The sequence below is a fragment of the Ambystoma mexicanum genome, chromosome 3q, assembly GCF_040938575.1.
Source record: "Ambystoma mexicanum isolate Mex_15411 chromosome 3q, UKY_AmexF1_1, whole genome shotgun sequence".
In the NCBI taxonomy this organism is placed as follows: Eukaryota; Metazoa; Chordata; class Amphibia; order Caudata; family Ambystomatidae; genus Ambystoma; species Ambystoma mexicanum.
This window is the reverse complement of record NC_090926.1, coordinates 209,196,377-209,484,734: the sequence shown is the minus strand read 5'-3', so window position 1 is coordinate 209,484,734 and position 288,358 is coordinate 209,196,377. Positions and strand designations below refer to the sequence as shown.

At 46.6% G+C, this 288,358-nt stretch overlaps 1 protein-coding gene across 1 annotated transcript; it reads right to left on the bottom strand.

The window, feature by feature from the left end:
* Nucleotides 1-61,729: 61,729 nt before the first annotated feature.
* Nucleotides 61,730-264,669, bottom strand: SHMT2 (serine hydroxymethyltransferase 2). Its single transcript, XM_069653569.1, has 12 exons — nucleotides 264,516-264,669; nucleotides 216,745-216,930; nucleotides 215,883-215,962; nucleotides 152,964-153,164; nucleotides 151,439-151,520; nucleotides 138,699-138,821; nucleotides 111,018-111,157; nucleotides 110,711-110,876; nucleotides 109,446-109,545; nucleotides 104,407-104,562; nucleotides 81,958-82,065; nucleotides 61,730-63,048 (listed from the first exon to the last, which is right to left on the bottom strand). The coding sequence occupies exons 1-12, from the start codon at nucleotides 264,552-264,554 to the stop codon at nucleotides 62,921-62,923; spliced, it is 1,509 nt and encodes a 502-aa protein (XP_069509670.1). The 5' UTR covers nucleotides 264,555-264,669; the 3' UTR covers nucleotides 61,730-62,920.
* Nucleotides 264,670-288,358: the final 23,689 nt, after the last annotated feature.

The following is a 288,358-nucleotide window of genomic DNA, read 5'->3' as shown; positions in this document are numbered from 1 at the left end:
GGTTTGCCATACATTGCACTATGAATAATTATGTCATCTTGTTGTCATCTGGTTGTGGGAGCAAGGATAAAACGTTCTGGGTCCAGACAAACGTTTATTTAAACGTATTGGCAATGTTTTAATTACATAGTTTCTGATCAGTGACTTGATGCATATGCCATTTTCCTAACATGTTTTGTAAAACCATGTTCATCGCTTTACTTACATTGTGGTTAAATGATGGGATATTGCCTATGATGTGAATGAAATACGGTGTATACACTAGTGTATATAGGAACCCACATGGGTAACAAAAATAGATATATATGGTTCATCGATGGCCTAGATCATCATTTTCTGCGACCGTGTTTCCTGTATGTAATTCTTACACTGCTTTTTTGTTCTATTTTTAGGGGCCATCTGTTCCATTTCTATTTTTAGTTGCCACCTCCTCTACAAGTGTATGTGTTGATGTTAAACAGTATCGAATACCTGATGACATTGATTTCTTCAACACCATTTGTTTGAGTTGGCCCTACCTTTGGGTCTTGGTCTATACATATTCCATGCATATTTCGCAGATCAATGTTGTTGGTCAGTGACGGCCTTTGAGCACCCTGTTACAGCATGGCGCTGGTTTTTGCCGTGCCAGCAGTCAGTTACGTGCCGATCCCCGCATTGAGTTTCCAGCGTAGTCTGTTTTCGATGTTGGTGACGTTGTGCCTTAACGTGATCCGTGTTATGCTTCCGGTCGAATGCTGTCCCCGGTACTGGGCTAAGGTTATCCGCTACCCACGACAGTGCTGTCGTCGGCAGGTTTCTTTCCCCTTGGCAAATAAGTGAGATTGTTGTCACAGCGTTTTGCGGCCATTTAAGCACGGAGCGCCATGCCGACACGAGGTGGCTGTTGTAAAATTCTGCAAACTCTAGGAGTCGAGGCCTCACGGGTGATACCTTCTATCCTTCTCTTATCCCCTCCTTTTTCCCTCCTCACATTTGTGGTGGAGGTGGGGAGACCATTGACTAGCTGCATGTGTGAGACTGGTCACACATCACGGGTGCCTGGTTTTCCACTGGATTTCCACTCACGTTTAGCCCTTATTTAGCAGTTTGTGCCATTTACCATTCAGCACTTTTTGCTTTGATTACAGATGCACGTGTGGACCAGAGAGTGATTTGAATCCTTTTGGTCATGTATCGTCCACGATTGAAGACTTCCATTTGCCACCCCATATCCCAGTGGAGGTAATCGTGTCTATGGACACTGGTAACTGATTCATCTTTGCAGTGTTGTGATGTCTGATACTGATACAGAGCATGTAGTCTCTGTTTGCTGTTTGTTACTATAGGACCTCCATTATACCTAGGCGTACGTAGATGCCCCTGAAAATTATATGTGTCCCATTGACGGGAGATAAGGCATTTTTCTACCAGAAGACGTCTGTTAGAGTGTTACCACTATAAGGTAATTTCTATAGTTTCCCATTTAGGAACTTGTAGAGGTTGGCCGAACCATGGGCTTTCCTCTTATGATGCTGATATTTATTCTCAGTTCTGTCTTACACGATATGTTGGACCTCCCCCAGTGTTTTTTGAGCTTCCGTTTTCCTTTTTGATTTGCAGGCACTGGGTTTCACCCATTGGTGGTGCATGAAACCACCCTCTCAACACGCTGTTGAAGAAATGTATGTATTTTACAGATGGTCCCCTGAAGAATGTTCCCCCTATATTGGGCTTGAGGAACCGAAACATGTTGGGATTGATATTTCATTGTCACATTGAGAATGTTTTACGTTGTGAGTATTACTTATTGGGTGAGAGCAATCAAATGAGAGGTTCCTCAGAAAATGATGCTAGCACAAAAATATCCTGAGTATTTTGACGAAGATATGGCGAAAGTGCCAGTTTCATTATGGACCACAGGCCCTTATGACGTAGGCCTGTTAAAGGGGGTTGGAGAGGTGAAGATTAAATTGAATTCAGGAGAAATTTTACCTCAAGCATGACAGTATCCCATGTCTCGAGAGGCAGATCAAGGTATTTTTAAGACTATTTCCGCCATGATGGATCAGGGTATCTTAGTGACGTCAGAGTCACCGTGTAATACTGCAGTGTACCCCATCAAAAAATCTAAGGGGGGGGGTCTTGGAAACCAATTCAAGATTTAAGGCCGATAAACCAGAATGTATAGGCCGAGTTCCCTCTAGTTGCTAATCCTGCTACCATCGTATGTAATAAACCTGTTGAAGCACAACATTTCACTGCATTTGATTTAAAAAAAGCATTTTTCTGAATCCCATTGCACAAAGACTTGCAGGACCTGACGTCATTCACGTTCAGATAGACTAAGTTAAAAAGCATGAGATTACTTCAAGGGTATTGTGAGTCTCCATCGATTTTCAATAGAGTCCTGCAGATGGATTTAAGCAATATTGATTTAGGAAGTGTTATGTTGCAATACGTAGATGACATTTTAGTATGCAGCACTTCAGAGGAAGAATGCAGATGCGATTCTGTTCAGCTGATGATTACACTTGCTGACAAAGGATATAAGGTTGACAAAGAGAAGGTACAGTATTGTCAACAAGAGGTGTTGTATATTGGCCAAATGATTTCACATGAAGGAAAGAAGGTTACTCCTGAGAGAGGTGAGGTTATTTTGAAGACCACAAAGCCACACACGATAAAACATATGAGAGATTTCTGGGATTATGTAACTATGTCAGAGCATGGGTCTTTGATTACAGCTCATATATAATGCCTTTATTACAGGCTTTAAAGAAAGCACAGGCAAGCCCAGGAAAAAATTGTGTGACTGAGGAAATGGAAGAAGGGTTTGAAGAGTTGAAAAAAAGCAATTTGCACAACTCCAGTTTTAGGGATTCCTAATTATGCTGAGGAATTCTTTTCATTCTAGCATACAGATGGTACTGTTTTGACAGCAGTCCTTACACAGAGAACCACATTGGGCTATAAGCCCCTTGCATTTTAGTGGGATTTTGGACCCAGTAATGAGGCACCTGCTGCGTTCACAATAGAAAAAGCTGCAAGCATAGTGATGGAATACTCTATGACATTATTTGTTGAGCACGCACTATTTGCCATTCTCGAGAAACCAAAAGGTACGTTGACTTCTCAAAGGGCTTCTGCCTATGAGGTAGTCATATCAAATCTGCCGATCAAAATAGTTCAATGCAGAATAGTGAATCCTGCCATGTTTGTAGCTGAACCACTGGCAGAGGATGGGCATGCACATGACTGTGCAAATTATGAAGGAGAAATTGTTTTTATTGATGGTTCTTCAAGAATCGATCAAAATTATGGACAGAGATACACAGGTGCCGCTGTGGTAAAAACACAGCCAATCAGGAGTTTCAGACATTTGTAAGTGCATGACTCCTGTCTCATTATTCAGCACAGGCTGCAAAGCTAGTGGTGCCGATTGTCGCACTCGAGAATCATGCAGACCAGGAAGTAACAGTGTACAGCGATTCCATCTATGTGACGTCAATGGTGCATGCGGGGTTACCACATTGGAAAAGGAGGGGATACCTTTGAGCGGATGGCACGTCAGTGCAGCACGCCGCCTTTTTGGACAGGCTTATTAAGGCACTGCAAGCCATTGCAATCGTTAAATGTGCAACACATACTAAAAGGGCAGACTTTATCTCACGTGGAAACCAAGCAGCAAACATGCATGTTCAGAAAATGTAATGTCCTTTGATACACCCGATGTAAATGAGAAAATGGTTGTAATGATGAATGTCTCTGAAAGATATATTGATTTGTCAAACATGCAGTTGATGGAAGTTCAGGGTGAACACCTCAAGATGAGAAGGATTTGTGGACGCGGAAAGGGTGTCCTTTAAACCCCTCTGAAGCATTGTGGCAACAAGACAGCACTGGTAAACCGATGATGCCTGTAGCCTTATTAATGGTGGTGCTGGAACAGCTACACTACCCTACGTACACAACTAGACAGAACCTTGCTGCAATTATTGCAGAGTATTGGTTTGTACCAAATTTGTTACAACATGTTGCGTTCTATGCAGTGATCTGCACTGTATGTCAAAAATATACAGCTGGGCACACACTGCGCACAGTTAGGGGAGTTATTCCGAGACCTACTGGCCCCTTTCAATATTTGCATATTGACTATGTCGACATGCTGCAAGTATGTAATGGATATAGATACATGATTATTGTAGTTTGTCCTTTTTCAAGATGGATTGAGGCTGGTCCGTGTACACACCCAGACACTACCTGTGCAGCCAAATTCTTAGTGCAGGAAGTGTTTCCCAGATAGGGAGTTTTTGAAGTAATGAGGTCAGACAATGGCCCACATTTTGTGAATCAAACATTTGAGCAGATCAGCGTGTTGCTTGGTAAAAAGCACAAGTTGTCTTCGGCCTATCACTCACAAGGAAATGGGATCTATGAACGGCTCAACGGCTTTCTTAAAGAAATAATAGCCATGTTAAAGTTTACCTTGAAGAAAGGGTGGTTGCATTGCCTATCACTGGCATTATATGCATTAAAGAACCAACCAGTTTCGGACCACCATCTCAGCCCCCATGAGATAGTGACAGGGAGACGGATGAGGACACACCTCACGCCTCCATCCAGAGTTAGAAGTGATGCTTAGCCAACAGCAGAACTGTTAGGAACTGAGCTACGCGATTACCTTGTGTGTATGACTTCAAGTATCTCTGTCATTTCAGGTCAGCTATGGCAAAAAGGGTGTGGGGCAGTACAGAAAATAGAAGGAGATGCTTCAACAAGTCGTGTTCAAGAATTATGTCGTCCCAATTATTCCCTGGAGATGCAGTCCTAATCTGTAAATTCACGAGGAATTGGCACAAGCCAAGATTGAATGGCCCTTTTATTGTGGAAGATGTCACGCCGTCTGCAGCCAGAGTGCAAGGCAGACATGCTTGGACTTTCTTAGGCAATGTCAAAGTTTATACTGGTGAAACCCCTCTGCCGCCACCCCTTACAGAAGGAAGCATTGGGGAAGAACCTCAGCAAATGCAGACAAGGTCTACGACGAGGAAGAAGGATGCAGATGCTGTTGAGTAAAAAGAAAAGATTTCATTGGACTGTGGCTTGGTTCGGGACACTCTTTTAACCATCTCTGAAAGGGTTAAGGGAAGCTGATGCGAACACTGTGCTGTCATTTCAGGGTGAAAGAAAAATCCTTGGTTCTTAAAGCCACATGAGCATTATTAACTTTGAACTGAGGCATGCTTTAAGCCTTGACAAGAAGAGAAATATGCCAAATTCCGAGTTCATTTTCGACAAGAGGGTGCAGTACCCTGATTCATTCCTCACCAACTTCCTGTTTGGATTTGCCCATGGTGATTCCTAATGACAACGTCTCAAGGATCACATTTGAAGTTTTTCTCTTCATTCTGCGCACGTATCCGGCTATTGTGGGGAGAACTAGTAGTGTTTATGTTTTTCTGCAAGATCCTAAGAACTGTCCAATCGTAAGAAGGTTGCTCACAGCAATTATTGAGCAGATTCGGCAGTTGCCAGAGTTTAGTGGGGAAAGGACAAATGCCCCTATCCGCTGATGATGCTCACAGACTAGTCGGTGTGGTTTTCCATCGTCTCATTGAAGAATACCCACATCTTGTTGGAAGACACACTCATGTGCATATGTTCCTAAGGGATCCGAGAAACATTGCAGCACTAAATGAGATTTTGAGAGGCGTCATACTGCAAGTGAACACCTATTCTGCAAGAAATCTGAGATCAGAGTGAAACTTTCCTTTGAGAGACAGATCAGATTGAGAGGTTGCTGGTTAGACCGAACATTGATTTCATGCTGAAAGAAATTCACCATGTCGTCTGATCCAAGGCAGATTCAAGGAGTAGACTGGGAACTAGTGTATGTCGTTGAACTTGTCTAGACATACTGAGAGCGGTTTTCTTATTGCTGGAGAGGCATCCACATTTCATCTGGTTAAAGACTGGTTCCAGGGAGACATTGAGAGTTTGTTCTTGGTATCCAGGAAAGCATACAGCTGATCAAGGACAAAATTACTGAGTCAAGACAGCAGCTTCCAGAAGCAGTACATAATGCTGATGTATTAAAACTACTTTTTCCTTCCTTAGGAAATTAAGATGGGAAGCATAAGCAGTAATATTGTTATGCCAGATGCAGAGAGACGTTCATGTTGCCATGAAATCGATGCTGCAAATTGACATATCTCTGTTATTTATGCTTGCATTTTGTTCATAATCATACTGATTACACTCACAGTACACACATCGTACTATATTGATGTACATGGAGCTAAGACTCCTGTGAATCTTCCTGAGCAGAAGAAAGGTGCAATCGTGTCAACTACTAGGCACCCGAGACCCTATGTAGTTATTCCTGTTCCAAAGATAGATGATAAATTACCTGAGTCTGAGATAAGTGTCACTAACAATCGTTCACATGCAATAAGTGTCTTAGCAACCCTTTTAGGACACAAGCAACAGGCTTCGCAAGACAGGCAGGACAAGAGGTTTTTAGATGGTGAGCCTATACAGGTAATGCATGCACACACACCTGGTCTTATGGCAAATGACCCAAAGATGATCCCTAAAAGACAGTCACACATGGAGATTTTGCAAGACATTTTCATGCCAAATGGTATGTTGAGAGGATGAAACTTTCTGAACTTTCTCCTACTCAGACAACACATGTAGGTGTACCCCATCCACTGTTAGATGTGCCTATGATTTATGAGTGAGAAGGAGTTATGCTGGCACACTTCATGAAATGATTATGGAAGGTCACATGAGGAGAATGAGAACTAAAAGAAGCACCCAAGAAGATGATTTCGAACTGAATTATTAACTGGACAGTACAGCTCACTTAGGAAATAACATCTGGTATCAGCATATGAAAGAAGTGGGAAGAAGAAACTCAAACGAGGAATGCTTTGTGTGTGCACTCCTGCTTTACAGTATGGGGAAGTCCAAAATCTTTATTGCTATTGACATAGATGTCCAGACAGCAAATTGTCTTTCACACGTAGCACTTTGCAAAACCAGTGGCCAGTTCATGGGTCGAGATGCCTACCTGAAATGGGCAACTGAATGGACAGATCCAGATGAGGATGACTATATCCAGGATACAAAGATAAGAAACAGAGCCCATACTAAGAATCATGTGATCAGATATGAGAATCCTGGAGTGAAAGGAGCTGGAGTCAGATGGGAGGTAAATAAAAAAATTGGAGAGTCCAGGAAAATCTGCAGAGGACATTCGAAGATGGAAGAACAGAGGACAGATGCAGATCTGGGGATAAGTGTTATCACCAGAAGGATGGGAAGAACGAGTGGGGATCTGTAGAGCCTGGGTGGCCATTGGTTGTTACAAACCTGCCATTGACATAGTGCAGAATGGCTGCAAGCCATTATGGCCAAGACTTGCTACGCTACTGACTTGGGTCGAAGATAGAGGAGGTCCCCTGTAGATGGTACCATTGGAAAGTTCAAAGCTGTGCTTCAGAAATAATGGGACAAGAAAAGTTGGAGAGAATCAGAACTGTGGTTGAATCTTTGACGTACCAGGAATGATACATGCAACAGCAGTTACCATGGATCATTATTGGGCTTGTGGATCCAGGGCATACATGAAGCTACCCAAGGATTGGGGAGGAAGATGCTCGTTAGTGAATGTCCATGTTCCAGCATTGGTGATTCCAAAAAGATCTAGATCTTGACAGTTTCCCAAAAGCAGATGCCCACTTGAGGAAGAAGAGATCTTTGGAGCTGATAAAGAGGATGAAGAGGAACAACTATTTCACAGCTAAATCAATAGAAGCATTGGACTCCATTCCATATGAGCACAGGCTGTTCAGCCAGACCTCATCAGTGTTCACCTTAATTTTCATGCCGAGAATCCAGGTTGGAGCAAATACAAAATGGCTTCAAATCACCAGATGGGGATTGCTACAGACGATCAACACTACCATAAAGGGGTTCAATGCTATCAGAGAAGAGATGAGAGCTATACGACTGATGACTCTTCAGAACAGATGTGTCTTGGATATGATTACAGCAATGGATGGAGGTGTTTGTGCAAAACCCGGAGAATCATGTTGCACATTTATACCTTCTCATGATGACGAGAATGGCACCTTGACAGAGGCCATAGACATGCAGACGAAGCTCCATGGTCAGATGATAGACGAAGTAGAAGACATTGCTGATCACAGCTGGTTTGGATCACTCTTCTCATGGATTCCACAATGGATGACACATGTTCAGGTTTCTTGGAGCCCTGATCGTGTTGATGTTGCTTGGATTTTGTGTGATCAAGATAATAATCTCACAACGTAAGAAGACAGCAAAGAAAGCCATAGTGATGAAGATCATGATCGATGTCGAATCAGGATGGAAAGCTAGAGACGTAGGAAGATGGATCTATTGCAGTCCAAGTGGACAATGTAGTCTTATGACATGGAACAAGGATGAACATGTTAAATCAGCTGGATGTCTGAAGGGAGTCATAAAGATATGGATACCAAAGAAGCTTTTCTTCAGACCTAAATGCCTGGATGTGAAGGATGATGAGAGAGTGGCCGATGAATCGCCCAGAGGGGGGGAGTGTAGAAGAGGAGGCAAGTACCCCCACCTGAAGCGTTCAGCTCCTTTTACCTGTATTTTGGAAACCAGAGTATGTGACATATACAGAACAGTTGAACCAACAAAGAGCAGAGTATGGACTCTGTGTGGTAGCAATGAATATACTGACATCAAAGAGACTCCTGGAGGCAAGGTTCCCATTGAGAAAGCCATACCTGCATACAAGAAAATATAATGGCCATTTGAATGAGACCCCAGAAGAAGCAGAGCAAATACACGGCAAGGAAGAATGGTAACGTCACTAACCATTGCCATTATACGTCACACAGACCTGAGATGACGTACCTAGAAGAGATGCAGAGACCAGAGAATGCAGATATTCTATAAAGCATCAAGAAAGTATCAAGGATAAGTGACATGTTGGGATCAAAGCATTGAGTCATTTTACATGAGTACAGATGAAAAAGAAACGCAAGCAGGCAAAGTAATCTTGAAAGCTAGCCTCAAGCTTATAGTGAATGGATTGCGGCAAGCGCCGACATATACATTTATACCTATGGACAAGTAAAGATTGGATGTTTCCACTACGCATCATAGCAGTGCTGGACAGTAGCAAGAAGGCCTTATTTATCGTGTGTCACATCTAAAAAGCAACTTGAATTACAAAGTGAATCTCGGCAGGCAAGGCTGGATGAGCCAAGAAGCCAAGGGCTTATCAAACTAGAGTGAACTGACATTGGATACAAATCATGTGAAAGAACAAAGCTCTTGTTCAGAAGGCATGAACATAACAAGGAAGACGTCAGAGGTCTTTTAAAAAAATATTATTAAATGCACCAAAAGGCTCGATTCCATGGTCTCTACTCACATGGAAGGATGAAGTTGGATGAACGAGATGGTCACACCTGTGCACGAGGGCAGACCGTGCTTTTCACTCCCTTAATTTCTCAGAGCTAAGAACACTTTTGTGGCTGAGCTTCAAAGCCTAATTGACAGCAGACCACTGAGGTGATGATGGATTGATATGCTCATTGGTGGGAAGCAATGGTTAAGGCGAGCTCACCAACACCTGTATGGCCAGCCTGCACGCTGCTAGACATAGATGAAAAGTAATGACGGATGTTAGAGTGCCAACCAATTGTAGAGGACTGCGTATTTAGGGGTCCTATAGTTGTGTAAACCAATGAGACGTTGTGTATTTAGTGATGTTCATAGTGGTCATTTTTAGGGCAGGGCTTAGTTGCCCCACCTGATGTTAAGTAACCAATCACATATTCACACATTTTTAGATTAGTGTGGAGTGTTTACTTAGATGTTCACTCAGAGCCAGTCGCCCATACTTCTAGGTTTTTGTAGTTTGCCACATAGGCTGATGTTGGTTCATACGCAGGTTAACGTAATTGGTGACGAGTTTTGCTTATAAAATCTCAGTTTTTACTAAGAATGTTTGAGTAAGAGAATTGAGCGACTTTGTTGATTTTCATTATGCTCCCTGTTTTAGATAATTGATATTAAAACAGACTTCCTTTTGCCAACTACCTGAGTCGTTTCGATTATTGATGTATGAATATAAATCTGCATCCCCATCCATCTCCCGGGTAATTGCTACTCATCTTAAAGGGCTGGGCTATCCAGTGCACTCACGTAACACTTCCATGTCCAGGTCAACCCACTATACATCAAGGAAGTTATTCGCCCCTGCAAACCCATAGAACAGACTTCTTCCCTTGTCGTCTCCAATACTTCCTCAATAGCCAAAGTCTGCCCGGGACCCTTTGCTCATGTTTCCTGTAATTTCTTTAATACCTCCTCCCCGGAAGGCTCTTTTGCTGCTGGTTTCGAATACACTTTGAACAAGATATTCCTTTCTCAAAAAGAAATTGAAAAAAATAAAAGAGCCTTCCCGGTATCCTTTGGCACCAGCCAGCTACAGACTACCAGCATGCTCCAAGCAGCCAAAACACTTGAAACCTTTCATGCTCAACAACTGCAAGACTTCATCTCTGCCACTAACTTACTGCCAAATAACAATCAGGCTTCTGTTCTGGGCATGGCACTGAAGTCACCTTGCTTTTGCTGTGTGACTATGCCTTACAAGAAGAGGTGGGGCAAAGTTATGTTGACCTGCCTTCATGACCTGCCTGCAGTGACATATTTAGACTTTCTGCTGCCTTAGGCCCAAATAAGTGCATGTGCCCCCCCCTCCAAATTTACTCCACCTCTGCCAGTCTCTGCACCTTCACCAGATTCCACCCCTTCAACAAACTTTGTCTGTGTTACCCAAACTACACTCCTTTACCCCCATTTTCGTTCCATGACATTTTAATGATGTTTTTAAGGTAGCGGGGATTAGAAAGTTAGTGCTTCCTTCTATTAATTCAAGCATGTGATCTTCTATTTTAGTTGAAAGAGTGTTTTCAGATCTCTGCTGCCCAGGATTTGGAGACGGCAGTGTGTTCTACAGTTCAGTGCACTATGTGGAATTCTTAGGGCTAATTGTCTACTTTTTGTTGAGTCCGAAAACAATCTTTTAGAGGAATTGATAAGCACGTAAGCTGCCTGCCAACTGGACACAAGTGAGAGAAGGTTGGAATGAGGAATTCTGGTTTCAATGCTAAGTAGCTGTTCCCAGTGTAACATACTCCGTTCTAGCATATCTTAAAGGTCAATATCGGTCTGTAATTCATAGGGTCACTTCTGTTCCCCTTCTTAAATATCAGAATTACCACCCATCGCTTACAGGAAGTGGGTGTAGGTCTCGGAGACTTATTAATGGTCATTGAAATGGCTAAAGGTTTTGGCTGGAATGAGAGGTTTGTGCTGTACAAGAACAGTATCCAAGTTCCATCAATCACACGGGCCTCTATTATATGTCTTTTTAGATGCGTAATTGTCAACCCTGTTCCATTGCAGAGTTCCCGTGATGGCACAAGATTGCGTAGCAGCATAATTACAGCACCTACTTTTAATGTTAGCTCGGGAGGAGGCATTTGTCCTTCCGAGTTTCGCTCTTTAGAGACTGAAACATTGAACCAGTAATTAACTGTTCATCGACACTGGAAATGCTGTGCCCTGTGTGAAGAGAAGTGGGGGAGGAAAGAAGTAACTTGAAATTATTCCAAATGTTTGCAATGGTGAAGGCGGTGACCGCGTAAAACCATGCTCATTCGCTTTGTTGAAATGATAGCTGTTGTTGAAGTGGGTGCGCTATGCCATTTGGACAGCAGAGAGCACCCGAACATTGATAAATTGCACTTAGACTGACCTGTAATATTATTGCAAAATAACTTATTTTCTGCACCTGGCCTTGTCAAATTGTAAAATTTACATATGAAATGAAATGTATGCAAGGGGTACATCCACATCTTATACAAATGTTGAATAAAAATAACAACTCCCTTCTTCTCATGCGTACAGCTCTGGTGTTAGTAGGGGGCAACATGGAAATAAGGCAGGTTACCTGTAGCAGCTGATGTATTTCCAATCCATTGGGCTGGAATGCCATTCAACTATGGCAAAATCACAAGTGAAATTTGTAACCTCTGCCTGTGCATAAACACCTCAGTAGTGTCAAGACAGTTGGAGACGGTTCTTGGAATGTTTGCCTGTGCATTCTCATGATGGAGTAATGGATAAGATCGACCCTGAACATTCATGTGTGGGAAGCAACAGAATTCCTCTTACCTGCATAATGCAGGCACCTTTTATAACAAATAAAGTGGTACATACTGTTTACATCATTGCTGTTTGTGCAATTGTTCAAAATACCCAACACTCCAAGAGTAAAATTGAACAATGGATCGGGCGTTCCAGCACAATATTACCATTGTGGTTGGGGTTTAGGCTGTGGGTCTTGCCAGCATGCATTTAAGGTCATTTAAAATGTTTGTTAACTCTGCAGTTGGTTGGACTGCACAATGCATAGGAAAATTTTGAGATATATGGGTGCAGATATAGATGTCCTGCTGTCGTCTGAAGAACTGTTTCACAGTAAAAGTCCTACCTTGTATTTAAAATATAATTAATGTAAAGATTACTTATAAGCATCACAGTTATGCATTTTGTGACATACTTTGGAGTTGGTTCTCCTGGTAGTAATGAGCATACAGCAGAATGTCATCAAATACACATGATAAACCCAGCAGGGATGTCATTTGTCTGCTTAGCACCAAGCAGACTCTGTAAATATGGCTGAATGGAGATCTTTACGGGACACCTTTACAGCTGTGAAACAGTGTGTACCTTTGGCACCCAGTTTTTGTTCTCACCATTCTAAGGCTTTGGGTATCCTTTCCCAGGTTTCTTGACGCACTTGCGCATTCAGATTTACTCTTTATTTCATGCTTGCACCCGTTTGGTGGCCACCGACCTGTGAAATGTGGGGCCGGGGAGGGATAGGAGTGCTTGTTTCTGAAATCATTTTAGTGCCAGCTGTGGGAACTCTGTGCTTGACTTAAGCATAGGCATGTTTTTAATATTGTAAAATGATGCATCATTTTTAACCTTTACTTTTCTGAAGGGAAAACCCTCATTTTTGCAACTGTTAAAAATGCATGTCATGTATTTGAATATAAAAGTGATTACGTAACACAGTATATGTGTGTATTGATTAGAAAGAGCTCCAAAGATAATGTGACGTGGCACCAATAAAACAAATGAGGTTTTGGCTGTTTTGCGTGTTAAAGAGCATTTTGGGAAGATAAGAATGACCAAAGAGCTTTATATCGGTCGTACCTAAAGCACGCTGGGTTTGGTACGCATTTCCTTTTATTTATTTATAAACAAAAGTCACCTTAACAATAACGCTTTTGCAAATATCAAGCATGCATACAAGTTTGGGCATCAAAGACTTTAGCTGTCGGAGTGCAATGACTGCTAACAGCTCAACATTACTTGCAGTGTTGTGGATCAGCTAGACTCTGAGAAACAAAATTGGCTTTTCATTTAAAAAATGAGAACCAGTAAATTGAAAACAAAATGAAATTAAAATGCTGCTCCTCTGGCAATTTGACTCCCCAGGCCTGGCGTTGTTGTAAATACCCCCCATGCCTGTCTGCACCATTGCATGACAAGGGCCTGACAATTCCTTTGGAGCACTCACCTTTGGTGGTCCACCTTTCAACTAACACTCAAATGGAGTGTTTCTATCAGAGTGACCACCAGGAGGTCTAGGCACTTGATCTGATAAGTCATTTATAACGTGCCTATACACACGTTTTTCTAGGCGGGACAAGACAAGGAAGGGGAGACAAAGGGCCGACAGAACAACCAATCATACTAGGCCTTCTTTCACTCAGATCATGCAAGTGCCGGGGGGAGTGCAGTAGGGCAGAGCTCAAGTAAGTGCCGCCGGGCTTGCCTGCTCTGGGTAAGTGCAAGGAGGCAGGGGACTGTAGGGTTGCAGATACAGTCCCTAAGTGTGCAGTAAGCCCAGGAGGCAGTGCATGGGGTTACCGGTCATGGGGGAGCCTGATGCTCATTAAGGTTCAGAAGGTGGCCAGGTGACTAGTTGGCGCAGCAAGCAAGTACATCAGCAAGGGAGAAAGAAAGCAGGCGCGAAAAGGAAGGTCTTGAATTGCTTCCGGGACATTAGGTGGTCCTGCTCAAGTTTGAGGGAGGCATGGAGGTTGTTCCAGAAGGAGGCACCAGCTAAGATGAGAAATCTACCCTCCACTCTCTGCATGGAGATGCGTCTAACCCTGAGAGAGTTGGAGGTGGATTAGTGAAGGGCTTGAGAAGGAAAGTGCTTAGGAAGAGAAACAGATAGGGTGGTCACCGGCCCCAGAATGCCTTGTGGACAATGCAAATGCAGAGGGTCTTTAACTTGATCCTTGCAGCCACCGGGAGTCAGTGGAGAGATTTCAGTGCTGGAGAGATATGATCCCTTGGCTTGAGGCCAAGGACAAGTCTCCCTTCCTGTTCTGGATTAGTTGCAGAGGGCGAAGAGTAGAGGCAAGGAGATTTAGAAAAAGGCTGTTGCAGTAGTCCAGCTTAGAGAGAACCAGGGCTCCAGAGTCCTTGAGCTTCTGAAGGAAAGTGAGAAAAGGAAGGATATCGCTGAGGAGGTTCAGCTGGTAGTGAGACTTCTTAAAGAGGTCTGTGATGTGAGGAAAGAAGGATAGAGTGGAGTCTAAGATGACACCAAGGTTTTTTGCCTCACAGGAAGGTGCAAGGAGAGGACTCAGGGAGGGTGGCCAGAGTGAAAGAGGGAACCTGGGAGAAGAGGTCCCAATGAGAAGGATCTCAGTCTTACTGGCATTAAGGCAGAGATCGTAATAGGTGCACCATTTCTGAATTGCAGATAGAGTCGGGAATGAGCGAGACGGGAGAGGAGTCTGAGTCGAGCCTGGAGGAGTGTTGGGTGTCATCCGGATAACACTGAAAGTAATAAGAGAAGGTAGAGATGAGGTGGGCTACAGGTGCTAAGCAAAGGTTGAAGAGCCAAGGTGAGAGGTTAGAGCCCTGGGGAACACCACATGAGGTGGTGGAGAGAAAGGACCCAAGTTGGACCTGGGAGGGCCGATCTAGGTGGAAGGAGGTCAACCAGGCCAGGGCCTGATGCTTGATGCCCAGGTTGTCAAGGAGACGATTGATCAGGATGGCATGGTTGACTGTGTCAAAAGCAGTGAAAAGATCAAGGAGGATGAGGACAGAAGGAAGGCTAGAGTCGAGATTAGAGAGCAGGTCTTCACAGGTGTTTAGAAGAACAATTTCCATGTTTCTGGCTGCTCTGAAGCCAGACTGATGGTCATGGAGACAACCAACAGATTCAGTGTAGAGAGCATGCTGGGAGATGGCCAGCTTTTCCAAGAGTTTGCTCAGCAAAGGAGTGATAGAGCTAGGGCAGTAGTTTGCCAGAGAGGAAGGATCGTCAGACAGCTTTTTAAGTAGGGGGTGCACAAGGGAGTGTTTTAGAGGGGAGAGGAAAGTTCCAGTGGCAAAAGAGTGATTGTAGGAATTAGCTAAGACTGGAGCAAGGGTGTCAATGTGGCCCTTAATGGTTCTGGAGAAGCAGGGGAGAACCTGCTTGGACAACACTTAGATCATAGATCAGACTTGTCTAGATACATCGTCAGGAGTGAACACAGGGAAAGAGGAGAAAGGAGGAGGAGAGGGATAGGCAGCCAGAGAGGGGCAGAGAGAGGTAGAGTCAGAGGAAGAGGAGAGAGAGGACAGAAGGTTCTGAGTTTTAGTGGTGAAGTGAGAAGCCAGTGCGGTGCAGAAGGCCTGAGAGGGAACAGGAGAGGTGGAGACTGCAGCAGGATGGGCCAGCTCCTTGCAGATTTTGAAGAGTTTGGCCGTGTTATTAGAGGCCGCAGAGATGTGGTCTTGGGTGCAAGATCTCTTCTTGAACTGGACAGAGAGTCTGTATTGCCTTTGGAGCAGGCGGCAGGACAGTTTGTCAGAGGCTGCGCCTGATGCCCTCCTCTTCCTCTCAGCACTCTACATTTGTGTTTAAGGGGGGCAAAGTCGGAATCATACCAAGAGTTGCACTTGGAGGTAGGCTTCAAATGGATCCTCATGACAGGGGCAAGAACATAAAAAGTGTTAGAGATAGAGAGATGCAGGTAAGAGAGGGCTCTGTCAGAGTGTGTATCAGTCAAAGGCGTGGGCGGAGGAGAGAAAGTCGCAGTGAAAGCCTCCACTGAAACACGCTTCTGAGAAGGTGGGGGGCAGTGCTGAGGTCAGCTTCACCTGGGGGACAGAGAGTGTCAGGGGGGAGGAGAGCAGAAAGTAGTCAGTCCAAGAGGACTATTCTTCCATCCATGTGGTCCTTCAGTGTACCCTCTTTACTGCAACACCATCTATGCAGCTGTAAAAGTGTTCTAGATGCACTACCATTCTTGGGCAGATGACAATCCCCTTCATGATCATCCACTCCTGGTCCCCTTTATTAGGCAATGGTCTTGATTGCCTTCAGAAGCTGGATGATATAAAACGATCTGCAAACCAATTTGCCGAAGACTGAAGGCAGCAATGTGGTCCTTCGAGGTTGCGTCGTAATGTGTTCTTTTCTATCTCTAACTTCCTTCCTCCGTTCTACCTCACACGCTTCAACGCGATTTGAGAACGTCAGCTTTTGGGTGGACTCACGTCTGTCTTTGCTCCCAACTTTCTCAAAATGAAAAAAGACATGGTTTTAGCCTCACCCTCATTTCTCTCAAAATGGGAATGACTGTAGTAGCAGTTCTTATAACTCTAGGACTGATTAAAGGATGCAGGGATTACAGCCGTTTATATCAGCAATCCATCACTTATCCAAAATCCTTCTGCCCAGCTTGTCTTCAACCTCTCTGGATTTGTTCATTCTACTATCTAGTTTCTCTTTCATACCGCCTTCTCCCCAAACCTCTGCTTCTTTTCCACAGACTAAGGTCTAGCAACACCCTGGCAGTGTCACAATATGCCACCTTTCGGACAAGGCCAGATGCCATAATACCATTATAGTGGTAATGGGCACAGTATAAATATTGAAGAACAACCCTCCATAGGACATCACATAGCCAGGTTTACAGTGCCTTTGCACTGGCTTCTGGTCGAGTACAGGTTTCTCTTAAAATCATATGCCTGTTGCATAAATCTTTCCACATGGAACACGTGCCTACCTATGTCACAAGATTCAACCACATGCCGCGACCAGCAGGCTCTTATTTCCTCTCAATCCCCAGATTCAAGTGCTCCTTCCAAGGAGGCAGATGCTGCTGTCTGAAGAGCTGTTCAGTGAAAGAAGCTCATTAGCCATTACCTGATAAAAGGGTTACATCCGGTTCAGAGCACTTCTGAAAAAGACATATTCAACAATTAGGCAGCACCTCTTTGGTCCACTGGTCTGAAGAACATCACCAAGGGGGAATTAATTAATATCAGGTACTTTACAAACAATCACCCTCACTCACATCCCACAGTGCTGGAGCAGTGTGTGCTACAAAGGATGAGGCAACAAGTTACTATGGCCCAGCCTCAAAGCCTGCTCCTGATTGAACCACACTCCCGCTCTCTCCCCCATTCCACAAACGATTACTCTCACACTCGGAAGGACGCAGACGGTTACTCTGCGGTTGAAAGAGCCCATAGACTGTTGCAGTACCCGGCCAGTGCTATTGATGTGCATGTTATGATGAGTCATTTATAACACACCTGTACACATGGCACTTGTGCTTCCTTTGAATGCAATGTACTAGACCTACACAACATCAACATCCACCCACACCCCCCCCCATGTTCAGTGACTTGTCAATACATTGTAGTGCCACATACTCATGACAAGTATAGCAGATTATTAATACAGCCTTATAGACCGAGGAACGGGTCAATATTGTGGGATAATGACCCACCTCCAAGTTATGGCCTAAGGCAAAGCAGGGGCATAAATTAGGAATGGGTCATTATTCCAAGCGCTTCTTGTATTGCAGTTTTGGTGACTAAGTAAAACGTTACTTTAATAGTTAGTAAAGCAAATTGAGTTGGTTAATTAAATGTGATTTGAGTTTGTAGTATTTAAAAAAGGGTGTCTTCATAAATTAAGCATTTTAATTGCGACTTTGGTTGCATTGAAGTGGTTTTAACATGAACATGCATTAGGTGTCATGTAAAAATATACCGTTTATCTCTAAGAACGTGAAAGAATCTTCCCATGTTTTAGCTTTCTCTTTGGTGAGATAAATTGGATGTTGCAGAAAAGAAAATCCTCTAAGAGAGGAAGTGTTTGATGAAAGAAATCTTATCTGGAAATTGTATTCCCCTCCGCCCCAACTGCTTTTGGAATCAGAATGTTCAGAATACAGTAAACACCATTAGTTATTGACTTCACTCTGACAAGTTTGATTGGCTGAAAGGAGGTCAATAACGATCGACATGTGCTAATAAACCAGAAGAACTTGGTGCATTGGTTAACCAAACTCTTTACAACCATATGAACTGAATACATCTGATAAAAGCGAGTTTTTCTATACTAAAGTGTCCACCTTGGCTTGGCTATGAAAGAATGAATAAACCAGGAAGTTAAGCATAATCAGAAGCAGAAATCATCAAAACATTCCAAGCTGCGCCAGAGTTTGGGCACCTTGTGTGATTGAAAGTGACATGCAAAGGAAGAAACGGTTAGAATTATGCCTGCTCCACCCCTCCCCCTTCCTGACCCCACAATTACTTGTAGTGTGCACGGCCGGACTGGGACAAGAAATAGGCCCAGTCACCCAAAACGTGGCACACCCCTCGCCTCTAAAAAGTGGGCCACCCCTCGCCTCACGACTCTTGACTTCTGATGACATCACCGGAAGTGATGTCATTTGACCCCACCCCAAAGTGACATCCCATGAAGCGCTGAAACACAACCTTTCACCCCTTGACAAAACAGGAAGTGGCATCAAATATCATTGTTCCAAAGTACACTAAATTACTGTGAATCCAAGCAGACGTCCAAGGCCAAATGATAATATGTTATGGAATAGCACTTACTTTTTGATTGAAAAAAAATAAAATTGAAAATGTTTTTCAATTTTTTTTTTTCTTCCAAACTGCCCAGGCATTGCCAGAAACCGGCCCACGCCCCCACGGACGACTTCGGGCCAAAAGGCAGAGGGGCCAATCCGACCCTGGTAGTGTGACTCAAAGGAAAGTTGAATCCCTGCACTTTACATGATTAGTTCAAAAACAAATTGATCTGGAGTACACTAGTTTGCATTTTATTTGGAGAACAAGGTGTTCTGAACAGAAACACAACAATGCCAGTAACAGCAAATGGGGCAATGCTGCAATAGGTGCCTTACGGTTGGATGATGTGTGATGGACCAGTTGATTGGACCAGTTGATTTTGGGGAAACCCGTCACACACAAGGGACAGGACAAGACGCAGGACAGGAAGTAGTCAGATGATACATGATTTATGGACAAGGAATTAAAAGCATTGGGGGCAACAAACAGAGTTATTATGGAGTGGGAGTGATGGGGAAGCAAGGTAAGTGCGACAGCTCAAGGCTGAGGAGAGGGTGCTACAATATAGATATAAAGGAGTATCGGGAATGGAAGAAAGAGCAAGCACAGGCTCCCCTCCTTTCCTGTCACTCTCTGGCCGGCTTCTCTTGGCCCTCTTCCTGTTCCCACCTGTGAGGCTAAAAACCTCGGGGTCATCTTCGACTCCACACTCTCCTTCTCTCCTCACATCTCTGATGTCTCTAAGAAGTCACACTACCAGCTGCACCTCCTCAGAGGTATTCTTCCTTTCTTCTCCTTCCCCCAGAAGCTCACTGTCTCCAGAGCTCTGATTCTCTCTAGGCTGGACTATTGCAACAGCCTCTTTCTAAAAATCTGCCTGCCTCCACTCTCTGCCCTCTGCAACTCATCCAGAACAGGACTGCGAGACTTGTCCTTGGGCTCAAGCCCAGGGATTGCATCTCTCCAGGACTGAAATCTCTGCACTGGCTCCCAGTGGCAGCAAGGATTAAGTTCAAATCCCTCTGCATTGTCCACAAGGCCTTCTGGGGCCTGGGGCCTCAATACCTCCAACTCCCTCTTCCTAAAGATCTTCCTTCTCGAGCTCTTTGCTCATTCGCCTCCAACTCCCTCAGGGTCAGTCGCTTCTCCAAGCAACGAGTTGGTGGTAGATCTCTTTCTTTGGCTGGGGCCTCCCTCTGGAACAGCCTCCCTGCCTCCCTGAAACTTGAGGAGAATCCTCTCCGGTTCCGGAAGCACCTCAAAACCTTTCTCTTTGGTTCTGCTTTTTCTCCTCCTCTCCCCTGCTGACCTCCTGGCTGAAACTGAAACTGCACTGGTTACCTGGCCACCCTCTGATCTCGGGCCCAGGTCCCTCCCCCGCCAGTCACATACCCCTGCACTGCCTTCCTGGCAACCCCCGCACTTGGGGACTGTTTCTGTATCCCTACAGTCCCACTACCAGCACTTGACATATGATGTCTGCACTTACCCTTGCACTTGCCACCTGCTGGCCGTTCTTTTTATTTATTCCATTATCCCATGTACTGCACTGTTCCTTTCCCTCCCCCTGTATTTCCCCCTCACCCCCGCACTTCCCCCTTCCTCCTTCCCATGCACTTGCATGATCTGAATGACACCTGGCCTAGTAGGATCGTTGTCGGTCTCCCCTCTGTTCCCCCTCCCTTGCCTCGTCGCGCCTTGAAACACTTCTTTACAGGCGCGTTACAAATGCCATATCATAGCATGCAGGGACTGGCAATATAAAGGGGGAAGTTCTATTGGAGGTTGCCGAGAATAGTAGCAAGAGCTTGTGTCAGCCATGTAAGCAGGGAGGGGCATGACCCATGGATGGACTTGAAAATAAGCAATAGAAATCTGAAGAAATCAATATTCTACAGAGCCAGCCAGCATGGGGTGGTGATGAGAAGTATGGGAAGAGCAGGGTGGATTACAAAGGGTGAGAAAAGGTATTTGTCAAGCGGGGAGGTGGGTGAACCCAACAAGGCTAGCCCAGTTGTCAAAGCGACTAACAATTAGGAGGGTTTTTGCAGTGAGAGTTAAGGAGAGGGTGGATGTTCCTCATGTTAGGTAGGCTAATCCTAGCAGCATTAGACGTAGCAGTTAACATAGCACAGATTAAGATCATTGTCGAAAAGGAGCCCGAGGTTACATCAAATTGTCTTCCAGTGGCAAATTGCTGCAAGGCAGTCATAGATCTGTACAAGAGGGAAAGATGATGATGATGATGATGATGATGATGATTTAGGTGTTATCTGCAAAGGGTGCTATGAGAACCCAAAGGAGGAGCTTAGATGACGGAACAAGTAAATATAGAAGAAGAGGATGAATAGCTGAGAACCAAGGATGAGCTTTAGGGGCACATTGGGAGGAAAAACGGGTTAGATGTGGCCATATTCCAGGAAGTGGAAAGGTGCAATAGAAGAGGTAAGATGTAACTAGGTTGAGAGAAATATCAAGGATTCCAAGGGTTGCATGGGTCTGAAATGAAACAGGGTCCCGAATGAGAAGGATTAGGGTACAGAGCTTACAAGGGTGAGCAGTGGTCACCAAGTTGGAAACATGGGTCAGGGAGGTTTCAGTAGAGAGGCTGCCCCAAAAGCCAGATGAGAGTTTGAGAGGCCATTGGTGTCACGCTAGGAGGAGATCCTGCTAAATACAAGATGCTGGCTAATAGTTGCAGGGATGGTTGGGATCTGCCGAAGGCTTATTTAGGATTGGTAGGACACTATCTACTTTGAAGCAGGAATGAAAGCTCCCAAGAAAAATTGAGAAGTTAAAGAAGGAGAAAGGATGAGAGAAGGTGAGGGTGCAAGTTCCTGGACCATCTAAGAAGCAAATGGGTCAAGAGGTGTTGGCTGTTCGCAGCATGGGCGCCAGTTTGCTAGGAAAGGGGACACAGGTAGGAAGTTGTGGGGATAGGAGGGAGGCAGGAACAAAGTTAGGGTAAGAGAGGAAAGCTGTAAGAGTGTGCTTGATTTTAGAGACCTTGGACGAGGATTATAGGGCAATGTGGCAAAACCAATTGCAGAGTATAGAGGAGGTAGCACGGGTTGAATGGGCTAGCATAGTTTGGAGTGCAGGTGAGTGTGTCTGGTGAGGACAACATACAATGGTTAAGAGATAAACTGGAAGATAGGGCCATGTCCAGGGCAGTGGTGAAGGAAAGAAGGGCATTCATATAGGCAAGGAGAAGAGAGGCTAAGTTCTTACTTTGTGTACATGGCTTAGCAGGTTTGTCTTGAGGAGGTGAATCTGAGATGCAATATAGGGTGGGGGGTGATGGAATGAGGGGGTAAAGGTTCAGGAGGAATAGTGGTGCTGAAAGGGGGAGTGGAAAGATAGAATTAAGTCAAAAAGGTTGATTTGTTGGAGATGGTCAGGTGAGGAGCAAGAGAAAGAATGGATGACCCGACTTGGGTAGGTAGGGGGCCATGAATTTCGGTTTGATTTATGTTCATAGATAGGAAATATGAGGGGGGCGATGGAGAGAGAAAGAGCAATAGTTTGGTTAGATGAGGAAACGGTTTCAGGAGGGCAGAGTCCCCTTTGTAGTTACTGGGTAAGTTGCAGAGGGAGGTGAGGGAGGGTCATAGAAGAGGGAGTCAAGTTATTGGTGGTTGGGGTAGATTTTGGGGTGATTTAAGTCCTCCCTGAGCACAATAGAAATCAAGTGAAGCAGCAGTTAAGTGGGCTCACAAGGCCAAACCCTCTGCCTCTTTTGGATGAGTTGGGGGGGGGGGTGCAGACAAGGTCAGTGTCAGTTTGGAGATCAGCAGGGGCAGAATCCTGTAGGGTGGTCCATGTTTCAATAATTCACAGGGCCACAAGTGGGGGATTGAACATCACAGTGGTCAATGTGAAAGTAGTTTTTCAAAATTTATTTATTTTCCAGACAGATTGGATATTCGGAACGTATGTGCACGGAGCGTACGTGCAGGGTGAGGGGCGTAGTAGTTGGTAGGGAGGTAGATGAGGTTAGAGTGGTATAGTGAACAGGCTGAGAGAGGGGGCAAAAAAGAGGGGGATGATGAGAAACGAGGAAGAGAAGGGCAGAAGCATGGAACAAGTTACGTACCTGTAACTCCTGTTCTCCAGCATTGGTACCTTACGTGGATTCACATGCTTACGAATGTTCCCCGTCGACAGGCTGGGAATCCTCAGTAGTATTAAAGCAGTTTTGCTTAAATGCCTCAAATAACTGAGTGTCACTTATATAGCCCATTGCTGTCACCTTCGGTGATAATGTACCATCCAATGACGTTTGTCCTCCTTAACTCCACCCTTGGTGGCCATTCAGATTTAAACACGCACATAACCGTTGGAGTAGGCACCAGTGAAGAGCCATATAGGGGTAGGAGGGAGGTTCGCACAGGAATCCATGTAAGATAACAATACTGGGGAACAAGAGTTACAGATAAGTAACTCGTTCCTTCTCCAGCCCTGGATCTTGCATGGATTCGCACACTTATGAATACGATTATACAGCAGTACAAACAACACAGCCATGGGAGGTGGACCCGCTCAACAGAAGCAATGCAAACTCACCTCTGGAACACTCTCCTCAAGAAATAAAGTTGTGCATCACGGCCTGGCTGACACGAGACTCCTCCGTGGAATCGCTGTCGAGGCAGTAGAATCTTGTGAAGGTGGGACAGGCCTCCACGTAGATGCCCTGCAGATGTCAAGCAGGGGAACACCAGACAGGAACACCGTCATTGCAGCCACGCCTATGGCGGAATGTACCCTTGGCCTGCCTAGCAGAGGCTTGTTCGCAAGACCGTGACATTGCAAAATGCAGCCCGATAGCCACCTGGAGATGGAAGCCTATGTTGGAGCCTTCCCTTTATCAACAGGTCCAAAAGCTACAAACAACGGGGAAGTCTTGCAAAAGTCTTTCTCGCGTGCATCAGAAAACCTCAATGCACGGGCAATGTCCAGTGAATGCAAAACCCTCTCTGCAGGAGAGTTAGGAGAGACAAAGAAAACTGGTAGGTTTATGGGAAATTCTGATAGGACCTTTGGCATGAAAGAAGGTTGGGTGCACAGCGCCACCATGAAGTGTTGAAAAGTCAAATATGGTGGTTTTCAATAGAGCCTGAAATTCCCCACCACGCCTGTCAGGTGTAATAGTGACCAAGAACGCAGTCTTCCACATGAGAAATTTTAAAGGAGCCCAATGAAGAGGCACAAAAGGAGGACCCATTAACTTGGAGAGAACCACATTGAGTTCCCACGAAGGTGCAGGCACCCCTACTTGTGGAAAAGTTCTGAAAAGGCCCTTGAGGAACTCCTTAACAAGCCTATGTGACTAAAGAGAAGGCTTCCAGTTGTCGGAGTGTAACGGGAGATAGCAGCCAAGCGAATCGTTATCGAACCATGTGCTAGGCCTGCTTTTGCCAACAATAGAAGATACAGAAGAATCTAGTAAGCCTTGATATGACGAGAGTCGAGTCGTTGAGATTGATACCATATGTAATACATGTAATACCTTTTCCACTTATGTTTGTTGCAGGAAAGTGTCGACGGAACTATAGCCTTGGCCAGAATCTCACAGCATGCCACGGGTTATGGGAAGTGTACGAATTCTAAGGCTGCATGAGCCAGAACCCTAATTTCAGCAATGCTCGGTCGTTATGCAATTGAGCTTCCTTGGAAAGGATGGGAGAGCCCCCCCCCCCTTGCTTCCTGATGTAGAACATGGTGTTCATGTTGTCTGTAAAGATGCAGACCACCTTCCCCTGTGGCTGGGGTTGAAAAGACTTGAGAGCCCAGAATACTGACCGGAGCTCTATCTGGCGAGACTGCAACCAGTTAAACTAGTAGTCCAGATAAGGGTAGATTTGTATACCTGTGCGATGCAGGTGGGAGACCACTGGAGCGAGGCACCTGGTGAACAACCTTGGAACAGTTTAGTCTGAAGGGTAGAGCCTTGAATCGACTTCCCCTGCACTATGAAGCAAAGGAAACTTCTGTGCTTCCGATGGATGGGTACATGTAAGTATGCATCTTTCAGACTTAGAGATGTGAGAAAGTCCCCTTGCACTAGGCGCTCGGGAACCTGCTGCAACGTGACCACATGGATTTGTATGATCGAAGGAACTTGTTGAGCTTATTGAGATCTCGAGTATGCCAGACTTCTTTCTGACCAGTAAGTACCTTGAGTATACTCCTGAGCCCCAAAGGTGCAGTGGAACAGATTCTTTAGCCCCTTTTTTTAAGCAGGGACCGAACCACCTGTAGGAGATGGGGCAGATTTAGTTCTCTTTTGTGCATGGGTGGAATGGAAGGGCATTTGCTCAGAAATTTGAGTGTGCGCCCTCTTTGCATGATGCTGAGCACCCACTTGTCAGTGGTGATGTTTCTCCACTGGTTGACAAATAGAGACAACTTGTCCTCCACTGGAGCGCTGAAGAGGGGGCTCGGCCCTGATCAGCCTGCTTTGCACATCGAGCGGGTGGTGGATCTGCACCACCTCTGAGTGGACTTCTATGCTTGTGACCTTCCTTGGTAGGCCTCCTGCAAGGTCGAACCAGAGGGTTGACGATAGGATGATTGTTGATATACCCCGGAGGCCCTAGAGAGTCTCCCTTTCCCAAAACGAAAGGGCCGACTCTGCTGCTGGAGAGTGCCTAGTTAATGTGCCGTGTCCGTGACCATCTTTCTTGCTTTTAGTGTCATGTCGGGATTTTTCCCATAGCGGTCAACACCGTCGAAGGGCACGTTGGGTGGAAATTGCTGGCTTTCAACCACCCCTGACGCTGTAGGATAGCCCCATTTTCCATCGGACAGAAACCCATTTTCCACATCCATTGCTACGGTGATTGCATGATCAGATGCCATATCATCCTCATGCAGCAAAGCCAAAGCATCCTCCCTCTTGTCGTCAGACAAGAAGTGCAAGAGAGGTCCCATCTTAAACCACAATTCCCTATCATAACAAGAAAGAATGGCTAAGGAATGTGTGGCTTTGATAGTGCTAGCCGCCGTTGTAATTATCCTCTTTACGAAAGCATCTAGCTGCTTTCCATCCTTGTTTGGGGGAACAAAGGATTGAGATGAAGGCTAAGCCGATCTCTTTCTTGCTGTAGTTGAAACCAGAGTCAAGGGATGGCTGGAACTATGATACTTGGGAGCACTCGCAGGAACTCCATATTTCTTTTCAATGTGGTCTTTTTTCAGTGGTGCTAAAAACTGATTGTGCATCAGCTTCAGAGCATCTTCACAGATGTCATCAAGAAGAGGAAGCCTTACTTCTTCTCTTCAGCGATGAGGTTTAAGAGCTTCACAGGATGCATCAACAGCACATGAAAGGAACCAATTTCATCTGGAGGTGAACTTGTGGAGGGTAGATCTGCATCTGGATTCTCTCCATCTGCCAGAACCAAGTCATCATACTCATGAGTTGTATGGGTACCTTTTGATGTGTCTGTGTCCGGACCAGTATCCATGTCTACAAAAACAGCCATTGGGTGCAACAATGCTGGTGGTGCTGGTCTAGGAGGTCCAGGGTGAGGTAACCCTTCCTTCAGAAACCCTGAGGGACTCCCTCTAGGGGCGCCTTGAGGGGCCGGTGGGGGGAGTCACTGTTGTAGCTCTATTACAAGAAACTGCAAAGTGGATACAATGTCCTGTGGAAAATCCCTGGGTGCAGGCAGCAGTGGGGCCGGAGTAGATGGTCCGGGGACTGCAGGCTGTACTGGCTGGCGAGGCGCTGGCAGAATGAGGTCACCTTCCTCTTCTATTTCCTCTTGCTATGAAAATAGATCTTCCATAGACTCATCCTCTGACATGCTACTATCATGTAGCATTTGGACAGGTACTGTTGCTGTGGCTATAGACATCGAGGTGAACAATGGGTTATTCTACATGGGCAATGGGAAATAAGCCACCAATGGAGTTGGAAACTCTGTCAACAATGATATTGATACTGATCTTGGTGGCATAGTAACCCTAGAGCGAACTGTAATGACCGTGGATGAGATCATCAACGATTGGATCGTGGACTGTGTTGCCATTGACAACGAGATACGAGCTTACGGTTTGCCGACGTAGTCTTCGATGGAGTCCATGACGGGATTGCCATCACCGAAGATGGCATTGACAAAAAACTGATTGTGACTCATGGATGAGAAACTCATTGATGGTCTGGCGGCAGACAGGTTCTTCTTTGCAGTAGCCGACTTCATAGAGACGGTCGTGGTTGTCAGTGTAGACCGTGCTGTTGTGGAGGACAGAACTACCAATGAGCCCTTCATCGTTGACTGAGTAGCCGACGAGACTGGTAATCTATATGGAGCCTTGGAAGCTGTATTCAGGGGATGGGGGTAGTCTAACTGTGTGACATATGCCCATGACTCCTCTTAGGCTTCTTCCCCCAGGAAGTATCCTCTTGAGATCTCGACCTCTTTGCAGAGGGAGCTTTCTGCTCAGGCCTGCTGACTCAGAGGCCTCATCACCTTCCTCCAGCCATGTAACCAACCGTCGGTGGCAGTCCTTCCGAGTTTGTGGGGAGAAAGCTTGGCAGATGGAACAGCGGTCCATTTAGTGGACTGGATGAAAGCAAAAATGCACCTTGTAAACCGATCGTCCACAAAAACGTTCTTTAGGCCGCACTTGGTTCAGGGCCTAAATAAACTCTTCTTGGTGGCATCCGACATCGTCACAAGGAGGTGGCCTCACAAAAAAGTTACCCACGGTTAGAAGGTCCTCGATGGTCCGGATATTCACCAGAAACGGATTCCTGCTACCAGTAGTCACTAAGGTGACGAAAGAAGAAGAAAACTATACATTTTATCAAAAATAGTACAAAATGTCAAAATCGAGGAGCGAATAACGAGGACTTCCAACACCTAATTGTGCAGTAAAAATGAAGATGGCCACCTGGAATGGAGAGAAGAAGGACAAACGTCTTTGGTTGGGTCAGCATGACCAAAAGTGACAACAATGGGCTGTATAAGTGACAATCAGTTTTTTAGGCTTTAAAGCAAAACTGCTTTATTTTTTACAGAGGTTTCACAGCCTGACAAAAGGGAATATACATAAGAATGTGAATCCATGTAAGATCGAATGCTGGAGAAAGACGTTAAGGGGAAGAAGGTATAACGGGCCTGAAGGAGGGTTAGAAGAGTTAATATAAGTTGTTGTTGGAGTGAGGGATGCATTGTTTTGAGATGAGGTGAAGATGGAGCAAGATGGAGAGATGCAATAGGAGCGTGAGGAAGGGCATGAAGTTAAGAACGTGCAGTGCCATTAGTGACCAAGTTGCAGAATTAGACAGTGCAGGGTGTAAGGAAGGCATGGTATCAACAATAAGACAGACACAAGTGAGCACAGTTCAAGGCTGTTTATTGAAAAACACCCATCTAATCCTGAATCTATAGATGGGAGCAAGCTACGACCATCAAAGAATAACGCCGTCCTAGTGGTGTCTTGTCAAAATAAAAGGGCCAATACTAATCAACCTATTGCCAAGCCTCTAAATAAAAATAGTGTGGAAAATAGTGTTACGAAAAAGAAAGAAATATTCACAAAATGATGTGTCAGGATGTTGGTCTCCCTTCCCCACATTTTCAGCACGGGCAAGGCAGTGCACTCGAGCTTAGCACAGTCTCTGGCTTCTCAAGCACGAGGATGCATGATTAGCATCAGGGACTTCCATGTACAAGTCTCTGTCTTCCAAATTCTCCTTTCAGAGGGTACGATGCAACAAACAAACAATAAGTTATTTTCCTCTTAGGCTTTTACAAGTACTCATATTCTCAGGCGATTCACCTCGGATCACCCTCAGTCGGGCTCAGATCCTCTTAATCCAATGTACAATTAGTCTCCCTCCGTCGGGCTTGGACCAATTTACTTTTTAGCACCATTTGCTTTAACCAAAATCTCTCCGTTGATCTCGGTCCGCCAGGCTCGGACCAACTTCATTTACTTTGTCATCAGCTTTCCTTACGCTACAGGGTTTTGCTTGACACGTTGGAGGACAACTTTAGTTTCACAATTCCTTTTCACTGTTTCTCTTTTGCCATCTTTCAGTTGGATACCTCAGACTTTCGAATGAGCACACACGTGGTGCCGAAGCACTCTAAAGGTATCGTATCGGCTTCAAACTTCACTCATCTGTTCAATTTCACTTGCGGCGGTTTATCAAATACGCTTCATATACTGTTCGCTTCAGCTTTCGCTATACAATGTTGCTGCTTGCAACCTTAGCTTCAACACAGACCGGTTTGGTATCAGTCTCCCCGACTCACCAGCTGTGCTGACTTCACTGGCGCTGCTTTGTTACAGGAGCCAAGGATAGTAGCACAGCGGCAAGCGATTCTCCTTGCCTTGATTATCGCTGCAGGAGAACCCCAGGTACCACCGACACACAATGCAGGATTCTCAGCCTTGATTCCTGGACTTACGTTTCCTATTCTCAAAGGTTCATGAAAGTGACAATCTTTCATTGAAAAGGTCAAGGGCACTTCCCTCCTTTGATCCTCTTCGGTCTTGCTGTCTTTCGCCTTGTATTAAACTGCCATCTTGGAAGTGAGTGTGCTCTTGTGCTCCACCTTTTATCCATGCAAGTGTGGTGGAAGTCAGGTGTGTGTGTGTGTGTGTGTGTGTGTAATGGGCAGTAATTGCCAGACCATTGTATTGGGACAGGTCAGGTATACAGCTCAGGTGTTAGTCTGTTTTCTCTTACAGTGTGCTGCCTTTGAGAAAGTGTTTTTGTTGGAAAAGGCGGCGGGGGTTTCGGGTTCCTAAGTATCCTACCTGGTAGGATGGGGTAAAGGTGTTACAGGGAAGGGGATACCGCGTCTCACCAACCGGTGTCCCACTCCCACTTCCCGAAGACCTCTCACCCAGGTGATACTCCTGCACTGGTCCACCCCCAGGAAATGGATCGCAAAGCGATGGCTGTGTCCTGGCCACCTGGATGACAGATCCCCAGGGAGTAGCGGGTGAGACACCTTGAGGTGTCTCACAGGAGGTACAAGTAACTAAAATGCAAAGTTATACAACTCACAGGCCGATCAGCAACCAATTTCCATCTCCACATGATTTGCTGTTGCACACTGAAGTTATTGCAAGTTAGCACAGAGAATGGAATAACATAGCAGTTGTATTTATAGAACATACCTTCACCACAGCGTGGGGCATCCTGCCACTGATAACGGAGGTTTACTACACAATTCAATGGTACTCCTTTTATTGATCTTGGAAGGAGGAAAGGTTGTGTGGACCTGCAGGCTTTCGAACTTGTGAATCTGAACTGAAACACATATCACTTTAGGGAATATCAGTCCATTAGTATCACAGGTTCTTTGTGCCCCAGTTCCTCCAGTTAAGAGGGTGTGTCTAGCTGCTCTGTGAAAGTGGTTTCCCCTATGCAGGCTACTATTTGCACTGAAGAACCACGCTCATTAGGCAGCCCTTCCTAGTGGCAGTGTCAAGCCAGAAGAGCCGCTGCTCCTAACCTTGATTACTGGCTACTGTAAGAGGGCTTGGCCCTTAGAGAAAATCAGAACACCCCGCTTTCAGACATTGTGTATAGCTATATAAATAAACTATCATGTCATATCATTAAAAGTTGCAGTAGGCAAACTCCAGTTTGCAGCCACCTTCCCTCTTGCGATTTTTTAAATGCATGCTTTTTTGGTAGTCAATGTTATTTCAGGTCAGCATTATTTGCTTCTTATCTGCGAATCTCAACAGTGTGCTAATGTACCACAAGATTACAAGACTCAATTTCTAGAGGTGTGCGTTTAATCGTCATGCTTGTTGTACCGAACTGGCCAATAGCAGAGCTACGACCCTCTGGTTCGGCTCTACATCAGGAAAAAATTGCTGCGTTGTCAAGAATTCCAACCGCACTGACCTTTCCGCGTCAATAGGGGTTTATTCTGTTTTTACGCATCAATGTTGGTCCCTGATGTATAGCTCCCATGGGGCAATAGGCCAATGCCGAACCCAAAATGCTGGTGTGGGACCGTTTTTTTGGTCGATGTGGGGCAGTTTGAGTTATTTCAACAAGTGGCTAGTAGTTTTGACCAGTGTTACTCAATACATACTCTTTAAAATGCACAATTTGCATCACATTTTATCAAAAAAACTCCCCCCTAGGTACTGCTCAGTCAGTCAGTCACAAAAGGAACGAATTGCCATCTGCAACGGTGAACCACGTTTTCTTTAGTGCCCACAATTTTATGCACCAGTCCGACCCTGACAGAACACCCAAGACTACCCCCAACCCTACACACAGCGAAAGTATTACTAACCCGTTCGCCCATTTAACTCTCCACATGTTTTGGGTAGCACATTTCAGTTTGGACCCGACGTGCCTTTCTGCTTCTTTGTATTGCCGGTTACTTAGTCACTAAAAGCTTACAGCAGTCTAGTAGAGCTAACCTCTTGAGATGAGCCTGCCCTGCCTGAAGGCGGGAAGCACCAGGCCTGCGATTGGTTGCGAGCAGATGACTAGACTGGCATAGTGGCAAATCAAAGCGTTAAGCCGGTAGCCAGTCTCACTTTGCTGCTCTCACCTTTCAGAAACAGGGTGTAAAAGGCAAGGAACAGAAAGTGCAAAAGGGAAGGTGCTGCAGCCAAGGCTTCTGCTCCTTGAGGAGGCAACCAGCAGGGCGAGCCGCATGGTTACTTGTAATAGGTGGAGCACGTCGGGATGCTGGAGGTCTGGCGCCTCACAGATACGGCAGCGCGTAGGTTAGAGTGCAACTTCATTCATTTGAGAGATGTTACCTGCTCATTGGGTTTGATCTGCTTGCCATTAACTGGCACAAACCACTCTGCCCCCCCCCCATGCCATGGGTGGACTGGGCTATAGGGAACTCTGGAGATTTACCGGTAGGCCCCTGCAACCTGGGCCTCTCGTGTGATAACCTATTGTATTTCCAAATGTTCTCATAGGAAAAGGGTTGGGCTTGCTGAAAATGTGTAATATGGGGCCACTTTGAACATTATTTCCAGGGCTGCTTTTGGGTCCCAGTCCACCCCTTGCCCCAGCTGGCACCCATTGGGAACATCACTCACTGCTTTACTTCCTTTCCAGGACCCTCTCAGTTTGGATGGAGTTGTGACCTGATCTATGGTCATTTGTTTTTAAGACTTTTGTCCTAACCTTCTGGCGGTTTCAGTCTCTGCAGTGCAACAGTGTAATTAATTAATCTTTTATTAAGTGCTTAATACCAGAGACCAGTCTCCAAGTGCTAGACTGGGATTCGAACCCATGAGACTTTCTTGCTCCTACCTGTGAGGCTAAGAAACTTGGGGTCATCTTTGACTCCACCCTCTCCTTCTCTCCTCTCATCTCTAATGTCTCTAAGAAGTCAAACTTATCAGCTGCACCTCCTCAGAGGTATTCTTCCGTTTCTGATTTTCACTCAGAAACTCAATGTCTCCAGATCTCTGGTCCTCTCTAGGCTGGACTACTGCAACAGCCTCTTTCTAAATCTTCCCGCCTCTACTCTCTGACCTCTACAACTTATCTACAACAGGACTGCAAGACTTGCCCTTGGCCTGAAGCCCAGGTACCGTATCTCTCTAGCTCTGAAATCTGTTTATTGGCTATCAGTGGAGGCAAGGAGCAAGTTCAAGACCCTCTGAATCGTCCACAAGGCATTCTGGGGCCGGTGACCACACTATATCCAACTCTCTCTTCCTAAACATCTCTCTTCTCAAGCTCTCTGCTCATCCACGTCCAACACTCTGAGGGGCAGTCGCTTTTCCAAGCAGAGAGTTGGGGGAAGCTATCTATCTTCAGCTGGGGCCTCCCTCTGGAACGGCCTCTCTCAAACTTGAGCAGAACCACCTCCAGTTCTGAAAGCAACTAAAGACCTTCCTCTTCGCTTCCACTTGCTCTCTTCCTCCCCTCTACTGAAGTCCCGACTGCTCCATGCACTGGTCTCCTGGCTACCCTCTGAACTTGGGCCCAGCCTCCTGCATGTCCAGTTGCACTTTACACTGCCTCAAGGGGCTCCCTTAGCACTTGTGGTCTGAATCTGCAACCCTACAGTCCCCTTTCTCTGCACTTCTGAGCCACTGGTAAACTGCACTTTTTGAGTTACCTGCACGGAGCCAAACGCTGGCTGGACTTTAAGTTACCTGCACCCCCCCCCCTTGGTACTTCTCCCCTTCCACTTCCCTGCACTTGCGTGATCTGAATGACACAGGGCTCCTACCTAGGTTTTCCCCTCCTTGACATATCACGCCTAGAAACACTTGTGTACAGGCGCGTTATAAATGCAAAATATCACCTTTCTCCTGTCCCATCTTTTACCTGTTCAGGGCTTATCGAGTATCTTCCTGAAGGCTTGCAACATCCACCAGCCCGGGAAATTGGTGTTGCCTTCTCTTTTAGAAGTGCTGTCCTCTGGAACTGCCCACCTACTTACGTGTTGGTGTGTTTTCAGGTCATATTATCCCCACCAATAATATCGCCAGATATACGGTCGTCGAGAACGGCCATAGGTGATATGATTAGTGGGGATATTTTTTGGGGAAAATGGGAACAAGGGTTGCGGGGGTGTCCTCAGTTCCCTTTGAAATAATATGGGGGTTGCAGGGTTGTCCCCCACAGGTTTAATGGTTTAATATTGCTGCACAAATATGGCTCTAGTCTTTTATGGCGATATTTTTGCCGGTATATTAACACATGGAACCATTGGAGTACAGAGGTTCCTCTAAATCTGGGGTGGGAGGAGGGGGTGGTGTTACTCCACAGGATCCAATCCAAAAAGCAACACATTTTCTCTACAGCCCCCCTAACTTGCTGATATCGCTTCACTTTTCTAGGTCCTCCTTCCAGTCGCTGCACGCTCTACGTTCCCGTCAGCGGTTCTGGCCCTGGAGTAGGCTCTGCTTGAGGGTGTAGGTGATTTTAGCATCAACCCGCGTGAAACGTCTGGCGAGTATCATAGGCCAAGAAACATTGCACGAAATGGTGACTTCTTATGCGTTTATCCGGATTCCGCCCGAAGATCAGCCACGCGCTGCCAGCATAGTAATAAACATTTGCATCAGAGGTTTTGGTGAACGTGGTACGATGGATATTACACAACACCACAGAGTCGGTGACGCCATGCTCTTCTAGATGACCTCAGAGTGGAAACCGGTGGCAGGGGTGGCGGTTCTCAGGTCCTTTTGGATCTGTGAGTAGCATTCGACACCAAGCCATGTGGTATTAATCACACAGCTTGCTGAAATTGTTGTTAAAAGGCTTTGACTGGGTAACATCCACAGAAAGTTGACCCACGTACCAATGGGTCGTGGGCACACCCACTTACTATTGTCGTTGCAGCTTATTTAATATCTATCTTACCCCATAGATAGAAACATCGGAGGCAACTTTCTCTAGCATTGGATCTTCCTTCATAGAATTAGATACTTGAAATATTTCCCATCGTCAGACTGGGAACCCCACGTACATAACATATGCTATAGCAATCGGGCAGGCCTTTGCCCTAGACCACCCCTGGGATGAAACAAAATGGGGCCCCTTGCAACAATAACAAGCTAACAAGCAATCTCGGTTCTATGTAATTTTTCTGCTTTTTGAAGGCCGAAAAAGGACATGGCTGAGCGCTTTTATAAATTCGGGGGATCTTCGTCATCTCCACCCCCTCTCACCCCCGCTTCCATCCTTGCTAACCAGCTCCCCCACCACATACACACACAAACGTACACTTTCATTTCCTACCAGCCTTCCTCTTCTCAAACATTCGTTTTCGCTCTTTCACACACACACAGGACACTCCTGCGGCCCCTCCTCCGGGTCTCGCCGTGCCTGGGAGCCCCTGCTGCACTCGTGTGCATCGCCGGTGCTGACAGTTCGATTTAGAAAGACCGCTCTATGTAAAGCGATCTTTTCTTTTTTATTTCGGTATACTTATAACCAAAATCTCAACTCCTACCTAAATGCAACGAACTATGACACAACATGGTGTGTCTGCGTTTGCCTCACTATGCTGCATAAAGCAAACAACTTGCAAGACAAGTTAATTTGGAGAGTTCAAGCAAGAAACATTTATTAAAAAGAGAACAAAACTGCAAAGATGTTCGCAAAGAGACCTTCAGTAAAATATAATGGCTGCAGTGACTGCCGAACTCTGTTACTGCCACTTGGTCCCGCCGATTTTAGAAGCCAGGGGCGTTGCTAGGTCTGGAAAGGGTCTGGGGCTACTGCTGTCGGGACTGGGGGCTAGCCAGCCTTTTGGTTGTAGCCTCTGAGCTTCTATCCGGGGCTACAACCAAAAGACCCGGGGCTAATTAACCCCCTCAGCCACTCCCTAGCAACGCCTCTGTTAGAAGCAATAGTAATTCACTGCATTTTTTGGAGTGCATTGGACTCCATGGAGAATTTGGTGGATTTACCGCAAATGGTAATCCAGACGTGGTAAATCCACTGATTTCTGGCCTTAAAGAGGAGGATCTGCCTCCAGCACCATGTTGGCGGTAAATCCTCCACTCCAAGGCAAAAAGTGTGATTCGCTGGTGTGATAGGCTGCAGAAATGTGGTTACTCCCTTGACTTTTTACTGCAGCGCCAGCCTTGTGTCGAAGCTCAATGTCTTCTATAAAATGCATTTTGAAGGGGCGTGGAAAGGGCACTTACGGCAAAATCGGTGCACCGTGTTCAATGAACAAAGTGTGAATGTTATTTATTGCACGCACGCAATTCTTTTGTGACGTCATAAAAATGGTTCCTATTTATTTTCTACCATTTGTGCAAGTTACTAGATTGTCAAATAAAGTACATGTGACCATTTGCATCCAGTAGAAGCCAATTGAGGCACCCCACCCAGGCTGTGATATTCCACTGCTGTCTCGTGCTTTGCCCCCGAAGACGCGGTGCCCTGGTATACATTTCAGATGATTATGTCCCAATGGTTTCTACTGGGCCACGTTGCTCACAGAGGAGTGTCTTCGCATACATGTGCTGATTTTCGATCATGAAAGGTCCAGGTGTTTTCAGGCTTCATCATGTGAATGCCATTATTAAAACCGACATGTTACATGTGGATCCAGCAGAAACCATATCTTAGATGGGAACCGGAAGTTTCACTGGCATAAATTCTCACAGCTGGCACAGTAATGCTTGGGATATGCTCTGCCATAACCAGTATTTGCGGCCTCAGGTTTTATAATCCAAGTTAGGGCGCCCTCCTGGATATTTCACTTGACTCTTTGTGGTGTCTACTGGACCCAGTCGCTGACATGTGGGGTTTTGTACATCTTAACTGCTATTCAGAAACCTTTAGTGGTCAATCCGTGTGCACTGCGCCACGCTCCATCTCCCTGTCCCTGCATATGCAGACATTACAACACAAGCTCCCCTCGTTCACTCACTAATCAGACTCACTACATTGCATTCCCTTGCCACATTTTCCCTCAATCTTCAAACACACTACGCCCTCATTTACCCACTCGCCAAAAGCAATGTCTGCAATGCTTATGCCAAAGCCAAAGCAAAGATTATTGGCATTGCCAAGGAATGTTTCGTTGTTATGTAGCACTTCACACGTGGTCACTGGGTTATACGCACTCAGGCTCACAGTGGATTGAAGAATAAAGAAAAGGCGATATGCCCAAAGTCACACAATGTTGGTAAAGGGGACAATCCAGCGGCCCATTACCACAATTCTAGGCCTGAAACTAAAATTTGAAACACACATGAACTGTGTAAAAAGTAATACCAAAGAAATTACCAAGCCTCCTCCCAAATATTCATTATGCATTGGGCACAGTGGATTAGCACACATTTGGGTGTTTAACCTGGCGAATGCAGCAGATCTATCATTTGTTTTGTTATATTTCAAAAGCCCATCCCCCGGGAAATCTCCCCACCCATCAAACAGTGTAGTCTTATCACTTGTTTGCCTTCTGAATCAAAGAACTATGGCACATAAGCACACCTGACAAAAGACAGGAAGCTAGAAACAGGTTAGGCAAAACAAACATGGCTGACTTCTAGAGGAGCAACGAGGGCAAGAGAGGATGCAGATCTGCAAAAGGTAGTGCTGTAAAATAGTTGGATTAAAACATTGCAAATTAAATAATACATACTTTCAGATTCCAATAGAGCTGTTGAACTGCGAAATTTTACAATGAAAGGGGCCTGCTCTTGCAAAATCTTTTTCACTGCTTCTGTGGCAGCACACACTTAATTTCCTTTTAATTGCACTCTCATCAAGAGGTGATAACGCCTGGAAGGTGAGCAGAATGTACAGGAGTATACAAATTAAGAAAGGAAGGGAGGGAGGGAGGGAGGGGCATGGGGGCAAATGGATACGCAGCTACTGACACCTCCCTTGGAAATCGCGCCTAGCACAAGGTAATCAGCGGCAAAAATAAAGCCAAAACAATCAACACCTGAATTGAAGGGAAACAAAAACATTCACATGTCTCGTGTCCTGTGCAGTGGCCCAGGCCGCCCATGCCCAAGGCCAGCCTTGATAGCAATACATTGCATACATACACAGCACAGGAAGGCTTCTACCGTACAGCCTATCCATCTCATGTTGGCCCTTTTTTGCCTCGGTCAACAAGGTGGACAGGATTTAGATCTACACCAGACGGCCATCTTCAGATTAGAACCTTAGTTGTGTGACCAGGCATTCCGGTGGTTGCAGCCTGGCAGGGGAGGTGGGTGGGAGGCATGTGAATTTCTGGAAGATTATAATGCTGGAGAACCACTGTTACAGGTAAACAACCAATTCCTCTTTTTCACATTGAATCTTTCATAGATTCACATGCTTGAATACATTACCAACCATTAATAGCACGCATAAGGCCATAGCGTTATTCCAATGAATCTTTCAGAGTAGCATGAACATACATATATCAAGGCATATTGACGCAAGAAAAGCTTCAGGGAAAGGTAGGCTGCACGTACCTTGAAGAAAAGGGATGTTGCAGCACCAACTGGCCTATTGCAGAGTCAGTCTTGGAATGCTCATCAAGACAGTAGTGCCTGACAAATGTGTGGGGAGACTTCCAAGTTGCATCTCAGAAGATGTCCTACAAGGAAACAGCTCTATGTGATTTTTTCCCCAGAATCATTTTCAGAGACGAATTTTATAACAAAACATTTATAACGAAAAAACAGAAAATATTTTAATTTTATTTTAGTTCTCCCCAACACCCCCATTTCCCTATGCATTTAACCCCACTCAAACCCCCTGTCTATTTTAACCTCTTACCCCACCCCCGTACATAAAAAACTAAAAATAAATAAGTAAATAAAAAAGATTGATGCATTTTCATTATAATGGTCTCTTTAAAAAATCATTCTCTATAATGTGTTCATTAAAATCACTGGATATCCACAGAAACTACAGCATGGAACGTCACTGTTGCCACACGTCTTTTGGTCAAGTGTGATTTTGTCAGACTGGTGTTGATATGGTCCATCATGGTATCACAATGGGTAATGCAGGCAACAAACCAGCATGCCAGTCCTCATTTCGATTAGGTTTGGCTCTTCCGAGTACCACCAAAGGCAAGAACGTAGTGATTTGGTTTCCTGAGAGGATGTGTGCTTTGCATGTAAAACTTCAACATGCGTATCGAGTCCAACGAAGGGAAGTACACTACACTGGTATTGAGTGGTTGTTGAAGAAGACGGGCAGATAGATGGGTTCGCTGAGCATAAATTCCGAAATGACCTTGGACTGGGATTTCAGGTGAAGCTTGAGGATTATTCTATGGATAGTTGATTGACTTGGCGCCTGGAGATCACCATTTCTTCCGACAGACATGATTGATTAGCGTATTAGACCTCTCAAGCGGTCTTCATTTTAAGATCGGCAAAGAATGAAGGTGCCTGTGGACCTTCTGTGTAAAAAGTAATCACTGAAAGGTGGATCTTCTGGGATGCCTGTGACAGACCAACTTTCTCCAGCTCCAGGAAATAAGTTAACAACTGCGATACTAATCTCCCATGGGTCCGGACTCTTTCTGCCACACCATGGTGCATAGGCTTGGCGTACGTTATTGGACTTTGCAACTGGAAGAACCAATATGCACTTCTCTGGGAGATTCAGATGAACATACTTGCCGCGTTCAGTAGCTTCGATGTGCATGATAGTGGCTGTGGATTGGGTTTCTGGGCCGGCTGTCTTGTTAGCGGTGCTGGGTGAGGTTTGGGTGAAGTGGGTTCTCAGTTGACCTTTTGTTTAAAATTATGTATCATATCAGTCTTATCAAAGCCGGGGTATACATCATATTGAAGGGGTAGTCCCTGACCTGCCGGAGCCCTCTAGGCGCCCGTGAATCAGAGGAAGTCGCACATGAATTTCCGTTTCCATGGAACTGCAAGTGCTTCCCCCAAAGATCCCAGCTCCCAGAATCTGCTTATGAGGTGCCAGCACTTGGTATTCTCCCTGGTAGTGAAGAGTTCCGCGGTCAGGCTGCACCATGCGCGGAAATCTTCCTGCATTTGCTGGTCGTCCGGTTCTCACTCATGGGACAATGCGTCATCTCTGTGGAGGCGATCCACGAGCACATTTTCATTACCTGGAAGGTGCTCCGCCTTAGCGCAATGTTGGGCCTTATGGCTAATTCCTGCATACAGTGTAGGTACTTGGATAACAGCGTTGATCTCAAGCCACCCGACTGGTTTGTATGGAGCATAGATGTTGTGTTGTCCATTTGCAGGGGCATGGTGCACCCCTTGGGCACTGGTAAAAAGTATCTCAGGGCCAAGCAGTTTGCTTTCAGATCCAGAATGCTGATGTGACAAAGTGAATGCTGTTCTACAGACGGGTATGCAGTGATAAAACCGCGGCAAAAATGTCGCCTGTACAAATGAAATCTGGGCAAAAATGCTGTGGTTTGACCTGTTAAAGGTGTACCCATTACATCATTTAAGGGGAGTGGGAGTTCCCCCAGCTTCCCTAAATGGTATAATGGTTGCAGGGGTGTCCCCCACATCCTTTACATGGATTGCGGCGGCAAAACCACAGACTTTTTGCCGCGATATTTTGTGTCCACGGCCATTTTTGCAGCGATTTTAACACATGAAACCCTGTAGAAGTACAGGGATAAGTAGTGGCTAAAACATTTACTCAGCCCCATGCCACCAACACTAAATCAACACTGATCCCCAATCACAAAACTAAACAAGGCAATAGTATACCTCTTTTGGTAACATTGGCCGAGTACAGGCTATATTCTTAGAAGGGGTTGTGCGCTAGTAACAGAAGCAATCCAAACAGAATTAGTTCAAGAGCTACACAATCAAAATGATGAAAGTGCTTTAAAAAAAATAGGACCTACAATTAAACTATGAATGACCACAACTGATAAAAGCACCAACATGCCACTCCTGTTGAAGAGAAACCAGAGAATGACGACTTTTGTTGGGAAAGGGCACTCGCTCCGAGTCTTGAAAAAAGGGGTATACAGGCAATCAGATCAGCAGGAATGTCTGAATGAAGAGTAAGTCTTTGGAACAAGGTTGAATGTGGTCACCAGTCACCAGGTCCCACAAAGGCAGACCAGGGGCACAGGACCACTGCAAATACCTTTAGTCCCGTTCTTACAGCCCCACAGCATCAAGCCAGGCTTCAAGGCACTTTCTTATCCAATGACTCGGGATTACTCCTGGTTTGCTGGGAGGCTGTCTCCAGGGGCAACAGTAGCTTTTGTTCTGCAATTACAGAGCAGGAAGGTTAGCACCTGGGAGAAATGCTACTTCTAGTGACCAGGATACTGGTTTCTGTGTTCAGACAGCAGGTAAGGCCTTGGTCCACACATTAGCTTCACCCCCAAATAGGTCCCTGGGAAGTCTCTGGTCTTTACCTCTGTAGCCGAGGACTTTGGAGCAGACTGTACTCCAACCATGTTCCAGGTGAATCCTTCTTCAGTAGTCCAAAGATTAATCATCTCTGGGGTGGGGGTCTGCACCCCTTTGTTGCCATCCAGCCTTCTGCGAGAGCTGTGCGACCACTGAGAGAAATGCAATTTTCCTTTTGATGTCATACCCAGAGAGCTCGGTCTGCAGGAAGAGAGGAAGGAAGTATCATGGAGTGGGGTTATCCCCAGCAAGATCCAAGACAGTGAAACTCCACCATGGATGGTACTTCTCTCTAGGCTACTCTAACTCTGCCCGCTCCCTCTTTGTTCTACTTCAGAGGGTCTCTGGTAATCAGCACCCTCTGGAGGACCTCCAATTGTATCCAGGAAGGTATGCCTTTGAAAGCATGGCCCTCACCCAATCCCGAAGGGGCTTACCTGGAGAGGACGCGATAGCCAATCTCAGAGCATCAAAAGGCAAGCCGCCTGCTCGCAACTCACATGGTGCCTGAGCAGGTACCAGGGGAGAAACAATGCACACAGCCATGCCCTGAACTTGCCACTGTTCATCACATTGACAATTATGACACCAAATTGCTTTTGGCAAGAAAATCGAGCAGTTTGAGCAGCCACTATGTCATGTGAAAAGCAAATACGGCTTATATTTGAAGTTTACTGTGCGACCAGGCCCTTAGACACTGTTATAACTTGGAGCAAGGGGGTGCCTTTAAATCACTCACCTGCTTGGAACGTTTGGCTCCAGCAGACGGCCCTCAAGAATTCATGTGACCTTTGAGCCCATTCTGCTACCACGGCAGGGGCTGCCATAAGCAGAGTCGCACGTATAGGCAATGCGTCTTGGCAAGGAGCATTTATGAAGGTGAGTCCAATTACCAGAACTCGCCTTCACAGTCAGAATTACCTGTCCCGTTTTATGAGGTACGAATAAAAAATTTAAAAAGCTTTAGCTAACCCATCTCACAGATGGCCATTCAGTCAGAAGACGTGAAGGTTGGCCTCCACTGCAGACCATACACACGTTTGGTGTAAGCGATAGAGTTGTACCACACCCTGCCAGGGATGCAACTGTCCTGATGGTAAACATGGATATGGGAAGGTAGTAATAATTATTAGTACCCGGCGAGAGTCAAGCAGAATGCAACACGCATTCCGATTGGCTGTCGCAGGGTCCTACCTCGGCTGAGAATCCTTTGATACTCGGCCAGGATTCCAGCCGCCTTGTCCTCAGACGGGGAACGTGGCAGCCCCTCAGCCAATGAGGAGGCTGGAAGCGGAGCCATCGCCGCTCCGAGCCCGAGCCTCCCCGTGGCTGAGAGGCTGCCTTGGCCCCCCCCCCCCCCCGTCGGGGACTCGGGTAAGGCTTTTTTTTTTTTATTCCCCTTTCCTCCCTCCTCCCCACTATCCCCACTTAACTTCTTGTTCCTGGGGCTATCCCCGCTCCGCACCTCCACACTGCTGAGGCTTCCCTCGTCCCTCGCCGGGGACGCAGGTATGCTTTTTTTTAGTCATTTTTTTTTTAAGTTTATTTTTTATTCCCTTCCCACTCTCGTCCTCCCAACCCCACTTACCTTCTTTTTGATCCTTTTTTGGGAGCGGACACGCTGGGAACACTTGTGTTCCCAGCACATCCTCTCCCGATGGCCGCCATGGAAAGGGAAAACAGACTCCATTTTCCCTTTCCATGGTGGCCATTTTCTTGGTCGTTTCTTTTTTTTCTGTTCCCAAACGCTGCACCGTTTTGGGACAAAAAAATGTTTTTAGTGCCCCGGTCACATACATAATGCGGGCCGGGGTACTAATAGCAATATGACCCTCGCAGCGGAGCATTACCGACTCCGGTAATGCCCCAGGGCTTTCGTTGAGTCGGTAATGCCCCCGCCACTCAGGTCATATTGTTTAAATAGTGCATGGCTTATAGTGCAGAACACTGCTAACGGGTCCAAAAGGAACACCATTGCCATCAGTATCCAGTTTAAGGCCACCCAGAAGAGGACTACGGCAGACTTCATGCAGCTTCGGCAGGGTCAGAGAGGTTCCTCTGTTAAATACATTCCAGCTATTGTTGAGAAGCTGCAGGGTCCGTCTGTGGTTTCTTGAACAAGGGCATTATATAGGCCATCTCAAAAGGTCATTGGCACTTTAACTATTGATAGCAACCAGTTCAAGATTTTCCTTAATGGAAGAACTAATGAAGGTAGGTTACAGCCTTAAACGTAGGGGGTGGCACACGTCAGCAGAAAAACCTGGCAGTTTATTAAAATTTGCCACAAATGACAAGCTTAGTGTAGCGGTGTGAAATTAAAGTCTGATACTGCAGGTAAGGGAGGTGAACTTTACTAAGTTCCAGTGACAGGCTATATATATTGGGTAAGTAAGTAGGAAGGTACACAGGAGACATCCACCTACATTCCACTGGGCATCCTCTCCAGCAGGCATTCTTGCAGGACCAAGGCAGGGACACAAGACACAACGCAAGGGCATGAAATGGTGAAGGTTCACATCTGATTATTAACATAACACACTGATGGTAAAGTTTAACTGCAAACATGAGTTAATCATTTTTATTAAACTGGTCCAAATTTGGTTTGGGGGTTCAACAGGAGGGAGGTTCCAGATACAAGGTCACAGGACAGAGCACTTTCTTGCTGCTGCCGATTAGGGGTGTACCTGGGTATCACTAATATACAAGAGTCAAAATAGCTCAGATGCCTTGGAGCAATAAACCGAGAAATCTAGACTGGACGAAGTCATCTAGAAGTGACATTTAGTGAGTTTGTGAGCAAATGTGTTCTTCCGTAAAAGAAGTGGACAGTACAGTGGAAAAAAGATAAACCATTTTTACATCAGACAACTAAGCAATTGTACTTGCAGTCCTTGGTTTGATGCAGCTATACAGGTGTCCTGAGAGGGAAAATTAGCAATGTAATAATAGATGATCCATGTAAGACCCCACTTCTTTATTGTCTGCTCTTGAATTTTCTTCCACCAAAGGTGTAAGTGAAGGTTTTTAGCTAAACTCAATGTCTTTAACTTGACTGCTTAAATAGCCGCAGGGCTATCTCTGGGGGTAATGCGCTCCAACATAGGCTTGATCCTTAGAAGGGCTTAGAAGCTCAAGGATTCCAGCATGGAGTGTTATATAAATCACTGATTATAATAATACCCAGACAATAGTGAGGTTTTAGTTGGCCGGAGAAGGTCTAGTAGTTGGGGCGGGGGGCATACATGATAACAAAATAAAATGTCTGTTCGGGATCTGATGAATACTAGAGAAGCAAATGTTCACAGTTAGGGAATGCTATGCAGTTGAAATGTCTTTTCTCGAGGAGAGGCCAGAAAGTAAGGTGGGGTGGGAAATGAGGGAAGGGGCACCAACCACATATATGCCAGGTCAGGTGGACAGGGAAGATGTTGAGTGTGTGTTAAATCTAAGGTAGGGGGCAGTGTTTCTCATGCTCCTCGATTACTGCTTCAAAAGCACTTTGAAATTGCCCATGCAAAATGAGCTATGTAACTATATGATATTTATTAATTTTATGGTCAAATGAAAAATCAAGCAAAACCAAACAATTGGGCAGCAACCACTGATGTGGTGGTAATACAAATGCCAAAACTACCACAATACAGTTAATGGAAACTCCTAACACTAGAGAGAAACATTTAATAGCAAGCAAAAGAGAAATCGTGTTTAAAGCAACAGATGGTATTCGGGTTAAGCACTCCCCCTGCAAAATGCACCTCCAAACGTCTGCTAACTAAATTCTTTGTGGATGGAAAGTAGTGGCAAGGAGTCAGTCTGATGAGGAAAAAAACACAGATTTTGAATTCAGCCCACAACCCCAAGATGGGAGGCCAGAAACTAAAACAAAACCGTTATTTAGGAGCAAAACAGCATAATCGGATTTGCTTTTTACTCGCACTGCAGTTTGTAAACGCAGTGGGCTAGCTAGGACAGCTAATACACGCAAGAAAATCAATTTGGGAATGAAAACAAATGCCAAAGACTCACACAGCAGAACGAAAATTCTTTTCTACACAGATCTTGAGATGACAGGTAGCTACAGAAATGGCTGAACTGTCAAAACTGGATTTCAGGACAAGGAACAGAGGCATATAATGGATGTGATTCTGATAGAAGGGAATGGTTCTCAATGGGACTGCAGTTTTGGTTTTTCTATGGGACAAATGCAATCCGAGTTCAAGGTTAAAGCACACAGAACACAAGCAAATTCAGTTTTTGTTACACAGAGACTAATTCTATTTAGGCTATCTTTTAAAGACTAGATTAAGTAAAAACACGAATAAATTGTTGGTTTGAAATGGCAACAATAATTAACATGAACTTCAACAGGGAGATTCATTTATTTACTTCAAAATAATACTAAGGACTTATACCGACTAGGGAAAGATTTCTCAAAGGGACAGACTAACATACGCAGGCTAAATACGGATTCAACTAAGTAAAGGTGAATGAAGGATGTAGGCAATTTGGGACTTTCAATGGATCTTTCAATAGTATGCGAGATTCAAAAGAGAGGGGTATGCAATTTGGGGACTGGGTTGTGTGCTACTTACAATGTAAGCTTGAGTTTGGAATTCCGGAAAGCCAGTGAGGTCTCTGGGCCACCAGAACAAGGGATCTAGTCACTGGGACAGCTGGGCCAAGGGATCTGGCCACTGGACTCTCCTGGATGGAATTCTGGGCAGCTAGGCAAAGGATCTGGTCACTAGGCTCCCCTAAATAGGGTCAGCTGCCTCCTCTTCTTTCTCTCGGGAGTCTTGTTTTTGCCTGGATCTGGATGGATGTATCTGGTTTCCGGGATCTCAAATGGATTTTTATTCTTGAGTCAGTCCCTTGCGTTTCTCTCTACCCCCCCCCCCTTATTTAGCCAACATGACATGATCAGATTTACAACCTGGGGGGGGCAGTACCCGGGAATTAGTCCTCCTGGGGATAGGACAGTCTCTCATCCCTCTTTCCTCCCGCTGGGCCAATTGTTTCCGGGGAAATTACCTCATTTGTTTGCATTTATGACTTTTCTTTGTCAAACAAAGCTACTTTTTACAAAAATGAGTTATGGAGCAAAACTTCAAATGCATACTAGCCACCGTCAAAAGAATCAGATGTGCAGAGTCCATAGGTCACAGAGAATTAGACAATCCAATCAACGACTCTGTGCGGTGTTACATCGCCCTTTTTATGGATAGCATAATATTTAAAATTCTGACAATAACTACACCTACTCCTAAAAACATCTTTTCACTGAGTTTCATAGCTGTTCCATTGTTTAATTTACCCCGAAAAGCGTCTTTCATGGCCGTTTCAGTTCACCAAGTGCTACAAGCATGTACGTGGTCTCTTTTCCATCTCCTAAAAATCACATGATGAACTGGCATATTACAAATTTACTACATATTCAGGGTTCTGGGAAAAATGTCTTGAAATATAGCAGTCCTTTAATGTCAATGTGGAGGATTGGTCACATGGGAGGGCGGTGCTGCAAACCCCCACAGCCAAATTGTCCCCTACAGGCTCAGCTTGCAACAAAAGACATCCTGGGAATGGGTGCTGGAGGAAATCACACCTCTCAGTCAAACACAGGTGACACTTGCTTCCTTTGTCTTTTCTTCCAGAAATGCCTGCTAGTCTGGTAGAACTGGTAATTATCACACCCTCAGCCCCTCATGTGTCCTTGCAGACTTAGTTTACTTCTAGGTGCGAAAGTGGGAGGCAAGACTTCCAGCCAAACTGGTTTGAATAGTAGTCCCAGACCTCTTCCAAGTTGATTGAAGTCCTGTGGGGGGGAGAGCATAATATACATGGCTTTGCCAGCCCCTAACCCACAACATATTCACTAACATTCTTATGCAAGCAAAAGCTGTCATTTGAAGTTGGGCTTTAAACGTATTTTTTCCTCATTTTACAAAGAACAAATTCACACGTGTGCAAGCTTTTCATTTACGGCTTCCAATGCAGTTCTGTAAATGATATTCTTTCACTTGATCCTTTTGCGTGGGTTTGCATGTAATGTTGATCCATAGACACGGAGAGGATGCTGCACAGAGTTTCTTTGATCTTGACACAGAATGAAAAATAGAAGCCATTTTCTTTCAGCGTTTCGTGCACAGCGATTCACAGCAAAGGAAAACCAAGCCATGTCAGTTGCAATGTGCGATCCCTGCCCCTCATGTGAAGGGACAGTCAGACAAGGCTGTTTTTGAGATATATTGCCTAGCGGTTTGGCAATTCAGATGGAATAAAGTAAACGCGGGCCGTCTTGACTTGCAATATACATTTTGTGGTATTTCAGATGAAAGGAAAAAGAAATGCAGGGTGCAATTTTGGTTTTCGGATGACAGAACATCAAATGTAAAGCCGTTCTGACTGCAGGTCATTTTCACATGATTCAAATGAGAGGAAAGCAATTTCATAGCTATTCTTTGGGTGGCAGTGTTAAATGCATGCCACATATGCCAGGGAAGCAAAGCACAGGCGATTTTTGTGGCAATGTTGAAATGTGGTTTTTGGTTTCAAGGGGATTTCTGTTAGGGCTTTAAATGCACCCCACAGGCTACAGCCCGAATTGTTTTCCCCCATTCAAACCTCTCCAGATTTCGAAAAAAAACTTTACCACATAGCCGATCCCTGGTGGACATGCCACTTCAACCCCATTGCCAGTCCCTCGTGGTAATGGCCAGCTGCCAGATTGTCCGAGTCATGGCTTTTGTCCATGACTCGAACAATCTGGAACCTCAGTCACCAAAGGTATATTACTATTTTGACATTGTTTGCTGCAAATCCGTCCATGTTTATTTTTTGAAAAGAGTCAAAACGTAAGTACATAAAATAGTCTTAACAGCACCCACTTGACAAAGCCCATGCAGAAACATTCAATGTTGGGTATATAATCTTTCTAAACATGTATGTGCACATTCGTCAAATGGGAACAAAGTTATAAGCCATCTAAACATTTTGTAACCCTCCTGTAATTTTGCACCCTCTTGACAAAATCCCACCGAACCTTTCAAAAACATCAAAAAATGGGTCTTAAATCTTTTTGCAAACTTGTGTGCACATTCGTAAAACTGCACTACATTGTTAAGCCTTTCAAATATTTTGTGACCCCGCCTCTGATTTTGTTTCCTTTGGCAAAAAAAAGCACCCAACTTTGTAGAACCATTCAAAGTCAAGTCTAGAATGATAAAATGTTAGGCAGTTTCAGTTAGTGGCGCCAAAGTTATAAGCCATCCAAAAACAGCTTTGCACGAACCCTGTAATACAAATACATGCATCGATGTCCCCGAACATTTAACATGTTTGTGGACTCCGTAGAAGAAAAAAACACTTGTTTTTTGGCTTTTTATGGCCATATCCTATCCCATCCTCATCACCCCTCAACACCCCAGATATTGTTTCATTAGTTTGACAAGTGCAATTTTGTGTATTAAAATATGCTTTTCTCCCCATCATGGAACAATGGCAGAACTTTGCGGCTCCAACATGGTGACTGTTTAAATATATCTGTCGCAGCTCACGTTTTTCACCACCCAATTCGCTGGCAAGTACAATGTCTACCGAGGTCACGCCACCCCCCTGATGGTCCGGGGGTGTCTGTGGACTGAACCCAGATATCACAAATTATTATTACATACTTTCTGGCCATTTTTAATAGAATCTACTGGATGGATTTACACCAAAGTACAAAAGAATGCTTTCGGGACCAAGCTGCCACTCCTGCCACATATTTAGTAACAATCCGTCCAGCGGTTTAGGCTGTAGGCGTGAGCAACATTATTTTTCCATTGCGTCTATGAGGAAACCACATATTTTTGGGACCCACCTATAACTTTGCCCCCCCTTGACGAAATCTCACCATACTTCACAGAATCACTCCGAGGGGGGGGGTCATATGCATGCTTTGCAAAGTTTGGTGAGGATTCGTCCAGGCAGGCAAGTCCCAAGAAGTGCTCTTACTAAAGGTTGAGCAACTCAACCATAACTACAGGAGTGCTAACGCAAGCCCTGTAATTCAAGGAAAACACTTTAGTCGCAAGGACGTTAAAGTGCAAACGTAATGCAACAAAACCCCTGAAATTCAGCTAAAGCCACCTTACCTTTGCACCCCCTGGTGCGCAGTTTATGACCACATCACTGCTGACATCACTAATAACATTTTATATGACATCAATTAATATTTCATTAACGCATCGGACATAACCGCTTTAAAAAACACAAGTGGTGACATGGAAGACCTCTCCAACTACAGACCGTTTCAAACATTCCCTACCCTGCAAAACTCCTAGAAACTTACGTATACAAATTAACGCAAGAACATGTAGAAAAACACCACCTGCTAGACCAAGCACAAGTCGGTTTCAGACCCGGAACAGAAACAGCACTACTATCCATCTGGCATGACCTAAAAACGAACGCAGGCTCCAACACAACCTCAGCTCTGATTCTGCTCGACCTCTCCGCAGCCTTCGACACAGTTAGCCATGACACCCTAACCAAACGACTGGAAGATATAGGCGTAACGGACATGGCACTGTCTGGAGTAACACAGGGGTCCTCACTATACTTCAACATACACCAGACTCTAGTAATTAGAATCTTAAAAAAATACAAAATTACATGCTACAACTAAGCAGACGACAGTCAAATCATCTACAATATCGAAGACATTCAAGCCGATCACTCAACTCTAAACTAGTGTCTAAAAGAAGTCTTTAATTGGATGAAAACCAACAACTTGAAAATCAGCCAATGAAAGAGAAATGATTATTTCCAAAAACCATGAGAACACCACCTATATTCTGTGGCCAACGGAAATGGGAACTGCACTAACACGATCTAAGGTAGTAAAAGGTCTGGGAGTCCTGATGGACAACACCCTAACCTTAGAACCACAAATAAATGCAATAAGCAAGAAGAACAAGTTACTCTCTTACCTGGTAACGTTCTTTCGATGGGATGGTCCGACGACGTATTCCATATCTACGACATGTAATCACCACAGCTGTGCTGCTTCGGAAAATCTTCGGCGTCTGCGTCCTGCGCCGATGATGTCTATACACTGCCCTCGAGGACCTCCTCCGACGGTCGACGTCACTGGATGTTATAAGTAGGACGCACGACACCCGTAGCCTCAGTTGTAGTTTTTTCACCAGAACGTGTGGCACCAGTCTGACACACAAAGCCTTGCGGAAACGAAAGCTGCAATCGCATAAGAAATTCTGTAGCGGGGAGGGCAAGGAGGGAGCGATATGGAATACGTCGTCGGACCATCCCATCAAAAGAACTTTACCAGGTAAGAGAGTAACTTGTTCTTCGAGGGGATTGGGTCCTCCGACGTATTCCATATCTATGGCAGACTCCCAAAGCAGTACCAATGCAAGGAGGTGGGAAAAGAATTTAGAAAACAGAAATTTAGAATGCCCAATCAAATTGCAGAGGAAAGGACCGCTTTGCCAAAGGCCAGATCCTGCCCCCGGATGGAATCGAGGGAGTAGTGACGTACAAAAGTATGTACCGAAGCCCAGGCGGCTGCATCACAGATGTTACGAATAGGAACACCCCTCTGTAGGGCAGTAGAGGCAGCCATACCCCTGGTAGAATGGGCCCGTAAACCGACCGGTGGGTCCTTACCCGCCAAGCGGTAACACTCAGATAGCCAAAATAATCCAGCGAGACAAAGTCTGTTTCGTCACAGCTTGTCCCAAACACTTTCCTGCTTAACCAATGAAGAGTTGATCGTCCACTCTTACCCGGGACATGCGTGAAATATAAAAGCTTAACTCTCTCCTAGGATCAAGCCTATGGAGCCTCTCCTCTTCCTTACCAAGATGTGGAGGAGGCTAAAACGCCGGAAGAACAACATTCTGGCCTAAATGAAATTCCAACACCACCTTCGGAAGAAAGGAAGGACGAACTCTAAGGACAACCCTGTCCTTATAAAACACAGTGAAGGGTGGCTTAACTGAAAGTGCCTGTAACTCACTCACTCCGCGAGCGGAAGTGACCGCAACCAAAAATACAGTTTTAAGAGTTAACAGTCTCAAAGGGCATGAATGCAAAGGCTCAAACGGAGCACCCATCAGAAACTTCAGAACAAGGTTCAAATCCCAACCAGGCACCTGGAAAGGTGACGGAAGGAACACATTAGTGAGCCCTTTCAGAAACGGAGAAATTAAAGGAATTTTAAAATAGGAACACTCTTCAGACGAGCGCTTAAATGTGGACAGCGCCGCCAGGTAACCCTTAACGGTACCCACTTGCAAGCCCCTGTGGGCCAAAGAAAGCAAAAAAGACAGAACCATGGGAATGTCACATGCAAAAGGATCCACATTCTTAACCCTGCACCAGTCCCAGAACTTACGCCAACGGTACAGGGACTTTGTTGCTGGCCGTCTGGCCGAGAACAACACCTCCATCACGTCTTCAGGGAGGTCCCAATACTTATACCTCAACCTTTCAGAAACCAAGCGTGAAGTTTGAGGGATCTGACCTCTGGATGGAGAACCTGACCCCCTCCACCCCAACCCCCCCTGTGAGAGCAGATCGTCTCGGTAGGGAAGACGACATGGAGGGCAGATGGACAAGTCGAGAAGGTCCGGGTACCACGTCCTCTGGGCCCACGCTGGAGCAATGAGGATCATCCGGGAACCGAAGTCCGTAACCTCCGCAGTACTTGCGGGATGACGGGGACTGGAGGAAACGCGTACAGCAGTGGGAATGACCACTCCACCACAAACGCATCTCCTAAGGCTCCTTTTGGAGGAAATTCCCGCGAGCAGAACCTCTCGCACTTCCGGTTGACACTGGAGGCGAAGAGATCCACTTGAGGGGTCCCACAAAGGGCGAAGATCTCCAGGAGAATCTCCTGAGCCAACTCCCACTCGTGAGAGATCACGCTCTGCCTGCTCAGAGCATCCGCCGTCTCGCTTTCGTCTCTGGCCAAATGAACTGACGAGATCGAAACTTCCTGCTGGATTGCCCAGAACCAGAGCTGCATCGCCTCCCTGCACAGAGGAAGTGACCCTGCCCCCCACCCCCTTTTTGTTGAGGTAGTGCATGGCCACCGTGTTGTCCGTCAGGATCAGGACTTCTTCCCTCATACAGTCTGCAGAAAAGCCTTCAGGGCTAGCCTGACGGCCCTCAGCGCCAACAGATTGATATGGAGTCTGGACTCCGACGGAGACCAACGACCGCTGACTGAACTCGTTGGCATGAGCTCCCCATCCCATGAGGGATGCGTCCATCACGATCGTCACCTCCGGCCAGGGTAGCTAAAATGGAGCCCCCTTCATCAGATTGTCTTCGACGGCCCACCACAGAAGGTCCTGGGTGACCGAGGACGGCACCTGAACAGGGTCCAACATCCTGCCGGAGGACTGAGACCACTGGAGCTTGAGTGCCCATTGCAAAGATCTCATCGGCAACCTGGCCTCTGGCACCAGAAGAATGCAGGATGCCATGAGGCTGAGCAATCTCAAGAACTCGAATGCTGAGAGACTCTGGGCAAGCTGAAACTTGTGCACCATCTGCTGAATGTGGTGAGCCCTCACCTGGGGAGGAAAACACTGCCTCAGGGACGTGTCGAGTACTGCTCCAATGTACTGGACCCTCTGAGTTAGTGTCAAATGGGACTGTTGAGGGAGAAGCCCAGCTTGTGGAGAGTGGCAGGTGACTGACAGATGATCCAGGACTTGCTCGGGAGAGCGCGCCCTGATCAACCAATCGTCCAGGTAGAGGTAGACGTGAATCCCCCCTTTCCTGAGGTGCGCTGCCACCACTACCATGAGCTTGGTGAAGATCCTCAGGGCGGAGGTCAATCTGAACGGCAGGACCCGAAACTGAAAGTGCGAGTCGCCAACCGCGAACCTCAGGTACTTCTTGTGCTAGGGATGCATCGGCACATGAAAATAAGCGTCCTTGAGGTCGAGAGACACCAACCAGTCCTGAAGTTGAAGGGCCTGGAGGACTTGAGAGTGAGTAACCATCTTGAACTTTGTTCAAACCGCGCAAGTCCATGATGGGTCTCAATCCCCAGTCTTTCTTGGAAATCAAAAAATAAGGGGTATACCATCCCTTGGTCCTCTCCGCTACTGGCACCAGTTCTATGGCGCCTTTCTCTAGCAGGGATTGAATTTCCTGCGCAAGGAGCGGATCTGGACTCTTCAAAGAGAGATTCCCCGGTGGATTGTCTTGAGGCCTCTGCCGGAAAGGAAGACAGTAGGTTATGATCTCCAGAACCCACACATCTGAAGTCATGTCGCGCCACTCTGCAAGATGCTGCGCCAGCCATCCCCCAACTGGCGAACCATGGGACATGGCCTCATGACTGAGCTGAAGCGGCTGCGGCGTTGCCCGAGGGCAAATAGGCAACTCCCCGAGCGGCCTTGGCACCTCGAGTACCTTGTTTTCCACCTCTGGCACTCCTACGGTGGCCCCTTTGACTGGCAGCTCCTTTCGCTTTACCAAAGGATGAGTAATAACGAAAGGATCCTCCCCTCCATTTCTGTCCCCTAGGACGAAGGGGCGGAGGTTGTCGAACTGCAGCGCCCAACGACTTTGCTGCAGCTTTTGAGGTCTGCAACCTCTCAAGGCTCTTGTCAGCCTTGCTGCCAAAAAGTTGTTCCCCGTAAAAGGGTATGTTGAGGAGCCAGGCCTGCACATCAGGGGCAAACCCCGACTTCCGCAACCAGGCAAACCTGCGTATCACGGTGCTCGCCACCATGGACCGGCTGACGCAACCTGCCATGTCCAAACCCGACTGAACGGCCTCACACATGGCATCCTTGCCATCCTGAACCATGGCAAGGAAAACATCCTGTTCGTCCCCTTTGGGAATATACTCAGCCGCTAAGGAAACACAGTTCCACAGAGTGTGCGTGTGAAACATGACAAGGCACATACGGAGTTGGCCGCCTGAAGCGCCATACCCCCTGAAGAAAACACTTTCTTCAGCCAGCCGTCAAAACTCTTTTCGTCCCTATCAGGAGGGATGGTAGGATACGACGCCTGCTTTGGAGGGGCCGTAGCCGCCTGCACCACCAAACTCTCCGGAGTGGGGTGCTTGGACAAGTAGCAGGGGTCGCTACTGGCTGGGCGGTATTTTTGCGGCAAAGACTTGCCCACTGCCGGGAGACTCTCCGGAGCAGTCCAAGCCGCCGCCACCCTCCTCTGTAGAGCCATAGGTAACGGCAGTACCGGGTCAGTTGGTGGACCAAGGTCGAGGATATCCGTAAGGTCATCCTGAAGAAACGCCCCCGGGGAAGCAGACCATCCCAAGTACTCGGTGACCCCAGACATAAGGCGCCAGTACGAAGAGTCGGCATGAGTGCAAGGCTCAGGCCTACAAAACTCCACCTCCGGAGAGGTGTCCAGCCCATTAGCATCATGCAGGGACTGCCTCAGGTCCTCAAATTGGCTATGACCCAAGAGAATCTCGTCTGGCACCACATTAGGAACAATGCCATCATCAGAGCCCTCATCCACCTCTGAAATAAACTCAAGATGACGGTAAGAAGGCACAGAATGTGAACCAAAGCAATGCTTAACCTTGGCTAGAGCCTTTTTAGGGGGTTCCGCCGAGCCCCGGCGTACCCCCGTCGACACAGCCTCGAAAGGCGTTGAGGGCATCAAGTGAATCGGCGTTGACGCCGAACGCGGCTCCGACAGCATTGATGGCGTCAACACAGGCCTCGATGCCGGAGCCCCGCGCGTGTCCTTCAACAGCCTGGGCGCCGACGACTTCTTCGGAGGCGGGGCCTCGAAAGAGTGTCGACGACCTTGGCGTCAACGTCTTCCTTGAAGACACCACAGGTTCACACGGTCTCGAGCGCATAGAGGACCGGGACCTGGACCGGGCATGACGAGAATGATTCCCCTTGTTCGAGTGGGACCTCTCCCATGAATCGTGCCGACCACCCGAGCCCGAAGGCGTGCGAGCGGTGTCTCGACCGATCACGACCGACCCCACTCGGAGGCGCGGACGGACCGGTGCCCTGCGATTCGAGAATTACTAACATTTTCTTCCCAAAGGAAGCCCATTCCTCTGGCGTCGCATGCTTGGTGGGATAAGCGACCTGCCGACGGGCAGAGTCCTCGGATGAGGATGGGGAAGGCGACCGATGACGGCGCTTCCGGGAGTGCCTCGAAGAGGCAAAGGAGTGGCGGGACCGACTCCGGGACCGAGACCCACTGGACTTCCGACGACGATGCGGAGAGTCGCCCCTCGAATCGTCCGTCGAAAGCCCCACAGACCTCGACTTCCATGGCTTGGACACCTTACCTACCAACAACTTCTTCTTCTTCTTCTTCTTGCGCTCCCGCAAGGCTTTGGACGTGAGCGACTGGAGGCCGACACAGTCATCCGTGTCATGGGCCTCCCCGAGGCACCAGAGGCAGGCGTTGGGCGAGTCCGTCACCGACATCTTGGACCCTCAGTCCCCGCACTTCTTAAAGCCTGGACGCGGGGTGGAAGACGAGGTAGACATCTTCACGACGAATATACTTCACAATACGAACAGGTTCGAAGAACCGAGAAAGAACAGAAACTCCAAAGAGTCGAGGCGCCCCGAGATCTCCGAAGCGAACACGTTCGTGGAAAAAAGGGAACTGAGGCTATGGACGTCGTGCGTCCTACTTATAACATCCAGTGACGTCGGCCGTCGGAGGATGTCCTCGAGGGCGGCGTATAGACGCAGGACGCCAAAGATTTTCCAAAGCAGCACAGCTGTGGGGATTACATGTCATAGATATGTAATACGTCGGAGGACCCAATCCCCTCGAAATGCTTCTTCCTCCTTCACACAAGAAGAATCTTAACCTTTCCACTCCTTCTCCCACAAAACACTGACAATCGTCGCCCTCACCATGTCAAGAATCCACTTGACAAACACTCTCTATCTTGGGAAGCCAGAATACCTTCTGAAGAAACTACAACACATCCAAAATACAGCAGCCAGACTCCTCCTCAAACTATCCAGAAGAGACCACATCACTCCAGAACTAAACACTGCATTTGATCCCAGTACAACATTGCATCACCTTCAAAACAATGTGCATAACACACAAGGCAATCAGCGGACAGGGAGCTGAATTCCTACAAAAGAAAATAATCTACATGCCAACAAGACGCATCAGATCAAGCAACAAAATCCGCCTAGAACAAAAACCATACCTTCAGAAAAGGTTAGGGGGGATCCTCCTTCTCCCACCTAGCCGCAAAAACCTGGAACAACATCCCGAAAGAAATAAGAAAAAGCAAATACCACCTACAATTCAGAAAACTACTAAAAACCTGGCTCTTCAACATCACAGATTCAAATTGAAAAAACTAAACAATCAAACAGCAAACAGAAAGAACAGGATGACAGAATTTAGGATGACTGACAACATCAAGAACCGTCTAAGGGAAAATCCTACTATAACAAGAGACAATGCTAGGTCGAATAGGACACAAGCGACACCCCATGAGGACAGAAATTAGTAACCCTAGCCAACAACCTCACCCGCTCCATAATCACTACCAGGTATCATATTTGAATAGAGTTGTGTGAATGTTAGCAGTTTCCACACTTGAACTAAATTGTGGACATTGGCATGGGCCGAGCCAGGGCGCAGTTGTGAATGATGGCAAGTACCGCACCTGGATGTAATTGCAAGTGTTGGTATGTACCACGCTTCGAAGGGGCTGTGAGCGGTAGCCTGCATGAGCAGCTGGATAAGATGATGAATGCCGACCACTGCCACATATGGATTGAGTAGCGTTGGCTGACCGATGCCGCGACTGCATGCATTGGGAATGCTATCTGGGCCAGATTTCGGTGGACTCACACCTGCTTGCCCCGCATACAGACAGGTTTCACGGAGGTGGCCAGGGATGAAATTGGACAAGGTTATGAATGTGAGTGGGCATCATGTGCGGAAGGGACTAAGTGTCGGCCAGTCCCAGATCTGGATGGAGGCACAGAGATGCTTACAGGGCCCACCTGGAGAGAATATGGAAGTTTAGTGCCTCGTTTCCAGACAGCAATGCCAATTAACCAATCCACTAACAATTTCAACCCTCTGCATACACCTCTCAAACTCTAACCAAACAACTCCAAGCCTATAACACACCAATCTGCACAAACTTCACTACACTGCAACAACAAAACAAACCACACAACACAGACTCGCACAACAGCACACAACAACTACTGACCGGAAAACGCCTCAAGCCCAGCCAACAGAGTTAACCAGGTGGAGGCTGCCAACATCACATCACTGCTCTCTTGCACTTTTCCAGCTTAATCCCACTAACTCACCCACGCCCTTCCCTTTTTCAGAGCCGCCAGAGCGCCAGGGGACCATTCCGGTGGTGATAGTGCACAGTACAAATATCCTTTAACATTAACATAAGATCACTCTAGGCATCTGCCCATATTCAGACCACCCTTACGTTTGTACATATGTGATATTATCATTTTAGAATAGTTCATAACAACGAGTACCTTGTTTAAAACGGTAAACAGCTACACATACATCATATCACTACTTGGGAAGCATTCCTTTGTAGCACCTTGGTAAAATTGGATATCTGAATTTTAAATAGTACACTGCTTAGAATGTGCTTGTGTGTGCCAAATCTATCTAAGACATGTTCATTATAATATAATATGTATATACACATTTACAAAAAGAAATTGTGGAAATAAATAGAAAGACAGGTTGCACCTTAATTATGTTCTATTTTTAAAAATAAACATATCTAAATACTCAACTATTTTATTGTAAGATACATTTGTACACGTATCATTATCTAAATGACATGAGAAGTGCTTTAAAACAAGAAACAACTATGTATTTGGATATAGTTTAATATTTCCTTACATGGATATTGAAAAAAAAGTTATTAAACGTGTATATATATGTATATAAGACACATTAAGTTTTAAAATTCAACATTTGCTTGAAAACATGTACACAGATGTCTATTTGTCTTTTGTAAGTGATTAACATCTTAAAATAAAACATACTGTACAAAGTAAAAGTAATCTTTAAATAGGCCTAAATGGCTCCATGATTTAGCACCCCCTTACCTGGTGCAAAGAATAGCTAAGTCTACTTCTTCCCGGCCCACCAGAAAGGCCTACACTAACTTGATCTCCACTCCCAAGACCCGGAGAGTGTGTGCAGGCGGCACCAGTTTCCCCACCAAGGCCGCTTCACATTGGTACGCTCTTCCCACACACCTTAGGATGATTGACTCCCATCTAGCCTTCCGCAAAGCCATTAAAACGAGGTCATTTGTGCAACTGTATGACTCTTTACCTGCTCCCACTCTCACATCTCGCTGTATTGTGGCCTGATGTCAGCACCATGGAGCATGGACTTCTCCCAAGAATGTAATATATGCTAATTATGAAACTTGCTTCTTACTGTTTTTTTCATTGCTATAACCATCTTTGTGATGAACACTGTATCTGTAGCCAAAAAACCTACTCTTTACCGCTTCCAATGTAACCCTGAATGAAGCATACATACAATTTCTTGTAAAAACGCCTCTATGCCTTTGGGCTGTAGCGCGCTCTACAAATACGAAAAATAAAATAAGTAGCATCCAATTTAACACATTGACCTTTGCGTATGTCATACATGATGTAATTAGTGATGTCAGCAGTGATGTCACCAATGTGGTCATAGGCTGGCAACAGGAGGCTTTAGCTTAATTTCAGGGTTTTTGTTGCATTAAGTTCTCACCTTGACGTTTGTGCAACTAAAGTTTTGTCCTTGAATTCCAAGGATTGTAATTCCATAGGTTTTTCCCACATATGTCCAGTGGCCACGGCCTACGGCCATGCCCACTGTATATTTTAGAACACTACCAGACTGGGCGCAGCCTACAGTCGTGCCCACTGTCCATTTTGAAACAATACCAGACAACTAGCCATGGCTGGTGGGCACGCCCACTATTTTAAAATACTTGCTACCCATCACTGAAAGAGGTTCTCAATCACAAACTGATTTTAACCTGTTTCGCCAGTGGTATTGTTCGGTATAAGAGATTGCAGGCTTTGTGAACTCACAATGTTTTAGGCAATGCACAGTGAGATTAAATTATTTGCTGAGGATCATACACTGGTTAAGCAGCATTATACAAGCCCCTTTCTTTATGGCTGGTCTCTTGGTGACTGTTGTGATACATCGCACAACCGCAACTAACCGAATTTAAGCACCACAGATAAGGTTAAAAAAACAAAATCACTGGCTGCAAGAGTAACATATGCCCAGGTACTTTTGCCCCCATAGCAAAAATCAAAAGATGGTACTCATGAATATACGCGCAGTAAGTGAACATATATCTTAAAGTGAAATATACAAATGTAGTTCAATTGACATTCCCCTTAGAATAAAGTGGGCAAGACAAAATAGAACCGGACTTTAACACCTGAACAATAACAGGAAATGTTCAAATAATGATGCTGGCAAAGTATAAAAGGTGCTCTCTTTTTAAACCCTGCAATCTGTAATGAAATATTCCCTGTTAAACAAAATACCAATACAAAACAAGTGCTTGTGGTTTGTGGATAAGCGTCTGCAGAGGAAACATGGAAGCCTGTGTAAAATACTCTTAGCCAAATACCTGAGCGTGCTCGCCTACCTCATGAAATAAATATTACTGTGTCCACCCACGTGTCCTTTACTTGTGCCCTGAAAAGTAGCCACAATCGGCAGAAAATAACTGCACCAGTGTCCAGGATTGAAAACTCTTGCCATAACATGGGCAAACCTCATGACTTACTTGCCCTATCATTTCCCCTTCTCACACCCATGTCTGGCTTTAAAAAATAATCTGCTTTATAAAGATGTCAAAATGCACACATACCATAGGGTCACTAAAATATATAAACCCTTATAAAAGTATGGTGGGCAAAAAGTGTACAATTATGGCAGTATCCCCCTCCCCTCGATCTTGACTGGGAGACTACAATACCAGAATGCAATTCAGCAAAAACAAAATAAATGTTGTGTGTACAAAGCTTTCAAGGACTGACAGTAGCATGGTCTAAAAAAAATAATGCAAATGTTGTGCGTTTCCTAGTGTTATGAGATATTAAAAACTAAGAAAACACGACATCCAGGACTGTGGATTGTCACCCATCAATGCAGTAATCGGGACCATAACTGATTAGCTTCAAAGCAAGGAAAGGGCCGGCCCCCTCAGGCCATGTTGCTCCAAGTGGTTTTGTAACTCGGACTCTTATTAGGCAGCATGGTCTGGCCCCTTCCTCACTTTGAAGCTAAGTAGGGGCAGTCCCAGTTACTGCATGGAGGGGTGACATGGGATTTTTCACCCTCGACGTCACTGTAGCTGTAAAAAAAAAAAAAAAAAATCCATTTAAAAAAAATAATAATTCTATAGCCGCGGGTACAGAACTACTGATACCGTCTGATAGCTGTAGTCATGTTATGTATGGACTACAGATAGATGCGCTTATCTGTAGTTTTTGTAGCTACAGATATTGGAAAAAAGGCTTAAATAAATGCTTTCTTGCCCCCCCCCTCCTGAGATGGCCTCCTCACCTCCCCTGCCCTCTCCCTTCACAACACACACTGTTTCAGTGACACAGTTTGGTTTCTGATGTCGGCTATTCGAGGATATAGCCGAGATTACAGAAAAGCTTTGTTGCAAACTCATTCCGTAGCCCCCCCTCCAACTCCAAAATTTCTCTTGGTGCCCTCTAACCATCCCTTCACCACACACACACTTTTTTTCCCAGCATTTCATTAACCAATATCCTCGGCTCTCTCTCACATCGAGAGAAAATCAAGAAGTCGGCCGTTTCATTTCTTTAAACACCCAGTTTTGGCAATTTACCCGAGATATAGCTATCTATTTTGGAGAAGGGGGCACCCACTGCGTCATCACATATTTAAAAAAACTACTGCATTGAATAACTACAAACCACAAAAAGGTCTCCATTGAACGCGGTGTGCCCAAGTTGTTTTGGACCTGGTCCAAATCCATCCAGCGGTTTGGACTGTGTGGTCCGGGTAAAAAAAAAAAATTAAAAAAAAAAACGGACCTAGTTTGTCTATCGGAAAATTCATGGAAAGTGGGGCGCAGATTCCTCTGGGAGTACCACTTACCTTAACTATAGGGCACCGACTGAGGCCCTATAATTATAGATATTTATTTTTCCACTTTGCATTCTAAGATAAAGTCCTGTATCACAGTATGGAACTTGGCAGAAGTGGCATCCACTGCTGCAAAGGTTTTGGAGTTGGCCAATACACGTAGGAATAATAACAGCTTTTCGGTAAGCAAGTGGGGGTGACCTTATACTTATATAGCTAGGTCAGGAACTCTCCACAACATATGGCTTTAACAACTTTTAGGGTTTTGTGGGGGGTAGATAACAGATTTATAGTAGTTTTGTAACACGCCAACAATGAAACAGTCAATTTGTGGCGCATAAAAGAAATAGTTTTGGGTGCAATTACACTTGGATTTGAAGAATATATCTGGGTTCCCTGTCACGAACCAGAAGACTTTCTTGTGGCACAACTTTGCTAAAACTGCTGCATCGCATGTAAAGGGTGAATGTTTCAGGGCAAACAGCTCAGGGAAAGCTTAATGGCAGGCTAGGTTTCCCAATATTTGCCTGCTGAACCCAACCAGACCCTGACTGCACAATATAGATCACGTTACACAAGTAAGATCACGTCCTAACCTACTACTTGTTAGGGTGGCCTGAATGCACAGTTGCAGGAACATCTCGGAATTCAGGCGAGGGGTATTTAATCCGCCTATTTCATCCGTAATCGTAAACAGAAAAGCACGCAGTTCTGCAAATGTCAGTTCAAAATACAGAAAAGGACACAAGCCAAGCACGTATTGTTTGATAGCAGAAATCCATGATTTTGTTTAATAAAGCAACACATTAAAAATCCTACAAGACAGACTCAAAACTTAAATCAGGTTTCATTGTGCAAAATGGCGACTGTCTTGAAATAAGTTAGGAGAGGTGCTGTGAGGAGTTTGGACAGTGCACTGCCCGGGATGTGTTCCTCTGATGGAGTCCCTTTGCCGATGACGAGCTCAGAAAACAGATGGAATGCTGGCACCTAAATCATTTTTATAGTTAAATGGCCATAATCCTTTTGCGTCAAGTTCGAGAATCTTCTGTCTAGAACGTCCAAGCCAAGTTCTGCTAGGTCTTGCCCACTTCCTTCCCTGCCCTGGCCTGGCACACCCCCCTTCTGCTGTGGTTCCAACACAATCCCCTGCCCACTTCAATGCATGCCAATGAGTTATTCAATATTTCAATCCCCAACACCCTTAAGCACGAAGCCAATGCGTCCTTGGCTTGTGGCGCAGGTCGCTTTGTATGGCAGCAATGAATCCCATATTGCTAGACCTATAGACTGGGAACGGACGGCAGGTGGGCAGATCGCTTTACTCTACGAGGGGTAATCCGTTTAGAGTAGTTCTGGTCGGCAGTCTCACCTGTGGGTGGATTCAGTCCTCCCATTGAGGAGGGCATGCGTACCCACTTCAGCGCACGCTGCCCCGACGTTTACAATATCTACCCAGTGATCATTTTGAGTTTGCAATGCAATGTTAGGGTTAGCAGCAGTCGCAAACATTTCCCCCAGATACTATAGGAGGCCAGCACACAGTCAACAAAATGAAGACCAGCGCAGCTGTAGAGGACAGAATATTTGCACTGGTCAATAAGCCCACTGTCCGCTGTATTAACTGTCCAGATTACAATGAGAAATTGTTAAAAATGAACAAAAATTGTCTTAGAACCACCCTGTCAAATGTTCATTGTCCAGAGCAGAACAAGTCCTATCCCGTCCCCATGTCGTTCTCTGTCAAAACCCTCCATTTTGCGTCGAGCTTTCTGCACTTGCTGTCCCATACACAACCTGCCCGTGTCAGCGTTAAATGAGGTCCCCATTGCTCTATTTTTCTTTGCTTCTTTAAGTCTCTACCATGATTTTTTTTTTGTCATGAGTTTAGCCGTTAACTGGGCAGTTTCCGATCGTTCCCGCCCATCGTCACCCTTCAATCCAGCCTGCTTTAACGCTCCTCAAAACCTGGCATGGGGAAAGCACGGGCAAACGTCTCCACGCGCTCTCGCAGGTCCGCAATCTTTCGCGTAGTGCTCGCGTCTTCCAGCAGGAAGCTTTTGAAGTCTTGGAGTTTAGCTGCGGAATAGAGAAAAAGCAAGTCATTAGGAACAAAGAAAGCAGCAACACACAAAAGCCCTCCCATCACCTTCATCAATGTACAAAGAGCAAGCCACATTTAAAGAATAGCCCCCCACGTTGTGAGAGCGTCCAGTACAATTCGGAGGGGACACGAGCGCACACACACATCGTGTCTGACGGGTGGTGAGCCTGCAGGTGGACGTTTCAGCGGCGCGTTGACACTGGGCATACACAGTGCCACCCATGATAACAGACCTCGGACATTCAAGGCGGGTAAAGTAAGCGGTTTGGCATGTGATCGGAAGTCGAAAAAAATGAAACCTTGTTTTGAAGACCTCTCGATTTTTGGGGGGCGTGACAATGAATCCATGGAAAGCAAGAGCAGAATAAAACCGTAGTCGGATTTCCCTTCGTGAGTAACGTTCCCTGTGGCATTAGATGGAAGGCTGGCAAGTCAGACGCGGGAATACATGTTGTCACCTGACGTGCCAATAACCCCATTTCCGGGGAACCCCATTTAAAGCAGGCGCTGGCAATAATGGTATGCAATTCTACCTCGCCACAGGTCCCTTCTGGTGGGCGCTGAACGGCAAAGCAAAGTGCTGGAAAGAGCTGGTCACACCTTTTCAGCTTCTCGAAGGGAAGACAATGGGCGCAGAACTGAACGCAGCCAGGCAGAGGCTGGGGGTACCGATGCCAAAGGAAAGTCACTGTGCCAACACTGAAATGAGGATTGCAACCTGAACGCAATCTTTACAGCGAGCTCATTAATATTGGCTATAGTTCTTATGAGCTGGGGTGTCTGTGGCTGCAAGGTAATAATGCCATTGAGGTTGCCCAATGGATGCAAAGAACTGAAGGAGAAGAATATATATTACCTTATAGCGCCTTTAGACTAGGATTGGTCAAAAAAGTATATATGACAAACAGAAGCATGTGGGTTCGTCAGTTGCAGTATTTATTGGTAGCCCAATCAAAGGAGAAATTAAAATCATATTAGGAAATAAAAGCTTGATCATAAGCCCTAATGTTCAATTCACAGAAGGGAGAGATGAGGTGAGGTGAGGTGAGGATCAAATGAAGTTTGAAGGTTTGGTTGCCCTTAGTGTTATTTGCACGGTGAGGGCATTGTTTAGGTCCTTGAAGTCTTTCTTATTGTCTTGTGGTAAGTTTTTAGCACTTATTTATCCAATAATATTTTACTTAGTATTAGTTTCCCTTAGTGTTATTTGCACAGTAAGGGCTTTTTCTTTGTTGTTTTGATCCCTGAGTTCCTGGATGTGAAGTTCCGTGGTTTCCACAAATGGAGTCCTTGGTTAATGTATGTTGCCTTGGGAGCCGTGGTTAATGTTTCACGATGGGCTGCTTGGTGTACATAGTTCCCTCGTGTACATATTCCCTCACGGCGCCAACAAAGCAAGAGGACGCCAGTCGCTTGGCAGATTTCTGAACTGTCTGAATGAAAACAATGTTAAGCGCCGTGAATGGGATCATGTCGGAGGCTCTCTTATTCACCCAACCCCCGCCCCTCATGAGGGAGGTAATTGCCCCTCCCCCCACACGCCAGATCAGTTTATCCAGACACTGCATCCCCCTTCTCCCCCACTGCACCTGCCCCCGCTCCTGTTTAGGGGGGATTCGGCACTGTTGGGATATATGGTTGAGAAAGGAAGCGGTTAAAGAAAAACAAAACCACGTTTTCTAGTCTTAAAGCAGTTTATAAGTTACTTGCAGGATGCACACGTCTGCGGGCCTCTTGAAGACTTGGAGGATTTGTGTTGCCCTAGTGTACCATGCCTGAGACAATAAGACAGAGCTGGAAAGAATTTTTGTTGGGCACTTGTCTAAAGCTTTACACAACTGAGGGCCTCAAAGTGCTGAGGAAGGAGAGGAAAGAGGACAAATAAAGGGCGAAAGTCGGGAAGGGTGTAGCAGAATGCTGTGTCGGTAGCTTGTGTAGCTATGCGCCTACCTTTCCTTTCTCCCTTGATCATTTAGCCCACCCCCCCCCCCCCCATATCAATGTGACGGACACAAGTAAGCCTATCTGTTGGGGCGCACCTTGCTGGGCACTCGTGCAGTGAGCTTGGCGTGAAAGAATAGCAAAACTGAGGCTTTTAAAAACAACTGGGAGCATGAAAAAAGCAAAATGGCCACACATGAAGAGCTGTTCTTTCTTCAGTTTTATGCCCTGAATGCAGAAGGGACACAGTCCAACAAAAGCAGTGGGGCGGCTGCGTTATGAAACACGTTAAAAAGGGGCTCGTCATAGACAGAAAGGCCTGCGGAAACTGTGGGAAAATACACAGCGGGGAGGGACGAGGGGGTGCACGGGAATGGTATCTTGGACTGAATAACGGCATCTATCGCCAGTATCCAAGATGGACCTGGCTCTCCCTCTGCACCGCCAGCAGCATATGCTCTTCAAAAACTAAAATGGAAAACGGACATTCCTCCAATAACCCCCGAAAACCAGTGTCCTCACAGAGAAGCCAAGGAGGGAATGGACCTGGATAGAATACAAATGAGACTAGTACGAAGAGGAGGCCATGACAACGCGTACGGCACTGTAAACAATTTGGCCGAGAGGAGTCTTTCAGCATCTTGATTTTGGACCTTTCCCTCTTATTTAGTTTTGGCCAACTACTGTCACAGCCAACAACTGCCGACTGCTGTCGTTCGTGTACATGGTAGAGGCAGAAGAGAAAGAACAGCCTGAGCATCCCATGGTTTGTTCCCCCCATACCCTCCTCCAGCTTGCAATGTAATTAGTATTATTATTACAACAATTGTAAAGCGCAAAACTAAGGCCCGAGGGCGTCTAGGTAATGGGCGAATGTCTGGCAAATTACAGCACTACGTCTATACAAAATCAACACTATTGACTTTGTCCAGGCTAAAATTGCACAGTCTAGCAAGACAGGCCCCTGCACCATGAAACATGCAGGTAACTGTTGAAGAAGCAGAAATACGCCATCTAGTCATTGCATTGAATTAAAAAGCATCGAAAGCCTTGCCATAAAAAAAAATGCATCGAAAAAAAGCATCGAATGCATTTTTTTTAAAGGTACTTTATTTAAATTATAACGGGTTTTAAAAGGTTAAAAAACATGGGTCTGGGGAGAACCCCCCACCCCCATTAAGAAAAATGCATTTGATGCTTTTTAATTCGAAGCAATTACTATAAACCATAAATACATTGCCGGAGAGTTCCAGTGAAAGATGACAATAGGTCAAGTGATTCATCACAGCCAAAGGCCTCTACAAATGAGGTGAACTTTACAAGAGTAAGGCCCAACGCATGCATAATAGCAGCAGAGGCCAGGGAGGCGTCCCTGCAGTCCTGGATGGATTACCTGGGCAAGAGCCGCATTCTAAGCATGCCCACCAACCTCCAAAACACAAATACCTACCTATGAGCACACTAATAAATCATGGGCTTTCTCAAGTAGTACCCACATATTTATAGCAGACGGGGACAAATAAATCACAAACACCATTGACAATGTGGCCACAGACGGCTCCGATTTCTCCCTGCACCTAGACAGGACATCTTTCAAAAGCAATCACGGTGTAGTGTGCTTGAGGGACACGTGTAGCAGGTGCATTACAATGCAGGGGTTAATGCCAACAAAAATGAAAAACCAGACTCGCGGTCAAATAAACCGTTTAGAAGTGCTCTTTGCAAACCAAATTCTCTTGGTGCTTAAATACCAGAAAATGACCTTCATGGTGATTCTGGTTCTCAAAGTCCCTTTTTCCCTCCATCCAGGGATGAAGGCGTGGACAGCATCTGCAAAAGCTCAGTGTCTCCCAAGTTTAAGTAATGGAGGCGATGCATGCTTCCGCTCCTCGTGCTCAGTCTTTGCCCCTACACATAGGGGGTCACCTGTCACCTACCACCACACCCGGTTCCTTAACTTTTTCTCAAAGGCTAGATAAGTTGGAGCAGGATATACGCTTGTGGGGATGGAACATGGGGATGTTGTGAAGGAGGGCCAACAAGACCACCAGAATGGCTATGCTGACTTTGCTCTTTTAGCTTGTGCAGGAAGCATTTGGAGAACTGAAACCCGTTGCAGTTAGTAGCACGGAGGAAGTTGCTCATCTGTAACTCCAGTTCTCTAGCATTGGCATATGTCAGATTCACATGCTTTGAATATTACCAGTCAGTCTGGGAATGGTCAGTTACACATTTCCTACTTTCACAGTAAAGAAATAAAAACGGGTGCGTTTTGCAGTCTACCCACCTCGTTATGGGCGTTTTAGGTCTCCTCCAATGGGCCATCATGTACTGAGCTGCACCCTCAGAGGACATCTTCAGATTCTAACCAGGCGTCTAGTGCAACTTGTTGTTTTAGCCTGGTAAAGCCTTTACTGGGAAGGAGGTTGGAACATGTGAATCGATGAAAGATACCAATGCTGGAGAACTAGCGTTAAAGGTTGGCAACGTACTCCTTTTCCGAGCCCTCAAATACAATGACGAGATAAAAGCGGGGGTAAAATTGACTGCTACACATCTGCACAGATTCCTTGCTTTTTAAATTCTCAGAATACCAAGATGGAGGGAGAACCAAAAAAAGGAAGACAACCAAAAATCAGTGAAGATCTCGCACATGGAACAAAGGGCTGAGGGATTGAAATGCTTCTTCCCCAACATCAAAAGAGGTGGAGAAAATGTTGTTTGCTAAACCAAACAACCAATTTTAGGGCAAGACTTTGCGGTTACCACACAGGACACTCATAAAAGGCACTGCAGGAACAGTTTCATTATTTTGGTACGCAGCATTCAAATTATTCACCAAAGAAAACGGGGATGGAAATTGAGGATAGCTGGGAGCCATTTAGTTTCTGGCTGCAGCCTAAAAGGGCCTGGTTATCTTGACACCAGCAGCTAATAAACAAGCTACTTTTGGCTCCTCAGGGAAATGGATGCTGAACACACACACACCTATGTAAAGTTAACTGCACGTTTGGGGCAATCTATAAACATTAGGACACATCGATATGACATTTTAGAAGACTATGGGAATGGAAGATATTACCATTTACTGATGAAAAGAAAGGGCCAAGACTGGTTGTGGGAATGGGTCACTAAATTCTGGTAACTGATTGTTCAAGTTCTTGTCCATAATTACATCTAGAAAGGAGTAAGTCTTCTTCTGTAACTAACTGCACAGCCAGCAGAGGTGCAGAGAGCTGGGTAAGGAATAAGAAGATTGGCCCCAGATGGGCAAGGAGTTTATGTACATTGACTAGCGGGCTGTGCTATAGCGGAGAAAGGCACCCGAGTCCAGGGGCTGCTGTGGGTAGGTGAGCCACCAGCTCCTTGAAAGTGCGTCACTCCTGGAGACTGCAGAATACTCTCAAATGCATTCAACAAGGATTTAACACCCACGTTCTGAGGGAGCAAAGGAGACTGCGCCTGAAGTATAGGTTTGCAGGTGTGAAAGGCGGAGGATGTAGAAATCATACTGGGTTCTCGATCACCAGTTAATGTCGAGTGAAGACCAGGAGTCCAGCTCTTAGGGAAGCCTAGAAAATAGGAGAAAACCCCGCTACATTATGAGTGGAAGTGGGTCCTTCTGCTCCCAGACCAGAGCACTCCTGAATAAAAGGGGCTAAGGTGACGGCTGCAGGCTCTACCATCCACTCACCACCCCCATAAGAGGGGAGTCATTTAAGTGTGCTCAACTCCCATCTGTAGAGTGTCTCCCAAAAACCTGAACAAATGTAGAGAGCCCTTGTGCCTGCCTGTAGGAAGACTGGCATGTGCAGTGGATAAAGGTAGTTCTCCGGCAGTACCATACGGCATCCTGGATGGCCGTATTTCTATGTGAGGCGAGTGGGTCCAAAACCAGGACCAGAAAGGTCTACTGTTGCCCTTGCTTAGTTAGATTACCAAGATACATGCGATGGCCCATTTCGCATGGGAACTAGTGTCATAATACATTACATACAAGCGGTTCACAAAGGGAACATCAAAAAAACACTCCTTTCAATCAGGGATGTCGTGTGTTGCAGAAACTGATTACCGAGTAATTTTTGATATTGCAACACTTTACAATTTAATTCAACAAGCAGAAGCAATACAACGTTGTAGAAGCACCCCCAGACATGGACATGCAGAAAAGGGCAACTTAGACTCTATAGCTTACATTTTACCTGCAGATAAGGTTTAGCCGTGTGTGTGGCGTTTGGCAAAGCTGTGCAATGTGGTCATGGCCAATAGGGGTAATCATTTATCAAAACAACCCATTTTCCGACTGCATAGGAGTCTGTAAGAAGTGCATTGACAAAAACTTTTATGGCAAGGACATGGATGCAGGTTAGAATATTTTTTGGACTAGCTGGATACCACACATTCAACAGCACTTCAAGTAATGTTGAACTACATCGCCACTGGAGAATTCATTCCGGCTCCAAAGAATTGTAGCGAACTGTCAGAATATGAACATGAACGTCAGGTGTTAACTGCAAGGTTTCGGCAGTGAGGCTATAATGGAGGAGGAAATGACGTGTGCAAAAACGAGAGGCTTGGGATCCCAGAGGCAGGAGTCACATAAACCAAGGACACGTTTCAAGATTCGATGGTTGTCAGAAAGATCACGCAAACTCCACTGAGAGTCATACGTTCATCAAATTATTTTGGTAACGCTGGCATTTATTGGCTTTTGATCCAGAGCTTAAAGAGTAAGGAAGCACCTACGTTTGTTTACACAAAATATCTAACATTGAGAACTGCACTCAGTCCCTCTTCCCTCAACCCATTGAGGGCACAGAAAAGTTGGTTACATCAGAATATGTGGCACGTGTAGCATGTGCCAGTATGCCAAGGAAAGTAAAAAAGTGAATATGGAGGACGAATTTGTAATTAAAGACTTCATTAACTGCAGATCTGAATTTGTGGTCAACAGTATTGTGTGTTAGTATGCATTGGTGGCACGATTCGAGAGCTTCGAGTGCTGGCCAGAGAACATTTGAGTGCACTAAGGAATGACGATCCGAGACTACCGTTGTCAGATTGGCAAGAACGTCACCAACCTGACAGAAAAAAAAGCAGCAATTCAATTTATTGGACTCAACTGATGCAGAGTGATCCCGGAGGAGGGAACAGGGAGAAAATGCTACGAGAAACTGAAACCAAAAGGATTAGCTAATACAGAACTGTCCAGAGGGGTCTGAACACAGATCACAAGATGGGAGTCTTTTTCGTGGTTGGTCATGGTGTGATTTGGTTTCATGGGGCATAGAGTACACATCCGTTAAAACTGGATTATAGGCATAGTTAAAATTAACATCCATAAATAGGACTTGGTTTCAATGTTTTATGTTTGTTCTTTTTCTTTGTTTTGCTTTAGGGAATGTACTTATTCCATCCTGGGGTATGTAAAGTATGAATGCCCTGGTATCTTAGGTATGCTACAGAGTGACAGGAACATGCATCATGTTCATGGATCAACCCCCAATGGAATTGGTTCTCATGAGATGTGACAAGCATAAGGGTTAGAGGGTGAATTTCATGATATCGGATGTTTAAAAGTTGTGTGTGTTTTTGCTTTTAATATTATGACCACCGCCAAAGAAAAGGGGAGATTTTCATTTTAGTTCTTGTTGTTAAGTGATGTAGGCACTATGCTTGAAACTCGGTACAGTAAGGAGTTGAAAGTCAGACACCTTTTTACGAGCAAATGTTTATTTTGTAAGGAGTGTTGATAGAAGTCGCAAACGTGTGCAATTATAGGAATATCCGATGTAACTTAGAGGTGCTTAACTGAGACACCACATCGATGAGGAATTGAATCGACCAACTGCTTTAAAATGGAGTGTCTACGTAAGGTGATCTGTGTGTGTGTGTATGGTGTGCGACATTACATTATCAGTGGTGTAGTGCGAATTCATGGTCGCATTGTGGGACTGAAAGGTGTGTGAGCCGTTATCCTTTATGGCCCATGTGATTAGGTCTATGCATTGTATGGCTAGTTTGTGTTAGCTACAGTACAATTAGGAGACATGAATTATATCTATAGCTGAAAGTTGGATCAATGTATGTTTATGTTCAGGGTATTTGAACCAACAGTTGGACAATGTTCTATTAGGCAATCACCCGCTTTTAATGAAGGTTATAAGGTGGAACAATAATGTGTACATCTAACGTCGGTAAACGTGCTACTAGTTACTTCCGCCGTTTATGTTAAATACTGCGTGACGTCAGCCGCCCTACGTCACACAGTGTATTTAAATGGCAGCATTAAAAAACGCGACTGCAATTGCCACGTGGAACCAACCGAACTGGGTGCGGGACCTAATAAGCCTGGGATAATCTGAGTCACGATTATGGACACATTTTATTTTGCTTTAAGGATATGGGCTAGAGTGTTTGTGTGGTTGACAAATGTATCAGTGTTGTACAATTCCTATCTTCAGAGAATTATTAGCTGTGGTTGAACTATAGGAGGGTAACTACACTGCATATTTAAAGGCCTTGCATATTGGGGACAAGCGGAATCTAAGTACAATAGTTTTAAAGGTATATGGGCAATTTTATCTTGAAAACCAGCGTGGTCAGAGAGGACCGTATAGATTCTGGATTAGATTACGAGGCTTTGTAGAGGAGCGGTTTGCTAGGTGCGATTGTGTTAACAAAGATCGTTGTAACTAGGACACTAACTACCAGATGGCATTATTGATACCAACGCCAGATCAGATAGAGGAAGTGGTAAATATAATTAAAAAAATGTTTTGTTTGACGAGCAACTATAGCAATGAATGTATCCTAATTTAATGACAGTCACCTAGTGAGGTCATACTGATTGCGTTTTGGTGGTGGTCACAAGAAGCAATGGTGCACGTGTGATTTTAAGTGAAGAGGTGTGGTGTGGTACACATTTAATTAACAATTTAACTGAAAGCGCCACAGATGTGCTGAATTACCATAATTCATATGTTTTTCTTCTCTCCTCCATTCCCTGTTCCTTTGCTTCAATTTGTTTGTTTTGATTTGTTTGTTTTGATTTTTTGTTTCATTTAATTCATTCAATTGTATTTATTTGTGTTGATTATCCATGACATAACATGTTTTATACATCTGGTGGACTTGCATGTCCATGTGTCAGAGCCCTGAGGAAGACCTTTTAAAGGGTCGAAACACGTGTTGGCTGTCCTTAAGTCATTATACTTTTGAATTACTGGTTTACATATCTCGCCAATGTGGCAAATCATTACACATTGAGTTGTGTTGAGGTGTGTGTGTGGCACAAGTGGTCAGGCTGTTGAAATTACTTCATGTTGAAGTAGCCTTTCCATGTCAATCAGACAGACGGAATACATTATATAACAGTATACTACATTATACTATCAGGAAACTGATCAGGGCCACATTCTTTGGCCCCTCTGTGACTGCTACTGGTCACAGACGCATGATAAAAAAGCCTCAGGATATGTTGAAGACTGGCCTCGTCCCCATCTGGATGATTAAGTTCCTGCTAGTAATGCAGTCTTTGATTCTGCCTCAAACGCCATCAACATACTGCCAGTACTTTTAACAAATGGCAAACCCACAACCTTAGACTGAGGACATTAAGTCTAAATGAAGCCGCTTTCAAGCAGGGCTGCTTCCCAAGCATTTGACTACTGTTCATCCCAAGGAATTCTCTTCAGGTAAGAGTACAACCTTTTGCCAATGGTTCCAATTATATCAGGCCAAGACTGCCACTGCACTAGATGCACGGGTGGCTAGCTTCACTTTTCTCACGGACTCATCCAGCTTTTTTTGCCTCCTTCCTTCTGTGAAAGCAACATGGGAGGTACAAGCAAGGGAGTTTAACATTCACTTCAAAGAAGTAGCTACAACAGGGTCTAGCCATGGCTGACGGCAAAAACACAATGGAAACAACACATGAATCTTCTACTTTGTCAGGATGGCAAGCGACCCGACTTCGCAGGTGCCCTTCAGACCTGATAATCCATCTTCTGTATCACAGGCATAATAGAAACAGGCAATGCTGACTTGCTAGACATCAACTTTTCAGTCAGCATAAAACCACCTTCCTTCTGGGGACTGGGCACATCCACCTTTGGGTAATTTGCCACACTTGCCATGAGGCCTTGGACGGCAGTATGGTCATCTGGCAGGGACAGTGTGACAAAATGAATACTGCGCTCCAGGCATACAGGGATGAGTAGTGGCTAAAGCACCTACTCAGCCCCACACTACTTCTAAACCAGAAGTGATTCCAACCATTAAAGTGAAACCGGCAAAGCCCAGCTCGTACACCACCTTTGCTGTTTTTGGTAACATGGGCAAGCTATACTCTTCAGGAGGGGTGCGAGTTGTTACAGATGCAATTCAAACAGTACAGTGCTACCAGAATTAAAGATTGGGCAGTAAATGTTCTATAAAAGCATGTTTTTTTAATTAAACAACACATGCATAGAACTAGTATAAACACTAAAGGCCCACTCTTGTAAGAGAAACACAGAGAAAGTCGACATTACAATAAAGAGGCTATATTGGTTGGTAGACAGGAGTGCAGAGGCAAATATATCAGCAGCAAAATGTTAAAGCCAATTATTAATAAATGGTGAAGGGGGCTTAAACGTCAGACATCTTTTGAAGCAGACTAGGGGGATAGGGCAAATTCAAATACCTCAACTTCATGCATTTTCAGAGTCGAACCAGGTGTCTGTGCACTTTGAATGCAGAGCCTGGGTTAAGTAGGGGAGCAGCGTTGACTGGATCAAACAATACGGTGCAGTTTGGCAGCAGTGACGGCGTGCAGGACAAAGACGCTGGGAAATAGCTCAACATGCATCACAGTACTTCTTGCGGCAATAAGTTCTGATGATGGGTGACCCGGCCTCTTTTCTCAGCAGCAAGGAACAAGTTACTGACCTGTAACTGTTGTTCTCCAGAATGGGTCTGGCAAGGATTCACATGCTCATGAATATTCCCCGTCATCAGACTGGGAATCCTCGGTAAAGAAAAAAATCAGTTTCGTTTCTGAACTGTCTTTCTACTAGTAACCAATCACTGGTCTCTGGGTCATACTGCCCCCAGCCAATGACTGCCTTCTACCTAAGCCCCTCCTCTGGCAGCCATCCTCAGATTTGCTAGCACGGAAAGTGGCAGTAGGACCAAGTGAAGAGCCACAGAGGGGTAGGAGGGAGGGTATGCATGTGAATCCATGCCAGACCCATGCTGGAGAACAACAGTTACAGGTAACTAACATGTTCCTTCTCCAGCATGGGGTCTGGCATGGATTCACATGCTCATGAATATAAGAATACATAGCAGTACACACATGCACAACCACGGGAGGTGGCAAGGCTCAACATTAAGCATCTCTTACCTCCTCACCAGGCCCACCTTCAGGCGAACAGGTTGCACAGCACTGCCTGGCCAACTCTGGACTCCTCCACGGAATCCCGGTCGATGCAGTAGAATCTCGTGAAGGTGTGCATCGAACTCCACGTAGCAGCCCTGCAGATGTCCAGCAGGGGCAAACCAGATACGAACGCCGTGGTAGCAGCGATCGCTCTGGTCGAATGGGCTCTCGGATGGCCAGGCAACGGTCGGTTTGCCAACTGGTGACAGTGCATGATGCTGCCGGAGAAAGACATCTGGAAATGGAAGCCTTCGAGAGGGCTTTCCCTTGGTTCACAGGTCCAAAGATCAGAAACAGCTGTGATGTCTTGCGAAAACTCTTCGTGCGGTCCACGTAGAACTTCAGCGCTCTAGCTACATCCAGCGAGTGCAAAGTCCTCTCGGCAGGTGAGGAAGGCGACGGGAAGAAAACAGGTAACACTAAAGGCTCGTTGAGATGGAAGTCTGACGGCACTTTGGGCATGAAGGAGGGGTGCGTCCTAAGCACCACCCTCGTATCGTGAAAAGTCAAGTATGGCGGTTTACTGGAGAGGGCCTGGATCTCTTCCACTCGTCGTGCGGAGGTTATGGCCACAAGAAACGCTGTTTTCCACGACAGGAACTTCAATGGTGCCGAATGCAGCGGCTCGAATGGCGGCCCCATGAGCCTGGCAGCACCACGTTGAGCTCCCACGCCGGGGCCAGAGCCTTCACCAGCGGGAATTACCAGAACAGTCCCTTCATAAACTCCTTCACCAAGCGATGGGATCAGAGAGATGATCGCCCCGGGTTTCTGGAATAGCCGGAGATCGCTGCTAGATGGATCTTGATGGAGGCGTGCGCCAGCCCCGCCGTGGCCAGCGACAGTAGGTACGGCAGCACCTGAGGGGCCGTAATCCACAGAGGGTTAATCTTCTGTGCACGGCACCAGACAGAGAACCTCTTCCATTTGTGTCCATAACACTGGAGAGTCGAGGGCACCCGAGCCTTTGCAAGCACCTCCTTGCAGTCCGCCGGGATATTGTACCCTCCAAACTCTAGCGTGGCAGGAGCCAGGCCTGCAAGTTCAGCGACGCCGGATGGTGGTGGAGGATTGCGCCTCCTTCTCTGATGAGGAAATCTGCGTCCATCGGCAGTTTGACTGGGGGGGACGCTGACATTTCCAGAAGGTCTGGAAACCAGATCTGCCTCGGTCACACCAGTGCGACGAGGATCATCCTGCACCGGGACCGTTTGAGTTGGTTGATGAGTCGCAGTAGCAACGGCAATGGAGGGAATGCATACAGGAGCAGGCCGTCCCAGGGCAACGAGAAGGCATCGCCCATACTCCCCGGCTGAGGGAACCTGCTGGCGAACCTCTGGCTCTTGGTGTTCGCCGCCGTCGTGAACAGGTCAATCTGGGGATTGCCCCATTGTCGGAAGAGGAGGTCCACTTGATCCTGCCGCAGTTGCCACTCGTGGCACGAGCGCAGCTCCCTGCTGAGTGCGTCGGCAATGGTGTTTTTTATTCATGCCAGGTGGAAGGGTACCAGAAACATCCCTTGGGCTAAGGCCCAATGCCACAGATCCTGGGCCTCCTTCGATAGGGCTGGGAATCTGGTGCCTCCCTGCTTCCGGATGTAAAACATTGTCGTGGTGTTGTCGGTGAAGATCCTCACCACCTTGCCCTTGAGGGACGGAAGGAACGACCTGAAGGCCCAGAACACGGCTCGGAGCTCCAGGACGTTGATGTGTAGTGACTTCTCCTCCCGAAGCCAAAGGCCTCTTGCATGGAGATCTCCGGAATGAGCCCCCATCCCTCCAGGGAGGCGTCCGTCATCACCATCTCATGATGGGCCGGGGTCTGGAAGTCCATACCCACCGTCAGATGTGCGCGGGTGCCCCACCACCGGATCGCTTGTCGAAAGGTCTTGTTGAGTGAGATCCTGTCTTCGAAGTTGCTCGTCGCTTGCATCCAACAGGCGTTGAGGAACTCCTGCAGTGGTCGCATCGGTAGTCTGCAAAGGTGCACAAGGTAAATGCAGGAGGACATCATGCCGAGCAGGGACTTGACGGACCTCACCTTGGCCACGTCCATGGTCGACAGCCGTTGCACCTTGCCTAGGATGGCCTTCGTCCACTCCTCTGACGGAGATGCTAGTCGTGCCACTGTGTCAAGCTCGGCTCCCGGGAACAGGGCGACTTGCGACGGTACCAGGTGGGATTTTGCGAAGTTGATCGAAAATCCTAGATCCTGGAGCAGTTGGACGGTCTTCCTTGTGTTTTCGACGGTGAGTTCCCTTGACTCTGCCCGGATGAGACAGTCATCCAGGTATGGGTAGACGTGGATCCCCTGTAGGCGCAGCCGCGCCCCCACTGGTGCTAGGCAATTGATGAACACCCTGGGCGCTGACTTCAGTCCGAAGGGAAGGGCCTTGAACTGGCAGTGCCGTCCTTGGACTACGAATCGCAGAAACTTTCGATGTTTTTTCAAAATGGGGATGTGAAAGTAGGTGTCCTCCAAGTCCAGCGACGATAGGACGTCGCCTTCCTCCAGTTGTCCCAGCACATGCTGGAGGGTAAGCATCCGGAACTTCTGGGACCTGATGTACTTGTTTAGACGATGAAGGTCCAGGATGGGTCGCCAACCGCCGGTCTTTTTCCTTACGAGGAAGTACCGCGAGCATACTCCGGAGCACCGGAGCCTCTTTGGAACGAGTTTGATGGCTCCCTTCTTTAGCATCGCTCATAACTCCAGTAGTAGTTGTGGAACCTGATTTTCCTTTCTGGCCACAGGTGGAATACGGGGACACTTTCTTAGAAATTCCAGTGTGTGCCCGCGGGCCAGAGCATCCAGCACCCAACGGTCAGTGGAGATTGACTCCCACACGCTGACGAAGTTCGCTAGCCGGCCTCCCACCGGGGTGCTCAGGTGGGGGCCCCGACACTACGGCCGGTTCAATCATACTTGGCGGGGGCCTTGCCGCCCTGGCCTCCTTGGCAATGACGAGATCCTCCTTGCTTGTTGCGTCCCCTGTAGGCCTCCTGCGATGAGGAGCGACCCGCCTGGCGCTACGTCGAGGAGCTGCCGCCAAATCCCTTGGAGGCACCCTGCTTGCCTCCGGAACCACGAAAGGGCAGCCGCCGTTGCTGAAGAAAGCCTAAGGCACGAGCCGTCTGTGGCAGCCTTGATGGCTTGCAGCGACTCGTCCACTGCCTTGCCAAACAGGTTGGTCCCTTTGAAGGGCATGTCCAGTACCCTGGTCTGCACGTCCTGACGGAAATCAGTTGCCCTGAGCCAACCGCGCCGGCGAAGGCAAATACCGTTGCCCATCTTGCGGAAGCCGGTGTGGGCAATGTCCATAGCCACTGTTATGCGGTGGTCCGACGCCACCTCTGCCTCCTGTAGGATCTCTAGGGCCTCCACCCTCTTGTTGTCCGGGAGGAAATCAAGCAGGGGAGCGATCTTAAACCATAGCTCCCTGTCGTAGCGGGCCACAATCGCTAGGGCGTTGGCCGCTTTGATGGTAGTTGCCACAGACAAGATGACCAGTCCCATGGCGTCCAGTTTCTTCCCCTCGCCGTCCGGCGGAGATGTCGAAGTTGACGCCGCCGCCCCCGCCGCTTTCTACTTGGCTGCCGTGGAGACAACCAAATCCAGGGTAGGCTGTGCCCTAAGGCACATGGGGGCGGAATCCGGAACCCGGTACTTCTCATACCTGTCTCTCTTGGCAGGGGCTGTGGATGGATTCTTCAGGAGCAACAGCCCCTCGTCCCAGATGTCGTCAAGCAACAGAACCGAGAGGACAGTCTTCCTTTTGGCGTCCCGTCATTGATAGAGGAACCCTTCCTTCTTTTCCACGGGGCAGAGCTGGAAGAGCTCGGATGCCCTGGCAACCATGGCATGGAAGGAGCCAATTTCGTCAAAGGGAAGGCCCGAGGAGGTGGTGATGGAAGGTCCATCCCGTCGCCACTGTCATCATCCGTCCTCGTCGTGGCCGTCTCTGTTCCCGTATCATCCCTCGGCTCAGGAGACTGGGAAGAAGGCTGTGCAGGCCGAGAAGGCTGGTAAGGAGGGGGTGGATGAATTCTCCTCTGCTTGTTTGGAGGGCTCCCCGACGGTCCAGCCTCTGCTGGGTCGTCCGTTGGTGGTAAGGGCAAACTTGTCCTCATCTCCGTACACAAGGCCTGGATCGCCATCAAGATCGCCCCCCAGTTGTCTTGTGGCCCAGGGACTGGCTGCGACGGGCGCAACAGTTGGGGAGTGGAATCCTCCGCTTCCACGGGAACCTCTTCGGTGCCACCGTCACTTTCTTTGTCTGCCTCGTCGGGATCCTTCCCGTGGGACCGGACTTCCTCGGACCCTTGTCCAGGATCTTCACGACTTCAGCCAGCTCCTCTTCAGAGGCTATATCCATGTCCGTGATGGCCACCAGGCCAGCCCCTCTTTTCCCACCAGGGTTTTCATGGGGGTCTTTTCGTTGAGCTGAAAAGAGGATTCCCTCCGCGGTGGCAGGGAAACTCTAGGCCCCGAGGTCGCCTCCACAGGCTTCGCCAGGGCTGCCACGACTCCCTTGATAGAGGCCTTAGCCGGGTGAATCAAAGCCTTCATGATCTTGGAGGCACTTGAAGCCTTCACCTTGGGGGGAGGGTAACCGCCTCGCTCCCCCTCGGCTGCCGTCGGGATCGACCGGGACATCTCCCGAAGCTTACCCAGGTTCTCCGCTTTCCTCTTCCCAGAGCCAGAGCGTTGGCTCGTGGTTGATGGCGTCGGTGAAATTGCGCCCTGCCTGGGAGCTGAGGAGCCTGACCTTTTGGCGCTCCCGGTGCCCACGGACTCACGGTGCTTAGCCTTTTGTTGGGCCCCTGTCACCAGAGCGCCCTCAAAGGATTTAGAAGACCGCTCGGACTTCTTTTTCTCACCCGCTGCTGGGCTCTTCCCCTCCAGCCAGTTGGTGAGGCGGGTTCGACGATCCCTCATCGTTCACTCGGACATATTCTTGCAAAACGCACAGGCCTCCTCCACGTGCGTTTTGTCTTCATGAAGGCAGTAGAGACATCGAGAATGTTCATCCTCCTTGAAGACATTCTGCAGTCCACATCCAGGGCATCTCCTGAAAAGCTTGGATCTGGGGGTCATGTTTCCCTTTTCCTGGGCCATGTCCATGCAGGGGTAGGCCTCAAAGATCTTCCGGAAACCTCCAAGAAGTGAAACTCGACGAAATTTCCGCCCTTGAGGGGCGTAGAAAAATCCGAAATGGGTCCCGGTTGATCGGAAGTAGAAACGGTGGAGCTTGAGGCTCGATTGACCAAAAAATGAGATGAAATCTCTTTGGAAAAAAAAAAAGAATTAAAAAAAAAAAGAATAAAATAAAAAAAAATAAAAAAAAAAAATCGCAAAACGCAGTAAAAGCTCGAGAGCTACAGCACGAGGACTCCCGATACTTGAATGTGCAGTAAAAATCTGAAGATGGATGCAAGAGGAGGGGCTTAGGTAGAGGGCAGTCATTGGCTGGGGGCAATATGACCCAGAGACCAGTGATTGGTTACTAGTAGAAAGACAGTTCAGAAACGAAACTGAAACTGATTTTTTCTTTACCGAGGATTCCCAGCCTGACGACGGGGAATATTCATGAGCATGTGAATCCATGCCAGACCGATTGCTGGAGAAGTGGAATCATTTCTTCTTTCCTTCCAACCCAGGAACGTTTGTACAGAGCACTTGCCGGGTTCCGTCATCTCAAGCGAGCAGGTCCTGGATACCAGTAACACAGTTGCAGTAGGTCTTATCCAGCCAGGTTGTCATCCAAAATAGGCCCTTGTCTTGGGATGTTTAGGAAGACATTCCCTCTTCCTTGAACCACTTGTCTTCATCTCCGACAGTGTTGGAGTAGACAGTACTCCCAATCAGGTTTCAGTGACTTTTTCAAGTGTTCCACAGATTAATATACTATGGGGAGGGTCTGCCCATTACTCATGTAGGCAAAATGCCACAATAGATTGGTCTAGAGAAAGCCTGTTATGAGTCAAATTCAGGCTGCTTTAGGTCCTTTGCCTGCTGATGTCAAACTCAGTGATTTTTCTGTAGAAAGTGGGCAGGGGGAAACAGTAAGTTCACGAGCCCTAGCAAAATATAAGAAGGTGAGACCATTCTGTGAATTGAACCTATCCTGTAGGATACTCTATTTACACCCCCTACCTCTGTCTGCCTACATCAAAATGTCTCCAGTAATACATATCCGGGTGTGAGGTGGCCATTGCAAGGACAGGACTTTCTTAGGAGCACCAGTTCCCAGGGGACTGCCTGGGGAGGGTTCCTGTTCCCTGGAGGAATGTATCAATCATCCTCCGGGTTATTAAAGAGGCATCCTGGTTGGAACCCAGCAGTTAGTCTCTCACCCTCAGCCCTAGAGCTAGTCCTTGGCTCCCCTCGCCAGAGTCTGCAGTTAGTAATATGAGGGACTAGAAACTATTATGAAGGGTCGAGAGAAGAGAAAAGGGAGCAGGGGCGAGAGAAGAGATGAGGGCCTGAGGGCGAGAGAAGAGGTGCGGGATGAGAGAAGAGAAGAGGGTGCGGGGGCAAGAGAAGAGACAAGGGCGCTTGGGTGAGAGAAGAGAAAGTGGTTGCGGGCCGAGAGAAGAGACGGGGTGCGGTTTGAGGAATTAGGATGAGAGACACACTATTAGGTGGTAGGGGGGGACTATGCCTAGAACTAGGCTGAGTGACTAGGAGAAGTAGTAAGAGACTAGGTCTAGGAGGATAAGATAGTACCAGAAACTAGGACGAGAGGCTAGAACAAGGAGTTAGGATGAGGGATTAGGACTAGAACGATGGACAAGGGCGAGGGACTATAGTCTCAGATGAGACTAGGATGCGAGACTCGGACTAAAACTCAGACTAGGACAAGGATGGGATGGGACCCGAGTCACTAGGGCAAGGGACTGGGACGAGGAGCTTGGGCAACAAGGATGAGTGACTGAGATGAGGGTAACAGATGGGAGACTATAACTAGGAGGTGGGACTAGGCCTAGAACGAGAGTCACGGCCTATTTGGAGGAACTGAAACAGGATGATGGACTAGGAGGACAAAGGACCAGGACGAGAGACAAAGACAAGGGGACTACAACTAGGGACTAGGATGAGGGACTAGGACAGGATGAGGGGATCTGGGGGGGGGGGATAAAAATGAGAACAAGAGGACAAAACAAGGGACTAGGATGAGGGACTAAGGCAAGAGACTACGAGTAGGACTAGGATTAGCTAGAGTGACTATGATGAGAAAGAATACATTCTGAAATGCAGACAAAAAACTGCACAAAGAGGCAAGTGTTGTAGACTGTGCTTGTGTAAGTGGGTTCCATCTCCACACGTCTATAAGGATGAAGAACAATACTAGAGAATCACTAGCACCTGCCACCTTGGGCATCTTGGGCAAAGTATCCCAATCTCCCAATACACAGCGCCTCAGTGATATTGGTTCATTCCCAGGTCAAACTGGGAGCTTAAAGAAGATAAGTAAAGAGTTTGCCATATTCACCCATTGACTCCTGCCTTGCCTTACCAGTTTTTCTCTTGACTTCCAGTCCAATTTCGATACCCTCATCGATGAAATTCACCACCTTCTCAAAGTCTGCCTCGCGGAACTGTCTGGAAGTTAGGGCCGGAGCTCCTGCAACAAGAAGAGCAAGCATCATCAGCTTCAGCGTCAGCTGTGTTCCAAAGTTTGTCAGAAACCTTCAGTAATTACAAAAGGAACATCAGCTTTTTCTGAGGGGTCATGTGAAACATGAGGAATGGGTTCTCAAATCTTTTAAATGTAATTTCTTTGCATGCTATAAACACTTGCCATTGTTTCACCATTGAGGTACTTTTCACAAGAGGTCACTGCATGCATGACATGGGAAGAGTTTCAGTAGTAATCAAGAAAAGATTAAGAACAATCTTTTAGGCAGTGTGCTTTCCAACACAACATCCACCAGAGTAGCAGAGACCTGGAAAGGCTGAATCCGAAAAGATGGCTTTTAAATGTACGATTTACAGCTTCGTGAGAACGCTTCCTCAAACAGTGTGAGAAGTGGTGTGATACAGTGCAGCATGTTGCGATTCAGTGATATGCCCACAGCAGATCAGAGCAGGATCATGATGCATTAATGCTCTAATGTTTGTGCGTTTTTGGGAGATTAGCCTTTGTACAAATCTCAGGTTGGCAGATTCTAAAGGGCTAACCAGTGTCTGTTTGCAGCATCTGCCAATGGATTAAAAGATGGCTTCTGCTTCATGCCTGTTGGGGTCGTAGGACAAGGCACCATAGGCCTTCAGGTGGCGCCAGAAATCCAGCTCGACTCCACAGACGTGAAGCATAAGAGCCACCTCATCGCCCGCAGAGCATGTCCATGTGAAATAAAAAAGGTGATTGAAGAGAAACTGGAAGCAACCCATACTACGGTTGAGCAGAACTCGGACTGTTACATCATTAACGGCTCTGTCTCTGCAAGCAAGAACTTCCAGTAGTGATGTTCTCCGGACCCACTAGTGGCGTATTGTCCTGGGAAGCCGCCTGCAAAGGTTTGCCAGAAACGTCTGAACCCTTGGTTGTGCAGAAAAGCAGTTAGGGAGAGACTTAGGAAATCAGGGTTTGGTGCCAAGTACAATTACCACACAAATGCTTGACACGCATTAGAATGTGAACATTTCTGGCTCGATTCAATGTTATGTATTGCTTGTTGTAATTGCTTGTTCCTCATGTAAAGCGCTTTGGCTTAAACCGCTATATAAATCTAAATAAATACAAATAAACACAAATACAAACATGGGTGAGTGCACAAATACTTATATGTATTTAGCAAGAATTGTGCATTAAATGATTCTAGCAAGTAAATAAATATCCACATCGAAAAAAAAATAAGACATTTGGGTGTCCAAAATGGGAACACAACCTATTTCACAATCAACAGAGCTTTAAAGAAGAGGTTCAATAAATTCATGCTGCAACACAATCTAAAGTGGGGGCAAAAAAAAGATACTCGAAATATCACACAGGCTTTATATGTTAGATAAATCAAACAGGCACATTGCAACTAAACTTCGCTAGTCCGACTCCTAGAAATTATCACCATTCTAGAAACAAGCTGGGTGGCAATTCTGCAGTAAATCTTCCGACTTGCCACTAAAACGGTTTACGTTAACGCCACTTGGTCCTGTGTGCTTAACAACTTATGGAACAGACTCACCTCAAGCAAACAGGTTGCGTAGCACTGCTTGGCAGAACCTGGACTTCTCTCGAATCCCCGTCGATGCAGTAGAACCTCGTGAAGGTGTGCATAGACCTCCAAGTAGCAGCCCTGCAGGCAGATGTCCAGCAGGGGCACACCAGACAGGAACGCCACCATTGCAGCGATCGCTCTGGTGGAATGGGCTCTCGGACAACCAACCGATGACAGTGTGCGATACAGCCGGAAATCCACCTTGAGATGGAAGCCTTGGACAAAGGCCTTCCCATGGTTCACAGGTCCAAAGTTCACAAACAGTTGAGACGTCTTACGAAAACTCTCCTTGCGAGCCACATAGAACTTCAGAGCATGAGCGAGTGCAAGGCCCTTTCAGCCGGTGACGAAGGCTTTGGAAAAAACATAGGTAACACCAAAGGCTTGTTGAGGTGGAATTTCGACAGAACCTTTGGCATGAAGGAGGGGTGCGTCTGTAGCACCACCCACGATTTGTGGAAAGTCAGATATGGCTTTTTTGCAGGACAGGACCTGGATCTCACCCATCTTTCTGGCAGAGGTGATGGCCACGAGGAAAGCAGTTTTCCATGAGAGGAACTTGAGGGGCCTGATGCATAGGCTCGAAGGGTCCCCCCGCCCCCATGAGCCTCGTCAGCACCACGTCGAGTTCCCACGCCAGGGCAGGAGTCTTCACCGGCGGAAATGATCGCAACAGATTTTTGAGGAATTCCTTGACAAGAAGATGGGACCAAATAGAAGATCGTCATGGGGACCTGGTGTAGCGAGGGACGGCCGCCAGATGCACCTTGATAGAGGAGTGCACCAGCCCTGCCTTGGCCAAGGACAACAAGTACGAAGAGTCTGAAGGGCCATGATCCTCAGAGGGTTGAACCTCTGTGAACGGCACCACGTAGTGAAACGCTACCACTTGTGCCCGTAGCACAAGAGTTTGTGACACTCTGGCCTTGGCAAGGAGCTCACTGCAGTCTGCTGGCAACTTGACTCTAGGGCTGCAGAAGCCAAGCCCTCGGGTTCAGCGATCATGAGTCATGATGCCGGATTATGCCTCCTTCTCTGGTGAGCATATCTGCAACCACTGGCAGTTTGACCGGAGGCGACGTTGACAGGCTGAGAAGGTCCGGATACCGGGGCGACTAGTATCATCCCGCATCGCCATTTTTTGAGTTTATTGATGACTCGCAGCAGGAGAAGCAACAGAGGGAACACATACAGGAACATTCCTTCCCACAGGTATGAGAACACGTCCCCCCATTCTCCTCGGCTGGTGGAACCGGCTGGCAAATTTCTGGCATTTGGAGTTTGCCGTCGTCGCAAACAGATCGATCTGTGGTCTGCCCTACTTGAGGAAGATGCAGTGCACCTGGTACTGCCGAAGTTCCCACTCTTGGCACAAGCGCAACTCCCTGCTGAGGGAGACGGCGATGGTGTTCTCGACTCCCACCAGGTGAAAGGGGATGAGGAACATCTTTTGATTGACGGCTCAGTGCCACAAGTCCTGCGCCTCTTTAGAGAGCGCTGGGGATCGGGTGCCCCCCTTCTTCCTGATGTAACATCGTGGTGGTGTTGCCCATGAAAATCCTCATCACCACTTTACTGCCCGACGCAACTCCTCATCGAGAGGGCTCTTGTCTGAGAAGCTTCCGGACACTTGTTTTCAGCGAGCATCCAGGAAATCTTGAAGAGGTTGCATCCGTAACCTGCACAGATGGATCAGGTAGATGCACGACATCATCATACTGAGCAGCTACTTGATGGGCCGCATTGTGGCGGTCTTCAGTGACAACAGCCATGGTACCTTCCCCAGCAATGCAGGACTTTGGATCATTTACGGAGAGCCCCAGATGCGTCAGTAGCTGAACAGTCCTCCCTGTGTGGTCGATGGCTACTTCTCTTGACTTGGCTCAGATGAGCCAGTCATCGAGGTACGGGTACACGTGTATGCCTTGGAGATGTAGATGGGCCCCACTGTCGCCAGGCACTTCCTAAACACCCTGGGTGCCGACTTCAGCCCGAAGGGGAGGGCCTTGAATTGGTAGCGTCTTCTCGACACCTCGAAGATGAGGACATTCTGATGCTTCTTGTGGATGGGGACGTGGAAGTAAGCGTCTTCCAGGTCCAAAGACGTCAAGAAGTCTCCTTCCTCTAGTTGGCTGAGCACGTGCTGCAATGTGACCATCCTGAATTTTTGGGACTTGAGGAACTTGAGATGCTGCAGGTCTAGAATGGGCCCCCAGCACCCAGTCTTCTTTTTTACAAAGTATCTGAAGTAGACTCCGGAGCCCCAGAGTCATCTTGGAACCAGCTCTACTCCAGAGCCCCGGAGTCATCTTGGAACCAGCTCTACTCCAGAGCCCCGGAGTCATCTTGGAACCAGCTCTATCACCCCTTTTCTTAGCATGGCCCGTACTTCCTGCAGGAGCAGAGGGATGTGCTGCTCCTGCTGGGTTGCCAGAGGGATCCACGGACAATTCTGCTGAAACTCCAGGGTATGTCCTTGAGCGAGAGTGTCCAGCACCCATTGGTCGTTGGAGATCTTCTTCCACTCACTGATGAAGCCCGCCAGCCAGCCTCCCACCAGGGTGCAAGGGTGGGCGCCCGATATCCTGGCCGGTTCAGTCCTGCTTCGACACCTGCGTTACACCTTGGGGGTAACAACAGCGCTGGGCACTTCCACCTTGGAATGGCCTCTATAAGCTTCCTGGGTCGTGGAACGGGAGGGTTGACGGTACGACGAGGACCCTTCGCCTAAACCCTTTGACAATCTGACACAGGCTCGAAAGGAAGAGCGTTGTTGCTGAAGAGAGTCAAGGGCACAAGGCGTCTGTCAGTCTTCATAGCCTGCAAAAGACTAATTGACGGCCTTCCCAAAGAGGTTGTCCGTGTCAAAGGGCCTCATCTGGACCTCCTTGCAGTAATTGGTGGCTTCCAGCCAGCCACGATGACGGCGGCAGACACTGTTCCCCATCTGCCGGAACCCTGTGTTGGCAATGTCCAGGGCCACTGTAATGGCATGGTCCGATGCCACTTCTCCTTCACGGAGGATAGAGATTGCCTCCACCCGCTTGTCGCCATGTAGGAACTCCAGAATCAGGGCCATCTTATACCACAGTTCCCTGTCGTACCTGGCCAGAATTGCAAGTGCGTTGGCCGCCTTTACAGTCGATGCCACAGAGTAGTCAACCCTTTTCACCCATGGCATCCAACTTCTTGCCCTCACTGTCCGGAGGGACGGAGGATAAAGAAGAGTGGTTAGACTACCATTTCCTCACGGCCTCTGAAACCACCGAATACAGCAACGGTTGGGACCATAGACACCTGGGTGCGGCCTCCGGCACCTGGTACTCTTTCTCCAGCCTATTCCCTTGGCCGTGGCCGGGTTCTTCAACAAGGCTAGGCGCCCCCCCCCCCAAATGTCATCCAGGAGGGGCACCGCCATGATCGTCTACTAGGCCCCACACCATTCCGGCATTTCCGCAGTCGTCTCAGTCGTCCCCCACATCCTCCTGGATCGTGTGAATGGACTCCAGGTCCTCCTTGTACAAAACGAAGAAATATCAGTGCCCTGGAGTACAGCCTGTCCTGAGGTCTCCTCGCCCCCCCCCCCTTTTTTTTGCATCCCGAGGGGTCAGGTTTAGGCTTAGTGATGGCATCCTCTTTTCCCGTGTCTTCTTCACCGCCCTGGCCGGGACTCCCGCCTCGGGTGTAGGGAAACTCTGGGGCGCAGACAGGGCTACCTTGACTGGGTCAGCCCCTGTGGCCTTTGTGAGAGCAGTCGCCACCATCTCGATCAACGACCACTTCTCCTGGGCAGGTCTGTAGTCTTTTCCTGCACCCTCAGCTTCTCAGGCTTCTCCCCCAGCTCAGCCGGGTTGGCCGATTTCCTCTTTGAGGAGGAGCTGGATCGATTACCGGAGATGGAGGCAGATGGTGAAGTTGAGCGCGCCCTGCCCATCGTGGGGACCCGCTTGCGCGGCAACCCCGACGGAAACGGACTTGCGGTCCTTGGCCTTGTCTTGGGCTGCCACGGATGGGGCACCCTGAAAGCCCAATCCTCGGACCGGGCGGTCCTGGGTGAGGCACCCTGATTGGGGCACAGGGTAGAGGCCTTGGCAATAAGCCACGCCGCCAGTCTACTGTGACAATCCTTCATGGTTCGCTTGTAGAAACCGAGGCAGATGTCACAATCCGCTTCCTTGAGGTCTGGACCGAGAAAGGCACTGAAGGGGTTTGTCCTCTACAAACATGTTCCTGCAGTCCACAGCTGGAGCAGAGCTCGAAAGGGGAGCTTTCTTCTTCTCTTCCAACATGGTCCGGAGTGCGGATTAGGCCTGATGGCCTTCTGGAATCTCCAATGCAACTTCGACGACTCTTGCCCTTGTGGGGCGCTGAAATTCACCGACAAACAGACCCCCGCTTGTCGGCCGATGGAGAGAAACAGCACACAGGCTCTGTTTGACAAAAATAGGCCTTTTTATCGGAAAAGCGCAAAAAACATACAATAGGTCATGGAGCAAAACAGAAGGACTCCAAACACTTGAATGTGCAGTAAAAATCTGAAGAATGCTGCCATAGGAGGGGCTTGGGGAGAGGGCTGTCATTGGCTGGGGGCTGTATGACCCAGAGTACAGTGATTGGTTTAGAGGGGAAATACAGTTTGTAAGTGAAACTGTTTCTTTAACAGAGGATTCCCAGCCCGACGACAGGGAATATTCATGAGCATGTGAATCCATGCCAGACCCCATGCTGGAAAAGCTGTGCCCCCTACGCCCCCCCCAAATCCCAAGCAGTAGCAATTTTGGTTCCATCGGGACCAATTGAGACACCATGGTGGATACTTTCCTTGCAATCTTATGCAAGAAGTTCATAATTGTCAGACATAACCATATAGTGTGGTAAAATGACCCCAATGCAGTACAAAAAGGTAAGCAGTTGGAATCATGCACCCGGCCCCAGTTGAACAATGCTTCCCTGGTGTAATGGGTCCTATACCATATTTTCAGCTAGACCAATCTGAATCTGGCTGATAACACCATTTCTCGGGGTGCAACGAGGGCTTCTTGCCATTCCTCTGCCTCCAAGGGACCAGTGTCCGCCTCCTACTTATTTCGAGGACTTGAGGGAGTCTAGTAAAACTGCAGAGCACTTGGTACAGGGTTGCAATTCCCTTCCCAGCCAGGAGTGGAGCGGTTAAATTGGCACCCAGTGGGGATTGTTCCGGGCAGTCATAGCACCCGTGAAATTGTGACCACATGGCATGAATTTCTGCAGTGTTTTCTCAATGATCTGAAATTCTCGGTCTGGAATCTTAAGTGGGCTGTAAAGCAGAATATAGAGAAATCTGGTCAGTGTCATCATCATAAACATTGCATCTTTACCCAGCATAGACAGTGGGAGGGCCGACCAGAATCGGGCAGCTGCTGCAAATCTCACCGTCATAGGTCTCAAGTTACGCTCAAGAAAGGCAGCAGAGTCCAGACCCACCTGCACTCCCAAATACCCAAGTGTCCCTCGCCACTCAAAAGGAATTACACTCCGAAATCAACGCCAGGCCACCTTCAACGAGAATAAGACTTTTTGGACCAATTGACTCAGAGGTCGCTAGATTGCCCATGAATCACTAGGATTTTGGTTATCCTCGGAATCATCCACTGAGTTTCCCCTACATACAACAGGTTGTCTGCATACAGGGACACTGTCTACTCATCCCAATGGCCACACAAACCTTTTCATAAAAGGATTTTTGTAGCCAGAATGCCAGGGGCTCCATTGCCAAAATGAACAGGGCTGGAGAAAGGGGGCAGCCCTGGCACATGCCCCTCTCCAGCAGGAAATGACAAGACAGGACTCTGTTGAGCCAGACCAGGGACGCACATACAGCAGTTTAACCCATGCCATGAAGGTCGGTCCGAAGCCCATCCGCGACATTGTTTCCCAGACAAAGCCCCAATAGACTGAATTGAACACTTTTTCAAAACCTATGGCCACCAGTGCCAGCAAGCCCAAGACATTATCGACCATGTCCAGAGCCACATGAAGCCTCGGGATGTTCCTGTAGTTGCCGTTAGGCTGTATGGATCAGTGCTGATAACACCACAAGCAGTCTTGTCACCAGGACTTTGCCAGTATTTCAGATTCCATATTGAGGAGCAATTTGGGCCTACACGAGGAAGTCCTCCAATAGCTTATCCTTTTTGGGAAGGACTATGACCGTCACTTGCCACCGGTCCGATGGCAACGCATCCACCCCTAAGCTGTCCTGAAACATCGCCAGCATAGTTCCCGTCATCTCATTGCTGAAACAATATCAGAACTCCGCCGGGAAAACGATGGGTCCCTGCGCCTTCCCAGACTAGAGCATGGACAATGCTGCCGCCAGTTCTTCCCTTGTGATAGCCTTTCTTAACTCCTCTGCTGGCAGAGGAGTAATTTGTGGGAGAGGAATCTCTTTCAGGAGGCCAGAGTATGAAGCCAGGCCCAGGCCCACCGGAACTGCATAAAATGTCTAGTATGCCACAAAAACCTCAAATCTGACCATCACCCTTAAACCTTTCACCCAATGTGTAATCATTCACTCCACGCATCTCGACAGGTTATCACGTCGCTACAGCCACGCCAGTAGCTTCCAGCCTTGTCCCCCCACCCCACTTCATATACCCTGGCTCGAGATGTCAAGAAAGCTTGGTTTGCCATGTCAGTTCAAATGGTATGGTAAGAGTCCCTCGCTAGTAACAGGCATTGCGTATCCCAAGAGCGGTCCTCCAGGAACAATTGTTCCAGGAAAAGTACTGACAATTCTGCATTAACTACTTGTGTATGCCTCTCCTTTACCGTGGCTGCTAAAACCAAAATTGCTTCCCCTGTAACCACCTTATAACCCCTCCCAGAATGTTCTCGGGCTCTCTACAGTTGAGGGATTTATTTCAAAATATTCCACTGTCTTCTCTCTAAGCCCCTGATCCGTTTCTGGAAACCCCATATGGTACGTGTTCAGCTGCCAGGAAGAACATTCCCCTCTGGCATCCGATCCCATCGAGATCTGCAGGGTAGAGCGGTCTGAAATACCCCTCAATCAGATATCTGAGTGAGGCACAAACAAATAGTCAAGCCATGAAAGAGAGAGGTATACCCCAGAATGAAAAGAGTAGCCCAACTCATGCAGGTGTTTACAGGACCAGATGTTGATCAACCCATTAGCATTTGTAAATTCAATCAGTGGTGATTGCTTCGTGCGTGTCCCCTTTGGGCCCCGGCAGTCTGTCCTTGCTGCCGTCCATTACATTATTAAGATCTCTGCGCATCAGCCATCTGTCAACTTGAGGTTGAACAAACAATAGCTGGATGTCGTGTAGGAGATCCTTATTCAGAGATGGTGGGGTATAAACATTCAGCAGCCCCCAAATCTTTCCTCTGAGGGACCCTGTCACCAACACATATCGTCCCCTGGTAAAACGGACCACACTTTGGACCTCAAAAGGTACAGGCTTGCACACTAACACCATCACCCACGCCCCCTCCCTAGTGAACCCTGCATGAACACAGAAGTTAATTGGATTTACTAAAAAACGTGCATTCCGTACCAGACCAGTGCATTTCCTGCAAAAATGCAAATGTGGGTTTATGTCTATTCAGTAGTTGTGTAATACTACCCTTCAATGTTGTCGCACAAGCCATTGACGTTCCACAACATCACCACCACTTTCCGGTCCTGTACTTCAGCCACTACATGACATGCAGTAACCATCATACCTGATGTGCCCATATAAAATGCCTTAGTTCGGGAAATTGGTATCTGCCCTCTAATGTTATGTTGTCCTGTTGTAACACAATAAGCCCCCTCCCAAACTACCGGTTTAAGAATATATACGCGTCATCGCTCTGCATCAATACACCCATGCCAGCAAAGAATAACTGCATGTCGCCCCCCAATAGTCGAGCCCTCATCCATACAGTGAAAAACAAAACATAACTCCCCACAACCCACAAAACTGCCCTCCCGCCCCATACAATCTGTGAACTATGTATATCTGTCACCCAATCGATCCACTCAAACCCACCACCCTCCCCATTCTCAACCCCCCCCTCCGTCCCACCTCCCTCTCCCCCCTCTGCCCCTGGCTGCTCCAACTTTCTTCCCTCCCAATAAAGACCTATAATTCCATAGGGCCACTCCCATTTATATTAGTGTCCGGTTCACAGTATGCATCGCATGTTTCCATGTCGAAATCTTCAATTCTCCCTCTAGAGTCTTCTGCCATTTTCGGCCCATCATGATCCAGTGTGCCAGCTACTCCCAAGTTAACGTCCACCTCCAACCGTACTGCCAGTGTTCCCATCCAAGAACTTTCCCCGTTCTCTCTGTTCTCATTCACCTGGTGTTTATCCAGTCCCACACCTCGTCGGAACGGTTGAAGAGGGATCTGCCGCCAGTTAGGACCTTGAGCATGGCTGGGTAAAACATCATGCATCTAAGAGTGTTGTCCCTCAATTTGCTTTTGCCTGCTTCATATGACTGTCATTGCACTTCTTGAGTGAAGTCAGGGAATACTAGAATTATGGCACCCTCAATCTCTTATGCCCTTCTGGAGTATCGCAACCCGATACCGGGAGTTGAAGTGTAGCGATTACTGCAGATGCCAGAGCCCATACCAGTGGTTTCCTGCCAGGGATGCAGTGTTCCCTCTCCACTGTGAACCATTTGGACAGTCCTTGAACACAGAACTTGTGCATTATAAGCCTCCCTAGTTATCGTTCCATGCTACGCCCCTCAGTTCCTTCCACAATTCTCAAGATACGTATATTGATCTTCTAGAGCGGCCTTCAGCCTCTCCAGTCACAGCATCCATTCACGTCTTGAGGGTTGCCACTATGACCTCAGTTTCTCTGACTCATTGTGCCACTTCTGTAACTCTTTCATTGACTTTTCTTCAGATCTGCATGTTCTAAGGACACTTCTGCTTCCACTGATTGGATCTAAGTTTCCAGTGAAGAGCATGACTCTGGAATGGCTGCCATGATCTGCAGCAAAGTCAGTCAGGTCGCCTTTGGCGCAACTATAGCCGGCTCACCCTCAGGCTTCTGTGGTGCCCCAGTAGTCTTACCTTTGCCACCGATAAAGCAGTCCAGGCCTTGCTGCTGGCCCTTGACCAGATTTGAGGGCTAGTCGATGTGGGGCACTACAGTCTGTCTTTATCCGCCGTCGTACTAGTACACGTCCTCACTGTAGGGACTTTCCCTCTTTTACCGCAAGTGTCGTGCTATAGCATAGGGGGCATCTCTTGCAGGCACACACTTTGATTCACCACCACCATTGGTGCTTAGTTGCGGAATTTCTCACCGCCCAATTCTCCTCATGCTTTGGCTTGCTGCTGCTATCCTTGCAGCCTCCCCCTTCCAAAATGCACCCCCTCAGGGTATGGCCACATCCTCTTTTTTGTGTTATATCCAGGAGCGGCACACACCCATTGAAACAAGTAAAGTCTCCCCCCCCTCTGCCCGCCCCCCCAACACACTCAACTTCGCCATCCCCTCTGTCGCCCTCCTCTCAATGCCTACTTCAGCCTCCTATGCCTACATTCTCAGCATTGGCGCCCTGTACTGCCATGCCAACTCAATGGAGCAGATAAGCTGCGTGTTCTCTGCTCCTGGGCCTGGCCCCTCCCTGCAACATGGCTCCCAGAGAACACGTGGAGAGTCCTCCAACCTACTTCCAATCCATGTGTTTCACAGCCTTAGGGCTTTCTGTCCGTCACTGCCCTACACTCCGCCGATGGCACTGCCGACACCGCGCTGCTCCTCCACACAGATCCGGGCCGCAGCTTCCCCCTCCTCTCACTGCTGGGCTTGTAGACCTTGGATTCCACTGTCGGAAAGTGGCGGCTGCTATCCTACTCGCTCAGGTCTGGGCCCCGGCTTCCACACCCTCTCACCACAGGACTTTTTTTACCTCTATCTTGCTATCAGAAGGTGACAGCTGTTGTCACGCTCTTAAAATCTCAGCCTCCCATTCCAGTAAGACCGCAGGGCTGGGGTTTGCTTTACAGGATTATTTCAGGATATTCAATGGGCCAATGGAGTGGAGCTTGTACATTCACATCTGAAGTTCCCGACACTCGGCCACGCCGCTCCCAGGATTCATTCCTTGATCATCTCTACCAATAGGTGACCAAAGGGAAGCCTTGGGAACTCCTGTCCAGCCAATACCAGTAGCTTACTTGGACCCACCATCTTCGCTTGGGGACATTTCCTGATCACGTCTGCAAGACTTCTTTTGATCAGAACCTACATTTTCAAGCTTTTCATGAATTCCAATGGAATTCATCCACCTCACATTCTGATCTAGCTGTGGCCCCCTCAACCAAGTTACTCAATACCCACAGGGGCCGTTTTGTTTGGGGACAAGTGCCTCCAATCCAGAAGGTTATAACAAGTGGACTGTGAAGAGCACTATTCAGAAGGTTAGCTAGGGGTCAGCAATGGAGCCTTGCAGCATTAGAAGAGCAGACGCACCACTTCCAGCAGTGTGGATAGAACACACAAGACCTGTTGAAGGAAGCAGTTGGACAACACACTTCTGAGAAGCCTGCAGAGGGAAGTACTTCAGCAAGAGCAGTTTGGGTTGTCAGCTGGATGAGCAAGGTCAGTAAACTAGGACGCTGACCCATGGGAGATCAGTCCAAGAAGCCAATGTGGAAGATGTGAAGGCAAAGAAACAAACGTTCAGAGACTTGAGAAAGTGGTTTCATTGATAGAGACCCTAGCCAAAGGTCACAGGACACTTGTTAAAGAAAGTGCAGTAGAGCCAACAACTGGAAGTCTCCAAGAGTCAAGATCAGTACAAAGGACGGCTACACAAACAAACAATTCAACCAAGGGGCCAGCAAAAGCACCAACCCCTCCACAGCATCAGGAGAAGGCAGTGCTCCATTTCAGAGATCAAGCAGCACAGGAGAGTCCTAAGAGTTGCATTTACCAAAACATTTCCTTTAGATTGTATCCAACTGTCCGCACTGGATCAAGGTAGATTAGCACCAGAGACCAACCTTTCTAGCCAAGAGAGGCAGAGCTTCCATGTTGCTTTAAAACGCAAAAAGATGCAGGTACAGAACTTCCGTTGTTGCCCTCTGGCCAATCGTCTCTCTGTATTAACAGTTTTGCCAACTGCAAGGATTTGATCCTGAAGAATCCGGAATGACAGCTTTTATGCCGGACATCAGGGTAGATGGTAACCCTCATGCCTACCCATTCAATCATACACACATGCATCCTTCAAACATTTGGCAGCCAGCAAATCATTGCTAGCCACCACATACATACTTTTGTGGGATCTTTGCTGGGGCATGTGGATTCCAGAGAAATCCCAGACAGCCACCCAAACCCCCCCTTCCTCGAGCACACAAAGGCACCACCCCATCCCACAAAGGGCTGCAAATGTCAGTTGTATCGCCAGTGAGATCTGGATTTAACAAACTTTGCTTCTTACGCGGTTAACAGAATTTACAAGCCTCGACGAGGATCAATTGCATCAAAATAGACAAATCAGTGATCGTTATTAAGAGTGCTGTGCCTCTAGAGCGCCGACCATTCCTCCCAGACAAAAGCTCTCTGGGCCATAATGGTGCTTGCGGATACACCAAATAATCCAAGCATACCCTCAGGTAAATGCCAATGTCCTCAGTGTAATTTGCACCATAGGATTTAATCCATTTTGGGAAAAGCACCAAATCACAGTAAGTAGGTTCTGGAAAGATTTTCCAAGACCCAAAGTTTAGAGTTCAGGAAGATCAATCCAAACCCACATAGCATGGCTTCTCTGTATATGCTGGACTCACCAAGGGAGAAAAGGCACAGTTTTGCATACAACACGCAATAAGCGAATGTCTATAGTATACGCTTTAAAAAATACTCTTTATATGTGTGGTAATTCAGAAGAGACTTTAAGGGCACCGACTTGGGCATAAGTCACTAAAGGTTCAGGAAACCATTCAGGATTAGGGTTTTCAGTTTTTTGGGATAGAGTTTTTAGGTTTTAGTAAAATCCAAATGTTGAATAACATGATTTAGGAAGCGTGTGATCATATTGAAAAGAAGTTGACAAATTGCAGGTAGAGTCAGCACAAGACATCGCAGTTGTGCTCAGCTTGCGCCCAATGGTTTTCTAGGGGACCAATGCTATTCAGTGCAACAAAGCCCAGCAACAGCCCTTCACTTGGGGGTGGTGGGGGGGTGAGAGGGAAGGAGCCGTCAAGGTCTCGATCCAGCTGCTAGGATGTAGGGTGTGCAGGGGGCAACTGAAAGGGTGAAAAAGAACCTCATGCGGTGGGATTCACACATCTGCTTCCATAGTGGAGATGAAAGTCTTGAAAGATAAAGCAGTGCAGGCATTGCCCCAGTGATTTAAACACAGGTAAGGTGCTTGAGCGGTCATAGGTCTTAGACACTACCTGCGAGTTAGTTGCAGCAGAGTCTGGGTCCAGAACTAAAAGTAAGCCAGCAGAGTCAACATTATAGATTCAATGTGAACCAGTAAAGTGTCTCGCAAATGCAGTTCTGTAGAGACATGGGGTCCTTAATGTGAGTGACTCGACCGTGCATGAGGAGTCAAGAGAAGGGCGCACTGGTGAGATTCCCTCTGCTCCGAGAGGCCTGAGGGGCAAAGCAGAGATTGTAGAGTACAGGAGCAGAGCCCTCGTCTCCCTTCGGTTACTTTCAGCTGCTTCAGGACCAGTCCTAGAGTTTGACAAAAGGAGGGTGAAGATGAACCTATTGTTTTATAAATCTTGGAGCTGGGTGCATAAACATCTAACCTGGAGTCTCAGGAAGGCCATGTCCCCATACAAGACACTTGTTTCCAGCATCATTGTGGAGACATCATTTCTAAACCCAGATTAGCATTTTAATGGGGACCAGTAGGGACCATGCCTTTGTTCCGTGATCACAAAGTGGAACTAGTAAGGTGCAGCCTTCTTTAAAAAAGGAGCTCCCACCTGCTAGTGTCTGCATGGAAGCCATCACACCTTAGATGAAAAAAACTCAGTTGGCTTACCTTCAGCCTATATAGAACATAAATGAGCAAGGTCATGAGATACCAGACTGCTGAACGAAGGATGAACACACTCCTTTGTGGGTTACACCTTCACGTGGTGGACACCAAATGCTATAAATAGTTTGACAAACATGTACCAGGACAGTTCTGAGCATTGCAACTGGATTTTTAATTGAATTGCAATTAGTGTTTTTGGATACACTTGATTTGGAGCAACATAAAATATCAGCATTTACACATTTTCACGGTGTAGTACCCAATTCATAGGGAACAAATGTTCAATATTTGTAGCGTCTTTCTATTGATTCTATTGCTTCTACATCCACGCCCCGCATTGTTTTTCTTTTGATTTTTCTCGAAGGCCTAAAAAAGCCCCCCCTGAGGGTCCTGGTGTTACTGGTTCCGATTCTCTTGAAGGGCTCACTACTCGTGGCTCTACAGCCTCGTTATTATCAGGGTCTTCAGTTCTTGGTCTGCGTGGTGCTTCAGTACCAACGGGGTCCCCAATGCTGCTGTTGCTGCTACTACTAGTGTTGGAATTAGTCGGGTTAGAGTTATGTGGTCTCCCTCTATTCGGGTTTTGATGGTGGTAATATTCCTGCCAGTTATACACGATATCGTTTAGATAGTCAAAAGTGTCTCTTTTGAATTTCCGTAATTTACATTGCTCGATATCGGCCTTGTACCCTGTGAGTTTTGAACAGGGTCCGACATCCTGCCGGAGGACTGAGAGTACTGGAGCTTGAGTGCACATTGCAAAGATCTCATCCTCAACCTGGCCTCTGGCACCAGAAGAATGCAGGATGCCATGAGGCCGAGCAATCTCAAGAACTCGAATGCTGGGAGACTCTGGGCAAGTTGAAACTTGTGCACCATCTGCTGAATGTGATGAGCCCTCACATGGGGAGGAAAACACTGCCCCAGGGACGTGTCGAGCACTGCTCCGATGTACTGGAGCCTCTGAGTTGGTGTCAAATGGGACTTCTTTAAGTTGAGGGAGAAGCCCAGCTTGTGGAGGGAGTGGCAGGTGACTGACAGATGATCCAGGACTTGCTCGGGAGAGCGTGCCCTGATCAACCAATCGTCCAGGTAGGGGTACACGTGAATCCCCCCTTTCCTGAGGTGCACTACCATGAGCTTGGTGAAGACCCTCAGGGCGGAGGTCAATCCGAACGGCAGGACCCGAAACTGAAAGAGCGAGTCGCCAACCGCGAACCTCAGGTACTTCTTGTGCTTTGGATGTATCGGCACATGAAAATAAGCGTCCTTGAGGTCGAGAGACACCAACCAGTCCTGAAGTTGAAGGGCCTGGAGGACTTGAGAGAGAGAGAGAGAGAGAGAGAGAGAGAGAGAGAGAGAGTAGCCATCTTGAACTTGTCCTTCCTGAGTAGTTTGTTCAAACCCTGCAAGTCCATGATGGGTCTCAATCCCCAGTCTTTCTTGGAAATCAAATAATAAGGGGAATACCATCCCTTGTTCCTCTCCGCTACAGGCACCAGTTCTATGGTGCCTTTCTCCAGCAGGGATTGAATTTCCTGCGCAATGAGCGGATCCGGACTCTTCAAAGAGATATTCCCCGGTGGATTGTCTTGAGGCCTCTGCCGGAAAGGAACACAGTAGCCGTGGGTTATGATCTCCAGAACCCACACATCTGAAGTAATGGCGCGCAACTCTGCAAGATGCTGCGCCATCCTTCCCCCCCAACCGGCGAACCATGGGACATGGCCTCATGACTGAGCTGAAGCGGCTGCAGCGTTGCCGGAGGGCAAAGAGGCAACTGCCTGAGAGGCCTCGGCACCTCGAGTACCTTGTTTTCCACCTCTGGCACTCATACGGTGGCCCCTTTGACTGGCAGCTCCTCTCGCTTTACCAAAGGATGAGTAATAACGAAAGGAACCTCCCCTCCATTGCTGTCCCCTAGGACGAAAAGGTGGAGGTTGTCGAACTGCAGCGCCCAACGGCTTCGCTGCAGCTTTTGAGGTCTGCAACCTCTCAAGGCTCTCGTCAGCCTTGCTGCCAAAAAGATGTTTCCCGTCAAAGGGCATGTTGAGGAGCTGGGCCTGCACATCAGGAGCAAACCCCGACTTCCGCAACCACGCAAATCTGCGTATCACGGTGCTCGCCGCCATGGACCGGCTGACGCAATCTGCCATGTCCAAACCCGACTGAACGGCCTCACACATGGCATCCTTGTCATCCTGAACCATGGCAAGGAAACCGTTCCCTTCGGGAATATGCTCAGCCGCTAAAGAAACAGTTCCACAGAGTGTGCGTGAAACGTGACAAGGCACATACAGAGTTGGCCGCCTGAAGCGCCATAACCCCTGAAGAAAACACTTTCTCCGCCCAGCCGTCAAAAGGCTTGTCGTCCCCATCAGGAGGGATGGTAGGATACGACGCCTGCTTTGCCGGGCCGTAGCTGCCTGCACCACCAAACTCTCCGGAGTGGGGTGCTTGGACAAGTAGCAGGGGTCGCTACTGGCTGGGCGGTATTTTCGCGGCAAAGACTTGCCCACTGCCGGGAGACTCTCCAGAGCAGTCCAAGCCGCCGCCACCCTCCTCTGTAGAGCCATATCAAACGGCAGTACCGGGTCAGTTGGTGGACCATGGTCGAGGATATCCGTAAGGTCATCCTGAAGAAACTCTCCCGGGGAGCAGACCATCCCAAGTACTCGGTGACACTCGACATAAGGCGCTGGTACGAGGAATCAGCATGAGTGCCAGGCTCAGCCCTACAAAACTCCACCTCCGGAGAGGTGTCCAGCCCACTAGCATCGTGCAGGGACTGCCTCAGGTGCTCAAATTGGCAATGGACCGAGAGAATCTCGTCTGGCACCGTATTAGGAACCATGCCATCATCAGACCCCTCATACACCTTCCGAAATAAACTCAAGATGGCGGTAAGACGGCACAAAATGTGAACCAAAGTCATGCTTGGCCTTGGCCAGAGCCTTTCTAGGGGGTTTAACCGAGCCTCGGGGTACCCCTGTCGACACAGCCTAGAAAGGCGCCAAGGGCATCGAGTGAATCGGCATTGACGCCGAACGCGGCGCCGACAGCATCGACACAGGCCTCGAGGCCAGAGCCCCGAGCGTGTCCCTCGACAGCCTGGGCGCCGACGACTTCTTCGGAGGCGGGGCCTCTAAAGAGTCCGTCGACGACCTCGGCGTCGATGTCTTCCTCCAAGACATCACAGGTTCACACGGTCTCGAGCGCGTCGAGGACCGGGACCTGGACCTGGACTGGGCATGACGAGAACGATTCCCCTTGTCCGAGTGGGACCTCTCCCGCGAATCGTGCCGACCACCCGAGCCCGAAGGCGTGCGAGCGGGGTCTCTCGAACGATCACGACCGACCCCACTCGGAGGCGCGGACGGACCAGTGCCCTGCGATTCGAGAATCGCTAACATTTTCTTCCCGAAGGAAGCCCATTCCTCCGGCGTCGCCTGCTTGGTAGGGTAAGCGACCCGCCGACGGGCTGAGTCCTCGGAAGAGGACGGGGAAGGCGACCGATGACAGCGCTTCCGGGAGTGCCTCGAAGAGGCAGAGGAGTGGCGGGACCGACTCTGGGACCGAGACCCACTGGACTTCCGACACGGAGAGTCGCCTCTCGAATCGTCCGCCGAAAGCCCCGGAGACCTCGACTTCCGTACCTTACCTACCGATAACTTCTTCTTGCGCTCCCGCAAGGCTTTAGACGTGAGCGACTGGCAGTCGACACAGTCATCCGTGTCATGGGCCTACCCGAGGTGCCAGAGGCAGGCGTCGTGCGAGTCTGTAACCGACATCTTGGACCCACAGTCCCTGCACTTCTTAAATCCCAGACGCGGGGTGGAAGATGAGGTAGACATCCTTCACGAAGAAGAAACTTCACAAACCGAACAGGTTCAAAGAACCGAGAAACAACAAACTCCAAAGAGTCTAGGCACGCCGAGATTCCCGAAGCGAACGCGTTCGCTGAAAAAAACGGAACTGAGGCTACAGGCATCGTGTGTCCAACTTATAACATCCAGTGACGTCTGCCGTCGGAGGAGGTCCTCGAGGGCGGCGTATCGACATCATCGACGCAGGAGCCGAAAGATTTTCCGAAGCAGCACATGTAATTACTGTGATGATTGTGGTGATTGCGGTCATAGATATGGAATACGTCGGAGGACCCAATCCCCCTCGAAATTGAATTTTAATAGTGGGTTATAAAGTGGAACCTATGAGATTACAACACTTCCAATACCTTGTTGGCAAGAGTACGCCAGAGGATTTGGCACAAATGGGGCCAATCATTAAGCTTCACACTAGAAATGTAGGTTTGCGCCACAACAACACTTCAGCTGCTCCGGATACAGGGTGACTCCGCCACACTGGGAAATGCAAATCATGAAAGACTGGGGGGCGGGGGGGGAATACAACACTTAAATCTTTGTTAAAAAGATAGAATTTCACCAGTGGGTACGAAGAGATATACCTCACATGCCGTTGGTCCTGTACTAGTTAATGAAGCGCAAGAAACGGAACACAAAGGATAAAATCAAGACAGGGTGAGCTACCCGCACTTGCCCTAGGACCATTTAAGAGTTTTACCCACATCTTCTGGGGAGCGTTCCCTCTCCACCACAGACTGTGAGCAAAGTGAAGTAGTGAGCCAGGTTAATGAGGGGAGTGAATATCCCTTCTACCTAATCCACCCGATCCCTTCGGAGAACATACAAGGATTTGGAGTGTTATCCTGCAGATTAACTACCTCAGAGTTGGCAACTGACCCATTGTCATTAGAACCACAATTATCTAGACTTGGCTCTGAAGTCAACAACACGTTGCATGCTGGGACAATTGGTTCTGTGTTATTTACACCAAAAGCCTGGGTGCTTCAATGCTAATACATTGGCATAAAATGCCGGTCCAGAAAGTAAAGTAAATGAAAAAGAAAGGGCTGGCTAAATATGTCCCATCTTATGCAGATGCTCTTTGATAATCTGTATAACGTAATGTAGAGTAGGAGCATTTAAACATGAGGTTAAACCAAAATATTCAAGACAAAACAGTGCAATTACACCTGCAAATAGAAAACTCAGTTATCAGTGAATGAATACTAATATCTGTAATCCCTGAAACCTTAAATCTATGTTGTAGCACTATTACCTCCCTTATAGACAGACAGCTGTCCTCGGGGAAACTTTATTTTCCCTTTCTTTTGACTTTATGGGTATTTTTCCCAAATGCTGTGAAGCCCTGATAGTCTGGTTGCAGATGTCCCTTATGTTTACACCGTTAAGGTGTATTCTGTGCACCTCTTCCTTTTTACTTCAAGGCGGCCATTTTACCAGTATAGTGACCTGAAAGGAAGACCTTGTTTAAGGCCTGTCTTTTTGGTTCACTGCCTTGGTTGACAAGTCTAGCACCTGGGAATGTGTAGGAAATCGCCATTTAGGACCTCTCTTCACAGCCTCAAGCCAGAACCCAGGAAATAGTCTGTGTGCGCATGTGGGCATGGTTTGAGCTCGTTAAAGGTTTGCAGATTGCCCAAATATACATTTCAAACCTCAGTGACAATACTGAACCCAAGATGGATGGATTGGACTATCACTCAATTCTGGATGTTGCAGGCCCCCCAATCAATGGTTTGGGGTCCTCTAGGCCAGGTTTCAGCATATTAGGAGGGGGTCTGTAGCCATTTGGCAGGCTGACCATTGGAGCCAAGACCCTGCTACACGAGATGCTGCAGAGATATTCTGGAAGCTGCTGTTCGAACAGACTACACAACTTAACTTCCACAGTGCCTCCCTCAAGCAGCACTGAGTCTGGCATCATTGTGCCGGTCCTCCTAGAACTCAGAAGGGTTGGAGGACTGTAGCTTGCACACATCTTCTGGAATGGGGACTTTCTATTGCTTGGATCCTGCACGGTTCTAGGGCTGTGGATCTTGCAGTCGCATCCTCGTCATAGTTACTGTAGCTTGTAGCGCTACGGCTGCTCTCTGTCAAGAAGTGGAGACCTGATGGAGCCGAGTCGTGTCTTTTGTCGTTATGCCCGCAGACCCTTTACTGGGTCACGACAACTGCCTCTACAGACGGCGGCATCCCAGTGGTCCGAGATCATCATGGGAATACGAAGAAGAGGTCCTTCATCGTCCACCAAGTCCAGGATGGTGGTCTTCAGAAACCCGAAGTCTGTGACAGAAAACTGAACCGCCTGAGCCAGCCGTCAAAAAAATAAACCTCTGCACCCATTACCCCTGGACCACCAATACCACAAACAGTGGCAAGAGCAGGCTAACCTAGTGCCACTGTCCATACTGATGGAGGTTAGTGGACCTGGTCAGCATACCGGTTTGTGTCCCCCTGGCGCAAGTGCTTTCTTTCAGCTACGCTCGTCTTACCGTTGGTGGTGGAACCTGGATAGAGGAATCCCCTTAGCCATCCAGATTGGTAGCTAGCCTCTACCATACACTGCAAACCTTTCATTGTCACATTATGAAAAATGTCACTATTCAATGTACCAGACTACCAAACCTAGCCCGCTTTCCTAAAGGAGAGGTCTGGTCTGACTAACTCTTAAAACTCTGTAAGTATCCAACACTTGGTTACTTACTTGGAACCTTCTGAGCACTTGTTTCTAAGTTAGGGGTGGACCCATTAAGTTTAGTTCATGTGCTGGCTTTGTTTATAAAAGTGCATAACGCTTATGATAATTAATACAACATTCACACACCCCCGCCTTTGTCTCATTCAACAATATTTCATTGACGTGTATAACGTATTAAAGTGTGGTGGGTTCCTCCCCATTGGACAACTTAACTGCGACGGTATATAGTACTCTACTCATGTGTGGACAATCTACTGACAAATTCTTGAACACGTTAACAACACTTTACTATAAACATTGCTGCTCAGCCACTTTTCCAAGTGAGAATTTCGTTAGACACAGAGGAAGTCTTTCCAGAACCCTACACCAGTACTGGTTCAGCAAAACCCTCTTAACAGAAGTGAATACTATAAACCTACGGGCTAGTTTTAAAAGTGAGCATCTCAGATGTGAGCCATTACGTTTTAGCAGACACCATCAATACATTGCTGGCCTTTTTTGGGTCCATGCTCTGCATTGCCAGGGTTTTACCGAGTGCCAAAACAAAATCACAAATAAAGGAAGGCGCTAATAAGTATCATAAAACAATCCTCCATGCACAACAATCGTATGACTTAGATGTCAAGGAATGGGGGGTCAATTGCTGTGGCTGACCTCTATGCACATTGCCTTTGACCCAAATGGGTAATTATAATTTTTTATAAACACACCTAATATCAGAGATTGGTTTCTAAGCGCGAGATCGGGATTCGAACCTGTGTTGTGCTGCATTCTCTTGCTTCCAAGACAAACACATTGCCCCCGAGCTATCCGTCCTCGCCAGCATTACTTTTAGTCATTGGAAGAGGAATGCCAATATCAGCTCCCTTGCATAAAAAGTGGGAGGAGGGTCAATCAGTATTAGGTTGGTATGGGAGAATAAATGCATTGGCCATCTAGTAATCATTTGAATAGACTCATAATTTCTGCAACAAACAATATATTTGAATACACTAAGACACACCAGAAATTGGAACAGTCATTCTCTCTGGAGGGGGAAAAAAAATCCGGAAATAAAAAAAAAATGCGAAGATTACTTGCAAAATAAAACACTAGGAGAGGAAGGAGACAAAAGTGGAGCAAGAATCGGACAATGCATGCTTACCGAGTCGCAGACCCCCGGGCGTCAGTGCACTCTTGTCTCCTGGGCAGGTGTTCTTGTTTGCAGTAATGGACACCAGCTCCAGCACCCTCTCTGCACGTGCCCCGTCGATACCTTTGGGTCGCAGGTCTACAAGCACCAGATGATTGTCTGTGCCCCCTGCCCATGCAACAGAAATAGATTGAAGAACGGTTATTTCCTTGATTGGACTTTGAAGGCGGTAGTCTACTCCAGTGACTCCTGCTCCAGGCCCAGACAGAGCGGTAGGAAAAGTGGGAGAAGCCCATTTCTCGCTCTGACCTATCGGGGTAATCCACCTCATCCAGCTCTATGCCTGGTCTGCTACGACGACCAAAATGAGAATGGATAGGTCAGTTTCCTCATTTTTGCAGATGTCATACAGGGAATGGTCAGCGCCCCCTTCCCATTTGACGAAACACCAATTGACTGGATAGCCTTAAACTACTTGCGCAAATGTGAAACAATCTCAAATACTGATGGGGAGTTTGGGTGGTGGGGGAGGGCTGTGGTTGGCGGCTCAACTCTTAACAAGCCTTTTCAAGAATTTCAGTAAAACCACACCCGCCTTTCATCAAACTACGGTTTTGTGGTACTGCATTACCACCCCCCCGCCCGTGGATTTCTTTTTCATCTCGACCCCATATGCTTTTCTTTAAGGTCTAGAACCGGTGTGCATTTTGACTAGGTAGATCAGTTGAGCTGCGAATGAGGACTTTAATGTGATAAGGGTTATATGTGATTTAACTGACCCAAATTTCAGAGTGGTACATTTCATCGCGGCCATAATACCGAAAAAAGGTGAATTTTCTTTTTTTGTTTTTAAATTTGGAGGGGTACCCCCGCCCAAAGCCTGTTTTTCTCCCCTTATAGCGCCACCCTAGGCCCATTGTGACTCATTTTAACCCCTTACCCCACATATATTTAATTCATATTTTCAAAGTTTTTCGGTATTATGTACTTCTGTGAAATGTCCCACTCTGTTTTGTTTTTGGTAAAATGACAGGGTACCGCGATAAGCCTTTCTGCAGGTGAGCTTGGAGCCTGCACAGCATTAAACCACTGCAAACCTCCCCTCAGGAGCTACACAGGGCCCCCCTAACACGCCCAATGCCATCTGCCGGATACAAGTCCCAGAGTGAAGCCATTTCAAGGAAGGCAGCGTCTCCTTTTGCCGCTCTATTCACTTCACCCTGACCCAATGCATTGCATCACCAGGCATCAACTACAAAGGGTAGGTTCTGCTTGGACCAGTCATAGCCCTCTCCATCCCTTCATCCCCTGTTCCACAGACCTGGCCCTCTACATACTTCTGCAGAGTAAGTTCTGCCAGTCAATACACTGGACCCCCAACCTACTTACTGTCGATGTACCTTTCCTGCATGTACCCTGGCTCCCCAACAACAGAGGAACACTTACGTTTAGGCCGCCTATGGACCTCGTTATAAAACTGATATAAGTTCTCTTTTTACCCACTACCCTCAAAGTCCTTCTCCCACAATTCTCCACTTAGTCCCACTACTGTTTCATCACACTGTATCCTTGCCTTTCCCGCTCTTCCACTTGCCCTTTCAGTGGCCTGAGCACTTGCTGGTGTGATCTGCAGGTTCGAATCCAACACAGCCTTTCATCCTTCCGAGGTTCATAAATGTGGTCCATGGTTGGACGATATAATCTGTAAATATGTTCTATGTAAAACACTTTGGCGAAAGCGTGATATAAATAGCACATTATCATGACCTCTCCTCCATTCTCCAAGATTCTATTGGGCCTGTGCCTTTCACCCCACCAACAAAATGCCTCCAGATCCACCCTCTTTAATATCATCTAGCCCTCTTTCCTCCCTCCTCGTCCCCCACCCTCTCCAACTACTCTTACATTTGTGCATTGGAATGCCCAATCCCTGTAATAAAACCTCCCCGATTCTCACAACTTGCCCTTTTGAGGCAATTGGTATCAGACATGGATCATCACTTTCGACTGCTATGTCCGCAGCCTCGCACAGCGAATGGAAACTTTTTGCACTCTTCCAAAAGACAACAAGGACAAACCCTCAGCCCTGCTTCCACCCACTGACGTTTCACCACTCTCAGAGTTCACTTCCTCCCAACTCCTCCAATTTACTCATCTCACCATATGTTCTGGTCCTAGGCCCCGTTAACCCCCCCCTCCCCTTCTCTATTCTGGGCTTCTCATCAACTCGCATCCCACGAAGACCAAATTGCAATTGCAAGGTACTTAACCAACCCAAAATCTTTCCTACACACAAACTAGAACTGGACTCCCTCAACGTATTCTTCACACTTCTAAGGGGAACTCTTTATCTAGTTTTCCTCTTCTCGAAGGTAATCTCTCAGTTGACCCATGCCTTCAAACTGCCCCATCCACCACTTCAGTAAAGGTGCCCCATTATCCCATACCCACCCATGTCCTCTCCAACCGAAAATGAATACTTGACTCTTCAGCCCCTAGGCAGCTGAAGTCAGGTCCTCCCTTTCCTCTGGCTCCTCCCAGGACTTCACCATTGAAATGGCCTTTTCAAGCTTTAACTTGGCTCACCCATTCCCCCTTTGATCACCAGTATCCTTTATCCTGGTCTGCCCCCAACCTGGATAACAATTTTAAGTAGTGCAAGGACCTTACCACCCCACCCCTCTCAGCTCCTCGCCTAGAGGAATGCATTTGCCACTTTTACCCTGCCAAAGCATCCTTCTTTACCATCAGAATTACTACTCTTGGTTCACACATCAGGGATCCCTTCTGCACAATCCATTCCATGCTGGCTCCTACACACCATTGTGCAATCTCTTCTTCTCCATCTGCGCCCTCACTACACTCCCATCCACTGTCTCCCCCCACTGCTCCTCTCCATGTTTCTTTCTTCCCTTCCTCTGATCACTACCACATCCCCCCCAAGCGACTTTCTCTCAACTTCTCCACAAACTAACATCTATACTGATAACCTCTCCAACTCCCCTGCTGACGCATTTATCTTACCCACGGTAAAAACTATCCACGACTTTAAATCTGCACTTAAGATATAGCTCAAGTAGACCCCTCGACTAACTCCCCCCCCCTCCCCCCCCCCCCCCCGACTGCTCTCTGCTCACCTCGACTAGCCTTCTACTCTGTACACAGTGTTATCCCCCCTCGAACTACAGACTGACTTTTTTAAATCACACTCACATTAGAAATGAGGGCAGCGAGAACTGTTTCTTAAATTAGACTTCTGCACAAGTGCATTAACAACAATAGCTACCGGGACAATGAACAGAACATTCAGCCTCATTAAGAGTTTGGCGGTAAAGTTGACGGTAACTCTGTTAACGCCAACTTCACCACTATGCCAAACTACGGGTTTGGGCATTGAGTGGAGAATTTGACTCCAGGAAAATCCTGGGAGGTAAATCCTCCAACTCACCACAGAAAAATTGGCAGAATTACCGCAGCAGAAATTCTGCTGCAGTAATTTTGTCAAAAAAGCCCCAATGAGTCCAATTGACTCAAGTTAAATGGGGAATTACACTACCACCACCACTTGTAATCTGTCGGAAATACCGCCAGACCAAGTGGTGGTAACAGGAATTCATTTGGCCATTATTCCGGCAGATTTACCGCCGAGATACTGCCAAAATCGTAATGAGGACCATTGTCTTTGATAGGGTCATTTCTATGCTTGTGTGCTTGCCATGGAAGACCCTCCATGCCAACATCCAAATCCTAATCATTGGTCAATCACATGTTCATTGTTTTGAAGCGGTCTCATCCCAGACCGCCTGTTCCAAGAACAGCGAGTGAGCCCCAACGCTGTGAATAAAGAGCACGTTACCACCCAACAGCCGAAATGCAATTGAGGTACATTTTTCAGCAATTTACCATGAACCAATAGCTCACCAGCCTATTTGGGCAGTGTGTAAGAAGCAATGCACCTTGAATCCCGTTAGTGGACACTGAGATTTTTCTTCTGACTTATTTTGGTACCCGGCTATTTACCCAGGAAAATGTCACTGCAGAATTGTTCAACTACACTTGAACCTTATTTATGCTGCAAAATACAAATCTATAAAAAGAAAAGGCAGCAAAACCAATTCTGCAGTTAACATTCTGTGGTAAAAACACATGGAACCATTGTTTTAATTGCTCACTTTATTTGGGGCTGTTTTGGAAGGAACAGGCTTTAGGCATACTGTACTGCCACAGACTTGATGCCCTTAATTTTCATAACCAATCATTATTACGCATTTAATTCAAGGTTCCCTTTTCTAGCCAATTTCTTCGGAGGTTATTAGAAAATCAACTTCCTTTCACTTTAGGAATCTGGTCTGGGCCTCACATTTTATTACACTTTTTGAGTGATACTTTGCACACCCCAAAATCTCCCTCAGAATATGGCTTTTTAGTGTTTACGGTGTGTCCTGCGGGATCAGGAGAGAAGAGCGGTTATCCCAGCTGGGAGATAACATGACCCCAGGCAGAGCCTTCCTCTGCATCGGTTGCCCTCCTCTGCTCCATCAGTGGAAGTGCTTCAAAATCAGGCCAGGCACAGTATTCAGTGCTGCATAAAAACATGTTGGCACCAGTCCTCACTAACAAATCACATTCCAAATGTCAAGCAAGATGGGGACCAAGCAGCCCAGGGCACCCTTTTTGTTGCCAAGTTCACAACCTGATGAATAGAAACAGGTCTGATGGTGGCTTACTGCTTAGTTGGTATTCCAGAGTAGTTCTTATATAGGTTGTGTTACGCAATGTAGCACAGCACAGAGAGGCAGGATTTTCTTAAGAAACTAACATGAACATTGTCTGATGTTTATAAATGATGACTCGGGCAAGAAAAAAAGTTAGGATTGCTCTGCAAAGCAGAAGCAGAGTACTGTTCAAAACTACACCATTTGGTGGGGACATGTGTGCACACTACAACACACCTCACGGGAAGGCTGGGGTTAAAAGGATGAAGCACAGGAGGCGGGCCCCGCTGGGAGTGCAGCACAGCGCTGCTTCCGCCGGCGCTCAGTCTTTCTTACCAGAGACCAGCGTGTAGCCCTTCTGCAGGAGCGCCGCTGCCATGGACTTGGCGTTCCTCAGGACCTGCTGGGCATACTGCTGGAACATGGGCGAGTTGGCCTGCAGCGGGAGAGAGACAACGAGGGCAAGAGTTTGACAGGAGAGGTTACAGGCGTGAAATAAAGGAGTGCTGCCGAGCAAGCCGTTGGCTCTGCCCCCGTTTATATCACAATTCCGCTAGAAACATGTCATGGCGTCTACTAAGCAAACAAAAAGGTGCGTCTTAGTTTGCCAAATAACTTTTGCTAATACAAGAGAAAAGGGCGACAGCTATGCCTGCAGATTGGTGAGGTCACTTATTGGCATGTGCTGTGCGCTTCTCCCAGAAAGGAATGCACTGTTAATTAAACATGGATACATGATTTGGAGGAGAAAAAGAAGCTGGTTTTGCAGGACAGTAGAGTGCAAAGAACAGTCGTGAGAGAGAATAAAACATGAATGAACTTAACCCGCAGTCGCTCTGGTGCTGCGTGAGTGGAAGGTTTCATTCATTGCAAGGGGTCTGCAACCTCTGGATCTCGAGATGCTCTGGACTACAGCATATCCCGTGACCCCTCGTCACCGTACAATGGTTTGGCCCAATGGCAGTTGTAATCCGAAACATCTCGAGGCAAAAGTTGCCAACCCCTCACTTGTAGCTTCCAAAAGATAACCAAAAGCGCGTTTGCTGGACATTTTGTAAGAGGAATAGTGTACACCCCCAATACAGTCCTAAAATTACAGTGGCAGAGTAGGACCCATCAGCTCTCCAAATAATTAGGACTGTGGCTCATGTGATCTCTCGACATGGACTGTGCTGGCTAGTGTGGATTGGGGGCGGGGGGTACAGCAGACCACGAATCTAGTGTGCCAGTCTAAATGGCGGCCACAATGCTGTGGTGCAAGTGTATAGGACTTCTACTGAGGGTACGTGTGAAAACCAAGGTCATCAAACTATGGAAGCTGTCGGCAGGATATGCGCCTCACCCCACCCCCCCCCCCCCCAGTGGAACACATCACACCTCTTCCTGCAGGCACAGAGCACAGCTGCGCATGTGCAGAAACCCCTGCACACTCGAGGCACAGAGCATCGCTATCCATTCATGTATGCACAGAAATGACTTGACGCATACCGCCTCCACCTCCACCTCCCCCTCCCCCTCCCCAATACCCAATGCCCCCTCCCCAGCACGCCTACAGTCCAATTCCATCAGCAAAACTGGCCATGCAGGCCTGGTGGCCTCACCTGCTTCAGGGCCACGGCCACAGCTGCAATGGCGTGGTTGTGCGGCCCTCCCTGGATGGAGGGAAACACAGCAAAGTTGATTTTATCTTCAAAATCGCAGAAGATGTCTTTCCCCGTCTTTTTGTCTACCGCCTTGACGCCCTTCCGGAAGAAAATCAATCCAGCCCTGCAGCGCAGAGGGAGTAACGCAAAGAGACGAGAGTTAACTTCCGAGGCCCCTCCAAGTATCTGCTCCACCCTCTGAACACTAGGAATGGCGTGGCTGCGAGTGCAGTGCCACACTGCCCCCGCAGCGGGATCTACTCACCTGGCTCCACGCAGCGTCTTGTGGGTGGTGCTGGTGACGATGTCTGCATAGTCAAACGGAGACGGAATGGCCTTAGCCGCCACCAGGCCGCTGATGTGAGCCATGTCGGCCAGTAGAATGGCGCGCACTTCCTCGCACACCTGTGGGGGCAAGCAGAGAAGACGTGGGCATCCCAGCCACTATAGCCACACTGCCATCCCAAAAATACTTCATGGCCAGTCAAACGGAGCACAAGCCATGGGGAAAGCGAACACCCGGATCTCAAAAGTTTACTCAAACAGTTTTATAATTTTGTAAACGTGTTAAAATTTGAGGTTACTACATCACTCGGTTGAGTATGTGTCACAGTTTGCTCACAGTAGCGAGAGTGCTACCCTCCCATACGGGACATGAAATAGCTACTTCTGCATCTGGGGGTAGGGAGGGAGTGGTGTAAAAGTAAAGGATTCAATAATCTGTGCAGGTGGTGAGCCAATGAAGGCTTGAGGTGGCAGGAGCCACGCGCCTAGATCTAGACCACGTGACAGGAGTGCAGAGCCAGACATCAAGAGATCAGACTCCTCTGGCGCAACAATTAAACTCGTGGGTGAACTTTCTGCATGGCTAGGCCAGCTTTCGAGTCCGTTCAAAAATATTTGAAGTGTCAATTAAATTTCATTTTGGTTAAAGCGTTACCTTCATTTGCCCAATGCTCGGTTATGGAAACCTCTGAAGTGGGGGAGGCAAAATGGTAGCTATAAACCACAAAATGTGCATCGTTTCATCTGCCTCCAACTCCCTCAGGGTCAGTCGCTTCTCTAAGCAACGAGTTGATGGCAGATCACTCTCTTCGGCAGGGGCCTCTCTCTGGAACAGCCTTCCTGCCTCCCTGAAACTCGAGGAGAACCATCTCAGGTTCCGGAAGCACCTCAAAACCTTCCTCTTTTCTTCTGCTTTCTCTGCCTCTCTGCCCTGCTGAACTCCCGACTGAAACTGCACTGGTCAACTGGCCACCTTTTCTGATCTCTGGCCCAGGCCCCGTCAATTGCCCACCTGCAGTGCCTCCCCAGCAACCCCTGCACCGGGGACTGTTTTCTGCACCCATTCAGTCCCCCTACCAGCACTTATGCCTGCACTTCCTTGCACTTGCCACCAGCTGGCCGTTTATCTCATTTATTCCACTTCCCATGTACTGCACTTTTACCTCTCCCTTCCCCCTCGCAATTTTCCTTTCCCCCCTTCCCATGCACTTGCGCAACCTGAATGACACGTGGCCTAGTAGGATCGTTGTCTGACACCGCCCCCCCCACTTTGTTTCCCCCCTTGCCTCGTCGTGCCATATCATATAATCTTTGACACATTAGTGGATTCCCATAAACCACTTTTTCTAGCAGGTTGACAGAACTGCGAAGATGAAACAAAGGCCCAGATGCAATCACGTGGGGATGTATATTAGAGTTGCTTTTGAGACCATGAAAAAAAAAATCAGTGTCCTTGAGATCGAGATGTGTCGATTGATTTGATTTATTGATTGAGGCATTTACAACACGCTCTGTACGAACCAAATCGAATAAAGGCCCAGATAACATACCATGTAACAATTCTAGATGGTCATAAGCTGATGCACAGGCTAGTTGAGGATATGATATGATATGGCATTTAAAAGGCGCCTATACACAAGTGTTTCAAGGCACGAAGTTATTAGCAGTTTCAATACTTATATAACAAATACGTTTTTACCTCTTTAGGAAACCTAGAAAAGAACTTCAGTTTCCTGATCTCTATATAAACAACTGCGTGTCATCAGCAAATGACTGGAACCCCACCCTGTGCTTACGCATTATGTTGCTAAGTGGCCTCAGGTATAGATTAGATAATAGAGTTGATAGTGAGGATCCTTGAGGGACCCACACTCCTGTCTGATGGAGTCTGTCAGAAAACCTCCCGACTTTACTTGTTGGCAATGCTCTTAGAGAAATTTTTTAAAGCAATTAATGCCTTTGGTTGAGACCATCCACACGGTACGTGTGGGCGATAACAAGGACAGTATGATGCACGTGACAAACGCTGCTGCCAAGTCTATCATCATCATCAGTGAATGTTGTCCCTAGTCTGTTACCCACAGCAATTCGTCCCATACCACCAATAATGCCGTTTCCGTCTCAAATTTTGGGAGGAACCCTGCCTTTAGCAGATCCAGGAGCGATTCCTTGTCCACAAACGCCTGCAGTTGAGACGTGACAATCTTCTCCAAAATGTTTGCCAGCCATGGTAAGCCTGCCACTGGGCGATCAATCTGAAAGTTCTCAGCGTCCAAATCTGCTTTTTTCAAGAATGGGGAAATCACAGAGTTTTTTTAAGTCGAGAGAACAAATCCCTGCTGCATTGATTTGTGAACAAAACAAGTTAAAAAAAGGGGTGATGTCTGTTGCTAGGCGAATTGCACTCCATGCAGGCAGATGAAATAGGACATCATTAGTGCTATTACAAGGGCAAAAAACAAATTCTTCCAACACCTGTTTGAAATTGAAGACTGCCCTACTATGGAGTGGGGATTCCACACTCCTGCCAATGTCTGAAGGTAATGAATACATGCGGGATGGGCTGATCGAGGACGGCTTTACCAGCTTTCTAAAGCTGTCCATGTCTAACAGGGTGGCTCATCCAGAGCAGATGATTTCTTGTCATTATGGGAATTGCAGTCTGGCTTTTACATCAGGTAAAGCAAAACTACAAATCCAACAATGCAAATGGAAAACCAAGCTTCGAGTTGTAACACCCCACAAAAAATGGCCACATTACCCCCAGAATATAGTGCGTATTCTTGTCTAAACTATGCACATTGCATGCATAATATATTCTGTACCAAATATATTACGCTGCAAAGATGCACTGAATTCAGAAATCCAATACTTCTCTGTTATGTTTGGATTTTCTTTTTTTTGCGTGCCATTGCTCTTGAAGCTCTAGAGCACCTACAGCAGGTGCAACAAGATACAGAAGAGGAACCAGAAGAAGGCAGGCACCCAATACGAAACCTAGCAGATCTACTCAAGGATGAAACAGACCCAACTGAGCAGACCTCACATCCTGAGAGCAACAAGGAAACCCACCAACGAGACCATCATAGAACAAAACCAAGAACAAAACAAAGCACGGTTTAAAAAAAAGACAATGCAATCTATCAACGCTAGATCAATGCCCAAACATGCTAAAGAGATCTACGATCTACGACGGTGAAATAGACATCTTATACGACGGTAGAATAGACATCTTATTCGTCACAGAAACCAGACTAGAGGGCAACTCCAAAGTCACACTACACAGCTATCTACCTGACAACTTCAAATGCACACAGGTAAACGGAAAAGGACAAAAAAAAAAGAGGAGGTTTTACAATAGCCTACAAAGAACATCTGAAAATAAAAACAGACGACCCGTTGAACATCAGAAACTGCGTATCCGTCTTTCACCTGTTCCAATGCTCTCATGTTGAAGTAGGAACCATTTCACGGTGGCAATCCCGTCACTGCGTGGAATGGATGGATAAAACCCGGATAAATCCAGGCTTGGACTGGCCTGTTGGGCAATAGGCCCAGGGCCGAACCAAAAACACAAAATGTTGTGGTGGCACAATTTTTTTGGTCAAAGTGGCTAGTAGTTTTGACCAGTGTTGCTGAATAAATATTCTTTAAAATGCACAATTTCCACCACACTATCAAACAACTCCCCCTTGGTTACTATTCAAACAGTGTCACAAAAGGAATGAATAGTCATTTGCAACTGTGGGCCACTTTTTCATTGGTGCCCGAGACAGTTTTAGGGCCCAGGCCCCTGCATAAATCTATGGAAAACAGAAATCTGTGGGAGAAATTTCTGCAATGGTGAACAACTCTCCTAAAGAGGTCCCCAGTATCTCAGACAGGCACAGGCTTTTTGGTCCGGTGGTTAAACTATTTTATCACTATATCGCAAAAAAGATCAATGTGGCTATCTGTATCTGCTATTAATCTTCCAGGGAGGCGTATGGGGTTATAGAACTTGGGTATGATTTGGGGGAAGAGGGTAACAAATCATGAGTTTTAAGAAATTGCTGTCTTTTCAGTGAAATCCAAATGTTTAAACTTTGCTTCTTCTAGTCATTTTTCAGCTAAATTAGAGACTGAGACAGTCAGAAATGAATTGAATTCAGTGCATTTATTCTCATCATTAAATTGGCAAAGACATTCTTGCCAATACTGAGCAATGTTCACGATGGCCAGTGCCCCCCACCTGGTTTAACAGTCATTTCTTAATTGAAGAAAAGTTTTAGAATAATTATAGTTACAGCCAATTATAGTTCACACTCTTGGGCCTTTTTTGAAATAACATTTTAGCACTTATGAAAAAAGAAATGTTCAGCGAAACTGTACTTTCTGGTTTGAATTATCTGTAATCCTCCATCGAGATTAGCATGGATGCTTCCTTTTGCCTAACAAAATGCCATTTCCTTTTTCTAAGAGTTGATCATTAAAGTAATTTATGTTCAAAATAGATGAGAATGGAGCGCCTTTTTCAAGTATGGCAGTTTTGTGTGATGCAAAAGGCATAGGTGAAAGATTAGGTACTGCACTCTTCAGTAGTTGTCGGTTTTCTTTCGGCTTGGTTTTCTTCTTTTAGCCTCTTCGAACCTTGAGTCACAAGTCCAATAATGCCCCTTGTCTCGGATTCGCTATGGACATGATCTTCTCAGTTCAAGTACTAAATTGATGTGCACCAATTATTCGATCAAGAAATATCGCTGCAATAAAAATATAGACATTTCGCAAAGTTGTACAACAAATCGAGCCAAATTTTCACTGCAGTTGGGGACTCTTCTTGTCAAACATCTTGAGGTGCGCAATCCGCGATTACTAAGGAGGAGAGGGGGGGGCTCATATGCTAAATATCTGCAATAAAGCAAATCAACCTGGAGAAAAAGCATCTAATGGCATATAAGACCACATCTGCTGTAAGGTTTGGACTTTATGTATTTGAATAATCAACAGACACTTTACTCTTCCGTAAAGATTAAAAATGTTTTTTGTCTGCATTACTGTGTAGATTACCAGCTTTATTCTTTGTTACTCTATGGTCCACACACACCTAGTAGGAGCGTGTAAGAAGTATAGGATATGCCGTTAAGGATATGCTGCGGAGAAAGTGGTCCTTCTCAGATTAAAAAGAAAACTTAAAAAAACAAAAACAAATGTGGGCCTAATTTGCGAATAAACATTTGACTTCTCTGAACTGTCCTAATATTACTTGGTGCAGCTTTTCGGAAAAATGTGTGCCAAATGGTGCTCACAATGACTGATTGGTATAATTCCCCCATCGCCAGAGTGAGCCTGCTTCTTGACCACTGGCTCGGATCTCCCACTGAATTCCGTGGCTTGCGCATTGCTCCTTCGTGCGCCATAATTTTTTGCATGTGTGTCAAATGAATGGAAAGGAACAACATTTTGTTTAGTTTGTGTTGTGAATCTCGGAGACGTACGTTTGAGGATTTAGTGTAGTTCACATTTTTGCATTGGTCGTCAAGTGGTTTTTAGTATATTTATTTGAACAAATAAAACGTTATAAAAACACCCCAGCAGCGTTTTAAAGAACACGATTAGTCGATCTGTGGGCTATACAAACTGGTATAGTCTGTAGATTTGATAAAGCCCACACAATTAGAATGCTGCTTACCTCTGCTGCGGCGCCATTACAGCCCGCTATTTAATTGACGTTGCCACCTCAGTCATTGGCCCACATTCTAGCTTGCAGCTGCACTGGCAATAGTTAACTTGTCATAATGCCGTGAGTGCGTGTGTGCGTGCGTGCGTAACGTGGCCCCGTGCTCTCACAAATCAATCCTAAAGAAACCTTTTGTTTCGTGTCGGTAACATTACAGGAAAATAAACGCTGCAACATGATATGGCATTTATAACGTGGCTATACACAAGTGTTTCAAGGCGAGACGAGGCAAGGGAGTACATGGGATAATAGAATACATAAACAAATAAAAGTAAGGCCAGCAGGTGGCAAGTGCAAGGGTAAATGCAGACATCAGGTGTCAAGTGATGGTAGTGGGACTGAAGGGATACAGAAACAGTCCCCAAGTGTGGGAGTTGCCAGGAAGGCAGTGCATGTGTGTGAATGGCGGGGGAGGGGACCTGGGCCTGAGATCAGCGGGTGGCCAGGTAACCTGTGCAGTTTCAGCCAGGAAGTCAGCAGGGGAAGAGGAGGAGAAAAAGCAGAAGCAAAGAGAAAGGTTTTGAGGTGTTTCCGGAACCGGAGATGATTCTCCTCAATATTCAGGGAGGCTGTTCCAGAGGGAGGCCCCAGCCGAAGAAAGATCTACCACCAACTCGTTGCTTGGAGAAGTGAATGACCCTGGGGGAGTTGGAGGCGGATGAGCGAAGAGCTCAAGAAGGAAGATATTTAGGAACAGAGAGTTGTAGCTATTGAGGCCCCAGGCGGCGTTGTGGACAATGCAGAGGGTTCTGAACTTAATCCTCACAGCCACTGGGAGCCAGTGCAGAGATTTCAATCCTGGAGAGATACGATCCAAGGACAAGTCTTGCAGTCCTGTTCTGGATGAGATGCAGAGGGTGGAGAGTAGAAGCAGACAGATTTAGAAAGAAGCTGTATCAATACTCCAGCCTAGAGAGCTCTGGCGACAGTGAGCTTCTGAGGGAAGGAGAGGAAGGGAAGAATACCTCTGAGGAGGTGCAGCTGGTAGTGTGACTTCTTAGAGACAGAGATGTGAGGAGAGAAGGGGAGTGTGGAGTCGAAGATGACCCCGAGGTTTTTAGCCTCACAGGTGGGAGAAGGAAGAGGGCCAAGAGAGGCCGGCCCGAGTGTGAAAGGAAAGGAGGATGCAGGTTTGCCGATGAGGAGAATCTCGGTTTTACTAGCATTACGGCAGAGATCACTGGCAGCACACCACTCCTGGATGGCGGACAAAGTCAGAGATGAGAGAGGGAGAAGAGGTGGCTGAGGGTAGTCTGAAAATGAGCTTAGTGTCATCCGCATAGCACTGAAGTTGGGCCAGAGCGCAGCAATGCAGTGGGCAAGAAGTGCAAAGTATTGGTTGAACAGCCAGGGAGAGAGGTTAGACCCCTGGGGAACATCACAGGTAGAGATATAGAGGAAGGACCCAAGATGAACCTGAGAGGATTAATCAGAGAGGAAAGAAGTCAGCCACACCAGGGCCTGACCAGTGATCCCCAGGTTATCACTGAGACGGTTGATCAGGATGGCATGGTTGACCGTGTCAAAGGCAGAAGAGAGATCAGGTAAGATGAGGACTCAGGGGGTGCTGGTATCAAGGTTGGAGATCAGATCTTCACAGGTGTTCAGGATAGCAGTTTCCGTGCTTATGGCAGCTCTGAAGCCAGACTGATGATCATGGAGACAATCAATAGAATCAGTGTGAAGATTGAGCTGGGAGATGGCCAGATTTTCCAGGAGTTTGCCCAAGAAAGGAGTGATGGAGATTGGGTGATAGTTAGCTGGGCAGGATGGGTCGGCAGAGGGTTTCTTAAAAAGAGAGTGCAGAAGGCAGTGCTTCAGGGCGGTAGGGGAGACTCCAGTGTCGAAGGAGTGGTTGCAGAAGTCGGCCAGAGCAGAAGCCAGGAGGTCAATGTGGTGTTTGATGGTTTTGGAGGAACAGGGATGAACCTGTTTTGACAAGAGTTTCATAGATCAGACTTGTCTAGAAACCTTGTCTGCGGAGAACAGGTGAAAGGCAGAGAAGGAGGGAGGAGAGGTGGCCGAGGAAGGGCCAGAGGAAGAGCAGGGAGTAGAGGGAGGAAGGGGAGAGGAGGAAAGAGGACAGGATGTCCTGAGTTTTAGAGATGAAATCAGAAACCAGTGCGGCGCAGAGGGCCTGGGAAGGGACAGGAAAGGTAAAGACTGTCAGGATCCGCCAGTTCCTTGCAGATTTTAAAGAGTTCAGCCGAGTTGTTAGATATCGCAGTGACGCATGATGTGAGCCCTCTTCTTGGTGAGGACAGAGAGCCGGTATTGCCTTTGGAGCAGGCTGCAAGCCATTTTTTCAGAGGATGTACATGAAGCACGCCATTTCCTCTCAGCCACCCTGCAATTGCGTTTAAGGGTGACGAGGTCCGAGTCGTACCAAGAGTTGCACTTGGCTTTGGGCTTCAGGCGGATCCACATGACGGGGGCAAGAATATTGAAAGTATCAGATATAGCCTACTGGAGCATGGAAAGGGCTGTGTCAGTGTGTGAATCAGCCAAAGGGTGGAGGGGGGGGGGGTGAGAAAGTGGCAACGAAAGCCTGAACTGACACGTGCCTCATGGGTCGGATGACCGAGAAAGTGGGTGGCAGTGATGAAGTTGCAGAAATAAATGTCTGCAACAAAGCTAAAAAGAATATACAACGTTCATTCCCACAGTGCCCTCCTGCTAAACGTTATGAAAACTTATAAACGTATTTCAATATTAAATACCAACAGTGCCCACCTGATAAACGTGAATATACCTTTTTTCTTCTTCTAATAAACGTTATATTTCAATGGTAACCTTTCTCCTTTGCCTATGCATACCCCTGCCTAATACAAATAGCAATTAACTACTGACACCCACGGCCAGACTGCAGCATAACATTGTCTAGGGCACCAATGACAAAGTGGCCCACATTTGCAAACAGCAATTCATGCCTTTTGTGGCAGACAGTTTGAGTAGTGCCCAAGGGGGCTGGGGGTATTTGATTTATTCAGTAACATTTGTCTAACTACTAGCTGCATGGTGAAGTAACTTATCAAACTGGCCCACATGAACCCAAAAAGAGCCACGCTCTGACCACAAAAGCTGGGCCCACACTAGGATTGTGTGTTTTTGGTTCCGGCATTGCCCTATAGGCCAGTCCAAGCCTGCTGACACCTGCATGGACTTTCCACATTTAAATATTCCACACCTCCAATACTAATTAGCTACCTGAAAAAAAAAATACTGACGTCTGCATTCACTTTCTCCTTTTAAACACCCCCCTCAATGCTAATTACCTGCCTGATAACAAGGAATAAGTACTCACACATGCATTTACTTTCCAGTCATTTCTGCAGCATTTTAGTCACATATCTCTTTCCAATTTAATAAAATACTCTGATTGTTCCAATAGCTTTATAAACCTGCAGCGAGGGTCGTACCGGGCGTTATGGTCCGTCATACCTTGTTAAAGGCACTCGCTAAGCTCAGGCCTTTAACTCGGTCTTCAGGGCCCATAACGCCCAGTACGGTCCACGCTGCAGGTCTATAAAGCTATATAAAAAAGTTAGTATGCTAAAACTGCAAGACAGTAGAATAACTGTAGTGGGCATTCAGCTAAAAGGCACAAAAGAGCTCAATCATGAAGTAATTGCTCAGGCTCATTTTTATAATGGGATATTCGCTCAGTGTAGAGTGCAGGATGCACAATGTTTAGTTTTGGCTATAATACACCACCTATAAGCCGAAACGAATGCATTGGAGTACATCTAGGGAGAGGAGAGACACAAAGCTTGTAGGCGTTTCATTATTCACTCACCCATTGAGTGCCCTTGTCCATGCCAATTCATATGGCCATTCCTACCCACTCACCATACCATGAGGAGTCTGTGCTCAAGAGTGAGCCACAGATGAAGTGATAGGTATGTTGAGTGCTACACTGCCTGGAGCCGCGAGGTGTGTAAGTGCGAGCCTCCATTGCGTAGAGTGCAAATTGCAAACGTTAGACAGTAAAATTTGCAACTAATCCCAGCTTCTCCGAAGGCCCACATTATGCAATCGTGATCCAATTTCTACATCCACCTTGCACTCAATCGGTCAAACATTTCAGTGCTTAGTAATCAGATAAACTTTACTACAAGGTATATAAATAACGAATAATTTTTATTTTTTTGTGTTTAATCAAAAGATTTTTACAAAATTTAAAGTTTCTGTCTTTTGGTCTGTTGTGAAAAAACGAAAAATAAGAAAAGCAAACGGCTCTCTAAAAAATGTGCCTTTGTTGGCAAGTTTATGGTTTCCAAGATTTTGTAGGTGGCTATTTGCCACTGCATTTTGTCGCCGCCAATCAGACGCAACCAACATATTTCTTCGTCCGCGATGGTGAAGTCTGAAGGTTGTTTTTAAGTAACGATTTCTTATATGTTGGTTTGAGGCACATTTTAGGAGCAAATGGCGGATTGTTTCCTTTTCTTTTGTTGCACAGAATCGGCAAAGGTTGTTCTCCGATTTGCCTCTTATTGACAAAATCTCGTTTGTCGGCAATAAGTTCAGACGGGCCCTCATCAACATATCTCTCCCCTTCCTGGATGGGAACTTCTTTATGTACTCTTGTAGTTCATTGAGTTTTTTCGTGTTTGGTGGCAGGTGTAGGGTTAATTTGTTCTTTCCTGCTGTCTCCAAAGTATTTATCCAGTCAAGTTCTTTAATTTTAGTAAAGATTCTCTTTGGGTTCTTTATTAGTTGTTCTTCGTCCGCCTGTACCTGTTCCAGCAAACTGATGTTTTCTTCTTTCCATTTGTTGAGAGTTTTACTTGTGTTCCTTTCTATTTCCAGGTTGATGAGGTAGTATATGGACGGTGGCTCGGCCATCCGGCATTTCCTGAACAGCCTTAAAGACGATTGTGAAACTGAACTTCTAAGAGATGGTAGGCTGAGCTCTCGTCGGATTGAGGCAGTTGGGGTCGAGTTAGGGAGTGTAAGAACTTTGCGCCAAAACTTTGCCTCAATTTTTGTCCAAATGGGTGGTGGTAGGTTCATCATTGCATCTCCCCCATATGTTAGTGTCGGCATTAGCTTTTTCTTGTAGTGTTCTAACACTGGGATCAGCGAGAATCTCCCAACCTTTTTTATCTATGGCTCTAGCTTGGGCTGCCAGGTTGTTGACTTTGGTCAACAGGGCCAGTTGCATAGCTTTGTCTTGTGAAGAGGAGTCCAGAATTACTCCTAGGTATTTGAAATCGAACACTCTCTCAATCAATGATCCTTCCAGTTTTAGTCTCAATTTTTCTGTTTTCCTGGTCGATTTTTCTAATACCAGGAATTTTGTTTTCTTTACATTTATTTCCAGTTTGTTTTCTTGCATGTACCCTTGAAGCTTTGTCAATTGGCGCTGCAGGCCTATTGGTGTATGGTCCAATAGGACCACGTCGTCTGCGTAAAGAAGTCGCGTTATAGGGGTTTTTTCAGATTTTTTGAGGAAATGCTCAAATTTCTGTGTCCTCATCTTGGATGTCACTGATAAATGCCAGAAATAAGGCCGGAGCCATTGGGCACCCCTGCTTCACTCCCCGCGCTGTTGGAATGGGTGATGACAAAAGGCCATTTTGGTCGAGTCGAATACGTATATAGGTGTCAGTATACAGTGCCTTGATCGGGTTTAGTATGGAAGGTGGGAAATCCCAGGTTTCAATTTTGGACCATAGACTGACCCTGTCTATACAATCAAACGCTTGGGTCAGATCGATGAACGCAACAAAGATTCTCGTTCCCCCTTCTAATACTCTGTTTTTCAGCACGTTTAGCATTAGAATGTTAGCTGTCGTGCCCAAGTTTTTTTAAAATCCCGTTTGGAATGGGTCATTGCAAGGTGATTTTTCCGCCCAGATCTTGAAGCGGTCGAGGAGCATTGAGCCAAACACTTTACCTATAACATCCAGGAGAGCAATAGGTCTGTAATTTGCCGGATCCTTTTTGTCTCCTTTCTTGAATATAGGTACCATCGTTGCTGATTTCCATGAGGGTGGTATCGTTTTCAAGTTGGAGCATCTGCCGAAGATTTTACTTAGCAGGCTGGCCCACTCATTTTGATTTGTTTTTAAATCAACGTTCGTAATCCCATCGGGTCCTAGGGCACGAGAATTTTTTAAGCCCATGATCTTTAGTCGGATTTCCTCTGGGTCGTCTATGCTTACCCATGGCTCTGAATACTTTTCGCCCTGTGGCTTTGAGTGGATAGTTGGTGCCAGGTACATGGAAGTGTAATGTTTTGTCCACGTTGTTTCTCCAATCTCGCTTATGATGGCGTTTTCTTGCGTTTCGTTAACAGCTCTTAAAGTTCTCCAGAATTCTTTTGCATTTTTGCCGCTTATCAGTTTTAGGATGTTTTCAGCGTCTTGTTGATAGAGGGACAGTCTGTAGCCTTTTACCCAGGCTTTGTAGAGTTTAGTTTCCGATTCCGCTGCTCTCGCAGCCGCTGGAGATCCTGAAGATTTTGCTTTGCGTTGTGTTTTACGCAGCGCCCGACGTTTCTCCACCAGTATTAAATCGTACACATGTCTTGGGGGGTTTCCCCTCTTCGTTTTTGTTGTGCGACTCTTCTTGAACTTCGTCAAGAGTGGCGTATAGTTCGTTTTGTTTATGCCCAAGTGGTTTGGCATTGAGCAGAATCCATTTTCTATTTCCGCAATGGAGTCGCTTGAAAGGTGTAGGCGATTTCCCTTCGTGTTAGTAACGACGTGGTGCTCATCGTAGTCGTTCCAGGGGCTTGTTGACATCCAGGTTGTTGACAGGGGATTATGGTCACTTGCTGTTACTCGTGTGATTTCAAAGGCTTTCGTTATTGCCAGTATTGGTTCGGTGATAAAGATGTAGTCTATGGTAGCCTTCGATTCATTTCTTTCCCACGATGGCGGGCGCTTGGAATCTGGGAACGCTTCGTGCAAATTGTGAAGGTTTCTTGAATTCATCAATTTGACCCATAGTTTGCCACGTTGTTTGCCTGTTAAGCTTTGACCTTGATCCAACTCCCTTTCATCCCAGCCCATGCACGTGGCGTTCAAGTCACCACAAATGAGGAAGTATTTTACCAAGTGGTCAGCTAGCGCCTCGTCTATTGCAGCCTCGATTTTTCCTATATAGGTGGTAGGCTCTGTGCTTGCTGGGTTCCAGTAGGTGTTTGCAAAGATTAGGGTGTCTTTTTCGTAGGCTTTTTTGTCGGATTTCTGTCGAGTCCACGACGCCTTGACCATCAGAATCGATTGGTTACTGATCAATGTTTCTTCCAGTTTGATCCCGCAGCCTTTTTTAGATGCAATCAGTAAACCCGATGAGGGTCTTCCTCGACACCCTTGTTTAGCTGGTGCAAGGATGACTTCAAACCCCCTTATCACGGGGGATTCGGTCAGCCAGGTCTCTTGGAGGCATATTAAATCGTATGACCCCAGGTCCATGTTGCTAGGAGACAGTAGGTGGATATGTCCTCTCGTATTCCACAAGCACATTTTTAATTCCTGCTTTTGGAGGGTCGAACGATGTCTGGCTTGAAAAATGTGCTCGTCCCTCACGGGTTGCTATTTTTGCTTTTTTTCCCCTCAGAGTTTTGGGCAACCAGAACAATATACCTTTCATGGGTTCACATCTTTTTTGTGAAACTCTTATTGTTGTGAGTTCTTCGGCTTTTTCCCGGGGTTATCCTGGCATTGTTAGGTTTTTTTGTTTCTTTTGTCTTTATGGAATTTGTGGTTTTTGTTTTCTTTGGGGGCTGATTGATTTTCCCCCAGTTTCTTTTCAGGTTCCAGGTGTCTTGCTCTTTCCTTATTGTTTACGGGAGATTTCCCTCGACCAGTAGTTGTTGTGGCGCTTTTTAGTTGTTTAACTGATTGTTTTTCCCTGTGCGTACTGCGCCCTTTTTTCCCGCCTCCTTTTTGTTGTCTTCTGTGCTTGTTGCTGATTGCACTTTAACCTCGTAGCCCATTTCATCCAGCTCTTCACTGCAGTCAAAGATTACGTTTTTTAACGTTGTTGATGTTAAGTGGAGCACCGTTTTTGCTTTTGAGTTTACATGGCTGGGCTCTACCACAAGCAAGTCTTCTGAATATATTTAAAAAGTTTTAACACCGAGTTTCGATTCAGTGTTATCTCAGCTCTGTTTTCTTTCACTTGTGTCAGGTTTATGCGCCATTTTGCTTTGTCCACTTTTCTCGGTTTTTGGTTGTATTTCTGCGTTCTGGATCTGTAACGAAAAATCGTTTCCCCTTTGTTCTGTGGTGAACTGAGTCGCTTTTCAGCGTTTTTGTTGTAGTTGCTCCTGGATCGAGTACGAGGTCTCCTTGGTGATGCCCTCCTGTGAGCTTTTCTTTTGTGTTTTTGCTCATCCCGTCTGTCTTCTGATCTCCTTCTTGATTTATCGTGTTCACCGTCTTTGTTTGAAGGAATTATGTCTTTGTTCTTTTTTCCGATGTCTGGGGGTCTGGTTGTCTCTAGTTCTGGACTTTGACCTTTCTTTTTCTTTTTTTGTTTCTTTCATCATCCTTCTTGAATGCGTCTGTCTTTCTGTATCAGTAAATCTGACCCCCTTGTTCTTTATACTTCTCATTTTCCCTGGAATCTTTTACTGCTTTTTCTCCAGTCACTTCTTCGTGTCTTCCTACGGTTACTGTTTTTTCTTTTTCTGTATGTAATTGTGAGGTTGGAGCTTCACTGGGGCTGTATGCCTTTGGGCTCGTAGGAGAGTTTTCTGGTGGGTATTGGCTCAGGTTCATCAGTTCTTCATTGTCAATGCGATCAATTGTTGATGGAGATAGACTGGAGTTTTTTTTCTAAAGATTCTGGGGTTTTTGTTTGCCACGAATCTGGTTCTCTGGCTTTCCTTTGTGGGGTTTCCTTTTGATTTACTGGGCATGTGAAAAATTGGAAGATTCCTTCTGCGGTTTGGTTTCCAATTGTGGCTTGTCTAGGCAATAGTCTCTTTTTTGACTTTGAGTTTGTGGGTGCTTGGCTTACAGTTGATATTGATTTCACCCCTTTATTTGCACACTCTTTTGGTAAATTGTTTGTTTTATGATCAATTGTAGCAATAGTTTGGGTCCCCGTTGTTATGCCCACCACTCTGTTCTTTTTCTCCACAATGCTCTTTTTGTCGAGAGGACGAGCCATCATCGTTTGCTTTAGCTGCGTTTGTTTTTCTGGCTTCCAAAGCCATGACATATGCTTCTAGAAAGATGACTTTGCTGTAAATCATCGCTTGGATGCTTGTATGATCTTTCAAAGAATCAGCAATGGTTTCGTAAATCTTCATGAATGGTGCCAATGCAATGTTCACTGATGACATAATTGACAGTCAGTCCATTTCTTTTTTGTTTTTTTTTTGTTTGGGGGGGGGGTCCGTCGGACTAGTCAGTTGGTGTGCAGAAGTTTGCCCAGTGGCCTCGGGGTGATTTTGCTGTTTCTGATGGGTCTCTTCCTTTTCTGTTTCTATCAGTTTGGGGGCTGTGGTTGTCATTTTCCCCCCCATGTTCAGGTTTAGATTGATTTGAGATCTCGATGATTTGTCTCGGTTTAGTTCGTCTGTGCCTTCTATAGATGGCCTTTCTGCTATCGTGCTCTCTCTTCGGGGTTTATTAAGCCCTGTTTTGGTTAAGTTTTTCAGGCAACAGAGTTTTGTTTGGAGCTTTGTGAACTTTATCTGTATTTGTTCCTTTGTCGGTTTCTAGATTCAGGGCTGGACCATCTGGGGGTAAAGGTGTTGCAAAGTTTGACTTAAAAGAGCCCTCGTTGTTTTCTGTTGTTGAGCCATTGGAGCCACCAATTTCGACTATTATGCGACTCTCGTTTTGGGGGGTGTGGGACTTTCTTTGGCTCTCAGGCGTATCAGCCACCGTTTCAGGCTCTTTGTCCGAGTTTCTCTTGTCTTCCCCATTATCGGAGTCATTTAGCGGGTCCAGATTGAACTGACCTCTTAGAAGGTTCGTAGTACTCTTTTGGGGAGGCGTCGAAATCGGCGTCTCCCCCTCCACCCTCTCTTGATCACTTGATTTTCCTTGTGCCTTCTAGCGCTGGTCTTTTGCTAAGTGTCAGGTTTTCGCTTACATAGTGCTCAACTCTGCGTAGTTTGGCTACCGGTAAGCAATCATTTAAAGCTTCCAGTATTTCCAAGTCTGTAAGTTCCTTATGATAGGGCTCATTTGCTACTTTTTTCCTTCTATTTTCCTGGAAGTAGTCTTTTATGGAATTTTTAAATGACCCTCCTTCCCCTCTCTGTGGCCCGTTTTCATTTGTTTTGTCCATCGTTAGCCGAGGTGTTTTTTGTGGTTCGGGCTTCTGGGAAATTTTATTTTGTTCTGAGGCTAGTCTTATTTTTCGCTGTTTTGCAGCTCTTGTGTTTCCTTAAAGTCAATGATCTTGTTCTCGGTCTTTTCTTTTTGTTGGGGTTTAATTTCAATTGTTCATCGTTTTTTTCTGAGACCGGGCTGATCTCTGCAGCTACCTCCGCCATTTCCTCCGCCTCTTTGTGAATGAGAGCCGTCGTTTTCACCCAAGCCCACAGAGCCGGCGGTGGTGGATCCAGGAGTATACAACTCTCTATCGGGCTCCCCCTGCCCGCTCTCCTCAGGTGGGGGGCCCGCCGCCTCCCCTAGCTCTGCCTCTCCAGAGGCCGTTGTTGCATCCTCCTCCTTTCCCCTCCCACCCTCGGCATCATCCGCACCCGGAAGCCCTCCTCCGAGAGCTGCCGTTGTGGGGCTGGGAACCTCCCTGCAGCGCTCCGAGGGGGGAGGGAAGAATGGACTCCTGCTCCGAGACTCGCACTCTTGTCGGCTCCTCCGCCGAAGGCTCCAACCTCCTCAGCTATGCCCTCCCGCCCCGTCAGCCCATCCTCGCCGTCCCACACGGGGCACGGCCACCCTTCGAGGGCCGTCTCCGCGGGGTCCTGCGCTGCCGCAGCGGCTTGGAGTGGCGACAGGGCAGATCTCCGGCGGGCTGGGGCCTCAGCTGGACCGGCTTCCAGGTTCTTCGCCCGCAGCACTTCGGCCGCTCCTCCAGATAAGGATGGTCGTCGCTGGGGGACGAGTTGGACTGTGTTGTCTTCCTGGGCCTCTTGCGGCTGGTAGTTTTTTCTTTTGGTGGGTTTTATCATTGTGATGGCCGCTTCATCTTGCTACATCGACTGCTTAAGGGTGCCCGCTTGAGGCAATCCTGTGTTTGCCACGGGGTGTTCCTTGCAGGTAGTCGCTTGATGTTTCTGGCCCAGCTTTTTCTGGCTATGTTTGGCGCTTCTCAGGCGTCTACCTTCTTCTTCCATCTCTTCCTCTCTCTCGAGGAGTCGTTTTGATCAGTGTCAATGTCAATTTCTCGCATTTCTCGGTTTGCCCTTGTAGCCCTGACAGTCATGACTGCAGGACTGCCACTCTCCGTCCACTCCGCCGAATTATTTTACTTTTATGCTGCACCCAATGCATTTTTCGGTGTAGGTGAAGGAGAGTTGGGAGGTTCAGAATTAGGTTTAGAATGAATTTAAGATTGCAGCAAGGTAAATCATGGCACAACGTTTTCGCAAATAAAAACGTAATGGCATTTTTCTGATTCGTTTTGAGGAAATTTGACAACAGGATAGCTCAGGGGCAACGCGTTTATCTTGGAAGCAAGACACTGCATAGCAACATAGGTTTGAATCCCGGGCTCGCCCTTAGAAACTGGTCCACGGTATTAAGCGCGTTATAAAAGAAGAATTATAATTCCTGTCCAGCCGATGTAAATTTAGGGGAAAAATCCTATCAGGGCAGTGGGTGAAAAGGGTCACCCGCAAATCAAGTCAAACATGGACAACACACACCTCTCCCACCCAGCTCCAAATGAAATAAGAGGATATGGCAAATGACTTCCAAAAACCAGATAATGCACCCACTTTAAGATCAATCCAGCTGTCCCACAGATGTCTACCTTGAGCCGTGAGCTCCACTGTGGTGCCGAGGCCTGAATTAGCATCAACCAAGCATAGGGGACTAAGCTGAGAAGTCCCGGCGTGCTAACCACCAATTTCTAGGTTGCCTTTTGATATTCTAGATATGGATCTGATCAGAAAAGGGGGGCATACACCAGGCATTCACCAACCAAGATAGAGAAACCCTGTGAAAGGCCACTGGCATCCAGCAGACTGAACAGCCTTTATGGACAACACATATCCTGCATTCGGGAAAACCAGTATGAAGTTGAACCTTTCTTTGCTTTTTAGTTCAGAAGGTGTGCGCTTGCCCCCATTATTTAACCTTGGTACACAGCTTGCCTTAATGTCACGTTAAAGCAGTTTGAGCATTACTCGTACAGCTCAGAAAAGGCAATGGAGGAGCAGCCCTGAGCTAAGGGACCCAATGATGTCCACCACATTGTGAGGCATTTTCAGACTACTATCAAGGAGGCCCACGAGATCCAGAGCATCAACACAACGCTGCAGGCAGAAAGAGCATTCATCCAAAGACCGCCAAGTGTCCAAAGAGGAGCTTCAAGGATCACCATGAGAATGGAGCATTTCTCTGCATGACCAATAACCAAACACCTCACAAAGCGCCAACCGCAAAGCTCAATCGCCACAAGGAAGCAGGCATGGGCTATAAAAGGGGTTGGCCAGAACCACAATGGGGTGGCAGCTGTGTTCCCACAGAGAGGGGAGAGGTGGGAAGGATGGGGACTGAGGCATACAGGAGGAAAAGCTGGCCAGTGAAGGAGTTGAGCCAGAACTGCAGCATCAAGAGACGCAGGTATGCAGGAAGACTGAAGCAGTGAAGTCCACTGGACGGGTAACCCGACACCTGCGGCAGCACAGCATAGCCCACCCCCCTCAGCCCCACTTCCCTGCCCAATCCCTTTGCCTACCATCGGGTGGGAAGAGCCCCAGGTCTCTCCTGAGATAAACGGGCACAATAACCCTCAGGCAAGGGAGCAGGAGAGCCAATGAATCCAGACTGAGAAGGACACTGCATGCCAGAGTCAGAGGAAAGGGGCATAATAACATTATTGATGGGAAGGGTTCTATATCATTTACAAACAGGGCACTAGAGAGAACGAAAGAGAAAGAATGAGAGGGAGAGAGAAACAAAACGTGAAGTGGGGGTGAGAAAGAGAAGGGAGAAAGGAGGAAGAGAAATGGGGAAAAGGGAGTGAGGAGGAGGGGGAGAAGGTCAGAACGAGAAGAGGAGGGGGAGAGAGAAAGGTGGGGGGAACGAGGGTGATGGGGAGAAAACGAGAAGGGATGAGAGAAAGATGGAGAATGCATCAGGTGAGGGCAGTTGTGGGAGGTCTTCAAATTAGATGGATTCTCAATTTTTGAACAAGTTGCCTCCAATTGTAATGGGGGCTGGTGGGGGGGGGGGGAGACCATCAGAGGGGCTCTTAGTGTTGTTGCGTAATAAGGTGTTAAAATCCTGTGTACGTTTTGAGCTAGATGGAGAAGGGATCCTGCCAGTAAGAATCTGCTTCAATGCCGAGGATAGACTGGGATCGTGTGTAATCATCAATGTTTACTGGAGCCCTGCGCATTCCAACTTGGAAATCTTCCTTACACATCTGGTGAATGTTCTCACAAATGTTAAAATTTATTTTTCTGGGGACCATATCTTGATAGCGGGAGATCTGAACTCCTACTGTTTGAAACTATCGCTGAGGTGTACAGACAACATAAGGGCCCAGAGGGATGGAAATAGATGGTTGAAATTCTTCAAAGATTGGAATTTATGTATTGCTAATGGCACTGTTGCAGGAGATATCCCGGCGGCCAGAACATGGAGGAGTGGCGCATCAAGCTCCATAATAATCTATGTGCTACTCTCCCCCAGTTCTTCTCAGTAGATGTAACAAGATGCCGATTAGGGATAGATGGAAAAGTGATCACATTCCAACCATGCCACTTTTATGCTGTGCACTGCAGAGAAGGATGAAACTCTATACGGAGACTCTCTCTGCAAATAATGCAGGGAATCAATCATCTGATTAGATTCAAGAATGGCGGTGGGTCTTTGAATTGCAAACTGGCCAATATAATGGATATAGAGCATGGGTAGGTCGCTAGTGAACTGATGAACCCTATAGGTTTCCTAGATTCTATCTGGGAATTGGACAACCCAACTGTCAACTGGTCCCCATCGAGTAAGAGCCATCTACACAGTTTCGATCAGGAGAAGGCCATATGGACATGTTATTTGATGAATGGAGAATAGAGGCCCTTGTTCGTCCCTCTTCTAGAACAAGAGCTGCAGGCCCAAATGGCCTCATCAATGAAATTATGAAAAATGTAGTGAAAGAATGGACCTCTATCCTCTTTAATCATTTAAAAACATCATGGTAATGAAAAAAAATACCCTGTAACCTGGAATCAGGCCACTGTGATCCCCCATTCAAAAGAAGAGGGACAAGTTAAATCCCTCCAATTATCGTCCGATCACCCCGATGGACATTGAGAGTAAACTCTTTACAAGAGTAGTCCTAAAAGATCTGGAAGACTGGGCAGAAGGGGCAAATATCTCCAAATTTCAAAAGGGGCTTCTGTAAAGGTCTCTCAAACACTTTGAATGGCCTGATTTTGAACACACAGAACTGGGGTAGGAAGTTAGGTCTCCCGGTTTATGGAGTGTGGATTGACCTGTCGAAAAGCTTTCAACACCATAAATGGGTAAATTGCGGGGGAAGTTAAAACATTGGGGAATCCCAGAAGGTTTGCTATTGATCTTTATCTTCATAAGTGAACATCTATTCAAGTAAGAATGGATCTGGTGGGACATGTATCCCACCCGGTAACAACGGCAAAAGGACTTGGACAGGGATGCATGGTAGCCCCTCGTCTTTTTAACCGTTCCCTGGCAGACCCCATGCTTTGATAGCCATCTTAGTGGGTTGAACAAAAGTTAATGGTCTGGCATATGCAGATGATGCTGTATTGGTAGATCATACAGCAGTGGGCTTACACAGACTAATCGGAGTGTTTGGCAAATATGCTAGGGCAATGATTTGGTCATTAATTTAAAAAAAGAAGTTTATTAGGACATATAGCCATCGGAAAAGGAAGATGAAAACCCGATTTGGCTGGGTCTTAGACTCAAACACCATCCCCGTGGTGAACGTAATTAAATACTTAGGACTCACCTTAAGATCTAGTCCTTTGTTAAAAGGATCAGAAATGGAGAGAGGGAAAAATACGCTAATTAACATGCCAAATGAAAAATATACTATACTCTTACTGCAGATTTACTTTGCTTCCCCTGTAAAATTTTATAAGGGCAAAGTAGTCCCGTATTGATGTATGGCATTGAAATTAATAACATGGCTGCAAAAATCAATTGGGTTGGAATTGAAGGCCAAATCTGGAAAGGAGCATTACATTTATCCATGTCTCTTCCTATGGCACGCCCACACTGAGAATTGGGCTTACAATCATTGAAATCACACATGGTGTGGAGAAGAGTGATGTTACACTATTCTATGTCCCACAAAAAGATTTGCTGTATGAGGATTTAGGGCAACTTTTGAATCCAGGTGAAAATGAGTTCCTAAGGGTATTAAAGGAAGAAGTGAGGATTGTCCTTATTGGTTGGGACTTAACAAAAAAGGTTTGATGGAGAATCCGCATAAGGTAAAAATGACGCTTAGGGAGAATGCACTGGATCACCACCAAGGAACACTTTTCAGATATTACGTTTTTCAAAAACGTCCCCTGCTGTAAAAAACCGAGACACATTGTGCTACCCTATCTTAGGCGTTTGAGATGCCAGGTGGTGGGGGGAATTTCTGGAGGTTTCATCTGAACCTCTTAACATGAGAGAATTGCAGAGAATCGGGAACAAGGACAGCGTGTTGGAGGATTCATGCAATCTGAGCAGGCTCGATGTACAGCAAAGTGTAAAACATCTCCTAATATCATGTGTGGCCACGAAAGAAAAAAAGAGCTAAACATTACCTGCGTTTTGTACACAATATTGATTGGTTGGATACAGATGAGATTGCCAGCTGGGAGGGAGACGTCTTTATCTTTGGAAGCAATTAGAATGCTAAAGAACTTGAAACCATCATCCTTTAATAAGCTCGGGGAAGGCCTATTGGTACTGTGGAGTATGTGATGAACACAGTTAAAACGACACCTTTTGAGTTTAGCTTGCATTGATGGCTCCTCCCTTGAGCTGTTTTTGAATCCGACTACTTTGTTCCGTTTCTCCTCTCTTTTATAAATTTTTTTCTCCTTTTCTTTTTTTATAGACATTATTGTATGTATTGTGATATGTATTGTATTTAGGTATTAATGTAATTATGTATCAATTTCTTTACTTTATGAATTGTGAAAAGTCTTTTTTTGACTAAACACAAATAACAAAAAAATAACAAAAAAATAAATGACCGGCCACTGGTGCCCGAGGACCCTTCCCTCACGTATATGAATTATTGTGCAATGAAGCTAATATTTGCAATCTGTTCTCTAAATGTATGTGCTAATCTGCAAACGAATACACAACTGTGTGTAAATCACAAATACCAAACTCCATGTCACTATCACTGGGAACTGATTCACCCCCACACAATGTGGTTCAACACAAATGTCACACACTGTTAACATGATCACGAATTATGAATGCCCCATGTGGGGACACCATACATGTATCCATCCTTTATGTATTTTAATTTGAAACTGATAGCCTATAAAAAGACCTCTTAGGTCGAAACACGTGTCGCACCACCTGTTTTTTCATCAATTGATGAATCCAAGAGAATAAGAATAAAGAGTTTGGAAATAATGATAACCAGAATCTTTGTGGAAATTGCATTCTTCATTCACCAATGAAGTAAGGGAGTAAATCCCATCATATCTAACGGCACACGAATGAGTAGAAACTTTAACAAATCCCGTTTGATACACACAACAGGCACCAGGAGCACGGGCCTTTTTTTCAAGTTTCCACAGACCAGCTGCTAGTGCACCGCTAACAGAGATGGAGGGCGCTGCAACCCATGGTACCTGGTGCTCCCAACGCGGCTTTGTAAGTCACATGTCCATTTCATAAATGCTTCATGCCGACAGTGTAGTGCACCCATGCACCTTTGCTGAGCCAGCCTACAGGTGCCCTCAGCAACAGCCATGCAGTGGGACAGGGCAGGTTCAAAGGTCACGTATGCATTCCCGACTGCTGCTGGAATAGGTTTCTGCAGGTATAGGTGGCTTTTTAATTTTCTGCACCTCCATTTGCAAATGTAATTCTACGCCTTGTTCATCTGTAAATCTAAGCCATGCCTAGTTGTGGCATGGCGACTACGAAGAGTGCACACTTATATAGCCACAGTACTGTGAGCAGGGTCTAGCTATGACAGGATTCATGTGTATTGGGATCTGGTCCGATTGTCTCTACAGCTGCCCCATGGTCAGGATCTTACCTCTTATCCCCCCAAGCAGGAAGGAAGCCGCCTGCCAGCCAAGCTCTCTGGAGTGTGAGTGCAGAACAGAAGGACTCTCCGTGTCCCGATGCCCCTGGATTGGGAGTACCAACAACCCAGAAGACGCTAGAATCAATGTTGCCTTGAAATATCTGAGCTGAATCACCTGCACACTACGCATTTCAAGTCACCCAGGGGTCACTGTGCGGTATTTGGCACTCTGGCTATTTTCCAAATGCTTGATGCATTCTCAGCCAAACACAGCTCAAGGGATTCAATTGGGCACTCTTAGTAGTCACCATGCCACAACCAGGCATGGCTCAAATCATGGGAGCAACTGATTAGAGTGCTGACTTGGCGACTTCAATGTCTTAAACACAGCCCTGGACCATTTGAAGCCGCTATCTTGCCATTTCAAGTTCTGAATAGGACCATCGGGGCCCATACCTTTGAAATGGCTCAACACCAGGAAAAGTCTCTAGAAACCCAGCTCGACACCGTCCAGACCAAAAGACAAGAATAAAAAAGGTACTGGGAAGAGGCCTTGTCCATCTGGGCGACTTTTTGGGACCAGTGACTTTTACGACCCTTCACTTCATTATTCTTTAAAGACCGATCCTTGAACATTGACATTGGTGCCAATGTATTGCCTGAAGACCCCATGCTCATTTACACATTGGGCCCTTTCACAAAAGTCTGCACTCTCTTTTCAGGGATGTGCTTTTCTACCTTTTTCCTATTAGTTTATTGCAAACCCTACATTTGTATAGACCCTTGACTGGACATTCTTGTGATTTGGACAATAGCACTTACAATGTTTGGATTGGTACTATTAATCGCTCAAACCATACCATAAAATACAGCCTGCACTACCAAGAGAGGCGAAGGAGGCATACCTTTCAGGCTCAGCCTATTTCACCTTTATAATTGGGATCACTTCTGGTTTAGTAGTAGTCTAGTGGCTGAACCACATACTCGGCCCCAATCATCCCTGTACTCCTGCAGAGCAGTCTTCACGTTGTGACAGACGCTAGGTGTAGTGGAGGAGAGGAGAGAGGGAAGGAGCACAAGAAGATCCCTTTAGTGTTATGTTACTTGATATTTGTACAGCGCCATACTGCCCTTGTTATAGATTTGAAGCGAGGCATGGTGAAAGGCCCTTCAGTAGACCAAAGCATGGACAGACATGTAAAAAGGTACAAACACATTGCATGCAATTCTTTATAATTTCAAACGACTAAGATTATCAGCACAGATGGCTAGAGTAGCGACATTATACTAGCCGCAGTATCAAGAGTGTTCAGGCGTGGCATGGATTGCCATCTCAGTATGCAACATCTTGACTGAATACTGTGTGGGACTTGGCCTTAATGGTGGAATGGGGTCTAGTAGAAATCAGTCTATCAACCTCAAGGGCAACTGTCTACAGTGGAGGGTTCTGCTACGCTTCACATGCAAAATATACAATGAATAACATGGAAATGACATGCACATTTGTCAGATAAGTCAAAGATACATTCATTGCATATCCACTTGACAGGCTGGATTTGAAAATGACCGGATCTATAGGACAGTCAAAGGCCAGATAACTGGCATCTAGCATTAGCCAGACACGCGTGTAGTGTGATCTAGACAAAACCATGCAATACACCCATGTTTCAGTGTAGTGCATCATACTAGGGGTGTTCTTGCTTCTAAGCCCTGTGAAAGGGAGCATTGTCTGAAGGAATTAGCATGTGCAGTGAAAGCTGCACCAATGGCTCCGTTTAGTGATTGTTCAGATAAATGTATAGTTTTCAAGACTGACTGGAAGAAAATGTAAACGAAGCGTTGAGAGCCTCTCTCAAAGGCTGGCAGAACTTTCTTGGAGGCCATTGCTAGTGTGACAAGGGAACCCAATCCCTCGCTGAACTGGGCACTGTAACCCTATATCAGGAATTTAGAGAACCTTGGGGAGACCAGTGTCCCCGTGGTAGAGAAAACCATGACATTGTGTTCGATCCCGGCACGACTGAATAAGTCACTCCAGTCAGAGTGGCCACATGTTCTTCTAAATAACCATTTAATCCCCAAATTCATTCATCTCGCTCATGCCCCGGGTGAGACAAATAAAATTCAACTCGAGTCACTTGGTTATTGTCAATCAGTTAAAAATCAAACGCGCAATATAAACTGTAGGCTTAGCCAATGACTCTAATATGCGATTTACTTCAAAATGTTTTGCTTTCATGAAGTTTCTCTTGTGCACACCAGCACTTAATGGACTCTTCCAGGCGATTGTTATTTTGGTCAAGATGATGGACAAAGACAGTATTTACAGGAAACGATGATCAGGTCAACTTCTTAATTCAAACACATTTAAACAACCACATTTAGTAGTGCGGAAATATAAACATTATACATTTTATTTCCGACAGACAACCCACCACAGAGTCAGATAGCCCACCATGCTGCCAGTGCATGAATAGCACATTCACAAGGCTTGGCAGGAGCAACATTAAGCGCACTGCTTGGTGTGCCTCTCTGGCCCTTCACCTACAAATGGAAGCCTGCCCCGCATTTGAGCAGGCTTTCTAAATGTACCGCACGTACACTCTTGTGCGGGGGCACCAAACGTGTGCACGGGTTTCTTCCACATCTGTGCATGCATTTCCGCACATGCATGCAATAACAACGTTCCTCCTGCGCAACGTTCCCAGTTATTAGTGCTTTAAGTGGGATTAGAAATTGAGGGGGCTCTTGTTAAGGGGTGTGGCCTAAATGCATGTGTACTTAGGTCGTGCGCCCTATCGAGAGAGGGCCTCCGTCGCCTAAGGGAGAGGGGTTGCTAAAAGAAGTAGAAATGGGGCACACTGGCATTACCGTAGATGTGCCCAGCCCCTCGTTTTAAACACAAGAAGGGGTTGGGCGCATAAAAGATGTGGCACAAGTGTCCCATCTCGCACACAGCAGGCAGCCCTTTCATTCAAGGAGCCGTGTGGTAAGCAAGACTTTAACAACAGGCTTCTCGAATGAAAGGTCTGCCTGCTGCTGAGGTCTCGGAGGACTGGCCTATAGGGAACTCTGGAGATTTCCGGGTGGGCCTCTGCACCCTGTGCCTCTTTTGTGAGTTCATTTTTTTCATTTCCAAATTCTCTCATAGGAAAAGTGCTGGGCTTGCTGAAAATGTGTAATATGGGGCCACTTTGGAAATTATTTCCATGGCCTTTTTTCGTTCCCAGTCCACTCCTGTGGACTACAGTCATCACCCAGCATGAAGCTTCATGCTGGGTGATGAATTCTGAAACGGGAGGAGGGCTGGACTGCCCAACCTTCCTTTTGTTTGAATAAATAGTCTTCATGGGGTTGAGGATTATTTACTCAGAAACAAAAAGGGAGCTGGGCAGTTCAGCCCTGCTTCTGTTTCAGAGTACACAAGCACCAGGCAGCCCGCACTGCATGGTTGCAATGCCTTTTATTTTGTTCTAAGCCGAAATGCTGACACTTGTAGCCAGTGGCTAGTCGGGGTGGGCCCCGGAAGCCCTTTCTGAAGACTGCCGTGGCTCGACCCCACCTAGCCCCGTCACACTTAAAGCAATGTCGGTTATACTCGTTCCCAATTCCTGCAACCACATGCCACCCCCTGAAGGCGCCTAAAACCCATCTGCTTGCTCAGTTCTATCATCAAACACCCCACTATGCCCAGTTGCACACACCATTCTACAAAAGGCCCTGTACACGCTCTGCTACGTGCTTCTACGTCGCATGAACGCATGCATCCGTGTCGCGTGTGTGCCCCACGCGACTGTCAGCTTGCGTTTCTGGACCACAGAAAAATAACTTTGCATGCTTTCACTTTTAAACATATCGTCTGGAAATGCATTTCTCCTCCCACATACCACCCTCCCCTTTTTCTTTTTTTTAATAATTTCTCAGAGGAAAAATAATAACAGCCAAGGAAAGTTAGAGTTTCAGACGGGGCTTTATTGAAAGGTCGGATCCTGAGCAATATATCTGTCAATCGCGGAGAGCCGCCGTCAGCAATGCCAAGGGCTGGTGGAGATCTCTCTCTCTCTCTCTCTCGCTGGGTTATATTACAACGCTGCCTCCTCCTCACAGTCAGAGCCAAGCCAGTGCCATACCATCAATGGCCAATGGGTGTCACTGCTGTAGTCCTTTCTACGCTAGTGGCGCTGTTCATATTTACCTCCGGATGTCTCTAGTAAACGCGGGGTACCCACCCCACACTCTCGTACCCCAGCCAATGTGGTGCTGCGACTGGCAAACCGGTGTCATTTTGACACGGATGTCGGCTTGCTCTCAGCTGTGAATCCAAGCGGGAAAAAGCCACAAATCTTCGAGTACAAGAGACGTTTTGGAATGATAAAATATTCTTCAAAAACGGTTCAGTTTAAAAAATACTGTTGGGATTACTATCAATTGATAACCTCCCACGATGGGGACACCCTTAAACATCACCTCCCGTTCAGAGCCGAGCCCCCGCCCCCCTGCCCCGGAACCGCCCGTTTTACAATGAATCCCCTCCCTCACCCACACAATAAATGAAGAGTATCAAACGTCTCTTACCTTCTTCATTCTGGCATAGTCAATTAGGCGTGCATAGGCGCTGGTGCCGGCGATGACCAGGCGTGGGCGGAATAGGCGGGCTGTCCTCTCCAGTTGATCATAGTCAATGAGTCCAGTGGCTGGCTGCAGGCAGGGCGTGGGAAGGTGCAGGGCAAGGTTGCAGAGGCAGGGCAATGAGAGAGAGTGCAGAAGAAATTAAAGGGGTGGTAGGACACACAGCATGCCTGCTTATACAGTGTGGTAGGGATGCAAGGATCCAGGGACGGGAGATAACCAAAAACAATGCCTTGCGTTTGTATCCCATAGCCGTTGAGGCAGCATGCTAGTTGCTAAGATGGATTTCTAAACTCTGACCTGGTGGGCAGAGGTTTAGGAGGCCACCCTAGTTTAGGGAAACAGTAACCTTCTGGACAAACGAGACCAATCTATGTAGCTTGGCAGGCGGTCAAGACTAGGTCTCAGGAGGGGTGAGAGTGATTGGAAGCCCACAATGAGCACACACAGTATGAACCACAGATTACTCTCAGACAAGTGTATATCAAAAATAACTATACATTTGTTTTTTGTGGGCCAGACCAATTGAAACAAGTAAACTTCAGTTACCTATACTAAGTAATGTGTATACAATACGTTTTCTAATGCGACAAAGGAGTAAAACACAGCGACAAACTGTAAGGAGATGGGCGACTTAGAGGCATTAGACAACTCTTCGAAGTTGTTCCCTCGCAGTCCAGCCCTAAGAAGTGGGGAGCCTTCTGCTCAACAGTGCAGTTATGCGTAAAAACGCACGATCGCGCAAGCAGAACAAAAAGCTGGTCTTCTTGAGGGAGCTGTAGTGAGTCAGGAAGGGGCTTGAGGCGATGAATTGATTCCCACTATTAGAGTAGGATCTGCCCTCAGAGGCAGAGCAGTTGTCAAAAGGTGAGAATAGCTAGGGAGCACAGGCTAACCCAGCCAACAGTGAATACCTTTTCAGGAATATTCGTGCGTAAAAGATTGGTTGTGCCAGTCAGGTTAGGATAGCCACAGAAAATGACATTGATGAAATCTTTCCTAACACTACTCAATGGTGAAAGGACGTCTATGAAGTCGAAGTGTCCCATAATTGTCGGCTCTGCATAGGTACTAAACTGGTGACTGATGGCATTGCCTCTGTGTAGGAAAGAAGGTTTACCGGTACTCAAGGTAAGTTATAATGAGTCTTTAATGTCCAGGTCCAGCTCTTCCATCAAACATGAGGATTGTAGGGGAAACACGAAATACAAGTATAAGGGAGAAACACTGGGACAGCCCCACACCCCATCAACACCTTTGCTACTGACCAGCCCAAACGTCAATAGTAGAACTGCTGAACCTCCACATTCCACATGACGACACCCTCGTCATTCCACAAGCCTAGTTATGAGCCTATGCTCATAAGCATAGATTATAACACTCTCCCACATGCCCATCCCCTTAACCCCCCCCCCCTACCGCTTGAGTCTCAAATTGTATGGACTTCTCAGTTTATATCAGAACAATAATCTTTGCTCCGAGAGCACCCCTTGACCCCCAGAAACCTAGAAGTTACTTATTGGGGCACTATTTTAATCTTGGCACCCCTTGCTATCTCTTGGGTTTTAAGACATCAGCTTCGTTCTGCCACACTTCCCAGCCAGATCCAATTCGTTTTTACATGCCTGCACCCTTCCACAGGGGTTGTCCTATTCCCTCTATCCATACAAAACATTTCTAAACAAAGAAACACATCATGACAGTATTGACATCGGTAGGTTGCGAGGATGTTGAGAAATATGAACAGGCACAAAACCTTTGGTAATCGCATTTATGTTAAAGTTAATTAGTACTTCTGGATTAAGGTTGAAAAAGGCCTACAGGAACAGGGTGGGGGTAGAGAGTTGCCCACAAACGAAATAAGACCATTTTATATGCAGGGGGGGGTCGTTATTACAGGTTAATGACCCACCATCAAGTTATGGCCCAATGCAAAGCCATAAGTTAGGGAGGGTCTTTATCCAAAGTGATAATGACTCCTCCCTCCCCAAGGTCTATAAGGCTATTAGCAGCTGCTCCCAAAAACGATGACAATAGCTCACTCGCAACACCTTACTTTCCTTGATGCACCAGGGGCCTAGCATGAGCCTCCCACCCGCATCTCACCCCCCCACACAAAGGAAAATCTGAAGCCTGAGTGAGCGCACATGTAATAATAGCAATTCCAGGATGTATCTTGAGCAAGCTCCAAGTACGAGACGTCTCCCCACTTGGAACACCACACCCCCTCACCTACCAGGCCACCTTAGCACAGCGATCACTAAACCTCTAAGCACTGCAAGCACACAGTCCCACCGAAAAACCTCCCAGCCCATCAAGACTCCAGGCAAACCTTGGCATCCCCAAAAGTACGCCTCAGCCTCGGACACCAATCACTAAGCTCCCCACCATCACGATACCAAAGCAACCCTGGCAGGTACAGGAAGTCTCTCACATGGAAACTCTGCAACCTCTGTTGCACCTACCATCACACAGAGCCACCTCCAACCCAGCCATACAAAAAAAAAACCTATCTAGGCTCCAAACAACTCAAAACAACGTTCTTAGAGCAGCCCTCAGCATACCGAAAAGAGATCACAACACACAAGCCAGGAAGGCAGCTCACTGGCTCCCAGTCAAGGACCGTATCTCCTTCAAAATTCTCACTACCACGCATAATTGCATCAACCTAGCAGCACCCTCTTACCTATCTGACACAATATGTAGAACTCAACCCACTAGACCGATCAGAGCACAATACACTAATCAACTAACTATACCATGCATCAATAGATCTAAAGCAGGAGGTATAGGCTTTCCCTTCCTCGCACCTAAGCTTTGGAACTCCCTGCCCACTGACCTCAGAGCTGAAACATCACTTCTCCTTCCGCAAAAAAACTCGAAACCGCCCTCTTCAACTAACATTGTTCACTTGGTTCTCCTACTGCTCAATGCATGTATGTAACTAAATAAGAATATCGTCCTATGAAACACAGACGGACATGAACTGTATGTAACTAAGTATAATCAACACTGTAACAAGCGCCACAATGCCTTCGGTCTGCTGTGCGCTCAACAAATGCGAATAAATAAATACTAAATGTGATCTGTCTTATCCTCCTCTTACCTGTACCCTTATTAACACAAGTGCTGTACCCGCCCATGCACTAGACATCCACAATCACATTTCTGCAAACAATCTAGACATCCTAGCCATCACTGAGACCTGGCTACAAGCGGCATCAGGCCCATTACTATGCACAGCCATTCCCCCAGCTTAACCATACTCTGGAGCGATAGACCCAACTCCAGAGGTGGTGGAGTCATACTGATAGTGAAAAACTCTTGCCTATCAGTCAACTCAACACCACACTGAATGAGAATTGTGACCACCTCTCTGGCAAACTACTCGTCCCACCCAACGAGACCATCACTATCCATGTTATCAATCGCCCTCCAGGACCCACTCAATCCTTTGAGGAGGACCTCCTTCACTCCCTGGGAGCGAACATCAAGCTGATGTCCAAAAGTATCTTTATAGGCAACCTTAACCTCAGCCTCAATGACCGGGGGACTTTACTGCCCTTTCTGTAGCCAACTCACTTAGTGCACTAGGCTTCAAACACTGCATTCACGCCCAGCCGCACATCAAAGGACGCACTCTCGACTGGGTCGCAGACCTTAATTGCCAGATCACCCTTGCGTTGGAACCAAAGCTCCCTGCCCATGGTCGGACCACCAAGTCGTAACATTCACAGTTTTACCCGCTTGCCAATCTGCCCTTCCAACACGTTCCTTGCCCGCTACACTGGCTCCAAGTGCTCAATACCTAACAAAAGACAAAACCTTGCCCCTGGTAACCACGCTGCAGTCAGACTAGCATCACATCTCTGGCTCTTTCATACTAGCACACCACTACACAAAGACATTAACAACTGCCACAGACGCCATCGCCCCACTGACACGGAGAAAAACTAAGACCACTGCGCACATCAATGCATGGTTTACACCTGACCTCAAGCGATGTGCACCAAAAAATGCAAAGCTGAAGCAAAATGGAGATCACCCTCTAACAAGATGCTTTATACCACTACAGCAAAACTTTCCAATTTGCTAAACCATCCGCATACAATGACAGAATCACTAATGCAAAGTTCAACACTAGAGAGATCTTCACCATACTGAGAGAATTGGTAGCTACCACCACCTCAAACATTCCCAAAGACGAGACCTGATGTACAAGCATACAAAATGCCCTCCTGGACAAAATCGACACCCTTCAAATGAAAATCCACCATAAGCAATCCTCACTCTAACACCCAACTGCCCCTTCCCACTGCCGGCCTACCTTTTAGCTCCCATGACTTGCCCACCTTCCGCATCCACAGAGTTGCAGTGACTGAAGCCACAGCCATCAAAGGGCCTGAAACCTTCCAGAGGCAAGGGTGACGCGTGCCCACCCATCATCATCATCAAGTACTGCACTGAGGCCTTGGTGCCCTTCATCACAACCTTCATCAATGCCTCCTTCACCCCCAACCAAGTCACCACTTGCCTTAAGGAAGCTTGTGTTCTTCCCCCCCCCCCCCCTACTAAAGAACCTCTCCCTCGACCCTGCGGCAGCACATAACTACAGACCTATCACAATCGTACCCTTACTGCTGAAAATCCTAGATAGAGCAGCATATCTGCAAATCCAGCACCATCTAGAAACCAACCATATCCTAGTAATGCGTCATTCCGGGTTCTGCTGAGGCCACAAAATGGGATTGGTCCCACTCGACCTGAAAAAACAGTTTGACGCCCTCAGGGATGAGGGAAAGCAAGCCCTCCTCCTAATCCTAGATCTCTCTGCAGCATTTGACCTAGACAACCACAAGATCCTTTGCCAGTGCCTAACCCTGGCAGCTAATTTTTCACCTGAAGCTATGGCATGGATTGCCTCTTTCCTGGAGGAAAGAGCCATCAGAGTTTTTGCTGACAATGCAAGTGCCCCACTGGCACCCATCTCTTGTGGTGTGCCCCCAGATTCATGAGTCTCCCCCACCACGTGCAATATATTTAAAAAACCTCTTTGACCTTCGTGACTGTATTGGTATATTACACGTATGACACTCAAATCCTTCTCCCTCTCTATGGTAACTATATAGAAGACTCAGATTCCTTAAACACCAATTACTGAGGTAGCCAGGCTTGGATGGCCACACTTCTGTCTCAATGATAAGACTGAGATCCTGCTGGTCGGGCCGCCTGTAGTGCGCAAGAAGCTCAACACCCAATGTGTATCATTTATCCTTTGTCATCCCAGTCTGCTAAACAACCAAAATTGATTAACGCATCCAGATCATTTCTATCCAACCCCCCGACCACTGCCTGACAATTGCCCGGGCCGTTATTGGCTCAAGGCTGGACTAATGTAATGCATTTTTCATAGGCATCTCAGAGCGCAATATCTACAAGATACATGTTATTCAAAACAATACGAGCAGCACGCAACATCACAAAAAAAGAACACATCACCATGGCAAGAAAGAATGTGCACTGGCTCCCAATTAGGGAACGGATTCTCTTTAAAACAGTCTCAATCCTGCACAGATGGCTCTCCAATTCTGCCCCTCGTACCTCACAGAAAAAATCTCAACAGTCCCTCCCACATGACCTACCAGATCGGCCAACGCTCACCGTCTTGTCCGGCCGAGATTTAAAAGAGCTAAAGCCAGAGGCACGAGCTTTCCCAACATGGCAGCCAAACATTGGAAAGCACTTCCACCCTCCTTGAGAGCAGAACAGTCCCACTGGGCCTTCCGGAAAGCACTAAAATGTTGGCTCTTTGTGTAACCGTTGTAACTTGAAGGGTGACTTCTACCTAAATCTGATTGCTAAGTCTTACGCAAGAATCTATAACAGCGCCTTGATGCCCAAGGGTTTACCACACTTAATAAATGTTTAAATAAATAAGCCTCTATCCATCCAGGGTCCGTTTATTGTATCGAATGAAGTGCAAAAGTTGATGGCAATAGAAAAATCCTACCTTAATCTTCACAGGTCCTTTAGTCTTAAGGCTAACCCCGTGGTTATAAAAGAAATGTCTCCAAGTCCTTTGGAACAAATGCAACCGCAAAGTATATCCATAACCAGACCAAAAAAAACAAAATCTAGTTTCCTCAGACATCTCCTCCAGCAGGTGCCCACAATTCAGACCTCTCCACAGGCTCTTGCTTACTACAGCCAGACGTTCCTTCTTTCCCTGCTTTTGGTGATCGAGTGGCTGCTTCCTTCATCCCAACCATAGACCCACTTATCCATTCCAGAAGGAAAAAGACGAGGAGAGGATCCCCCTCCTCCTTAATATGGATCATGATCAAACAGTATCTTTATTTCTTGCCCTCTCTCTCTGGGGTCAGGATACTCTACCTTCTCTACCTTTGGGTGAAAGTGCCCTCTCCCACAACCAGGGGCAAATCTGTCTTCTCCAAATATAAGGAGATTCAGGGACAGACCTACACAGACCGAGCAAAAGTATTTCTGTCATTGTCAGATAGCAATTATTATTAGCACCCGCACGTTCTTTCTCAGAATTATTTCTGAAGAGCCCATCCCTGAGGCCTCCCAACTTTCTACAGGCTTCTGCCATAGAATGCAGCTGTGGGCCCTACTTTCCTGCACACGACTGCTCCTTGCAGCCTGACTGGTGTCTACCCTATATCCAGCAGAGCTTCTTCTGTATTAAGGTCCGCAGCTAGGTCACTTCCGTCGATCCGCATAGCAATCTCCTGGTTTCCCTAGGAAGCAGTAAGTAGCACATCTGTAGTCCTCCTGTCCCACTACTAGGTTGCCAAATCCTTTTTGTACATCCAGGGCAAAGGGTGTGATTGTAAGCTGGCCAGGATTGGTCTTTTCCTTGGGTGACTCGTCTTGAGACCGCAGATTGGCTCCTTTTCTATTGTTTCCCAAATTGTCTCTTTATGCAATCGTTATCCTCATGTTGGTTAGGAGGCAAAGAGACTTCTCAGTTTCCAGATCCACAGCTTTTATTATGCCCCATAACATAGCTGCCATCTAGAAATTCAATATGCATGTTTTTTGCAGCTCTGTGGCGCTCCATGTCTTCGTTTGATAGGCGAGTGAGGCCAGTGTACCAGCCCAGACCATGTGGTCCACCAGCTGTCTGGAATCTGCCTTCTCTTCCGATATGCAGAGAAGCTGGTTTTGCTATACACTCATGACTAGGGATTAACTCCGCTCCAGAATCTATCCCGGGCAGGGAGCACTGCTACTAGGATTTGCAGTCACTCCGCAATAGAGGTTTGTGCATCCTCAAAGGAGAAATTGTAATATTGTCTCTTGAGGGGGTGGAGCTAGTGTCCATGGAACCCGCTCGATTCATCTGGGAGGCAAATTGGGTAGTGGCCGTGCTATCCAAGTTCCCTGTTGCTCTGGCCCCTCAAAGCTGGGGTTGGCGAGTGCCACTAAATCACAAGAGGAACCAAATGAAAGTTGAAGGAAGTGGGCAAAGAATTTGCGACATTAAGGCTTCAATGAAACGAGCAGCCAATCAATAGCTTCAGTACAGCGTATTCGCCCAGGTCGCAGCCTGGAAGATGAAATCCAAAAAGGTACATGATATATCAGTCATTTATGACACGCCTGTACACAAGTGTTTCTAGGCGCAACAAGACAAGGAAGGGTAGACAGAGGGACGACAAAACAAACGATCCTACTAGGCCTTGTGTCATTCAGATCGTGCAAGTGCGAGGGGGAGGGAAGTGGAGAAGTGCCAGGGGGATGGGGGTAGGGGGATAGAGTGCAGTGGCAAAACACGGCAAGTGATACCAGGGTGGTGGCTCAAGTACATGCAGGGAGACAGGGGACTGTAGGGTTGGAGATACAAGTGGGTGGAAGGCCTGGAGGCAGTGCAAGGGGCCACTGGTCATGCAGGAGCCTGGTGCCCGTGAGGTTCAGTGGGTGGCCAGCTAACCAAGTAGCACAGCAGGCAGGAGCGGTTTATACTGATAATTTCGAATTACATTATGTCGAAAGTCATGTCGAAAAAAAAATGTCTGTCTATTTTTGTTTGTTTTTTGTTCGAAATGGGGGGGTTCCCCCCGAACCCTTTTTTGTAATTTTTTGTTTTTCCCCTTTGTTTTACTTGCAGAACCCAAAAAAAAACATGTAAATAAAAAAAGAAAACATTCAAAAAAAATGTTTTCCAACATTATGACTTTCGCCATAATGTTTTCGCCTTTTTCACTGCACACCGACAGGAGCATCAGCAGGGGAGAGAGAGAAAGCGGAAGGTCTTCAGTTGCTTCCAGAACCTTAGGCGGGCCTGCTAAAGTTTGAGAGAGGCAGGGAGGCTGTTCCAGAGGTAAGCCGCCCCCCCCCTCCCAGTCGAGGACAGGTCTACGCCCCCGCCCCACTCTCTGCCTGGAGGAGCGTCTGACCCTCTGAGAGTTGGAGGTGGATGAGCGGAGGGCTCGAGAAGGAAGATGCTTAGGAAGAGAGTTAAATGTAGTGTTGATGTAGGCACCTGAACGCCTTGAACTTCATCCTTGCAGCCACCGGGAGCCAGTGGAGATATTTCAGGGCTGAGAGATACGATCCCTGGGCTTGAGGCCAAGGACAAGGACAAGACTTGCAGTCATGTTCTGGATTAGTAGCAAGGGGCAGAGAGTAGAGGTAGGCAGATTTAGAAAGAGGCTGTTGCAGTAGTCCAGCCTAGAGAGAACCAGGGCTCTGGTGACAGTGAGCTTCTGGGGGAAAGTGAGAAAAGGTAGAATGCCTCTGAGGAGGTGCAGCTGGTAGTGCGACCTTAGAGATATCTGAGATGTGAGGATAGAAGGAGAGATTGGAGTCGAAGATGACACCAATGTTCTTCCACTCACAGGAAGGTGAGGGTAGAGGGCCCATGGTGAGCGGCCAAAGGGAAAGCGGCAGCAGGTGTCCCAATGAGAAGGATCTCAGTCTTACTGGCATTAAGGCAGAGATCGTTGGAGGCGCACCAATCCTGAATCGCAGATAGACAGTCACGAGCGAGAGAGCAGAGGATGCAGAGGGGAGCCTGAAGGAGAGCCGAGTGTCATCCACATTAACACTGAAAGTTAGACCAGAAGGTAGCGATGAGGAGGGCCAGAGGTGCCAAGTAATGTTTGAAGAACCAGGGTGAGAAGTTAGAGCCTTGGGGAACACCACATGTAGAGATAGAGGTGGTAGAGAGAAAGGACCTAAGTAGGATCTCGAGGGGGCGGGGGCGTTGGTGGTTGATCGGAGAGAAAGGAGGTCAACCAGGCCAGGGCCTGACCCGTGACGCCCAGGTTGTCACAAAGACGAATGACCAGGATGGCGTGGTTGCCCATATCGAAAGCAGAGGATAGAACAAGGGGAATGGGGAAAGAAGAAAGGTTAGCGTTGAGATTAGAGAGCAAGTCTTCACGGGTGTTCAGGAGAGCAGTTTCCGTGCTTCTGGCTGATCTGAAGCCAGACTGGTGGTCATGGAGACAACCAATAGATTCAGTATGAAGAGTAAGCTGGGAGATGGCCATCTTTTCTAGGTGTTTGCCCAGGAAAGGAGTGATACCGATCGGGTGGTAGTTTGCCAGAGAGGAAGGATCGGCAGAGGGCTTCTTGAGGTGGGGTGCACAAGGGAGTGCTCTAGGAGGGAAGGAAAGGTTCCAGTGACAAAAGAGTGATTACAGAAATCTGCCAAAGCTGGAGCAAGGGTGTTGATGTGGTCCTTGATGGTACTGAAGGAGCAGGGGAGCACCTGCTTTGACAAGACTTTCATAGATCGGACTTGTCTAGAAACATCGTTGGGAGTGAACACTGAGTAGGAGGAGAGACGGCCAGAGATGGGCCGGGAGTGGCAGAGGGTTAGGAAGAGTAGAGAGTGGAGTTCTTGTGTAGCACATTTTTGTGGCCAAGCCACAGAAAAACCATGGAGGTTTGCGTGACCAGAAATGCAAGTGTATATATGCCTTTTAAAGTGGCTGGCCCTTGAAAAAGTATCAATCATAACTTAGCTAGGCGGATAAGGGGGATGGATTGGCCAGGCTGGAAACAAAATAAAAGAGCATTGTGAACCCAAAAAGTTAACAGGCTGATGTCCCTCTTCGCAGAACAGTGGCAGAAGATCAGCAACTTGCTCTTTAACCTTTTGGGAAGAATTCCTTTGAACAGTGAAGCTATTGAGATTTTGCAGAGTGAGCACAAGAAGGCAATGCACTAGCCCTTCATGTACCACGCACTTCAGGGCACATAAATTGGTTCTTGGGTCATCTGGATCCGAGCCAAAGCTTGATGGGCAAATTTCATAAACACCAAAAGGACTCCTCTGCCCCGGCTGTCTCCCAACGTATGTGCATATCCTTGGGAACAACGGGTAGGGAAGACCAGGCGAAAATGGCTGTTCCTTCCTGCTGACCCGAAACATATCAGTGAAAAAAATAAAATGTGCCACAAGGTAGACTCTACCTAGCTCGAATACGTGAAGGGATGTTTTTCCAGATAAAATATTGAATTTGTACTTGGGTTTCATATTGCGCAAACCTACCTAGGAAGCAACAGAGCTGTAAATGTTGCTGAGGAGACCATATGAGCTAAGGAGGGTTGCAATTTGATGCAAAGGATGTTCTGGCCACGAGTAGGATGTGATGCAGGAACGCGAGCAGCATAAGGGGCACCTATTTATTGACTGGAGATTAAGGTTTAGAGTTCCTTCCTGAACTGCAAGAGCATTGACGTGGTGCAGACTGCCATTGGGATTCAGTAGGCAGCGGCATAGCAAGTGAAGGACAGTTTCCCCGTGTTGCCCCTTGAGTTTCAGTTTCTTTCTCAAGCTTAGCGATGGCCCAGCTCCTAGAGAAGCACGTCCCACCTGAGCCAGGCTCTTTTGCAGATAGGTAGTCCAGTGTGCGACCATTAGTTGCCATGTAGGTAATGCACGCAGTCAAAGAGTACCCTGGCTGGGATGGGAAGTCTGTGCAGCTCCCAGGAAGAGAGAAAGTGAAGTGTCTGGCGATTTACCAAGCTAGTTCAAGAAATCTAAATGACGGTTGTCAACTTCTGGCAAGTCAGTGTCTGCAGCCTTTTTTGGGGAAAGGCCCAAGTACATAGCTGCATTGCCAATTCTCATAGTTGAGAGGGGCAACCACTGACTGCTTGGAAAGAAACACTGCAAAGGTTTTGCCCAGGTACACTAACATTCATTTTAATTGAGGGCTGTGGAAAAGCCTTGATTAGCCATGATGGATTTCAGGTCAAGTTAATCAAAGCACTGGTTCTTCTCTTCCTGCGAGTACTCGTTGTGAATCCTAGGACACCCCCGCCCCACCATTCCCCTTTCACTCCTCAATTATACTCCAAAAATCCCTTGAAAGGAAAATTTGAGAGTTGAAGATATAAATATAACTTTGATAGACAAGTTCTCTTCTGTGTTGACCACCCTACAATTGATGGGATTTAACAGAGCCAGAAATAGAAACCAGCATGATGGACTGTCGGATTCCAGTATCTATAACAAAGAGGGGTCAAGTGGGGTGATGAGCATCCGCAGTGAGTCAAAGTGAAACACTTATTACATAGGAGACCTAGACCCTCAGAAACCACCTGGCCGAAGTTCCACAACTGTACCAAAAGGAAAAAAGGATCTGTCATGAGACCTGATGGCTCGCAGAGCATCAACTTCTGAACTTCCTGCAAAATCTTGGTTATATGATATGATATATGATATATGATATGGCATTTATAACGCACCTATATGAGAGAGGGAAACCAAAAAGGAACCAGGGCAGGGCTGGATTCCTTGTCCTACAGAGGCTGCGGGTGACGGTCTTTCATGTGGGCATGGTTTGTGAGATGATCCCACCCACAAAGGAATAACTCTGCTGCATTACTCCTGCTCATGGAGAGGGATGCTTACATCCCATAGCAGAGCTCAATAACTCGCGCAGAAGGCCAGGACACGGCCACCAGCTGCAGAAACTACAAGAACCAAGGACCAGATTAAAAGGTGGGAAGTAGAAAATGAAGGACGGATCTACCTGCGATTCAGCATACAGAGGCTTAGTAGACGGAAGTGATTTCCATTTCCACTATACCCATGTATTGGCAAAGGTTCACATCTGCAAAGGGAAGCAACAGGTACTTCCCATCGAGTACTTTCTCTTGAACTTCATGTATAAGGAGGGCGAGCTTCCTGCATAAGGAGGGCGACCTTAGCTATCCCCGTTTGCCAACAGAATGCCTGGGAGCCATGGCTCCATGGCTGGAGTGCACCTACGACACATGGAGTCTCATCCCACATACTCTTTCAAAGGAATGCGTATACAACTTCTTATCAAGCACTTAAAGCCAGAACGGTATCCACCGGGACTAAGAGCAGGGAGTATAATCCAACTAGACGGCGTGATGCACATTTTACTGAAACGTGCACATTTTACTGAAACGTAGAATATACCGGCTCTGCCGGAAAACCTTCAGCTTTCACATTGATCTCCGCAGCAGGCCCGGTAACTCCCTGAGCTATCCAAAGAGGACATCATTGCACTAGTAGCATTTTTAATGATACGAAGTTCTAGCTGCGAATAAGAAGCATGCATGCAAAAGTGTGCCTAAACATGTGGTCTGGGTGTTTATTGGGTTTATAAATTGCCATTACATCAATAAAACAAAGAAAGCAAAGGTTAGAAGACTCAGCATGGGAGACTTACGTTCAGTTTGTACGGCATGGACTCAAAGTAAATGGAGGTGGCAGATATCCTCTTGACGTCAGACATGTACCCATGAGTCAGGCTGAAATAAGGACAGAGAGGGGAGGAAGGAGGCATTAACATTGCGAAACGAAGCAGCTAGGAAACACAAACTTTCCAAACAAAATGGCGCACTTGTATTAGATAACTGCGTTCTCCAATTTTTAGGCCGAAATCTTTCATGAACCCTGCATCTAAGCAGAGCCAAGTTCCGAAAACGAACCAATACAAGCAACGACAATGCGGGCGCTTTGTGGATCCTTGCCTGTGGCTGGCAGGAAAGCGCTTCCACTTGCGGTGGCAATGAGACAAGCTCCACCAATGGCAGAGCATCCCCAGAAAGGGCCAGTGCGATGGCACACTGTTGCATTGCGGAGCAAACGAACGCTGCATTTAATGTGGCCCACAATAGAATCTGAAGCTGTATTTAACTTTGCTTTTAGTGTTTTATAAGAAGGTTTTATTTTGTGTGCAAATGAACTTTTGTTTCTGGAGGTGGTTCTTTGCACTGTAAGGAGTTTACTTCAGGCCACTGGAACCAGTAACTGGCCAAGAGTGACGCCAGGGTAGCTTTGCTACCAGTCCCAGTGAATAGGGGGAGAAGAACATTGGTTCAGTTTCCCCTTTTCGGTCTTTTGTACTTGCATCATCCGGGTCAAGCCGTTGATGAATGGACGCATTTCAAAATAAAGGGACTGCTTGTGTACAGTAACACTTGCCCTCTTGGGTTGCATCACAGGCCTACAAACGCAATGCTAGAAAAACGAGCTTCCTATACAAACTCTGAAATAGAACAAATATACAGTTCACACAAAAGCACACACTAATGTTTCAAATGGTAAATGCAAAAGAGTTTCTCAAGATCCTGTTATTAAAACATTTTTTTAGAGATGTCTTTTGGGTGCGGATATATCCTCTTCAAGCATTAGAGAGCCCCAACACAGTCAAACTAAGATAAAGGCACCAGGGATCCCAGGATGATTGAGACTAGACCCAATGCACACATTGTAATAAGGCCTTTAATTCATTCCCATTCAGGTGTAAAGAATCAAGAGGCGGGGGTGTCCATGCTCTGCTCAATCCACGGGGTGAAAACATAACAGTTACTTGCTTTCCCACCAAGCAGTGACAGGTACATTACTGTGGCTCACACATCTGCTTTGCAAATCAAACTAATTTACATTCTGCTCAATCGGGGCACATGTGACGCATGTTACGGGTTAGGGGGGAGGGGAACATCCAGATCACTCCACAGGGAAAATGCAGGGCATGGGAGCTTTTGTAGAGGCATGAGGAGGAGCCTTCAGGGGATGGCCACGACTTCACACAAGACGCTTGGAGTAGACCGAGTACCTAGGAAGGACAGAGTCCATATAGTCCATACTATGTCCTCCTGACTCAGAGGGGAGTCTGAAAAAGAATCTCGGGCAGGATCAGGAGTGAATATCTACACCAGGAATCAGAGAGAAGGCTTTGGGATACTCACTGCCCACCGTCGGGAAGATCCAAACCCATAAGGCGGTCATGTGGATGCAGCACCGCCGTGTACGCTGCAAAGTTGGCGGGAGAGCCAGAGTATGGCTGTACATTCACGCCCCACTTGGCGGGGTCTAGCCCGAAGGCATCCAGCGCCCGCTGCTGGCACAGCAACTCAATTTGGTCCACCACTTCGGCACCGCCATAGTACCTAGAACCAGAAACAGGGAGAAAGGGGTCAGTTATTGCATCCTGCAGGAAAAGTCTCCGGTCAACGCTATGTAAATATCTGCAGGGCAAGCTAGTCCTTCCCTCATCCCAGACACAATGCTTGGACACCCCTACCCTAATTCTGTTCACCTTGATACACAGGCTGTTGGGTCAGCTACTCTTTGATACGGCATTAGACCGCCAAGCAAGCGGTTACATGGAATCATACAGTTCACAAAGCCTTCTGATAACAAGTGCACGCGTGCTCAGCTCAGGGGCAGATGCATGTACCAAGCCACCCTTGCAAATCTTTCCCCATTATTCTCAAATATTAAACAATAACCTTGCCTGAAGGTCACCGATGGATACACCTACTTGATAATTAATGCAATATCGGTGGTGCAGGTGCTCATGCTCCGCCAGCGATATCATTTTTTAAAAGCATGATCCATGTGCAAGGTTAACTTGCAAGCCATTAGCTACACAAAAAGGGAGCGCTCATGAATAAATGTCATGCACTCATCTGTATAAACGGGGCTCAAGTCGAGGGTGCACGGAGTCCCCCCCCCCCACACTTTTTGCAGAGGGCACCTCGATATGCTAATTTATGGTGCCACCAATTGGTATGTTAATGAGTCCTCCTGCCCCCCTTCTTTTTAGGACTTGACCCCTGTGTATACACAAGCATCCAACATGTTAACATGCAAACATGACACACGTACTCAAACGTGTTCATACACGTGAGGCACATTTTGCTCTCTCACCTTTAATGCATAAAGGCTGCATATGCGGATGTTGCTTGGTGATTGCCACAGACAACGGGGGCACGCGAGGCGGCAAGGGAACGAGTGAGAAAAACGTGTGGTGGCGAGGGGTAATGGGGAGAAGGAAAAAAGGGGGAGTTAAGAAAAAAGGGTGCGAGTTTACGCAGGCAGGGCAGTGAGAGGGGCAGAGAAGAAAACTGGGGGGGTGGTGGGGAGAGGCAGTTGGGGGGGGCAGGGAGATCGCAAAAGGGAGGAAACCGTTTCTGCTTTTAAACAGATAGTGCTAAGTGCGCACACACAATGAGGACTGATTCACAGGAGGATGGCCCAGGAGCGAGCGGATCTATGGAGAGGTGGCAGAGGTCAGCAGAATGACATGGAAAAGCGGACATCAAACGTTATGTGGAATAGGTCTTCAGAAAAGTGGAGAGTTCCAGAAAGGTTTGCCTTTTACCTATAGTGTTCTTCCACCAAAATGCGTCTAACAAACCAGATGAGATAGCTGCTGCTGTGTGGTTGGCATCATCAGATTTCACTGGAAGACTGGTGCTTGGTCACGGGGGCCTTTTATTGGGGTGGGTGCAGTGTTTGAATGCAATCTTCTACTTGATAAGCAGTCAAGCTGCAATTAGAAACAAAACCCAAAAAGCACTAAATGACAAAATTGCCACACTCCAATCAAAAATTGAGACAAAGAAACAGAATATTCCACCCTCAACTAACCCAAGAGGCAAACCACCAATCAGCACTAAACTAGACCATAAATTTAACTTCTCGAAAGTAACTATACTCGAAACTGAAAAGATAATACTTTCACTCAAGCCATCCAATTGCCGAGGCGACCTATGCCCAGCCCAACTAATAAAGGACGCGGCCAGAGACCTCTCCCCATTCATTTCTAAGCTTATTAATGCCTCCTTTGCTTCAGGCACTATACCAGATAACCTCAAGCAATCCTGGGTCCTCCCCCTCTTAAAAAAACAAACACTCGACCCATCCATCCCGACTAACTACAGGCCTATCACAACGGTACCCTTCCTGTTAAAAATCCTAGACAGGGTAGCCTACCTGCAGATCCAAAAACATCTGGAGCTGCACCACCTTTTAGGCACAAGACAATCAGGCTTCAGACCCCAGCACGGAACTGAAACCGCGCTCATCGATCTTAAAACTCAGGTTGATGAGCTGAGAGACTCTGGAAAGATGGCCCTACTCCTCTTACTGGACCTCTCTGCAGCCTTCGACCTAGTGGATCATGATGTGCTCTGCACCCACCTAGAAACAGCTGCTCATTTCTCCACACATGCCATCGCATGGATCAAATCATTCCTAACCGGTAGAACTATGAGAGTCTTCTCTACTTCTGCTGCTGCTGACCCTGTATCCATCACATGTGGAGTCCCACAAGGTTCTTGTGTCTCCCCCACTATGTACAACATCTTCACGAAGCCCTTGTTCGATGATCTAGATCTGGGTGTTACCTACACTAACTATGCGGATGACACTCAGATTCTCATACCACTTTCAGGGGATTATGAACAAGATTTGGCATTAGTGAACAAGACCTATCTCATCATTCAGGCATGGATGGCCACCCACGGGCTATGCCTGAATGATGACAAAACGGAACTTATCATACTGGGGAACAAACAAAACATCAATAGATTAAAAGAAGAATACTCCTCCTTCGTCATAGACGGCAACACTATCAAGGTGGCAAAAGAGGTAAAAACATTAGGGTTTTACCTTGATTCCCACCTCTCCCTAACCAAACAGGTGAGCGCAATGGCATCCAGCACCGCATATACCTGCAAGCTGATTAGAGCCGCAAAACCATACCTATCCACTGCCAACTGCCTAACCCTTGCTCGAGCATTAGTGCTGTCGAAATTGGACTATTGCAACGCACTATACTTAGGGGCCAATAAACATACGTTGCAAAAGATTCAAACACTACAGAACAATGCTCTTAGAGCTGCCTTAGGAATTCCAAGAAGGGAGCATATTTCAGAGGCTAGAAGACAATCCAACTGGCTCTCCACAGCGGACAAAATCAAACTCAAGACAGCTTCTCTAACTTTCAAAAGTATCAACCATCTAGCACCCAAATACCTAGCTGCTAAATTCAACGGAAAAATCTCCACTAGACCTACCAGAGAAGCATACTCCAACCAGTTAGTGATACCCCCATTTAAACTAAGTACGGCCGGAGGAAACAGCTTCCCGGTCAAAGCTGCCCAACTTTGGAACTCCCTCCCGCCCGGCCTGAGATCTACCCAATCCTACGCTCTCTTCAGATCTAACTGTATCAACTGGATCAAAGAAAATGACCGATAGTCCCGCCCTACACTAACATAACTACTGTCCTACAGACGTACTATGCACATAATTATATACTCTCTATCTTCCTACTGCATATTTCCTGTACATATTATGTTATATGTTTATATTATGCACATTGTATATTCTCCCTACTGTCCTGCATTATGTAATTTCTACGATGTATAACCACCACTTGTAAGCATGCGTAACCTGTAAAGTTTAAAGTATCCTTGAACAACGCACCCGGTTACCCTCGGGTTTGGTGCGCGCTATAAATAATAAACAAACAAACAAGCTGTGCAGTGTCTTCGTCCTCAGATGAGGTATGCCAATGCAGTACCGGGCTTGCTCTATTTTAGCAATGGTCTTGGCAAGAAGCCATCTGTAGAGTCTGCCGCAGTAGTCCAAGCGGGAGAGGACTAGTGCAAGCATGGGGAGGTATTGTCAGGAGAGGAAATGCTGAACTTAGGAGCTGAAAAATGTACAGTCCAACTAAGCAGGCCATTCCAGTGATTGTACGGTTCGTAATTGAGGGGAGCTGGGGGCCATTTAGCTACTGCTTGTGGCCTAGAAGAGCCTGCTAATCTTGCTACCGGCCTCTACCAGGAGCTACGTTTGGCTCCACAGGCCAAGTGATGCCAAAGAAAAACACACCTATGTGAATTTAACTCTGTGTTTGGAACAATCTATAAACAAACAATAGGACACATCTATATGGCATTGGAGGCCATAAATAATGTACAAAATGATATGTTTGCATCTTATATGGATTCCATATATGCGGAATGTAATGGACTAGCTCCTCGTTCCCCAGGGGTAGCTCCTGGTCACTGGTTAATGCTGGATACCAAGGAGCTGCTTTTAGCTCCTGCTTATCCAATCTTAATTTCAATGCCTGGATTGCTGAAGGGACCCATCTAGGAAGGCCTGTGAGGCTCACCCCCTCTTTGAGGTGGCAGAGCTGCAGCAATGAGTATGGGTGCCGTCACAGCAGAGGGTGGTCCTGCAGACCATTGCAGAGTAAGAAATTACTCTCAGCAAACGAACATGGAACCTGGCATATAGTAGCACTTCAGAATTTGAAGCTCAGCAGAACAGGTTGTGATCATGGCTGAAGGGAAATCTTCACGATACACAATCTTCCATGTGGTGCCTAGCCACTGGGCCTCTGCAGGGCATCAAGGGCCGCTTCCACCAGCTCAAAGTAAAGGTGAAAAGGAGCGCTCATCGTGCTAAAAGCGACACTCTCCGAGTGCCAGCAGGCACACCTGAGGGCATAGGGATTAGGGAGCCGAGGGTGGTGGTGCAACTGTGGCATGCATCCAGGGGTTGGCAACCTTTGTTCAGCAACTGGGCAATCACCAGTGTTTTGTCTCATTTGTGGCTACCCTCCGATGCATGCTCCACTGAAACACAATCGACTCTTAATTGAAGCCCATGGATGGTACTCCCCTCCTTTTGCGTCATTATGGATGCCGCAGCTCCCAAAATTGGTCAATGTAGCAGCTAGCAGAGAACTGTGTTTTTCCCCGAAACAGCCTATGTCTCCTTGATCTGTGTGAGACCACTGAACCCAAAATAATTTGTTGGGCCTGGCATTTCAATGTCCTTTTGTCGTTGTGGCCCTGATTCACCATCCTCTCTGCCCCCCTGGTCAACGCACGGCTCGGCACTCAACTCCAAGAGTGATCGATCCTGCTGCGATATCCCCTTCTCCAAGCCATCCTACCCTGGTTTAAGATGGCCATTTCTAAGAAGACTAATGTTACGTCTCACCTTTCCAATTTGCAACTCCTTTGAAGATCCAGAATATTTGCCTGGTTGAGTCTTGGCGACCTTGGAATGCCATGTATCATTAAAAGGACCGTCTTGGCTGACTCTTGACTGCTGGACCTCGCCACGAGTCCTTCAGGGGTCTGAAATCGCACATCACTCAAAAAGAACACTTGAAAGGCCAGGACAGATGACAGCCTCCCTTATTCATACCCGAGTAAGGATGACTCAGAGCCAAATGATTGCATCTCCTCTGTACCCTACATATACAAAGTTAAAACTCACAACTCTACTCCAGGTCTTACAATTGGCTCACAAATCTTCCCCTCCCTCTTTAGGTCATGCAATCGGTTCTTCCACTCCTGGTCTTACAGCCAGCCTAACAGTCTTCTTCTGTATTCTTGGTCTTCTAATATTGTTTTCAACTCCATGTCTTACAGCCAGCCCACCAACCTTCCTATTTAACACCTCTTTTAACACCACAACTTGCCTTCTTTGTACAACAAAACTCCCTTCCACTCTTAGCTGGCCCTTATAGTATACTGCTTGTACTGAGTAGCTTCCCACTAATCTGCCAGAGAGGGTCCATTATATGCTCTTTGCATGATCCATGGCTGGGATTCTTTCTAGTTCTGAGTTCAGGTTGGGGGGTCATTTAAATGGGGGAAGACGCTATCTTGGATTTTGATTCAGTGCGTTTGTTGCTGTCTGGGAAGGAGCTGCTGGTTTTTTTAACCTGTTTCAAGTGTTCACATTTTCCAAATGTTTGATAGGGTTTTCTGCTTTTAAAAGAATTTTTAAAAAGGTCATTGAATTGTTTCTTTTTCTGAGCCGTAATGTTAAACATGAACCCTCTAATAATGCGTTTCATGGCATCCCAAAGTTAATCTATGGATACGTTATTGTTGCCATTTTCTACATAGTCATTTAGATTCAATACATTCTTCATTCATGTGCCATATATAGTGTGATTCTAAGCTAATCATTTGGGAGTTATTCGGATGCATGCATGGTCAGATATGCAACTAGGTTAAATCCAGGGGTCTTTAGCTATATTCCAGATTTGTCTGCTCGGTAGTTATGTTAGGTGGTATTTGTATAGCACCTGCTGCCCTCCGCGATGGCCTCGAAGCACTGAGGATGAATGCCCTTAAGACCGTATTCTTTGTTGAAAGTTATGAAAGGAGTGGTCAAATGCATGTGCATTTTTAGTAAGCTAGAGGTTAGTTAGATAATGGCTAGGTCTCCAACAGCAGCCCATATTACAAAGGTGCGAGGAACGGGTGCGGTGTCAAATTGTCAAGCTATGTGAACAGCTAGACCAAATTTTGCACAGGACTCCACTGTATTCTATGGGTCATAGCGCTTTGTGTTGAAAGTGATGTATGTTTAGGGCAAGGTATAGAGAAATAGTGTGTGAGGAATTTGACCATCCGCATGGTCAGTGTGCGCTCACTCACCTGGGCTTTTAAAAACATTTTTTGTAAGGAAATTAAATGAGAGAACAACCTCTGTAAAATGTGTGGGGCTAATCCGCACACAATTTCCTATGCTCGCCGCACAACAAGCACAGTCATGTTTACTCTGGGTGGACACAGCCTACAAGCGCAGTCCTCCTGTTATGTTCAGCTGAAATGTGACAGCCACGGGTACATCAAAGCATCAAGAAGGGGGAAGGCAAAACCTTCCTCCTGCCATGGCCAGCCTCATTAACTAACAAAGTCTCCATGGATCCGCTCTCTCCTTTGTCCGCCCTGCTGGTGGTAGCATATACTGATGAGAAGTCAATTGAAGCAGGCTACCGAGACGCCTGGTCACAGGACTGACAAAGGACAGGATACCCAACACCCTTTTGATATGCATCTGTGTCAACCTGAAGTCCGCTCCAGCCCCTTAGTATCAAGGGCAGTGAACCATCATGTCTGGGACAACTGATTACAGTAGGCAACCCCCGTCCAGCAGCTCCAGAACCGGAACCCAGCCAGCACACTGCATGCCCTGTTAGGTTCTGCCAGCAGGCTACCAAGGTGGGACGTGCCAGAGATTCTCTGAACAAAGGACAAGGCTGTTGACTGCAAACACTCCTCAGATTTGGGCCGTCCGCCTTAAAAGGACGGCACACGCCCAGCGAAGAAGCTAGGAGAAGTGCCACGACAATCATCAACCAGCATCCATCTTTTAAGGTCATTTTCGAGGCAGTCGAGCCCTCGAACGGCGACCAACTGCACCACCGACTGTTGTCACGCTGCAGTTACTAAAGCCGTCGAGACACCTCGACCGGTGCTTCATACCCGCCAACCTGCACCTAGACAACGATTTCTGACCCCGAGTGGCCAGCCTGCAGCCATCCGTCCAGCCTCGCCGAACTACCTGTCGCCTGATACCCGTATCTGTCTCCCGTCTTGAAGTCCGTCGCAGAAGCTGCAAAGCGCCCTGAAACCGGCTGGACGCTGTCAAGCACCAAGATAAATTGTGGTTCTGTCCCTCTGATCCTTCCCCCGAAGGCCCCTGGTGACATTTTACGGCCAATTGCTCCCTTTGTGCTAAAACCAAGGATCCTTGAACTATTGAGATTACCAGATACCCTCCTGTCAGTATCCAGAGTGCATTTCAGAGTACATCCCTTTTCCTTCTTGAAACGGTCTGTCCTCTGCATTCCTTTAAAGGGTGGGGTGTATTTTGTAGTGTGCAAGAACTTTCTGTTGAAGAATAATAAAGTAGATATTTGTATACAACCTTGGATGGACAGTCCCTTTCCTCATTGGGCAATTGTATTTCGCTGTGTTGCAAATAACCAACGATCCATGACCCTGCAGAGATGAGGCTGCCGTTCTGGCCAAGTTACCAAAATTGGAGAAGGTGGTTTATAATTTACTTGCGTTTCCAATCTGTTCAGATCCCTTCTGGTGCCCCGGAAGTTGATTTGTCACATTGAGGGTATCTCAAAAGGTGTGCAACTATGAACAACTAGACCAAATCTATCACGAGAGCTGTATTCTGTGGGATTCAGCGCACGAGTGTCCTGTGAAGAAATGAAGCTTATTCGTTTTAGTCATGTAGTGCGTATCATATAGGAGTGTGTGAGGAACCTGAAGATGTCTCCCTGACTAGTGCCCAGGAATCTGTTAGCCGGGTGGCCAGGACATGGCCATCGCTATAGGATCCAGTTCCTGTGTGTGGACCATTGAGGGAGGATCAGCTGGATGGGGGGGGGGGGTCCTCTGGGAGTGGAAGTGGGACACCAACGGGTGAGACGCGGTATCCCCTTCTTATAACACCTTCTCCCCAACCTACCACACAGAATACTCAAACACTCTACCCCCACCACATTTCTGACACAAACATTTTCACACACCATGAAAGACGACGGACTAACACCAGAGCCGTTCACTAGACATGTCCCAACACATGGGTCAGGCAAAGTCAGGCAATTGACCAGAATTGCACACTTGACAGCCCTTTCCCCTCTCCAAAGGGATAAAAGGTGGAGCATGAGAGCACAATATGAGCAAGGCAGAGCGCATGACGAGTCGGCTAACCTAACACGGCAGTTCAAGAGGTAGAGAAAGGCGGCGAGAACCGAAAGGGTGACAAGGAGAGTAGCAACCTTGCCCTTTCCGACCAAGACCCGTGAAACCTCAGTGGAAGGAATCGTAAGACCGCAAACAATATCCAGCGTGTGTTGCAGCAGATGTCAACGGTACACAGGGCCCTCCTCCGCGGATAACCAAGCCAGGGAGAGATGCCTGCTACCGTGGTATCATCCTTGACTCCAGAGACAAGGAAAGCCAAGTGGTTCATCACAGTCAGTGAGTCGAGGGGAGAGCAGATAAAAAACTGAACTGTGTTGAACAAAAGTAGCAAATGGCTAATTGAGGAAAATACAAAACTGTTCATATGAGAGGGGAAAACCAGCTACAGAGGGGTCCTGCACCACATGGGTGCTCACTCGAGAAACTCTGGGTGTGTACCCTATAGTTGAAACTCGGTTACCAGAAGTTAATGGGAAAGGCATGAGGAAGGGGTCAAAGTGGTCCTACAGAGGTCTAGTAAAATCCTCTATACAGTCGAAAGTCTTTGACCGGTAGATGATTGTAAAGGTAAGGGAAGTGAATCCTGCATCGTAAGAAATTAGAAAAAAATTGTGTGATTGGCAAAAGTTGGCAAGAGTGACCACCACGAAGGGATGCCAATGAAAAGGGGTGAATCTTAAAAGTCCCAATTAACAGTTTGGAACAAGTTACTTACCTGTAACTGTTGTCTTCCAGCATGGGTCTGGCATGGATTCACATGCTCATGAATATTCCCTGTCGTCAGGCTGAGAATCCTCAGTAAAGAAAGAATCAGTTTCTGGCCGACTCTGGACTCCTCCCTGGAATCCCAGTCGACGCAGTAGAATCTCGTGAAGGTTTGAGTCGAGCTCCATGTAGCAGCCCTGCAGATGTCCAGCAAGGGGACACCAGACAGGAATGCCGTGGTAGCAGCGATCGCTCTGGTTGAATGGGCTCTCGGACGGTCGGTTTGCCAACCGGTGACAGTGCATGATGCAGCCGAGAGCCATCTGGAAATGGAAGCCTTCGAGAGGGCCTTCCCTTGGTTCACAGGTCCAAAGTTCACAAAAAGCTGTGATGTCTTCTGATGGCTCTTCGTGCGTTCCACGTAGAACTTCAGCACTCTAGCCACTTCCAGAGAGTGCAAAGTCCTCTCAGCCAGCGACAAAGGCGACGGGAAGAAAACAGGTAACACCAAGGGCTTGCTGCGATGGAAGTCCGACGGCACCTAGGGCATGAAGGAGGGGTGCGTCCTCAGCACTACTCTCGTCTTGTGAAATGTTAGGTACAGAGGTTTACAGGATAAGGCCTGGATCTCTCCCACTCATCGTGTGGAGGTGATGGCCACAAGAAAAGCTGTCTTCCACGATAGGAACTTCAGCGGCGCCGAGTATAGGGGCTCGAATGGGGGACCCATGAGCCTGGTCAGCACCACGCTGAGCTCCCACGCCAGGGCCAGAGCCTTCACTGGCAGGAACGAGCGGAACAGTCCTTTCATGAACTCCTTCACCAGGCGGTGAGACCACAGCGACGACCGCCCTGGAGTTCTTGTGTAGCGGGAGGCATGCACCAGCCCCAACTTGGCTAGCAACAGCAAGTAAGGCAGCACTTCAGGGGCCATAATCCGTAGAGGGTTGATCTTCTGTGCACGGCACCAGACAGAAAACCTCTTCCACTTATGTCCATAGCACGAGAATGCCCTGGCCTTTGCAAGTACCTCCTTGCAGCCCACCGGGATATCGTAGCCTCCGAACTCTAGTGCTGCAGGAGCCAGGTCTGCAGGTTCAGCGATCCCGGGTCATGTTGTAGGATGGCGCCTCCTTCCCTGGCGAGAAGATCCACTTCTGGCGGCAGTTTGACTGGGGGAGGGGGGGAACGCTGACAAGTCCACAAGGTCCAGGAACCACATCTGCCTCGGCCACACCGGTGCGACGAGGATCATCCTGCACCAGAACAGTCTGAGTTGATTGATTAGTCCCAGAAGCAACGGCAACGGTGGGACAGCGTACAGGAACAGACCGTCCCAGGCGGAAGGAGAATGCATTGCTCATGCTCCCCGGCTGGGGAAACCCGCTGGCGAACCTCTGGCACTTGGTATTCGCCGCCGTCGCGACAGGTCAATCTGGGGACTGCCCCATTGTCGGAATAGGAGATCCACTTGGTCCTGGCGAAGCTCCCACTTGTGGCAAGAGCGCAGCTCCCTGCTGAGTGAGTTGGCGACAGTGTTTTTCACTCCTGCCAGATGAAAAAGGTACCAGGAACATCCCCTGGGTGACGGCCCAGTGCCACATATCCTGTGCTTCCTTGGACAGGGCTGGGGATCTGGTGCCCCTCTGTTCCTAATGTAGAACATCGTGGTGGTGTTGTCGGTAAAGATCTGTACCACCTTGCCCTTGAGGAAAGGAAGGCAAGACCCGAGGGCCCAGAACATGGCCCGGAGCTCCACGACGGGAGCCACAGGCCTCTTTCGTGGAGATCTCCGGTGTGCGCTCCCCATCCCTCCAGGCAGGCGTCCGTCGTCAGCATCTTCTGATGTGCTGGGGTCTGGAAGTCCATGCCCGCCACGAGGTACGCACGGGCGCCCCAACACCGGATCGCTTGATGGAACGTCTCGTTGAGGGAGATATCGTCTTCGAAGCTGCCCGCCGCTTGCATTCAACGGGCGTCGAGGAACTCCTGCAGTGGCCGCATCTACAACCTGCATAGACGCACGAGGTAGATGCACGATGACAGGGACTTTATGGACCTCACCCTGGCCAACACCCGTTGTAACTTGCCCAGGATGGCCTTCGTCCTTTCCTCCGACAGTTAAGCCAACCGCGCCACTGTGTCGAGTCTGGCTCCTAGGAACAGGGCGTCTTGCGAAGGTACCAAGGGGGATTTCGTGAAGTTGATCGAGAACCCCAGATCCGTGAGCAGGCGGACGGTCTCCGCTGTGTGATCGACAGCGAGTTTCCTTGACTTTGTTCGGATGAGCCAATGTATATGTGGATCCCCTGCAGCTGCGCCACCACCGGTGCCAGGTACTTGGTGTAGACCATTGGTGCCAACTTCAACCCAAAGGGCAGCGCCTTGAACTGGTAGTGTCGCCTTGGACCACGAATCATAGGAATTTTTGATGTCCTTTGAGTATGGGGATGTGGAAATAGGCATCCAAGTCCAGCGACGACAGGAAGTCGCCCTCCTCCAGCTGTCCCAGCACGTGCTGAAGGGTGACCATCCGGCACTTCTGGGACTTGATGTATTTGTTGAGGCGCCGGTCTTCTTTCAGACGAGGAAGTAACGCGAGTATGCTCCGGAGACCCAGAGCCTCTTCGGGATGAGTTCTATCGTGCCCTTTATTAGCATTGCTCATACCTCCAGACGCAGCTGTGGCACGTGGTTTTCCTTCCTGGCCACGGGTGGTAGACAGGGACACTTTCTTTGGAATTCCAGAGTGTGCCCGTGGGCCAGAGCATCTAGCACCCAACGGTCAGTGGAGATGGACTCCCACACGCTGATGAAATTCGCCAGCCTGCCTCCCACCGGGGTGCTCGGGGCCCCGACGTCACGGCTGGTTCAATCTTGCTTTGCCAATGCCTTGCCACCTTAGCGACGACAACGGTGTCCTCTGGCCTTGCTACGGCCTCTGTAGGCTTCCTGCAATAAGGAGTGTGCCGCCTGGCGGTACGATGCGGAACCGCCACCAAATCCTTGGAGGCACCCTGAGACTTGCCTCCGGAGGTCCGAAAGGACGGCCATCGTTGATTGAGAGAACCCAAATCCTGGGCCGTCTCTGTGTCTGCCTTGATGGCCTGCAGTGACTCGCCCGCCACCTTGTCGAACAGGTTGTTTCCCGTCAAAGGGCATGTCCAGTACCCTGGTCTGTACGTCCTGACGGAAGTCGGTGGCCTTGAGCCAACTGCGCCAGCAAAGGCAAACGCTGTTGCCCAACTGGCAAAAGCCGGTGATGTCCGTGGCCGCTGTGATGGCGTGGTCCGAAGCCACCTCGCCTTGTTGTAGAATTGCAAGGGCTTTGACCCTCTTGTTTGGCAGGAAATCCAACAGGGGAGCCATCTTGAACCACAGCTCCCTGTCGTAGCGTGCCATGATCGCGAGGGCGTTGGCCACTTTGATGGTCGTCACCGCCGACGAGATGACCCGTCGTCCCATGGTGTCCAGCTTCTTCCCTTCGCCGCCTGGTGGTGAGTGGAAGTTGATGCCGTCACCCCTGCTGATTTCATCTTGGCTGTCGCGCAGACCACTGAATCCGGGGACGGCTGTGCTCTGAGGCACATAGGGGTGGAGTCTAGAACCCCAGTACTACTTCTCGTACCGGTCCCTCTTCGCAGGAGCCAGGGACGGGTTCTTCAGCAGTGACAGTCCTTCGTCCCAGATGTCGTCCAGTAACGAGACTGAGAGGACGGTCTTGCTCTTGGCCTCCCATCATTGGTAGAAGAAACCCTCCTTCTGCTCTTCGGGGCAAAGCTGGAAAAGCTCAGATGCCCTGGCCATCATGGCGTGAAAGGAGCCAATTTCGTCCGGGCAGGGGGTGATGGGAGATCGGTCCCATCGTCACCACCGTCGTCCATCCCCCATCCCTCAGTAGAGGGGATGGAGGTGAAGGCTGGAAGGGAGGGTAGGATGGATTCACCTCTGCTTGTTCGGTGGGCTCCCCGACGGTCCAGGCGCCGTTGGATCGTCCGCTGGGAGCAAGGACAACCTTGTCCTCATCTCCGTACACATGGTCTGGAAAGCCATCAAGATTGCTCCTGAGTTGTCCTGTGGCATAGGCATCTGTTGCGACGGGAACAACGGCTGGGGCATGGGGACCTCCATTTCCTCCATGGCCCACTGCTCCTCGTCGGCCCCACCGTTACTCTCTCCGTCCGCCTCATCAGGATCCCTCCCGCAGGACCAGACTTCCTCGAACTTCTTGTCCAGGATCTTTTTGATGCCAGCCAGCTCATATTCGGAGGTGGTATCTGTGTCCGTTATGGCTACCGTGCCCTCCTGCTTTCTCGTCCCGGGGTTTCTCGTCCCGTCCTCCAGGGTGGCAGGGAAACTCTAGGGCCGGAAGTCGTCTCCACTGGAGTAGCCTCCACATGCTTCGCCAGGGCCGCCACGGCTCCTTCAAGCGAGGCCTTCGCCAGGTGAATCAGTGCCTTCACAACCTTGGGCGCGTCTGGGACCTTCACCTTCGGGGGAGGGTCACCGCCTCGTCCCCCCCTTGGCTTTCTCTGTCGGGATCAACCGGGGCTTCTCCCGAAGCTTACCCGGGTTCTCCGACTTCCTTCCCCCCCCCCCCGAGCCAGAGCACTGGCTCATGGATGATGGAGTCGGTGACATCGCGCTCTGCCTGGCAGACGAGGAGCCTGAACCAACGGCGCTCCCGGTGCGCGCAGACTCACAGTGCTTTGCCTTTTGTTGGGCCCCCGTCACTGAAGCGCCCTCAAAGATCTTAGAAGACCGCTCCGACGACTTCTTCTCACCTGCTGCTGGGCTCTTCCCCTCCAGCCAGTTAGTGAGCCGGGTCTGACAGTCCTTCAATGTCCGGACGGACATGTTCTTACAGAACGTGCAGTCCTCTTCCACGTGTGACTTGTCGTCGTGAAGGTAGTAGAGGCACTGACAGTGCTCATCTTCCTTGAAGACATTCTGTAATCCACATCCTGGGCAGATCCTAAACAGCTTGGTTCCAACGGGCGTTGCGTCTCCATTGTCTTGGGCCATGTCCATGCGGGGTAGGCCTCAAAGATCTTCCGGAATCCGCAAAGAAGAGAAAACTCTACGAAAATTCGCACACGAGGGGCGTAGAAAAATTCAGAAATGGGTCCCTGTTGATCGGAAGAAGAATCGGTGGAGCTTGAGGCTCGAATTGACCGTAAAATAAGAGTAAACTCTTAGGAAAAAAGCAAAAAAAGCTTGAGAGCTATAGCACGAGGACTCCCAACACTTGAAAGTGCGGTAAAAATCTGAAGATGGCTGCCAGAGGAGGGGCTTAGGTAAAGGGCAGTCATTGGCTGGGGGCAGTATGACCCAGAGACCAGTGATTGCTTATTAGTGGAAAGACAGTTCAGAAACGAAACTGAAACTGATTTTTTCTTTACCAAGGATTCCCAGCCCGACAACGGGGAATATTCATGAGCATGTGAATCCATGCCAGACCCCATGCTGGAGAAGTTGACAAAAGGGAACCAGACAGAGGGATGTCCACGGTGAACTGTTTAAAAGGACATTAAGATTTGTAAATGCCATAAATAAAAGTGAATTGACAAAGGCCGTAGTGAACCCGACAGTGAGGCAAACCTTCGAGAAGGTATCGGAGCCCAGAAGAGGAGGATCCAGGGGTGGAAAGCCATCCCCCCACCGACATATTAAGGCAATGGAAGAAATCTTGAGTACAAGCTAGAATTAACCCGACGGAAAGAGGCTGATATTCGAGAGGGGTCCAAGCTCGGAAGAGGGAGACCCAGGGTTGAAGAATCATCATCCAAGTGCAATCGGAACCAGAACTTTTGTTTATGATTTTGTAGAAAAGAATGGTTTGTGGATCTGAGCCCGGAAAAGGGAGACCCATGGGTGACAAGGCACCACTCAACGTACAAGCAGGAAGGAATTTGTTTATTATTTTGACACATCAGGTCCTCGGAGGCAAGAAAGTATTTGGAGAAAAAAGAGACAACCACAGAAGGTCCTGATAGCAGAAAAGCAGAACGGTCGTCTTGTGCTGGGGAAGCTTCAGCATGTGCTGTGCTCAGGAGTCCCCACCTTCTCCTGTGCTCAAAACGTGCGGAAGGAAGACCACCCCCACCCCCGGCTACCACATCCTGACTTTTCCTTTGTGAACACTTCTTTCTTTATTGTGAACCTTATCCCACACTCTTTTGTATTTCATTGTAAGGATTGGCAATAGGTTTTTCTTAGTATAGGCCCCTTTTATTTGACAAGACGCCACTAGGACTGCTTTATTATTTGATGGTCGTAGCTTGCTCCCATCTTAGTTACATTTAGATTAGGCGTTTTTCCAAACTGCACATACAGTTTAATAAACACCCTTGAACTGTGATCACTTGTGTCTGTCTTTACTGTTGCAACCAGGAGTTCCTTACTAGAGGGAAGGAGTGCTATGATCCACCTAACCGACTCCTCTTGTGCACCCGAATAGCCTGTGAGGGAGGGTGGGCGGCGGTTAGTGATTGAGTTGGTTGTGAGATCCGGACTAAGTTTGCAAGAGGAAGAGCCAAGTTTTAAGTGCCTTCCTTAAGGCAAGACAAGGTAAATAATCAAAGCCTGAAAAGCTGATGGGGAAACAAAAAGTTTTCTTGGTACATAGAATGGTGAATTCTACCACATCCTCTAAACCATAAATCTTACAGATACTGGATATTGTTTTATGAGATTGGTTAGTGCTGAATTTCGTTTGCAGTTGCCTAAAATAGGATGAAAAGGGATATTAACATCTGCCCCTATTAGAAGTTTATTATGTCTGGTATTTCTAATAGTTTCTTCTCAATTTCAGAGAAGGGGATTGCCTTTAGTTGCAGCTCTTAGTGGAGCATTAATGTTCATAAACATAATGTTGTCTGAGCCCCATGTAAGGTGAGCCAAGATGCATCGACCGTAAGAGCCAATGTCCAAAGATTGCACCCTTATGGATGACTGTTTGACAAGATTATGCTTTTAATAAGGTTTGAATATAATACATCCTCAACTCATCAGAAAAGTGGTTTAATGGCTTCTCCTCCACCTATTTTGATTTTTTGCAGAACTATTATGCCTCCACTAAATCGGACACAAATGTCAAGAATGTGTTTGTATTCAATAGGATTGTTCATTACTTCCACATCATGGGACTACATATTATCCTCTCAGACACCTTTCGGGCAGGTCTGAAGGATGACTGGTTGGTATGAACAAATCCGGGTCAGGCCTTTGAAGTTCTGTATGGTTTTGTGCAGAAATTGACATGAATCTGAGCCGGTGGCATTAATATCAACTTGCATATCTTACATCAAATGGTTGTGGCATCTTATAATGTTATGTGCCAAGAAATGAATGGAGAAGATCTAATATTTAAAGAACAGAAAAGGAGAAAAGCAATGAAGGCTAGAAGAGTGCTTAGACCCTAAATCAAACCCCTGCCCACTACCTTACACACTGCAAGCCTGTTGGTAAGGGAGGTGCGCATAGGGATGAACAGTTGCGACTGTCTCTAAAACTACAACCCATATCACCCCTCAACATTCCAAATGCATGAACAGACTGCAAAATAATGATTCATCAAACATGCACTAAAAAGAATTTGAAAAAAAAACTTCCAGACCTGCAGTCCTTACATCAAAGCTATGTGAAATAATACACTTTGACTTGAACCTGGAGATCAAAAGGAGTGTAGACCACTCCTAACATTAGTTTCAAAAGAACTTTATATGGTAGAGTCAAGAAACTTGCTGGATGGTTGCGGTCTCAATGCTAAACTTGAGGCGGAACCCCGACTGATGGACATTTAGGAGGGTAGCTCTACATATTAACCCCACCAAAAATATCGCCGTACATATGGTCGTTTGTCTTGCCATAGGTGATATTTTTTCGGGTGGGGGTAATTTGTGGGAGCATGGGTGGCGGGGTTGTCCCCCGCACATTTAAAAGTGGAGTTGATCGATTCAGGTGAGTAGTTGTGAAGCAACTACTTTTTCCAAGATTTTGCCAATAAACAGGATGTTTGCAATGTGCCTGTCGTTGGCCAGGTCGTCTGGGGCTATGGTTGGTTTTTTCAACAGAGGTTGAAGGAGACTAGTCTTGAGAGTGTCTGGGAATTACCCTTCTGTGAAGGAGTCATTGAAGATGCTGAGGAGTGCATGTTTACTTTATGCATGATGTCAGTAATGATACTACAAGAAAACATGTCCAAGCTGGCTCTGGCAATATATGCCAGTAGCCGGACGCAAGAACATACGCCTGTTGACTTGGCTATTCAAATGCCATGACAAAATAAGCCATGTCCAAACTGTCTGCTGCAATGTAGGCCAGTCTAGGCATGTAATAACAAACCATGCTTGATTTATCATAGATGACCAGTAATAAATAAATAAATAAAATAAATCTCCCCCTCCAGCCTTTTAACCCCCACCCAAATCAGCATTCCGGGCCAGCACAAACCTAACACATGCACATTTACTCTCTTATCCACAGGCACATTCACTCGCTCAGTCACACACGCACCCATACACCATACATTAATTTGCTCATTCAGACACGCATACATACACACACACAAAACTCTACACCTACATTCAGCCCTGGTCCAGATGCTGCTCCTGCCAGGATGTTCAAAGAGGTGGGGAGGTGCTAAGTCACTCTGGGGGTGGGGGAAAAGGCGTTATTCTAGCTATGAAGGCCGTGCTGGTGGAGCGGCCACGATGATCCTTGCAGTGATTCTCCCAGTAAAGGCCATTTATTCTCTCTTGGGCCCCTGGGAACGTCTGATCTCTGTTCTATGTCATATCATCGACAGTAATTAATACGACTGGTGTTTTTACGAATACATTTTGCCGAAAAAAGTCATTGTAATCCCTCAAACCCCCCACCACCTATTTTTAACTGTTCCTGACCCCCCAACCCCTTATCTGCCCTTTCCCACCCAAAAATGTTGATTATTTTTTTTCGCCAAAGTATATATAAAACAACTGTCAATGAAACAAAGCTGTACCCAGATCTCGTAGCTTATGCAAGATCCAAGGCACTGCATCCACCTGATCTAACAGCATAGTGGAATGGTGTGAAATTGCCATGCACCACGCGGTTACATCAGATGGAGTCAATTTCCAAGTATGTAAAAAACCAGACATCTTCTCTTGCCGAGGTACCCAGGAGTTCTTGCGCTACACGCACAGAGACTTATCCTGATCACTTGGTTAGGAGGCTTTAGGATTTTCAGTCTCACCTTGTCGAGGGCTGCCAGGGTGTGGTTATTTTTGTGCATAAAATGGGAGGTGAGGCTCCCTGCCCTTGTGGGGTGAGCTCCTTTTTGTGGTCCTTGAACTTGAATAGGGGTAACATCGTAGTGGTCATGAAAGTTGGTGGGTGTAAAATGCTCAAATATAATTTTCCAGGAATCACTGTGCCTGTGTCAGCTTGGTTGATAGCATGCAGTGCTTTAAGTGGGCCGGGGCCAGCCAGGCGGGTGGGTGTGTATTTTGCCTCCAGGTACAATAAAATGCTCAAATATAATTTTCTAGGAATGTGTCATTGGACTGCTCACTCTGCTTGTGCCAGCTTAGTTAGTAGCATGCAGTGCTTTAAATGGACCGGGGCCAGCCGGGGCTCCAGCAGTCTCCAAAAATTGTGGCTGAGCCAGGGCTCCCGGTCCCATCACAACATTGGCGGGACACATTATCCAACCAAGGCTGCAGCCGCAACGGGAGATGCGCCTGCCATTAAGTCAGGCAAGCTGACAGAAGTGCCCCTTTGTTCCACCCCCACCAGTAAGACCCCCGAACCCCCCACACACCCACCCCCCAACCCCTCGCAAGTTACTGTCCCTTTGTTCCACCGCCACCCCACCTCGGTCTTTGTCCGTCGTCAAAGCTTTATAAAAGATGGATTGAATTGTGTACTTTTCAAGCCATCATTTTTTATTTTTTATTATTTGTTTTTTTTTTTTTTTACACATAGAAATGTTTAAAAAAGATGGATTCAAAAATATGCAAACCAAAAAGGTACGCACACAAATATATAAAATATGATATATTTGTGTGCGTACCTTACCATGGTTTGTGTACTTTTCAAGCCATCTTTTCTAAACATAGAACATATTTCTATGTTTATAAAAGATGGCTTGCATACTACACAAACCATAGTAAGGTACCATATAAATGCTTACATGCATTTAGATTTGTTTGCATACTTTTTAGGCCACGCCCATCCCACAAGCCGAGCCCCCTAATGAGGGCCCCTGTCCTTTGATTCCTTACCCCACTTAAAGCCCTGGTAGCACGGAAGGTAATGTCTTCAACCTTTGGCTTGCTAGAAACAGGTCCCATCAACCCGAGCAAGAACAGTCAATGGTGCAATGTAATGGGAATGGTAGCCAAAAAACTCTGGAGAGCCACAAGATGCAGAGTCGTGAAGCTGAAGGGTACTGTCTCAGCTGTGGCACCAAGAGATCCAAGTTCTAATTCCAGAACACTAAATTGCCATCTCCGTGTGTACGTTACACGTTTACGCGCGTTGTTGGCAAATGTTTGTGCTGGCTGCTCTCATCTGCTGACTGAACTGGTGGAAAATATCGGAGCACATGCAGGACATATCAAGGCACTCTGTCAAAAGAAGAGATGGGTCTGGGATTCATTTAAAACGTGCCTGGGCTGCCCACCTGCAAAGGGAGCTCGGATAGCGCTACGCAAAGAGTGTCATTCTGAAGGACCCTCGGGGATACCCCACGGTTAATGCATTCTTTTTGGGTTTATTAAGACAAGCGATGAGCCATTCATCGCCAGATTGTAGCCGACAGGCCGCGGCAGAGGGCAGAGCGGATTGGCTCCTGTCCCCCCCGGGGGTTGGCGCACAGCTGCCGCCCATGCGGTAGTGGACCCCCCGGGCGCGGCGTGAACGCCCGCAGCAGACAGAGGGGCGACGCAGATTATCGCGCAGCAGGCACCCAAGCCTCGGGTGCGGCAGCCTGTCAGGCTACCTTGATGCCTGACATGCTGACAGATCGGGGCCCCAACGGGGGGTTGGGGGTGCTTTGAACGCACCAGACAGGAAATCGGATGCAGTGCTTGCATTTTATTTACCCGCCAACACGGTGTAATAGGCGGTGGCACAGACTCTGCATCATAGCAGGCCAGGGTCTACGTTAAAAGCACACAATGGCTGCAATCAGCGTGCGGTCAAATATCTCGGTGGGTTAATAACGAAGCCTACAGGTATCGGTTTTAGCTCCTGGAAAAAGGTAATGTACATTTTAAGTCACACCTGGGTGTAATCTGCTGGCCACAGGTTCCAGTCCCCACCAAGGAGCAAGCAGGCGCTTAGTTAAAGCGCCTGCTGCAGCGTTCTGTGGATCCCCACTTAGAATTTAGACACGGGTGACTCCGACCTGCAACGGTTTCAAAGGTTGGTGCATGAAGTGCCAATCCATTGTGATAACGGCAAATACGAAGGGGTAATTCAAGTTTTGGTTTATCCTGTCCAAAATGGAGTATTATAAAAAAACTTGCAAAATGCACATTTTATCTGCTATCTCCGGGGTGCAAAAAAAAAAAAAAAAACATTTCCAACATTTTCTGTTAATAAAAATAAAGTTAATCATCCTGTTTTTTTAGTTTGGGCTATTAGGGGGCGCTTGAAGCCGAAACTAGTTCATGGAGTACAGGTAGGAGGGACATGACGTTTGAGAAGGGACACAGCTCGTGGCTGCTTGGTTACTTGCCCACCTGTTGACTGCTCATGGCCATGCTAATCCGTATGCTATTCCCACTCACTACCGGCCCCTCCCCGTCCAAAACAAACCCTCCTGGGATCTCTGCTCTAACTGCATCAAGAAGCAAGATCAAACGTTGGCCTGCCAGTGTTATTTCTGAGCAGTCTGCTGAGAGCCAATTGCTGCTGTCTATATATACACAACTGGTGTACCAAAAAGGGCTTAACCAGGTGTCCCTTGAGCTACTTAATGTATGAGCAGTCTGCATGTCCTTCACTTCAGTCCTGTTAATAAAAAGCTTTGGCAAAGCCAACCGTTTTACTTTTGTACAGGTATGGGACAGGCACTAGCTAGGCACTGATCTAAAGATACTAGCTGGCCATAAGATCGCAAAAGCTGGAAACAGATTGATACGTGGGCATATGCAGGCACTTCCTGGCAAATGTCCATCTAATACCTCAAGCCAAAACTGTTGGCTTTGTCATCGTTTGTTTTTCAAATGACTTCAGTGCATGGAAGAGGCATAAATCAACACCAGTAGCAATTCCCAGCTGCAAGGCCATTAACTCTCAGCCGACTGCTTAGGGAGAACACGGGTACCTGTTGGTTCGGTTGACTGTTTTGGCGCCAACATTGGGGTATTTCAGGTGCCCATCTCCTCAACCCCTCTGCAATGTAGCGCCGAGAAGGTTCAATGAGGACTCCTGCACGCATTATTAGACACTGCAGGAGCAGCATCATAAATCACGTTACACAATGTATTTCCATCCCAAATCCCAGGGATGAAACGGCTACAAAAGACAAAAACAATGTTCGGTAACACCCAGCAGATAATCGGCAACCACCACCATCGTTATAATGAAGTGGAACCCCAGGGTAACGGCATGTGGTAGAAATCCTCGTCAACATTGAGCAAGACCCGTTTCCAAAAAGCGCCGAGATCGCGTTGTCAAGATGTTGAAGACAACAGACACTAAATATATAAATGCAGGGAAGGAATTTGGCCGGAACGAGACCGAGCTGCATGCTGGCAAAAATGGCCTTGCCGGAGTGCCGTTCCGTGTAGAACCGAGGTCCAAACACCCCCCAATATAACACTCTGCCCCCAACTGCCACGAGTCTCCTGAACGCTGTGTGTTCGTAGTCGCAAGGCGCATGTGAAAGTACACTTGCACTGCCTGCGGCATGAATGCCCGAAGCAGCAATCCCGAATCCTCCAATCCCCCCTTCACCAATGGGGCTCGGAGCACGTTCCTGCAGTAGGCCCGCTGAGAACAACTCAAACAATAAAACGGCCTAAAGCGCACGGGTGTTGCTAGGTCTGGAAAAGATCTGGGGCTAGGCTAATGTAGGGACTCGGGGCTAGCTAGCCTTTTGGTTGTAGCTCCTGAGCCTATTTCCGTGGCAACCAGAAGATGCGGGGCTATATTCCCCCACCCCAGCCCCCCAGACCAGCTACACCTCTGCCAAAGCTGTACATAGATCTCATGCTATGCACACATTATATTGTCAGGGTGACTATTCTAACAGATGAAATGAGCACCATACACAGTGTGCAATGGTCAGAAGGAATGCCCATTTGAATTACTATCAGATGTTTGATACATTTGTGGCCATCCTTATGTTCCCAAAATGCACAGCAGCCAGCATCCTATGTTCAGGGCACCCACATTATGCAAGACCTAGCTCTGCCTCTCAGTCCCACCCACACCACGGACAATGAGGTGAGGAAGTTCCCCAGTAAATTGTATCCATTTACAGCACGGTAAAAATGTGGAAAAAATGGGGTCATCTTGGTGGTGCTCAAATGACTAAAGTAAAGTTTGTTTTTCGCACGTAGACTATACTTTGAATCAAGTAGTCGACGAAGCCCCAAGGCAATGGCCCACTTTGTGCTGGTGTTACTGCTAGAGCAGTGACCAGATGTGTGCTGGTTGTAGTGCCAGTGGGGAAAACCAAAATTTGATATATATATTTTTTTTTTTTTGAACTGTTGCTAAACTTTACAGATAGTCTCTCAGTGAGCCAAGCCTGGATGGTGAAAACCAGCTCTGACTCAACCCTGGAAAACTGGATCTGAGCAAGCAGCCTGGAACCCTGGTCCTAAGTGCATACAAAGGCATCCAGTAGTTTAAAAAATGTAATTAACAGGTAATTAAAACGTTCCCAATTAGCAAACCCATTTGATTAGCAATGTTGTCCTAATATAACGTCACCAGAAGTTATTTGTACTCAAGACATAAAATGAGCAACAATACAACAGTTTTGATTACCGCTGAAGTAAGACATTAGTGAGAGGAGTCAGGCCTTGCAAATTCTTTAAGATTCCGACAGAGGTGCATGTTGAGTAACTTAGTTTACCCACTTGATCAAAGAGAAATGCACTCAGCCCTTGGCAACAGATAACACATTTAAATGTCTCAGGAGGATAGCCCAGGGGCAACGCGCTCGCCTTGGAAGCAAGACTGCACGGAGCAACACAGGTTCGAACCCCGGGTCCGCGCTTAGAAACCTCTGGGTATTAAGCATGTTATAAATAACCAATTACAATGTGCGTTCTGTAAAACGGTGCAGGTCACACAAACCCACTTTAAGAATGGTACACTGCTGCCACCCAGAGCCCAGCCGTGCATAGGCCAGCCATGCACATTGAAACTTTTATTTGACATTTACTGCAAACCAAGTAAATGTTAATTAAAAGTTTAAAACATCCCTTGCAAATGGTACCCCGTCCTTCATTAAATCTACTTGACCATGCGAGTGGCCAAAAAGACTGAGCCCTGGATGAATGTCTGTAAAATGTAAAAGGTTAGCTGCGTGAATGGACACAAATAGATATGATAAACAGACTCTAAACTGTTTTGCCATCTCTCTCCTGCAGGTGCCAATATATAATGCAATCAAAGAGCAAAGTGAGCTCTGCAGGCTTACTACAGTGTATTAGATCGGAGTAAGTACAGACTCGATGGAACTATTAATCACTACTTTGAATAAACATCAAGTTAGATGTGTTTATTCATTATTTGAGAGGAAAGGAAGTAAGAGACTAAGCAGAGTGACTGGCATAGCAGGCAGAGAACTGGGCAAACCAGGGGGAATTTTATAGTTTGGTGGTCATCTCACTTTCAGGGTAGCTGGTATGAAGCAACAGGGTGATAAGAGAATGGGCATCATTAAAACAGGCACAGCTGCCGCCGGAATTGCTTTTTTTTCTGGCGCCCAGAAATGGGCAATTACCGGGTCATTACGGCCTTGCCAGACTCAGTATTTGGCCATTCCTGGGTGCCGGAAAAAAATTCTTCCCCCATTCCCATTTGAGCCCGATAGGGCTCAATGGGAATGGGGAAGCAGGATACACAGGCACCGTTATAAACAGTGCCTCTGCATCCGACATGCTGTGCTCGCGGGTGCCTTTCATTCTGCCAGGTCAGACCTGGCAGAATGAAACGCACCAGCGAGCACAACTCAGAGTTTGCCGGTCCGGATACAACGGTACCGTTGTATCCGGACCGGCAAACCCGTAATGAGGCCCAATGTCAGAGTATGGGATCAGCTCATGGGTTGAGCACAAGTTGCACAGATGGATGCAACCAGCAAGTTACATAACTAGGTTTACCATCAAAAGCATGTACATTTTCAAAAGTGTTCACTCGTCAATATGATGCAGCTTCCCCAACAAAATGAAATATAGTTGGCACTATGAGATTTGGCTACACAAACCTAAAATTCACAGAAAAGCATGGAGATGATGCAGTAGTTTATGGTATGAATAGTGTAATTAGGCATTACATTTGTAGGAATTAAATTGCATGACTAAGTTAACACATACTGGCCTTTGCAATAAAAGGTATAGTTAGCTTGCTAAAATGATCATCCTGATTATTTCTGGTTTGAAATTATTTGAAAAAGAAAGTCTTGCCGAGCAGCCCCCACACAGGCCTTTGGCACTTATTGCTGCTGCACTCTCTCTTCCCATTAGACCATTGAACCTGCAGTGAGCAGAGAACAGAGAAGAGTGGGCGGAGTGAGCCTCGCAGGCAAGAGTGGAATGCAGGGCAAGCTGTGCTTGCATTTAACCGGGTAACTTAAATAGTTGCTACACAAGTGACTATTTGATTAGTAACCCTACAGAATTACACAGCAAATTGCTATGCGGCACTGCTTATTTTATGGCTTGTGCATAACAAACCTGTTCACCAGACACATCAAGGAGAGCCTTGAGATCAAGCACCACCACAAACCGACCCACTGAGCCTATAGAATGAATAGATTTGGAAAGAGAAGGCCAGCAGTGGCCAACTAGGGGCAGTGGAATGCCCTCCTGACTGAACTTATATTACAACCACCATTTGGAAATCATATAGACACTTGGTCAAAAAAGCACAGCCTGCGCAAGAAAGATATATGTGGCCTTGACATGTACCCAATTGAATTACATAGGTTATGGAATTTCACCTATAACCAGGCCCAGAATCTGTCGTCCTTTACAACGCGTGTAAAGTCTTTAATATGCTCTGTGAGTCTTGCTTGTAAAGCCTTTAATAGGTTCTGGGAGTCTATGATAGGGGGTGTTACTTTCTCACTCTGGTCCTCTTCTTCACCCCTCCACTTCACTCTGTCTGCATGCTCTGAAGTACCCTCAATAGTAGTTCTTTAATTAAAACAAAAAATACAGAAAATATTTTAATAATATTCTGAGTAACCACATGACATGTTCCACTTCCTTTTTTAAAAAATGTGGTATATTTCTAGTATGCACAATCCTAAAAGAAAATACCAGCTTTTACAACCCTAGTGTATTCCCTGTTTGACACTCCATGCGCAAGTCTAGTTTGCATTATGTCAGAACAGTCCACGTTATATTGGCTGGGTGGATTTCCAGTTCATCAAATCATGACCAGTTTGACAATCCAGCATGTACCCCCCCTCTCCCAAGCCCTAATTTTGGATAGGATCCCAGTTCACACAATTGCAGTATACAAAATGCCAGTAAACATTGTATGCAATTCCAGCATACTTCGAGTCTACGTCTGCACAATTGTATTATTCTGCCACTCTGCAGTTTTACTCAGTTTTTAAAACAAATCTAATAAACTCGCACTTTACTGTTACACAATTCCAGTTTGTTGATGTGGATGGGTACTGGGGTTGCATAGTCTGTCCGTATGCTGTAATTCAGAAATCTCGGTATACTCCTAGTTTGGCATTCACAGTATCCATACATTATGACCATCCCAGCTTGACAATCCCACTGCATGCCCACTTTGCAAAGTTCTAGTTCGATAATCTCAGTATGCTCTCAATTTAACCTAGTATATTTCCAATTTGAAAACCTTATTATAATCCCAGTTTACACAATGCAATCTCCCCATGTTCCCAGAGGGACTCTCCTAGTACACCTCAGTTTGCAAAATAACAGTATTTTGAAAGTTTTGACCATCCCAATACATTCAGAATTTAAAAGTTCAGATATACTATGCAATTCCATAATCCCAGTTTGACAATCCCAATAGATTTCACCATCAAAGTATCCACCCCGTTTGGCTACCCAGTGACAGTTTAACAACCCTAGTATACTTTTACACAATCCTAGTATGCACCCAGTATATTCCAACGCTTTACTAGGAGTATAGTCTCACTTTTATAATCTAAGCAGGTTACCAATTTAAAGAATCCCATGAAATTACAAATGTAACAATCCCAGAGTTTCCCCCAAAATGCACAGTTGTCCAGTGTAATAAAAGGCCAGTATATTCCCAGATCGCCCAAATATGGTATATTCGGTTTCACAATACCAGTATACTCTCAGAATGTCCAATCATGGTCAAATCAGTTTGAGAAACCCTGTATTGGTCAAGATTGTACCGTTCCAATATATGTACTGTCTGGGCAATCCAGACATGCTGCCAGACTAAAAAAGTGTCACCTTTCCATGTTCTACAAGGACAGTACATCATCCATGTATTTTTTGTTGTTGAAAACATATTTTCCAATAAAACATAACAGGATCAAAAATAGGTAACAATTCTCAGAAGTTCTAACATTACTATTTACAGAAAGTACAAATTATCTATGAGTTAAATGAGCAATTCCAACAAGATTATAATTATCCAATGAGCATATTAACAAACAAACCAATGCCCTATTGTCGTCAACCCTCTATACACAATTAGTAAATTTGTATTAGATCTACAACCAAGAAAAAAGGAGGGGGGAAAATTGAAGAGAAAGACGAAAAGGAGAAAAAAATGAAATAAAAAAATATGCTAAGCACACCACATAAAACAGACACACCCCACACCCAGCATGCCTTATATTTGTCATAACCCACGTGAACACGAAGCTATTAGATGTCATTCACTAAACCCACTTCTATGCACCATACAAATCATTAAAGGATGACCAGATAACCAGATAAATCTCTTCCTGATTTCTGCTAGAACATATTCTTTTCAAAATCTGATAACTGCATATCATTGACCCAAGCAAACACCTATACCATCTAGCAGTAATACATCTTCCTCTATCTGATAAAATAATTGTTAACACGGTGTCCTCATAAGGGTTATAGACAGTACAGTATCCAACCAATCTAACACATCCCCCCCAGAAACCCATTGATCTCGAGCCATTCCACATCATGTGAACCATAGTCCCTCTCTCTTTCCCTCATCCCCAGCATACCTCATTATCTAGGAGACTAAATCCATGCATACGCACAGGTGTCCAATACAGACCGGCCAACATTTTCAGACCGGCCAGAATTTTCTGATGAACTAGGCGCAAGTTCTAATCCAATTTACTCCTATAACCCGCCTGTAGTATCTTCCCCCATTTGTCTTCCAAAATTGAGCAGTGCAACTAATTTTCCCATTTTTCTTTCAGTCTATCCCATGACTTAGCATTATTATCTTCTGGAGGCATTAAGTTGATGAGGGTAGATACTGCGCGTGGAAATGATTTCAATACTTTACATAAGACAGGTTCAGTTCCCAGCGAACCCGACAACATTCCTAGCCTTTGACAGAGAAGCATCTTAACTTCGTTATACCTAGCCAATTCCCTCATTCCCAGACCAAACTTCCTTGCAACTCTAAAAAGGAAACAGTCCGTCCAGTATAATGTCCTCTAGCCTTAAAATACCTTTAACAATCCAACTATTCCAATATAGAGTTTTGTTTGCCAGCTGAAGACTAGGATTAACCCAAATTGAAGCCTTGGAATGCAAATAAATATTCTGATAATTATTTATCAACCAAGAAACTAGAATCATATGTGCTGCATTTATAGTTTGCAATCTAACTCGTCTTGATGAAATTCTTTCCATCGAGTAAATATTGTCCAATTCCAACGGGCGAAATACCTCCCTCTCAATTGTAAGCCAAATTGGCTCATAACTATCAGTGGATACCATATAATGATCAGCCTTTTTTTTTTTAAATAAAGCCCCTATGGTACTTAACCAGATCCGGATAACCAAATCCATCCTCCTGTACTTTACGCAACATAATATATTTAGAAATTTTAGCTTTCCCCTTCTCACCCCCATAGAAATCTCTGAAATGTATTATCAATCCTTTTTAATAATTTCTTGGTAAAAGGAAACGGAAGTGACTGGATTAAATATAACACTTTTGGCAAAAAAGTCATTTAAATGGCATTAACCTTAGCCCAAATTCCCAGATTCAAACTCTCCCATTTACTGATAATTAAGCCACTAATCAAAATTTCAACATTTAACCCAACAATTCCTTTCATGTCCCTGGCGAGGTATACCCCTAAATACTTAACTTTCAAATCATACCATTTACAGTTTAAATCCTCAAAATCACCCCTCATACAGTGGAAAAACTTCAACTTTTCCCAGTTTACTTTGCGACTAGAAAGTTTGCCCACTCTTTCAAAAGCTCTCTTCACGGCACTACTCCCCTCCCTCGAATTTGATAATATAAATACCATGTCATCAGCATATGACAAGACTGATTTCTGTGTCCCCAAACTTTAGTCCCTTGATACCATTATCCCTACGTATATATGCAAGAAAGGATTCTAAAGCCAAGTTAAACAAGAACAGTGACAGCGGGCATCCCTGCCTTGTACCCCTCTCCAATTTAAACGAAACGGAAGCCTCATGGTTCACCCAAATTCTAGGTATCGCATCACCATGAAGACATCTGATTGCTTGCAAGAAATGTAACCCAAACCTAACTTTTGCCTCGTCAACTCCAAACATGCCCAATTCACTCTGTCAAAAGCTTTCTCTGCATCAATAAATACAAGTACTGTTTCCGAAAGCACATCCCTTGGTAATCCCCAATATATCAATAATGGTCCTGATATGGTCATACCCGGACCTATTCCTCATAAATCCTACTTGCGATTTGTGTATATCCACATTAAGTAAAGAGATTGGTCTATAATTACCATACTTCTTATGATCCTTTCCTGATTTCGGAATCAGTGTTATTAGGGCTTCCTGCATGGATCGGCAAATGGTCCCTTTGTAGATGAAATCATTGAACAGATCACACATAACGGGAGCTAGCGTATCCCCAAATGATCTATAAAACTCTGAAGGCAAATCATCCAGTCCTGGTGACTTACCAACAGTTGTTCAATGGCTTTTAAGATCTCTCCTATTTCAAATATATCTGTATCTTCAATTTTTAATTTGGGGAGGTCCAATTCGCAAGAAAAAAAGGTCTCTAGTTCTGACTCTAACGGAAAGGTATCTTCTGTGTAAATAGCTTTGTAATAAAACAGAAAACATTGGCAAATGTCTGCATTCTTAGTAACAATTTCACCCTGTGCATTCTCAATATTTTGTATAAATGAGGATTCCATCATCCTTTTCAGTCTATTAGCCAGTAATCTACCGCTCTTAACCCCACTCTGCCAGTACTTTTGCTTCATAAAAAATATACTGTTTTCAGCCATAATATTAGTTTTGTGTTTCAGTTCTTCCTGTGTACGAGACATCTTTAGGCGATCTTCCGTATTTATTGTAAGTGCATATTTCCTTTGAAGAGCAGCTAACTCCCCCTCTAACTTAGTAATCTCCTGTAACCCTGTTTTCCTAGAGTATGAGGTCTGGTTAATTTATTCACCCCTTATGGCAGCCTTAAAACTATCCCACACAGTTTGAATATCCATAGAACCTATGTTTTCCTTGAAAAGCATCTCAATATATGCTTTGAGGTGATTTACTTCATTGTCATTTCTTAATATAACTGCTTTCATGCGCCATCTTAAGAAGTTTGATTTCTCTCCACCTACTGCCAAGCTTAAATCCACCAAAGCGTGATCAGAAATTTCACATTCCCTAATGTTTGCACTCAGCAACTCATCAACCAATCTCTCCGATATCAGTATATAGTCAATCTGGGAAAAGGAATCATGCATTGGTGAATAGAAGGAGCATTCTCTACTAGAGGAATGTATAATCTTCCATGCATCTGCCAGATGGACTCTTTCAAGGAACAAACCAAACTCTCCACTGATCCCATAAATCGTGAATCTGCACACTGCTGATCGATCAACAGCATGATCAAGAACACAATTAAAGGTTTCCACCAATTATAATTGTGTCACCCTGCATATCACGAAGCAACCGCGTAATAGTCTCAAAGAATAATTTATTTGGAGGACATGGACTATATATACATATCCAAATGTAATAACCATACCACTATAAAAAATGTCAACTAAAAGTATCCTACCTTCCCCATCCATCACCACTTTCTCAATCTTAAGAATAAGTCCCTTCTTAAAGATACTGACTCACCTTGATTTTGAAACCTAACAATTTGATATCTCACGAGGATACTTACTGTTGGTCAGATATTTCCTAGATTCATCCAATAAGTGAGTTGCTTGTAAAAGCACTACATCCGCCTTTGTTCTCCATAGTCTAGCCATAACTGGTTTCCTTTTCTTGGGGCAATTTAGATCCTTAACATTCCAACACACAAACGTTACGTCACCCATTATATCACAAACACCTTACATAATTGCAACCCAACATGAGCAAAGTAAATATCTCTGTTCACACCTCTCAGTCAGTGAAGGATCTCTTGTTAATATGTGAAATCCTCATGTGCATTCTATTTACACTGCTCTCCATTATGCATGCTTCTACCTTACAACCTAGAACCAACACATAAAACACAGACAGTACATTACAATAATAAAAAAAGAAAATACATCTGTAAAAGATTTGATCTAGGTCTGTCCAAGTAAGACAGAACCAACCATCTAAGAGTATTCTAGTCAAACTGTGTTCTAAACCATAGACTCCCGATTAATGGTGTCCATTATCAGAAAGAAATTCATCCACATTTCTTCTCCTACTGCATCCCTACATTTCATAATCTATGTTACAAAAGTCACTCACAATCCCAAATCATTATAACCTGCCACCATCCAATCCGAATACCATATCTTACAGTGAGCGTTTACACTCCAAGTCTCCTAATCCTTTCAGCTGTATCTATTAACCTTTCCCCACCCATCAAATCCATCTCTAACATTATGCAAATTCTCAAAATATCATAGACTCCCTCTCTAAATTTCAATAATAAACCCTTTAATATGTATTTGTCGTCCAATAATTTGCCCAACAAAAACATATTTCTTTTCCCAATCAGTATAGTTTTGTGTTACCAGGGAAATATTTAGAGAAGGATAATACTGTGCCAATTTGAAATCACTTCTGCCCAAAGAAGTTTAAAAAACATATGTAGAATTTGTTCATTGTTTGCAATTTGCAGGGTAATTCATAGAATTCAGTGCACAAGTGGCCCACGCGGCTGTCGCACAGTGTGCGCGTGCGACTTTCTGCGCCAGCCGCGTGCACTAAAATCCATTTCCGCACACAGCGTATTCATGAATTTTAGCATCCAAAACCAGCCGTGGCGCAGCGACCCTGCAGCAGAGCCAGTTACGCCCCCAACCCCTCCCCGTGCGCCATGCATAGCGCACAAATCCCATACATGGCGCACAGGCCCCGAACCACGAAAACGCCAGTTAAACTCCCCGCGCACCCCTCCGAATACATGTACACCCCGGCGTGGGGAGTTTCCCACGCGATTGGCCCTGTGCGAGCGGGGTACGTGTATTACTGGGGTGCGCGGGAACTGTCACACGCAAATTTGCTGTCAGAGCGGGTTACATGTATCCAGTGTGGTGCGCGGGGAGTCCTACACGTGAATTGGCAGTGTGGGTCCTCCAAGGTGTCCCCTCTACCCCCTCCATGGCCCCTGCAGGCATCCCACACCACAGGGGACTACCCTGCACATGTCCCGCAGGCAGCCCGTCTACCATGGCCATTCCCCCCAACCAGGCCACGTTTCACGTTGCACTAGTGATCACCAACACATGTTCCCCTGCACCCCCACCCCCCCCCATCAGTGAGGGGCACCTGCCAGCAGGCCCCCACACATGTCCCACTCATGTCCCCCTGCACCCCCATCAGTGAGGGGCAACTGCCAGCAGGCCCTCACTCATGTCCCCCTGCACCCCCACCCCCCATCAGTGAGGGGCACCTGCCAGCAGGCCCCCACACATGTCCCCCTGCACCCCCCCCCATCAGTGAGGGGCACCTGCCAGCAGGCCCCCACACATGTCCCCCTGCACCCCCACCCCCATCAGTGAGGGGCACCTGCCAGCAGGCCCCCACACATGTCCCCCTGCACCCCCATCAGTGAGGGGCACCTGCCAGCAGGCCCCCACACAATTCCACCTGCACCCCCACCAGTGAGTGGCACCTGCCAGCAGGCCCCCACTCATGTCCCCCCTACATGAAATAAAGATGCACAATCATGGCACACTTCTACACCAAAATACCACAGCACGCCACCCCATTTCTGAGATGCAATGATTTCCCAATCAAACCCACACTGACATGCCCATCTCAAGACACAAACCAAAAGTCAACTATGTACATCAACACATATCCGTCACACACACACACACACACACACACACACACACACACACACACACGTTGGCATTGATTGTGTAAACCCACATTTTCACATGCATTAACCCAATGAGCAAATCCCACATATGGAACTAAAATATGAAAATGTATTATGTACAAAAATAAATCAATAAAATGAAAGCATAACAAAATAGCAAACATGAAATGAAAAGCATGTGCAAAAGAAGAGTAAATGAAAACTATAACCAATACAAAGAAATCCAAAAGAAAAATAGTCCAAACTCTCCCTCCACCAAAGCAAATCCAAAGGAAACATAAAAAAAAACATTGATCCATGGTGAAATCAAAAGAAAAAGTTCAAAATAATCCATTGTCCAACTATGTACAATCCATTGTCCAAAAGAAAAATCCATTAATCCATGTACAAAATCAAAATCAATCCAACTATGTACAATCAAATTTCCAAGGGTCCATGAGCCCAACGAAACAAATGAAACCTATCTAATAACCTACCTAACAAAAAAACTATTTACAAAAATGTGGGGTATAGTCCAAAAGCCCCAAAATAAAGAAAAAAAGGAAACCTAACACTATAAACAATTTACAATGGTGACGGGCAAGTCCTGCGGCTCACTCAGTGATGTTTTCGGCCAGGGCATCATCGAACTCCATGTCTATTTGCTGGAGGCGGGCCTCTGTCCTGGCCCCGAGGTCTCGCAGGGAGGCACTCATGGCCTGTTCCAACTCCCTGCGAGTCGCCTTGAGGCACTCTACCCGCCTCAACGCCCGACGCATGGAGAACTCCGCCCTGACCATGGTGAGCTGCGCCTCTTCAGCCCACCGCCGCTCCGCACCTATACGCTGGCCCAACCGCAGCCTCACGGAAGACACATCCATTCCAGGGTTCTCCTGCCCTCTGGCCGATGCTTGCCCCCTGATGTCGATGGCCCCAAGCCATCATTGCTCCCACCTAGAGCCTGCTCCTGCTGCTGTTGTCCATGTGCCCTTTCCGATGATGCCTGCACATCCTCCATCAGCTGGTCTCCAGTTGTGGTGTCCACCCCTACTGGACCGCCGACTCCCGACTGTGGCAGGGATGGGATCTCCACCAAGCTGGCTGTCTTGGTCAGGTCAGGTCCACAGGGGGCCCTGGTGGAATCTGGGCCTGAAGAACGACTGGCACATAGTCTCCACAGAGGAGGAGAGTTCCGTCAGAGTGCGCGTCACATGTAGGAACCCACCAACCAGGGCCCCTCCCAACAGTGCCATGTCGCGACGCTGCTGTTCGTGATGGCGTGCGTTCGCCGCCCAGGGAGAACGAATGTCACGCGTGCGCAACGCGACACCAATCAGGACGTAGCCCATACGTTAATTGGACCCCTTGTTCGCAGGTAGTGGAGAGGCAGATGACATGGCACTCTCCCCTAACTGCGGACGGGCCTGGGACGGGGCATCCCTGCTGGTGCATGGTGGTGCAGTCACAGGGTCAAGGACAGGGACATACACAGGCCCCTCCGCGGTGACCGGAGCTGCCTCCTGACCCTGGCCCTGGACTGCACCAGTGGTACTACCCCCACCAGGCCCCATGTGTGGCTGAGTAGCGGGCTCCTCCTCTGTGGAGACCACCAACCTGGATGTCTCCGTACCGTCTTCCGCCATTGCAAGCCCCTGTGGGGGCTCACCCGGCCCTTCCGCAACAGCCGTAGTGGCAGACGCAGCACCAGCCCCCTCGCTCCTGGATGATGGCAAGTCCTGGGAGGGTGGCTGGGCCTTGCGTCGCCACCCAGTGGAGGCATCCCCGCCGCTTGGCTCCACAGCGCCGTTTCCGCCCTCTTCTTCACTTGACGCTGCGTAGAGGGAGACATAGAACACAAGCATCAGGGTACAGTACAATATTCGCCTAGACAGGAAGCAATAACACATGAGTGGCAGTGTCTAACGGCTTTCTATCCTGTCCCTCCACAACACATGGGTGAATGCACACAACACATGCATAAACAGGCACGGCGCCTGCAATCAACATCAGCATACATGTACAAGGGCCTCTATTAATACAAATGTTGCCTTCAAACTCACATGCATCATGGCTCACACTGATCCCATGCACACACATCACCGGAGAGCCATGCATCATGCCTTGTACACCACAGACACATTGGATAGACAGTGCATACAATGGTGACCGCACTGCATGCGTGAATGTACACATCATCACGGACATGTGTCATGAATCCATGGCGTATCAAAGTCAGACACTTCTCAGACACACACATGTGCACCATACATGTACATGACAGCAGCACCCATCCCTCACACCCCCCACCATGTGCAAGAACAGACACTGGCATGCTTTCATGTGTGCATTTGCCATGTTGCATTGGAACTCATGCACCAACCATGTGGTTCGCACATTACTGGTCTCACATGCATGAACAGGATGTCCCTGCACACACACATCCATACATGGCCCATGTCACACATACAGGCAAGCATCAGACTACCAGCACACTGCAACATGCCCTGTCTCACACAACAATGCTTGGCCACTTACCGCTCAACTCCAGACAGGTCTTCCTCCAAAGGATCTGGGCGTGGAGCGCTGGGCATATGTATTCCGGGACCCTCATCTGAATGTCACTAATGCTGACCCGGCCCACCTCCGCGAGGCGCCGGGCCTTGTGGACGGTCCAGGACCTGAAGTCCTCCCAGCGCTTCTTGACGTGCTTGATGTCGCGGGTTTCCACCCCCTCCGCGTTGATGGCAACCACTATGTCGTCCCAGATCCTGGCGTGTGATGTTCCGAAGAGGGCATCATACTGCCCCAGGACATGCTCCACCAGGACACCAACTTCCTTCACACTGAAGCTGGTGGCCCTCTGCCTCTCTGGCTGGGGGTCACCAGTGGTCTCAGATGGTGTTTGCCCCGACATGGCGACCCCCAAGGCAGGCGTGGGTGGGCAACTGGGTCCTGGGGCTGGGTTGTGGAGCGATGGTATCCCAGTCCGGAGTCTTCTGTTCCAGCAGGGGTGGACACAGCAACTGAAACCCTGGCTGATGTGCAGGCACCAAACACCACGGCATGTGGGCAGCAGGCAGCAGCAGATGGCAGGTGGGAGCGTGCTCGGGGCTCTGGGGGGGGCAGTAATTCGGCCTTCTGGGCAGGAGCGTGGTCTTCTGTGTGGTGTTGCGTGGCCAGCTTGATATATGAGTGATTTGGCACGTGAAAATCTTGCATGTCAGCATGTAATTCAGCACACGTACGCGGTTTCATTGGACCAAAGGCCCTTAGCACGTAAGCGTGTCTGTGACGTGACGCACGTGGGCGTTTCCCTCATGACGTGGGCATAGTGGCTCATGGCGCGTGAAAAAACTGTACGTCTGCGCGTGAATGCCTGTAATCCGAGGAAATGGCCTACGCGTCTCGGACGTGACACACAGGCGTTTCCCTCAGCACGGGTGCATGTGTACACGTCCAAGAACTGCACGTCCGAGTGTCAGCTGTGTAATCGGAGGAAAGGGCCTTAGCGCGTAAGTGATGTTGTACATGTGGGCCGGTTTAAAAGGTACGTGTAGGACCCCATTTCCTTGTACATGCTTTTCGTGGAGAGCAAGTGGGTGAATTCTGTATTTCTTGTCGGTTCACAAGCGATTACTTCACAGCGTTTCAAGTTCGTACTCCCTGTTACCTCTGACAGCGTTATTTTTTTTTTGTTGGGCCCGTTTCCTCAAATAGCGTTCACTACTTCTTTTGTCCTGTCTCCTCAGACAGCGTACAATTCTTCTTTTGGCGGGGGTGTTGCCAACGCACACACGCGTGTCTTTTTCACGTTATTTTTCCAGGCAGATGGTGAGTCGCGCACATATTTACCAACTGTGCTTGCCCAGTGTGTCGTGTACCCCTTCAGAGGTCATTGTAGGCTGCATGTAACACACGTACGCTTATTTTTGTGTTTCTGGGTGCCACAGCGTAGTGCAGGTTAATTTTTCCACGCACGTGGTCTACAAGGGGTTGCGTGCCCGTCACTTTTTGTTTTCGGGGTGCCTGTGCGTTGCGTGACCCGTCATCTTCCCCCAAGGGGTCACAGACAGCCTTGCTAGAGCACTAGGGTACGAATTCCATCTAGTACCCTACCCCTTTCACCCCCAATTGCCCAGGACAATTGTTTACTGCAACTCCCATACGCACAACATCAGTGCCATGGTTGGGAGGCGACCAAGCGGTAAGGGAGGCAAAGGTGGCCGACCTCCAAAAGGTGGGCAAGGTGGGCGTGGTGGGAGCGGTAGGGGACGTGGCCAGGATGTGCAGGGTGCCCCAAGACCCCCATGTGTGGAGGACCAATCAGGGACACCCATGCTCCCCCCCCTATGGTTCAGGGAAACGTGGCCGACACCATCCCAGCTCAGCCCTTGTTGGACAAGCCCATTGTGGCACCTGACCCGGCACAGGATGACTCAAAGGCTGACTTCGAGGTCAGCAAGTCTAAGCCATGTGTGGCGGTGCAAGTTGGTGTCACCAGGTCACGTGGATCTGGGGCAGCTATGTCATCTGCTGCCCAAGTAGGCAGGGTGGGGAGGCTGCAGGGGCAGCTGCAGCTCTATCCACCCCAGCTCGGAGTCTCCCAGCCGGGACAGTGTCAGTCCAAGTCCATCAAAGCGACGTTGCCCCTGCCAATATCACACTTGAGCCAATGCCTGCACCAAGACCTATGGTCATTGTGCCTTCGCACACTCCCAGTACCCAGTCCATCGGCGCTTCTGCCCCTACTGACCAGAGCGGCGCAAGCCACTCAGGCTCCGCTCCACCTTTGAAAAAGAGGAAGAAGGGTGCTCTGGCACTACAGGCCGAGACCCCAGACATGGCTACACAGTCCGGCACGTCAAGGAAGCCTAGCTTTAATGATGCCGAACTTGATGCACTTGTGACCTATGTGTCGGCACATAGCCGCGAAATGGTATTGACTGCAGGGTGCAAGACCACACCTGGTCAACGTAGGGCACACTGGCAGACCATCGCAGACCGCATAAGTGCCCTTGGATTTGTGAGGCGCACAGCTGATGATTGCTACAAGCAGTGGAATGACCTGAAACGTAGAGCAAAGAACAAGCTGGCCTCAAATTATGCCGCTACTCTGGTGACTGGCGGTGGGTCTCCACCAGAGGACAACAAACTCACTGAACAGGAGTCTGTTGCTGGGACCTTCGTCACAGAGGAATAGATCCAAGGCGTGGGAGAGCTACCTGATTACGACTCATTGTCCGGTGAGTGCCCATGCATGTGTGTGTAATCCATGTGTATGTTGTTTGGGTGACGGGTTCTTATTGAGTGCCAGGTGAGGGTGTGTACTCCTGAGTGTTATGGGTCACCCATGTGCTTCCTCCAATACATTCACGTGCCTTTGATTTGGGTATGACAGTATCCCTTCTGCCCACAGTAGCCAATTAGACCCACATTACTGCTGTTGCACATGAACTATCATCTTGCAACAACATTGTTCTGATTTTTTTCTGTGTTCATTCAGGCTGATTGTTTAGATTATCCCATTTTTCATATGCTTTTTTCATCCCTAATGCCACATATGTGACATGCTTCTATCATTGTTTACACCCCACATTGTGCCACTTTAGTTACCTGGTTATGTGAATGATTCAGGGCGAGGGAGTATTGGCCTGCTGAAATGTATTTTTAGGGCCTGTTTGCATGTGGAACACGATAGTTGTTTCCTGTCATGTTGAAGTGACCAACCATTGATGTGCACATCTGCCTACAATCACAGTCTTATTGTACACTGGATGTGTTGCAGTTTGTGGCACATGCATATTTTGCAACACTAATTCTGCATTAATCTTCTCATCATGTCCATGTGACATGGATGTGCCACAGTACTCATTCACTGACATATCACTGTAGTTGTCTAATTTACCATGGCTATGCTACATGACATCTGTGTGCTGGCATGTGTCAGGTATATCTATTGGACATGCCACTCACAGGCTGATGTGTGATGCCAGTGCTACACAACATGCTGCGAATGTGTTGCTTTTCCATCTTGGTGTCCTCATTGTCTGCCTTTTTGACTCCCCTTAACACTCATTGACAGTGCATGCATGCCAGGGTTATAGTCATGTGGGACATGTGTAAACTATGTACAGGATCTCTGTCTTGTCAGGCCTATATGTGTGCTATGGTGCTCATGCCTGTTTCCATTTCTTATATTTCATATTTTTGCAGATGACAACGCACTTGATGCTGGTGAGATTCAGGAGATGGTGCAGACCGAGGAGGATTCTCAGCCACGACCAGGCACCAGTGGGGGACGTGGTGTGGTGGTGGGTGAAAACACTTTGGTACTGCAGACCATACTGTCGAGGGGTGTCTGTGGGTGCAACTCCCCAGACCTCTATTCAGGTGCTGAGTCGGATGATGAGACTTATGTGCTGTCGCAGGTCAGTGCTTCTGGCAGGGATTCTGTTCTGTCCAACCCACCTGCACCAGGGGTAGAACCCTCTATGGGGATGTCAGTGTTGGGATGTCAGTGTTGGTAGGTCCGCCTTTGGTGGTTACGGATGCAGGGTCACACTCCACAGCATCTGATCCTGTTCCTGGGCCAGCAGATCAGAGGGGGAATGCAGTCCTGCAGCCTCAGGCAGTGCCAGCACAGCAAGGTTCAGATCGCCTTGCCCCGAACAGGTGTGGTGCCCGCCGAAGCAGTGGCCATGCGCCACCAGGCAATGCTGTATGGGAAAACTCCATGTACGGTATGGCAACCCAAAAGGTAGCATCAGTAGAAATGATGGCTCAGGCAATGGAGAGGGTGGCCACTTCCATTATCCCCCCTGAAAGGCAGATGGAGCAACAGCAGCAGGCAAAAGACTCCATTTGCCAATCACACAGGGAAGACATGTTGGCGTCCAACAGGGACCGACGGGTGGCACTGGCGATTCTGCGCGAATCCATATCAATATAGTTACAGGGCCACAGGGAAACCCTGAGGGTAGAACTCCATAACCTCAGGCAGAGTCCGCTTGAACTTGAGGCTTCCCAAAACGTTAGGGCAGAACAGCAGCTGGAGCAGCTCACACATTTGCTCTCAGCTGAGCTGCAGGCAACACGTGAGGAGATCCGGGCATCCCGCGAGGCCATCCGTGCGTGCAGGCAAACCGTGAGGTGCTGCATGGGGATCTCCGCACTTTAATCCTCCAGAATCAGACCTTCCAGACCCACATGCTTGCTGCCATGGAGGACCATACCAGGGCTTTGCGTGGGCTGCCTCCCATGGTGCCACCACCTCCTGATGCAGCAGCAGAGGATGAAGAGAGCAACAGCAGTTCTCCCACAATGGCATAGCCATGAAGGTATTTTTTTTCCCGCAACATTCACGCAGGTGGGTGTTGGTGTGCACCTTGTACTCGAACCTCCTGGGTGGCCCCCCCCCCCCCCTCGGCCCCCACATGGCCACTTTTTTTTTTTTTAACAGTGTTGCCTTGTGTGGCTCCTGTGGGCATCCACAGGCTTGTCCGAGTTTCGGTTAGATGCTTGGGTGTCACTGACACACACACACACACACACACACACACACACACACACACACACACACACACACACACACACACACACACACACACACACACACACACACACACACACACACACACACACACACACACACACACACACACACACACACACACACACACACACACACACACACACACACACACACACACACACACACACACACACACACACACACACACACACACACACACACACCTCTCTCTCTCCTGCTTCCCGTTTCCATGGGCCTGCAAAGAGTGTGACCAAGTGACAGTGACTAACACAGTGACATTGAGCTCCCATGAGCTGTGGGGGCAGTCTGTAGTCAATACTGTGTGCACATCCCTAGTGGGTATTGTTGTTGTATTGTACACTGCATGGTGTATTCATATGTGCATCGATGTCTTCCTCCTAATTTGCAGGTTCCTTCCTCATGTCTTCACAAGGCCGTCTCCTTTGCAGATGGAGTTCAAGTTGTATACAGTACACTGACACATTTGCGTGGCAGCAACACCCTACAGTTGGAAGGGGTCGATGTGCTGGCTTATTCAGGTTGTAAGACTACCACTACTTTGACTTAGTACGGTCATGTTTTTGCAAAGTTTCATGGTGTGTTGCTGTATTGTGTTGGTGGTAAGTATTTGTTCATGTGTGCTGTTTGTTATGGATTACTGGGAGCATATTGTCTGTGGGCAGTTTCCATTTGGGACAGTGCACTTTATGACACTTGTGTCAGGTCTTGTGCATTGATTTGTTTGCTTTCACACTGCATGACATGCCATGGTGGGTTGGGTGACATGGCGCTATTTTCATGTTGTATTTTGCAAGGGGGTAGTCATTCATGCAGCATAAATGTGTGTTTTTTTTGTGACACAGCATTGGTTGTCTTTCGGCAGGTAGGGATGCACATAATGTAACAATTCCAGGTGACCAATCTCAGGCTGGTATGGTTGTGACAGTTGACTGTCCCTTATGTCATCATTGATTGTCAGCTAGTATGTGCCAGGGCTGTGTGCAATCCACAGGGTGTGATTTTAGGTGAAGTAAATAGCCACCAGCTGCGTACAGGCTGCCTCACCACGTGCCCTTTCACCTCCCATGCGCAGCGGCCGCGCTTGTGGTTGGGGATGTGGGGGCACCACCATGTCCACCAGCAGGCTTCGGCGAGTTGCAACGTTGTGCAGGACACATGCTGCCACTATGATCCTGCACACTACTGGGGGCGCGTATAGCAGCTGCCCACCAGAGTGGTCAAGGGAGCGAAAGCGTGACTTGAGCACTCCGAATGTGCGCTCCGCTATGCCCCAGGTTGCAATATGGGCTGTGTTGTATCTTACCTCGGGTGGTGTGGTGGGGTTCCGAATTGGCATCATCATGTGGGTGCTCAGTGGGTAGGCACTGTCCTCTGGGGAGGTGATGATGGGTATCATTAGTGGTGTTGTGACATTACTCAGTATCTGACATGCATGCATGTGCAGGGGCATTTATACTCACCAGTCAGCCATGTATCGCCATGCCGCCCAGCTTCTAGGTCCCGGTTTAGGGTCGACATTCTGTAAATGAAACTGTCAGGGGTGGACCCTGGATAATTGGCATATACTGAGGTGATGATTCCCTTGGCATCACATACTACCTGCACGTTGATGGAATGCCAGTGCTTGCGGTTTCTGTAGATGTGCTCAGTTGCCCTGGGAGGACATAGAGCCACGTGGGTGCAGTCAATGGCACCTAGCACTTTGGGGAAGTGTGCCACCCCGTAAAAATCTTGGACGACAGCCTGCCTTTCTGCAGGTGTTCTGGGCAGGTATATGTGCCTGCGGACTGATGGGTGTGCAGTCATGATGGCCAACACCTGGTGCAGGCAGCGTGACTGCGTGCCCTGTGACAACCCCCCCCACTATGGCACTTGTCCGCTGAAATGAACCAGTGACCAAGAAGTGCAGTACATCGAGCACCTTTTCCAAGGGGCTCAGTGCTTGGGAGCACAGGGTGGGTGATGTGAGGTCATCCTCCCACTCACTCACCAGGTCGCGTATTATGCGAGGTGGAAACCTGTACCTTCCATACACCTGGTCATCAGGCATCCCAAAAAGGCTGGTTCTGGGTGTAAAAATTCTGGCGTCGTCGTCTCCCCTCCTCGTCTCGTCTCGCGTCTCCCCTCCTCGTCTCGCGTCTCCCCTCCTCGTCTCGTCGTGTCTCCTCCTCGTCTCGTCGTGTCTCCTCCTCGTCTCGTCGTGTCTCCTCCTCGTCTCGTCGTGTCTCCTCCTCCTCCCAACGACCACTGCTGCGATGAACGGTATATTCATCTTGGCGTCCGAGCTCGTTTGTTTGCGCGCACTTTTATGCTGCGCGGGACCGCGTACGCCTGCTTCCTGCTGGCGTACGTTAGCCCTGTTAGCGCGTCTTTTTTGGCGCACGCGTTAGCCCCGTTCGATTCCATGAATACGTGTTGTAGGCGTGCGTGTGGGTGTTCCACGCATTTGCCTCCTGTACTTCCCCTGTGACGCCCAGATTTTGACGCGTTGTTCCCCATTCCGCGTGTTAGGCCTACTTTTGTTGTGTGCGCTTCGCTATGTGCACTTGCGCTGTTTGAAGACGTGTGCGCCAGCATGCGCCATGCAGGATTTTAGGGCACATCCATGGATTTACACACGCACGGACTTTCATGAATCGCTGTGCGCGGATTTCGCTGCGATTCGCACGCTTGCGCGGGAATTTTCGGCACACATTAATTCCATGAATCGGACTCTTAGTCACATAAAGTCAATAAGTGCTCATACATGTAAACCCACTTTCGAAACTGCATGGTATCAGGATATCCCAACCAACAATTTGAAGAGCATCCCGCAGGTTCAGTCACCCATCATACCAGTTCAGCAGCCATTTCTCATAGATCTTGTTGTTTGAAAGAAAATATACCAAACTTAAACAAAAAGCAAGGTAGAATCATGCCTAAACACATACCCTTTACATAATGAGCCCAAAATGGTCCAATTCACGCTGAGCAAACCATATTAAACACATCTCGTTCTTGGTTATGCCTGCGCTCAGGACCCGTTTGCTTCAGAGATATACTGAGTGATCCACTAGGGCTGACTCTATGGAGAACCATCAACGTACATCACCCATTTGACAAATCCAGTATACTCAGTTGACATCCCGAATGCACAATGTCGATATATTCTGTACTCAGAAAATTCCACTATATACCCAGTTTGCAAAATCCTAGAATACTAAATTTGACGAGACAACTGTATCCCATGTTTGGCAACTCCACTACATTCCCAGTTTACACAATTGCAATACAATTTCAACAATCCCAGTACATTCCCAGTAATTTCTAATATGCATCATCTAAGCAAATTCAGAGGCTGACAAACCCAATAGCATGCCAAGGTTATAATCCTACTACAGTGCTAGTTTGAACTAACAAATATACTCTCATTTTATATATCAGTATTCCAGCATTTCCCATTTTCCCTGATCATTGGTATTCACGATAATAGTATACTGCGCAATCCCAATATATTTCCATTTTTCACAATTCCAGTAGTTTTCATTCTCATAATCCCAATACATTGCCAGTTTTTCCAAACAAAGTATACTCAGTTTGACAATTCCAGTACAGTCATACTATTGCAACACCGGCATATTCCCATTTTGTACAATTCCAGCAAATGAGTTTGGAATTTCCCATTGCCAGTGCAATCCCAGCCCGACGTCTCAGTTTGACAATCCCACTTCACTGGGAGCATTTTCACATTTTGTTCAGCATCACAGCATGCAGGACTCCAGAATACTCTCAGTTTAGCAATTTCAGAGATCGAAATTGCTGGGAGCCATTTAGCGCCTGCTTAGCCTAGGAGCGGCCATTTAGTTCTCCGATTCCACAGGCCAACTAGTGCTAATCACAAAGCTGTGGGTGTGGAAACATGCGTGAAAAGCCATTTGAAATGCCTAGAAGATATTTAAATAAAATGTATAATAGAAACAAAACTAGGGTTTGCAACTCATGTTAAAAGTTAGATTTAACGCATTTAAAACAGATCCTCAAACGCCAGGGGTGGCCCCTGCGTACTGCATATCGACAATGGCCAGCAGCTGCTTTTGGCTCATGCTAATGAAATCTTTATTTTAATGCCTGAAATTCCAGTACACAAAATAAAACGCGCGTTCCCAGTTTGCCATCCTCCGTATTCTCAGCGTTACAACATTGTTTAGATCCAGTTTACAGTGTTCGAGTATACTCCTGGTCTACTGAGACAACTCCAGAGTTTACAATATAGTTGACAAAACGCCAGTATGTTGTTTCGAAGCTGGGCGTATAGTGGAATTTTGCAATCTCCGTCGGCTCCCATTTGCTAAATCCTACTTTATTTCCAGCCATAAAATCCGAGTAGTATATTCATAATTTAGAGGACCCCACTATTCTCCCATTTTGTCAATTTTATTCTAGTCCTAGTTTGCACAATCCCTGTACGATTCCACCCTCAATATATCAGTGAAAAAATCCCAAACCAACCCAAATATTACGAAGAGCAAGCTACCACTGAAATAAAATGTGTTTATGCTGCATAAGCTGAAAACAGAGCACAAACTCTGACACTCCAGAGAACGCAATGGCAGCAGTTAGATTAAACTTGGTACACATCTACAAAAGTCCAGACTAAACATGCTTCTGGAGCCTAAAAGCCATACCTCTCAGCCACTAGAACTGACATTGTAATCAGCAGTTCAAAAATGCCTCCCCCTGCCCCCAAACACCAAAAAGGGAGGCTGGATTTGGGTAGGACAGTCCAGAATAAGGACAAAGGGAACTCGTGAAAATATGAATTGGAGAAGGGTGGGTAACCAAGAATTGATAGCCTAAACATAAGGTGTGTGAACTTTGGTAGACCTTTTCGTTGGAGGGCACATGCTTCTCTGTTGTTGCCTGCACAAGTATTTGAACTACCTCTTACTGCTACACACTGGGATCCCATTTGGAATAGCCATACATCATTCTTTTCTCTAAAAGAAGAAGGCAACATGTTTTTATGCACTGTGACAAAAGTGAAATTCTTTCAATATTTAGCCATTGGAACGTTGGAAGGCTCTCGTAGGCTGGTGAACCTTTCCTAAAATCAGATGATGCTCCTAGCAAAATACGATGAAATGGTTGCACGCATGTTAGGATTCATTCCAAATCTTCCAGCCATCACCCCTTGTTTTTGCTTTGTCACCTCGAGTGGAACGGGTATACGAGGCATGGATCCTGTTCCTGCTGGGCCTAGAGACCCAAGCTACTCCTCACTGATTAGGCCCAACAAGGCCAACACATGCTTGGGGATGCATGTGGTCTCATGCAGAAGGGATGTGACCAAGCAGTTCGGGCTGGACTGTCCCTTTTGGGGTGGGACCAAGCCTGATTTGCATATGGGAATTCCCCTTTTGTAATGGCTTGGCAGGCAAAGAGCGATGGTCTGGACGGCTGCCCAGAGGTTAGGATTCATTCCAAACCTTCCAGCCATCACCCCTTTGTTGTTGCTTTGGACGTATGAGGACAGCATAATTGGACATTAAAACAAAGAAGTACTTAATGTGGTATATTAGGGGTTGTAAAGAACAAATGAGACAAACAGGCTCCTAATTCGGCACATTTCAGCAATTTGTCTAAAGGGTGGAAGACGGACAATACCCAATTTCATGCGATTCGCTGCCTTTGGGAGTATATACAGTGAGAGACAGTGATTGGCAGTAACTATGCTTGTTCTACTACAAGCTAGGCTTGCATGAAGTGTCTAGTCAATCATATGCTTCGAAGGCTCCGAAAATCACAGGTCTAAAAATTCAAAAGAAATATGGTTAAATGTATGAAGCGTTGAGATGCGAGTTCTGAGGAAACATTGAAGTTGTTTTTAAAGATGAACAGTACAAGTGAAAAACCAAGTACAAAGAGCCTCACTTTCTGAAGCTACAGCTAATGAAAAAGGTCACCTAAAAATCATTAAAGATTGGCTGGGAACAGCAGAAGCCCGACATGACACATCTAGCTCAGCAGGTGTTATAGCACTAATTCACAGAGACTTACAGTCCGCATATGAATAAGACCCAAGGGGAGGATTCCACTTGCAGGAAGGAAAATATTTAATGAGAAATGTGTCTGAATATGCATGCCCCCAAACATTCAAGAAAAATGATATTCTCAGAAAATCTCTTCAAAAGGTGGGTAGCAAATAAAAAGCGTTTCGTATAGATATTTGAGAGGTACAATCAATCAGAATAATCATGTAAAGAGGCTATGTTGACACCTGCTTCTTGCCTATTAATAATGTATGGCGGGCTTCTCCTTATCGCTACTTCTTTATGATGTGCTGGTTACTGGGAGGTAGTTTGTTTATATGCACTTACCATTTTGCCATTTGGGGGGAGGGGATAGGGAAAGAGGAGGCATGGGGATACTTTGTTGTTGCCGGGATTTGAAGAAGGGTAAAAGGCAGGACGGGACACATTCCATCTACCCCAATCCAACTCTTAAAGACGGTGTAATGGATATTTGACAAATAGAATTGTGCTGAAATAAAAAGGGGGTACTATCTGGTAGCAGCCTCACCTCCCTGGCCTCATGGGAAGGTGCACCCCCCCTCAGGGAGAAGCAATGACATACAAGGATTCATCACATTATCCAAGACACTGATTCTAGGATAGGTCTTCATAACCCATTTAGAATAGTCCAGTGATTGATGCCGCTTGCCCTAAAACAGCAAATATTTTGCACTCGTGTTTCAAGATAGCCAAAAGGGTGACCTCAGGAATATCGAGTAAGGCCACGTTTTATCTCTGGAAACAAGCGCTTTGGAACACATCCTTAACTTGGTGCTCAAGATGCTCTGCTGGCTCCCTAGTGATCATAATATTATCATGCAAGGATCAGTTTAGAGGTTCTTCAAGCTTCTTCTTTAGTCCCACTATGTTGCTCCTAAAGGATTTGGATACAGGAAGGAAGCTCTGCACGGCCACATAACACCACTATAATATCTTCAAGTCTGCTCACAACCAACAAGGTTTGGATATTGGTTTCAGCAGGTCTTCTTATGCCTCTTATGCCAACCTTGCCTTGTATAGTACATGTTCACTCACTCGAGATGCCTTGGTGCAATAGTACTGGCAACCAAAATATGGAGCAGATGACATTTTACTGGGTAACCAACCATGCCATCAACAAATAAAAACACCTATGGGTATTTTTCAGTGTTTGATTAAATGAGAGTGGGAATTCCACACCAAGTCGTATGCGCAGAGAAAGAATAGCTCCAATTCAAGGCTGGAGGTTACAATGGTCAACAGGTTGCGGACCACTGATTGCGAGAAGACAGATAAAGAATCATCCAAGATTCAATGAGGCCGTGGCCATTTCCATAAAAAAAGGTCTGTGGCGAAAGCCCTATGAGACTTAGCATAGGAAAAATACCTCATCTGTGAGGGGTTTTAGTTGGCATACATGCCAAATTGCATTTGAAGTCTTTATACTCCACTAACACTCTTCACAGCCACTCCCAGTTGGCAGCAAGAGTTTATGGTTGAGATGATAAACTTAGCATCAGCACGACTCTTCTTAGGAACCGAGGACGACACATTTTCTTTATGGTCCTGACATGAAATTAGCCTGCTGGTACCACTTGCGCGAACTGGCCTTCGGGAGAGAGCTTAAAAAAGTATATCTTAACTTCTACTTTTCTGAATTACTGCAAATGGACTGGACTGCGGCCGAATGGTTGCAGCCAGAGCGATTAAATGTTACCCGGAATCAGGTCTCCAACTACCAAAATCTCAGTCACATGGAACAATTCTGTCCTAGCCATTCATGGATGGACATAAATTATTCAGTAAAACTGCTGCGCAGCGTATGCTTGCTTCTGTGAAACTGAAGTCCCTGTAGTGACATTTTGAAACAAAGGTTTGAAAAATCTGGTAAGAGGCTCAAGTTAAAACTGAAAAGGAGAGTAGACAGGGGAGTCCAGTGGAACTACAGAGCCAACATTCCTTGCACAAGAGCAGAAAGCCAGGATGATTACACAGTAAACTCAGCCCTTTAATACTCTGGCTCAAAGCCAGTGTTATGCTGGTTTCCCACCACCCCCTAAAAAAGGTATCTTGATTGAATACCAGGTTACATACACAGGCATGTGGAGAAAACGTATAAACCCAATGTTTTGGGAGGAAGGCATATAAGGAGAAAGGAGGAGAGAAACAGGTAGGCCGGGGGGGAACGCCAGCACAGGTCCAAAAGATAAGCCATGAACAGCGCACCACCAGAAGTCAGGACACGTGCAGACTTGAAATCTGCCACTGCAAAAAGGAAAGGACCAGAAAACAAGCCTTCTCTGCCTACGCTACAAGACTATGGACCCTCCTCCCCGTCCGAAACAGACTCGCACCCACGCTTCTACAATTCAGAAAATAACTCAAGACCCACCTCTTTAAGGAGTCTCTCCTCCTCAACACATAGGCCATCACGTTTCCCCCGCACTACCTGACTCGCTAGACGCCATCACCCCTATCCTACTGCCACACTACACAACTGTACCCCTCCTCTGTGCCGCTCTGTATCCTACCCCCTGCAGTATATCGGTAACCTCCGAAAAGCATTCCATTATGCATCTGTACTCTTGTATACCTCTGTAAAGCTCTTCGTTGCTACGCAGAGCTAGGTCTGCGCTCAAATACCATAACAATAATGATAAAAATACCAAACACTTTTAGGCACTGGCACCTATATGGTTTATTGTGCCAATCTAACAAGGATCTGACTCCGATTTAGGACACAGAGACAGACATTTATGTCCACTGCCACAGGGTACTATTCTAGAAATGTCAAAGAGCATGCATTTCATATCTAGAGCAGGGCGTTCCTTCCCGACACAGAAAGTTGTTAGTTTTCATATAGAGGAAGTAAAGCAAAATAAGGTGTTTGTGTCAGTATCTCCCAGGAGGACAATGAGGGGTTTCAAAGCCAATTTAACAAATCTTCAATAGGTTCTTAAATTTAAGACCAAAATTATATGTGCTCTGCTGCAGCTCTACCCAATATGGCTTGTTTTCCCCGACTTTGGAACAACCGCTCAACATTTTGCAAAAACAGTAGGGTAAATCTGACGCATCGTGGAGCCTGCAATAAAGGAAAATCTTGTGAGCACTCATTTTATAGAAGTGCCAAATATGTAATTGCAGGTGAACAAATTATGGAGGTTCATCTGTAGGCAGCGCAGGGAACCAAAAACATGAATAAAATAAATAACACAGGATGGGCACAGACAGGTCTGTCATAATGTGGAAACACCTTCTGCTCTGTGCCCACCCAGAGCTTGAGGGTTCCAGTGTGGAACGGATCACTGCATAGAGTTGCACCACTAAGATACCTTGGATCACTAGCACCTTCAAAGGGTATCCTGGGGACAAGATCTTATGAGTGACTTAAGGTGCTTCCCACCGATATAACCATCACCATTCAACAATTTTGACAGTCCATTCATCAAGTGGAAGTAGGAGGGACCATTACCTACAGGAAATGGAGAAGGTAATTCATGTTGACACCAACCTATGCCAGGCCTGCTCGAATTCCTCCCACATCACCACCCCGCACCTTGGATGACTTTCGGAGGCATCCATGGTATCAGGGGTATTGCGTCACAATAATGACGAATGCAGGGGAGCGATGTGCACCGAGAGATACTGGTTTTTATAGTTTGTTCAAATAGAGAAGTGGAGCCCAGGACAATGATTTTATAGGGTGGGCTAAGTACGCAAAAGAGTTGGGATTTCTGAAAGTTAATTTGGAAGAAAGAGACAAGCGGTAGCGTTGGCACTCCAACACTCCCAGCAGGCATGTAGAGGGATATACATTGAGCAGATCACACCTTTTGAGGATTGTTTCGACATCTGTAAAGCAGCCATCTGTGTGGAAATTTTGGACAAGCTGGGTGAGTGTTACATAGAGAAAAATACAGATTGAGGGGTGATGGGAAACATTGCTTTGTACCCCTCTTTGAGACATGGGAACAAAAGATTATCCAGTCAAAGACTAGTGTAAGGGGCTTTGACATTTGGTAAAAAAAAGTTCAATATTTCAGACTAAACCCACACCCCCAGTAGCTGAACTGAAGCATCTAGCAGTCAATTCACCAGCTTCATTTCCCTCAAGGTCTGGCTCCTGCCACCATTGAGACCAGTGTCCTAGCAGGCTCTCTAGAAGCCAGAGCATAAAGTTCCAGGGAAAATACAGCACCAAAGGGTACGAATAGCCTCTGCAGTTGCCCATACTCTGTCCACGTGGTCTTCAAGGAAGAATCACGCCATTTGTTTTATAGGACACTATGTGTGATGTTCTGGGAGGCCAGATTAAACCTCGGATGCGTTTCCCTAGATGTTCTGTTTGTATTCCCCTAAGTTTTCAACCAAATAAGGACACTGGATGATACAACTCAATGTTTTAATACCGCTCTTCAGTTAGGTACCACCTACATTTTGTGCTACAAGCATATGACCCTTTGACAGACATTTTCAATGGGCTGGTAAAAGAACTCCAGGAGAGCAGATCCCCATGGAAGCCCCCTCTTCCTCAGGACCCTAAGCCTCTACATTGATCCCCTGCGAAACTACCGCCCCAGTCCTGACCCTCTAAATTTACCCCCGCCAAGATGTAATTCCTACCACCTCTCCTTCAAAATAAATAGAACCAGAAAAACTCAGATCGCATGGTACCAACAATCCTTACAGCTCGAAACCTTCTTTGCAAACACCAGCTTTAGATCCAATCACCAATGGACACGGGAAAAGCCCTGCTCACCAACCTACCCAACTGTGGTATCCTGGGCAGCAGGCAGAAAGCACAAATGAGGCTGGACCCAAGATTGCATAAAAGGGGTATCTTGATTTTGTTATGGGGTACAAGCAAGCAGTTAGATAGGAGACTTGGGCATAGACAACTACCATGCATCTACTCTCATCCTGTCAAAACAGTCACTCCTGGAATCTCCAGGGAGCCACAAGAACCAAGCACCTGCATGCACATAAGACTGAGAAACCCTGGCACACAAGACACCTCACCATCATCACTCCAGAACACATGTACTCCACAGTGCCGGCAGCCTCAAAGAGGTCTACAAATACAAACACCACCCACACTGTGGCTACCCCTACTGGGGCACATTACTTTATGCGATCACCAAATGTGCTCCCTTGTACCCGGATTATAAAGGTCACCATCTCTGGTGTCAACACATTACCAGAAGCCAGGACCTGGTATGACGAGAAGAGAAGAAAAATTCCAAAAATACAGAACCAGAAATGGAACCTCTTACACATTAACGCCAGACTCACTGCCACTCTCAAAACATTCAAAAAAGAAACCCAGACGGTCCTCATCGAGAAGCACCTTCTTAACACCCTGCTGAGCCCCAAAGAAGCACATTATCACACCCGACTACCACCCTCTACGACCCCTTAATTCGCCACGGTTACATGTTCCTACCAACTGTAAAAGTTACTGACTCCCTGCTACCCTAAAAGGTATGCTGGTAATACATGCTATGTTCTAGGGAGTGTTCCCACCTTGAACCATGCAATGTCCGCCTGTAACAAACTGATGTGCAGAGTTTCATTGCTTCTCGAGGATAACTTCAAAACTAATGAATAGCCAAATGAAGAAAATAGACTATGTAGGCATGCATTTGTTTCCAAGAATCCCTTTATGGCAACATGAAGAGTACGAGAACATGAGAACGTGCCAGAGAAGGCCAGAGTGCTGGTGAGCAAAGGAGCTTTGGGGACCTCACTAGTCAAACAGGCCCCCACTTTAACTGAAAGAATTGCTCCGAAGTCATCCAAATATACGGTTGGGTTACTGGGATGTCTACTGTGCACCACTGGGTAAATAATACAGGGCGTCTGGCTGTGTCCTGATATGCCCAGGAGGGTAAATAGTGATTAAGAAAAAGAATCAGGTGGGAGACCCACACAATAGGGATTAAGGATTAATAAATGTAATCTCAAAATGCTAGTGATCTTCATAGATCCATGACACAACTTCATTGCATATCTTCCTGTTCACACTTTCTGTTGTGTTTTTTATGACAATACCCAGAGACCAGCAGTGGTCCTGGGTAGCATTCACTCGTGTGTCAACTAATGTTTAAACTGTCATCAAGAGTTTGCACTTTGTATAAGGATAATACCCTCCACATCAAAGAGGGTGGTACACAGTGGTACCCCTAAATGTTAAATCAAAACCTGTCCGTTATCCTACAAAGAAGTGAACTGTTTTATGTATCATCACTTGCATTTTGAGATTACATTTATTAATCTTTAATCCCTATTGTGTGGGTCTCCCATCCTGAGTCTTTTTCCTAATTACTGTGCACCACTGCCATGGGCATGGTCTCCTGAAACAAGGGGCCGGAGGAGTTGGATTATAGGGAAAAGAGGGATAGTGCTAGAAAGCTTTGCTTTTCTGTTGATGCGTGCAGTTTGGAAGTACCCAGGTACGTGTAAGTTCGCGCCTACTTGGTCTAGTCCGAAGGCCAAGAGGCCATAGCGTTCAGAAGATAGCATCATCTGGCGATGGTGTGTAATATGCAATGTCTGACATAGTTGTCGAGAGTGTGTTATGTCAGGGAGCAGATGAAGGGGGATGATAGCATTTGTGAGGGGAGGCTAGAGGTGTTTAATATCTTCTGTCCGGCCCTTCTGGGGAGTAGCATTTGGGTACATATTACACGTGAAGTCAATGGTTCACAAACTCCCCTGACCAAGAGACCAGTGAACGTATGCTGGTGTTGACGAGGATGTCTAACTACTGGAAGGTTGCTTTATAATGTGCTCATGTAGCAAACCCTAAGGCGTCGCATTTATGACCAGTATGTCGCCAATCAGTTCAAGTGAAATCGGACTGTCAGTCCACCAGCAATGTCATGTGGGTGTGCAGACGAGAGTGGCCAGCTAAAACAAAGCATTGTCCATTCAGATTCACCTCAGAGACACCGCACAATTCAGGCCATCACCTGGGGCAATAAACGCAAGCCTGTGCTTATTGAATGGTGGGTAGCATTGGTTACTCAAGTGTGACCGTACGCGATCCAAATATGCAGGGCCAATGCGATAAATGTAATTGCATACCATTATTATTATTAACGCTTAATTGGTTTTAATAGCTTATACTAAATATAGTGGCCACATATATATTCAAAAGGGGCGATGAGAGGAGAGAATTCACTAATGCATATAGCTTGACATCCATATAATTATAATTGTTCGTTTATAACGCGCATAATACTGAGAGCCCAGGATTCAAACCTGTGTTGCTATGCGTTATCTTGCTTCCAAGACAATCGCGTTGCCCCCTAGCTATCCTCCCGGCCTATGTGTTCGCATATGGACCCTTGGTGCATTTGGATCTGGCACCGACACTGCCAATTAATGCCAACTGGGCCATCAACAGTGATATTGTACAGATTACTAGTGTGCACATTCAATGATCACACTGCATGGAATCCTCTGCACAGATGCGTTTTAACAACAGGGTAGATAAACGGAATTATATTGTCGACTGGCAAGCACAATTAAATGCTAATGAAAATAAATGGGGTATTGCACTGCCCATTGAAGCATCGATTTTGGCAACAGGGACAACAGATGTGATATTAACGTGCCCACTTGCACTGGCAGCTCTCCGTTAGCCCCAATTCATGTGGTATTACACTACTCACTGGTGGTACCGGTGATCTTTTTCTTGGACAATTGTGTGATAATTACCAAGTAGGGCACGGCGGGCCAAAACGGCTGGTAACAGCCTATCGGGCCATGGTAACAACCAAAGAAAGAAAAAAGAATGAGGACCATTACAATTACCAGCTAGTATGGACCGCTCTCCCTCCCCCAGTGTAATTATGGCTACTATGAAACCAGCAAAACATCCAGAGTTGCAATTTCCTTTAGAGGGGGGGGGGCTACATTAAAATGGAAACGGGATCTCTCCAAAAAGCCCCTTTTCTCTTTCAATGGCAGTGCAGAAACAGAAGAGCTGTGGCCATGGTGCAGAACAACAGGCAGTGGGTACATTTGAATATATTACCTACCTACATTACATCGGCTACAGGCCGAGGCAGTATAAATATGTGTGATCGCTGTTCCCTATGCCAGCCTCTGCCTTAATCACTAGGAAAGTACAGTCTGGGGTACACACCGTGTTTCTTTACATTGCCTGCATAAGTCATGCCGTCTCATGGCAGAATGCTGTAACCTGTTATGTGGTCTCCTGTCCCTCTCTACAAAATAAAATTAAGCAGTTTAATACACATTACTTGCGGGAGGTCGGAAGTGAGCAGACATCAGTCGGATCCAACCCGGGCCTGCACGTGTGGCGGCCGCCCGCCCGCATTGCGAGCGCCAGGATTCAGCTGCGCTCAAGCCCCCCGAGCCAATATGCGATAATTACACACTTCACTGGCTCAAATGTTCTGCCGCAGCAATAGGTGGGAGAGGAGATGTAGAACAATGATTAAAACAGGATATTACACTGTTCACTGGTGCACACATTCACGCCATAGTGTGCTGGTGCAACAAATGAACTAGTATTATTGGGGATTTATGCAGCGCTTCATGCTTGAAGCCCCCAGTTTCTAAGCAATGGGGAATAAAATCCATGTTTCACGGCATCATGCTGCTCCCAAAACAAGCGCGGCGCTCCTGCGATTTCCTTGCGCATTTAGGTGGCATACAATGAGCAAATGACACTACCTACTGGTACATACAATACAGTGCAAGTGACAGTAAATATGCCATTATCCCACACACTGACAGTATTTCAGCAGAGATGCACCGTTAAACGTCGCTTCTAGCTCCTGAGCACTGCATGCAATACAAAAAAATGGAATTGTGGGATCCCACCAGCGAAGTGGGGGGCAGGAGGGAGGAGGAAGGAGTTGGCAAATGCAGGAGATTTTTCTAAGCCCCTCCCATGAATAAACATTTCCATTTGAGAAGATAAGGAACACCTAGAACATTATTATTATTATTATGGTATGTATTGACTGCGGGCCTAGCTTCGACAAGGAGAGTGCTTTGCAATCAGAGGGTGGAGCAATAACCCAAGAGACAAAAGGTATGCGAGAACTACCTGGAAAGTACCGCCTTTTGGCTATGGCTGATACATTGTCCAAGATGTTCTCTGATCTATTATTGGAAAAGGTGAACAGTTGGCTCCTGGATAAGAGCAAAAACAAAAAAAAACAAACAGGCTTTCGTCAAGGATTGAATACGTGCCTCCTTTATTGGATACGTAGGTCTCTCTAGTCAAAAAACAAAGCATTATTTATTTGTTTCGTAGACTGAACAGGACAATTTTGTGGGATAAAATGGAAGGATGGGGATTGAACAAATCAGTTTTAAATCTGGTTCAGGAATTATATTATATTCTGGCAGATCCTTGCTTCTTAGACTAAACCAGGAGGGATCCTTACCATCTGAAATACCTACAAAAGTGGATCTAAATAAGGGTTGCAACCAGTGCGCCAGATAAGATTTTGAGATGGGAGTATTTTACTCCCTGTTTTTAAACTTTGCGAGTAAATGTGATTTTAAGAGAGTAAAAATGACTTTTTTCCTTTGCAGGAGAGTAAAATGTATGCTACATTTAGCCGACGCATGCACAAACTGTATGGAAATCATATATATCTATGTTGAAATCACAAAAACCTAGCCAATTACATAGTAAAGCAAAAATGAATTTTATTGTGCGTTTTGAGGTTCGATAGCAGAATTGTCATTTGATGTTTAATGAGTCCTCATTTTCTGGAGCAATTACTACCCAATGGTATGCCAATGTTATGATGCAACAGTGCAGAGAGGCCATGACTCCATGCTAAATTCTACATCTAATCTAATGGTCAAATGGTTATTTATATAGAGCTTTTGGCCAGGTGCTGTACATAGAACATATTTATCACAATTATCACCAAACCAAAGTCGGTACTCATTTATCGACCTCAAAAGGATGAACGGCTGAGTTGGACTTGCAGGGATTAGAGCCTACAACCTACAGATCATGCACAGATTGCAGCAATGAGTGCTCAACCGGCTGAACTATCTCATTGGCCAACATCCATCAGAGGTCAGTTAACTGAGTATCGACTGAGGTATAATAATCACAGTACCTAGATGTTGGACGAACCATTCATGAAGCACTACATAAAGTTAAATACCTATCTGGATTATCACACGGACAGGTTTTGCTGAGTTTCTATTTCAATTACCAATGTAACTTTCATTTCTTTGTTTTTGAACAACGCTTGCACTTCCTGGAGAGTCAGGTTTTGGATGATTTAATTGTAGACTAGTCTTGAAGATTTGAGAGGCTAGAACACCTGTGATTGGTGTAATGACAATCACTCACCCTTGAGCAAAGACTCTGCTGCCACTGACCATTTATAGTAATGTACCCCATTGACTGCAGGGTTTAATGGATGCAATCTATACTGTGCATTGTCATCATTTTACACACTTATAATTAGAGTGTAAATTAAATTATCAGTGTAAAAATGATCTGCCTCCGCATGATTATGCACACAGCACCTGAAACATACAATTGTGCAATACTGGTTTGCTTTCACTGGAAAAAAGCATAATTTGTTACGAAATATTTATTGTCAATTGCAACTTAGTTTTCCATCTTATTAATTATACAATCCTAAAATTCTAAGAAATTATGCGCAGTGCTTCTAAAGCTGAATGGAAAGAAACCATTCCTTTTATCACAGTGTGCAGTTTCTTTTTTTGAAAGGCTTCAGATAAAGCCAGTTTCAGAGGCGGCGTGCAATTACATCCATGTAGATAGAAATCAAAACAAGCCTCCTACTTTGTCAAATAACCTGACCTTTGCACTGCCCTCTACTCTAAACCTGTGTGTAAATGTAACCAGTCAAAATAATAAAGCTGTTGTATTTGCAAGATGTTCATGAATACAAAGGACCAGTACCCACCTTATCTGGAGGCCTGGTTGCAACCTGGCCCCCAATTTACATAACATGTATGTATCCATCTTGACAAGTCATTGCAATACTGTTCAAGCTTTTTCCCTAAAACTAGCTAGCAGGTAGCGAGTTGTTATCCTATGTGGATGATAATTTGATTTTAGACTGTACCCAAACAAGACTCCACAGTAGTATAACTGCCCTCTATCAATTTTCTGCAAAGAATAAGCTAAACATCCATATAAACAAGACAAAAAGCATTATTATTATTAAAAATTGTATTGTCTGGAAAATGGATCAAACACCTTCAGGAATTGTGCATGAATATGTTCATTCAGGAATTCCCATCTATGACTCCATGTGCAACGATTCTATTACTAAAGATATATGCACTAAACTACATAGACAATTTAGTGTTATTAAAAGTTTTGGTTCAAAAGGAGGTGGATACATGATTGAAGGCCTTTTAAAAATCTATAACACAAGCATTGTCCCGAGTGCCCTCTATGGCATCGAAATATAACAGGGGAGGAAGCACTCTGGTTAAAAAGTTAGAGTAAACTTTGGCAGTCAGCGGTGAGTTTATCCAGGCCAACCCTACACGAAGATATATGTTTGGAGCTGGGTATAACATCCCTGCTTACTAAATGGAAGATTACGTATGACAAAAAGGTACATGAAAATTTTAGAGACCAATAATGACCCTTTACAATTGATTACACATTTTAAAGATATATTTCTTTCGGATACGGGTGGAAAGATGTATATTATTTGGCTCAGATATTAAACAATTTCTTGATATAAATTCAGATTTAGAACAGCCGATAAACTAGACAGTGCTTAATAAGGAATTGAAAAATAAAGCGATCATGTGGGACCGTGGTAATAACATTCGAATATTAAGTGTAAAGAACATTAAGCAATATGTTTTACAAGGTTTCCTTTCAAGTATATCGTAACTAGAAATGTCAAAACAAGACACTTTCTAATGAGACTTGATCAGTCACCTACAATTGCTAGATTGGGAGCCTGGAAAAACAATCTCATGGATTGAGAAACTTTGTAGAGGTTGTCAGACAGAGGTGGAAATCATCGATTTTACATGTGCACCACGTAAATGTAGTCACAGTGCCCCAATATGTAGTTGATAAGGGCTCTTCATTGCAAATACTTACCTTCCTTATCCACTGGTGGAGGAATATTCAGGCTATGGAAGAAATGAGTTGAGTCGTTGATTGAAAGGAGAGTAAAGTACAGAGAGTAGTCTTGCACACCTTCTTGACAATTTCAGGCAAATCCGCAGCATTGAACCATTAGGTATGGCACATATAGGCCTCCCCTTTTTAACCCCATCAAGTGCCAACAAATACAAGGTTGACAGTGATAGTTAACTGGCTTTTTGCTGTTCACTGGGACATATAGTTTGGCACTGGTGGCATACACAAAATCCTTCCTCTAAAAGGACTTGTCGATCATGAACATCTGCACCACCCAACGGCCTTGAAATAACCACTACCTGCTCAGAGGCTGTCTGGCCAGATCTGGGAATACACAGCCTCCTGCTGTTAACACAGATTATGAATTCCCCTCTTTTTATGAACAAAAAAAGCTTACACTGCTGCCTTTGCGAGCATCTTAATTCCATACCACACTGGACCTGAAGCTACAGCCATCATTCATCACACATTCCTTGCCAACCGTCACAGCAAGCTAGCCAACATTTCAGCTCATATTATTAATTGGCATCACTGCTGGTTTTGTAGTATTGAGTTGAGTAGGAGTTTCGAAACCACTACTCATCACTGTACTCCTTTGTCACAGGAAGATCCCTCCTTGAATACATCAAGGCCATTGCGCATCCATGTTCTTACTGCGTTACTAGACTTGCTTTTTCGGTCTTCATTTAACCTTGCTTGCGATAATGGTCAGTGTTTCCTTTTACTCTTCGCTTGATTTAACTTTGTTAATTTTGACTATGCACACATCCCTGCAACCAACAGCCTACTCTTTTCCAGTTAACCCACTCGCCTTCCCTTCTCAATTACTCCCTTTATTTCCTTCCAGCAGACTACTGCCTGGTTTACCCCAGTTTAGGCTACAATTTGCCACGATACAGACCAGGCTAGTCACTTTAGCTAGGGCAGTCAGTGATGTGCACAGCATAGAAGACTCTTTATAAACTATTCAGAATGGGGAGGATACACCTGAGCATATATAAGTTGGAAGCAGTATATATTGGATTTGAGGACTAAAGGAGAGCGTGCCCTTGAAAATAACATCGTAGATTTATAGCTGCAGGGACCAGGTGGGAGAAGTACCCACAATGTAGGTCAAATGAAAGGCAGTGAGTGGGGGAGGCAGAGGGGAAGAACCACTTTGGCAGCATTGAAGCACAGGTTGCTGTTGACTATTCAATCCTGGACCAGCGAGGCACGATGAGAAAGATCTGGAGGCCAGGGCGTGGTTACCTTTGCATCTGAAAGCAACCAGATTGTCATTTGTGTAGGTTTTGAAGGTGCAGTTGAACGGAGCAATAAAGTCAGCCTGTGCTTGAAGGCATGTAATAACAGGTCTGGGAGACGGGATGAAACCTTGAGGGACTCCACATTTCAAGACTTTACTCCTACAGGAAGAGGCCAGATGTAACTTGGGTCCCTCCATCTTGGAGGAAAGAGGGGGTAACACATGCACACTGTCATTAATGCCAAAGGAGTTTTTAAAGTGGTTCAACAAAGTGGCATAGTTGAAAGGGTCCAAGTTGACGACTCCTCCAGACAAATGAGATAGCCAGACAGTTGCTGTGCAGCGATTGGAGGAGTTCATCCTCTTGAAGAGCAGGGCAGACACAGTACCTCTGGTCGGATGAAAGTCAGACTGGTGGTCATGGAGTAGGCTTTTGGCTTTGCTGAGAGTAGAGGATCCTACCAATGAATGGCATGGGGACAGAAGTTAAAAAGGATAGCTGGGTCACAGGGGGGCTTCAATAGAATGTGGCAGAATGCAAGCCTTTTTAAGCACCTGAGGAAAGACAACTGCCTGGAAGGAGCAGGTGCACAGAGCGACTGGAGAAGGAGCCATGGTGGAGATGTTGTCTTTATCATGCTGGCAGGGCAGGAGCAGACCTGTTCAGATGAGGCTACAATCTCTTTCACCAAGCTACCAATATCCAGTGGCGGTAAACTATTTGAAAAGAAAAGGAGGGTTTTATATCTAGCTATGGGTGTTGGCAGAAGCAGGGTGAAGAGCTAGCATGCTGGTCAATATTGGCCTTAATTAATCCGAGTTTATCAGAGAAGGACGAAGCGCTATCTGTAATGTCTTGTAAGGTACTGGTCACCCCTCCCTTAACTCCACACTCTTGGTATGGGCCAACAACTTAATTCTGTATATAATTATAACACTGTATTGCAACAAGCACATATATTTCAAAATTATTTATTAAATTCCAAAAATAAAAACAAATATCAGTAAAAAACGGCTTCTTTGATCATGGATTGCAAAAACAAAAAGGATACCGTCTCACTTCTCATTTTTCACATACATCAAAGATATATCTGTGGTGGGGTTAGTACTTGACTTTAGTTCTTGTACAACATATGGTTTCTAGTTAGTCATACAGAACGAAAGATAGGCTAAAGCCTTATTTTTCAAAACCCTTCTTATTTGTAGATAGTGACACCAGAGGAACAATTCATACTAAAGTCATAGTAATTGTTTTTTGTGAGATGCCTCCAAGATGGTTCAGGCTCCTGACTACGGCCTGGAGGATGGTCTACATATGTTTTGGCCCTTGTTTCTTTTGGGCGTTAACTCTAAAGCTTACTGACAATCGTTTATCAGGCCTTCTTCAGGACAAAGTTGTTTCTTAACATCATGACTTAATCACAGAATCCCATTAATGCTGTCTGCATCTCAATTCTACAATGCAAACAGATACAAATTATTGTATTAAAAATGATATAAAAACAGACGAATTGTGTTGCTTGTTTTCGAAGTTGTTTTCCTGCCGTGTTTGCCACTAACCTGAATGTTAGAGCACGTGGACCTGGGCTATAACTTCAAAACTGGTTGCTTCTGTCTTGAATGTGCAGATTTTTTCATCAATCTTATCTGCTGCATAAGTAACATTGCATTTTACTATGCCGTATACGAGGCAAAACATTGATTCTATATTTGCATATTATATTCTCCTTGTTTAGGTTGAATACTAACCTTTTCCTATTTCTAATGGCCTTCTCGGTTGGTTTACCCATTTGCTTCCCCTACATCTTTAATTAATGTGGGCTTTTAAATAAGAGAATGACCAGTCTTTAACTTTTCGGGGGGATTGGGGGAATTGGGATATTTTTCATTTAAAGTGGATTTTCTTCGGCGTGCCAGTGCATTCACATCCACATACTAGTACTGTCTTCGATTGCGAGAATGTATCGCTCGACCCACATCGGCAGAAAACAACCTGGAGATGCCCATAGTTTGGTTTTTCTACGTCTTATCTTGGGCTAGATGTAGCTATTCAGGTCTCAATGACGTGCAGGCGAAGAGAAACCTATTGGGTGTCATGTGGGAGACAAATAGTTCTCCGCTATTTATTTTTCTTTAGGCATCACGTGAGATACACAAGATTTCTCTTCATCTGCACATCATTGAGACCCAAATAGCTACGTCCAGCTCAAACAGATACGATAAAATGTAGAAAAATCAAACTATGGGCATCTCCAGGTTGGCTTCCGACAATGTGGGTCGAGCAATACGTTCTCGCAATCTAAGACAGCACTAGTACGCGGATGTGAATGCACCGGCATGCAGATGAAAATCTGCTTTAAATGAAAAATATCCCCATTTATTCCCCCGCGAAAAAGTTGAAGACCGGTCACTCTCTTATTTAACAGCCCACATTAAAGATGTAGGGGAAGCAAATACGTATAATGAGTAAACCAACCAAGAAGTCCATTAGAAATCAGAAAAAGCCGGCTAAGTGACCCGATAATGTATGTGGATTTCACATGTAAATTATATCCAAAACACAGATATAATGTTAAATTGTGCTCATTTTCCACAGAATGCGTTCATACGGAGAGCGGCAAAAGAAAAACTCCAACAGCTCCGGATTAAAGAGAATCATTAAGAAAAGGTTAGTATTCACCCTATATGAGGAGAATATAATATGCAAATGCAGAATCAATGTTTTGCCTCATATGCGGGGTAGTAAAAAGCAATTTTACTTATCCAGCAGGTAAGATTGAAGAAACAATCTGCGCAGTTAAGACAGAAGCAACCAATTTTGAAGATTAAATAAATGCAAAACTGATGCCATATTACATTGCTACAGTGCATGTCATGTTGCCATGGACAACAAATACCATGTTCATCTGTCCAACAGCTAATCAGGTGGAAAACTCATTACCTCTTGCCAGGGTAGCCTTCCGAGTACTTGTTATTGAGACAGGATCCCAAGGCCTCAAGAGCAGCTCTGCTGCAGAAATTCTATGAAATTAGAAAAGGAGAAAATGTTATGATTGCGCTATAGGGTGGAGGAAACCTAGGGTAAGACTCAGCATCAACGTACAGGTGACGAGATGAAGCAACAGAGACTGAGCAGGAAGAGGCATGCAGTTATCCTTAAGCCGTTTCACCAGGTGTCAGGGGAAGGAATCAGGCCTACATCAGCAGCAAGAACCCTAGGAAGAAGCACCACCACCGCAGCAGCAAGAGGCATGAGCGGTCACGCTGCGACAGCCTCAGTGAAAAGGCATATGTGAAGCAATGAGGAAACAGCCCCAGCTATAGATGAACCTCTGTCACAATAAAAGCTAAACTCTACCACAGCAGTAAGACCTATTAAATGCTCCCAAGCTTGGTATGGCAAAGGGAATGAGGGTGCACCTTATGGTCACTTGAGACGGGGAGGGCTGAAGAAATCTGCAGTTCGCAGAACATCCTTGTAAAATCCAGCTCCCTCTTCTCTTTCCTTTGCTCCACCTTCACTCCTCTACCCAGATGCCGACTGCATCTCACTCTGTACCATCATTCCGCTCTATATACTGCCCCCTCCTCTTCCAATGTATAGTTTCCCTGTAACCAAGACTTTCCTATGCTTCCCACCCACAAAACTAACTTCCAGCTGCTTCTGCATCCAAATATAAATCGAGATTGACCCACTTTATTCCCAGCCCTATCAGACACACCTCTCAGATCCTCTCTTTCAATGCAATCCATCAACCTTCCCAAGTGCCAGAGTTTAACACTGGTTCGTGCACCAAGCCTACCTCAGAGGCGATCAGTTCCAGCCCACGGCACTGTCGATCCTTCTCTCGCTTCACCAGGTCCCACACCTCAGGATCATCCTCTGCAAGGCTCTCCTGGCCCCGCCATTGGCCAGCGTGCGATGCCGGAGCGCTGTGCTGGGCACGAGTTGGTGCGGCAAGGACAGCCTGGGATTTTCTTGCCAAAGGCTAGGAGAAAGAAATACATACATGCCAATACATGTCAAAACTCCACAGAACGAGTAGCAAGAAATACAAACCCACTTCAGTTTTGGGCAAATAGCTTTACAGAGAAATATAAAAGCATGTATTATGATGGGTGGACAAGCACCACTAGACCATTTTTATAGAAATGTTTAGGCAATGCATGCTGTCCACAAGTAACTAGTCCGATACCACCCAAATCAGCACATAGGCCCCGATAAGCACTGTTTCACAGGCGACTTGACACTTCACGGAAAACTATAGGTTTAATGGGATCACCGCAAAACTTATGTTCCATGGGTGACGTCTGGGTGCATAACCCTCCACGCGCAGCAAAGGACACGAAGTGAGCCCACAGGGGGGCGCATGGAGTCAGTGGTGCCCTTCCCCCTGTGCAGACAGTCGCAGGGGCTGACCCAGGGGGATAGCACCCCAGAAAGGGAGCACACATTAGGCATGCAGCAAAGTAAGTCCCAGGAAAGAGAAGGAGCAAATGGAAAGGGGGCCTGAACCATGAGGACCACGGAGGAGAGCCAGGGGCAGTGCGGTACCTAGCAGCATACGTTGGCCACTTGCGGGGGTAAGCTAAAGGCAGGACCAGGCTTAGTCGCAAGGAGGTACCAGTCTTTACTTTGGTGGGTGGGTGGGGGACACACCCCCAGGGGACGGTGGCTCTGGACGTAATCACTGGAGGGGGGTTGCAGAAGAGACACCTGCTCCCGCACTGGGCAGCAAGGGGGACAAAGAACCTTAGTTTGGGGCTTGAATAACAAAAAGGGAGGTGCCAGTGTGGAGCATAAAGTGCAGATAACAACCCTCTGGAGCTGTGGTAACTCCCTTGCTGTGCAGCCGCTCCCCCCGCCTCCAGGATCAGAGGGTTGCATCACCAGTGATCCTGGACTCTGGCACCGGGCTGGAAACAGCGGACTAACGGAATCACACTGAAGACCCCTGGAGAAAGAGGAAAGGGGGCAGAGGGCGACCCATGAGCTGGTCGGGGGCTTTGGCAAAATTTCAGTTTCAGGCGGAGGATACAGTGATGGAATCTGAGAGTGCTTCCATGGCCCCGGCGGAATTGGGGTCTATAAATACAGACAACCAGGCCATCCTCGAGGGACGAGAACAGACATGGAGACGCGGCTGGCCGAACTTCAGCAAAAGTAACCACATCGGAGGACAGAATGGATGGGGTAGAGGCCAACCAAACGTCCATTGGGCTACTGGAGACACAGATAGAGGCGCGCTTCATGGAAATGGAGCACAGAGAAGAGAAGCTGCGCCTCAAGGTGGACGCTATTGAGAACCGCAAGAGAAGAAATAACTTTTGCTTCTTCTGACTGGAGGAAGCAGAGGGTGATACCCCGTTTAGCCTGGAGCATAAGGTGCAGGACATAATAAAGATAGTTCTGAGAGTAGATGCAGGAGAAGGGGTCACGATTGACAGTCCGGCGGACGGAGGTGCATGGGGGCCTTGAACGGTACTAGCACGCATGCACTATTATGGAGACAAGGTGAGGATTCTGGAAAAAGCAAAGAGCCTAAGGGAAATACAATACAGGGACTGAAAGTGCCCATTTTCCAGGACCTCTTGGCCCACACACTGCTGGGAAGGAAAATGTGCGGGGCCCTCACCAATAGGGATGTAACGGTATAACGGTATACCGTTAAAGATACCATGAACCACTTAATTGAACAATAATAACCGCCACATTGTTTATACAGGTATACCGTTTATACCGTTAAGTGCGCTTTTCAATCTGATTTGTAAAGGCTGCAGCAAGCAAGTGCTGCACAGTCTTGGTCTTGCACTGTTGGGTGTGCCGTCTGCCAAGTAGTTTCAGTTGGAGCACTTTTTAATGCCATTCCATAAACCACACGTGCCTGACACAAAATCAATATGTTAGCAATAGGAAGAATAAATACAGTGCCAAGAAGGAAAAGGGTTTACTTTGGGTTGGTGGCTTTGGGGTTTATATATTTTTAATGGATGTTTGCTAAACATATGACAATGGGGGATTTCCCTGGTTCTATCATTGAATTTACATATAATAAGTCACACTGCGAAATTATCTCTGTGGGTATTCCCTGTTGCCATACCAAAGGATAACATGACCGTGATTACTGAACACCCTTTGGCCCGCAAGTAAACTTAAGGCTGTAACGTAAAGAGAGAGAGTGTGTGTGTGTGTATGTGCATAAGCGTATACTACCATCAGCCTCCATTGATCTGTGGCATGCAGGTTATCAAAATGGCAACATGTTCATCTTCACCAGTAGCCAGTGGGGGAGCTATAAGCCTAAATGACCTCTTAAGAAAAGCTATTCAGTTTGCTTTGCCAGTTGCAGCAGGGCTCCCCACCCCCCCTCCTCCTCCTCTCCACACGTGTGTTTGGTGGAAGCAAGGGGTGGCATTTCAGTGGAAAGTATGTTGAAAAGCCCAATTCTGGCCCTGGGTGGCTGGTTTTGTTTGTGTTGATAAATCTGACAATTTATGACATTTTAGAAAATATTTGTTAAGATTAGTTAACTCCACCTGCTATACGGCGATAACCATGATATACCGTCATTTGGCAAGAAGGTTATCGTACCGTCATAAACCTAATACCGTGACACCCCTACTCACCAAGTGGCTGCAGCAGATGGGAGTCAAGTATCATTGGGAATATCCATTCGCACAGGTCTTTGAATGGGAGGGGGAGAGGCATCATCTGGTGGTCGAAGAGGATCACAGAGGATTTGGTCTGCAGTCAGGCAGGCCCATATGGGGAACGTGCAAGAGGGGGCCTGACCCCGCCCAGGGGCCCAGAGGTCCGGTATAAGCCAGAGGGAAGCGGAAGGAGTTAGGAACTTTCAGAAGTTGAACCCCCCCCCCACGAACGGGGGACACCTGAAGTGAAGTAGGGGGGCGTGAGAATAACACTGTTTATCCACACTCTACCTGTGTTGCCTTTGAGATGCTTGAAGGCCTAGTGGTTCGAAGTTGGTTGTGAGATGCCCACTGTTTGGTTGCCGGACATGGGTGTCACAGTGTTCAGTGACGCATCGTTCGTGTGGGCTCCCTTGCTTGGTTTTGCATAATGTTCTGAGAGCTGGTTGGTCGGAAATGGGGTGTTGGGGCTGGGGGGGGTTTGACTAGGAACCTCAGCTTGGTACCAATGGGGTCCAACTGACCCTCCGGATTGGCATGAGGGTGCAGAAGTGACAGACCTGCTTCACAGGCTATCCGCGGCGGGGGACAAGCCCCTGGTGGTTTGTTGACCATATTCAGTTACACTGGGAGAGACGGACACCTCAACCTAGGAGAAGGGGGGGGGGAAATCGGGGAAAGGGGAGGGTGAAGGTGGACTGAGTGCCATAGGACCTCAATATAGGTGAGGCCTCAGGCCTAGCAGGACGCAAGGGGTGCCATGGGCGACGGGTGAACAGGGACAATGGTAGAGGGACTGGCCCGTACGCTGAATGTCAAGGATTTGAATTCCCAAAACAAACTATCCCTTACCAGTAACATGTTCCGCAAGCAGAAACTGATGGTGCTATTTGTGCAGGAGACATTACCGGCTAGGGGCGGAATCACCGATAAAAGGCAAAAAGATAGGAAGGAACTTTTGGGCTTAATCCTCAAAAATGGAAGGGGTGGGCATACTCTGGGTAAATAGTTTAATTTGGTGGAGATTGAGACAAGAGAGGCTTCGGGGGCAGATTCTTGGGAATAAAGGCAACGTGCGAGGGGAAGAGGAGACTGGCCACGCTTTATGCAACCAATGTGGGTCAGGTGGGGTTTCCCTGTCGGGCGTTTAGGGTGATGTATGGGTGAGCAGAGGGTGCCATGATGTTGGGTGGGGATTTCAATTGGGTAATGGACCCCAAGTTGGACTAGTGGTTGGCAAAGGGTGCAGGGGTTAGAGGGGCGATGAAGGACAACCTGGCCCTGGGAGACTTCCTACAGGAGCAACTCTGGGTGGATGTTTGGCACAGATCATGGCCGGGCAAGGGGGCTACACTTTTTTCTCTCCACCACATCAACTGCGCAAGGGAATCAATCTCCTGCTGACATCGGGGGAGAGGGAAGGGGAGATTGGAGTCATTGCATTGTGATATTGGACTGACGAATATCGAATGCCCTGCAGAGCTACAGGTGGAGGTGCAACAACACTGTTCAGGGAGTTCTTGAGGAAGGAGATACAGGTCTACTTTGAAGTTAATGACAACGGAGAGACTGGCATGTTGACGGGGTGGGAGGCAGCTAAGGCCACTTTCAGGGGTCTGCTCATTGCGGAGGGATCTGGTAGGAAACACGAAAGAGCATTTATCGAGGGCAAGCTGGGAGAAGAACTGAAAGCTATGAGGACTCGGCTGAATCAGGGCCGTGTAGACAGGGAGGCTCTTCTGGGGGAAACGAGAGACAAAAAAGGACAGGCACTCCACACGGTCCTGATTGGAGAGGTTGTCAAGAGGAGGATATGTACCAGGCAGAGGTATTGCAAGAGGGGAGACATGGCGGGGACCCTCCTGGCAAATAGGACGAGAGGTACTAGGATGGACCGGAGGGTTGAAGGTATCAGATGCAGGGGCTCTGATGTGGAAAGGTGAGACTGTTATAACGGAACGCTTTGCAAGTTTTTATAAGGAGTTAGATGCTAGGCAGAAGGAGGAGTCACTGGAGGACATACAGGCATACTTGGCTGGGCAAAACATCCCTAAGCTTACAGACGCAGACAGAGGCCCTGGAGGGGCGATAACTGGGGAAGAGGTTGTGGAAGCCATTAAAAAGTTTAATATAAGGAAGGCACTGGGGGGGAGGGAGAGGGGGGAGACGGCTTTACGACCGATTTCTATAAGCAATACCAGTCTTTGCTGACAAAGCCTTTGGCCAAGCGGTTTAATCTAATAATGGGGTGTGGTGGGGGGGGGGTGGCAATACCACTAGCGTTTTTTCAGGCCCCGATTGCGGCGATACCAAAGTCAGGGAAAGACTCTGCAGAGTGTGCTTCATATAGGCCCCTCTCCCTCCTAAATGTGGACGTGAAGGTCTTCGCCAGGGTGCTAGCGTCACATTTGGAGAATTATCTCCCCCGACTGATTCACCCGGACCAGGTGGGGTTTGTCCTGAACAGACAAGATGCGCATAGTATGTGGAAATCTCTCCACGTGCTGAGCACACGGACAGTTCAGGAGGAGGGAGCTCTTTTGCCATCTCTAGACGCCAAAAAGGCATTTAACCGGGTGAGCTCAGCCTTTATGGGGGAGGTAATTTCGATGGGGATGGGATGGATATCGGCACTGTACTCCAACTCACCGGCGAGAGTTGTAGTCAATGGGAATGAATCGGGGCCCTTAACATTGGGGAGGGGTACGCATCAGAGATGCCCCCTATCGCCGCTCATATATGCGCTAGGTGATGGAACCATGGGCGGCATGGATGCGGGATAACGGGGAGATTAGCGGTGTCATGGTGGGGAGGGACACACTAAGAAGTTTGAGGATGATTCACTACTCTATATCACCAGGCCATCTGTGGCATTTACTTGGGGATTCAGGTAACAGCGCTTGTGTTACTGCCATGTGGTCGGCAGTGAAGCGAGATATGGAGAGGAGTGCGGGGGCAGTCGATGGCACGTTTGAACTCAATAGAGACGGTGGTTCTCCCCAAGTTTTTATTTCTGTTGCAGATGCTACAGACGTCGGTGCCCAGGTCATTCCTAGCAGAGGTCAAGCGAACTATAGTACAGTTTCTTTGGGCGGGAAAGAAACATAGGATCTCCTATGAGACTCTAATAAGGCCAAAAGAGGAGGGCAGAGTGGGGCTCCTGGACTTGGCAACGTATTACAAGGCATCCCAGCTGAGAGTTATGGTGGATCATTTTAATCCAGGGTCAGAGAAGCAATGGACAATGAGGTATTGGCCCTGGTCACGCTGGAGGAATGGTTGTGGGTCCCTAAAACTTGTGTCGCGAGGAGAGTGCTGCTACACGCGGTCTTGGAGGTCTTCTGGTCTGTTTGGAGGGAGGGGACAACAACAGGTGGCTAACATAGCCTTCGGCATTGAGCTGTATCTCGGCCCCCCCCCACCACTCAGGGATGGGATCGAGAAGCCATTGGCATTTCAACCCTGGTATGAAGCGAGGCTCATCAGAGCGGGACAGCTGTGGAATGAGGGAACCTTTATATCACTGAAGGGGCTGGAGGAGGCTTTGGGTCTGAGCAACATGTCACCCTTTCGCTTCCTGCAATTGAAGGGGGACCTCACCAAGGATAGATGGGGGAAGAATATCAGGAGGAGGTTAACAGACTTTCGAAAAAGTTTCTGATCACAGAGAGGGAGTCCAAGGCTCTGACAGCAATATTGTACAAGCTGCTTCTCCTGGCAGTCCAGGGGGAACCCCCCCTGCAAGTGTGAGGTGGGGACGGGACTTGGGTGGGGATATTTAAGACCAAATGTGGGCCTGCATGTGCAGCACCCGCTCCACCACATCACTCCAGTACAGACATCAAGACCTGAAACTCCGGAGAGGATAGGTCAGATGCAGGAGGGATACAACCCCCATTACTGAAGTGTCACAGTGAGAAAGGGGACTATATACACAAGTGGCGGACATGCTCCAAGGTGCAGGCATATTGGAGTGAGGTCCTGTCTTGGATAATGGGATACGGAGGGACCCCTACCCATGGCTGGTACTTTTTGGTGCGAGTGTGGAGGGGGACCCGGAGGAGGCACAGGGCCATATGCTTCATATTATGTTGGTGGCAGCGATGTGTTTGGCCTAGCGGTGGAAGAGTCTACAAATGCCGGGGGAGAATGGAGTGGGTCTCTAAAATTCATGTGATATACGATATGGAATACTTGACCCACCTCCTGGATGAGTCCAGGTCCAATATCGAGGGAACGTGGCTTAAATTTTGTGAGAAATACGGATGTTTGGCCAAGTGCGGCTGGATGGTGACTGGAGGTAGGAATGCACAGAGAAAGCTTCGGTGCGGGAGGGTATATTTGGGGGACGTGTTGCGTGAATCAGGGATTTGGGGGCGGGGGGGTTGTGAGTTCAAAGTTCAAGCGTACAAAGAAGGAGTACCATGATCTGGAGAAAAGACGTGTGTCCAACCATTTGTGGTGTCAAATTGTAAAGGCCCATGGCTGAAGAAATGGGGGCGGGTGGGGTGTTTTCCTCTTGGGTTTAGTGAGTACTGCATACACGCTATCCTGTATTGTTATATTCTAAATGCCAATAACATTTGATTTTCCCAAAAATTTTTTTTAAAAAAAACATCTATTAAACCCTGTGTTATAGGTCTAACATAAATTGCTATAAAAGACGATCTGTAGCCTAAAGCAACAAAACATAACAAAAATGATATACGTTTGTTTACCTTCATTTTGTCTACTACCTTTCGCAGTGAACAAGCCCAGGCAGCATTCTGTCACCAGTCTACCATTTGATGGCATTGCAAGTATCTATTTATTTATTGTTCACTTGTAAAACGCTTATACATGAAGCAAAGTGTATCAGTGGGCCTTGCATTCCTGAAAGCAACTGCTGGATGCTTTACATTTTCAGTGGATTACTTTAAGTGTAACCTAACTACTGCTTTGCTTTTGTAAGCAGAGGGATATGAGCAGATGCAAAAAAGGTGATTGGTGTACGATTACTTCACAATAGAAAAAGTAATTGGACAAAAGGGCCGGTCAAGTAAGCACTCGCTTCTTCCGTAAAATGCTCTCCATGCCACCTACTCCACCAGACCCAATGTAGGTTCTTGGATCAGTAAGGACCTGCAAAATCACAGTACGTGGTACAGGTATTAGGCGGAGGAAGAGAGGTACAGGGAAGAGCGCCCCCTAGAGCAAAATGCCAGCGTCTGAAAGTAAGAGGGGGAGAGTAGTCAGAGGGCAGAATCAGAAGGGTGAGATGGGAAAAGGTTACACTGGAGGGCGGGCATAAAGGAAGAGTTGTGAGAAGAAGTGGGCAGCAGAAAAAAAGGTACAGAAATGGCCAACGTACAATGGAGTGCGAAGGTCCTCTGAAGAGACAGGAGAAAAATAAAAAGGAGATTAGCGTGGAATCAGAGGTGAGGGAATACATTGGTTCACAGCAGAGAGGGTTACGGACAGGAGTCTAAAAACCGCATACAGGGAGATCGGCCAGTGAAGCTTGGTCACTCCTAACCAAGTTCTAAGACGATTGTGGGAGGACTTCAGTATCTCATCTCATCCATCCCTTCCCCCTCCTTCATGCTCCTGCCCCCATCTCCATGCAGTCCCATTCCTATCAGTTCTGCCACTGAAGCCACGACCTTCACCACCGCCTGGACTCTGGTGTGTCCTACAATCCGAGTTCCACGGTCCTTTCCACCTGCGCCGGCATTGGAGCATCTCTGCCCAAACTTTCCCACCAAGCCAAGATACCCAGTGTGCACATTCCAGTTTCCCACCACAGCCAGAGTGACTTGTCTATCTCCACCCGCACACGACCTCCACACGTTAATCCTCGACTGGCCCCTCCGCAATGTGCGTGCATAACCCTTGTCTGCCCTCCAATTCTTTAAATCGCTACCACAATCTGAAGTATGCTTTTTATAGTCACACCCCTTTTTTTTGTCCAAAAGAGCCATCCGTTAATTTCTGGAAATGAACTTTCAGCCAGATAACTGATCACATGAGGTACACCCGCTCCACCCAGACATAGCTCCCTCCCAAGATGGCCGTAAGTGCAGACCGACAGTAAGCTCCCTTTCAAGAACTCCTTCTCCCACCCATCACCAGGAATCCATAGCTGATCACAGTCACGACTGCATGCTGGCCCTAAAAAGAAATACAGAAAGAAAGCACAGCTTGTTCCATACCTTATGGCCCTTTATAAGCAAGGTTTATCGAACGCTTACACTTGAGGTGGGCTCAACCATCTAAACGCCTAGCTATTACTCTCTCCTTTCTCTCAGGAATGCACCAACCAGGGCTAAACATTGCTGGGAGCCAGTTATATCCTGATTGCTTCCTTAAAGAGCTTGGCTAGCATGACAAACACCTTCCAGGAGCTACTTCTCATTCCCCAGCCCAAATGGTACCATACACACAAGCCTTTGTGACATTAACCCAGGGTTTTAGTATGAGCACAAAGGATCATTCAGCAATATAGAAAATAGCTGAATAGGTCAACTACAAGAAACAAAAAGTTATAGTTTGTATACTATGTGGAACTTAGACTTGTAGCACAGTATGTACTAGCTTCCCATTGTCCTGGGATAGCACCTGTCGACTAGGTGACCCCGATACCCTGGAGCATCTTTTAGCTCCTGCTCATCAAATCCATTTCGAGCCATGACTACTCCTACGGATATTTAAGACTACAAAGTTGGTGCGAGTCACTTTCCAATCACAGATTGATCCAAGAAGAAACAAGCATCCCATGGTGGAACTCCATGGAACTCAAAACTCATGGTATGCCTCCTACAAGGTGGGAGGTGGACCCTTCCCTCATTTACTACACCTCGAACTGGAAAAGTGAGCTAAACATAGGCAAGAACCTATGCACTCCAATTGCCCAGTTTAACTCTCACTATAAAGAGGTTGTAGCCACAACAACATTTTGCGGGGGGGGGGCAAAAACAAAATCAAGAAACTAAAATGTTTACGTACATGCGAAACCTTCCTATTTAGACACCCAATGCTAATTTAACAATTAAAGTAAAACGTTAAACACAACCAAAGTCTAACCAACTGCTCTTTGACCACAAGCTGGAGGTGTAGAATCTACTCTCCAAGACATTAGGGGTAATATCAATATCTTCACATCCATAACCAACGGACCGGTCACACATCTTTCTAGACCAGCGGGTTGCTTATGACAACGTAACCTATTTGCTCGTGATACAAGTGCCTGGAAGCCATACAGTCATAAAAAGGGGCAGTCTCCCTTTGCAGAAATACTTTGGGGGCCTGCCAACGAACAGCCCTGTCTACATGGCTCCATTACACACCAGGGTTGGCCATTTCCTGGAGCTGGGAGCTATTTAGCTCCCAGTTATAGACAAGGGTGGACCCTGGATACCTTAAACCCAAAAGCTACTGGAGACTCGCCACAGCTAGTATAGCTATCTGATATTAACTGTGTAGGTTTGGGAATGTGTATAAAAGAGAATAAAGGGCACACAACACACATTAAGATTTGCTGCGTGCTATGTACTATCTCCTGGTTCCTGAAAAATAGCTCCTGCCCAACGGGTGAGGACTGATAACCAGGAGCTGCTTTTTTGCTCCTTGTCTGCAAATCCATATTTTGACCCCTGCACACAGACTACCGACTTTGATTCCTGAAACAATCAATTTGTCATTATAACACTATGTGGACGACATTGAAACACACCAAAGGAACCCAACCAGCTACATCCATGGTATTCACGCTTGCAGGCAGAAACTGTCTCAATGGTGGAAAAAAAAAATTAAATTAAGATACTGAGATGAGATTTAACATAGTCACAACCTGCCCTTTTCCTTGCCACCCTCACTAGGCAAGGTCACTCTCCCAGCGGAGACGGTTAACAAACAAAAAAAAAAAAAAAAAGATTACCCTACTTCAATCCGACCTATCCTTTGGTGCCTAAAATCAATAATCTAACAAACCCTGGTCAATTGCAAATTCACAAGATGAGAAAACTCTTCTCAATGCTTGATCTTATTTTGATTTATTTATTATGTTTGCTTACAAACCTTTCACAATTCATCTCTATATTTCCATCACAATCCCAAAAGTTAAAAAGCGCAAACATGCAACATGAAACACAGAAAAGCAATTCCACCTCAAATTATTTGATACCCAATCATACCTGTGTGAAAGTATAAAATAATTCCTAGAGCATGAATAGGGCAATCACTTAATAGCATCTACAATTCTAGCACTTACTCCCGAAATTTCATCACCAGAAAAATCATTGAGGGATTTGCACCTAAAATAAACATTCCACCACTCTTTCGGAGTCAGGGTCTTAAAACAATTACCAATGTCACTCATGTGTTTCATTCTTGAGTCCATTAAGCCATTACATTCGGAAACTAGATGCCGAGATGATTCAGTCAGGTCCTCCCTGGTACAGAATCTACAATAGGACCCAATGTCCTCCGGGCCTCTCCACACTTCCAGGACCTCTCACGTAGGCAAGATGTTAAGCCTTAAACGCATCAAGAGATCCCGATAGTGAGGACTAGGCCATTTCATGAAGTATGCAGGAAGTTGATTTATGAACTTCCTTTCCCCTGCCAGATTCAGAGAAAGTTTATAGGTCAGTCTTTGTGCCCAAGTATCTATTTGTACCTTAATATTTTCGGGATGCGTCAATGTCTGCATCAAGGAATCTATGTTACTCAACAACTCATTGCAGTTGTATTTCCAAGTGTCTACAAGCCAACCCTCCACCTCCCACATTGTAGGGTTTCTTAGGATCTTAAACAGTGCGAGTTGGTCTTGATCTAGAGGGATGGCTTCAAACGTTTTCTCCAGCGTGTCTAGGGAAGGCCATTTGCCTATAATTCCTACGGTCCTCTCTATCGCCCTTCTTGAATATTGGTTCAATCAGAGCAGCCTTCCAGGAATCTGGAACCTTTCTTGCAGTTAATATTTGATTAAACAATAGGAGACAGAAATAGGTCAGCCCAAGCTTCAGGGTTCCGTTTTAACAGTGTTGGTAAGACCATCCAGGCCCGAGGCAGGAGAGGAGTTAAACTTTTTGATTAAGAGCAGAATTTCATCTCTATCAAAGTCAATTGACCATCACCCCCAAAGGTGGTCGCCTTTGGATTTTCAGTCACCCTCAATTGGGCAAAGAGTTTAGTAAAGTGCAGGACCCATTTTTCCTCGGTTACTGGGAACACCAAACGAGCCGGCTGGAAATCTAAGATATTATTTAGTATAGCCAAGAGGTCTTGAGTATTTCTTTTAGAGATTAATTTCACTATTTCCTCTGCATCGGCCTGTATCCGCTGGGTTTTCGTGGACAATGGCAAGTTTCTATATTGTTGTTTACACTTTTTCTTGGAGAATGATGTCCCCTTTGCCCAAGGTGGATAATGTTTCGCAAATCTCCTCTAAAGATTTTCGTGCCGTACACTAGTTCTTTATTGTAGCTGTCCAGTCTTTTTTTAACACCCGGTCACGGGACTTCCCTAGTTTTCATCTGGAATTCCATTAGCACCGCTGCATAGTCGAGGGTTTTAGTTTCGACTATTATCAAGTTTCTATATTTGGCTGTAGCCGAGGGAACGTTACTAGGTAATATTCTTAATATGTTTTACCCTGATTTAACTGAGTCTTCGCCATCTTTCCAACTTGCAACCACAAGCACTCGCTTTTCCATGTTAAAGTTAAGACAGTGATCACTTTTCACCATGTCTTTAACAATCAGACTGATAAACCGCATAATCAGGCTGCGCGAGGCAAAGTAGTAATCCAAGTGGGATACATGGTCCGAACCCTTGTTGCCCTAGCCAGTATGTCACCTTTCAACTGAACGTTCAACATAAGCATGAATCCACAAAGCCACCTTCTAGCTCAGAAGTCTTTGGTAGCATTACACCCTCTGCGTCCAACACCTTATATAAAATCCTCACAGACCACTATTTGGAGATCCTTTAAATTCATGTATGACGCATTAATTAGGGTAATCACAGTGCTAATAAACTGTTCATCACCAATCCCTGCAGGATTCCACTATAGATTGAAAAGTACCATCGTTGTGGATTTTCCACTTCAACCACTTTTAGCCACGTGCCCAATTGGAGTCATGAGCCCAGATGAAGGTCTTCCTCTTAGGCCTGGCCCAGGTTCAGATAAGCCATGAGTCCATTGCAAATCAGTTTTTGAGCATAGACAAGTTTCTTGCATACAGAGGATAGAGTTTTTTAAGATCCACAGCATCATCATTAATAAATGTACGAATCCCCTAGTATTCCCGGACCTTAAACGAAAGGGCAAGGAGTCCTGAGGCTTTCGATGTCACTTTCTTCGTACTTGGGCCAGAGATCTGGCAAACCATGACCAATCCTGAATAGCATCTTTAAACTCCCCCCTCCCCCTAGCATTCTCCTCCACCACTTTCCTGGCTTGGGTGACGGGTGTTTTTCCAACGATACCGTGACAAGCCCCTTCTAAAAATGCTTTCCGGCCCATAATTTGGAGCCACTTGTTGCCATTTTAGTTTTTCCTGTGGTACCAAGTCTCTTAGCTGCAATTTTGTGGTTTATGTATGGTTCTTAAGTTATTTCGAAGCCCAATGGTAATAAATCAGTCATGACTTCCAGCAGTGCATTCCTCACTAACATCCACTTAAGGTTGATTAGTTGATTATCACCCAGTCCAAGTGAGTTTCATTCACAAACTGGACTATTTTTATGTCATCTGAGTTGATGCTTTGTAATTTATGAGTACAATGCAGCAATTTCAGGACATTTTCTTGGTTTAATATGGGATCATCACTAGCTGGCATAATCCTCTCAATGGCTCCTGAAAACCTGGGGGTGGGGGGTCCTTCTTCTGATGGATGGTTGCTGGCATCAGCTCTTACTCGTCCTTCCGATGTATTCCGCCAATCTGGAGTTCTGGGTCTCTCCAGCTGCATTTTAGTCCCCAAGGCTAGTCTCTTTTCCTCTAGAGTTCAGAAGTCATTTTAGTGGCCTTAGAGAATTGATGAGGGGGTTTAGGAATTCCCACTACCAAGGCCCTTATTTGCGCTTCCTGCCTCCATATTGTAAGCCAAATCTAGGAGGTCCTCCACCTCTAGTGTAGTTTAATTTGCATAGGTGGTTAGGTCTAATACGGCCTGTAAATCGACATCGACTGGGCCGTTAGCAGTAATAACCACCAGCGCTTTATCATATGTCGGCCTCACATTGCAGCAAACCTATATGTTCAGACTTCTGAGGCACATTCCGCTCAATTTACTGGATCGTCAAAATCGAATTCCCTGGATCCATTAGTACTTGGTTTATTGGTTATTTGGAGATCTTTTGACTTTTTCTTCATGGTGGTACTTCACCTTGTTTCCTTGCTTGTGGTTAATAGTTTTTTTCAAATGTAGAGAATGATTTCAAGCTCCCGTTTTGTCACTCTGAGTTGTACGTACCACAGGCTTGGGATCCCAATCATCACTCAACTCAACCGAGAATTGAACCCTTCTATGCTATGGCCAGATATGTCTTGTTGACTTGGCTGGAAAACCCTCTTTCCGGCCAGTGAATCCTCCTGGTTCTGTCACCAACTCTGTCTAGGTGGACCTCCTTGTCTTGATTCAGTGCAGCACTGAGTTGCAGAGGTTCAACCCGTGGCCTAGAACCAGACGTTTCAGAGTCAGAAAAGGCTTTCAGGGGTACCTGCAATTTAGAGGTAGGACCACTCTAGTCTTTTGACCCTGGTTAGGTGACTTCACCTTTTCTTTGAGAGAATCTGGACCATTCATTTTTTCTAATAGTGCGCCTCCTCTCCTCACACTATATCGTATTATCTTCCCTGCCATTGAGTAGTTAATTCAGCTTTGTCTAATCTTGATTGCATCGCCCCCGAGAAGGCTTCCAAAATGATTAAAGGGATGGTCTAGTAAAAATGTTTATTTAAAAAATAGATGGGCCACATAAAAAAAAAAAATTACTAGCATCCTCCGTTTTAAAACTTCCCATGTAAAATTTTGAGCTATTCAAGCTCAAAATTCAAAAAAGCAAGCACACGGGCGTCGCCATTTTCTGAAATGGAGGCCCTCCTGTGCTGGCTTTTGCGGCACTAATGAAGGAAAAGCCAGCCAGCTGTAGTAAACAAAGTCTACCGCTGGGTGGCTTTCCCTTCATTAGTGCCGGGACTCGGAGGACGCGGACCGGAGACCAGAGCAGGAAAGCTGCAGCTGAATCTCGGTAAGTGCTATTTATTTTTTTTACAAAAAATAAGCACTAGCTGCGGTTTTTTTTTCTAAGTTTTCCGGGCTGGAGGAGCCCGGAAAACTTAGAAATAAAACCGCAGCTTTGAAAACATTGTATTTATGTTTGCGGTCGCTTTTGAAGCGACCGCAAACATAAATACAACGTTATTGTGTTGGAAAACGCTGCGGTTTTTCGTTCCAAGTTTCTCAGGCTCCTCTGGCTCGGAGGAGCCTGAGAAACTTGGAAAGAAAAACCGCAGCGTTTTCCAACAAAACCGCGTGTGTTTCTGCCTGCTGTGGCTATCACTTTAGGTCTCCGGTGGAGCACCGGAGACCCAAAGTGAAAGCCACAGCAGGCAGAAACACACGCGGTTATGTTTACATGCCGCGTAGTGTTTCTACCTGCAGCTGATTTCCCATTTGGGGCTCTCGGGCTCCCCGTGGGGAGCCCGAGAGCCCCAAATGGGAAAGCAGATTCAGGCAGACACAACGCGGTTGTTTTCCGCAATGCCACGTTGTGTCTGCCTGAATCTGCTTTTCCATTTGGGGCTCTCGGGCTTTTAAAACCGCAGCGTTTTCCAACACAATAACGTTGTATTATGCGCCCCTGTGCTTGCTTTTTCGAATTTTGAGCTTGAATAGCTCAAAATTTTACATAGGAAGTTTTAAAACGGAGGATGCTAGTATTTTTTTTTATGTGGCCTATCTATTTTTTTAAATAAAAATGTTTACTAGACCATCCCTTTAACTTTGCAGGCGTCATAGCCATGAGGGTTGCTTGATCTTTGAGTCTCATATTAAGCATTTCATAGAGTTTAGTAAAGGAATTCAATGCCACTGCCAAGGCTGCCATGATACTATTTTGAATCTGGTCTAAAAAAGGTATGAGTGAATGGTAATGTTGATTAAATAATCTGTTTGTAGAAGCAGGTAATCTCGAGCTGGATTGGCTGCACGATGAGGAGGAGGAAGAAGACGACGTGTGGGTTTGGAGACCTCCCGTTCTCCTGAAGGGGCAAGTCAATACATTCAATGTCAGACTCCACAGCGCTAAAGCCAATCGGCCTTAGGCTGAGCAGTAGGTTCAATGCTATGTTCAGCCACTATCGATGAAGCCCATCTTTCTTCTTCCCGTGGCCTTTTCATTATCTTCGAGACAGATTTGGTTCCAGGTTAGGTTTAATTGCCATTGACGGCGTCAAGCAATTAGTACTAATAGAATCACTCAACCTCGTTTACCAAGCTATGGTCGTTTTAATTCCTGCAATGTCTCAAGATAATCGGGTTGCCAAAAGGTTCCATGTGCTAATATCCCTGCAACAATATCACCATACAAAAATATCACAATATTTGTGCAGCAATATTATGCCATGGACCCTGCGGGGGACACCCCTGCAACCCCAGTCCAAATAACCCCATAAATTATCCCCACTAATAATATTGCCTATGGCCTTACCCCACAACCATATATATGGCGATATTATTGGTGTGGATAATATTACCGGATACCACGCCAAGATGAAACATTGGTGCTCCAGGCTATCTGGTTCCAAGCTCAGGGAGGGAGTAGAAATAGGTATGGTGGGTGGGTCATTTTGCTTGGAATAAATTCAAGGGGTTCTATTCATGCATACTCGGGGAAGTCTGGGTGAGTAAATACATCTTCCAAGAAGGTGTAGTACTCTACAAAATGTAAATTTTGGTTTATAGAAACAACATCCGTCTCCTTTTCCCTTATGTCCTTTGGCCTGCTCCACTTGCCCAGGTAATGCAGATAACGTAGCAGTACATTTCAAAATGGGCTACTGCCTTCACATCAGCCACTGCCTTGTCTAACACATCTACCCTCTAGGTACCGTTATACTCCTTCTCCATATGGACTCCAAAGGATTGTGCAGAGTCTATCATTCCATTAGGATCCACTCTAGTGGGGGTGCACAGGCATATTGGAGACTCAACCCCTCCACCAAGTTCCCTCTTTTCATCTAGCACCATATCATCTGGGGCTAACACATAACTTGATTCCAGGCCCCCTCCCCCTTTTTGTAGTCAGCTCACTTGTGCCAGTCTTTAGGCTGCCAGCATGACAAGCAAACTCAGCACATTTCCAAGATTGTCTTCTATGCAAAAGAATTGTGGGACGGTTCCACCCTTAGTAGCCGAGAAGGATGTCCCCTCATCTCGCCTTTTAAATGGTCAATGTGTTCAAGGGCCACTTGCAGGGTCGGACTGAGCCATAAAATTGTCTCTAGTACCAATGAAAAAGTGTCCCACAGTTGCAAATTGCTATTCATTTCTTTTGTGACAGACTATTTAATAGTACCCAATGGGGAGGTTTTTATAAAATGTGATACATATGTTTGCATAATACAACAGCCTCTATTCAGGCCTTCCAAATAAATCCATCTGCAACCCATGATGAACAAACAGGAGTCAAACTGCTGTGTAACCTGGAAAAGTGGAACCATGTTACGGAATCCCTCAAACCCTTATGCTGGTTCTGCATCCAGCAGATGATTCCAAATATCTGTTTCACATACACAACAGATTATCAGTGGTTAACGGCTATATATATTTATAACATTAAAGTGAACCCTCTGTGTACTAGTAGGATAGAAAATAGATTGTAAATGATTTCGGCTTACAACACCTGGGAAGAACTTTGACAGCATAGCCCCCAAACAACTACACCCTCTGCAATGCCGACAGAGCCATTGGGAGAGGAGTTAGTGGCCATCATCCACAGGAAATCACTTTTAATCTCTCCTCTAGAATTGTCCTCACACCACCAGCTGAAATGACCGACATCCAAACAGGTGTCATCCCCACACATGCTCAAATGACCACTATAAAAGCTTTTTTAACACACTGGATTACCACAGATGCTGAAGGGAACTCTCCACCGCCACTCATAGAATTTGACAATGCAGGAATTTGCTAAACTTTGAAATCATAACCAAAAACCCTTGAAATAACAAGGGAGAGAACCTGGGCACAGTCACCCAACATGGCCTGAAAACAGTCAAACGCCTCACTCTCAGTCAACTAGTCTGATCAAGAACTCGCTAACTGTCTGTGTTCAGGCTGCATTCTGCTCTCTCCTACCAGCAATGCAAACCATATATCCCAGACTGTGCAGTCCTGCACACCGCTGCAGAGGGGGCAAACACCATCCCCATTAACCCCAGGATTCACAAACCTAATCCTGAAAATCTGCAACCTGGATACACACTAAAGTACATTTTCAACTCAACCACACCAAAACCATGTACCACAAACCAATCAATGACAGCAAAAGAAAATGTCCTTGGGCAAGTTAGCCGAGAAAGCCACTGAAAGGGGTGCAGCCATCTCACCACAATGTGCCTCATTCATCAAGGAGAAGGTGCAGAAAATAACGTCAACCACCCTGATTAACCAGTGATCTGTATCGCCCTGCCCATATAGCATATATAGCATTTCCTGCTGGATTCCTCCCACATACAATGGCTGCAATAATTGACATTTTCCCACAATTTAATAGTTATAATTTCATCGACCTCGAGGGGATGAAGGTGCGAGCCAACTCTGCTGTGAAGTGGACTTGAGAAAAGCAGTCTGGGCCCCTTATAACAGCCATCCCACTCAGTGATAGTAAATAGTTCCTATGAATCAAAGTCAACATGTGGGCACAACACAATAAGATCGTTTTTTAATCTTATTTCAGTCCCTCGGTTATCCGATGACCTTGCTGCTTCATTTGAAACCTCAATATCATTGGAGAAAGGTTGCTCTGCAGTATCTATGCTAAGGGGAGGCAAATCACCTGGTACCGATGGTCTGCCGGCTGAGATTTATCGGATCTTGCTGGACTGTGCACTTGAGCTGCTTTGTGATTCATTTGAAACTGGCTTGTTGTAAGATACCATGAGACATGCCTTTGAGACGGTCCTGCTGAAGAAAGACAAGTCTCTGACATGATGTGCGAGCTATAGGCCGATTAGCTTGATTAATACAGATTGTAAGCTCTTGGCGAAGCTAATAGCCAAAAGATTGTAGCCAGCTGTGCCATCACTAGTACACGAGAACCAGGCAGGCTGTGTCTCCGGAAGATCAGTTGCAGATAATATGAGACGACTACTGCTGACCATTGACGACAGAAGTAAGCAGGCGCTTCCTGTTGCAGCGATCCCGCTTGATGCAGAGAAAACTTTCGATAGGATTGAATGGCCCTACTTATTTGAGTGCCTGCAGACAATTGGATTCAGACAGAATTTCAGACTGGGTAGGACTTCTGTACGCAGACCCAACCGCCAGAGTGCTCACAAATGGCCTAGTTTCCGATACCTTCCGGTTGAAAAGGGGGGGGGGGGGGGGACTATGCAAGCATGTCCACTTTCATCCCTTCTTGTTTATTCTGGCAATGGAACCATTAGCAGTAATGCCAAGGTCTAATGAAAGTATTTGTGCCGTTGGAACCAACAAGATCTGGAATTATGCAGATGACTTAGTAGTGGTTGTGCGTGACCCAGAATCTAGTAATTCACAACGGATGGAGGGTATCCAGTGTTTCTCTGGGATATCTGGCTAGAAGGTCAACTGGAGATACTCCAGTCACGGTAACTTGCCTACGTTGCATGTTTGATCAAATGGGGTTTAGGTGGTGTCCTGAGAAGATGAAGTACTTGGGTGTTTGGATTGGCCCGGAGGTGAAGTATTTGCCAAAGTTCAACTTGGATTCCATACTGCCTAACTGAGGTCAGATGATCATTACTGAGACTATCCCTTTGAAGCAAGATTAACTGTAAAACAAATGAACATGGTACCAAGAATTAACTACATCCTTTCAGTGCTTCCACTCATAACGTCTAAAAGGGTCTTCAAGGAAATTGATGCAATTATACAGAGGTTCTTATGGGATGGCAAACCACCCAGGCTAGTCCTATGGAAGAGGCTACTGCCACTGAAGCAGGGTGGTAAGAATTTTCCAAACATCTTCGACTATCATCTTGCATTCATTGTTGGGCATCTGTGTCGGGTGGAAAGGACTATCCCGGATGAGTGGGATAAGTTTGTATTGGAGTCAAATCGAGTATCTCACCTGGAACCCAGGGCCTGCTGTCTACGTTATTGAGGCCATCTCAGCTGGAGAGTCCCCCGACAGCCTTATTGTGGGAATGTTGGAGCAGCATATCCCAACGGCTGGGCAGTAATTCGTTCCTATTTCAAGATGCTTCCGTTTGGTTAAACCCGGCACTAACTTTACCGGGGAAAGGTCCTCTTCTGGCCATCCTGGTTCCTGGCTGATGTCCGACACATCAAGGATTTGTTCAAGAACGGAACATGGATTTCCTTCACACATCTGTGCAGAGTTTTTGACTTGAGAGACTGTACCTATGCAGAAAACAGGCAACAGAGGGGTTGTTGCAGCGAAAATTGATCTTGCTCAGCCATCAACAATGCAGAGCATGGACAGGTCAGCACTAGAACTTTGTGCATGTGCAATCCATCCGGCTGCCATTATGTATGGTGTTCTACTGTCTAATTGGAAGGGGGATTCTGAGCTTGCCAATGTCTGCACTGATGAACTGTGTTAATCAGTCGACCCTGGGTTCTGGCAGATAGAACAATGTACATTTGGCCAGCATGGACTGGGGCCTAAGGGCATCTCAAACCAAAATCCTCTTTTGGACATACTGGACTCCAGAACATATGTTTGAGACATCTTTTAGAGAGTGACCATTTAGTCATTTAATTTTGTTTTGCAAGAGGACCAGAGACTTTTGGGAAGGGATCTGTGAGAGGTTGGGCCTGGGGTTGAACTGTACTATTACAAGGAAAGCTTTGATTTTAATTCTTGGGGATATGATGAGGAGCATAACGCGCCTGTACACAGGTGTTGCTAGGTGCGACAAGACAAGGAAGAGTAGATAGAGGGAGGACAAAACAAACAATATTACTAGGCCTTCTGTCATTCAGATTGCGCAAGTGCGAGGGGGTGGGGCGAAGAGGGGTGGAAAGAGTGCAATGGCAAGACGCAGTAAGTGCTGCCAGGGTGGTGGCTCAAGTAAGTGCAGAAAGGCATGGGACTGTAGGGTTGCAGAGAATCCCTAAGTGTGTAGGAGGCCCGGAGGCAGTGCAAGGGGCTACTGTTCGTGCAGAAGCCTGGTGCCCGTGAGGTTCAGTGGGTGGCACAGCTAACCAGTTAGCGCATCACGCAGGAGCTTCAGCAAGGGAAAGAGAGAAAGCAGAGTTGCTTCCGGAAGCTTAGGTGGTCCTGCTCAAGTTTGAGAGAGGCAGGGAGGCTGTTCTAGAGTGAGGTCCCAGCTGTGTACAGAGATCTACCCCCTCACCCCCACTCTCTGCATTGAGAAGCGTCTGACCTGAAGGAGAGCCGAGTGTCATCCGCACAACACTGAAAGTTGGAACAGAAGGTAGAGATGCTGTGGGCCAGAGGAGCCAAGTAATGGTTGAAGAGCCAGGGTGAAAGGTTCGAACCCTGGGAAACACCAAATGTAGAGCGAAAGGTGGGGGAGAGAAAGGACCCAAGTTGCACCTAGGAGGGTGGAGACGATTGATCAGGATGTCAGGGTTGACCGTATTCAAAGCAGAGGATAGATCAAGAAGAATGAGGACAGAATGAAGGTTAGAGTCGAGGTTTGAGAGCAGGTCTTCACAGGTGTTCAGAAGAGCAGTTTGCGTGCTTCTGGCTGCTCTAAAGCCAGACTGGTGGTCATGGAGACAACCAACAGATTCAGTATGGAGAGTAAGCTGGGAGATGGCCAGCTTTTCCAGGAGCTTCCCCAGGAAAGGAGTGATAGAGATCGGGTGGTAGTTTGCCAGAGAGGAGGGATCGGCAGAGGGCTTCTAGAGGAGGGGGTGCACAAGGGAGTTCTGGTGGGGGTGGTTTCCAGTTGCAAAAGAGTGATTGCAGAAATCAGCCAAGGCTGGAGCGAGGGCGCCAATGTGGTCGTTGATGGTTCTGGGGGAGCAGGGGAGCACCTGCTTTGACAAGACTTTCATAGATCAGCCTTGTCTAGAAACATAGTCAGGAGTGAACACAGGTCAAGGAGGAGAAAGGAGGAGGAGAGACGGCCGGAGAGGGGCCAAGAGTGGTGGAGGGATAGGAAGAGGAGAGTGGGCAGGATGTCCTGAGTTTTAGTGGTGAAGTGAGAAGCCAGTGCCGTGCATAGGGCCTGGGAGGGAACAGGAGAGGTAGACACGGCAGCAGGATTGGCCAGCTCCTTGCAGATTTTGAAGAGTTTGGCCGAGTTGTTAGAGGCAGCAGAGCTGTGGGATTGGTTGTAGGCTCTCCTCTTGGGCAGGACAGTCTATATTGCCTTTGGAGCAGCTGGCAGGCCAATTTGTCAGAGAATGAGCCTGATGCCCTCCACTTCCGCTCTGCCACCCTACACTTGCATTTAAGGGCGGCAAGGTCGGAATCATACCAAGAATTGCACTTGGATGTGGGCTACAGATGGATCCTCATGACAGGTGCAAGGACATCAAGAGTGGTGGAGGATGAGAGATTGAGAGATGCAGGTTGGAGAGGGCTGTGTCCGAGTGCGAGTCAGCCGCAGGTGAAGGGGTGGGGGTCGGGAGTAGCGGCAGAGGCCTCCATTGACACATGCTTGCTTCATGGGCCGGATGACCGAGAAGGTGGGTGGCAGTGCTGGGGTCGGCTTTGCTTCAGTGACAGAGAGCGACAGGTGCTAGAAGAGAAGTGGTCAGTTCAAGAGAGAGGAGTGGCTAGAGGTTTGGAGAGGGGGATGTCCGACGAGGTAAGAACATCCATTGTGTGCCCAGCAGAGTGTGCCGGGCAAGAGAGAAGAATAGAGAGTCACAGAGATTACAAAAGAGCCTAGTGGATGTTAAGGCCTCTGAGGAGGAGCAGTTGAGAGGTAGAGGCAAGGAGGGAGGAAGCAAGGTCGGCCCACTCTGAGAGGAAGAGGGTGACCTTGCCATGTGGGCTGTAGGAGGCGGCCACAGTAAGAGCAGCCAGAAGAGATAGAGAGCCTGCAGACCAGGTATTCAAAGGAGGAGTAGGCCTGCGTGGCAATGACAGAAGCAGTGATCCACTCGGGGAAGATCAGGGCTACGCCACCTCCTGGATGGATGGTTCTGGTCTCTCAGAGGATTTTGTAGCCATCAGGGAAGAGAATGTCCAAACTAGCGGCAGAGCTGGCCATGAACTATGTCTCAGTGAAACTGAGGACATCCAAATGAAGTTCTTAAAGCAGTCGGCAGATGTCAGGAGTGTTTGACAGCAGATTGCCACATTTGAAAGGGGGGGGGGCGAGAGAGCGAGAGAATGTGGGTTCCATAGGCCTGGAGAGGGAAAGACAAAGAGGATGTCGGTGAGGGTCTGTCTGGAGGAAGCACTGGTGTAGGTATCGGCACTAGGCAGGACTGGGTTGGAGACCAGTATGTCCCTTTTCAGCTTCTTCTGGCCAGACCTAGTGAGAGGGATAGGATAGGAGATAGAGTAGCAGTTAGAGAAGATGGGGGGAGACAGAGCACCATGGAGGGGTACAAGGCGGAGAGCAAGAGAAGGCTGCCCAAGCAGGAGAGGGTGGGGGGGGGGAGTCACAAGAGGAGGACGTGTACAGTGAGAAAAGAGAACTGAACCACAATGCTATCAGTTATGGGGGGGGGGGGCCTAATGAGAAGGAGACAGTGCAAAAATATGCGATAAAGACTGGAGACAACTGGGGAACCGGGGGCGGGGTGGAAGACAAGAGTGAGAGGGGAAATACAATACAGTACAGAATATGAAGAAAACGCGTAACCCTGGGGGACCTAGAGGATTAAGAAGAGAAATGCACAATGCCACAGAAAATACAATACAGAGTGAGAGGGGCATGCAAATAAAGTACAATTTAAGCAAGACACTAGCACCCTGGGAAACCTAGAGGAGAAGAAGAGAATGCACACAATACAGCAAGTATACACTATAACAATTAGGAGGGACCTGAAGGGGGAAGGAGGAGAAGGACACGCAAGGCATGGGAAGCAGAGCCCGAGTTGCAGGTAGGAAGCGCAAATGGAGATGGGAAAAGAGGGGAGGGATATGCAAGGCCTGGAGAGCAGAGCTGGAGTTGCGGGTGGGAAGCTCACGTGCAGACGGGTAGAGAGGGGAGGGACGGGCAAGGCCGGGAGAGCGGAGCCCGAGTTGCGGGTGTAATGTGCACGTAGAGACAGGCAGAGAGGGGAAGAACGCGCAAGACTGGGGAGTTTCATGGAGTGCAGCAGCTCTCTCCGCACCTTCTTACCTTACGAACGCCGATGGACAGTGTCGTCCGCACTCACAATCTCCACCGCTACCCTATCGTTGTCAAACACCTGCATCCCACAACACCACAGCCTTGTCCTGCGTCTTTACTGGTGGATGTGCCATTTTGTTAAAAAAAAAAAAAAAAAAAGAATCGGGCTGCTCCAGAGTTGTATGCTCGCTAAGAAGATGATGCTAAGGGCATGGAAATCATCCTATTCCTTTGGCAATGATGATTGGGTGGAGGAATTATTACCTGTGTCCACATATGAGCGTGGGCCATTTTCAAGCAGACTGGAAGCACTTCAAAGTTCAGACATATGGGGTCCAGTCCTAGATGCATATGGCTAAATTAACCTTAAGATGTGTTTCCCCGATATGTTTGCATCTGTGTCACTCAACTTGTTATCCTGCGAGGTTCATATTGTACCTACTGTTTTTGCAAATGCATGGTTTTATGACATGTGTTTTTTTTTTTCGTTTCACTACTGCCTAGGTGGTGTTTTTGTCCTATCTGCTTGTTATAATCTGATTCTCTCATCGATATGATAGTTATGATATGATAGTTTATTTATATAGCGCCTATACACAATGTGTTTCAAAGCGCTTCAAGGCAAGGAAAATACAACAACATTCTTACAGGCCATGAACAAGAAGAATGTGAAATTAACTATCGTACTCGGCCTGGTGATACTGATATTTTATTTCTATCACGCTCGTACACAAGTGTTTCAGAGCACGACAAGGTAAAGGAGGGGAAAAAAGGGGAGAACAAAACAGCGATCTTACTAGGCCCAGTGACATTGAGAACGTGTAAGTGCACGGAAGGGGGAGAAGTGGAAAGAAGCAGAGGAGAAACAGATAAATAATATTAAATAAATAATAAAGGCAACACACAGTGGTAGTGTAGCCAGCAATTTGCAAGTGCAGTTTTAAGGCAGTAGACAGGGTAGGTCTGATAATTGCAGGAAGAAAAAGGGAGGGGCTGTATGGGTACAGATACAGACCCCAGTGCAAGGGGTGGCCCGGAGGCAGTGCGGGAGGGTGGCAGGGTGAGCAGGTACCTGGGCCCGGAGGACAGAGGGTGGCCAGGTGCACGGTGACAAGAGAGAACAAATCAGCAGGGGAGAGGGGTAGCAAAGGCAGAAGAAAAGAGGAAGGTCTTGAGGTGCTTCTGGAACCGGACATGGTTCTCCTCAAGTTTTAGAGTGGCAGAGAGGCTGTTCCAGAGGGAGGCCCCAGGCGAAGACAGAAATCTACCCCCAGCTCGTTTATTTGAAAAACGACCGACCCTGAGGGAGTTAAGAGTTAGAGGAGCAAAGAGCTCGAGAGGGAAGGTATTTGCGGAGAGATAGCTGAAGGTATTTTGGACCCACGCCCCAGAAAGCCTTGTGGACAATGCAGAGGGATTTGAATTTAATCCTTGCATCCACTGGGAACCAATGGAGAATTTCAGAGCTGTAGAGATATGATCCCAGGGCTTGAGGCCAAAGACAAGTCTTGCAGTCCTGTTCTGGATTAGTTGCAGAGGGTGGAGAGTAGAGGCAGTTAGATTTAGAAAGAGGCTGTTACAATAGTCTAACCTAGAGAGAACCAGAGTTTGGGATACCATGAGCTTCTGGGGGAAGGAGAGGAAAGGCAGAGTACCTCTGAGGAGGTGCAGTAGGAAGTTTGACTTTTTAGAGACCTCAGAGATGTGGGCGGAGAAGGAAAGGGTGGAGTCAAAGATGACCCTGAGGTTCTTAGCCTCGCAGGTGGGGGTAGGAGGCGCGCCAGAGAGTGAGGGGACAAGGATGGTGAAGGTGTGCCGATGAGGATCTCCGTCTTGCTGGCATTCAGACAAAGATCATTGGCGGCACACCAATCTTGAATGGCAGTTAGGCAATCAGAGATGAGAGAGGGAGAGGAGGTTGCCGAGGGCAACCTGAAAATGAGGAGAGTGTTGTCAGCTTAGTACTGGAAATTTGAGCAGAATATGACAATGCAGTGGGCGAGAATTGCCAGGTATTGGTTGAAACTTTGGTTGGTTGAGTGACATTTCAGAAAGTGCAAGAGCTAGACACGGATGGGAAGGGAGGGGTGGGAGGAAAATGGAGAAAGGCAGTCGACTACCGTACTAGGCCTGACAACATTTCTGGTAGAGTCGGAGATTTACAAGAGGTGAGGGAGAAGGGGAGAAGGAGGGTGAGGAACCAAACAAGCGACTGTAGTACTAGGCCTGACGACATTTCAGATAGGGCTGGAGGGGAGGGGGGGGGAACAAATAAGGGAAGGGGGGGGGAGACAAAACAATGTGTTGCTATCATACTAGGTTCAGGGACAATTCTGATAGAGTAAGTGCATAGAGAAAAATAAGGGAGGGAAAGCGGACAGAGGGTGAAGGGAGAGGAGGAGAGAACAGAGAATAAAACTGAAAAAAAGAGGGGAGAAGCAGAAGGCAGAGAGAATACAGTTGCAGAGGTCAGTGAAACACATAATGTTGCAGGGAAACAGAAGATGTAAGCAAGAATTTCAAGAGGACGATGGGCCAGCATGATTCAGGGCCACCCAGAGTACGAGATCCCGGGGAGGTCTAGCATGAGAGTTGAGAAGAGTAAGCGCCAAAAGTCAAAGTGTCCAAAAAGTCAAATCCAAGCGTTGGCAACAGGTTGGTGATGGTGAAAACCATAGTGAATCAAGACAACTCCTGCAGTGATTAGGTGAAGGGGGCGCAGGAAGGAGAAATCAGGCAAAGCGGGGGTTCTGCTGTTGATTCCAGAAAAAAAAATATCTGCATATATGTAGGTGGTGATTGCTCTTTATAGGACCATCAACTATGTTGGCGAGCATTCAATTTTGTGACTACACACAACCCTTCTTCAAGTGAACATTTTGAAAACGTAACGTATCCTTTTTACGAAGATTTGGAACATGTGATCACTACCAGAGAGTGGGTTCATTATTTTCAGGGTTAATCAGATTAAGAAGCAGTCGGGATCGGGATGCTCAGGCTGTATCCTTGAACCCACTGGGGGTGTGGGGGCTTTTTTGATTTTACCCAAGGGATTTTACCCAACAAGGGAAACACGCACACCCCAAAAAACAGAGTGCATTTAGAAACCCCTTCCACATGATTTATCTTGATCTAGAAAGAGGTGTCCAATGAAATCGTCCAATAATATGTATCATGACCTCCTGGACCAATTCGGTGTTGAAGTCTTTTGGCTAGCTGTAAGAAGGCGAGGTATATGTATTGACTGTGGCTGCATCTTTTCTTATTAAAGCAGCAGCATATCACATACTTTGTGGTTAGTCCTACGTAGTACATGAACGCTAATTGCTCACGTGCACTGTGTATGTATTATTATGCACTCCTGTATGTATTATGTTTGAGTTTATTGTTACTTGCTTATGACATTTGGAAATACAATTCTTACCGTCCTAAATATTCAGCTCACCAACACACACGTTTACTTAAAATGTTTGAAGGGGTTTTCGCTGAAGGGCGGGTCTGAAGCCCCGGGTGTCGGGGAGTAGCGCAGTCTCGTGCGAGAAGCATGGAAGTGGTTTAGTGTGGGTGAGAGAGGCATGCCTGTGACACAAGTGACAGTGATGACAGCTAATAGGGATGACAGTAATGACAATGTCTGAAAGGAGGAGGCCAAACGAGCTGTGGGGGGGGGGGGAGAAAAACTTTGGCCATCCTCAGAGGTGGGTTCTCAAGCTTCCACTTGCATCAAACCTGAATTGATTTTGGGCATTTGTACCCTTCCATGTCCTTATGTTGAAGGAGGGGGTCTCCTGCCCCTTCCCCCCTCTGTCCAGAGCCCATCTTTCACTTTCTCTGCATCTCTGGTCGTTCCCTTGGCTCGAGATCCCGAGATCCACTTGCGTTTGTGCCTTTTATGAGGCGTTTATTGATTTATTTCTCCTCAGTGGATGGTTCTTTGAGCTTGGGATTTTATACTTTAATTCCGGTTCCTTGAACGTGCTGTGATCCATTTTGCCCTTTTGAATTAGGTTGCTATTATTATTTGTTCCTTTTTCTTGGGCGTTTTAGCCTGTAAGTATTTTAATAGGTTCTTTAGATTTTCCCCTACACTATTTTTTAAACCTTATATATTATAGTGTGTCTACCTGCCCCCTTTGTGGGTAGTTCATCCTTGTTTATTGGGGTGGGAGGGAGGTTTTTAGAGAACAGTGGCTGGGGTCAGAGGTCCAGCTCTGTAGGTGCCTGGCAAGGGCAAGCACGAGCATGAGAGGGGCTACCTTGCCCTCCCTGGTTATATGCCAAAATTGGCCAGAGGTCAAGGTAGCCCCTCTTTGAACATCAAAGGCCCCCTGCTCAACGTCCGTCCAGATGGGAGGGGGGCCTTTGATGTGAGGTGTCAGGGGCAGGGACTACCTGTTGTCACCTGCCCCTGCCACCTCCCTTCCACAGTGGGCGCCCGGCAGTCTGGGTCCCCATTGTCTTGGGTACCCAGATGCCCGCCCACTGGCATGCTAAGTGAGGCGAGCAACTGAAAGGTGGGAGATAAAACTCTCCCAAACTGGGACTACCACTGCTTTCACACTAACACTTTTTTTTAAAAAAAATTCATTACAGCACCAGAAATGACCAGTCATGCTTTGGATATCCATCCCGTGTCTGTTCCCAAGAGGCGCAGGGGATTGTCCCTAATTTTGCAAAAGCACATCCCATTTGTAAACTTACGAAATGATAGGTTATTTAGAACACGCTTAATACCCAGCGCGGAACAGGGGATCGAACCTGTGTTGCTCCAGGTCGTCTTGCTTCCAAGGTGAGCAAGTTGCCCCTGAGCTATCCTCCCAAGACTGAAATGCACAGTAACGCCCCCTTCTTTGATCAAAGGGGGAGACAATGAGCATCTGAATAGGGCACACTTTTTTGTCATGCAAGTGATAAGATGCGCAAAAGATTGAGAACCTGACCCTTAATCCCCAAACTGATGTGTGCATTTCACATGCTGCGGGAAATTAAAATTAAAAAAAGATGTTCCTTAGAACACCAGTCACACTTAAAGCCTCATTACAAGAATGAACAAAAATATTTTAAATGACTGACATTTTTAAAATACACCCAATTAGGTACTGTGATCACACAGAATATTTTACTGTGGAGGGAACATAAGAAGTGCTGCACTTGAAAAACAATCTATATTCAACCCGTGCAGTACTTTAAATGTAGATTATGCAATAACCCATGGAGCCTAACTCATGATGGCACTAGGTCATCCCATGGAGTGGGAGGACAAAACATCCCCCTGCCATGGACAGCCCGATTAATTAACAAATGCTCAATGGAACCGCAGCGATTTACATACCAATAGCGGGTACTTCAAACAGGCCCCCAGAGGGCCTGGATGCAGAGGATAAAGGAGGCGGGAAACCCAAAAACCCTTCATATGTAACTGTGTAAACCTGAAACCAGCTCCTGCCATCAGTATCAATGACAAGTGAACTAACATGTCTGGGTCTTTTTTGCAGTAGGCCACCCCCACTAAAGGGACTCCTTTCATAAGATACCAGAATGTGGTTTGCGGAAGCCAGAGGGTCTGGTCTCTCAGCATATCTAAAGGAGACCCACCGCTTTAATCGGGAACGACAGGGAGATTCATTAAGCAGAGAGACTCTGATCACAGCAGACAGGCAGCTGGGAGGGACTTAGTAGAGCCCATAGCTTTTTCTGTTGAGAGGAGGTTTGCGCCACCTTGGTTCTGGGACAACCCTGGTTCCTGTTCCACAGTAGTCTGGTTTTGACCTCCCGCACATAGAAAATTGTTAGGGACCACAGGATTGGTTCACAAAGGTAGGCTTAGCCTATACCAATCACTGTGGCCCACCTGGCTTTAAAAGAGGGCTGGAGCCCCTCTTTAATCAGATCATCTGAAGACGTCACAAGAAGTAAGAAAGAAGAACTCAACCTTGGACCCTAGCTAAAAAAGGTACAGTCTGCCTTACATCTTCCGCCAGTGAAGGAAGGCAAGGGTATCCAAAATGGGAAGCAAGATCGCTCCCCTAAACTTCTCCCAGAGAATAGAAGGAGAAATAGAACTCAAGAGGACTCTCCAGTCGCACCAGAACAGGTACCCAGCCAGCACACAGTGTGGCCTGCTAGGCTCTGCAGCAGCTTCCTGGCTAGGAAGTGCCAGAAGGTCTTTAAACCTACAACCAAGGGCCAGGCAGCTGCCTGCATGCAACACACTCCACGGTTGGGGGATCATCCACTTTAAAAGAATGACACAAACCCATTGTAGAAGCTGGGAGAAGTGCCTCAACAAGCATCTATCACCGTCTGCCTTAAAGAACATATTTGAGCCAGTCAAGATCCTCCATCCACAATCGACAGCAACGCAGTGAGTTGTCAAGCTACCGTCGCCAGAGCAGCCGATAGCAATGATGCGATTCCTCGCCCTGAGCCGTTGTGTAGGCCAGCCTGCAGCCGTTCGTCCAGCTTCAGAGCAAAACCGTCTTTTCACCTGATCCCTGCAGCTGACTCCCAGCTAGAACTCTGTCACAGAAGCCTGCAAAGCACCCTGAAGCCAACTCGACCCTGTCGAGCACCATGAACACCTACAACACAAGGTACATTGTGGTCCTTTCCTACTGGTCCTTCCCAGAAGGCTTTTAGGGACATTAAGACACGTTTCCACCTTTGTGCTAAAACCAAGAAAGCTTAACAAACTGCTGTGGTCATTAACCATAGCGACTACCCTCCTGTCAGTATCCAGAGTGCAACCCCTATCCTTCTTTGAAACTGTCTGTCCTCTGCATTCCTTTACAGGGTGGGTTGTGTTTCGTAGTGTTGTTAGATTGTCCGTTTTGATTGAGAAAGTAGATATTTCTAATACAACCTTGACTGGACAGTCCCTTTTATCATTGGGTAATAATTGCATTTTCGCTGTGTTGCAACTAACCAACAATCCATGACCTTTCAGAGATAAGCCTGACGTTTTGTCTACGTTACCAAAACTGGACAAGGAGGTGCATAATTTGCTGGTTTTTCCAATCTGTTCGTATCCCTTCTGGGGTACTAGAAGAGTGGGGCTGATTGATGGTTTCCAAACCGATATTCACCCCTGGAGCACTGGTGCCCCGGAAGTTGATTCGATGGTTGGATGGAATTACCCTAACCCCTAGTTCCAGTGTGTACCCACCGTGCACGTGTCTGTGTACCCTGCTTTCTTGTTCCCCATGCTGTTATATATCCCTATGTCCCCCTCCTATCGCTGTATGCCCAGCCCCCTGTCATTGTGTTGCTGTGTTGCCCGCTATCCTGTCCCCGTGATGTCACTTTGTATCCCAATGTATTACCCCAACCCTCTCGTCACCATGTATGCCCACCGTGCCCTTGTGTCACTGTGTACCCTGCTTTGTTGTTCCCCATGCTGTTGCTACATATACGTATGCCCCCTGTTGCTGTAAGCCCAGCCCCCTATCTCTGTGTGTCCAAGTATCGCGGTGTTTCCCGCTACTCCGTTCACAAGCCTGGTCTCTGGCGCTTTAAAGATGAACCATCATACCACATCACGACGCTTACTTGTACTATACACCATCACACAACTAGAACACAGCTTAACCCCTGATAAATTCAGCCCAGCTATTCACATATGAACACTACCCCATGAACACCTAATCACCCTAATAAAACGCAGCTATCCCATGACATTCCGGCCTAGTTGCTCACATAAGCGTCCTTCAGGCTTAACGCAGCCAGAACCCAGTCTGGGTGTCCACCCACCAGACTGCACACATGCAACTGATATCTTCAAGACCACACCTAACGCTAGGATGCAGCTACCATCAGGCAATTACATCAGCGGCACACACAACTGGTGCACCCACGCACCCTACGACACTATTTCTCTCTACTGACCAGAACTACGGTTCCCAAGGGCGTTCAACCTAGCAGCGCTTTGAGATCATACCAATGATATATAGAGCGCTATATAAATGTCAAGTAACATAACATAACACCACAGGATTTTACCATTAATACTGCATGTAGAATGAGGCCCTTACGGTAACATTGTGGGAAGTGTGGTTTACCCTACACGAATACTGCATGCTGTAATTACCGTTAAATCTGCTTCTGTCCCATGGTGGAAAACTGCACATTGGTCACATTCTCTCCAGATTTGCGACATCCCCACGTCTTTGGTCTAAAAGGTTTTCATTAGGTCTGGGGCCTCAAAAATATCTTCAACTCCACCTTCTGGGTGGAAATAAATGTATAGTGCAGAACCTCCGACAGCTAGCAAGGTATTTTCCCGCGAATCACACCCTGTTCCTTGCATGCATTATTTTGGAGATACAGAAGGAGGTGCCATACTCATAATTAATCCTATTGTAAGCAAGTAAGAGTTCCCCATCTCAGAGCTCTCAAGCTTCATGCATGAGAAACCATCCGGTCCTTTTTCCTTGGATTTCTGGGAATTGGAATTATGCCTTTACCATTTAAAATTTAGGACACTTTCCAAAGAAAAAAAAAAGTGACTGGGTGGCTGTCTCACGCATGGAACCCGTAAATGTGAGGGGTGTGCAACCTGCATGCGCGGCAACGTCACAAGGAGAAGGAAGAATTAGAACCATCCAGAGCACAAGCGCATATCACAACTGGTGAACGAAATCTACTTCCACTAGTGACACATTGTAGCATTGTACAGTTTTCTCCAATGTCATCACGAGACCCCACCACGAGACTTAGCTCGTGGAAGTCTCTGCTCGTGAGTGTTTGTTCTCTGGAGTGATGACACGAATCTCGTTGTGTGTCTAAGAACATAGAGAGTATTCAAACCATAGCAGAGGCGTTGGAGTTAGTAGTCGGTGGGACCCCTTTATGCTGCCCTCTTTCTCACAGCAATTACTGCACCTATTTGTTTACCGCTCATAAATAAAAGGTACAATCGCATAAATAATCTAGCTTGTCTTCTTACCTCACCCACTACAAGTGGCGACGAGGATTAGTTTGGTTATATGAGCCTCACTGTTCCCCCACGCCCAGCCTTCTTCCGAGCGTCGCAGTGGCCCCTGCCGCGGCGTGGTACCCGCTGTTACCGCTCCGCTCGCCAGTGTCCTGGTTTGACTCCGTTACGCCGCTCCGTTCATGAGAGCGTTGTAGCAGCCATCGTTTCAAGTGAGTGTGCCTGGCCGTGTGCGTACCTGTGTGCCCTACTGCAGCCCCCAATTCCGTCCTCTGCTGTCCTGTGGCTCTTGACACTGCATCCGGCTTTCACTTTTCACGTTATCCTCACGTCGCACAATTACCGTAATACACGGTACAGAAGCCCCACTCTATTTTGTTCCAATAAATGGACTGTGACTGGCATATGATATGAAAGAAATAAGAGGGAATAATAAAGAAGAAAAGAAGGCATGACAAGCGCCGAGGATAAACAGTAACTCCGCCGACTGTCACAGAGTGTTCGTTTATATGCACAGAATTCACCACAATCTGAAAAAGAAGAAAAACTGCCTTTTGTGCTGCATATTAGACAATAAGGTTCAGACAACTCCAATACAGATCGAGAAAAAGGCAAAGGACACTGGCACCATACTGCACGTCAATGTAAAATATACAAACAAAGAGAAAGTAATAGAAGGGGAAACACAATACAACTCTTAACCAGTTGCCCACATAGGGTTTCTGGAATATTTTAATTATTTCAACAACCTAAAATCCACAGGAGCAAAGTATGTCTTTCAATAGCGTACCCCTACCCATGTTCGTCCTGTCGCAAGTTGGGGAGCCAGCAACACCGTGGAAAAGATGGATCAAGTCATTCGAACACTATGCGGGTGTTGTGTGTGGTCAGAATTGCAGTGTAAACAAAACAAAGTCTCTATTATTACATTGTCTTGGCCCAGCTGGACAAGAAAAGTTTGAAGATTTACCGGAACTACCTCCTGAAGAGGATGTCGAACTAAATGAATATGAATGCTTGTTAAGAAAAATGAGCAAACATTATGAAAAGAAGATAGGCACTATCCTAGAACGCTAGAACGTTACAAATTTGTTAAGAGTACAGGAAGAAGGGGAAAGCGTGGAAGAATGCATAACTGGTTTAAGAAAATTAGCTAGAACATGCAATTTTAACACAGTTGGATGAAAGGTTGAGAGATCTACACTCCAACAGGAACTGAAGTAGTAAAGTGAGAGAAAGGCTATGGGCTGAGGATGATCCACCTTTAGACACAGTCCTATGTGTAGCCAAAGAAGTTGAGCACACTGAAAGATGTGTTAAAGAACTGGAAAGCAGAGTACAAACGGTTGAGATCAAACATGAAGTCCCGAAAGATAATAATACAATGACAAATGCCAACAAGAATAGTGTATCAATAGCTCAAGTAGCAGAGATTACAAATAGAAGGTGCAGGCCGGAAAGGAATTGAAGACCGCCATGGAATGAAGACAGGAGAAACAGGATATCTCCTAAAGTGCACAATATGAATATGAGAAGGAAGAGTCCACGCAAACAGGAAATGACTCAAGGAGAAGGAACACTAGCAGATGTTTCAGATGTTAAAGTACAGATCGCTGGGCGGATAACCCAGATTGTCCTGCTTGTAAGATTATTTGTGGCAAATGCAAAGGCAAAGGACACTACGCCAGGTGTTGTAGAGCTCAAAACATCTCAACGAATTGGATAGGGAATGATAATTGTAGTGATGAAGACGGAGAGGAATGTGTATTTGTAATAACAGACAAAGAGAATGAAGATGAAATGGAGAGTCCTAAGGCTATTGTATGTGTTATAGCGCCAAATACACTCTTGTACCACAGAACCTATGGAACAAGAATAAACACGAATATTTACATGAGCCAGACATAAGACCCAGAGCTTATGGAGGTGCTAGAATAGATGTCATTGGGTGGTTCTGGGGCACGCTTAAATTCAAAGACAGAAAAGCAAATGGAAAAATGTATATCACGAAAGCGGGGAGAACACCTTTGTTGAGTTGGACCCATCAGAGAAAACTCAAGGTGAAATTGGATGCAGGTGCAAGTGAATCAGTATTATCAGTTGGGAATGGTACAATGGCACCCAATGGGTTCAAGCAGACCAAAGAAATTGATGATGTGATGAAAGGTGTTTTCAGAAATGAAATTGGATGTCTCTTTGGATTTACACATGAGATCAAGATGAGACTAGGTCACACTCCTGTGGCACAATAGTTACGCAACGTCCCACTTTCCATGAGGGAAGAAGTAAGGAAGGAAATCAAAGCTCTTGAAGATCAAGGTATCATTGAATGTATAGATGCTAATGAGTGGGTTTCACCATTGGTTGTCCTCGGGAAGAAATCTGGTAAGCTCAGAATATGTGTGGACATGCAAGAACTCAAGAAGTGCTTGGTCCCTGACAGGCACCCACTTCCTAACATTCAAGAAATTGTGTCCGCAATAGGACCATCAAGGTATTTTTCCACTCTTTACCTAACTTCAGCGTACCATCAGGTGAAACTACACAAAGACTCCCAGAAATTGACAGCAATTACACCAAATGGCTTGCACCAATATAAAAGGCTACCTTTCGAGTTAATATCAGCTGCCTCAGTTTTTCAAAAGATTATGCACAAACTTTTCGAAGGAGATCAAGGCATTATTTGTTTTCAGGATGACATAACAGTACATGCTGTCGACCACAAGATACACGATGAAAGATTACAATAGGTCTGCAAGAAATTATATGAGGGGGGCATGACTAAGTAGAGAAAAATGCAACATTAATCGTTGTGAAATCGAATATCTCAGACATACAATTTCAGCTGAAGGTATATGACCAAAGTGGCAGTTAGCTGATGCTATTAAGAACATGGCAAGAGCCAAATCTAAGGAGGAAGAACGTACCTTTTTTGGGATGGCGGAATGCTATTCGAAATTCATAAGGGATTTTGCCCTTCATACGATTCCACTTCGCAAGCTTTTAAAGAAGAAACTTTTGAGTGGAACGTTGAATGCGAAGAAGCATTCGAGATGATCAAATTAGAACTCAGTAGAGCACCATCATTGAACTTCAGAAGTGGTCAGAAAACTATAATTACTACAGATGCCAGCAATTTGGGTCTTGGAGCGGATGTCACTCAAGAAGTTGACGGAAGAGAGTTTTAATTGCTTTTGTATCAAGATTGTTAAAGGGTGCAGAAAAATCATATGCGGCCATAGAAAAAGAGACAGTCATGAAACGGGCGGCAGAAAAGTTCAGGAATTTCATCTGGGGTGTAAAAGTGGAATTTCGCACTGAGCACAAACCGCTAATTCATGTTATTATGAACAAAGGGTTGGATAATGGTCCAATTGCATAAGAAGATGGGTCATACTTTTACAGGAGCATAATTGCACAGTACTATATGTACCAGGTGTAAGAAATTGTTCTGCTGATTGCTTGTCTCGTCTTACCAACATTTCTGAATTGGATGATGGAAATGAAACAAATACAGAAGTTGTCCTAAATATAGAGTCAATGTCTATATCCAAGAAAGAATGGGAAGAAGCAGAGAGACAAGATGTTCTGCTGATGCAGTTGAAACAAAGTTGAAAGTAATGACTCCCTGCTTCTTCCCATTCCTGTCTTTCTTATTAGAGACCACAAACCATTGAAGACAACAACACCGCACAGTTTGAAAGAGGATGCCTTGCTCTAGTGGTCCAGCATCCTGTGTGTGTTTAAGAATTGAGCTTACTGACTTGGGCCTAAGGGTGCATGGGGGTAATGCACCAACCCTTTTAAGAAGGCCAGTGGGGGAACCTCTTCTCTTCAAGAGGCCAAGTGCTCCAAAAAAAGTTTCAGAGGAAGCTACAGAGCGCTCTGAACTCAAAGCTCTCAAAGAGCCTGGGGACCTTTTCCAGAACGCACTTGAATGCGAGGTCAACGCCATTGTGCTGCCGTTCACCAGTAACTGCCTAGAACCACTGCCTAGACCACAGGGCTCCCAATACTGGATGCCAGCTGGTGAAAGCAATGACAACTGAGAGAAATGAGAGGCAGCCATCTGAGAGCTGGGACAAGAGTCGCTGGCCGAGCCAGACACATCAGGAAGGGTGGTAAATGAGACGCGATACCCAGGACTTGATGTTCCTTACTCACAAGCACCAGGAAAGAGATTGTGAAATCTCAGCCCATCAGCCGACTGCCAACCCAGCAAAGGGGCCCAGTGTTGGCGCTCTTGCCACTCTGTGGCTGCCTCAGTCCCACTGGGTGCTGGTCATCTGCTCTCCAACATAGCCTGGTTGCAGGGGTCTGAACCATCATTGAAGGACCAGTGGAACAGTCGCCAATAAAGAGATCCTTTCTTTTGGAAGTACCCAGATGGATAGACACCGATTTTTATTTTCATTGCCTAGGATAGGGGTCTGCAACCTTTGGATCTTCAGATGTTTTGGTGTGCAACTCCCATCAGAGTTTACTAGAATGGTCAATGATGAGGCATCATGGGAGTTGTAGTCCAAAATATCTGGCGAGCCACATGTTACAGTCCCCTGGCCTATGATAATTGTGCTGCCATGTATCTGCTGCCACACCACACTGTCCTCACAAAGCTAGGTCTTGATCACTTAACTATGTGCAACATACACGAGCCAAAGAAGGTGCAGTGATCTGCTTATATTATTTCAGACATTGCCCTGCCCCCGTCGAATGTGTCCATGCTGGGAGCGACACCCGAGCAGCCAGGCACTAGATCCATGTGAGAACATCTTTCCGAAAAAGGCCCCTCCATTTCAATACCTTCTGGGTGTCATACTTTTTATGGGAGTTGTGTTGTACTTATGGTGGGCAAGGGGTCTACTGCACACCTATATCACACTCTTTCCCCTCGTTTACTGAGAAATATGCTTTTCAAAAGATGTTTTCACACGTTACTGGACTTTCAGAAGGTAGATAAAACTCGGAGCATCCCGGTTTAATTTGCTGTTTCACGGCCACAACTTGTTTGGGCAAACTTGGGTAAGTTGTTAAAACAGGAGACGGTGGGCCCGATTCACCAAAGCGTTCTATAATGGCGCAATCCCATAAGAAAATGCTCTCTGAATCAGGCCCGGTGTATACCAACTCGCTGCTCCCCTTTGAGCCGATGGATTTCGTCCCCTTGGTGTGGCGATTCTTCCAGCGAATCCCATGCTTGGACTCTGTTGAGCCAGTCCTCTGGGCTGCAGGAGAGCTGGCTGAGGCTGTGAAGCGGCAGCAGGCCCCAAACCCCCTGCTCAAAGCCTATTTTCTCTCTACCATAGTTCTGGACATTGCAGAATGAAGTCGCAGCTCACAGCTCTTTGGATCTGTACATGCTTTGTCTTCGAATGTGTTGCAATGATGGCACTCCGCAGACTGACTTCATGGAACGAAATTGCTAGGAACAAACAGCTATTTGGCAGCAGTTATCCTGGGGAGGCCTAAACACACCGCCCCGCCCCCCCCCAACCTACCTACCTGACATTACGCTTGTGTGTTGGGGACGTATATAAAATTACGTTTGGGAGAATTCAAAAGACATTTAAAGCATAATCGGCCAAATAGAAAAGTCGATTATAGTTTGTATTTCCTGTAGAGGTTAAAGGTGCAGCACGTCAAATTGGGTTTGGGTAAGAACCATGATCACCCAGGCGCTGGGTCAGTAATATTACCTATATCGTTTACTTGAATTCTCAAGCAATAAATAAGACGTCTTGTCACTTGTTTTTTTAGGGCGATTTAAGTTACACACTTAAAGGAGGCACGTGTTTCGACCAGGCATGGGTCTTTTTTAAGGCTGTGGCGAGTATGCAGGATGTGCAAGCAAATACCCGAGTAGTGAGAAGCAAGTTTAATTATCTGTGAGGAGATCAGTGTTCAAGGTCTGAGGGTGGATGGTATTGTGACACTTGAATAGTCATACGCCGATGTGATGTAGTACAGTTATTTATACAAGCAAAGCATACATGATGTTTACATTGCAATGGTGTCGGTTTTAAGTAACACTACTCATCCCATCATGCCTGGCACCTAAACAACCGGCAAGCCAAAACTGGCTCACTGCCTTGCAAGCATCTGGCTTCCACAAATGTGGAACTTGCTCCATGTGCCCACATGCACTAAATGCCAAATCAGTCAACTTCCCGTTGACTTTAAGTGTGCACCTTAAGTCCCCCTTCAAAACAAGTAACAAAACGGCTCATTTATTGCTCGAGGATTCAAGTAAACCATACATCTAATAGTATTACTGACCCAGCTCCTGAGCGATTCTGGTTTGTACCCAAAACCACTCCAACCTTGCAGAGATGGAAAAGCACAATCTCCTAAGAAACCCTCACTGGCAGTAGCATCCACTATAAACAGCCATGATCAGCGCAGTGATCAGTATATTCTAGTGCTCGACTCACTTCATCATAAACTGTGTCAGGGTCCCCAGAGGTAGCTCCCGTTCACTTGGTGGCGATTTCTTTCTCCCTCCCCCTTCCTCACTTCCCATCTTCCCCCATCCAGCCCCCACCCTGTGGAAGGGATCCACATTTCTCGCAGATTCAGTGTATATTCATGGTTCTATGTGAAAAGACCTCATTTTAAAGGTCTCAAGAGAAAAAGACTGATTTATAATGACCAATTTTCTATTGATCCGAAAACCAGCTTTATAAAAAGTCTTTCTCCTGAGAGATTTAAAATGCTTTCATTTTTTTAAATGTATTTGTGTGTTCTGGGGGTTTCGCCCCTGAGCACCCATTGTTCCACCCCACTCCCTACACCCACCCTCTCCCGCGGGACCCCCCCCCCCCCAACTCTCAGCACCAGCCCCCCCTTCCAACCTGCCAGCCCCCACCCGAGACTCCCCCAAACCAAAACACGTACATACACACAACACACACCTACACACTCAACAGTTCTCCTCGTCCTGCGTTTTCGGTTCCCGACATGCCCGTCAGCCCCTGTGGGTGCAATGGTGTGCGGCAGGGGCGGGACAGTTGCATTTAGAAAGACCACTCCCTGCAGTCTTTGTAAATCGTTTTTTGGGTGAAAAGATCTTTAGAATAAGATCTTTTCACCTAGAACGACATTCATTTCTCTTCCTGCTAATGGGGACATCAAGAGTGGTACCAGCACTCAGGGAGTTCAACAAGTTTGTGAAAAACAGAACAGTCAGAAAGGAAATAATCACCACTATAGTCACTGCAGCCCAGAGGAGAATTCATGGACTCCTTCCATCTTCAGGATGCATTTTCTCAGCTTACGCTCTGTCTGCCAACTGCATCAGAGGTTCCTGCGCTTTACTGAGGCAAAGCACCATTGTCGGTCTCATGCAAAACCAGTCAACCTAAAGTCAGTTCCTTGGGTGCTGACCAAAGTTCTTGCCCCTTTAAAAGCGGCTTCAGCAAACATGGAGCCACGCAGAATTATGATGCACTCATACATTGGCAACTGGTTGGTGCATGTACCTTTCCATCACAAACTTTAGGAGAATCCAGTAGGGTGCGTCTGCAGTGCATTTAAGGTGGCTGGCTAGGAAAAACATACAAACCTCTCACTGGGAATCCTCTCAAGTGCTAGAATTTATAGGACGAGAGCACTCTTCTATTCAAGGCAAGGTGTTCCTTCCTCTCTATAGGACTAAAAAGCTCCACTAGTGAATAGTGACTCTCCAAAAGGGCTGTTGTCCACCAGTAGGTCAGCGGCTTCAGGTCCACACCGAGATGACACAGTTCGGCTGCATGGCCTTGTGGGAAAAAGAGTATGAATATAGCCCTTGGTGTAGCACATCCTCCAGTTTTGGAGAATGGACTCTCCAGATTATACATTTCCCAACTTGATGGTTCCTGCTTTAGCAACATCCCTCCAGTGAGGGGTTGAGCAACGTCTACAGGGGGCAGTTACTGTAGATGCAAGTAAAACAGGGTGGGAGCTATTATTAAGACACATCTCTTGAAGGTCAGTGATCCGGGGTAGAGGGAGCAAGATCGTCGAATTGGGAAGTGTGGTCAGTGGTGATATCTGCTCCAGCCCAGACCGGTCAAGCAGTCAGGATCTGAACATACAGTAACCTGACAAAGTCCTAGATAAACCGTGGCGGTGGAGGAGGAGGGGGCCTGTCCCCATCTTCGTCTGTGGGGCTGTACCATCCTTCAAGGCCTCATATTACAGGGACCGAGTGAGCAAGGAACGGAAGCTCTTAGGTGAATGCTCCCTTTTTTGCTGCAGATGCGTCCATCTCTGGACGGGAGGTGGTTAGACAAGTTCACACACAGCAACAATGCGCTGATCCCGGGGCACTGTTGATGAGGGATCCTCAAGGGCTCAAAGGTCTTTTGCGTTCCCTCTAATTTCTCAGGTTTATGGACAAGATGCCATGTGATCAATTCTTTAAGGCGACTCTGTTGCTTTCTAATACTTTGGCAATGTTGGGGCAACAAGGACTTTTTTGTGATCAGAGCCTCACTTAACTTTTGTCCAAGGGGTGTGGACCCACCTTTACCTCTTTTGGTCAAGTCATTTATTTTGTTATTTGTAGTAGCGTGCCAAACCCTCAGGTATGAAGGCGTTAGTTACAGAGAGTGAGAGAGAACAAAGTACAATACTACTCACGAGGTTACAGCGTGCAAGTGGTTCTTAGAAAGCATAATCTGGCAGAGTCACACCTCATGGTACGGGGGTGTCTGCATCAGGTACACTAGCAGTCATCATCTTGTAGTAGGAGTACAGGCAAGCAGGCCAAGCCTCGGTACATCAGGAATACTAACAGGCAGAGGTAGCCAATAGCCGAGATGCAAAGAAAGCCATAGTAGAGCAGATCAGGGGGGATGCAGACATGTTTGTTAATATAACAAACAATGGGGACGCCCTACAATGATGTTACGAGGCAAGTGCTGCACAAGAAGCGAGGAAAGACTGGCAGGTAATAGAGGAGGAATGAAAGTAGGCACGTATTCAAGATATCAGATGGGTAGAATGTCAATAAATCAATATTATGCAATTATGCAAAGTCAAATGTAGGAAAGGAAAAGCCATTTGTGATGTAAGGGCACTTATGATCACCACCTGTAAGTATCTGACTGGTCACAGTAGCCGGGTGCATTAGCAACGGCATTGGGGCGGCAAGACTAGGGAGTTGGTCATTAGCAAGCTGGTAAAGCCTCACCCCACATGGCGGGGGCTCCGTCAGTCATGTCGAGCAGGTTCAGATGATCAATCAAATGTAGTCAGGATGTTGGCATGTTCCGTTTGTGGCAGGATAATGCCATATGGAAACGGGTTAGCTCTGGTGGGAGTGGGGCAGTTATACAAGGTATGCGATGGGATCTGGAAGCAAGGGGGCGGTAAGAGGAGGCAAAAACTGAAAAAGGGCTCACACCTGAGGGAATGCAACCCCGCCAGGCCACTTGCCAGGGCTGGACAGGCACAATCCTTGTCCGAAGTCCTTCCTTCGGAAACGCCGGCTCTGCACATATTTACACCGCATTATGAAAGAGCACACCTTCGTTCTGCCCATAATTCATTTTGTTCTGCAGGCTCCGTTACATCTCATCTCTGGACACAGGAAGAATGGTATGTATTGGTATCGCGCATATTGCTTTAGATGGTTCATATCTGCGTTACACTTGGAGCTCAACATAAACAGAAGAAACCATGCACTGTGTCGACAAGTGGGTTGGTTTGACCTGAAATGGCTTATGGGCAGCAACTGATTAGATTGCCAGATTAGTCAAAGTCGCTTCAAAAGGGATATATGCATGAAGAGCTTATGTGCAGAATGTTTGGGGGTCTTCAATGTCCAACTTGGAGGGCAACTCTATGGGTTGCCCCTTCCATGTTTCTGTTGCGCTAAGAGACTTGCGATAGGAGAGATTTCCCGTGGAATACTTCGGTCATAGGCTCTTGGTTCAGTCTCCTGTTTATTTGGAACTGCTAATGAAAACGCGTGTGTTACAACATTTGACTCTGTTGGTTATTGATCAAAGTTTGCACAGTTTGCTTGCTGAAGGCTCATTGTCTATAGGACACTGACATGGAAGAGGGACAAAGAGGTCATGCTCAGATTAAATGCAGGCAATGTTCACTATACAGAGTCTTACTGCAGGTAGTCAGCCCTACAGGTAAGAGGTGTATCAAACACTTTTACTCCATAAAAATAGGCAAATGCTCCCCCAAAAAATAAAAAATTATAGAAAAAAGGGAGTAAAAATACTCCCAACAAAAGTAGGAAACAGAAGCCCAGCCCCTGCTTTCATACACACAGTTCCACGGATATGTTTGGTGCAGTAGTATGCGTAATGCCACAGGAAGAAACTCCACTATTATAACTGGCTGATCATGATTAACTTGTTGCAAAGAAATATTTATTGCAAAATATTTGTTTTTATAGTTAAAACATTTATACTCGCTAATTAAATACTCCCACTGAGAATGGGACTTATATGTGTGTACTGACTACAAATCATCATATAGAGTAAAATAATGCACCTTCAAAAAAACTGGCGCACGGTATGTAGTATTCCAGGCCTGCTGCACACAGCCTGCAAAAATGACATGCTCGACCCACAAGAGGAGGCCACACAGACTGAGGGAGAAAGAAAATAAAAAGAATTATAACTCCTTGCAAAAATCAGTGTGTTAGATAGTGAAAAGGAGTGCACTAGTACAGAAAAGGGAAAGGGTTCACAACGTGCGTCACTAACTCGCTCTTCCTCCTGGACAAAGTGTACATTGGCCCAATCACTGAAAATGATTTGGGTCTACCCTCCTCAAAGGTCAGCCCAGACAGCCTTCTGTGAATTCTTGTAGCAGGCCGATCGATTGTACAGTACTCTTGTCCATAAGGCCGCCTCCGGTGAACTTCGCACTGAAATTAACCAGGAGCGCTTGCAAAGCTGGCAAGGGGTGGCACCGATTCCAAGGTCCACCGCTTTCAGACAGCCAATAGAAGATTCCTGTATGCCTCTCCCTCTACTGTGTAGCTAATGGCAATATCAAGATGGATATCCTGGCAAACTCTGCCCAACCTCATTTCCACCATTTCTTCCTCTTCACCTTCGGCTTTTCCCCTCTCATCCTAGACATTGTTTTTTCTTCCACCAAATATTCCTCTAGGCAACTAGGTTGCCTCCCGATTCATAATCTCCTCTCACTTTTCCCAACACTTACCTCGCACTCATGTTTTTCAACCAACTTTGCCTGGTTTCCATGTTAACCCATTTTGTTCCATGCCCCCCACTTTTACCCATCACCGTAGTTTCTTGTCCTGCCCCCTCGCCGCTAAATTCTGCACGTCATGCTGGTTGCTTTTATTTTTTTTTTTCTTTATTTTTTGTGTCTTAGCCAAATCATGTCTTTTCACAAAATGCATACAAAAGTATCATACAAATATACACCAAAAAAAAAAAAAATCTCATAACAAAACTAAGCAGTATACATTACCATATAATAACTTGATACCCCTTAAAGCAATCACATTCCACTGAGACAAGAACCTATACAACATTTTCTGAGAATATTTCTATTTTTTTATTCATTCTTTACAATCAAATTCCCGAATCACCTGAATTGTTAAGGCTGTTAATTCACCCGCAAATTAGTCTATCCCAGAACATGTCCGAGAGCAATAGTTCTTCCCTGTCTCCAACGAGGAACCCTTTCTCCTAACCTCCCATGTCTCATTACAGTTCATCAAGAGATGTTTGAGGGACAGGATTGGTGTTTTCCCTTGCATAGGTGCCATCCCAACCTACTCATGCTAGATCTGTCGCACAATAGCAAGATTTCCCCCGTTAGGACAAGATGGAGCCGTAACCTCAGGAATTCTTGTCACATCCTTGAATTAGGAAAATTGCCTGAGATATTAATTTCCTGTTACTTATAAAATGGCGTGGTTGGATAAGCAGGTCCATTTGTGATGCAATAGGAGCTTACTGGCCTATCTCGGATCTGCTATCTCAATGGGCAGACCACCGCAGGTGGCACAAGAAGAGTTACCAACACTGGAAAATAGCATTGCTTGACCTCTTGGGTCCTACACAGTGGGGAAAACAAAGTCTTTACTGCATGCCACCACCAAGAAACCTTGGCATTATGCAGCATCCTTCTTTGTGCTCTGGCCCGGAGCAAGAGGATGCCATCGCGCTGGGCCTCCCAAGTAAGCAGGTAGATCGGCACAGCGGGGGGGGGGGGTCTAACAGACCATCTAGTGTTCTCTTAGCCTAAAAGGCTCTCTATTCCCAGAGGCCTAGGAACAGGGGCAGAGTGGAAGAGCAGGGTTTAAAGAGTTTGACTGCTGACATATTTTGCACTATTTTGTCCTTAGCATCCTACTTCTGTAGGCCTTTAAAGCACACGGTCTATTATAAGTAGTGCCCCAGTCAATCATGACTTTCATCATGGAGGGACACAGTACACCTTAGGGCTTGAACAAAGACAGGCACTATGAGACCACTATGGTGGTGTTTCGGCACATTTTAAAACCTCAATAATTAACATCTACTCACCAACCAATTTCTCATTCCTTCTTTCCTCAGGTTGCCTTTCACACATGTTCTCATCCTTTGCTTGGAATTACCCGTCTTTCACGTTACCCTCTCCTGTCCCATTGTATCTTTCAACTCCGAAGTTTTCCTCTTGCCAGTGTTATCTCTTCTCCCACCCCACGATTCCCCTCGTTCTCGTCCTTCTCCATATTTTATAACCAAGGTTTCCATGTTCCCAGAACATTCCTTCTCACAACCCCCCAATTTCTACTTTCAGCTTGTCTTCCTACCTTTAACAGTTATTTTATCCACCGCACTCAGGACATCCCATCTCTCTCTCTCAACCAACCATTCCCGAGATTCTACTCCATGTTTCCTATTCCACTCGATATTAACCAGCTGTTATTCCTACATGCAGATTCTAATTATGTCTGCCCTCGTGTTCATGTTTTCCTTCTCTTCTCTCCATCTCTCTGTTCCCCTCGCGTGTTTGCTCGGATGCTGCAGTGTCCTCTACAGGAGCAGCTGCTCGGGAAAGCTGCAGATGAAGGCCTATAAAGTCAGTGGAGCATGTCAGAGCTCCCTGCCTCCTCCTCCCCCCCCACCCCCTGCAGCAGAAACAGACTGAACGCTAATAACATGCTGAATGGGGGAGAAGTCCTGTGCCCAGTAAGGCATGTAGGGCAAATCTAGGAGGACACCTACTAATTGTAGAAATACAAACAAGACCCACACAATTCTTAAACCGCCTAAGGCAAGACAAAAGAAATAAATAAAAATAAGACAATCAAGTTGAACCAAACATAACGAAAATATAATAAAATAAAATCTGTACCTCAAAATGAATGATATTGAACAAGGCATACCACACTAATAACAGGAAGCAGAGCAAGATGAAACGCTACAAACTAGAGCACAAATCATGCAAGCAATCTACTGACAGGAGCGGCCATAGAACGGAAATCGAAACAGGTAGAAACTGACATAACATGTAAACAATGTGATATACACCCTAACGAAGATGAAACTCATTGCCTCATCCACTGCACAAAATATTTCAGTGGCATTTCAAGAGAAATCGGAAACTTTCCACACGCAACTAAAGCCGATCCTATTGGTTGAGAATAGCAACACTAAATGACCTCGCTGCTTGTAACAAGAGACCACACCCGAAAAGACTAGACATACAACCACATTGTGTAACCACATTGTGTAATTACAGCCAACAGACTTACATGGATATACGCTAAGAAATATGATACTTATTCATAGTCGTGCCAATAAAGCAATATTGTACTGTATTGCATCACCCACATATGCTGGGAGGCCAGTGGGAGGAGGGAGGGGGGTCGGGGGAGTCTGGATAGGGGTAGGATTCACAAGCACCGAGTTTAACCTGGATTCGGGCTACTCTTTAAAGTTGCACCAGTACTATCTGCTGAATCAGCTGTTCCTGTCCAATTACACAGGTAGACCCAAAGCATGGACTTTGGTTTGAGAAAAGTATGGGTGGGAGGGCTATTACACACGGACTCCAAGGCGTCAATTAACATTAACATGGCACTCTTGTTGCATGCATAAAGAGACACGAGCCCTCTTGGACTGCAAATGGAATCAGACTCAGAGGGAGCAATATGACACACGTGGCAGTGTCCCGCCTGCACATAACTCCGCTCACTTCAAATACTCAACTCGGCTACCTACCTACAATTACATATGAATGCACACGGGACATGACCCCACATCCAAGCACGCCAACCGAATGCCTGCGTTGAACGTCGGCCCATACAGTATCCTCTACCACGCTATACATACCCACCCTGTCCTTGCCACAAATTGCTATCCGATCGACACACATGCCTCACCATTTCCCATGCACTACAATGCACATGGCTCGTCTCTTTCCATGTCACTCAACGCACATACTGTGTGTAAGCTCTTATTGTGCATGGAGCTTACTGCAAGTCAAATGTACATTTTTCACTGCATCGCTTCACGCCTCACTCTACTTACCCTGACAAGCCTCCTGATGACACACACGGATAGTTGCATGGCTCGGTGTTGTGCTTGGTCAACGAGTGCTACTGATCTCGAGTTCCGCTCCAAGCTGTCTACAAGAGCCTTTGACTGGCCATGAGCAGGAAAAGTCTTTGCGCATGCGTGCAGTGGTCTGCCACGCTGCCTACCGGGTTCAGGAGCGAGGACGCCTGCGCACGCAAGGGAGACATGCCGGGAGATGTAGTCTTTCTGACTATTGCACCATGCACTTGGCCCTAGGGCATGGGTTAACTTTGACAGCTGGTTTCTGTGTCCCACGACGCTCCTTCCTTTAACGAAGTACCTTTGCCCATACACAGATGTAATCTCAAATCAAACGTGCCGCGTTTATTGCGACACGTCTGTGCACATAGGAGCGCAAAGATCTTATTGTGCTAAGCAAAATTATAATTGTCTAAAGTATTTTTCAGTTGTGCTAATAAACGGACCGCCTTTCACTTGTAGTTGGTGTGCAGTGTTCTAATAAACAACGCCAATTTGACGTTGCGCTTATGTTTTAACGATCAACGTTTACCTGAATTGATGTATACCATTTAGGTTCTGAGGCTTTATATATTTCCACCCTAATTCCTAATGCAAACAATTGAAGCCCCCACCTGGTGGCGCACTGGCTAAGATATGCTTTCCAGGTACTGGTTTGTGAGGTGCAGGCTATGGGCCTCATTACGAGCATGGAGGTAATGAAAAAAGGAAGGCGGAATGGTATTACTGGACCACCCGCAAATAGAAACCTGCAGTGTAGCCAACTGCCACAGGTGCACACAATCACCACAGGTGGACTCAATGGAGCCTGTCCCAGTACAAAAGGAGCACACCCACACACCACACCCCTTGCCACACCAAAATGATCCCACTAGCTTTTGCAATCCTGGGGCTAGAGGACATGTCTCTACTGCTACAACAGTAACAACAACAACAACTACAACAACAACAGGCAGCACAGAGGAGATGCAGGAGGAGAAGGAGGGTGACACAGGCCCAGCAAGTCCCACCAGTGCAGCCAGTGGTACCACGTAGGCAGCCACCAATCCCTCGCATCAGAGCCAGTCCATTCATTCTAACCCCTGAGCAGAATCACACCCTGTACCGGTTGGACTGGGACACCATCACCCACAGAGTGGACATTATACACGATGACATCGTCAGCCTGTTAGAAATCCGCACTGCCATCCCACCTCTACTGAAGGTAGTGACTGCTCCACTTCCCGGCCACAGGCACCTACCAGCACACAGTGGGCCAGCTGCATGGCATATCACAACCTCTCTTTTCACGCATGCTGACCCAAGTGCTGGATGCCCTCCTGAAACATACAAGCACCCACATATCCCTACCACTGACTGCCTAGGAGCTTGCTCACACTAAAGTAGGCTTCCACGCACTGGCAGGCATGCCCAATTGCGTTGGTGCCCTTGACTGCACCCATGTCGAATTGGTGGTCCCTCATGCCATAGAAGCGGTGTACCGCAATCGCAAGCAATAACACTCCATCAATGTGCAGATGGTATGTGACTCCAGCAAGATCATCACACATTGTTGTGCTCGATATCCCGGATCCACACATGATGCCATGGTGTCACGGAATTCCACGCTACCCTGCTACATGGAGCGACATGCTGGGCGATGTGCCTGGCTGCTTGGTAAGTTGCCTGACAGGCCCATGGCAGTGCAGTGGGGGGCATGACAGGGGGATGCATACTTCACCCGGGTGAGATTGGGGGGGACGCATACTCCAGCTGGGTGAGATTTGGGGGGGCGCATGCTCCCCCTGGGTGAGATTTGGGGGGACGCATACTCCACCTGGGTGAGATTGGGGGGTGCATACTCCACCTGGGTGAGATTTGGCAGGGACACATACTCCACCTGGGTGAGATTGGGTGGTGAGTGGACAATGCACATACAGCGAAATACTGTAGCCCTGAACATCCCAACCAGAACATAACACATCAAAGCCACACATGAGACCAATGCAGCACAGAAATGACAATATGCCAGACGTACAAGCAGGCCACCATGGGAATGTCAAGCGATGGATGACAGAACATGATCACACCTGTGGCAAAGCCGCTATTGGGAATACATACAGAGTACCACACATCACCACCATGGGTGTATAAACATTGTCCTGCATCCACAGTACATCTGCATCAGCATGCAAGTGAATGCCCTACATCAGCTGGACAACGCAATGCACACCAGCAGAACATATTACCATACGCATTGTGTGAAATGAACCTGCGTGCATGTGGTAGGGAGAATTCTTATTATATGGATAATTTCCCTCACCTAGTGAGTCCCCCAGCAGCTTTGCTGGATTTCTGGAGTTTATTTTTTTCACTTGGTAAGAGTGTGAGCTTTTCCCCCACTCTTACCCATGTTTTGCCATGTGTATTTCCTCTGTTTTTGTGATTGTGGACTCTGGAGTACACCACTTCAGTATCCCCCTTCTTTTATGTGTTAAACAGCACCTTCGGTGCAGTGACACAAGGTTGTCTTTTAGACTTCCCACCGACTCCATTTCTGAGGCTGACTACTGTCCCCCAGAAAAGGGTAAAGTTGCCATTAACTTTACCTAGTCATTTAACCACAGATCCAGTACACCCCATCTTACATGGAGTACTGGAAAGGGTTAATCCTTAGCCATTTTTTATCTGTACCTCCTAGAGCATTGTTTCGCTCTTTTAACATTTAGACTTGGCTGGTGGCAATGGTATCTACCCTAACTTTTCTACTGCGATTATACTATTTAAGCATGGTATTGTTTTAGGCTATTATATTAGCCTCAAACTTAAACCCGCTTGACCAAATACTTTTTCTTTTGGCTCCGGTCAGGTTTATTCACCATTTATTTTTGTTAAAGTCTTTCTTGTGTTTTACTTTGCGTGACAAACCAGGTTTGCCTTCTTGGTTCACTGTCTTTTGGCGGGCTTCTGCCAAGAAGCCCTCCTCCAGGCGCCTCGGTGTCTAGGTGGGCTGAATGTGAGGGAGGGGTGTAGTCACCCCCTGCACAAGGTATCCTAGGAAACCCAAGTCGCACTTTGCCATGATTGGCTGAGGTGGTTGTCCGGGCTGGACAACCCCCCCTGCTGCGTGATTGACAGCCAGGCTGTGTGAATGGGAGATTTTCGCATAAAAGGCAGGACTCTTGGGCTGGAAGCGGAGAAGTCGGCTGCTTCAACTATCCCGTTCCGGTGAAGCCCTGCTGCAGTCCTAAGCTACCTACCCTTCGACGACTAGAGAAGATCCAGTCCGGAGTCTTCTTCCCTTGAGCCTGGTGGGGATAACCAGCTCATCTGCTACAGCCAGAGGATCCTCTTCGTGGTCGAAATCGCTGCACACTGCTGTAGTGGTCCGGATAGCCACCTGAAGAGCCTCTCCTGTTTTTAAGGAGCGCACCTTTTATTCACCGTCGCTGCTGCCAGTTTCATCCCTGTGTGGTGCAGACCCCTCCAGATGTCCTCCTTCTTGCCGAAGCTCCAGGAACCGTGGGTCTGCAGGAAACTACCAGGAACAACTGCCGTGGCACCAGCTTCTTCATTGAATAAGGTACTGTGTTCTGCTTGAGGAATTCGGGTGAATCCCTTTTCTCCTCCTACAAGGCTTGCCCTTATCTTCCCTCCTTCTTATAACTTTTGCTGTCAAAAACTGTCATTTAGTGTCAAAAAGTTATCGCATATGTATTCCTGGTAACGTCTTTTGTTTCACAACACAGGTACGTTAACACATAGGGTACTTCCCTTGAAGTTATACCGTCCAAAGTGAATTGGTTGGTTGTAGTATATTTTGCGTGTGGTTTTGAATTAATATAAGTGTTGTGTTTATAACAAACGGTTTAAAAATAAATGTACTTATATTTTTTACCTGAAACCTTGAGTCAGTGTTTGCTTGAGTCACAGTAATTGTGGTCCCTTTGTGTAATCTCTGCTACTGCTCATATACTCTTGAGATAAGCCTGGCTACTCCGCTACTGCTACCACTTTAACATAGTAGTACAGGCTTGTAGCAAAGGTAAAACTTGTATTACCACCTGTAGTCTTAATTGTGTGTAGTGGTTCCTAAGGGCACTGCACAGGATTCTGCCTAACAGCATGCATCCAGGGACATGTGCATGCCAACACCGAATAGCTGCAGCCATGGTAGTGACCACTAAGGTGACAGGTCTGATATCGACTAGCACATACCTCATTGTGCCCCCATGCAGGTGATGGTGGCTATCCCTGGAAGCAGTGGCTACTTTCCCCTGTAGGGAACCCGCAGAACAGGCATGAAGAGGAGTACAATCAGGTTCATACCCGTACCCGTGTTGTGATCGAGCAGACCTTTGGCCTGTTGAAGGCACAGCTTTGCTGTCTCAGCAGGTCTGTTGGAGCAGTCATTTACAGGCCTGAGAAGGTGGGAAAGATCACCATGGTCTGTGCCATGCTGCACAGCCTGTGCATCCGGAGAAACATACCAATGCCACCTGACATTGACCTGCATGCACCAGGTGAGGAGCATGATGAGGATGATGGAGGAGGAGCAGCACCCCTGCCAGTTCACGATGCACGGGATGGCCGTGCTGTGCGCCAATCACTGATTGACGATTTCTTCTGAACCACAGGGATGCAGATACACTGGACACTGGGATCGTGTGGATATGGACACAGGGTGTGTGGGGAGTTGGGCACTGTCAAGAATTGAATAAACACACACAAAATGAACAATGTCCAGTCATGAAATGATTTTTAACACGACAGGTGTATTGGAATATTAACAATATAGTGCTAGAACCCTCCACCTCACACTTGGCACATGCAGGGTGGGCCTGCTACTTCCGGCCTCTCTTTGGGTCTGGGGGCAGCATGTCCATTTGGCGTGTGCTGCGCCTGACCATGCGCACTGGACTAGAGGGAGTCGAGCTGGCAGGTGTGGTGGATGGGGTGGAGGTGGATGGGTGTGCCACTGCTGGCGCTGTTTGTTGCTGCTGCATGTTCTCCAATATCCTGCCAAAGGACCTCTGTGACCGCAGCTAAGCTGTCCCTGATCACTATGGTGTTGGCATTCATGGCAGTGATGGAAGCTGCATTTGCCTCCCGAATCACGCAGCGGGTCTGTTCTCCCTCCGCCACATACTGGCCGACCAGCTCAATCAAACAGTCCTGCAGGGCCTCAACACTCGTGAGGCGGGCCTCCATGTATGTGGGGGCTGTGGAGGTGGAAGGTGCTGTGGCAGGGTGGCCCAATGCTGGACTGCCCGCAGATGTTCTGGGCAGATGTGGACTGCCAAGTAATGTGGGATGTTCTCGCATGGGGCACACAGGTGTGCCCTGTGTGGAGTGCAGGGGGGTGGGCTGGGGACTGGGTGTATGCGGACATACAACATGAATATTGTTGTCCATGTCAGAGAATTCCTCTGCGTGGCCCTCCACGTTGCTGAGGGGGGCAATGGCTGCTACCTCCCCAATGGGACCTGTTGTAGCTGACTGGGTTCGATCACCCTCTGCCTCTGCAGGTGTAGTCGACTCCATTGTGGCTGTATCATTGCCTGGTGTTGTCTCCTCCTCAGCTGCCCTGGGCTGTACTGCTGGCCTTTGTTGGACTCTGGGCGTTGTTGTTGTTGCCCTGGAGGTGGAAGCTCCACTGGCTTTTTGTGTGGCCCTGGTACCCTTAATGGATGTGATGGCCTTTGGGGCAGACTCCTGGCCATGACTTTCTGCTTTTGTGCCTGTGGGGGTATAAGAGATGCAGGGCATCAGTGATGGTGGTACGTGCAAAAATCATCATGTGGTGTTGTTCGGTATTTCACATTTCATGTATTGCTTTCTTGTAGGTGTGACGCTCATGGTACTTGCAATGTGGGCGTGCCATTTGGCATACGCTGTGCACTCTCATTTCTGGTGTGTTGTGTTCTAGGTGTTATACCGTTGAATTGCGGTTTGCATGATATGTGTCATGTGATTCATCCCTGTGTGTTGGGTGTCGGTTGGTAATGGTATTGGCACGCAGCATGCATTTCATTGTGCCCGGGTATGGGCCACCATCTGGGCATGGATGTGTATATGTGTGTATGATGGCCCATGCATTGGCTTGGTTCACTTTCATATCTGTTGTGCTGCATCATGCTTTACTTTACTGGGGTTTATGGGGTCACTCACCTCCATCTCCCGATGTCGCTGCACCTGTCTCCATTTCACCAAAGCCCTATATCGACTCCATATTAATCATGGTGCTGCAGGTCTCCTCCCTTCGCATCAATTTTGTTGGTGAGTGGTCCCCGCCACCTGTGGCCATGGCCTCCCTGCGGTTTGATGCCAGTATGTTTCGTACCCAGAGACGTAGATCGTCCCACCTCTTTTTGCAGTCTTCCACTGTGCGGGGGGTGGTGCCAACGGCTGTCACCTTACGTGCCACCTCCTCCCATATTTGTTTTTTTCTCAGTTGGACTTCACGCTTCAAGTTATGTGCAAACACCTCATCGGCATGGGCTGGCAGCGTATCCGCAAGCATGTTGAGCTCCTCGTCAGAGAAGCGCTTCTTGCGCAAGCGGGGGGTGGACTTCCAGGTTGCCTGTGACATGATGGGATGATTGGGCCTGCTCTCCACTCTGTAGCACTGCTGTGTTTTGAGGATTGCAATGGATTGTGTTTTATAAAATGGCCGCCGGCGCATTTCCCGTTCTGGCGTGATGACGTTACTTCCGGGTCCGGTATTACGGGCCCGGCATTTGCATGATAGTATTGCTGGGTCCGCAATTAAGGGGTTGCTCCTGGGCGGAGGTGGTATCGGCGGATCCCATGATGGGTCTATTGGGGGGTTGGAGGGGACGTCCTTTCCGGGTTCCGCGAGGGGACCAGGGAGCTAACAACGGGCCCGTTGTTAACGGGTCCGTTGTTAGCTCCCTCCCCATTCCCATTGAGCCCTATGGGGGCTCAAATGGGAATGTGGATTGGTAAATTGAATGAGGATTGAAAGGTTGTAATGGCCTGGTTATTCCTCATTCAAGGAACCCGGACCCGAGTTTGGAGGCAGCCATGCCGCAAATAGCGGCATGGCTACCTCCAAACTCCTAATGAGGCCCATAATCTTTTTTATTGCTTATCGGTAATCTTCACGCTAGTTCTACTCTTCCTCATGACAGTACTCAACTCATGTAGAGGGCCCATCTTCCTGCCAGTATCTCCTTTAAGGCAGGAGGCTCCTTTTTGTTTCTGACAAAAGAGTTGTCATAATATCCCTATCACCAATGATATTCAATGGGCAAATTCAAATCTCTCTCCTTCCATATCAAAATCTCCCTCCAAGCAGAGAAGTAGACAGGGAAGGGCCTGAGTGAGCAAAGCCCGCCCAATCAGCAGCACTGTGGGTTGAGGGCTCCGGGGAGACTGGGCCCTGCTTCAGCATGCACACACAATAACACACTGGAGCCAGCTTTAGAATGGAAGCAACTGGCGAGCAGGAGACCGCATGCCTCATTTTTAAAGCAGTAGTTCGCTCAGAAATGTTATTGTCCCAATCTATCGGGCATGTGTTTTTCGATCGTATAGTGACCTATTTTAAACTAATTTCCTATGCACCTTACCTTCGTTTTCCTCACTTTTATACCGATGAAAATGCCTGCCTGGGCACCACCATCTTGTGTAAATCATATCCGTTGATCCATCACCCAGTTCAAGTGCCATTGGGGACTAAATCATATCACCCGTCCCTCAAGCTGACATCACTATACGCTTACGCCTCTGTTCACAACGCCAATGCACATTGCATGTGAATGTCCTCTGTGCGCCATCTATTGATGTGTCTCTGTGTGAATGCCAAGACGCCTCTTTCCGCACAAATGTAAACAAAGCCTTTCTGATCACAGAGCGTTGGAGTTTCCTTCATGTCCATCCACTTCTTTTTGAGTCTTCCTGATTTGTTTGAGCTCTGTTCAGCTATCTGCCGAGTACTCCACACATTTACAGCAGGTACTTAGGTTGCCATAAAATAATGAACTAATTAGTTGCTTTTTAGTTAGTCACCTTATATTATGTACAAAAGCCTTTACCAAACCATATTTTAATTATACTTTAACATGGCATGTTCTTTACATGGGTCCTTGCAAATTTTTAAATGTCTTCCTGATGAATCTTGTCCTTGCATAATTGTTTTTTCTAGCATGGCTATTTTTTCGCTTGTTTTTTGTGAACATTGAATTTTCACGGGAAACCTCAGTACGTTAATGTATACAACCCAAAAGATTTCGATTTATCACACTGTTGATTCTGTACGTTTTCAATATTCAGGAACTATGACCAGTATTCAGACCTCCATGTACGAGCCGGCATATTCTGAAGCGGAAACTCGTGAAAGAGAAAAAAGATGAGACCATAGGGAATCAGATGTTAGTTGTGACGATCAATCACCGCAGCCTGAACCAAGTCGCATGGAGGACGTTTCTACCTGGTGTACCTGCTATCATTGTGAAGTTATACCAAGTGTGTTGGAGAACTGGTCTTGCCAAGAAACCTCTGGCTGCTTGGCATACTTTTCCGAAGAAGACACACCACCACTATGTGTTACCGAGCTGCATGACTTCAGGGCAGCCTGCCTTACAAGATCCGTGTTGCGAATGCTGATGATCCTTATGCATGAACTTCGATCTACAGTTTGCCTGCGTAATCCAAGTAACGAGTAAGTTAACTCAATATATGGTGTGTGTTTGATAACCGAGACGGTTAACATTTCATGCTATTCCCCTATGTCATTGTAGCTTCTATGGGTCAGTGACGAAAGCATTTTACTTTACATTGAATTTTTTTTTCTAATCTCAAACCCTAATATTCAGCTTTAGAATCTATGTCCAAACAATTACCTTTCTTTCACTTCGAAGTAAAAAATAAAATGTGCCACCATTTCCCCAACTGTTTTTTTATCAAATGAGTGTTCACAAGTTCAATTAATTCCCACTTGATAACCCAAGCGCTGTTAGTGCTTTCAACGAAAATGTACTTTTTAATGCCTCACAATGCCTTACATTAAAAAAGGTATTTACAACATAATAGATGCAATTATTGGGTTAATTCAAGTTAACCTTTTCTGTATCTCTTTCACAGGTGGTACAGGCTTGTGGTCTACCATCCATTTAAATGGTGGATTCAGGGAAGACCGGAATTCTGTGTTCGACGAGTGATACCTGCCTGTGTGGTTCGCTCCATTCGTGAAAAATTCCCAAGTAACTTGGAAAAATACTGCAGATTTATGCATACAGTACCTAGACTGCAGCAGTACAATTTGTAGTTTGTCATTGAAACCCACTTTACAAAACGTATTAAAAAAATAAAAAAATGAGTCAATATAAAAACTGTTTGAAAATGATTTGTAAGCACACAATACATACAAGCATATAAGAGGATTGTGAATGATTGGTGTTCTTCAACAGGTTTACTGGCCTATTGTGCTCCCCTCATCCACATCCATCCCCCACCTTTATCAACGGCAGTTCGCACCTTTGGCTGTGTGCTCATAAAGGGGCTCGCTGGGTGGGGAGGCTGAAGGTGCTGAATACCATGTCACTTCAAAGGGCTTTTTGGCACGCAGACCATTGACCACATGGCCTCCACAGACCCCAGTGTTTCCAGACTTCCCTTTGAAGACCCTGTCTTTGCAATCAACATATCTCTGTGTCCTTTAAATGTGTTCTGGGCCTATTCTGCTCCCCTCATCCACACCCATCCACTCTCCGGTATCAATGGCAGATTGCCCCTTTGGCTGTGCACTCGCAAGGGGGCTGATTGGGTGGGAAGGCTGAAGGTGCTGAATACCATGGACACCTCAAAGGACTCTTTGGCATGGGGACCATTGACTTCATGGCCTACCCAGACCCGGTGTCTCCAGACTCCCCTTTGAAGACCCGTCCCTTCAATCATCATATCTCTGTGTCCGTTAAATGTGTTCAGAGCATATTGCGCTCCCCTTATCCACATCCATCCCCCCTCCGTTACCAATGGCAGTTTGTACCTTTGGCCATGCACTCGCAAGGGGGCTGTTTGAGTGGGAATCTGAAGGTGCCGAATACTATGTACACCTGAAAGGGCTCTTTGGCACATGGACCATTGACCACATGGCCTCCATAGATCCAGTGTCTCCAGACTCAACTTTGAAGACTCTGTCCCTGCAATCTACATAGCTCTGTGTCCTTTCAATGTGTTCTGGGCCTATTGTGCTCCCCTCATCCACATCCATCCATTATCTGGTATCAATGGCAGTTCGCACCTTCGGCCGTGCCGTCACAAAGGGGGCTGACTGGGTGGGAGGGCTGAAGGTGCTGAATACCATGTACACTTCAAAGGCTCTTTGGCACGGGGACCATTGACCACATGGCCTCCATAGACCCAGTGTCTCCAGACTCCCCTTTGAAGACACCTCCCTGTAATCAACATGTCTCTGTGTCCTTTCAATGTGTTCATGGCCTAATGTGTGCCCCTCATCCACATCCATCCATCCTCCGGTATCAATAGCAGTTCACACCTTGGGTCATGTGCTTGCAAGGGTGCTTCACTGGCGGGATGTGGGTGGTCCAAATTTGTCATAGATGCCTTGTGGGTGTGAATGAACATGTCACACATTCACCTACACACCCACTTTTGGAAGCCTTTAAAAAACCTTGGAAGTTACAAAGAAAACCTCTCTGAAATCGACTAGGAATATCGCCATCTATCCACTTTTTTCATTGTTTGCTGAATCGGCTCATCTGCTCTTCCAACTGACGGTTAGTCAACTTGTAGTATTGTTTTCCTTAGCTCTGCCACTTTCTATTGCTTTATACTCAATTTCTAACTTTAAGTGTTATGCGGATGACACACAGCTCTCTTTCAGGCTCCCCTCAGCCTCCTCTGCTCCCTCTTGCATTCTGAGTGTCTATGGCTGTCAAACTGCAGCTTTCCAATGTCCGAGACTGAAAGCAGAGCCAACAATGTCAGGGCGGACTTCAGCAGTAATCGATTATGTGTCTGCAGCGTGCACTTCTCTGAAGAAATGTGTTACAATCTGCTTGTGGGTTCACCTGTAAAGGCTTGGAGTGTTTCTTCTTTGTTGACTCAAGCCGCCCGCACTTCTTGGAGGTGCGGGTCTCGTGGAGGTAAGGACCTGTTTCTTCCTACGCCACTCTTTCAGGTAGAAGTTCAGTTATCCGATGTGAAGACAGTATTCCCAGGGAAGATTAGGAGCAGTCAGAGCAATCACGTAAGTTCATGGATGCAGGAGCCCAGGTGGGGGTAGTAGCAGTCTGATGGCAACACCACTATTGGAAGTCCAGGAGAGAGGAGGAGCAGCGGTCCGAAGTTAACCGCAACTATAGGAAGTCCAGGAAGGAGGAGCCGCGGTCCCTGGGCAACTGCGGTAAGGCTGCAGGACACTCCCGTGATCGAACAGTCCAGGAAGGGTGGAACATGATGGAACCACTAGAGAAGAGATTCAAAGGTAGGCGATAGGAAAAAAGTGACCGGAACTCGGAAACTGCAAGCGTTGACACGCGCCGTACCGCAGGGGCGGGGCGCTTATCTAGCTGTGTTGGTTTTCCCAGGAGCTAGACCGCGGATCTGAAAGCGGTGTCCGCCATGTTGGGAGGTATGTGAGGTCACTCTGGTACGATGCTGTACAGACCAGGATGACCAGAGTGGGCAGAAGCGAGGTTTCATGACAAAATGTACAAACAGTCCAAGTTCACAAAAAAGGGTTGCCAAAACTCCATCACAAATTAATACCCAATTCTGTTCCTACTGAATTTGAGCACACGCTGAACCCGGTGAGTAGTTTATTGGGGCCCGATTATTCTAATGTATTGCACTATTTTGTAAAATGTGTGTACATAATATGTTTTCCAAACAATCATCCAATAGATAGAAATAGTATTTGAACAGATAACATAATTAATGATTTCTAATTTTTGAAATGTTTTTTAAAAAACTTTTACTGCACAAGTTTCCATCATTGCACAGTGTTCTGTGGTTTATAAATGTATATCTGTAAATTACTTTGTGGATGCCTTGTTTATGGATACATTAATAGTTCGGAGCAATGTGCGCCTTCTCGAAAAAGTAATAAATTGGACAGTTTGCTAAATGTGTTCATTAGCATCTCTGTCTTTGTGGAGACCGTACTAACGGCAGTACAGACCATTACCATGAAGGAAACCACAGACATGTCAAACATTCAAATGGTGAGGTCGACTGGAACATAAACTTACTTTATCCCTTTTCTAGTTGTATAATTATAATACACAATCAGCATTCAAGTAATCTGGAAAAATATACTTCTGGTGTGACCATTTCAAATGATATATTTGTTTCAGTGCATAGCAACCCCAAATCCTGTAGGCTTCAATTTAAATATTGTCATCATGATTTTTTAAAGTTAAATCTTTGTTGTATATTTTCCTTTTACTTCTTTATTATTGCTATTACTTTGATACAGGTGAAGGCTGGAACTTCAACAACGTATTATTCTTGGCCAGAAACTGTTCTGGAGGATAAGGTGCGACAAGTGATAATTTATTGTTATTATCTTATTATCTTATTATTAATTCTTTTTATTTGCAATCCCGTCTGCAAATTGAAAAGCATTAGCTCAACAACCTTGATGTATTTGTCACAGAAACAAAGGCCACAATACAATTTTAAACAATTCTAACAGTAGATTACTTTATCGATACTGACATCATGTATACACTGATAGTTCGGTTCAATGTGAGGCTTCTATAAAAATGTAGATTGCATCTTTCACAAAAAGTTCCTATTGTTCAATGTGTTCATTAGCATGTCTGTCTTTATGTAGGTGACACCAAAGGTAGCACAGACTGTTATCATGGAGCAAACCACAGACACTTCCAACATCCACATGGTGAGGACGTGTGACTTGCACGTAAACTCACATTTTCTCTTTGGATGTGATGCAGTTTATAATCCAAATTTACATGGTCTATTTAACAATGGTGTTGATATATGTATCAATTAAAGGATATAGATTGTACATGGACCACTATTCCTTGTCAACATCAACCACATCAACATTCAAGTAATTCTTTGCTAACAATCCTTTGGGTGCGACTATTCAAAATATATAATTGTTTTAGTGAATAGCAACCCTGCAATTCTGTGGAATTTAGGCTTCAATGTAAACATTATCCATCATTATTATTAGATTTTACTTTGACATCTTCATTGATATTAATTTGATATAAAGTGAGGCTGAAACTTGAACAACATACTATTCTTATACTAAAACTGTTCTGGAGGATGAGGTATTACAAGTAAAAATGTATTGAACTAAATTAAACATTTATTGTTGGAATTTGCAATACTCTCTGCTAATTGCAAAGCAATATCTCAACTACCTCGATGTAACCCTCTGTAAGTAATGCCACTAGTAAAGGAAACATTCCTAAAAACATAATTTGTTACTGAATGATAGACACTTGCACTTACTATATGACTGGAGTATGTTTCTGTTCATAAACATCAGCTTTTATATAAATCTAATGGCTATTCAGTAAATATTTAACGCATGATTTAATTAATATGTTTTGCAGGATTATGACACACCAACTCCCGGCTACATCTCTGAAGGTTATCAGGTACACTTTCAAGTCAGTCTTTTTAAAATGTTACAAATACAGTGTTCTAGTGTATGTCCATGCTAATGCAAACATAGTAATCATCCGAGTAATTGCATGTTTTTATAAATTATAAACTGATATTTGTAGGTGAAAAATCATTTGATGAACTGTGTTAAAATGCAGTTTGTGAGATTAATGATCTTAATATTACAATGTTTAACAATCTAATATTTTTTGTTAAAATTATTATGTTTAAGGAATGTACTACTGAAGTGGTCAAACTTGAAGATATCATGACCCAGAGGTATACATAAGATATTTATAAATGTGAAGTCATCAACATATATAACATTTGCATATTTTAATTTTAATTTTGTATAATGTTTACAAGAGTGCAATCGGTTATTTGTACATTTGTGTATATGAATCTTGCAGTTCAAAAATCAGTGAGATGGTTGATACAATTTCTAAATGTTGGCATTCAGCTTGATCTTGAGGTCAGCAAATCAGAATCTAATGTTCCAAGGAAAATAAAGAAATCTAGGGTAAATTAAAAAAAAGAAAATGTTTTCAAAATTAATTGTTTACTATCTAATATTTTGAGTTTACATTTTGATGGTTTAATTGCAATATTATATATGTCTACAAAACAGTAACAATTTTCCTTTCATCCATTAGAAACCAAGGAAGAAGAGGAGCATGAAGACGCAGCCAACAACCCAAACTAATGAAGTGGCTTGCCAAACCAATGTCAATTGGGAGCAGCTACGTTTTGATGCTCAGCATTCTCCTATCAACATTCATAGTGTCTGGAATATAAATGTTATGTCACCAGTGACCCATATAAAGTAACCATGGATCATTGCTACAGCAAAATAAGCCAACACGAAAAATACTACATTAACAGACCATTTTTTGTTTTGCTTGCAGAACCGCATACACAATCCACACCTGCTAAAAAACTAAAATCTAAGAAAGAGAAAATTATCACTCTTTAACCAATACATTTGGAAAATCCTGAAACGTCACAAACCGAAATAAGTCAAGCAACTTCGCAAACAGTTGATGAATGTGCTCTTGATAAAGACTTCACTCTTTCGAGTTTTGAGGATTTATCCACCACCATGGAATCGCAAACCACGGTAATGCAGGACGATTGGCTATTGCAGGAGCCAAAATACATTGTATTCGATTGCTGCCTGATTGAGATTATGAAAATGATAAGATGTGATCAAAAATTACATAGCATGGTTTGTGGGGAGCCATTGGTGAACTTTACTCAGGTAGTTAAAGGCACAAACCTAAAGATCAAGGGTAGCTATGTACACAATCATAACACATTTGCATGGTCTGCGCAACCTATACCTGGAAAAGTGCCTGCTCGAAATGTACTTTGTTCAGCTGCTTTGCTGTTTAGCGGATCAATGTTCAGCAAAACATCAAGTTTCTGTACATTTGTGAGACTTGAGTTCCTTAAAAAAAGAACAATACTACTGCTATCAGAAGAAATTCTTGTATGCGTCGATTTGCCAGGCATGGACACAGGAAAAAATATCTTTGGCCAATGCTTTACATAGAAAAAGGCTCAGGCTTGCGGGTGATGTAGAGTGTGATAGTCCTGGTTTTTCAGCTAAATGCTGCACACACCACTTCCAAGACAAGGAAACCAAAAAATAGTGAGTTCAATTGTGGTGCAAGTGTCTGAATGTAGATCTTCAGTTGCAATGGAAAAATATGGGTTCATTAAATCCATTGAACGTCTGCAATCCAGAGGAATGCAACTAGGCCTGATAGCCACTGACAGGCACGTTTCAATAGCCAAGGCCATGCAAGAGCAGTTCCCACACATACAGCTGCAGTATGGCCCATTGCAAGATCAATTTCTAAAAAAGTCACAGCTGCTGGAAAAAAAGGGCTACAGAAAACATTTTAAGTTGGTCACATTCTATCAGCAACCATCTTGGGTGTAGCACAAAAACCTGTGGTGGATGAACAGATATGCTGCTTGAAAAATGGCGTTCATTGATGCACCATTGTTCATACAAACACCTGTGCGAAGAAAACGAACATTTCCAAGAATGTGAACATGGACAACTGAGCAAGGAGCATGAGCGTAATAAAAGGTGGTTGGTGCCAGGCTCCCCTCCTCAAACAGCACTCGAGAAGATTATGTATGACAAAACGCTTTCCAGAGACATGAAGGGCTCACCGAAATTCTGCTGCATGGGAGATTTGGCGGTGGTCCATTATATGTGCCTAAAGTACAGGCCAGAAGAATACTAGCTGTTATTGCACATAATGAGAACATTGGCAGGGAACAATCAAAAACTGCATGAATATTCAGGGATCTCCGTTACAACAAGGAGTTTACAAAAAGAAGCAAACAGTGGGCGGTAAAGCCAATCTTACAGCCGATGGATTTTGAATGTTTAAAAGAACTGACATTGAATGTGCTGGCCATTCAAACACATTTAATAGCTCCTGATTCTGTTCCCAGGGCCCAGTCTATGCCACAGAACATTGCCAAAGAGGTTTCCCCTCCCAAACTTGAACTTGTTGAAAGGTTGACTTCAAGATTCAAATGATTTGTGTCTCTCTTAACAATTCTTTTTTTTAAAGTAAATAAAGCCTGCTTGAACCGTTTACAAATAGTTTGGAAATGTTTTTAATTCTACCAAATTGTACAGGGTTGGGGGCAGGTCTCTGTCCTCCGATGGTGCCTCTGTTTTGGAAGCATCTCCCGGACACCATCAGACTTCAGCTGCACCTCCTTTAATTCCAGAAAGAGCTCATAACTATTCTCTGCTCTACCACTTTACCTATTTCCCTTCACTGCGAATCAGCCCACTGCCGCAGTAACCGGTGGCCTGACCCCTCAGGAATGTTACATCATCCCAGGCCCTTCCTCCCAGTCAATTCCAGCACTCCCCCACCCCACTGCACTGCCCTGTGGGCCCTTGCTCGGTTGATACACATCCCACCCTTGTGAGTCGCCTCAACCTGCGCTTAGCCTGAGGTTCTCCCCCTTGGCTCCCCTTAGCACCTCCCTCCCAGGCCCTCCTCCTGCCCTTGTCCACTACTGTGCTCCGCCTTCCATTCGCATCCACTGCACTACTCCTAATTGCTCTTCCATGTCCGAATACCACAGGATCAAGTCATGGTACAACTGTAATGATTTCTGTTTCACTGCTAGCAAGCCTGAGATTATTCTGATCAGAACTTGGGCCCCTGATTCCCCTCTGCGCTTGGGCCACTCTCAATGTGCTATTCTACCTCTCCTTCCTCTAAAGCCAGAAGTCTTTGGGTGTTTTTTGACTCTTCTCTTTCCTTTACTCCTCATATCTTGGGCCTTGCCAAGAAGGCCCACCCCACTTTCACCTTTGCCACATTAGAGGGATTCACACCTTTTCTTGCCTTCCCCCAGAAGCTCAGTGTCTCTATAGTTCTGGTCCTCTCCAGGCTGGACTACTGCAACAGCCTATTCCTTAATCTACCCTCTAGCTATCTACTACCCCTCAAACTAATCTAGAATAGGGGTGTGTCACTTAATCCTGGCCTCAAGCACAGGCAACGTATCTCTCCAGCCCTAAAATGTCTCCACTGTCTTACGGTTGCTGCAAGGACCAAGTTCATATCCCTCTGCATAATACCCAAGGCTGTCTGGGGCATGGAGCCTGTGGTCTGGGGACACAATACCTGCCACTGGCTCTTACTAAATACTCTCCTTCTATATCCCTTGGATCCTCCGACTTCAACTCCAGCTCTCTGCTGATCAAACGCTTCTCCAAGCACAGAGTTGGTGGCAGATCTCTTTCCTCTGCTAGTACCCACCATCGAAACAGACCCCGTCACCCTCTGCACCTTAAACCAGATCTCCTCAAGTTCCACAAGAGTCTCAAGAATATACTCTTCTCCTCTTTCTTCCCTCTCCACCTTACGTGCTAACTCCCCTCATTCGCTGAGATTGGCAACGAGGTACCTTATGAGTCCTACTGGGTCCAGGCCTTCTTCCCACTCAGCTCCAGCATCCGCCACCCCTGCACTTGACTTCAGGCCCTCTCCTGCCTCTGCAGCTGTATCAGGTCATGTTTGCACTTACTGAGCTGGCAGCTGGCATCCCCTCCCTGGGCTGTCACAGCCTTGCAACGTACACATTGTCTCCTAAATAGGCTCCATCGCATTTCTCCCCTTGGGTTCTCCTATCAACTCACCCCCAACCTTTTTCTTTTCCCTCCCTCTATGCACTTGCACATTCCAAATGTCACGAGGAGTAGCAGGAGCATTGCTGTCTTGTTTAATGTATTGTCAATTTCCTTCCTTTTCCTGATTGTTCCATTGCTACCATACCTTTTTGACTTGTGGCGCTTTAAAACACTATTCTAGCTGTGTACATGCCTTGCAAATGGTCAATAAATAAATAACTCAATAAATAGTATGACGAAGACTGTATATTTCGAGTTTTTTACATTGTTGTTCTTTTGTCCTTGTGGCACTTTCAAACACAATTCTGTTGATTAAAGCACCTTACAAATAATACATAAAATATGAATACAAATATCGATGGTGGTGCAAACCGTCTTTTCAGATACAGAGTCTAACTTTGTTGGCAAGTAGGAACCTTGCTAAGATGCTGCTGATTGAAACAGAACAAAGGTTTAAGTGTCAAGTGATGTCCTCCACCTGTGCTCATTTCCATTGCTATGCAGATGGCACACAGCTTTCTTCCGTCTACTACCTCCTCTTCCGCCTCTCTCGTTCCTGAATGTAACCACTATTTATGGTTTGTGCACAGGCAATGATCTGTGTCTTGACGCCAGTAAAACAGAGATCCTTCTGATTGGGGACCCTGCATCATGTTTGCCTCCAGCACTCCATCCGCCCTACTTGGGAACTCTACCTTTGTACTGTTGATGATCATGTGGTCTTCAGTAAGCCAACATGTACATACACCGTCCCTGCCAGCCCACTGAATGGGCCACTCCTCTAAGTCAGGAAATACTGCTACGCCTTACATATGCAGGAGACATACCACAGAGCCAAGCTATTTCTGAACACTCTGGGAGAAGAGCAGATTATGAACGGAAGAGTTTTGAACTGGAAATGCTTGTAATGTACTGCAAAGAGTAGAAACTTGTGTTGCTGGGTTATTCGGCACACAGAGATACCCTTTTATGAGATACAATAAACCAGTTAATCACCATTGAGAAGAAAGAGCTGACATTCTCTAGGGACTCCATTTTGATGTTCACATTTGGGATGAACTGATTTGACAGTCTTCAAGACTAGGTCACCCGGAAAGGCTGGGGTAGGTAGGTTTCACACCAGGAAGGCAATATTCCCATCTCCCCCTATTAGATGGGGATACCCAACAGTGCAGATTTTTAACTGCTTCATTATGTTTCTCTGCACTAAGAATTCTGTTGCCTGGAAGTCAATGGTATGTCCCATCTAGTTTTACCACTGGAAGTGTGGGTCTATCATATGGTTCAGTCTGTTTTATTATGAATTCTTTGTCCAAGAAATTGTTTACTATTACTTGTAGGTGAGGCACAAGTTGTGCTTTGATGGGATATTGTTTCTCCAGACTTAGTGTTGAGTACACTGGTATTGTATATGGAGGACATTCAATATCTTAGCCTAACAGATTTTTTAATAGTTGAAACGATTATAGAATGTGTATGTAGTAAGAGTTCCCCTTTAAATTATTGTGAAAAGGCTGGTTTTATAACATCTTCTCTCCTAGGACGACTCTGTCTAATTTAAAGGACATGGCAGTCCTGTACTGCCAAAATACAATGGGCCTCATTACGACTTTGGAGGCAGCCATGCCCTTAAGAAGGGCATGGCTGCCTCCAAAACCGTGTCCGGGTTCCCTGAATGGGGAATTACCGGACCATTCCGAGTTTGGAGGGTCCGGTAATTCTTCCCTCAGGGAACCCGGGCCCAGACCTTCCCCATTCCCATTTGAGCCCCCATCGGGTCCCGAGAGGGAACCACGTAATATTGTGGAATGGGTTTAACGGGTCCGCCACCATTAGCTGCACCCGTTAACCCATTCCACAATACTAATAATGAGGCCCAATCTGTTTTATTTGTAATCTGTGGATAAACAGTGCCTCGATTTCGTTTGGTATTTCCCTTTGTAGATAAATTGTCACCAAATTAATGTAATTGTTTTCCATCACTTGTGTAGAGAGGCAGATGTACATGTCATCTGTAGTGATCACCCCCTCACCTTTGTCATATTGGAAGAACAACAAAAAGGCACTGTGAATGATACCAGGTATCATCCCAATACTGCATCTCAAGAGATGAGAGACGTTATTCACTCAGACAACCGTATCGGATGTACCCTCACACTGACGGGGTAGAAGGATGTCTGCATACACCATTGAACATATAAGAGCTACAAGTGAAATCTGATAAGTGCAAAGTGATGTCATGAAGAGAAGATACAAGGGCACTCTGAAATGATATGTGAATACTTAAAGAATGAAGATGTAACTACACTAGCAAAGTAATAATTTATTCAAATACGAAAAAATATCAACAGTGAGAAGATAAACAATAAGAGATGTAGTAGATGTACATGCACAGAAACACAAGGTAGATGGGACATATAGAAGCTTGCTGCAGTAGAAAATGTAACACGAGTAAAGCAGCCATGATGAAAAGATGGATGTTGGTTTTGTATAATAGTAAGCTAAGAAGCCTGAAGGAGAGAGAGCCCAAGGTTGCAGAAGCTGACAGGCACTGGAAAACAGCTTTGTGCAAGGAACAAAGAATATCTGTTTGGCATCGGATCAAGGATGCCACAACAAAATGCAACTGAAGGTACAAGAGGAGGCGAAGAGGATAAGCGACATACGCAGAAAATATATCTCTTATATTAAGTAAAAAAGAGTGAACATGCGCAAGTGCCAAGTATTGAAAAATCAAAGATGTAGAAAGCATATGCAATATGGAGCAACCAAGTCTCCATAGGCCAGGAAGAGTAATAGCACCCAGTATAATTGAATTAAATAGCACTAAATAAAAGGTCAGAATGGACAAAATCGTGGTCTCCTCACACGTGGTGCAAGACTGGACAAAAAGGCCTATTCATTAAGCTCCAGGTGAAGATAGCAATGTACCTTCAGTGTCTTAAAAGTTTCGGAGAAGAGAACAGTCTGCATGGTCAACTACAAAGAAGAAGATTTAGCGTAGAGCCTAACAGATGAGAGATGGTAGGCTAATTGGCCAAGTGGGCAGTTGTCTGACGTTGTTCCACGCACCTGGGTTTCATTTTGCTTGCTTACGTGCTGCCAACGAGCCAAATGTCTAAGGTTGGGAGAGAATGCCAACCAGTCACGAGGGCCTATGTAGCGATGAACCATACATTTCTGCAGAAGCCATCAGCTGCTGTTATTCTGATATTAATCTGTACTATATGTAGTTAGAGGTAGTTCACAGTGTGCCCACCATAGAAGTAGCAGTCAATTGTGTTACTAACACCTACATGAAGTATAGGTATATATGTTCCCTTAACGAATCCTTCCTTTCGATAGGTTTTTACTGTTTGCCATGTAGCTGACATACATCAAGGTATAAAGCTTTTGTGTAACGCAAATGTATTTGAGAGTGAGTTTCTCCTACTTTATTTGAGCTCATAAAAATAAAGTAGTATTTTTACATATTCTTTGAGTCTGTCCGGTTATTTGGAAATGAGATTGTTTATTAGTAATTCCATCTGGCACTTGGAATGCTGCAGGTGCTACTGCAAATTTTGGTAGCTGTGCAGATGGTTCTGATCCAGTCTCCTGGCACAGATCCAGACTCTCAGATTTTTTATGTGTTCCACCATTAGCCAGAAGATCGCAGAGTTTCTTGTGGAGAGCGGCAAAAAACACACATGTGAACACGAAATGGTTGGCAGGTGCCTCTTTGAAGGAGTTCCATTTCCGGTCCCCACAGGTGCCCCGCGGACTGAGGGTGAACTGGGTGATTGGGGAAGAGTCGATATCCAGGGACTCTAGCTGAGCAACGGATGTGAGTAGAGCATTGAAAGTGGCAAAAAAGGGAAGGGATTGTATTGTAAATATTAATATATATGATGACAGGATCTGTTTAGGAGAATAAAAGAGACACCTTGAATTATAGTCCCAAAAGGACTGAAGGGCATGCATTAAACTCCAAGAAGGGGTATTTTTTAGAAATTCCTGAATCAAGGCCCGAGATGAAGAATGCTTGTCACACTCCAAAATGGGGTAAACTGCCGATGAGATACCTTTACTAGAGAAAGTAGGAGAAAATGATTGTAGAAAATTAAAGTACACATTTGTTTGGGGTTATAAATATGTCAGTGTAAAACATTAGATTTGTTTAAACTAAGAGTCATAAAACGATAGTAATAATCTAGCTGGTGATCAGATGTTTAAAACAAGTGATTGACGTCAATCAAAAAAGGATACTAATTGAGAAAAAATAGTAAATAAAATAAAGATGCTTAGAGTGTTAATAATAAAATGACGGGACAGCAAGAATCGATAGGACTATAAAAGAAGGAATAAAGAGAATATTATTGTATAGGCTTTAAAATTGGTTAAAGAATAGTTTTTTGGTAAATGAGCAGCAATTGTTGATGGTGCTTGCCTGGATTGGTTGTTGTGGTATAAATAATTAAAGTAAGAATGAAATAAAGGAACTTGTAGGTATTGACAGTTTAAAACGACTTGTCATTATGGGGGACACTCCCTGCTGCATTTGTGCAAAACATTACCAAGGTACACACCCAACATCAGGAAGTACCATGTCAAGTGGGTAAAAGGCAGGGCTGATAAAATGTTCATGCCTTGGCCTCAAAAAAGTTTGTTATCAAGAACAGTATTGCAACACACAACAGCATACTTACATGCTGCATATACAGGAACAAAGTTACAGAAAAGATTAGCCATTTTAGAATAATGCAAAATGCATCAGAGCAAGGAAGAAGACCTGCCCGAAAAGGAGGTGATGCTTAATCAGCATGAAGGGGAGGACACATTGGTGCAAGGACCAAAGGACATTGGCGCATCAGCACAAGGATCAAAGGACACAAGCGCAACGGCGCCCGGATCAATTAACTCTTTAGGCGTCCTCGTGCCGGCGGGTATAGGAAAACAAAACATTGTGTTTCCCGGACTGCCACTCCATTTCCAACTCTCCTGCAACACCTATCCAGGACACTCATTTGGTAAGCACAAGACTATTTGTTTCTTACTTTCTTGTTCTTTCTGTATTCTTGGTAACAGTGATTTTCCTCATTTTCAAGGCACTCACCAGTCTAACTTGGAACTATTCAGTCCCAGTTGGCTGTGAGTATCAGTTCAGTATCTTGCTTTGGAGAGTCCATTGCCTTAACCCACATGTTAATATCTGGTTAATTTTTGTTGCAGCCAGCTGTTGGAGTACCAGGGTGTACCATATTTTCGGGCAATACTCACCTCAAGCTGTCCTTTTGTGCTCTTGAAGGGTATATTGTCAGAAAGCCTAAATTGCATCACCACGTGTCAAGCCACCACTACTATACTGCGCTTTTGTGTCATAACATATTCAGAAGCCTTTACAAAATGGAAGAGGCCGTTGACCATTTGGTGACTCTAATCAAAGTGGTGGAAGACCTTAGGGCTGACATGATGCAACTCAACGTCGTATTAATGAGTTACATGCTGGTCTGCAGTCAGGGCTGGAGCACCTAGTCCTAGAGTGGATTCAACTTCAGGAATGGCTCAATCAAGAATTGAGTCAAGCCCAGTCTACATGGCAACACAGTTTCGATTAGCCCCTCCAGAATGGTTCCTAGGGGTTCCTAAAACCTTTCGAACATTCATTAATCAGTGCCATTTACATTTCCTGTGCAGGCCTGCATCCTTCCCTGATGCTACTACTAAGGCAGCTTTTGTTCTGTCTAACCTTGGGGGTACTGCTGCAGTGTGGGCCAATCCCTTGCTGGAACACAGTAGCCCTTTACTGGATGATTATGAGGCTCTGATTACGGCAATGACCCATGTGTTTTGGAAGGCTTAAAATATATTTTGGCAACTGTACCAGTGGTTCCTAGTGGTTTCCCAGAACTGGTTGACCTTGTGTCGCAAATCAATGCCCGTAGGGCTGAACGAAAGGGGGAACAAAGAACCACCCTAACCGTTCCAACACCAATAACTCCTGTCTCAGCCTCCGAACCGATGCAAATTGGTGCCATTCGAGGTCCGC

Bases quoted from the DNA above. Each gene is read 5' to 3' on its own strand.
- SHMT2 (XM_069653569.1), bottom strand. From the start codon at position 264,554: ATGCAACTATCCGTGTGTGTCATCAGGAGGCTTGTCAGG. The intron at 138,822-151,438 runs GTAAGTCTCCCA...CCCTGCCTGCAG, and splicing joins CCATGCCGTACAAACTGAAC to CCAGCCACTGGACTCATTGA. The intron at 111,158-138,698 runs GTAAGAGACGTT...TTGCCCCCACAG, and splicing joins ACTATGCCAGAATGAAGAAG to GTGTGCGAGGAAGTGCGCGC.